This window comes from Mauremys mutica, chromosome 1 (assembly GCF_020497125.1).
Source record: "Mauremys mutica isolate MM-2020 ecotype Southern chromosome 1, ASM2049712v1, whole genome shotgun sequence".
NCBI lineage: Eukaryota > Metazoa > Chordata > Testudines > Geoemydidae > Mauremys > Mauremys mutica.
The window spans coordinates 123,811,804-124,100,161 of NC_059072.1; the positions used below are offsets into that span (position 1 = coordinate 123,811,804).

At 42.6% G+C, this 288,358-nt stretch overlaps 5 protein-coding genes and 1 long non-coding RNA gene across 13 annotated transcripts in view; 4 read left to right on the top strand and 2 right to left on the bottom strand.

The window, feature by feature from the left end:
* Positions 1 to 8,545: 8,545 nt before the first annotated feature.
* On the top strand, positions 8,546 to 179,280 carry PPFIBP1 (PPFIA binding protein 1). Of its 5 annotated transcripts, XM_044994338.1 has the most exons (30): positions 8,547 to 8,723; positions 54,684 to 54,772; positions 106,810 to 106,899; positions 109,113 to 109,318; positions 119,210 to 119,296; positions 121,175 to 121,288; positions 122,493 to 122,624; positions 132,256 to 132,348; positions 135,398 to 135,512; positions 137,381 to 137,413; positions 138,932 to 138,993; positions 140,598 to 140,682; positions 145,345 to 145,502; positions 147,985 to 148,115; positions 150,590 to 150,643; positions 156,143 to 156,203; positions 157,552 to 157,581; positions 159,144 to 159,315; positions 160,569 to 160,601; positions 163,196 to 163,337; positions 163,809 to 163,937; positions 164,705 to 164,855; positions 166,384 to 166,495; positions 167,209 to 167,297; positions 170,251 to 170,373; positions 171,722 to 171,847; positions 173,000 to 173,188; positions 174,496 to 174,675; positions 175,012 to 175,077; positions 176,452 to 179,280. In XM_044994338.1, exons 3-30 carry the CDS (start codon positions 106,836 to 106,838, stop codon positions 176,536 to 176,538), a joined length of 3,024 nt encoding a protein of 1,007 aa, XP_044850273.1. In that variant the 5' UTR covers positions 8,547 to 8,723; positions 54,684 to 54,772; positions 106,810 to 106,835; the 3' UTR covers positions 176,539 to 179,280. The 5 variants fall into 5 exon arrangements, with proteins under 5 accessions (XP_044850274.1, XP_044850273.1, XP_044850286.1 ...); XM_044994339.1 differs by lacking the exon at positions 54,684 to 54,772 and having other exon boundaries at positions 8,546 to 8,723; XM_044994351.1 differs by lacking the exon at positions 137,381 to 137,413.
* Positions 179,281 to 183,350: 4,070 nt separating this feature from the next.
* Positions 183,351 to 184,466, top strand: REP15 (RAB15 effector protein). Its single transcript, XM_045012762.1, has one exon. The coding sequence runs from the start codon at positions 183,554 to 183,556 to the stop codon at positions 184,253 to 184,255; it is 702 nt and encodes a 233-aa protein (XP_044868697.1). The 5' UTR covers positions 183,351 to 183,553; the 3' UTR covers positions 184,256 to 184,466.
* A 5,029-nt stretch (positions 184,467 to 189,495) lies between these two features.
* On the bottom strand, positions 189,496 to 220,302 carry LOC123353352 (NADH-cytochrome b5 reductase 3). Its single transcript, XM_044994373.1, has 9 exons — positions 220,196 to 220,302; positions 208,597 to 208,728; positions 202,549 to 202,621; positions 201,727 to 201,833; positions 198,009 to 198,138; positions 195,606 to 195,689; positions 195,423 to 195,508; positions 192,245 to 192,344; positions 189,496 to 191,444 (listed from the first exon to the last, which is right to left on the bottom strand). The coding sequence occupies exons 1-9, from the start codon at positions 220,214 to 220,216 to the stop codon at positions 191,272 to 191,274; spliced, it is 906 nt and encodes a 301-aa protein (XP_044850308.1). The 5' UTR covers positions 220,217 to 220,302; the 3' UTR covers positions 189,496 to 191,271.
* Positions 208,776 to 224,390, top strand: LOC123353360. The gene is made up of 3 exons (XR_006574478.1): positions 208,776 to 208,897; positions 212,104 to 212,250; positions 224,153 to 224,390. It is a non-coding gene; the product is annotated as an uncharacterized LOC123353360 (long non-coding RNA).
* A 4,854-nt stretch (positions 224,391 to 229,244) lies between these two features.
* LOC123353391 (poly(U)-specific endoribonuclease-like) lies at positions 229,245 to 255,496 on the top strand. The gene is made up of 7 exons (XM_044994424.1): positions 229,245 to 229,389; positions 240,881 to 240,980; positions 248,402 to 248,513; positions 249,634 to 249,755; positions 249,844 to 249,956; positions 250,520 to 250,673; positions 254,224 to 255,496. The coding sequence occupies exons 1-7, from the start codon at positions 229,379 to 229,381 to the stop codon at positions 254,485 to 254,487; spliced, it is 876 nt and encodes a 291-aa protein (XP_044850359.1). The 5' UTR covers positions 229,245 to 229,378; the 3' UTR covers positions 254,488 to 255,496.
* A4GALT (alpha 1,4-galactosyltransferase (P blood group)) overlaps positions 246,839 to 288,358 on the bottom strand; it is a 91,654-nt gene continuing 50,134 nt past the window's right edge. For 3 of the 4 annotated variants that reach the window (XM_044994409.1, XM_044994399.1, XM_044994406.1), the window contains one exon: positions 287,475 to 288,358. This exon is cut by the window's right edge and continues 562 nt beyond it. In XM_044994409.1, the coding sequence (XP_044850344.1) occupies positions 287,798 to 288,358 (561 nt within the window). In that variant the 3' untranslated portion in view covers positions 287,475 to 287,797. Of the gene's footprint in view, positions 247,371 to 287,474 lie in introns of those variants that run through there. The other variant, XR_006574488.1, reaches the window with a different exon arrangement.

Here is a 288,358-nt window from a genome sequence, read left to right on the forward strand (position 1 = left end):
TTTAAATACTGTTGTCAGATGCTATGGGGAATGACCGAACATGTATTGTCTTCCTCTTTTTTTATGGTTAAAGCACAAGCCCGGGAGGTTGTGTTCCTATTGACTCTGTGTGTATATGAGTAAGTCACTTAACTTCTTTGTGCTTTGTTTTCTTCATCTGCAAAATGGAGCTAACTCTTCCCTACCTCACAGGAGGCTGAAGTTTAAGTCATTCATGTTTTCAAAGTGCTTTGAGATCCTCTGATGAAAAGCACAATACTGTAGCTCCATAAAGTATCCTTATAGTGATTTTTATTATCGACATGACCATGAATGTACAGCACCTGTTAACATAATCTGACAAGGACTCTGTTTAAGGCCACCAGCATTTTTTTACCCTGGTGCATCTTAGGGTATGTCTACACTGCACATTAAGCCTGGCTCTGACTCAGGTTTGAGCCCAAGCTCCCCTACCATCCACATACAAATCAGTCCAACTCGGGTCAGCAAGCACTCAGGACCTGGGTCCTAGGACCCTGCTGGAGGGGGGTAGATCAGAGCCCAAGTCCCACTGAGACTCAGGACCAAGACCTATCATTTTGCATTTTAAATGCAGATCAAGCTGCAGACCCAACTCAGAGAGTCTGCGTAATACAGTATTGACGCATCAGCTTGGCTGTGAGACTCAGGTCCAGCAATTGTAAATCCAGGCTTACAGTGCAGTGCGGACACTCAAGTGCGGGCTCGGAAAACACTGATTTACAATGGTTTACAATGCCCTTAGGGTATATCTACCCTGCAGTTAAACACCTATAGCTGGCACAGGCCAGTTGACTTGGGTTCATGGGGCTCGGGGGGAAGGGATTGTTTAATTGTGGTGTCGAGATTTCAGGCTTGGGCTGCAGTCCGAGCTCTGGGACCTTCCCATCTCAAATGGTCCTAGGCTCCAGCCCAAGCCCAAACCTGTATCCTGCAATTAAACAGCCGCTTTGCCCGAGCCTCACAAGCCTAAATTAGCTGGCACAGGCCAGCCTTGGGTGTCTAATTGCAGTATAAATACCCTTAGAGGCTGCAGCTTGGAGCAAATTGGACCAAGATATACTCAGAGAAACTGTCATGCAACTGATTAAAAGAGTTCAAGTAAAAATAAAGCACCAGTCTCCCACACATTTCTCTAGTAAACAGCGACGAGATTAAGGGGGAAGTTGTGAGAAGACATCGTTTCTGTGACTAAAGTGTACCTGGGAAAGATGCTGCAGCAGAGGCTCAGAATAGGTGTAAAATGAGCACATGAGAGTCCTCCTAAGAGTCAAGACTGCAAATCTAAGTGGGGATGCAATGGGGTTGAACACCCAAAATAAGACAGTCGAGCACCCAAGTGTAGTGGCAGGGTGAGGCATGATATGATTGACAGGCTAGGTGTGCTGCACAATGGGCTTACATGTGTCTAAAGGAAAAAGCACTCAGACACAGCAGATGTTACAAAACAGCTGGACTATTCATAACAGCTATTACTAGGGACAGATAGCAAATACACCTCTGCTGTTTATTGCTGTGTCCATCAAGCAGGCTGTATCCTGATACCATTTCTCAGTACTTCAAAAGACCCAGGCTCCTTCACCCTGATAACCATTGCTGGGTGAACGCTGCACAGCCGTGTGTGTGTGTGTGTGTGTGCAGACAGAGTAGAATTACACTCATTTTTTTGCACATCCACAAAAGGCCTCATCAGTGCAAGTTAGTCAGAAAATGGGTATAAGCAACAAAGTAATTGATCTTACACTTGATAGCTCATTTTATAGCTTTAAGTAAGTCACTGCAGATTTTTTCCAGATCCGAATCCAAGCTTCTTCAATATTAGGAGGGGCTTGATCCAGCAATTAACTTTAATAAGAACATCAAACAGGAATTAGTGAAAAAATTTCATATAACTCTCCCTTTCGATCTGAAGAACACTGTACTTGCATGAACTCACTGAATATTACATTCAGATTAAGGTATATTTCTATTAAATTGCAAAACTGGCAAATCTCTGAGGTAGAAAAGCAAAGTTCTTGCAGGGACAAGGGGCCTAGAAATTTGACATAAGGATGTGAAATTGACTTTCAAGTTGCAATCTCTTATTCAGGGCTCCCAACAGAAGTGATCACCAAGAATAACAGGAAGAAAAAGCCCCTTTCACACACCAAATCTTGGCAACAATTAAAACACTACCACTAAAAAAATACTCTGTCATTTGATTACCTCAGTATTTCCTGCGCACACCAGGAGGTTGTCCCTCATGCATACCCAGGGTAAGTGGAGCTTATACATTTTATTTTTACATCACTCTTACGGATCTCTATTGCAACTCATCTGAAGTTTGTTTCCAGGTTCAAGCTGGCCAGAGTCCAGGAATTAATTACTCTATTTCACACATGTTGGTGTATAAAAGGTTTTGTATTTGAAGATTTCTTACTCACTTGAAAAGAATGTGTAGTGGCTGTTGACCTCTATTTCCCTGCTTGTGTCGTAATGGAGGGAATAATCACACAGAGCTTCCAGGTAAGAGAGAACATTTGAGAGAAGCATAACCTGGAAAGGGATAGAATTAGTTATACTGAGCATCCCCCCCGAATGGAGAACCAAAGGGAACAATTAACACAAGATTAGGTCTTTGTAAGTTGCCTCTTCTCTAAAGCATCTGTTGAGTGATTGTGTTATACCAAGCCTGCAGGACAACTCTATGCAGCCAGATAATTCCACTTACCACTAATCTGGAATTCTGAAATGAAAAAATGCTAGCTTCTTTTCTTCTAATGGCAGCCATACCAGTTTAGGCTATGACTTTGTCAGGTCACACAGCTGAAGTCTTTTGGATTTGCTCAATATTTGGATAGAAATCCCAAGCACAGAAGCAGTATTGGTCGTTTGCTGGGTATCAGTCTTCCTGCTGAGAAATTTAAACAAACTGTAGAGCAGCGATTCCTGACTTCTGCATCACTGTCCTGTGAAAGGCTTTTCCCATCGACATATCTACTGCTTCTCAGGGAGGTGGATTAACTACGCCAATGGGAAAAGCTCTCCTGTTGGTAGTATTGTCTTCACTAAAGCATTACAGAGCGCAATTGCCCCAGTGCAGCTATGCCTTTGTATGTGAAGACAAGCCCCTAGACCATTTCCGCTGGGGTTGCATCAGTTTCTGAGCAGAGCTCCTTTGTTTCCTACCAGATATTTCACTTTATGCCTCAGACTGCTTGGTTTGCTGCACTGGAATCAAATTGTTCTGGAGACTTTCTTTGTTGTTTCTCTGATGTACATTCAACCATCATCACTCTGGCTCTCACCAGCCTTGGTTATACTGCAGGGTGACCCCAACAAACCCCCAGTCTTATATTCCCCCCAGAAATGTATGTCCTGTACTGCCCAGCCCTCTGCTGGACAATACAAGTTTTATAAAGTCTATTATGTCTTTAATATGCACACAAACTTGCCACCCTAAATGGAATTTTCTAGACACTCCAATTTAAACACTGGATTAGCTAAAACAATAAAACAAGTTTATTAAATACAAAGAGAGAATTTAAGTGAGTACCAGTAATGAAGCATAAGAGTCAGAAATGGTTACAAGAAAAATAAAGACAAGACATTTACTAATGCCTAACTTGACAAACAATATCAGATTCAAGCACAGTTTCTCACCCTGTGCTTTCAGCAGTCTTACTGACCAAACCTTCTAGGTCAGGACCCCTTCTCCCAGAATCCAATGATGGCTTCATTTGTTACTTCAGGTGCAGTGACTTCAATGGGAAGGGAGAGAGAAAGAGCAGTGCCTTGGGTGTCCCTCCTTTTTATGGTTTCAGTCCCCCTCTTGTAACACATTTCCAGCTGGGTACCAGGAGGCAAAAGGTCTATGTGGAAGGATGTTCTCTGCTGCTTTTTTCTCACCTATTTTGATTTTTCCTTTGTTTACCTTCCTGCTTGATGACTCGGTTTACTGCTTACATGCAAATTAAGCAGAGCACACATTCCTTTGTTTAAGACAGTCCTGTTTGCCAACCTCAGTTTGGAACATGTGTTATTAACACCATAGAGTGGAATCTTATAACTTCACATACAGTGTTGCCACACGTATTTTATCAGGATGATACTGATCAGCAAAGTAAGAGTTTTCAAATGAGACCTCACATGACATACTTTGTACAAAGATTATTACAATACTGTGTAGTGTGAATACAGGAGTATATTCTGTCATATATCAGAGGGGTAGCCATGTTAGTCTGGTTCTGTAGAAGCAGCAAAGAATCCTGTGGCACCTTATAGACTAACAGACGTTTTGCAGCATGAGCTTTCGTGGGTGAATACCCACTTCTTCGGATGCAAGAAGTGGGTATTCACCCACGAAAGCTCATGCTGCAAAACGTCTGTTAGTCTATAAGGTGCCACAGGATTCTTTGCTGCTATTCTGTCATAATAATATTTACCCACCTACCTCAAAATAAATGTGTGTAGAATAGGGTAATAGCCCCTCACCAGAGCATTGTAAAGATAATTACATTAAAGATAGTGGGATGTTGAGATACAACAGTAATGAGGGCAAAGTAAGTACTTAAAACAGATAGATACTCTGTGAGGATTAATTAGTTCTTCTGTACAGTGCTTTGAACATTTAAAATGATATATCCATGCTAATCCATACAAACATTTGAGCTATTCACTGGAGTTAAAAAGGCAAGCTCATGTACAGTATGTATCTTAAAAATGCCTCTGGCAGCTCTCAAAATTATAGGCTCAACTATACATACTCATTTTGAGCCACAAATACAGAGACTATTGTCATTGTGCAAAAGGCATTAAACAATGTAAAACATTCTAGAGCATTCTAGAGCAAATATCTGGTTGTGACAATCTCCAGTTGCCTTGCTAGTAGGGTTTGGTGCGATGTTTGTTTTCTCAAATGTTGCATTTTCAGGAGCGTATAGAAAACAACCTTTCTTACAATTCAGCCTGAAGGAATAAGGGCTAAGCTATTTTGGGAGATGAGAGATAAGCAAAGCAGAAAACCTTATCAGAGATTTGTCTTGACTTGCAAGGTATTTTCTTTAATGAAAGAATTCAAACAATGGTCAGAAATGCTCTGTCGGTTTAGATTTGTTTTCAGACAAAACTCACTCGCACAGCCCTCCTACCAAAATAGGCTTGTTTGGATTAGATTCCTGAGTGTTGCTCTTTGACTTTCGGGATTAAAAACTAGTTAAGAGACAGAAAACAAAGAATGAACAGAAATAAATGGACAATTCAGAGCACAGACAGAGATTAGTAGTTTCACCAGGGATCAATATTGGTTCAACATTTTATTAGGATCTGAGTCCAGATCCAAACTTCTCCAAAGCTGACAGGAGGAGTGAAGGGTTTAGAGCCAGGATTTTTGTGTTTGAACCCATCCCTTACATTTATTAATTGTCTGGAACATAGGGTACATAGCAAAGTGGCAAAATGTGCTGAAAACTCAAAATTAGTCACGGCTTGGGAGAATGTCCAGAAATTAGGTACCTGGGCAATATAATGGCAGATACATTTCTGTGTAGATCTGTTCCAGGTAAAATACAACTGTTCTCATACACACTGATGAGTTTTAACTCTGTTGTAACTTCCCAACACAATGATCCAGGCAGCCATCCTGAACAAATGAAATAAGATGGTGTGTTGCAGCTAGTAAAATGTTAGGTTATATAGAAAATGTCATTGTACAAAATTGATGCTACAGTATATCCTCGCCTTGAGTACTGCAATTAGTCCCCTAATTTCTGAAAGGCTATAACAGGAATAGAAAAGAACAATAATGTTTTTAGGATTATGCTAATTTATTGTGGGGAAAATTCATTCCTGTGCAGACCGCCAGCAAAAATCCCAGGCTTCAATCCTGCCATAGGATTTATGTGGGATTTAAGCGATTCATAGGACTTTTGCTGGCCATTTCACCTTGCAAGAGGGAAATCTGGTAGAGGTGGCTAATTTGGGGGAGCATTTGAGTGGATGGGATCAGTGGATGCTGGGTTACAATCTCACACCAGTTCTACACTCATGTCATTCCATTGACTTCATTGGTTTATATCAGTGTAAGTGAGATCATAATTCTGTTCTAACCGGATTCTTTTATTGCTGCTTATCACTGTAGTATGTGAGTGTTTTCCAGAGCGCATTGAGTGATATGACTACCATCTGTCATGTGTGGTTCTTTCTCACCTCCCTTTCTTGAAGGATAAATTTTGTGGGATTTTTTTATTTGAATTTTGGGAAACTGATAAAATGGCTCGTTTTTTGTGGGAGAGTGACAGAACTAACTGCGGTGAAGAGTGGACAAGTTACACAGTGCAACAAAGATCATGGGCCCTACGGAAGGGTGGCATCCACAGATGATTCACAATTGGCTTCTTCTGACTCAGAAGCAGCAAGTTGGGGAACAAAGTTGGGTCTTCCCAGAAGGGGTGGTGAGGCTGCTTAAACTACAAGGGGTAAATATCCCATCACACAGCAGGGGCCAGTACCCACCATCTCCAGAGGCTACTATTACAAAAAGGACACTATACGAATTAATATCCTTAAATGCTTGTTGTTTATTATTTATTAATTTTTAATGGTAATGTTGGCTTTTAGCTTATGCAGTAGAGGCTCATGCATTGAGCTTCAGAGATCCTGGGTTCAATTCCATCCGCTGGTGTTACCTTTGTATGCTGCTTTGTAACAGGGACTTGATGGATTAGGTTGTTGGTACAGTGTAGCTCTCCTATAGAGGCAAATCATGAGGTCCTTAATTCATTTTTAAGGGAAGAGGGATAGCTGAGTAGTTTGAGCATTGGCCTGCTAAACCCAAGGTTGTGAGTTCAATCCTTGAGGGGGCCATTTAGGGATCTGGGGCAAAAATCTGTGTGTGGATTAGTCCTGCTTTGAGGGGGTCAGCAACCTTTGGCACGCAGCTCACCAGGGTAAGCACCCTGGCAGTCCAGGCCAGTTTGTTTACCTGCTGTGTCCGCAGTTCAGCCAATCATGGCTCCCATTGGCCACAATTTGCTGTCAGCCAATGAGGGTGGCGGGAAGTGGCACAGGCTGAGGGATGTGCTGGCCACAGCTTCCTGCCACCCTCATTGGCCTGGAGCAGCGAACCGTGGCCAGTGGGAGCTACAATCGGCCATACCTGTGGACGCGGCAGGTAAACAAACTGGCCTGGCCCACCAGGGTGCTTACCCTGGCAAGCTGTGTGCCAGAGGTTGCCGAGCCCTGGACTAGATGACCTCCTAAAATCCATTCCAACCCTGATATTCTATTAATTGTAGGTGGCTTAAAAGTGGTTTGTATAATTGTTAGATGATCCCAAACATATAGTAAAAGCGATGACTTTGCAAATAGCCCCTAAAGGAGGGGAATTGTGATGGTTCTTCCTGTTTGGCTCATTCAGAGTCTGTGTGCTGCTGCTGAGTTAGTGAATATTTGCTGCTCTGAATAAAGCCTGAATTGAAATCCAAATGCTGCGAGCATGCTTCATAATTACGAGGGAACCAAACTCCGGGGATGTTTGTGTGCAGGAGATTAAGGGAATGCAGAGTTGGAGGAAGCTGTTCTTGTTTCCCTCACTGCTCTGGTTTAGGCAACTTTCTGCAGAGTTCTCCTCACACCTTCTATGGGTCATCTTAATTATCACTTCAAAAAAGTTTTTTTTTCTCCTGCTAACGATAGCTCCTCTCAAGTGATTAGACTCTTCCTGTTGGTATGCATACTTCCACCTTTTCATGTTCTCTGTATGTATAAATATATCCTGTCTGTGTGTTCCATTCTATGCATCCAAAGAAGTGAGCTGTAGCTCACGAAAGCTCATGCTAAAATAAATTTGTTAGTCTCTAAGGTGCCACAAGTACTCCTGTTCTTTCTGCAGGGTGCCACAAGTTGCTGGGGTCTAGCTGGGAACAAACACGGGTACCAGTATGGGTTGCAAGAAGTAGATCTTTAGGGGGAAGGGGAGTGTTGGGAGGGCGGGGCGGAGAGTTGCAAAGACGTTGATCTTTGGTGGGTGAGGGAGAAGAGTGGGGCAAGAAGTTGAACTTTGATGATTCGGGGGAAGCTCTGTATATGATTTCGAGCTTGTACCAGTTCTAAACAATCTGCGTAGGAAACATCGCAAAGAGAGATCCTGTGTTGCAGCACTGGTATTGCTAACACTTTTAAGTGTCCCCCCAGCTGGGTTTGTTTACACCTTCCGTTTGGGATCTGAGGCTAAGTAACAATAATAAAAAAAAATAACAGCGATCAGGAATAAAGTGCCCAACTTTTGCTTTCACAGAGCTTCGCGAAATCACCGCCTCCCCGGCCAAGAGACGCGGGGGAAATCGCATCCACCTTCCCCCCCTCCGGAAAACCCTTATTTCCAGCAGGACTCTCGCTCCAACCCTGGAACGCTGAATGTTCTGAGTGACGGTTCCCGGCCCCAATCAGCCGGAGCCTGTGGGCCGCCGTCCCAGCCCCTCCCCGGCTCCCTGTGGCCGCTCCCCGCGGGGAGGGCGGTCGGGCTCGGGAACTGGCGTGACGTCAGCTCCCAGCTCAGCCCCTGCCTGGATTCCCCTGACATGGTGTGAGAGGCGGAGAGCGAGCCCAGGACGGGGAGAGGGGGCGATCCATGGTTTACAAGGCTGCCTGGGGAGAAAGTGCCGCGCTCAGCCTGGGAGAAGGGGCAGCAGAACTTTGGGGAAGGGACCTGGCTGTTTCCCACCCAGGTAAGGGGGTCCGATTGCACTTTGGTGGAAGTCAGGAAAAGAGGGTGGTATTGCAGCACCGGGCTGTCTGCAGCCGCTGTTCCTGGGGCTCAGCTTCCCCTCTGCAACTCCTCCTTCCAAAACAAAACCAGTCACTTTTCCTTCTCTCTTGGCCTTTGGGTTTCTTTATTTTAACCCACTTTAAGCGCAGGGCTGTTCAGTAACGGATCGTGCAAAGCTGCCAGTGAAGGGTGGTGAGAAAGTACCTAATTCAGTCTGCCGTATAACATTACGGTGTTTGTGTTTAATGGGAATATTTCTGTAGAAGGTTTGTTTGCAGTTGTTGGAAGGATTTGGTAGGGGGGAGGTAACAGAGTCTGAAGGAAAATGCAGGGAGCTTGCAGCCAGAAAAACGGGGGGGAGGGAGGGGAGAGAGAGAGAGTGTGCTTTGTAGTGCATTTCAAATCTGGTGTTTGTAAGCATCTGTGTGTGTTTTAAATTGTTTCTCTCTCTGGAGAAATGGGGGAGGGAGGATTTCTTGAAAAAGAAAACCTGTTGCCTTCAGGTGCCATGATTTTCTGGATTCAGGCTCACACCATATTATGTGGAAAAGAGAACAGGAAGCATTGGTTGGTTATAATGCTGTCTCAAATAACATAATTAATTTGTTGCAGTTTAGGGACTGAGACTCTGGTTCTCAATGAAATCATCTAATAGAAGAAAAATCTATTAGCATTGTGGGTTCTGTCATCCCCAAAAAAGACTGCAAGTGATTTTTATGTAATTAAAAATCTGCACTCAATAAGTTATTTGCATTCTGTGGGAGGCTGTGTGAAATTCAGCTACATGTGTTAATTGCAAACCTGTCTCTAAATCTAATGGAAAGCAGCCTCTTGGGAAAAATTTCAGTTGAACAGCACAAATATTCCTGCTCATCTCAGTCACTTCTCACCTTCCCCCCCTTAATTTTAACACAGGAACATTTTCTGTTGCTTTTAAAGTTCTGCTCTGTCTGGAAAATGAAGGGCTCATGTGAACATAGATGTCTTTATTTCCCTTCTTGCCTGTGAAACTGGAGGCCACAATAAAGTTAGGAGAATGTCTGGGTATTGCTTATTCATTGCAGCAAGACAAATCCACCTTTTGACTACTAAAATATGGTAAAGGTTGAGCTACCTGTGTCAGGTTGGTAGGTAATAAACTGTTCAGAATTTTAAAAGCTACACCTGCGTGTGTTACTTCTACTTTGACATTTATTTTAGAGATTGTATGGCCACTCAGTGGGGGAAGGGAATAGCTTTCTCCCATTAACAGGCATTGCCTGTTTCTGGATCTTTAGCCAGGGTTTAACTGAAAGAGTCTAGGGTGATGAGTCATGTTTCCAATTCCAGTTTGCTTTCCTTAGTCCAAAGGAAAGTAACCCCCTTTCCTCTCCACCTTGTGTCATCTCCACAAGGGAATGGGAATCAGTTTCACTGTGAATAAATGACTAGCCGACACCCAGACTCATGGCACTAGACTGGTGTATATCGAATGGCATCATCGCCAGCCCTGCCGATGGGAATGAAAACTAGATGTGATTTGTGCTCCTCATCGGGGTATGTCTGTATTGGGAAAGTAAACAGGTGATGACAAAATTTAGACTACTGAACTCTTTGCTAACTAGCCACTTAATAGGCTTGAAAAATGAAGTTGATTAGAAGGGCTAAATTTAAACATGCCATACTTCTGTTACTGCATAATACAGTGCATTATAGCAGGAGGGTTGAGGTTGAATCTGTGTTTGGGTTGCCATACTGTGGGCACCAGAGTGTATTTATAGGCAGTCACTAGCTACAAGCCATGGAGAGAGACCGCTTTTAGGAAAGTGGTGGGGAAAAGGCGTGCTTACGTTTAAGCTCTAACAATTCTGGGATTTAGTAGGACTCTTCCAAATACAACCACTAAAATGCTAGGTGCACCTTGAATTAGCAATGTTTCCCTCTCCAGGGCCTGCTCTACGCACAGTTCTTATATAACTATTTTGATTAAGCTTTTTTGCCAGAATATTTATACCAGTACCCCTACCGTGGATGCAGCTATTCCAGTATGAAGATGCTTCTAACTGGTATAGCGTATTTACCTTTCCTTATGGCAACAGTTATGCTGGTGTAACTGTATCCACACAAGGGGGATTGTATCCTTTTGACTCTTAAACATAGATGCTTGTCTATGCCCAAGAGTTGTGTTGTTTTAACTACACCTATGCAGCTATACCTATATAGATAACGTTCAGTTATCTTGGAGCTTTCAAAGGCTTTGCTGGTTTGGTTTGGTTTGGTTTGACCCCAGAAAGGATTTCAGTAGTAAAATGTGTAAGTGGCTTGTTGGAGAGACAAAGGGGGTGAGTTAATATCTTTTATTGGGCCACCTTCTGTTGGTGAGTTGGTGCAATAAAAGACATTACCTCATCCACTTTGTCCCTCTGATATCCTGGCACCCACACGGCTACAACTACACTGCATAAGTCATTCCTTGTGGCACATACTGAAATGGCAGCAGGGCTGAGCAAAACAAATATCTGCATTCCTCAAACTGAGTCCTCAAAGGGAAAATGTTCTTCATGCTTGTGTCATCAAATATCTGACAATAAAATATCTTGGTGTGTCAAATCCAGATTTATTGCTTCTATTACAGGCAAGAGTCAGAGCTTAAGAATTTACATTACTGAAGAGCAAGTGTGACTTCTAATTTTTGGTAATGTCATAAGTGTAGACTTCAATAAATTCAGTAGCAAGGTAATCAGTGAGGCAGCGTTATAGCACTGGGTTGGGAACCAGGAGACCTGGGTTCTGTTCTTTGCTCTGATGCTGACTTGATGTATCAAGTCTTCTAAGCTCTGAGTGCCTCACTTTCCTCAGGTCTGGACTGGGGATAATAATATCTACCTTGCAGGGATGTTGTGAGGCTCAGTCCATTAATGATGGTATCATGCTTTAAGATCCTCTCCTGGAAAGTGCTACAGAAGTGATACGTATTGCATTATTTATTAATTCATAACCTGGATTTAAAAAAAACACTCCTGTTTTCAGATGCTGATATGATAGTAAATCTGTATTCTATTGCTCACTGATTAAGATTGGTGTTATTGGCCCTGGAATATAAAATTTCTTACTTTTCTCCTCAATGTCAATGGGAGTTGCATGTGTTTATCTGAGAGCAGAGCTTGGCCTGAAGGGTGGCGATTCTCTAGTTTCAGTGGCGTTATGTCAGTTTTTGAAGCATGCTTCCTTTGAGCAAGGCAGTGTTACACTTAGCATCCATTAACCCTCTTACATGAATGTCATGGATGGCCTGAGCCAGTGTTCAAATCCAGTGTATTCATAGCTGGATGTTTGGTTTGGTCCCATTTCTAGTTAGTGTTGCATTTAACAGCTTGACTGAAGGATATTTAAGTGGGTCCATCCTGCCCACTGGCATTAAAAAAGAAATCCACATTCCTTTATTTAAAGTTTGGTGTGTTGTAGTAATTCTGGTCAGTAATTATCATTAGTTTACTGAATACCTGTTAAATTTAGGGGACATACGGAGACAATTTATGCTCTATAAACAACTTGAAGTCAGTGGAGTTACATGAGGTGTAAGTCAGCACTGAATTTGGTCCATTCTGCTACCTGGGCTGTCCTCTGCTCTGTGCCATGGGGCATGGGGTGTTGGTAAAACTCCTTCCTTCCCAGCTCCACCTACCACCCCCATTCACTACTACCACTAAACTGCTCTGTAGCCCAAACACATCCCTCCCACTGGGAAGGATCTACATGACAGAAGGTCTTTGGGATTCACATCTTCCACAGCGCATCCTGGCTGCATACTCAACCATTCCTTGCAGAGCTCAGCTTTACGCAAGGGGTCCACATCCTGCATGGCTCCCTGAGGCCCTGCTTCCCTCACCTGGTGCAGGGGAAATGCCTAAATTCTACTGCCAAGGGAAGCCTCTGCAACCACAGATTTTGCCCTTGGTGTACACACATGTTCCCTCCAAATTCTTGTTCAAGACTCCCCTGCGCCCCCCCCCCCCCAAATCCACCCTAGAGTTTACATAGAGCCCTTCGATGGTGAGCTGTTTGCAGAAGGGATCTTATCTCCTTATGTGTTTGTACAGTGCCTACAAAGGGACCTGGTTGGGAGAGGGGCAAATAGTCCAGTGCATGTTGGGACAGGAGAGAGGAGATAATGGAGTGCCATGTGAACACTCCCGCAGTTCAGATATGGTCAGCAAAGCTTCCAGGTATGTACCTTGCTTTTTGTCTCCATGCCTCTGTAACCACTTGCAGAGCTCTCATCATGGAGATATGCATGTCAGCAGGACAGTGTACCCGAGACAGCTGCTTCTGTTGTTGAACTCATTATTTTCAGTCTTCAAAGAGAAATTCAAACTCTTCTGCAGCTGTAAAGCTACACAATTATTGTGTGACCTATTTCTATCTTGCATGTTAAAAATCTGAATATGGCAAAGTTATTAACTATTCTAAGCTGATAAATTCTGACTGACTTTTTTGGAGGCCAGATTTACTGTATATTTCTGTGGTGAGGTTAATCTCAAATAGAGACCTGATGATGAGGAGGATGTCCCCTGGCTCGCATATAAGCTCTTTTCATCCCTAAATCTCTTTAAGTGCCCTACAAAGGGGATCAGAATCACTATCCAGACTTTTCAGATGGGGAAACTGTAGCCTAATAAAAACAATTAACTCCAAACATCCTGGAATCTTTGCATATGTACAGTTAACAGTGACCTCCCCTAATAGCGGTTGCTCACTGTTGCCAGTCATTCATAGGTGGCGCATGAGTCCTCTGTTTGGGGAGGCTCACACACCAGAGCTGGAAGCAACCGAGAAGTGGGGAAGAGCCACCGGTGCCTGGACCATGGCCCTCCACCCCGCTCTACCTCTTCCTCCTGAGGTCCCGCCCACTCACTTCTCTCCACCCCCTCCCCCAAGGTCTCCCCACCCGCTGCTCGCTCCTATCTGCCTCCTTCCTGGAGCAGGAGGCGCCACGGCCTCATCACTTTTTCCCGCCTTAGACGAGCAAAGCGGGAGGAGGGGCTGGAGAGGAGCAAGCGGCGGGTGAAGGGAGGCCTCAGGGGAAGAGGTAGAGTGGGGGCAGGAAGAAGCAGAGTGGGGGTGGTGCGGAGCATGGGCAGAGCCATGGTCCAGGTGCCAATGGTGGTTCTCCCCCTCCCCACCACCTCTATGGGATTTCACTTCTGGCGCTCCAAAGGTGGTGGCGGGCCACCCATGCAGTCATTTCATTAGGTCCCAGAGCCAGAGCAAGTTTACTAATCTTGACATGCCTTAGCAAGAGACAGTCTCCTCCCCAAGGAGCTTACAGTCTAGTAGGGAGACTAGACAGCAAGTGTGAAAAATCGGGACGGGGGTGGGGGAGCAGTAGGCTTCTATATAAGAAAAAGCCTCAAATATCAGGACTGTTCCTATAAAATCGGGACATCTAGTCACCCTACAGCCAAGGGGGGAAGATATTCAAAGGCACAAAGGGGAGTTAGATGCCCAACTAAGTGTATGGTATGATTGCAGTTTCTGTAGACGTACCTGAGCTAACTTTAATCTAGCTAGCTCAGGTACTGGAGCAGTGAAGCCATGGCAGCATAGGCTTGTATAGCCCATGTGCTGCAGCTTCACTTCTCCAGTAGATAGATCAAAGCTAGTTCAGGTATGTGTGCATGAGCTGCAATGACTCCCCCTTGGAAAGTGTCATCCCACCCTTTCCTCATAATCTTTTTAGTAGAACTGGCCAATAATTATGTTGCAACATCATTTAAAAAAAAATAGAAATACTGAGCCTGATTCTCCTCCCACACCAGGTTTATACCTAACTCTGACTTCAGTGAAAGTCGGGAATAACTCCACTGCTGTGAGAGGTGAATTGGGCCCCTCTCAGTTTTGAGATGAGTATCCAGTACTCTTGTATTATATAGGTGATCTGAAAACTCTGAAGAAACTGCTTAAAGCTATGTAAAGACAGTTTCAGAAATCAAGATAATATATAGCAAGTTTATCTTCTACATGCTTTACGAATGCTAATCTTCACAGCACCCAGTGAGATAGGGTGAGTATTATCCCTAAGAGGTATTTGTCTTGCCCAAGGTTTTTGAAGGAGTTGGTATCAAATCCAGAATTAGAACTCAGTCCTCTTCTTGGAGAATTAAGCTATGTTTCTCCAGCCAGTAGGTTACCTGGAAATATGAACGCTTTACTGTTGAGCAGGGGGATGCACAGGAATTTAAATCTGACTGCTTTTGGAGGGGCATGTTAGAGCAGCAGCTGGGGATGGGTCCAGGGCTAGCACAGAACTAAATATCTTTTTAGACAAATATTGGAGGGATAGCTCAGTGGTGGGGGAGGGATAGCTCATTGGTTTGAGCATTGGCCTGCTAAACCCAGGGTTGTGAGTTCAATCCTTGAGGGGGCCACTTAGGGATCTGGGGAAAAAATTGGTCCTGCTAGTGAAGGCAGGGGGCTGGACTTGATGACCTTTCAAGGTCCCTTCCAGTTCTAGGAGATTGGTATATCTCCAATTATTACTATTACTATTGGGGATAGAGGGCCCAGGCCCCTGCTTGCCCCCCCCCCCCCTTGTGCATGCTCCTGCTGTTGGGTTACATATCTATTTCTCTTCACAGTTGTTGTACAGCCAAGGCTTCAAATGATAATTACATCGTGAGGAAAACAAGGCTATATCAGTGGGATACTGTGTTTTCAGATCTTTCCTGTGGAGGTTGGCCTTATTTAATTGTTTTTAAACAAAATATCCAGCCAGGGGATTAACTGTGAACATTTTCCAGGGTGCTGTGATTTATGCAGTCACTTTTCTGACTGAACAAGATAACTTGTATTTTTGATTCAGATCAAACTAAGGATAGTGGCTCTCTCTGCTATTTTTCTAATTGTAGGGAACAAACTGTTCATTACCAGTATAGGGATTATTATTTTTACTAAGGGTTGGAATTTTCTGTTAATAATCAGTCATTAAACTTGATTTGCAAACACTTATCTGTGATGTGTGTTGTCCTTCCCGTGAACTTATATGGTTTCCCTACGTTTGTAGCTTTTATTCCTTTCTATCTTTGTTGTGGAAAAAATATGGTGGATAAAAGCTTGATTTTTGCCATGAATATGTGCCTGGTTTTGTCAAAAGCCCAAACTAAGCCAACCATGTAATAGAGCTGATTTGTGCTGCATGGAAATGTTTAAATAACACATATTGCAGCCATGGTCTTTCTTAGGCCTCTGTCATTCCCTCCTGCATGGAAATAATTTGTGAGGGAAGGGGACTTTTACCTGAAAACTTGGGCAAGGTTTGGCAAGGTCGGAGGGCAAGCTCTTGATTAGCTGCAGAAGCTGTGGAACTGTGAGAAATTGGGACTCAAACACCATGGATCCCACATCAAGATGTGCTGCTCCTCCACATTTCTCTAATGGTGGAAAGGGTACTTCTGCAACTGAAGCAGCACTGCCTTGTGTGCCAGGCTCAAGTTAAAACCCTGTGTTTCTTCTGAATGTGGAGGGAGTTAACGCTGCTTTAGTACTCCCTCAGCTTTAGGCAGAAATGGTCCTATCTAGGCAGGACATGCTGCATAGCGGCTGTTCCTCTCCTCTGCTCCTGGCCCACTCCACTTCTTCCCTCGCAAGCATTTTAATAGGGTGAATGTAAACGTATACTCTAGGAATGAAGAATTTAGGTCATGCTTATGTGATGGGGGACTATCCTGTGAAGCAGTGACTGAAAAAGACTTATGGCTAATCCAGCTGAATGTAAGCTCCCAGTGCAATGCTGTGGTGAAAAGAGCTAATGTAGTCTTTGGAAGAATAAACAAGGGACTCTCAAGTAGGCATAGAGACAGGGGCAGCTCTAGCTTTTTTGCTGCCCCAAGCACAGCATTCAGGCAGTCTTCGGTGGCTTGCCTGCGGGAGGTCCACCGGTCCCGCGGCTTCAGCATACCTGTCACCAAATCCGTGGGACTGGCAAACCTCCCGCAGGTGCGCCGCCGAAGGCTGCCCGACTGCCACCCTTGCAGGGACCGGCAGGGTGCCCCCCGCTGCTTGCTGCCCCAGGTACATGCTTGGAGCGCTGATGCCTGGAGCCGCCGCTGCATAGAGAGGTTGTTTTGCCTCTGTATATGGCACTGGTGTGACCACTGCTGGAATAGTGTGTCCAGTTCTAGTGTCCACAATTCAAGAAGGATGTTGATAAATTGGAGAAGGTTCAGGGAAGAGCTACAAGTATGATTATGACTTAAGGAGCTTCACTGATTTATCTTAAAAAAGAGAAGGTTAATGGGCGACTTGATTACAGTCTGCACGTACCTACATGGGGAACAAATATTTAATGATTGGCTATATAATCTAGCAGAGAAAGGTAGAACATCATCCAAAGGCTGGAAATTGAAGGTAGACAAATTCAGACTGAAAATCAGGTGTAAAAATTTAACAGTGAAAGTAATTGACCATTGGAGTAACTTACCAGTGGTGGATTCTCCATCACTGACCATTTTAAAATCACACCAAGATGTTTTTCTGAAAGATCTACTCTAGGAATTATTTTGGGGGGGAATTTCTATGGCATATGTTAGACTAGAGGATCATTATTGTCCTCCTTGGCCTTGGAATCTGTGACTATGAAAAGTCCCCTCAAGTGCACAGAAAGTGTTATCTATACAGATAGTGGAACATTCTCTTCCGTTGTACAATTACCCACAACATTTTCAAGACATTCCTACAATTTTCTCTCTGCTGCACTGTAGAATGGAGAGGAACATACAGTAGGAGTTTGTTTTCTATGGTTTATGTTAAAGTCCCTTTAATTTGGGGCCTGAGACATGAGTATGTGTGAATACAAATGTTTGTGGTTTTCAGTTGCAGCACAAATGTGACATTTAATACTTCCTCTTGTGTTGTGAACCTCAAATACAATTACAAAGCATGTTAAGTCCTGGGAATCAGACAGTGAAAATAACTCTACATGTAGATCCATTGTAGTTTCATTTTCTGTATCCCATCCAAATGTAAAAAGTGAAGTCCACCTAAAGACACAGCCACAGCTTTTAACTGGGAAAGCAGCTCATTTAAGAGCCTAAATATAGATTGAAGTTTCTACTTAGTTAGAACTTTTTTGAGCTAACTGTGGACAGACTGTTATATTTTTAAAATGTTTTAATATTACAAAGTGTTCTTGATAAGAAATATGTTCTAGTAGTAGTAATAATGCATGTGTAGCACTTTTCCATCTTCAGAACACAAATGTTAATCCCCACAAACATCCTTGGGATGTAGATAAATATCCCCATTCATCACATGGGGAGAGTTAGGCAGGAAGTTTGAGTGACTTGTCCAAGACCAGAGAGGAAATCAGCTTCACAGCTTGTATTAAACTCCGGACTTCCTGACTCCCAGTCCTCTGTTCAGACCACGAAACAGTGCTTCTCTAGCCAAGGCGTTAGAGCCAGAACTAGAGCTAACTAAAGAGTTCCTGATGCCAGTGCTGTGTTTTTTTGTTTGTTTGTTGTTTTATTTATTGAGCAGGGGGTTGGACTAGATGACCTCCTGAGGTCCCTTCCAACCCTGAGATTCTATGATTCTATGAAATCTTGACATTGTCTTTGTAACAGCAGATTGCATGGGTGGGTACATTAACATTGACACCCATACACTGGGCATGGTACTTCAGCCCTTACATGAGTGTTCTTATGGGAACAGTCCCACTGACTTTACTGAACCTTCTGATGGGAAGTCGTATGCTGATCTGTCTGTGTAGGTGTATGCTTGTCCCCCTTCATTGTTTGCTTATAAATCTTATTGGGGAGAGTAAGGTTCAGACTTGTGAACCACCTACTGCAGTACCTGAATTCCTTTATCACAGGACATAGATGGGAATCTAATTATAGGACTTAAAGTTTGTTTTAAAACATACTGATTTATGACAAGTAGTTATTTTCAAAGGCTTTTAAGGCACTATATGAGACTGGTTTGAGAGAGCAGCTTTATTTGACTGTTTTTCATGAGAGAAGTGATTAAAGTAACAGAGGGATGGAAAAGTCGGGACCATAAAATGGATGATGGGCTTTAGAGGCATTTTATTTTGGCTAACTTTGTACTTGTTTAATGATTGGTCATAAGTGTCTTATTGACTAGCCAATTTGTGGGTAACTGTCACTGGAAAATGTAGAACTTCCATTTCAAATATAAAAATAGAATCCAAGTTCTCGTTACCAAAAGCTTATCAAACACTTTAATGTTTGTGAAAGGGGAATTGAAACTACTAAATGTGATTAAGCTGGAGACCTGCAAAATATCAAGATGATTTTTTTAAATTACTGTACCGAAAAAAACCCAAACACCAACACTTGTTTTATAGTGCCTTGTCTGAATGACAGAAGGATACAATTAAGAACACATGTGCATTTACCAAATTAACAGGGTGGTGTTTTGGTACTGGCGGAAAAGGTGGCATTCTGCTGAGTCTGTGACAGCTTTACACATAGCTGCCCATGTGTTCTCTGTAGCATGCAAAGTCATCTGGATTCTAATCCTATATCAGTTACGTGATTCACCTGTTCTTGGACTGAATGGTTGTAATTGAAAACAGTGCTAGTATTAGGCGAGTTCAGTCAGAGTACCTCCATTCAGAGATAATGCTGACTCTGCCTCCTTAATTAATTGTGCTGGACACTTTTGCTTCCTGCAAAAGAAATCAGTTCAGTGGCACGAATCAAGAAAACTGGAACAATTCTCCCCTGTTGCACCTATGAAGGCTGCAGAACCCTCAGAGCCAAATCCCATGCCTGGTGTAGGCAGGTCCAGTTGAAGTCAGTGGGAATTAAGCGTGTTTATCCCCAGGGATGATCTGTCCCTTTGTTTCTTATTTGTATTACAGTAGCACCTATAAGCCAACTTTTGGACACTGTACAAACACACAGCCCATACCTCAAAGAACGTACTATCTAAATAGACAAGGCGGACAATGGGTGAGAGAGGAAACAGCTGCAAAGAGAGGTGAAGGTCACACACAGGATCAGTGACAGAGCAGGAAATAGAGCCCAAGTGTCTTGGCTCCCAGTCCTGTGGCTTACCCACTGGACTGCTGCTTCCTCCAAATGTCTTTACTTTTGTCTGTCATAACATATGCCAATTATAAGGAAATGGTCAGTTTCTTGAAAAGCTGCAGTTTGCATCATGAGTTGAATTTTCCTAAAGTTTAGAGGTGATCAGAAACCTGGCTTTTGGGTCAGTCTTTTTTTAAAGGATAAGAATCACCCACGGAGTGTGGAGGTGCATTTCCCCAAAGTTTGGAAGTGTTCAGATCAGGGTTATACAACTCAGGTCTGTCTCTTGTAAATGTGAGTTTATCTTGGCTAAAGAGTGCCTGAGGATCAGGCAGAAATATCACTCTTCTCCAGGGCTTTGAAAGGGGGTGAGCGTTAGTGCAGATCAGTTGTTTAAGATGGCCTAGACCAAGGGGAGTTTGTAATAATATGCAATAAGATTAAGAAAAATAAAATGTAGGTTCACCGGAGGCAAGAGACTTCTGAAAATGAGTAAGTAACATTGACAGGTAAAGCTGTCTGTAGGGCCAAATTAAGATAATGTGTTATGATTCAAAACAGGATTCTAATAATTGTAATTAATGCTTTCCCTGGAGAACCTTTGCTGCTTAGACTGCATCTCAGGAAAGACTTCCTGCTGCTGAGAGACATGCTGTTGGACTTCTATAGAAATTACTCTAACAACCTATAGTTCAACAGAGAATCCATTTCTGCTGGAGAATCCTGTAGGCTGGTATTAAATGTTCTGTGGAACGGTAGTTATTCACTATTGCATTTCAAAGGACTTTTTCATAAGGGATGCTGAAGGGAGATGGACTGGATGAGCTTTAACTAATGTGATTTCCTCATTATGTATGTTCATAGATGCCTCTCGTGTCTTGGATTTTTTGACTCTGGATCTTCTGAATCTCAGATTACTACCCTAACCACTAGTCTCTCTCTTGAGCAGATTTTAAAAAAATCCACGAACAACCACCAGGTATTTTCAGGGAACCTGTCCATTGTAGATAACTGGGGTGCGTTAGGCGCTCCAAATGCAATGGTGATGGGTGGGGTATAAAAATTAAGTAGAAGAGAATTGGGTAACTGGGATACCATGCTTGTACAGAATATAAATCAGGGCATGATATGGCCCAGTAAGAGGTAGGTGCACTGAGAAGCCTGGGTTAGCCAGCCATAGGAGTTAGTCCCTCCGTGCAGGAAGAAGGAAATGCTAGCTGGGAAAGCCCTGTTCTGCTGGACTTTAGTCTGCCTGCCTGCACAAAACCATCCTTTTGATGAATTCCATTTTAAAATTAGGACAAAAGAAACTTTTTGAATTCTTAATTTAACTCGCTGTGGAAAGTTTTCAGTTTGACAGGGCCCTGAAAAGCCTGTCAGTTGGATTTCCAAAGCCTGTGGTGTCTGTGTCGCACCCAGCTGAGGTTCATTTAACCTGTCATAGCACCTTATTTGTTTAAAGAAACATCCGGGAAGGTTTGGAAATATTTCCTGCCTAAGCTCATGTAGGTAGGTTTCCCACATTCTCTTTTCGTTATTTCAGTACATGTGCTTCAGTCATCCAGTGGGCCTGTTTTTCTTGCTGTGTCCAGGGCTGATGCAGGCATTTGCTATGGGGTAAAGATGGAGGGAATTCTCAAGGTGGTCACACAAGTGGAGGAGGACATGTGTTTCTTCCCACCATCTTTCTGGCAACAATTACTTTCTTTTGGTCTACGCCCTGTTGGCAACCACATACATAAATCCATAGCTTCTAGCTGGAAGCCCACTAAGGCCCAGTATGGCCAACCACCGGGGTAAAAGGTTATGGTCCGGTTAACAGTAAGCCTAATGCTTACTGGTTAACTGTTTAACCTTCTACATCCCTAGTTGCCAGGAGCTCTGAGGGCTATGTCAGCATAGTTGTGTTGGTCGGGGGCGGGGGAGGTTTCACACACCTGACAGACGTAGCTATGCTGCTGTAACTCGAAAGTGTAGACTAAGCCTAGGCAACTTTCTGGTGGAGCTTAAAACTAATTGATCCATTTCTCCTTTTTGTCCCCTCCTACTTCTCACTGCCCCAGTGGAAGCAAAGAAAGTAACATTGAGGATATATCCACCCCGCCCCCTTCGGGGTTCTTTCTGTTACTTAAAAAGTGTGTTATAAGTGAGTTTATCCTGAACAGTGAAGATGTCACTGCAATAATAGTTAGTTTCTTGTTCACCATTCCTTTGTCAGTTGCATGGCTGGCTTTGCTTCAGGTTGTTCATGCAACACAGAGATAAAAAAAACAAATGATGTTTTAAGGGTGGTGCAAGTAAACTTCCTGCTTGTTCTAGTGAGTTGTTCCACAGAGATAATTCTGTGGGTTTAGCTCTATTGCTGTGATTAATTTATTCTGAAATTAATTTTTAAAAATATTTTGGTAAGAGAGAATTTTTTTTTAATATAAGGTTAAAAAAAATCTCTTACTAGATTTCACTGTATTTTTAGAATGAGATCTGAATCCCTAATTTTTGCATAGCTTTATCCGCATGGCAGAGAGTCAGGACGTATACGTGGGAAAAGTCTTATAATTGCTTGTCATGCTGGTTGGTCATAACACAAGGTAGAAAGAGACCCTTCTGTACTAAAGCTGAGGCTGAGGTGTCCATATGATAGAAGGGATGCCAGCCTTCTCCTAGCGTGACTTCAGACAGCATGATCAAACGTGATAACTGAAGGTCAGATTACTGTACATCCTGTAAAAGTAAGGATAGTTCAGCTGTTAGAAAGGAGGGTTAAGGGCAGAGTGGCTCAGCTCCGCTGATAATCCATCACTAGGCTGTAACGCATGGGGAAAGTAGAAACAACTTAAGGAGGAATCTTCTTACCTACTGTGCCAAGATCTGTGAACTTGTTGCTATTCTAGATAAGATTTCGAACTTAACCATTCAGAGGCATCCATGCCAGTTCCTGGGCAGCTGTTGGCTGTAGGCAGTAGCTTATTTGTAGTGGCAATCATGGAAACTTCCCCTAGTGACTTGGTTCTACATAGTCTATAACTTGCCAGCTATTGAATGCTCTCCCTCTTCTGTAGTCTGCACTGCCATTGCTAAGTCTGTTGAAAGTGACAGTAACAACTGGAGTTCCATGCTAGTACCAGCAATGCTGCTATAACAGAACCCCTGCAGGAATCCAGAGCACCACCCGTCAGACTAGCACTACGGCTACTAGCGTGGCTGGCAGCTGTACTGCATGACCACAGAGACCCCCTCCTTCTGGACAAGGTATATGCCACAGCCCTGGCTGGAACTGGTAGCTAGATATTTTATTTTGGACACAGGTGGGAGGCTATCCCCTTCTCCGCTCTGTGTTGTATAGAGGTAGGGCTCAGGGGGGCAATATATAAGGCTTGTTGGAGACGGAGGAAGAGCTGGAAGCTGCCTGTGCTAACAGCTTTATTGCATTTATATGGCAGCTCCATGCTATTAGCAGGTTGAGTTGCTAGCATGGAACACCCGTGATTACAGATCCAACCCCTTTCAGCCCACGTCTTTGAGGCCTTTTGGGGTTTAAACGTTCTCCTTCCATTCCCCCTCTTCCTAAGAATTTTACGAATAAATCCACTCGCGCTGGGTAGTTGTGACAGCAGGAATGAAAAACAGAACTGGCTCCACAGTGATATGAAAAATACTTGTGAAATATCTATGGAAGAGATGGTACCACACAATTATCCCTTACATTCCTTCAGGACATACTTGAAATTATTTGCATTAGTTAAGCAATTATTGCAAGTTTGTGCAATGAAACCTGTTCGCTTATTGTAGTAACTTCTCTTTCTTCAATTCTGTAGTGCAAAAAAAAAAAAAAAAGCATCATTGCAAATTATGGATCTCAATTCTTGGTAGATGAACTACTCCTGTTAGACTAAACCAGGATTATCAATCTGGTAATGCTCATATTTCAGTCAAAGGCTGAAAAGATCTTAAAGCCCTTCATTATGCCTTACAGTGCACATAACCGGGTGCCAGTTAATTTTGTGGCAAACTGATTGAATTATTCCTGTTTGAACAGTTCCCAGCATGTGATCTTTAGTACTGTTTAACTTGTGCATCATGTCTAATTTGAGTTAGTCTCTCAAAGCTGCAATGAGTGAGATGAAAGTAAATTATTCCTAGTTTGAAACCTCACACTGATGGTAAGGTATTTGCACTAATTTGTGATGAAATCATTGCAGAAGCACCGCAAGCAATAGACTGCGATGGGCACATTTGATAAATACCCCAAAATAAATCTCTGGCCCTGATTGTTTCAGTTAGAAGGCTGTATTTAGAATTTTGTCCAGCTGTTTTGCATTGCTCTGAAAGGTCATCTTGCTCTCAGTGAAATATAGTACCAGTGTGTGTATATAGGCTGAACAAAACACACATGTGGGCCCTATTTGTGCCCTTATTTGTACCAATGTTATTCCATTCACCTCACTGGGATTGCATAGATGTAACCGAATACATAGAAGAGACTATCTTATTGTTGGGTTTATGTAAATGCAAACTGTGAGAACTATTGCTTATGTTTCTGAAAGGGCATTTGTAGGCTTCACTGTGCTTCCCAATAAACTTTATCACGTAGTTTAATATATACTAAAATAAGCACATAACATTTTCTTTGGATATTATGTTCAACCCCGTTGATATGGTCATTGGTGTACCTATCTGTGGTGGTACATCTGTGTATTTAAAAACAAAATTGGAGGACAAAGGCTTGAAAATCTTTTGTTTAAGGTAGACTTACTCTGTGTTTTTATTTTTACACACGCACACCCACCCACCCACCCACCCCCTGGAGGAGGGAGAATAGTAAGCTTCAATTTATAAGAATGCTTTTCATTAAGAGAGATCCCCAAATGCCTCAATCTTTTCTATAAAGGAAACACTTCTGTGCAGCTGCCTATTGGGAGAAACGTGGCACTTGGTGGTAAATGTTAGGTGCTCACTATGTATATACCGAAACTGGAATTTTGCTGTGATGGTGCAGTTAAAATCCCTGTTCTCCCAAAATGTGCCATGTTATCTTTCAGTGACCACCAGTGGGTAGGGTCTGGGTTTTCTATTTTATCTTCTTAGCTAGTAGATGGAGGTTCATTTCCTCAGTGATTGTATCTTACACCTTACTAATGCAGCTGGTGTAGAACATGCACTTAGGGTTAACGTGGGGCTTTTGCCTGAGTAATAGCTGCAGGATTTGTTCTTTAACAGTTAAAAAACTGGAAAGAGATCTGGAATGTCCTGATTTCCTGCTCTTTTTTTCTTCTGAACGTCATGTTTGAACTTCTGGCTTTAGTCACACTGAGGAGTACCTTGTTCCAAAAGTGGCCCACTGAAATCGTAGGTTGTTAAGGTGTAAACTCTTCAGGAACTGAATGAAGGTTGAAATTCTGGCCTGCTCAAAGCAGATGGACGTTTTGCTATTGATTTCTATAGGGCCTGGATTTCACCCACTACACATTTGTGGTGATAGAGCCAATGATGTCATCATTTAATACATCTAGTCTGAAATAGCCCACATTTATTAATTTTTAGGGCACACTGCAAAAGCCACTTATTAGGGCTTCTGATGTGAGCTGGGAGCTTGGGGCGTTGGGTGGAGTTTGCTGCTGTGTTTGCTGGTTGGTTTTCTGATTATTCTGTTATGTTGGGCTGCTGGGGGATATTTTAATTGATTGTAAGTGTAGTTGTCAGGGCACCTAGAGCTTGTACACAGGCACTATTTGTATGTCTTTTAAATAAATGAGTGTTTTCTTGAAGTATGCATATGATGATGCACAGTTGTAAGTCATTGCTCAATATTGTGCGTGTGGAAAATTTGTAATTTTAAGAAATAACCTAAAGTCTGGTGATTACTAGACTTGTGGGAGAGGAATTTGACCTTGGGAAAAATTACTTGCTATCCCGTAACAGTGAGACTGGTGAATTACAGAACTGCAGTTTGAAATCCAGTTCCTCCCGTTCCCCTCTCCTCTAACTACCAAAGCTCTGCTCCACACTCTTGTTGTCTTGTGCCTGCATTGCTGTAACCTGGTCCTCTCTCCTCTGCTTGCCTCTCCTCATTCCAGTCCATTCCCTGGCTTTCTGTTTCATTTTACTTGACGTTCAGATGTGCTGCACAGTGACACCCCCGTCTACATCTCTGCCCTAGTTTCCTGCCACTCTTAGCCAACTTCACCTGCTTTATCAAACCCGTAGTCTCCTCCCACTCACATTGTGACACTTCTGCCTCCCTCCCCAAACCATTCCCTACGTCTGGGACAGACTCTTACATTCTTTACATCCTAGGGTGAGCAGACAGCAAGTGTGAAAACTCAGGATGGGGGTGGAAGGTAATAGGCGCCTATATAAGAAAAAGACCCAAAAATCGGGACTGTCCCTATAAAATCGTGACATCTGGTCAGCCTATTACATCCCTTCAAAAATCTGATTAGTTGCCTCCTCTTTGCCATCCACCCCTGCTTCTATCCTGTGTAGGTTCTTATCCTGTGCTCGTCACTATAGTATCTGAACGCCTTCCAGTAGTGCATTGTAACGTGACTTACTGCCTACTACTTAATCTCAGTCTCTTTACAATATAAATATAAAGTGGTGGTTTTTTTTTAAGTCAGACTCTGAATTAAGAAGACAAATATACAACCCATCCCAAACAATTTATGTTGTGGCCCTTTTTGTGTAACTGTTGACTGGTTTAGACTGTAAACTCTCTGGAGCAGAGGCCTTGTGTTGTATATCTAAAGCCCCATACATGCTAACAGCACTGTATAAACATTAAACAGTCAAGTAAAAAGACAGGGAGAGGTTCTCCAAGTTTCTAGCAGAACTGATGGATAACCACGTGTCAGGTTAAGTCCAATTTCCATTATTTATTGCATGATAGATCCAGCGTTCTAGCACACATTTACCATGTTGCATAGTTTAAAGTATATGAAAAACGAGGAAAAGTGAGTTCTTTTCCAAAAGTTGGCCCAGTCTGATTGGCCTTTATGAAGTTTTGAGACAAGCCAGCACATAGTTGATTGTGTAGGCGTTATGAGTAAAGAGATTAGGCGAACTACTTTACTTCAACTACTCTAGTTTAAAAAAATAAAAAAGCAACACCCTACTTCATGTGTATGCATAATCCTCCTCTCTAAGGCAACTAAACAAAAGATAGGCCTGAATAAAACCCCTGCATATGAACACTCCCTTTCCTGGTACCTGGGAGGTTCAACTCTGATCTGAATTTAGAGGCTCAAGCCAAATCTAAAGTGGGGGCTGGGAGGGGAAGTGAAGTAGGGTTGCTAGTGCAGGCCTGGTTGAAACTCTTATTGGTTAGAAATAACCCACATGTACCACAGGATACACAGCTGGCTTTTCGGAAACTCATGTTCCTCCGCATGTGCTACAGTATTAGAGCATGAGGAAGAAATGTGAAAACCAGAAAAATGGGTGGGTCTTGGAGAAGATGGGCAAGGTTCTGATTCCTTTGTGATGCTCAGGGTGAGCCAAAGGGCCAGATTCTGGCTGTAAGGGGCCAGTAGAGAATTCTGCTGGCAGAGGGAGGGGAACTCTCAGATGGTGTAAGGCTGGCGGAGCTGGCTCCTGTGCCAGCTGTCTCCATCTCCCCCACCAGCATTAGGGGAAGGGGAAGAGGTCAACGCGGCAGAGCAGAACCCTCCATGTAGGAAAGACTCACCTGTGGCGCAAGTTAGAGCGGCCCCATGGCCAATGTAATGCACGCTGGGGCCAGTATAAAAATATAAACCAACCCAAGGATCAGGGAGACACAACCCGCACTGTGAGCTCAGACATGGGCAATTCTGTCCCAGTGCTGGGATCTCACAGTGGGCAGGGTTAGACCTGGCCACTAATGAGGTATTCATTGGAGGTTTCCCATCTCGATGCCACAGGAAGTGGTGGTAGCCAGTCACTAGGTGGCACTTCCCCTCTGAGCCTCTACTAAATCATTACCCAAAAAATGTGTAATGGGGCACTGTGGTGCTTGTAGCCAAATCTTTCAGACGAAAGACATTTATGCTGTTAGGCCTACGAAGCCTAATGTTAATAACCCTTTATAAAGCCATAACTCAGCCCATGCGAATTATTAACCAAAGCGACCACATCATTATCTTGTTCTCACCCTTGTCTTCCCTTGCCTCCACCCCCAGAGTTCACTATACAATGTCATGTCTTCATTTAGACCCCAGTCCTGCAAGTTTATTACATTCAGGTGGAGCCCCACTGAAGTCAGCTTTGATTATAAGTGGTTCGGGCGGGGGTGTTGGTAACTCTTGTCAGTAGAGCACTGGGGACGTTTGTGCTGTGTCACATGTAACACGGAGGTCCCCTCAATGGGAAGAAGAGCAGGCCCATGTCTCTCAACATCAATCTGTAAAGTGCAGCATTTACACAGAATAGTCCCTCTGTTTAGATGAATTAATCCCATGTCCCCATTTCTGTCAATGTATGTCGATTTACTGCGTGCTGCTTTATGCCCTCATATGAATCCAGTGGGAGTCGAGAGCCAAGTGAATACATAAATCTGGTGTTTTATAAGGCCAGATGAGATGATGTGCCTGAAAGGTACAGAAGAATATACCAATTTTAGTTGTTATGAAACTTTTCCAAGGAGACTTCCCTCCCCCCCCCCCTCCAATTGTACATCATTGGGTTGGTGCCTATAGGATTTCAGATATTCCGGATTGGGACCTGTGTTAACTTGTGTTGTTGCTAGGTTGCTTGTTTCCCCTCTCGCCCACCCAAGCAAAACCTGGGAGGAAGCTGTATAACCAGGGCTTGAACTGAGTCTGTGATGTTATTTAATTTAACATTTAGTTGAATGTAGGGTGAGCACAAAAATTTGTCCTGAATATAACTTGGCCCCAGGCTGAAACATAACGAGCATGTTCTTAGCTGAATCAGAGTTTGGTTTTCTTAAATAAAATTGTTTCAGTTCTTCTCTCCTCCAAAATTAAAGACAGTGTCTAATGTACTGTATGCTGGGTAACAACAGAAGAAGACTCTATACTTGTAAATCTAACCTGATTCTCCATTGAGAGAACTATTTACAGAGATACTGCATTTAGCATCCTAGCCATGTGCACAGAGACTGACTTCCTGGTGTTAACTTCAAACTCTTCTCTCCTGCAACTTGTTCCATGTAGATTGCTACCATATATGAAATTTAAAAAAAAAATGAAATAAAAAATGCTGTTCCTTTCTGCTTGTTTTGTCACTGTCCATCGTTTGGTCATTTCACTGTCTCAGTCTAAGGCTCGGGTCCTACATCCAACTGGAGTGCTGCTGAAATCAGTGCTGGGGTTCTGTGCAGGTAAAGGGGGCTGCCCTTATGGACTACATTGTAGGATGATGCCTAGGGTTTTTAGATCATAGTTGGCACGCTTGTATCCTAGGTCTTATCTCCTTGACCCCCCTTCCCCCCCCCCCCCCCCCCCAGAATACAAAGCGTAGAGTACTCATTTAATTATTTTTTTATTACAAATATTTGCACTGTGAAAAAAGATAAGACAGTGCAATCTACAAGTCGAAGCATGACGGAGCATAAGAATGTTTAGCATGTCTGGCACATAAATCCCTTGCAATGCTGGCTACAACAATGCCATGCGAACGCCTATTCTCACATTCATGTGACATTGTAAATAAGAAGCAGGGCAGTGTTATCTCCCGTAAACGTAAACAAACTTGTTTCTCTTAGCGATTGGCTGAACAAGAAGTAGGACTGAGCGGACTTGTAGGCTCTAAGGTTTTACATTGTTTTGTTTTTTGAGTGCAGTTATATAACAAAAAATAATTCTACATTTGTTAGTTGCACTTTCATGATAGAGATTGCATTACAGAACTTGTATGAGGTAAATTGAAAAATACTATTTCTTTTGTTTTCTACAGTGCAAATATTTGTAATAAAAAATAATAAAATGAGCACTCGACGCTTTGTATTCTGAGTTGTAACTGAAATCATATTTGCAAATGTAGCAAAACATCCAAGTATTTATAATAAATTTTAATTGGTATTCTATTGTCTAACAGAGCGATTTAAAACTACAATTAATCATGATTAATTTTTTGCATAGCATAGACTGTGCATAGACTGTCAGTCCTTCATCAGTTGAGACTGAGCCGATCACAACATGTCTTCCAATTTTCTCTCCCTCTGGCCATTTTTCGCCATGCTTGTCCATATCTCCTTGTTAGAAAATCATCCCACCTCTTTGGAGGCCGACCGCGTGGCCGTTTCTGTTCTCGCAGATACCACTCGGATATAGCAGCAGTCCATCTGTTGTCACTGAGTCGGGCCACATGTTGCTGAGCCTGCTTTCAACAACAACATCTCGCAATCCAGACTGCTGCCTAATTATTTCGTTGGGGATGTGATCGCGGAGCGAAATGCCCAAAAATGTTCGTTCCATTGCCCTCTGTGTGACGGACAGTTGATGTTCTTCAATCTTTGTCAGCAACCAGGTTCGCTGCTATATAACATCGCTGGAAGCACGGTCGAGTTGAAAAGATTCGCACGACTTGTTTTGCTGATCTTTCCTTGGAGGATGTCCTTGATGTCATTGAATGTGCACCATCCAGCTTTTTTTCTGCACGACAGTTTGCCTTTCTGATCGTGGCGCATGTTGACTTCCTGGCCCAAATAAACGTATTTATCAACCTCTTGGATCTGCTCTCCTCCAAGAGTTATTTGGGTTCTTAGCAGAACATCTGATCTCGTGTATTTCGTTTTCAACTGATTCATTTTTAATCTGACTTGACTACTTTTCACATTCAGTTCTTTAAGCATTCTCTCAAGCTGGGCTGTATTTTCGGCTATCAGCACTATATCATCTGTGAACCTGAGATGGTTTAGCCGCTTGCCATTGATATTCCCATCTTTCAATTCTGCTCATCGAAAAGCCAATTCAAGACAGGTTGTGAATAATTTTGGTGAAATTGTATCCCCTTGTTTCACACCTTTCTTGATGGGGATTCAGAGGGGAGTATCAAACAGCGATATGTCCATGCTGCAGCCAGAGTTTGCTTCCTTTAGTAATGTGATATATTTCGCGCTGATGCCCTGTTCTGAAAGAGCTTCAAGAATGGCGTTAGTCTCTACACTGTCGAACGCTTTCTCGTAGTCCATGAATGTACAAAGGGAACTTGTATTCCCTTGAACGCTCTAGTAGTTGGTTTAGAGTGAAGAGGTGATCTATCATACTATAATTCCTTCGAAAGCTGGCCTGCTCTCTAGGTTGCTGTTCATCCAGGTTTCACGATAGTCGATTTATTATTTTAGTGAACAATTTATAGATATGCGAAAGCAGGCAGATGGGGCGATAGTTCTTTAGATTTTCTTGATCGCCTTTCTTATGCAACAGGATGGTATTGGACTCTTTTTTCAACTGACTAGTATCTTCTGGATTTCCAGGTATTGGCTGAACCTTTGGGCAAGAGCTTTCCAAAGTTCCTGGCCTCCTGCCTTAAGCACTTCTGCTGTCAGACCATCTTTACCTGGAGCCTTCCCCTCTTTCATTTGATGGACTGCGTTGCGGACTTCGCTAATGAGAACCAGGAATATGCGTTCATCGGTTTGTTGAAGTGATGGCATTGGGATGTCTATACAGGATGCAAACAGCTGGGTATAGAAATCCATGGAGATTGTCTCCGTCTCTGTTCGATTGGTTACTGATTCTCTGTCCTTGTTCTTCAAAGCCAATAATGATGACCTGTACAATGCCAGTTCCTGTTTGCATTTTTTGAGACTTTTATGATCTTCAGCAGCCTTTAGAAGCTTTTTGGTTTGAAATTTCTCTTGAAGTCTTCCTTCAACTTCATTCGTATGAGCTTGCAGAGAAGGGAGTACTCAAGCCTATTGATTTTTTAATTGAGTTAATTTTGTTTTGTCTTAATTGCTTGAGTTAACTGCGATTGGCAGCCCTAAAAAATATTTCTGTATTTTGGTTAAAAAAAAAAAAGGGGGGAGGGTAAACTGTCATATTTCCATGGCTTGATCCACCAGTGTCCGAATATTTATGAAAAATGGAAAACTATCAGACAAGGCAATAATAAAAAAAAATGACTTGATACCTGCCAGATTTGATAGACTGTCATTCAGATGAGTGAAATCTGAGGTCTTAGCCACTTGTAAGCATTTAAAATCCCACAGTGCTTTTAACAAGAGTAGGGTTATTACCCACGTTTCCTGGCTAAATTCCAGCTCAGCGTATGTCTTCACTTCAGAGTTAATTTGAGTTTTCTACACTTGTTACTCCTCTTGAATTAGCCTAGCTCTCCTGAGAGAGGCCACACTGTGACATAACACTTGAGTCGCTAGGTCCTCACTGGCCCTGCACTCAATCATGCATAGTGCTAAGGCCGTTGGGGCCATATCCCATGATTTTTAGTGCTGCAGTAAGATGAGCTGCTCTATGTATCCTTTCGCAGGATATTGTGAGAGAATTTATCTATCCTTTCTGGGCACGTGGGGGGAACTGTGAGGAAACTTTGGAGGACTAGCAGCTCTCAAGTGGCAATAGCCTGTGTCCATGCTGCAGAATGGTTGTGTTAGCAGCTGACAAGTTGCACTAACTTGAGCTTTATTTTTAGCCTATGCCCTTGACAAGCCAGCCAGCTTGATTTAAAAGCACCGCCACTCTTGAGTTCAGCAGTTTTGTGTGTGGATGGGAGTTAAGTTAGGGGCAACGCTCAAGTTACAATTTTGCAGCAAGGCCAAGCCCTCAGTAAATTAGTCTGTTTATCTAAATCCTACGGCAATTTAACGTTTCATCATTCTCTTATCTATCATAGTGTTTTGTTGTACAACGTAACAGTTGCTCTGTGTCACTCTAGAACTGGTTGCATTTCAGTAATGCATTAAGTGATCTCTGGGTAGTTTATATTATAAAATGCATTATGCTATAGCTTCTCGTATCATTTGTTTGTTTGTTTTTTATAGCTGGAATATGCTAAAACATAATTTGGTTCAGTCTTTGACAACACTACTGTGTGAGGTAGAGACAGGGCCGGCTCCAGACCCCAGCAAGCCAAGTGCGCACTTGGGGCGGAGGGCGGCAGGCGGCTCCGGCGGACCTTCCGCAGTCATGCCTGCGGGAGGTCCACCGGAGCCGCGGGACCAGCGGACCCTCCGCAGGCACGTCTGCAAGAGGTCCCCCGGATCCGCGGGACCGGCGACCGCCAGCGCGCCCCCCGCGGTGTGCCACCGTGCTTGGGGCGGCCAAATTCCTAGAGCCGCCCCTGGGTAGAGAGAGGGTAGTAGAATCGACTCAGATTTCTTTTTTACTTTGTGCCTGTACAAATGCTCTTTTTTTCCCCCCTTACTCTCCCTGCCCCTCCTTGCCCATCTTGAATTCCAGTCCATTTTACTTTGATCTGCATCTGTCCCCAGCTCTGGTTGGGAGATGAGTAGAGCATGGGGTTGGTAGTCAGGACTCCTGGGTTCTATCCCTGGCTCTGAATGCAGAATGGGATCTGGTGGGTTAGAGGGAGAGGGGGGTTGGGAATCAGGACTCCTGGGTTCCGTCTCCAGCTTTGGGAGAGGAGGGTGGAATCCCGCCATCAGCTTGCCTGTGAAACAGTGACACTGAGATTCTAAATCCATGCTTCCATTGAGAAGTCTGATCATCTGCCTTTTTTTATTTTTAAACTGTTTTGCAGATTAGTGGCAGTTAACTGTCCTTTTTTTATGGAGCAGGAGTAATCACTCAAATGAGATTTGTCTCTCTTTACATTCAAACAAAATACATTTCAAAGTGCAGTACTCTGCTTTACTACACAGTTTATGCAGAGTCTGGGTGTAATAAGCCATTCAGATTCAATTACTTCTTTTTTTTTAAATAACTACCTGATGTTATAGCTCACAGGAAGTATATCTGCAGTGCTCGGTGTTTTCTAAATTATTTGAAAAAGCTCCTGTGAATATATTCTTTCAATGGCCCTTTTCTTCTTTGTTTTCTGTTCCCTGTACTAATAATTTTGGCCCCTTGTTCACTTTCTTTTCCTTTTTAGGAGAGACTAGGAAAACAATGATTTCTTTTTGCTGAAGAATTTGCCACGGTATCTTATAGGACAAATAAGTCTCATTTTGCTTTTTCTTGGCATGAGAAAAGTCTTTCATTAGAAGGAAATCATAAAATAAGGAAAAATACAGTTTGACCTTTATTAGATAGGAAAATAGAGTGATGTAATCAAATGGCTATTGGAGTGTATTTGTGATACAAATAGTACGGATCTAAGGCCTTTTTTCTGTCAGATCTCTTGTATTTTGCCTGAGTCTGTTTTCCAAGAAGTCCTGTAGTTTGCCAGAACTGCAGTTCCCAGCTCTTGTAGTTATACTATTGTATGGAACTTGAATTTTGGATTTTGAAGATATAGGTCCAGATAACGCACATATGCTCAAAATAGAGCAGTTACAACTCCCTGATCCTGTGTCCAGCTCCAGGCAGCCTATGCACTACTCTAACCTGTGTCAGCTAGCAATCGTCCCCAAGACATCATTTGGCAGCTGAGCGTACCCAGAGTGCAGTGTATACCCAGCCATACCTCCTTCCTGACTCTGGCAGTTTCCTGCAGCAGGAGCCACGGGGAAGATGGCTGGGCTCTGCCACATTCCTGCCAGGTTACAGGGATGTGGCTAGTCTCCACAACTTTTATGCCATTTGAGTGGCACAAAGGGAGCAAAATGGGGAAGATAATCTCTTCTTGAGTTTCTCATATGGACCAAATTCTGGCCCTCTTGTAAATGGCTCTAAAATGGAGATGTGTTACCTCTTATTGTATACCTATCTTCTGACCAACAGCGTTGCCCTTCCCTAGATCCCAAGTACGGATGGCTCCTGCTGGGAGCACAACATCCCTGGTGGGTGGGTGATTTCTATTACTGAAGCAGTAGGCATATGCATGCGGCTGTCTGGACTGCCCACCCGGAACTCATCACCAGAATGCCTTTTCACAACTCCCACCATAGAGGGTCTGGGACTGACATGTTGGAGGATTTGGGAGAGCTTCAGAATTGGTGGAGAAATCTTTCAACAAGCACCTTCTCTGTATTTGTTGTATGCCAGCATTACAGACAGAATGTGATCCTACGGGAGTAATTAAGTTCTGGTTCAAACCAGTGTAAATTCAGGAGTTACTCAGTGGCCATGTAAAACTCGTGTGAGTGAGATGAGAATTGGTCCCTGTATGTTTAAAAGGAGAAAACACATAGTTATTGGCATGTGCTATCGGAACCTGCTGTCGAGGTAGTCTGAGACTTTCTATCCCTTTCCTGTATAACACATCATCATAGGCTTTATTTTGCTATTTAGCTTGCTTCAAGACATGCAGTTGCTAGGTGGAAAAATGCAAGCCATGATCCCCAATTTGCTGCAAGTCTGACTGAATACTTTGTTACAGCTAGACATGTACGAGCTTGACATCATGGCTCGGAACAGAAGAGAGTGATAGCAACAGACTGTGAACCCTTTCAAGAGATTCTGAAGATCGACTGTACTAAATTCAGTCTTCAGATATGTTTCTGATCTTCGCATGTGGTGTTAATTTTAGTTCTTCACAAAGCTTATTTTAACTACACCCACATGCCCACCCAGAAACGTTGACTACCTGTACGGCAGGGGTTCTCAAACTGGGGGTCGGGACCCCTCAGGGGTTTGCAAGGTTATTACATGGGGGTCACGAGCTGTCAACCTCCACCCCAAATCCCACTTTGTCTCCAGCATTTATAATGGTGTTAAATTAAAAACACTTTTTTATATATTTATAAGGGAAGGGGGTTTGCACTCAGAGGCTTGCTATGTGAAAGGAGTCACCAGTAAAAAAGTTTGAGATCCACTGCGCTAAAGGAATTTGTTAGAAGTGACTTTGTTGCTTATAATTTGAAGACATCTTTAAATATTAAATCATAGCATGTAGACTGTCAGGACAAAGTTCAGCCCTTGGATAGTGACTCCAATCACTAGCAATTATTACAGAACAATCAGATTTCCCTACACCTCAGTGGTGATAACAAAGAGCGCATTGCAGTATAGGAGAAGTCTATTTAGCAATGGACAGAAGCATGTGTTTCTATTGCAGAAGAACCTTTCTTCAACTGTTGGCTGCTTAGATGGAATTTTGCACTTTGCAAACCTACTTATCTAAATTTGCTGGGCTTCCTAGGGTCTGCAATTACTGCCCACTCCTTTTTTGGGGACAAATGGCTTTAAACAGGTAAAGCTGTTAGGTTTAGATGTAATGATGTGCATGTGCTGACAGAGTTTTGTGCCTGTGTATCTGGTAGGAAATGGAGTTGGGCCAGGACTGAAAACCTCAGTTCTGAGCCATGGGGAAGTTCAGATACAGATCTAGATTCTATGGTTTAGGCCCAACCTTAAGAAATAATGATTTGCACTGATGTAGCACTTTCTGTTTGTGCATGTTTGCACAACTTTTCAAAATGTACCGTCAGGACGATGGATGATCTTGATTACTTTAACAGGGACCACATTGTACCTACTATTAGGAGCACCTGTATATGGCAGTGATGTGTAGATACAGTACCTCGTTGTCATAATATACAGGTGTTCCTAATGTGTTCATACAGTGGTCCCTCTTAAAGTCAACACTTCCCCGTAACCACCACATTTACTACAGTTATTTCCCTCTGCCGAGAGTCCTGCTCTGGGGTAACTCATTGGAGAGCCAACGATCCCATTCAGTATCTTTTCATTTTGAGTGATGGGAATCTGAGGCAGAGAGTAGTGGAGTGACTTGCCCAAGCCCCACTGAGTGAGTGAGTGGCAGAGCTGGGGTTAGAAGTCCAGTGTCTGTGGCTCCCTAAACCAAAATGCAGTACACAATACCACCCTGCAACTTAAATACCAGTTAGTATCACCGTATCTCTGAAGAGTTTGAGTGAGCTGGAGAAGGTGACCATCCTGCATAGTTGTCTGACTATCGACCTATCAGCGTGTGTTTAGACAGACTTCATTTGTTTATTTCTTAAGCTGGTTTCACACCGATGTAACTCCATTTACTTTGGTGGAGTTATCCTTGATGTACGTGGGTGGGAGTGAGTGAGTGCAAGATCAGACCCAGGAATCCTTTTGCTTTACTCTGGCCAGGCTTTTAAGGCTAGTCTACACTAGAAGCGCTACAGTGGCAATGCAGCTGCGCCGCTGCAGCACATCTGGTGGAGATGTTCCAGACCGATGGGAGAGAACTCTCCTGTTGGCATAATAAAACCATCTCCCCGGGTGACGGTAGCTAAGTTGATGGGAGAAGCTCTCCCGCCGACATAGCGCGGTCCACACCAGCACTTAGGTCCGTGTAACTTGTGTCGCTCAGGGGGTGACTTATTCACACCCTTGAGCGAAGCAAGATTATACCAATGAAACCTGTCAAGCCCATGGATTTAGCAGGATTTTTTGAGGGAGTTGCTGTAAATAAAGTCAAGGGCGTACACCTTAAATGACTGAATCCATTTTTCCACAACGCTTCCTTCATAAAATGTGAAGTTTTATGTGACATTCTTTTATAATGACCCACCGTATCTGGCTTCATACGGTACACTTTAAAAAAAAAAATCTACGTTGGAAACCTATTCCCTGAAGTTGAGCCATGAAACAGACTGCTAACAAAATAGTTTGTTTCTAAGCATTTCCTTGGCATAATTATATTGTGTAGGCGGGGGCGGCGGAAACCCTCTGTTCCTTGCTGGCACATTTTTCTCAAATAAAGGAGTTGTACAAAAACCCAGTGAATGAGAAATTGTGCTGCAGGCAGAGAGGGGAAAATACATTATAACGAACTGCTTCTGAATGCACCGGGATTGCTGTTGTGCAATCAGTAGGGTAGTATCTGGGGTAAGTATTAAATCTCACCAATTTCAACAGAAGGTGGTCTAGCAGCTTGCAGATCCCCAGCTGACTTGGAGAATTGACCCTGGAAAAAAATTGCGATACTGCGTGTTGGTGACTATATTTTTAAGAAAAATATTAGTTTCTCTGCTAAAAGGAGAATAGCTAATGATGAAGTTAACTTTGCAGTAGTCAAAGACACTTCAAAATTGCTGACTCCTTTTGTAAACTCTCAATGGACTTGCTCCATTCTGCTTCTCTGTGCCTTCACCCAGTATCCTGTTCTCTCATTCGGCTCCTTCCATCTCCTTCCTGCAGGTAACCATAGTGTGGATTGCTCCCTGGTGCTGCCCAATCTGACAATCTCTTCCCTTCTTCCAGGCTACTGAGTCACCTCCCCTCTTTAAATCTGCACCCTGCAACCACTGCATCCGTTAGGACTTGTAGAGCACAACTTTCCTCCCTGCTGAAGACAAGTTGGCAGTGTGGTGTCTTTTGGAGGAGACAGTTCTAACTGTAATAAAGGTGTTGCACTGACAGCTTGTTGTCTTTAGCGCTTTAGTGGCAATTGTGAAAAACACAGGAGTGTGAACCTCACTGTCCTGACAAATAATATGTGTGCATTCTGCTTACCTAAAATAGTTGCAGTTGGGTGCAGTAGTTTTCATTTGCTGTCCTAAACAGTTCTACAGGGTCGCAGTGGCTGCATTTATGTACAAGATGAAGTGATTCTTGGTATAACTTTTTAATATAAGCTTGTTAAAGTTCTTTGGGATCCATCTGTATAAATGGAAGTTCTGCCCTGAAAACCAATTCCTCTTCACTTTGGTTTCATGTTCTAATTAAAACATTTGGCTGTTTCTGTCTCTGAAGGGCTGTCTAACACAATACATTGTGCCGTAGTATTATAAGGGCTAGATTGTAATTCCTGCAGCTTGAGGGTGGGATATGTGCTAATTGGAAATTTCTTTTAGGATGGTGCAACTTGCTTCCTCCATCCCTTTGCATCTGGTGTACTCGGCACATGAGGGTGAGGCGCATCCCCAGGGTTGCACGGGGAGAGTAATCCCGAGTGCACGGGTTGTGGCTGTAACTGGTCCTTATGCAAGGGATAGGGAAGTTCCTTGTGTTCTCCCGTCAAGCACCTGTGCAAAAGTCCATCAAAATCTAACCCTTAATAGGAATTTTTGTTAAATTAATTCAATTTAAACAGTAGAAACATAATTAGAGAGTGAAATTCGGACTTTTCCCACATGATCAAAACTCTTATCAAATGAGCAATAACATTTTTCTTTAGTTAAACTTGCCTGGTATTAGATCCCTGATCTAATAATAATAAATACAGTACATCTTCATTTAGGAGCCACATGTAATAACTTTCCCCTGTGGCTGCACTTGAGAGGTGTAGCTATTCAAGGTGGCTTTTAAATGAGGCCGTTGTTCTACATAAGTGGGTTTGTTTGTTTTTTATTTTTAATATCTGTGAAAGACACTGTAGGTACCCAGTAGATGATTTTCTAGTTAGCTACTGAGTCTTGGTTTGAACAGCTTGCGTTTCCACCGCTTTGAAAACTTGGCAGATGAAACAAAAGTATCAATTGAACTAGTCTCTTTAGAAGGAATAAAAATAAACGTGCTGCTTGTGTTGTTGAATAGTTGCACTGTTCTATTTCTGGTTCACCTGGAATCCTTTGCTGGTTCATTGTGGAAGGCCTGAGGGTTCTATACCGGTGGCTCACCTTTTTTACTTTTATGACCAGTTTTGTCTCATTGTTTCCTCCTGCTCTCCCTGTCTGTTTTATCCATCTGTTGTCTATAGCCTTATACTTAGTCCCTGCCCCAAAGAGCTTGCAGTCTTTTTGTTATATTTGTACAGTGCCTAGCACAATGGGGTCATGGCCTCTGGATGCTGTCGTAAAACTAATAATGAGCTTAATCATGAAGGGTGCCAGGCTGACATCTATGGAGGGTGACAGTCGCTAGCCACAGGATAGGTACAGCATAGGTGGCAGCCGTGCAAAATTCCCCACATTGCCTACACCTGCAGTGGTAGTAAAATAGTTCAGTATCCATGCACATTCAGTCTGTTGCCTTTCTGGAGTGAATGCCAGTTGTGGTGGAGGTGTGGTTTCTGTAGGTGTGGTGGACATCTGTCCATTGAGAAGTGGGCCGCAATAACACATTTCACATATTAAAAGATTGCCCAAAAATCCATTGGCTGTACATTTTAATCATTACATAATTCGATTTGAATTGGTGACCTAGAGCTGAAAAGCTCCTGTATCCCATCAGCAATCCCCTGAGCCATCCATTCTTCCTGCTTCCTTTTTTTAAAAATTGTGTGTTTTGTTCAAAAGAAATATCGTCAGAGCTTTCAGTCATTTCAGTTTGATACCACAATATTTGAAAACCTACTCTTAGAGGGAGAGGCTTTATTCTCCGTGCTCTAAGCAGAGCCTACTTTTCCTCCAGATATGAAAAATAAATTGTGAAACTTTTGGGGTTGTGTACACAGTGCATCATTTGTATTTCCCCTGAGAGAAAAACAAATCTGTTGTTGCAAGACACTGACCTCTTTAGAGAAGTAGATAGATTGAAAGCTAATGACAATTTTTCTCTGAGGATAATGCTCTATAATAGTTAGTTAAATTGGGGTATTTAATAGTAGTGGCTGCATCTTTACTTATTGCTGAAATAAAATACATCTCTACCTTGATATAACGCGGTCCTTGGGAGACAAAAAATCTCATCGTATTATTGGTGAGACCGTGTTATATCGAACTTGCTTTCCTCTCCCCCCCCCGTTCCTTGTTCCCTGACAACCCCCTCCACGGACCCCTGTCCCTAATCACCCCCTACCCAACCCCCCTTTCCCCTGACTGCTCTGACCCCTATCCACTCACCTGCGGCGGGAAGCAGAGTGACACGGCCCCAGCCTGCTCCGCTTTCCTTGCCCGGCCCCAGCCGTGTCAGAGCTTTACCGCGTTGTACGCGAACCCGTGTTATATCAGGGTAGAGGTGTATTGCAATGGGTATAAGGAAAGTTCTTGAGTAAAACAGATCAAAACGTTTCTAGCAGCAATGGGGGAAGATTTTGCATTCTGGCATCACAGTGAGGAAATGATAGTTTCCAACATAAATAAAACCTAGTGCTGTTTATCTGCCAGCTTTAAATATATCTATGCAGTGGTGTTGTAGCTGTATTGGTCCCAGGATGTTAGTGAGACAAGGTGGGAGAGGTAATATTTTTTTTTTATTGAACCAACTTCTCTTGGTTGGTGAGAGGGACAAGCTTACAGTGAGCTCTTCTTCCGGTCTGGGATATGTACTCAGTGTCACAAGATGGAAAAGATTGTTTAGCATAAGTAGCTGACACACATTTCAAGGGACCCTTCAAGGTGACGTGGCCTGTCAGCACCTCTCCAAAGACATTTCCTCAGCTTGGCAGCTGTGTGTATAGGCAGCATGGTCTGGTGATTGGAATAAGAAAGTGGGGCAGGCACTTCGGGTTCTACCGCTGTCCTTTGTAGTGATTGACTGTGGGCCTGCTTCTGCAGGGTACTGAGTGCTTGCAAGGTCCAGCACATTGCAGAGGATGCTCAGTACCTCACATGATCAGGCCCTACGTGGTCACGGGGAAGTTATTTGACATGTTCCGTGCCTCCGTTTCCCCACCTGTAAAATAGGGATAATACTTTCCTGCCTCACTGGGGGTATCTGCATCTTAATTTGTTAATGTCTGTGAAACGCTTTGAGCTGCATGGGTGAAAGGCACCTGACATGCAAATATCCACGGTTCAATTTACACCATGCTCTTGCTGGCCATCGACCTTCCTACTGACAGCTTCTCCTTGTCTTGCTCCAATCAGTATTTCTCAGGAGCCTGTTTTTTCCCTATCCTCATATGTTCCCAACCAACATCCATTTCCCTGGCACATCCTCCCACAAGCTGTCAAATCCTTCTCCTTGCATGAGAGGGACTTGGAAAAAACCAGCTGCCCACCCCTCTTGCCCAACTACTGCTGTCTCCTCTTAGGAACAAAAGGAGCCTTGCATAATCCACTGCCCAGGACAGGAGTCTGGGGAAAGAATCCTGCTCCAATTGGCTGAGAGGGCGGGGGAGGGGGGCCACTAGATTCTAGTGTTCCCATAGTCAGTCTGCATGAGGGACCCTCTCCAGACCACATCCCTTGTTGCATCCTGTTCTGCTGCTGCTGTTCCTGACCGCACTCGCAAATCAAGTAGCTAAGCACTCACTGACCTAAATTGCATCCATAACTATTGGTAGCTATAAGAAGGGTGAAACTAAGTTCTAACTACCTATCCCATTATATATGGTCAAATATGTTGGGAGAATAATGCTGATTGTATGTGGGGGGTGAAGGGGAGGGAATAACCCACAATACTCGTTTTCTCTGGTGGAGGAAAAAGAGAACACTCTCAGTTCCAGGGACTGAGGAGATGAAACAGAACAGTTCAGGTGGTGGTGATGGGTTTATTTTGTAATCTAATTGCGTCTGTTTAAAGTGTCTGGAAAATAACTTGCTGAGTGGAAATGGTGTTTTCAGGATTATTTAAAATTCACTGTTGGCCATTTGTATGTCGGAAGCTTATGTGCATATCAGTACATTTTAGAGTTAAAAAATAAAACAAACAAACAAACCTGGAGCTGCAGTTTTACTTGGCAACAGTACATCTCTATTCTAATGGCATTGAAACGAATGAGGGCCCTGAGTCAAGTCAGCAGAACTATGCCAGAGATGAATTTATCCCTGTATGTCTCCAAATAAGACACAAGGGAAATGAAGGATAAACTCTTCAGCAGTTGTGGAAGGAATGGAGTAAAATTGGAGTCAGCAAGATAAAACACTGTGGCCACATCCTCATATTAATTAAAGCATTTTCCTTTTGTAAAGTTATCATAATGGGGCTTAATGCCATAGTCCTTTCTCAGAGAAAACTCTTGTTAATTCTGACTTTTGGACCCCAATAGATCAGGCATCAGTTAAAAGATTTTGAGAGACTCCTGGAATTTCCACAGGGGTTGCTTGCTGTTAGCTTCTCTGTTAACTCTGCAGGTTGTAACCTGCACCCTGCTTGTCATATGATTAGCAAGATCAATGAATTTAGTCAAAGTGGTACCAGCAAACTTGATGGAAGTAAAAAAAAACGATGACAAATAGTTTTCATCATTTTAATTTATACTACAGAGTAAGTCTTTTTTGCATAACTGGAAGAGATGGGAGATCTCTTGGATAACGCATTTGACATGACTAATTACCACCTTATTTTTACAACTGAGAGAGTTGGGGCATGAGATTTTGTAGTCAACTTTACACTGGACTTTTGGGTGAAGATTTGGAAGATTAATTTCTGCATCTTTCACCCATTGTTCTTTGGAGAATTATGCAGAAAAAATAACCAGCATAATTTTGGTATTGTTTTTGTAAAGTTGAGTTAAAACAACAAGTTATATGATTCTGTATTACAGCATAACGTAAATGACACAATTAGTGCAGAAGAGCACTTTAATTTTAGGGTTGACTCAGTCAGTGATTAATATAGAAATTAGTTATAGACTTACATTTTTTCCTAGCATAGGTCATGTCTAGTTTCACTTTTAAACTCTGAACAGTCAGTTACCCGAAGACTTCATTTAAATGATTTGCAATTTTATTTACATCCCTATTACACATGTTTATACCGGACAGATCAGTTAATGTAGCACTTACCAGTATTCTTTTTTGACAGTATATAAGAAGTCGGTGTAGGTTAGTATGTTTTTGATGCAGTTTTCTGAGGTTAATGTCCATAACTCATATTATGAATTGAGGACCATTTCCTTTTCATATAGACAAAAAATAATCAAGATTGAGTAAAGGTTGACAAATTCCATGTTGTGTCGTCTTGGTCAAATGGCTTTGCCACTCTGCCTCAGTTTCCTCATCTGTAAAATGGGGATAACAATACTTATATCACAAGGATATACGTGAGGCCTGATTAATGTTAGTGAAGTGCTTGGAGATGCTTTAGATGGAAAGTATTAAACGAATGCTGGGTATTACTAAACTCATTTCTTGATACCCCAGGCTGTGAGGTAGGCATTTTTGTCAAGGTCTCTGTGTAGTGTGTGAAGGGGTATCTTGTGCTTTCCATGTTGAAAAACAGGGCACTGACGATGGAGTTCCAGCTTTTTACGCTGAATTAAACTGGCAATTTAATGTTACCTGTTCGTGTTTTTGTAATTTTAAATGCTTAATTACTGTAGCTTTCCCATAACTCATTGCAGTAAATTATGAATTTTGAAGTTGGAAACTTGCTGAACAAACTGGCTTCCTGAACATCAAAGAGAAGCCAAATCACAGAATGTGTAATTGAATTTTGAACACACAAACCATATTCACTAGATATTGTTTGCAGTAGCAATCGGATGTGTTGTCTACATCCTACGATGCTGGCATGGGAGTTGAGTCACCTGTTTCTCCCCCACCAACGTTTAAAATTTTGTAGTGATAAGTAGCAGAAGACAAAATACCAGTGGTTTTGGTCACAGGGCTTCATGCGTACATTAAGTTTCAGTCATGAGGAATGCGCTCTGAGCATTAGTTTCACTCTGAGCTTTGGGTTTGAAGGAATGCAGAAACCCAAAGTGAAATTCAGTTCAAACTCCAGCATTTCCGTCAGCCCAGATTCAGCTGAAAGACGAACAATCCTTATGCTAAGCTTGGGCTTGTAGTGAAACCCACTGGCAGGCAGGCTTTATGGGCGTTTGGCTTTTTGTTGTGCATACCTCTATTGAAGACACAAATGATGCTCCAAGACTAGAGGGTCAATATTTTACATATCATTACAATTACATGATCTTAAACTTCTGTCACAGCATTATTAAGAGATTCATTATATGGTCTCTCTGCTGGTTGGGCAGCAGGAGCTGAAAACATTTCTGGAAGTATGCTGACTTTTTGATATTTGGTAGGATTAGGTGCTGTGTATCAATATGGTGAGCATGTTGGATTTGTTCAAACAATAATCCTATTAACTTCAGTTCAAAACAGTGTTTGGCTTAATGCCCCGTTGTATGAAAATTATACTGCAGTAATAGATATTTATCATCCATGAACATGGAGTTGACTTATTTTTTTGCTGGGCTTCCCTGAAACAGGAAAATGAACATTTCTTCAGTTTTGCTCTTTGACTATTTAAGGCCTTAGTATAAATCAGTGTGTGCTGCCTCAACCTTGGTGCATAGTCATCACTGATGAAAACCACTGTATGACAGCTGGGTGGCATAAATAATAAATATAATAATAATAATAATGTATTATTACTGTGGTGATTGCTTTAGAAATATATATACAGGTATTCCTTTCCCTTGATTTAAAAAGAGAGCCCCTTAAAAATACCTGGTGGTTTAATGCAAGACTAAATCACAAAATAAACTAAATATGAAGAGTAAAAACAGAGAGAAGGGGAAAAAGGTTCCAAACTCTTCTCCACAGCTTTCAATATAGATCAAGATAAAAAAGTAGCAGTGGTAGTAGGGCTGTTAGGGAAGCATCTGTCAATCAAAGCATTTCAATTCGGGGGCTGCTTTACATTGTTTATATATGAAATACAGTATGTACTGGGGATGTGGTTATTGTTGAGGAGCAGGGGTGGCTCTAGACATTTCGCCGCCCCAAGCACGGCGGCATGCTGCGGGGGGTGCTCTGCCAGTCGCCGGTCCCGCGGCTCCGGTGGACCTCCCGCAGGTGTGCCTGCGGAGGATCCGCTGGCATGCCTGCGGGAGGTCCACCGGGGCTGCGGGACCAGCGGACCCTCCGCAGGCATGCCACCGAAGGCTGTCTGCCTGCCATCCTCGTGGCGACCGGCAGAGCGCCCCCCGCGGGGTGCTGGGGCCTGGAGCCGCCCCTGTTGAGGAGGTTAAAAACTGAGGGCCAAATCCTGGCAAAAAGGTCATCATCTATGACGTGAAACTCACAGAAGCTGTGTAACCCCCTGGGATCTTGATGAGGAAGAACATCTCCTATGGGACAGCCCCTTAACTACATCATCCTCATAACCTGCCTTTACTTACAGCAACTGGGTGCTTGGGAGGAAAAAGCTCCTCCTCCATATCCTAGCAGTGGGCGGAGGTGTTAGTCTGGGGGGAATGCGATGGAATGAGCTGTATGGTCTAAAGACTTGTCCTGGGTGGTATCTCTGCAATGGAGTTGCTGCCAAGCAGTAGAGATGGGGGCCCATCAGGCTGAAGAACACCCCAACTCCCTGAAAACAGGAGTGTTATCAAAGGAAAAAAGCCCCAGAGGACACCCCATGCACCCCAAACATGCCCACATTTAAAAAAAAAAAAAGGAGAGAGAGAGAGAAAAGAAGTCAATTATTCCTTTCCCAAGGTCCCACCATGGGGGGAAAAAGCTCTTGTAATGCACCTTACATCTCACGGCACTTTACAAAGGAGGTCAGAATCATTATCCTCATTTTACAGATGAGGGAACTGAGGCACAGAGGGGAAGCATGGAGCTGCTCAGGGATAGGGAAGCTTATTTGCATAAGTTCCTGCTGCCAAAATAACTCCATGACATCTATCCACAGAGCAGATATTTCTTGCCCACCTTTCCAATGCAGCAGCCTGAACTGCACCCTCAGTGTGGGTGATCAGCCAGTTCACCAGGCTGTATGTTGCTTGCCACATGTAAACCCAGCGTGATAATTTAGCCCATAAGTTCAATATGGCCAGGATTCTTCATAGTCTGTCGATCAGTTAAGTTTGTAAAGTGCTTTGGGTCCGGGCTGAAGGAGGCTGTATAAATGTAAGTTTTTAAAGTACATTTTTCTTTCTGTGGCTAATGGAATTTGCCAGACTATTTTTCAGAGATTCAGGTGGAGTGTCAGCACCGCATCTTTAATAATCCACTTGGACAATAATGAATGGGTGGGCGGGAGAAGTAACTGGAACTGTCTTATGAGCCATTTGAAAGACTTAATTTCATCCCTCTATTCCAGAGGTGGGCAAACTTTTTGGGCCGAGGACCACATCTGGGTGGGGAAATTGTATGCAGGGCTCGGACAGGAGGTTGGGGTGCGGAAGGGAGTGCAGGGTGTGGGATGGGGTGTGGTGTGCAGGAAGGGGCACAGGGCAAGGGATTGGGGCAGAGGAGGCGGTGCGGGGTGCATGAGGGGGCTCAGGGCAGGGGTGCAGGAGGGCTGCAGACTGTGGGATGGGGCTCAGGGCATGGAGTTGAGGTGCGCAGGGTGCAGCAGGGAGCTCAGGGCAGGGGGTTGGGGTGCAGGAGGGGTGCGAGGTGCAGGCAGGCGGCTTAGGGGAGGGAGTTGGGGGGCGGGGTGCAGGCGGGGAGCTCAGGGCAGGGACTTGGGGGCGGGGTGCAGGTGGGGTTTGGGCTCCGGCATGGTGCCGCTTACCTAAAGTGGCTCCAGGGTGGCAGCGGCGCGCACTGGGGCCAGGGCAGGCTCCCTGCCTGCAGGCCCTGGCCCTATGTTGCGCCGCTCCAGGAGGCACTGAGGCCCCTGGGGAAGCGGGGGCGGAGAGCTCTGTGTGCACTGCCCTTGCCGTGCCTCCAGGCAGGTACGTCCCCCGAAGCTCCCATTGGCTGCAGTTCCCTGTTCCCGGCTGATGGGAGCTGCGGGGGCAGGTGCCTGGAGGTGGGGGCAGGTGCCTGGAGGCAAGGGCAACTCACGGAGCCCTCTGCCCGCTCCCCCGCCCAGGGGCTGCAGGGAAGTGGTGCCGGCCGCTTTTGAGAGCAGCGCGGGGCCCACGGCGCGACGGGAGGCAATCCCATGGGCCAGATCCGGCCCATAGGCCGTAGTTTGCCCACCCCTGCTCTATTCTGTAGTGGAAGGAAGTCAAATAACTTTTTATATTTTAAAGAATTTACCTTTCTTTAAAAAAATATCTTGCATCAGGAATAAAAGTAAATGGGTCACTCTAGCCTGATTAATTGGTAATGAACAGATCTAAAACAGACCACTGCGTTCCAGTCTTCCAGATAACATACTCCCAAAAATGCCTTTGAAGGAGAGCTTACCACAGGTACAAAGAAGAAATTGAATCAGTCTGTGCTTCACAATCTGGTACAAAACAGTTAAACTGCTGCCAACACACACTCCTAAATCAGTCTTTCAGATCCTCACTCATTGGATTGTAATTCCAGTGCCATTTTTAGCTTTTCCTTTGTCCAGCAGCTAGTGCTGTCTCCATAGTCTGCAAAAGAAATGAGTGGTCATAACATTAAAACCCTCAGTTTGGCAAGGTGAAGTAGAATTACAGACATGTTAAGATGTATTGGTTTGAGTTAGTTCCCTGTTTTCTCCCTGGTTAATGGGGTTAAGGGCTGGAAAGGACACCAGGTTTGAAATCTTGCACATCGGTTCAGTTTTCTGAGTATTGTATAGTCATGTTTGTGTTGTATTACTGTCTCTGCCTATTACACTAAAAGGGATACATTAGAACTATGTATTGTCTCTGTGTTAGGTCAAAAACTATCATTAATTTTTCCACAAATTTTATGGCAGCCTTACCTTACCATTTTTTTTTTAACTGAGAAACACAGGATCAGAAATTCTTTAGTGAATTCTAGCAGTTCACCCCAAGAAGTAATTTTCTTCTGTGGAGATTTGCTTCTATATTTTGTCTGCAAATCTCCTTAAATTGCAAGCATCAGTTCTAAAACTCAGCCAACTAGCTACTGAGAGAGAGAGAGAGTTGTAGAATCTTGATGATTAATATATAACCTTTCTAACATGTATAGAGAGCCTAGCACCGTAATATGTAATAATAAGCCTAGATAAATCATATAATAGAGATATTTGGCTAGCGTGCCCTTTTGATGGCATTTTGTATTGTAACAGTGTGTTTACCTTGCACTGTGCAGATGCATTTGTTCCCTAGTTTCCATCACTGAGGAGTAATTTTAGCCCTCCAGCTGAACCAAAAAACTCTACCCTTTCCAAGGTAACACAAGTCCAAATACAAGTTCCAGTCTTCACACAGTCTCCCTGGCTCAGAACCATTGCTTGAGGGTTTGTCCATCTTCTCCTCTCTTCTGGAAACAACAGCAACACTCCCTGCTGGTCCCTTACAGTCAAAAGGTAGGTCTATACTTACCCGCCGGGTCGACGCGTAGCGTTCGGCTTCTCGGAGTTCGAACTATCGCGTCTAATCTAGACGCGATAGTTCGAACTCCGAATGCGCTCCCGTTGACTCCGGAACTCCACCACCGCGAACGGCGGTGGCGGAGTCGACGGGGGAGCCGCGGACTTCGATCCCGCGGCGTCTGGACGGGTGAGTAGTTCGAGTTCAGCTACGCTATTCGCGTAGCTGAAATTGCGTACCTTAGTTCGACCCTCCCCCCCCCAGTGTATTCCATGCCAAAGTGAGTTCACACCCTCCCTCCTTCCTCCTTAAGAGCAACCTTTGGGGCCCTCAACAAAATGAAGCAGGTGTCAGGTCTAACCACCATCTTTCTCCCTCCCCAAGGCCACTGCCCTTCCATAAGCATTGCCTCCTCAGGGTACATTAGGTGGACGGTGATCCAGAGCTATTTTCCCAGGCTCTTTCACTAGTATCTTAAAAAGCTTCCCCCTAAGCTCTTTTCCAGGCCCTCTGACTGATGGGACAGCCCTTTTCCTGGTCTCTTTGCCATTAGACTCAGCAGGTCTTGCTGCATCTCCCAGAATTCCCTGTTCTTGGTGGAAACTAGGGGCACAGCACAGTGCAGGACCTGCTACCTGCCTCCCTATTACATATATTAAAACATTTAAAATCAGTTAATTACTTCTGTGTTGTGACTTCTGAGGAAATGGCAATCTTGAAAATGAGGTGCATTGAAAACGGTGTTAAAATTGTGAATTGTCCTTTTAAATTCTCTGGGTTTTCTGGGTCCTGATTGCAGGAAGAGGGATTTGTAGGGCAGAGTCAGTTCTGCAGATGTCCTAAAGCAAGTGGGGTGATTTCTGCCCCTCTGTTTTAGGGATCGGCCTGCTTTGTCTCTCTGTTTTGGGTTCTTGTGTATTATCATTGTGAATTACAAGACAAAGAATAGCATTACATTTCAGCCTTCCAGCAAGAATATCATATGTTTTTATCTTGCCTCTCTGTTTGTATGATGTGAAACACAGCAGAAAACAGGGGGATAGTTATTTCAATCATTAAAAAAATGGCATCTTTACTTACTCTTTTATTAAATGTGCCCTATTTATCCATAAATTGGGTCACTCCTTGGATTTGTAAAACTATAAACCTCATGCGGTGTTGAGGAAGCTGCACGTGTCAGGTGATCAGCTATCTCCTTTGCTGGTGTGGGAGCAATGAGGCTTCGCTGGTAGCAGGTGCTCGAATGGCACTCTTTCGGTGGTAGTGATGATTGTGTATCTCAATGGCTAACTAAGGGCCAGTATTGAGCTCTTTCTGTAGGAAAAATATTGAGGTAAGATGCCAGCCAGCCATGTGGAGATGTATTAAATTCTTTTGTTTGGGGGCTTCACTCTAAAAACAGGCCCCTTATATGCTTGTAAGGACATGACGGGAGGCTCCGGGATGCACTTCTGAGACCACTAGTCCTGGGTTTAGGGATTCTGAGGAATATGTATAGGTTTATTAGTAAAAATTAAAGTTAAAAAAAAACTATTTTGAAGATAACATGGGCACACAAATTGTGTGAAACAAAATTCAAATGCTCTGATTCATCTTTGTGGTATCAGCTCACAATGTAGTGAAAATTTCTTTTATGTGAAATGTATTTTAAAATTTTTTCCTTCTCTCTAAAGCAGTGAGTGACCATACTGGTGGCCAGAAGTGTAGGCTTTGTATGCTCAACCCCGCGTCTGTTGAAGAGGAAATAACTGAAGTCTCTTGCTTTCTGACATACCAGAGTAACAAAGAACATCTTTGATTTACAGAAATAGCCCTTTGAAAGAAACTCAAAAATAACTATGGTGTTTTTAAACAGATGTTAAGGGCACTCCACTGATGGAAGAACAAATTAACCAAAGCTCCATGTTCAGAGTAGAAGTGGGTGAATGCAGCTGTTCTTATTAAAATGAAAGCTTCACCCCGACAGCACATTCTATCATTCTTTTCCTTAAGACAGATCTCCATAAAGTCCACCATAGATGAGAACAACAGATTGGCCTTGGTGCAGTTAGCACGAGTGAATAAAGCACATTCATGATCCCCCCGCCACCTCGCACGCTGGGGAAGATTTTTCTTTCCAGCCTACTTCTTCCTCTCCTCAGACTCTTACTCCCAGCCTCCCCAGGATCAACAGCTGTCTACCTCCTATTGCTGAGTCTTGGGTCTTCCTGCCAAATGAGCAGGCTAGCACATTTCAGCCGGCAGCGAGCTGCTGGCCCCGTTCAGCAGCATGCAACGTCACTGCCTACTGTGCTGCCCTCTGACTCGCTCCTGTGCCTGGGCCCTCTCAATGTGAAGTCACATCCCTACTACAGATCCTGCCAATTAGTGAGGCTTGAGCATCTTACCATCAGTTTAATACATTGGATAAAGACAGCAGAGACAAGGAGATCTTTTTCCTTATTACGTGTTTTCCATTTGAGCCCTTTGCATTCGACTAAACACACTCAAAATAACACTGTCAAATAACTTTTTCCCTAGCTATCTCCTGTTGTGTGTGAAGTTCTGCAGTATCCTTTTTAGAAACCTCAAATATTTTTTTCCGCTTACCAGATTTTGTCCCTTTTCCATCTGGCAAATGAATTTTTTCCTAACACTGTGGAATAGAGCTCAAATTAACATAGTTATTCTAGTTCAAAAGCTTGAGGCCCCATTCCTGAAAAGTTATCTGCTTGATCATCCCCAGGTGAATTCCTGCTGCCTTGAGAACAAGTGTGCATGTGTGTGACCTTTTTTTGCAGGATCAGGGCCTGAATCTGTATCTGTCACCTTATCTTGACACAATGTCTTTGTTCCCTGGCGTTATGACAGAGGTTAGCAGCCCTGGCAGCTCCAGGAACTGTTTATTGGATGCTGCAGCACTCACCAGTGCAAAGCTGGATCTACAGAGCAATTTAATCTGTGCTTTTTTTTCTTAAGTTCACTTATGGGGTGGTAGATTCATTAGTTGATGATTTCCCAGTGCTTTGACTATGTACATAAAGTACTTGTGTCTTACGTTAAAAATACAATTGACCTCTGTGACACCATGTTCTTGCCTTTAGGAATCAAAGAAGTTAGATTGAGAAAAGCCACTTAGATCATCTAGTCCAACCCCCTGCCAATGTAGATTTGTTTCCTATGTTTGTTTCCTAGTCTTTTTGTCCATTCTAGTTTTAAAATAATTTTGGAGCCAATAAGCTTTCCCCACTACTTTCAGGAGAACTATTCCATAGCCTAATACATCTAGGGTGACCAGATGGCCCGATTTCATAGGGACAGTCCTGATTGTTGGGTCTTTTTCTTATATAGGCTCCTATTACCACCCCCCCCACCCCCCATCCTGATTTTTCACATTTGCTGTCTGGTCATCCTAAATACATCTCATTGGCAGTTTCCCTTGATATTCAGTTTAAATTTTCCTTCCCTAAATTTCTTGCAATATTCCTAGTTATATCTCCATGTACCACACACTAGATTTCCTTCATTCCTTTGTGTTTTTACACTTTTGAATATTGGTAGACTGTCATCTCATGTTACCTCAGCCACCGCTTAGTCAAGCTGCATGTATTTAATCCTCTTCATTTTCTTTCCTATGTTGATCCCTCCAGTCTTCTCATCATTTTTTTCTTGTAAGATTGAGTTCAGACCTGAATACAGTATATCAGGAGTGGCCAAACTTACTGACTCTCCAAGCCACGTACAATAATCTTCAGAAGTTCAAGAGCCACAAGACACACACATCGGCCCTGCGGCGTGGCACCTGCTGGGGTGTGGGGCTTCTGCCCCTCATGCCCCCAATGGGGCTAAGTCCCTTAGGTTCCCCTCCCTGCAGTGCAGAAGCCCCTAGTCCCATCACCTCGCTGCAGGGGAGAAGCTTGAGCTCCTCTTCTCCCCGGCCCCCTGGTCCAGTCTGGTAGGTGGAGAATGGGGAGGTCAGTGGGGGCGTCTTTTAACTTTAAAAGAGCCGCATGCAGCTTACGAGCCAGTTTGGCCCCGCTTGCAATATATCTAGATGTGGTTGCAGCAGAGCCACATAGAGACAGGCTATTTATTACCACCCTGCTGCTCAGTGGTGTGTGTAATCTTTTAACATACACGGCCCAAAGTACACTTACCTATTATACCTCAATGCAAAGTCATGTCTAATTTACTGTTTCTTACATTATCCTCTTGTGGGGGTGTAACAAAGCAGCCTTTGGCGGGACACTACTGAGAGTATCAATTCAGGACAAATTGCTTGGAGCAGGGCAGTGACAGCCCAAGGCTGGGGTTCCTTCACTACCAAGGCAAACCAAACCAGCCAAACAGAGAGGACTTCGGTTTTATCCCACTGGCTAACCAGAAGTCACACAAGCAATTCCCTCAGACACTCCAGTTTCCCAGTATCACCACCAACACCACTCCTTATGGGGATGAATGGTTATGAAAACCGATACCGCAGTAAAAGAAAAAAGACTCTACTGATCCCAAAGGACCAAGCCCCATACCCAGGTCAATATACCAGTCAGATCTTACCCACAAATCACGCTGTTGCCAATCCTTTAGAAACTAAAATCTAAAGGTTTATTCACAAAAAGAAATCTAGATGAGAGTTAAAATTGGTTAAATGTAATCAAATACATATAACAATTGCAAAGTTCTTAGTTCAGGCTTGTTTCAGGCTTGATGGGATTACTACTGATTTAAACCAATTAAGTCTCTGGAGTACAAACATCCCAGCTCGGATGGGTCGTCCAGTCCTTTGTTCAGAGCTTCAGTTTCAAGCATAGTTCCTCCAGAGGTCAGAAGCAGGATTGAAGACAAAATGGAGGGGTTTCCAGGGCCTTTTATATCCTCTGCCATATGGAAGAAAACCCTTTTGTTCTTACTGTGGGAAAATCACAGCTGCAAAATGAAGTTTGGAGTCACATGGGCAAGTCACATGTCCATGCATGACTCAGTTTGCAGGTGGCAGCCATTGCTCAAATGCTCTCTTACATGTTCCCAGGAAGGCTCCTCAGATGTGGATTGGAGTCTCCCAAGGTCCACTGTCAGTTAAGTGTTTCTTGATTGGGCACTTTCTCAGAAAAGCCCTTTCTCAAGAAGCTGATCAAATGCTTCACTGATGCTAGTTATAATCAAACACATTGAGATACAAGTACATAGCCAATATTCATAACTTCAAATACAAAAATGATACACATACAGACAGCATAACCAGCAAATTGCAACCTTTTCATGTACAAAGGAGGTCAATTAAGGTGTCTAAGATTTGGTGCAACTATAAGTTGAAACAATGATCTATACGTTCACAGTTCATGTCGATAACATCACAGTGGGTTCATATAAATTTGTTTTATTCAACTAGATTCTTGTTTTCATGTTTGAAAGAATGTAAAGTCTCAAAGAGAAATGAACTGAGCCCATCCAATTTCAATGGCTTCATGGTAGAATCTGTGAGGAGACGTAATGCTGTTTCGCGCAGAAAGTCCATCTGATGCTCAAGGGACTATGCTGCCGGCATTCTCACTTTCTGACCTGTGTGTCCCCAACTCCGTGGTGTGCTCTCTCTAGACCCCTAAGATTAGAGGCAAGCCTTTTGCAAAGCACTTTGTCTTCTCCACCTCACTGCTGTGTGCTTTTGATCATCTTGGCCAGTGGAGAGATGTATCAGGCCCATGGCGTAAAAAGAAATATTAGGAACTAATTTTATTAAGAATTATTAGGAATAAATACAACTCCTCATTTCCAATCTGCATTTCTTGCATTCTCTACTCTTATTCTTGAGTCTGTCTTTAATGTTCACTTACATATGACACCCAGTGTTTCTTCTTATCCAGTAACATTTCTGATAGTTGTTTATGCTTAATATGTTACCTCAAACTTTGTGCTGATTAATAACTCAAGACTTGTTGTTTGCATTTTAGTGTCAAAAGCTTATATGGATCAACTCGTTAATCAGCTGGATAGTCTGAAGAGCATCAGTAAAGATCAGCATTAAGTCTCCTTTTCCAGTGTGAGTAATCCCCCATCCTACTGAATCATCCTCATTATTGGCATCTTTAATGGCCATAGTCATCCTTGTTGCTTGTACATTATCCCCTCAAGGTGCTATTGAATGTTTCCAAAGTTAGGGAAAGTTTTACTGTATAAAATCCCTTTAATGAATTGTAAATTGATATCTTCCTTAGTAGTAATGTTGCCTCCTTTGATTTGCAATATCTTTTTATTTTGATATCGCTTAAGGGCCCTAATTCTCTAATTTATGCAAGTAAATCTTCCATTCAGGTCAGTGACAGTTTCCCCCACCCCCCACCCCCCTGCTTTGAGGCAGTAGGACTGGGACCTTAATATGCAGACTGCTGTTATATCACTGTACTGTATATCATATGGAAGACTTCCACATACATCCCCACAAAAATTTTCTCTAAAATAATCACCAGAACTATTTTTCTGGTAGAACCCCGGTTGGAAGACCATTTTATTAAGCAATACAATATTTGGGTTTTTTTCCCCCTTAGTTTCAAGATCTATAAGTTTACATGTATCTGAATTTGACCACTTTTAGGCTAGACTCTCTGAATTTATCTAAATAACTGAGTACATGTCAGAGTTTGGTAGTCTTGATTTATCTACATTTTAAGGTACTGTATGCTGGATAGGACTTCATGTTTCTGAAACTAAAATCAGCAAAGAGTCTTGTGGCACCTTATAGACTAACAGATGTTTTGGAGCATGAGCTTTCGTGGGTGAATACCCACTTCGTCGGATGCATATACCTGCCCCTGGAAATTTCCATTACATGCATCCGACGAAGTGGGTATTCATCCACGAAAGCTCATGCTCCAAAACGTCTGTTAGTTTGTAAGGTGCCACAAGACTCTTTGCTGCTTTTACAGATCCAGACTAACACGGCTACCCCTCTGATACTTTGTTCTGTCTGTTATTACTTGAAACCACTTAAATCCTACTTTTTATACTTAATAAAATCACTTTTGTTTTTTAATAAATCCAGAGTGAGTGATTAATACCTGGGGGACCAAACAGCTGTGCATATCTCTCTATCAGTGTTACAGAGGGCGGACAATTTATGTGTTTACCCTGTATAAGCTTTATACAGAGTAAAATGGATTTATTTGGGGTTTGGATCCCATTGGGAACTGGGTATCTGGGTGCTGGAGACAAATAACCTGCTAAGCTGTTTTCAGCAGCTTTGGGGGCATGGACCAGACCCTGGGTCTGTGTTGCAGCAGGCTAGCATATCTGGCTCAATAAGGCAGGGTTCTGGAGTCCCAAGCTGGCAGGGAAAATGGGCTCAGAGGTAATTTCAGCACACCAGGTGACAGTCCCAAGGGCGTCTATATGACCGAACCCATCACAGCACGCATATGACAAAGAAGCCAAGGATATACCTGCCCCTGGAAATTTCCACTGCATGCATCCGATGAAGTGGGTATTCACCCACGAAAGCTCATGCTCCAAAACGTCTGTTAGTCTATAAGGTGCCACAAGTCTCTTTGCTGCTTAGACAGAACAAAGTAAGTCACTAAGCAAAATAAAGCAAAAACGTACAAGTCTCAGCCTAATACATTAAGAAACTGATTACAGGTAATATCTCACCCTCAAAGATGTTCCAATAAGCTTCTTTTGCAGACTAGACTCCTTCCTAGTCTGGGCCCAATCCTTTCCCCTGGTACAGTCCTTGTTAGTTCCAGCAGACATCTCAGGTGGAAAGCAGGGGTTTTCTCATGGCTGGCAGCCCTTTGTTCTGTTCCACCCCCTTTTATAGTTTTGGCACAAGGCGGGAATCTTTTGTCTCTCTGGGTCCCCACCCCTTCTTCTAAATAGAAAAGTACCAGATTTAAGATGGATTCCAGTATCAGGTGACATGATCATATGTCCTGTGAGACCCCATTCTTCATTACCCACGGAATGGCGCACGCGTACCCAGGAAGGCTTGCAGGTAAATAAACCATCTACAACCAGTTGTCCTAGTCAATGGGAGCCATCAAGATTCTAAACCACCATTAATGGCCCACACTTTGCATAGTTACAATAGGACCTCAGAGTTATACTTCATATTTCTAGCTTCAGATACAAGAATGATACATGCATACAAATAGGATGAACACACTCATTAGATTATAAGCTTTGTAATGATACCTTACAAGAGACCTTTTGCATAAAGCATATTCCAGTTACATCATATTCACATTCATATTTTCATAAAGCATATGGAGTTCAACGTTACACAGTATATATGTTACAACACAAAAAAATTAAGATTACCAATACACATCAGTAGCCTCAGTGAGTATTTTCTTTTTAGAAAACTATATACATCTACATATATACACAAAAATTGTATGTCGATGTAGATACAGATAGATAGTACAGAAGTAGAAAAAACCTTTTTATAGGAAACATGATGAGCAAACAAAACATACCATCCGAGCAACAGGACGGTATTAAATGCCATTGAGGGTGCTAATCAAAGAGGATCATAGTTTTGTTTTGATTCACCTCTAGATGCAGTGAGATTATAAGGCCACATAAACACGTCTTCATTTTATAAAATTAATTCTTTGTCTTACCCAGACAAACCCTGACAGAGACGTTGTGTTAATAGTATGAATGAACTTAACCTCAAATTTGAAGGAATGAGGAAGAAGCAGAGATAAAGCCCTAACAGTATTTGAAAGCATTGAACTCTTGCTGTCAATTCCATTCAAGCATGGAGGCAAAATTCCAGCACATCTGCGTAAAGAAAACTCTTCTTGTTATATGGAATTGATATGTGCAAATGGAGCATAGTAAACTCATTGAGACTGGTAGTGTGGGCCTGTTCTAAACATTCATTAAAGTGGATTGTTCCATTCTTTTCTTACTGATGGTTGGGGTGGGGGTGGGGATGACAGAATTTAAAGGGTGGGTTATTGGAGAATCATCCCCCCCCCCCCTTTAACAAATGCTGTTGCTTGTAGAAGATTGTATGTTACTGGACTTCATAATGTAAAAATGTGTCTCACTTGTGGTTCAGGCCTTAGAAATGCTCTGTTTTGCATTCTGTTCACCCAAAACACTGACAGGGAGAAAGTACATAAATATTTAGCACACTGCCCTGTTTATCTAGCATCTGACCTCTCTGTTGCATCCAGTGAATAGTTTTTTATTTTCCTCTCCAGTTATTTATTAAACTGGCCCCTCCAATGTTGGCAATCACTTCATATTCAGAAATTATGAATTCATCATCCCCAGAGCTTTTAAATATGATTTCCATTTCTTTGAGATGTTGTTTTTCTGTCTCCGAGATTTGAGATACTTTTTCATGTTTTATTTAGACAAGCTTATTCTGCCAGCAGAAAGCCAATTGAGTGATATTTTTCTTTTCTTGGATGCATAATCCTATAAAGTTTATGTGGCTGGAATAATCTTTCTGAGTTGGCAAAAGATTATGCAATCTGTGTTAAAATGTCCTACTTTCTGAGTATCTCATTTAATTAGAAATACAGTTGCGTGTTTTGTGTTTTCCTGTAAGTACCTTGAGGGAGAAAATACATAATTTCATCGTCTAATAATACTACTTGGCACGTAGGTGGCACTTGGGCTCTTCAAAGAGCCGTACGAACATTCATTAAGTAATCGTTACGGCAAAATGGTGTTGTAGTTAGTAATTATTGTTTTCCCCATCTTACAGGTGGGAAACTGAACCAGGGTGGTTATGTGACTTGCCCTAGGCCATGACATGGAGGGCAGGGCAGTCATTTTTCACTGTGAAATTAGAACTCTAGAGGGACTGGCTCCCAGGTCTATGCTAAGACAGTACCACACCCTTTGCAAACTTTCTCTGCTAATGAACACTTTATTTAAAGAAAGGTAAGATTCATTTACATCAATAGTAAAAGAGGAGAGAGAAATATTCAGTCAGATACTTTGGGAGGATGTCTATCTTTTTTTAATTTTAGATCTAGCCTAGCTTTGTTAACCATTATTAATTATTTACTTGTATAATGACAAGTTTTGCAAGTTATGAAGAAATGGTCCTTGCTCCAAGGTCCCAAACTTACAATTGGATTCGTGTGGGCAAAGCCTTATTGACTGCATGAATCTGCTTGTTTGGATCTGATTACAGTAATCAGGGCTAAGTAGACAACCTCCGAATGAGGGATGGGGCTTGAGATGTGACTAAAAGAAGAATGATCAAACAGAGTGACCTGACCAAGTGGTGAAATAATGTCTTGTTTCATATTGATCTTGATTTATTATGTATGTGTCAGGGTGATTTTGATTTAAATCAAATCGATTTAAATCCTGATTTAAATCACTAGTCAGGAAGTCTCGATTTAATCATGGATTTCTACATAAAAGTGCATTCTTGTTTGTTGTTATAACCATAATACATATTCTTCACAACTCAGGGATAGATTAGGTTTCATTTTTAGAAGGTACACACTATACATTTTTTAAGTGATTTGTTTTGAAAACTTTTCAGATTAGTTTTACAGCGATATCAGAAAATGAATGATTGTTTGGTTATTTCATTTACCAAATGTAATTGAAGGAGATAGTTCACCTCCCAATGACTTCATAAATATCTCCAGTTCAACAGGTTAATCATTAATATTTGGAGGATTTTCTTGCCATGCTGTATTAGGAGGAGAACATCACCAGACAGACATTGAAATTGTCTTATTTAACTAAAACAGCAACGTTATGTATTTTGGATTTTTTTTCTTCAGCAGCAAACATATAATATTTTAACAAAACAAGCATATGAATTTTTGAATTTAGTTAAATGTTCAAGTTTTTTAAAATCAGGTTTGTTTTTGTTAATTGTTTTAAACTAAAATAGTTAAATGAAATATTTTTTAACAAAAATTAAATCGACTGTGTCAGCCAGGTCAACATGAGAAACTTAAAATATTGGCTTCTGCAGCTAACTCAGTCATCTTCATCTTCCTGTTTGTTCATAATCTGGAAAAGAAAAACAAGCTTTCCTGCTTTTTCAGGTCCCAAACGATTTCTCAATTTGGAATGAATTAGTCCAAAGGAAGAAAATATTCTTTTTACACCGGCAGAAGAAGCTACTGCTGTTAAAAGTGAGATTATCACTTCAATAGTTTCTGAATCCAAGTGCTTAAGTGACTTCTACCAGTTCACTGGTGTGACTTTCTTTAAAACATCATCAGCAAACATATCTTTCTTGAATGGTTAACCCTTAGCTCTGAAAGTTTATTATAGTTGGCATTATGGAGGGATGATTGCTGGATGTCCATGTCATAGCCAACTCTTCTTCTTTAGCAGTTAAGGTTTGACCCTTGTACCAAGTATTGAGAATATCTGAAAGAAAATGAGCTGGAGATAGTGCTTGTCCCATTCATTTTTTTTAATGCTTGTAATTTAACTCTGTCATTGCATATTTCTCTTTTTAAGATCTCACTTGGTTCCTTCCAAATTTCAACAGCGTCAGCAATAAAACAGCTATTTCCCTGCATTTTGTTCAAGGCTACAGAAACGGGCTTCAGGGTATTCAGCATGTAACATTTCTCTTAAGCCCAATGTTGAGAACCTTGGCTGTGACAGTGCCATCTATTTTTTCACAATTTTGTTCACAAACTGTCATCAGATTAGGCCAGTTCTTGATATAGTGCTCAAAACAGTCCACTACTGAGTTCCATTGCATGTCTTGTGGGAGAGTTTGCTTGGTTCCTCCCACTTTTTTCAGAGCAGCTGCTGCAAAGTGGTTGTTATGGAAGCATTTTGTAATTTCAACAACATTAGCCTTTATTTCTGGAACACTGAAGTATTTGGCTAGAAGGTGCATCAAATGAGCACTGCAACCGTATGTTGTTAGCTTGGGACTCTCTTCTAAATAATTTCTTCCTAACTTGGATACATTTGCAGCATTGTCTGAAAATGATGGCGATGGTGATCCTGAAGGTGAATAGTCTTCAGAATCCTGTATATTGAGGATGGATTCTCCTAAACAAAATAAGTCAGTGCAGTTATTTAAATATTGCTTTCATACTACTCATTTAGTATTACTCATTGCATTCATTAACACTCAGTACTACTCTAAAGATGAAATTGTAAAAGTAAGATCTGCCTATTTTAGCTATTTTTTTATCATCTAAAATGATAGTACCATAGAGTAACAACTATATTTTTTGCTCAAACATGAGAATTCAAGAATAGTCCAGAAGGAAGACAGGCAGTCCTTAAGAAAGATGTATGAAATAAAATTTTTTACCAACCTGAAGATCCTGCATGTTCAGACATGTTCCTTTCATCATCTTCAAAGCATTTTCATCCTGAGAAGGAACACTTCTCATGATGTTGTTTCATTTGGGCAACCAGGCCTTGCATTTTTTTGTTGCACTGTTTGCATTTTGCACGCATGCCTGTCTTACCCACAGGTAGAGGAACTTCATTAAAATATTCCCAAACTGGGTCTCTTTTACAGCCTGCTGCCATTATAGGTTTTCCATTCTAGTGAGAGAATGGTATGGTAGATCTCAAATCAATGAAGGCTACACTCAGAAAGACCTCAAGACATCTGGGACTTCTGGAATATGCCGCTCAAACAGTTTCACTTTTGTTTCTGCTGCTTGTCCCTCCCTTCTCACATTTATCTCCAGACTTCTTCTCCTTGTCCAGATCTATTCTGCTCCCAACAATCTTCTATTCATTGAACTTTTTGAAACTTTGCACTTTTAGAGAGAGGTAAGAGATTGACTCTGTGTACACAAATTTGCAGAGGGACAATAGGGTTGAGATCTGTTATTTCTCACCTCTATATATTATTTATTTATGTATTTAAAACATTTTTGCTGTTAACAAGCATGTTATCTCTGGAGACACAAATCCACAGTTTGTGAACTGCAAAACTAAGCATCTCTGATGGTATCTTCCAGACTGAGCACTGAGTCCCATTGGGTAGATAGAAAGATTAACCTAAATACTGGTAATCTATACAGAAGCCCCTGGAACCCCATAAAATTGGGTCCCTAATCCATGAACTATTGGAACTCATTTACAAAACTTTTCTTAAACATTACATGAATATATTCTCATACTATAGAATTAGAATTTATAATCCCTTTTCCACAATGAGACATTATAGCTCAAAGATCTATCTTAATTAAAACTATCTTTAGATAGTTTTTTCCTCAAAAAGCATTTTATCAAAATAATCAGGTTTAAATTAAAAAATCAGATTTATTTTAATTTATTTTAGAAAAATCACTGATTTTTATTCACCCTGTATAGTGTTTTGTTTATTGTTGATTTGATTGGCTGACATTTCTGTGTGTGTTTGGATGTGTGAGAAGGGGTGGCTAGTGGTTTATTAGCCTAAAGAAGTTTGTTTGATTTACTAGAGTGTAGGAGAAATAAATTATTAGGGACTGGTGAACCAGTTTGGAGGGAAACCCGCTCAACCCCTGCCTATTCCTTCCTTCCACTCCCTACTTTAAACTTTCTCCCATTTGTAAAGCTGAATTCAAAATGAACCTTTTTTGTGGTGTTTGGAAAATGTTCTTTTTATTTCTGGATTCCAGCTGGGACTAGAACTAGTAATGCTGGAAATAATAGGAAGAAGCTTGTTTTAATGAGGTCCCAACCCCATTGTTCAGACTCCTGAGATTCTTATACACTTCAGCTAAGCATCTCAACCTTTGGATACTTATAGAAAACGAACCTGAATTATGCACCTTGGGCACAATTCAACTCAGTGGGATTTTGTTTTTCATTTTTTCCCAACTTGAATGGAAGTTTTTGGATCAGGCCCCTTTTGAGATTCTCATCAGTAGAACCAATCTTATAAATCAATGACTTTGGCTAATGATTAGCAGGGCATGCACTGGATTTATTGTTGCTTAATTATTTTGTGGTGCCCAAAAGTAATCTAAGCACTTTACAGAACAGGTAATTCACTTCATAAAATTATTGAATTAAGAAGTCCCTGATGGAGATTATTAGTGTGATTTACATGTCTATTGTAACTACTAGTTATGCTAAAAATATTAGTTGTGCTAAAAACGATTTCCCTGAAACAAAGGAGACAAGTTTTATTTGGCTGTTTCACAAGGTTAAGGAAGATAATGGGAGAGCTGAATAATGTCGGAGCCAGGTAACTCTGTTGGGGATGGATATTTCATCTGCTTGGTGAAAAGGGGCTGTGGCAGAGAAGTGGAAATTGCCCTGGGAATATCTTCATCTTGTTTTAAATATTCTCAGTGGTGCTTCCCAAAAGGTTTTCAAAGTGGCTTGCGCTGCTTATGTCTGGCCCACACTACTGCACTTGATGAACTTTTTCTGACAAGGGTCTTGCGTCACTAACCGGCCTTTCTGTGGGCATGCTCTGTATCCTGCACTGTTAGAGATGAAAGCTGGGGGGAGGGCTGTTTTCAGCTATCAGCTCTAACTGGAAATACAAAACCCTACCCACCCATTTTTGAGTTGAAGACTGAAATACTAGGCCATATCCAGTTGTCCATTCCACACCTAGTAGTGAGGGGTGATGGGAGCTTTTTGTTTCTGAAGCTTTTATTTCTGCCTTTCAGGCAGGAAATATTGTCTTCTCTTAGAGGGGCTACACTTCCAGATGGGTTAGACAAATATTTTGCTTCCTCATTTTAAGAGAACACTATGAAGAGAATGTGTGTGTTAATGTTCAACTTTCCATTGTTTGTTAATAGCGTATTATTTTATCCCCAAATGTTGTGTGTGCATGCACACACACACACACACACACACACACACACACACGGTGGGAAGTGGGGGAGCAGGAACGGAGAGAAGCTCTCCTACACAGGCATATCTGAGTGCCAAATTTGGCCCTTAGTCTTTGTTTGGCCAACACTGATTTCCCCTCTTTTTTTTGTTCCTCTCTGCCATTTTGAATGGATCTGAAAGTATTATGGCTGTTTTGTTCAACTCCTATTACATTCTTCAACTTACTAGTGCCTTGTTACTCACAGCACCTTTATGTACCTGAATCACTGACAGATGTCAAAGCAGCTGTGAGGATTGACATGTGGACTTCCTGAATCTGAAACCTTCTCCCCTTTGAACTTAAGAATTTTTGATTCTGTGTGTGAACTGCTCATCTCTAGCTAACTGTAGTTTTAGGGTCAGCAGAAGAGCATAAAATAGTTGCATGAGAGTCTATAAAACTAACGGTTAATGTATGTATATTTAAAATTTCTCTCCGGTGCTTTTTGTATATCTTATGTGTATATTTTAACATACATAAATTAGCCATTGGCTTTATTATGGGTGGTGCTGGTGGCTCCACCTCTAGTTACAGTTGCACGTCCCATTATTAGACCTTGATTTTAATTGTTTATAGCTTATGCCAAACTTGAACCTTCCAATAAAAAAAATTCCAAAAAAAATTCAGCCTGAGTCAGACACCCAGCATGGAAAACTTCAGCAAAAATGGTTCAAGTTTTTCCAAGGACAAGTGTAAGGTAAAATATGGTGCCCATGTTAATTAGCTGTAAGAAATATTTTGAAAAGCACTAATGCATCCAGGCTCTGGCGCAGGGACTTGAAATTTGGCAGGGGCTGTGTCTTGCTGTAGGGGAGGAGCGTTTTTACTTTCACTGTGAAAATTCACCCACATTTGGCCACGTTACAAGCCTGTGAAAAATGGCAGTTTGCAAATCTCAGTAGGGGCTTGTTAGTTTGGCCGCTAAACTCTCTGAGGCGTCCATCTGTTCTGTGTGCTTTAGCCCCACATGCCAGCCAAACTGTGTATGCTGTCCCTACAAAGCAATCCAGAAGCTCCATCCTGGGGCTGGAGGGGTTAACAGGACCTTCCCTGCAATTGCTGCTCTTGGCTGCTATGGTGCCAGGCACCAGAACTGAGAGCAGGGAGATGCTCTCCTGTACTGTTAATATCCCACCTGCTGGTGGTGCCCAGGCACCACAGAGAACGGGGAAGCAGCCTGACTTAGATAGAGGGGGTGGGGGTGGGAATTATGTGAGTAGATGGAGCGGGGACTATAGCTGGTGGCAGGAAGCAGTAGGAGACAGGAGCCGATGGGGTAGACAGATATAGGGAAGGTGGATGGGAGCTGGGGATATGGGGGGTGGGGTTGGATAGGAGCAGTGAGAGGGGAAGGTGATCTGGAGGCATATATTGGCTCAGATGGGGAAGTGGACAGGAGCAGAGGGGTGAGGGTCAGGAGATGGAGGGTGGGGGACAGAAACAAATTTGAGGGAACAGGGTAAGAAGGGTCTATAACCACCAAAGCATATGTCCCTCCAGAACCTGAAATCAAACTCAAGAGTCCTGAGCATATTACTCTGCTGTCAGCAAGTATCTGTAAATCCCACTGATAGTCATCCCTCTCTAGTCCATGTAATCAGCCTCCTACTGCCACCAGTTATTCTGTTAGTTTAGGTGGTAGAGGCCTGTGCTGTGGATTTAATGGTCCAAACCCTGTTGACGATCCAAGTTGGGGGTCAGTATGGTTCCACATGATGGAAATTTGATTGATTTGTTTATTTTCCGGGTGGTATGGTTTTTATAAGTTATACAATTACATTACAAATATTTAAAATAACATTAAGCTTCCAAACTAGAGCATTCAAAGTTAGGAAATCCCAGGCTCCCTGTATTGCCTTAATTCTGCGTGCATGTGTGTGTGTGTGTTATGATAGTCTTTCATTCATATGGCAATCATCTCCTAAAATATTTTACAAATATGTTATCAGTAGAAGAAATTAAGTGAATGTAACACTATGTGTGTGTTATGTTACTGAAGGGCTAGAAGTACCATGACTGAGAGTATTGAATTGGATGTGCAAAACTCAGAGGTAGGAATGGGTCTTTGTGCAAGAAATCACATCGTCAGCTAGTGTCCGAGACAAACATTTGTAAAATAACTTACTTAGCACCTTCCAACCTGACGGATCCCAACATGCTTTACAAGCTGCATACCTTACAGGTGCATGTATCCCTGGAGTGGAAGGTGCCAACAAACGAGAGCGGAATAATACTGGATAACAATGTGTTTGGGACACTGTTTTTTTTGCCAGCAGCACCAAAGCAAGCTCTTGCTCTTTGGAAAGGGTCATGGGATCTGTTAAGATCTACAGAGAGCAGCAGATAGGACCTCAGCTTTTTATGGCCTTGTCAATAAGATTTCCTGACAGCAAACTGCATGCTTCTCAATGCTATGTATATCAAGAGGATGAAAGGATAAGTTGATGCTGCCAAGATTTGAACCAGTGATTCCTAGGAACCTAAGTGTTTCCAGTCTGATGATTAAACCAATAAGCCTTCCCTCTGACTTTAATCAGGCAGCTGATTAAGGTTTAGGAGTTGGAAAAATGTCAAGGTGTGGACCATAAGATGTAAATGGTAACAATGCTTTAAATAGCCACACAGATTCTCTTAAAACATACTTGTGAAATGGTAATTCAGACCAGGAACCTCTGTGGACAGACACTCTTCTAGCTGTAGAGTCTGCTTTTTTCCTAAACATAACAGGATTGAGGTAGTTCTGTCATGTGAACATAAAGCAATAATATTGGTTAGAATTAGAGACGGGTCCCAACAGGAACCCTGGGTCTAAACCTCTTAAATTTCCCAACTTCCTTGGGGGTGTGGTCGGGGAATTCAGATCTGGGTCCTATCTAAAATCAGACGTTGTGGCTCAAGCGTATCTCAACCTTTTAAAGCGATATGTACTCACTTATGGGTTGTTTAAAAATAGGAATAGATTTGTTCAAAAGTTCATCTCTCAAAATTAAAGAACCTCCTGAAGTCGTTCATTCAGCCTTTGGAAGTTAGCCAGTATCGTGCAAACTGTGTCCAAGCATTTTCAGGAACATAATACCATGATTTTGAAATGTGCTAAGATAAATGGCTTTGAGCCAAAGGGAGGGGAACATTAATTGGCTATATGCTATCCATCACAAATGCCTTTAGCTCTTTTTTCATCCAATATATAAATGTCATAGTTTACATCCCCAAGGTCTTGTATCGAATTTTTAGCAGTACCACTACATTTTCTCTCCAACAGAATAAATGCCATATATAGTTACAAGCACCACTTTTCATTTAGACGCCAAGAATAGCGCACACAATAATTTTGTTACCACATGAAAGTAGCAAGGTGAAATAGTACCATTTTATTGCCCTATAAATTCTACTGAGTCTATTGGTGATTGGTAAATCTTTTACCTTGAGACCATACTTTTTGAATTAAACCTACCTAACCGGAACAGTGTAAAAACTGTCATTCCCCTCTCCCCCTTTTTTAAGGGGAGGGGTTGGAATATAGGCCCTGATTCTCCACTGCTTTGTACCGTGTGCCACCATTTATACCTGTGCAAAGTGAGTGTAAAATGCTACCAAATCAGAATGGTAGCATTTCACATTCACTTTGCACAACTATTCAAAGGTACAAGATGATGAAAAGTCAGACCCATGTGAACTAGAGCTCCATTTATCTGAATAGACTGAGGGACAAGGACTTTATTACGTTAAATGTGGAACTTTTTATTGCAAATTATATGCATGTCTTGTCAGACTGTTCAACCCAGTATTAGATAATGGGGATTTTAGAATAAGTGGGTTCAGATAAATGAGATTCTAATATACATTTGGATTTTATTCTGTTTAAAGGTAGTGACGTATGTTTCCACTTTGAGTTACTGAGCTGCTGTTTCGGGGAAATTGACTTGCTAGATGTCTGCATTATTTAAATAGGATGTTAAAGTAGCTGTAATCTGCTCTCTTTAAATAGTCTTGTTTCTGCGGGATCACAGTGAGTTGCACATTAAGACAAGATGCGGAATTTTTGGGGAGAAGCATTTTTAATGGTGGAAGGCAAAAATAAGAAGAAAGGCTGCTGCATATTCTACAAACCGCAATAGCTACCACATCGTTTATATGTTAAGTTTTGAAAATACCTTCCTCACAGAAAAATCCAGACAAGAGAAATCACCCGAGAGGGGTGACCAAGAGGCTGGAATTTCCATCTAGCAAGGATGCCATGCACATTTGCCTCTCCCACACCCTTAACTGCTGATTATTTAAGCAATATTGGTCATAACACAGGACACTTTGTGAGGATTCATAGCTGGTTGGCTAGTTTTGCCATGGGCCATTAATGATTTACTGGAACTAATTAGTCCTTTAGCTCCATGCTGGTGAATTGGTTCTGTATTCATTCAGAGGTAAGAATGCCACCTGCCGGATCACCATCACCATGTCCTGGGGCAGGGTAGGGAAGTGTCTTAGCTACATACTGACCCAGGACAACCCAGCTCACTTTGCGATTCTGTGCCATGAGGCAGTAAGGCAGCAGGCAGAATGTCTTTCTACAAGATATGCGCTAGTAGTTGAAACACAAGTTACTGGACTAGAAGCAGGGTGAGCTCCTATGGCCTGTGCTATGCAGGAAATCACAATGGCTCCCTCTGGCCTCAGAATCTGTAAAGGATGAATTTCCTTAGAAATATCCAACACCAGAGAGGTTGAGGGTTTTAACCACAGGCTAAACCCGCCTCTTCTCCCTCGCCTCCACCTCTGGTTATTTCTGTATCCAAGAGGAGTGATCTGTATCACAGATGAGTATGTTAAATTTACCTACAGTGGTTTGGGGCAACACCTGGCTAAACATAGGGCTTGTCTTCACTGCAGAGTTAACTTGAACTATAACTGGAGCATTGCCCCCAACTTGAGTCCCATCCACATGCAAAAACGCTTAATTTCCTACGAGAAATGAGAGAGAAGAGAATCAAAAGTGAAATAGAAGGTAGGGGGTAAAAGAAGAGTAAGGAAAAGGTTATTTTAAAATATTATGCAGTGGAGTGTTCAGATTACTATTGTTGCCTGCTGTGAGAGTTGTATACAGTTAACTACAAGCTTAGAGAAGCAACAGGGGATGACTGACTCAGCCAGAGGAGGCTGCCTTTGGCTCTCTGATAAAGCCAGTTCTGGTGGTATCTCTGTGTAAAAATGATCTGAATGGCAACCTATCTGTCCACATTAGTTTTAAGTGGTACTAGAGATCACCATGGTATGTAACTGAACACAAACAGACCAAACTTGGGATGCAGGGGGTCTTTCCCCACCCAGTCATTTTGGGTCAGAGGAGGATAAATGTGTATGTAGTGTAGCAGAGCTCTGACCTTGCTCCCGTGGGTCCTGCGCTTCTAGGCGGTTTATGCTAGCCTCAGTGGCTCACTGTGACCCTCCACGTAGCCCTTCTCTCTCTAGGGCCAGGGTTACAGTCTACTGAGCCCTGTTCAACATAGGCTGCAAGGAGGTTGGTGAGAGAACTCCCACAGTCTCTGTTCAGCCACCTGTCCTGACAGGGACCTGACTTCCTCTCCCAGGAGATGTTCCTGTAGTGGTGGGTTGGGGGGAACCCGGGCCCGCCCTCTACTCCGGGTTCCAGCCCAGGGACCCTAATGGTAGCAGCTGTTGGCAGCCAACCTTTCACTGCCAGAGTTGCTACATTTCCCTGGGCCACTTCCCCACAGCTCTCCTGCTTCTCCCTTCTTCACCCTTACCTTAGGGCTCCTTTAACAATGGTTTGAGGGTGTCTTCAGTGACCAGCCCTTCAGCCACACTTCCTCTCCCTGGCTCCCCTGCCTGACTGGAGTGAGCCCTTTTTATAGTATCAGCAGGGCCTTAATTAGAGTCACCATCACATTAACTGAATGGCCTCACCTGACTCTTTACAGCTTAATTAGAGTCAGGTGTTTCTCATTAGCCTGGAGCAGCCCCTGCTCTGGTCAGTCAGGGAACAGAAAACTGTTAATCCAGTGGCCAGTATATCTGCCTTCTGCTATTCTGCTGTACCCAACTGGCCTGGGTCTATCACAGTAGAAACAACAAGGAGTTCTTGTGGCACTTTAGAGACTAACACATTTATTTGGGTATAAGCTTTCATGGGCTAAAACCCATGTAGAGTACACTCTTGATTTATCCCAATAGCATGGGGGACACGGATTTTATTTGGATAATCGGCAGTTCACATAATTCAGAGGGCAGGAGACATTCAGCAGCAGAGTGGCCTCCCCCACAGCTGGGGGCTTGTTGATCACCTCCTGGTCAGGGGTCTTTGTTGTGCCCCACCAGGACCACAGCCTCCCCTCCCACCCTTGCGCCTGGAGGGATCAGGTATTACTGCCCCTGTGGCAGCGCAGGAGCCCTCTGTAGTTCTGTTGTCCTGATCCCGCTCATTCACCTCTGCAGGGCTGTAGAGGGCTCCCTGTACTGCTGCAGGAGCCATTCAGTAGCAGGGTGGCCTTCCCCAAGGCCCAGGTCTCATTGTCATTCTCCTCCTCCACAGTCGGGGCGGGAGGGGTGTCTGCTCTGTTATCAGATCCTGGGATAGGGAGTGTCTCTGCTCTGTTATCGGATCCTGTGCATTATCTGCATTCCTTCCTTGTCCCCCAGTATGAGATGCATGTTGCAGAGGGCAGGTATCTCATGCTGGTGAACAAAGAAGGGATTTGGATTACAAAGTTTTGGATAAAAAGGAGTACACTGTATAGGACTCCCGCCCCCGCAATAGCACAAAACTGAAGGAAGGCTTTTTGGCAATTTATATTGGAGTGTATGTAATATACCAATTAGGTAGAACAAGTTGTTATGGGTGGAAGACAGAAAGAATCCCCAGTGGCTAGAGTGGTAAGCTGGGACTTGGGAGATCCAGATTCAGTTCCCTACTTTGCCTCGGATTTCCTGTGTGACCTTGGTCAAGTCACTGAGTCTCTCTGTACTTAGTTTTCTATCTGTAAAATAGAGATAATATTTCTCTGTCCCAGTGTTTTTGTGAGGATATATATGTTAAATATTGTACGGAATTCAGATTCGATGGTAATGGGAGCAAGATAAGTACCTAAGATGAATAGATATGGTGGGGAACCCATCTTTTACCTGCACTGTAAAAAGCACCATGGGCGTAAGCAACAGATATTAATATACATGGTGTATTGGACTCAGAGCTGTTCCTTTCAGGCATTTAAGTTTACTTGATTACTTGTCAATGTCTATTAATTTCTACCACCAAGAAGTAGTTAAGTTTAGAGACTTGCATTATTTAAAAAAAAATTGTACATAATTTACAATATGGTACAATAGCCATAGCGTACTCCATAATCCAAGCTATGGTGGACCTATACACAGCTGAGAAAATATTTATTATCCATAAATATACGGCAGCTTTGCTGGTGCTCCTGCTGCTTTGCTTGCATAAAATAGAAGCATGTGGAGTAATGTGACTATCACTGTGCATTTGCAGATGGTATTTTGGAATCAGTAAAACCAAAGTGATGTAAAAGGTCACACAAACTCTGCACAATACAAGCTTGTTGGCCTGCAGCCCTGCTACCTTGTTGTGACCCTGTCAGATCCCACAAACTAAGTAGCATTAGGCTGGGTCAAGACTTGAATGAGACTTTTCTGCTGCAGAGACACAGGATACACCTTTGCACTGCCCAATATGTCTGTGCATCTGTGCCCTGTCCTGATACTACAGTATCACTATATTATTGGCTGAGCTAACAACTTTTGAACCCTGTAACCATTCAGTTTCCAAAATTTCTGGGAACGTTCTAGGCATCAATAGCCAAACTTCAAATTTCTGGGAACGTTCTAGGCATCAATAGTCAAACTTCTATTGATTTTTGGGAAAACTGGAAAGCCAAAAGAAGGAGGATGTGTGAAGCCTCTACTAGCTATTTAGGTCAGCGTAGGCAAGCTACAGTGTGCAATCCCCTTCCCCACAGTTTATAAGGTGCCAATCAACATAATATCTAGGCATGGGTGGAGTGTCCTATCCACACAAAGTACAAATAGAAACCATTGATGAAAATGGCCTTGGCAATATAATTTTAAAATTTCCCACAGTGCAAGTCAAATATTTCAGCCAGCAATTCAGGATAGAGCTATACTGAACAATGGTGAGGATGAACTCTAGAGAATAATTTCAGTCTTGGAGGAGATGTGATGCATTGGCTAGGGCACTGAACTTGGCTCAGGAGACCTGCGTTCTCTTTCCAAATCTGGCATTGATTTGCTAAACGACGTTGGACAATTAATTTAACCTTCTCGGTGCCTCAGTTTCCCGATCTGTAAACAGGGTGAATAATGCTCACTCATCTTAGCAGAGCACTCAGAGAAGTGTGGATGAAGAGTTTTGAATAGATATTAACTTAATTTACTAAGATTTGGATCCATTAACAGTGAATTTGTCCCCATGGGTATGTTTACATTGCAATAAAAACCCTGCAGCACAATTGCGGCTGGCAGGGGTCAGCTGACTTGGACTCATGGATCTCCGGCTGCAGGGCTATAAAATTGCAGGGTCTCAGAGCTTGGTCTCCAGCCCTAGCCCAAATGTCTGCACTGCAATTTTATAGCCCCGTGAGCCTGAGTCAGCTGACTTGGGCTCTGAGACTCGGTGCTGTGGGGTTTTGTTGTAGTATAGACACACCCTAAGTGCCTTCATCCTATGGAAAAAGGAATAATTATTGCGTGACCGTTTTCCTCCAGCTGGAGCCATGTGGCTACGTTATCTCAGTGTTGGTTATAGGCCTGAAAAAGGCTTCTGTTCTAGGAAGAGAATTTGATCTGGCCTCTCTTTCAAGTGCTCAAGCCAACTGTTTTAGTGCTGGAGTTTTGTCTTGAACTGCAGCTTTCCTCCTAATATACTGGAGAACTGTGACATTCCCCAGAGTACAATCTGGACTGTTGAATAGTTGTGTCCCCTCAATATTCCAGCCTTTTACACTACTTCACTCTGAGAGCAACCACTCCTGGTCTGCTCACACACAGCCTCTAGCACAGGGATCGGCAACCTTTGGCATGCGGACCGCCAGGTTACGCACCCTGGCGGGCCGGGCTGGTTTGTTTACCTGCTACATCCAGAAGTTCGGCCGATTAGGGCTCCCACTGGCCGCGGTTCGCCGCTCCAGGCCAATAGGGGCTGTGGGAGGCAGCGCGGGCTGAGGGATGTGCTGGCCGCTGTGTGCTAAAGGTTGCCGATCCCTGCTGTAGCATGTAAATTACTCCCAGCTGTATAATATGAGTGCTCTAGCCAGCCACTCCTGAATTATATCACAGAGCAGAGCAACACTAGCAAATTCCCGGTCCCAGAACTTATCCCCAGAAATGTGCCCAGTACCGTCCTGGACTATAGAAGGTCATAGAAACTACACAAACCTTGTTATCTCAAATGGAGTTTCCCAAACACTTCAGTCCAAACACACACCGGTTTATATAAAATAATAAAACAAGTTTATTAACTACAGAAAGATAGATGTTAAGTGATTACTAGAACAGTAATGAGGCATAAAAGTCAGAACTGATTACAAAGAAATAAAAGGCAAAACACCAGGGGCGGCTCTACAAATTTGGCCGCCCCAAGCAGTCATGCCCGGGAGGCGCCCCCGAGCCGCGGGAGCAGCGGACCTCCCGCGGGCATGACTGCGGAGGGTCCGCTGGTCGCGCGGCTCGGCTGGACCTGCCGCAGCTGCGGGCGGTTCGCTGGTCCTGCGGCTCCGGTTGAGCTGCCGCAGACATGCCTGCGGGAGGTCCAGCCGAGCCGCGGGACCAGGGAACCGTCCGCAGTCATGCCTGCGGGAGGTCCGGGGCTCCGGTGGACCTCCCGCAGGCATGACTGCGGCAGGTCCGCCGGCCCAGCCTGCCGCCCCCCCGGGAAAGGGCCGCCCCAGGCGGGTGCTTGCACCGCTGGGCTCTGGAGCCGGCCCTGCAAAACACAGACTAATACCTAACTTAAGATAAGTGAATTCAAAGCTAAATGTTTCTCTCACTATGTACTCTTGCAGTCTTAATGGTTGGTTGCCTTTCAACCAGGTCCCCTCCCCCAGTCCAATCCTCCTTTCCTTGTCCTTCAGGCTTTGTGGCTAATGTGTGCAGAGAGAAAGAAAGGAGAGATGTTTTGGGTCCTCTGTTCTCACTTCTTATAGTTATTTTCCTCTTTGAAAATCACCTCCAGCTGAAGTTCAGGAGACAGAAAGTCTGTTTGCATGGGAATCTCCAGCTGTTCCATTGCCAAGATGTAAATTTCTCACTTGCACCCTTCTTCCTGCCAAAGACTGGCCGCTTAACCAGATGGTATTCTATTTGATTATGCTGACACCTGGCTGAGATGTTGACTAACCTTTTGTCTCTGGGGAACTGGTTTGAAGCTGTTTTCCTCAAACTTGAAAACATGTCTTATACAGTAGAATTTTATAACTTTATGTACAGGCTGCTATGAACATTTTACCAGGACAATAATGTTCAGCGGATTATGAGTTTTCAGGTGATACCTCTAGGGATATAAATATCATTTTTTTTTTAAAAAATGTTTAAACTATTAAAATTTTACTGGTTAAATGTTTAAGCATTAGGCTCTGCTGCTGCCCCATGCAACTGGGATCCCGGCACCTGGGACCTGGGGTGGGGGGTGGGGTAGCTGGGACCCATGGTGCAGGGGGAGGGCAGTGGCAGCTGGGACCCATGGCAGAGTTTAAATGTTAACCAGAATACCTTACTCATAAGACTGATACTTATTGATTAATGGTTAACCGGTTAATATTTTACATACCTAGATACCTCGCAAGACATACTTTGTACAAAATTTATCATAGTCTTGTAAAAAGGGCGAACATAAGGGTACAGACTGTCACAAGACCATACAGTGTTGTGTCCTTTCCCAAGGTGTCCATGCAAAGGATGCTTCAGCATCTCTGGCTAGGAGAGAGCATTGCTGGTAGCCACTTCTGGTTCACCTGTTGTTAACAAGCAAGGCCTTCCCTACTTGTCACACTAGGTTAGTGTCATTGCCTGGAAATAGCTTGTAACTGCACGTACTTCTCTGTTGCATTCTGTTACACCTTGTGGTGAATGTAAATGATGCCCTAACCCATCTTCCCTTCCCCCGCACAGTGACATCCCGTTCCCTCCTTGGTGACTTTAGCTTTCCCCTGCTGGCTCCTCTATTTCTTGGAGCTTTAGATCCTCGGTCCCTTCCCAACTGGCTCACAAGTCAGAGATCTTGCTTGATGGTAGATAATTGTGAACTCCCAGCATGTGCAGCCCTCGAGGCCAGCTTCACCACAGGTCACCTCAGGAGCAGGGAGTAAACCGAAGTCTTAAAAGCTTCCAGAGAGCCACCAGCCACTTCCTTGCTCCCATGAGGTTGCTGCATGCACCTGCAAGAATCTGTTGGAATGCAGATAGCTATTTGGCAACTTTCCCTGCTCCATGTTCCCTTCGCAGGCTAATGAAGGGGCTAGAGGCAGCTCTGGCAGCCCCCACTCTCCCTGGCAGTAGCAGTGTTGACACTCTGAAGACACCCAGTATTCTGCAAGGATAAGAACTACCATCGGTGCTGGAACTGGGGGTGCTGTCACACCCCCTGGCTTGAAGGGGTTTCCATTCTGTACAGGGTTTACAGTTTGGTTCAATGGCTCTCAGCACTTCCACTACACAACTTGTTCCAGAACCCCTGAGAACTACATCAGGGATGTAAATGAATCTGGAAGGCAGTGGAATGAGTATGCCAAAGCATCACCAGGAAATATATTGCACCAAGATTATTCCTGTTACAAACTGAAAATGGTAGCAAATGTAGAGATAAGAATATTTTTGAGACTGATGCCATTCTGGTTGGTTTATACGAGACATTTCTGCGGAATGAATTTCCTCTAGTCTACATTAGCCATCTAAATTGCTTGAGCCATCTCTCAGCATTATAGTCAACGCGTTGTTTTAGCAAAGGCTTTCTTTCCAGCTAAGAAAATGGACTGCCTTCTCCTGGGCCATGACACTATGTGCTGTTCCTCCCTCATAAGCCCTTCTGGAGAAAGCTTCTAGTGGCACTAGTGTTGCACCTGCCCACATCCATACCTTGCCTTTCGGAAAGAATATCGCAGTGACAGAGCTTTTTGCTGATGGAGTGAATTAAAGAGTCAGCATGTAGTAAAAATAATACTCAGTACTTGTGTAGTGCTTTTCACCTAGGATTTGCAAGCACTGCTAACAGTCTCACAGCACACCTGTGATGGAGGGAGGTATTTATCCTCATGGTATCAGTGGCAAAGCTAGAACATGAAGCAGTAAGCAACTTCTTGGGTCTGTGGCAGAACTGGGCATATAGTCCGGCAGTCCTGACTTGCATCTCCCTGATTTTCCCAGTGCGTGTGGTTGGGGGTGGAAGGCTTGGGAAATCCCCTTTCCATTCATTCCTTTAAACAATAGAATCTTTCTCACACTGAACGGAAGTGTGACTCAGCAGATAGGGCATTGTACTATAACTCAGGATACCTAGGTTCTGGTCCTAGCTCCATCACTGGCCTTCTGAGTGAACACGGGCAACCAACGTGTGTTCTAAGAGGAAGGTGGTTTTATTATCTTTTGTGACTTCAAAAGGGAAGGTTCTCTCAAGTGCTGCCACACTGGTGCTTGTGTGGGAAGAGTCATTATTGCAGTGTAGTAAACATTTAAAACTCACAGTTCAACAAGCAAGTTTCCGTATATCATAATTTTATTTGAATCATATTAAAGCAGGTTTTGCACAAGCTTAAAAATCAACACAAATATGTCCGAAATGCTGCAGAATCTCACACTGTTTCAGTGATACCCGATCTCCATATTTAGAAAATTTGATATTTAAGTAGTTCAGTCTTGCCAATTTATTTTTCTAGTTTTTCTCTTTAGATTGCAATAATTTAATGCAAGCAAAAGATGTTTAATTCTGCTGCTTTCCTCCGAAGTTTTTAATTAGTTGATGATGCTGATTCAGATTTTGTAATCTCTGTGAAATACTGCACATAATATGCTGCTTGTTTCTTACAGCACCATACTTTTTCTAAAGCAAATTTAGAGAATTATTTTTAAACCCCACCAACTAGAAGCACAAAGACAAATGTCAAGAATGCTAACTCGTACTTTCTCTGAAAGCTACTTAAGATTATCTCATTTAAAAAAGGCAAATTTTGTCTGCAAGTCAAATAATGTAACAGAGATGATATTTCATTAAAATACTGTGTGAAGACTTACTGCACTTTTAAGTTATGAAACTTCTGCAAGAAACAGAAATTTGCTAATTGGAACTCTTAAGAAGGATTTTTTAAAAACCCACAAAAAACTCTGGTTCAGAAATAGAAAGTTCAATACCCTGGCACTTACTATTATGGGATGAGCTCCCTTTCATTATCTCTTCTTCTGGGCAAAGCGATGGCATTTTGTAAAGGGTATCTATTGCCAGACCTAGATACGAAGAAGATGAACTTTAGAGTTTGAACTCATGTTTAGAAAATCTGTAATAACAATTACCACAATTGAGATTTATTTCCAAGTACACTACAAAAATGTGCAAGGCTGGGAAACTGTTTTCTCTGCAGCTTCCTCTGTTAACTGCTGTGCGGACAGTGAATGGTGCATAACATCTGCTACATTTTTTAACTGAGTTGGGCCCCGAATACAGGAGTCGGGCTTCTCTGAGAGAGACTTGTTCATTTGACTTTGAGAAGTGCAAGCCCAAGAGTTGAGATCAAAAGAGAACTTGTGGTGTAACGTCTATAAAATTTGGAATAGTTCTCATGAAAAACGTTTTATTGTTCCGTTTTAGAAAGGCACTGGCTGCATAGTAGTTTAGAGGAGTAGCTGATAAATGCCAGTGGTACACAAGCCAGTGTATAATTTATACAAAGGTCTTGCTACTCAGTGTTTAATATTTTTATTAATATTTTGCCCTCCTATTATATTGTAAGTACCCCAATGCTGAGAAAATAAGGAAAACCAAACTTTTTTTTTTTTTACAGTTCTCAAGAGTGCTCCATAGTTTACTTTTTAATTAAAAGCCTATTGTACTGAGAGAGACTATATCCTTAATGGAATGTGTTACTTAAATACCAAAACCCACATTTTTTTTGAGGGGCCAGATTGTTTTATAAGGCCCTGATCAGGCTCTCTGTTCCAGGCAGCCTAATCCCTGTATCCTTGTGAATCCCCACTGAGGTTCCATGTTGGGTCTGGAATCTGCGCCACAAATTGGATTGCAGCATCAGGGCATGAATTTTTGTGGGAGTGTAGTGAGTTGACTATGTATAAATACTGTTTTTTATTAATGTAAGTTCTGTAGTTAATTGCATAAGTAAATAATTGCGCATGCAACACTCGACACATACAGCTTTGAAAGTTTGTCCGTGAGAATTTCTTACATGAGTGAATTTTTGTAGTTTTAAAAATGAACATTTGTTCTGTAAGGCCAGATGGTGATGTTGATTAGGGAAAAGCCCTAATGTAGATGCAGTTATACTGGCATAAAGATGCTTTTGCTGGCATAGCTTATTTTGTTTGCTGACCTGATATAAACTATACCGGCAGAAGCTGTGTCTAGATTTGGAGGATTTTGCTAGTATAGCTTTGCCGGTATAACCTTATTGGTAAAACTTTTAAGTGTAGGTTAGAGTCTGCCACTCATATGTTCATTGAGTACTACCATAAGCTATGAATAGTCCCATTGATGTCAGTGTTAGTGTAAGCTGTCTCTGTGCTAGCCTATTTAGTATCACTGATACTTATATCACTGTAAATTACTGTGGAGTTATAATTTGGAAAGGTGCACAAATGCACAAATGCATAAAGATTTTTTTTCCTATTGTCATATCAGAATATAAAATAGCAATTTCTCTTTGCTGGACAGAAACTCTACTTTAATGCATAATACACTGAAAAGAAATATAAATGCATTTGCTGGTGCAGGTAAAAATTTTTGTATGTTTGACTCACTTTCCCCTTTAGTGTGACTAGAATTTCATACCGTGGGGTCATAGCATGACTAGTGTCTTCTGTGAACTTAGAATAGAATTTATAAGATGCTTTTTTTCCAATGTGGCGGGCTGGGTGGGAGGGAAGAGCACGTTGTAACTTTAGTCATGGAAACAAAATCCACAGTGCTTTTAAACTAAATATAAACATCACTGAAAACAATTCTTCTCTTTTTAATCTGCGTCCTGAAGCAGCCCTGGAGTCAGCCTTGACAAAAGAAATTTCAGTGGGGGAAAGCCTTAAGGGAGAAGGGAAAAAAAATCTTTTTACAAATGTATGATTTGTTCAGTGAGAGTCCACATCTTAATGACTTGCCTTAAATAGTGCCTGAGGGTGAGCCACATTTCTCTGGTCTAACTTCACTGACTTCAGCTACACCCAGGACGAGGTTTAGCCCAAGCTGTTTCAGTGATTAGTTGGAAAGTCAAGACTGTTCTTTCCTTTAACTGCAGCATACAGCCAGGACAGCTTCCCTACCTTGCTTGGACAACAGGCCCTTACCGTAACCTGGAGGAGCCTCTGTTCTGGCTGAGAATCAGATTCTGTCTTTCAGTCTGTCTGCCAAAACGGCCAGCCAGCATGGGTACCAGTTATGACACCTCTTTATGAAGAAGAGGGCAGATGCTACCAATTCATTTCACATTGGTCACTGAGTCCATCAGAACCTTGATGATGTAATCAGATACACATGAGTGGCCCCTTGCGCCCCCGGGGAGTCCTGCTCACTTCAGCGGGGCTTTGTGGCTGTGGACCTGTCCATCTATGCAGAACCCCATTCAGGTCAACGATAGGACTGCTAACATACTTAAAATTAAGGCCATGTTTAAATTCTTTGCTGTCTTGGGACTTGTACACGCACTTCCATTTGATCTCTTGGCACCAAAAATATTGTTGCTAAAAGCGTCATAATAAAGAGCTCTGTCTCCAAGTGGAAATCTCGGCACAAGACTGATTTAGCTACAAGGACAATTGAGGAGGAGAGAGACTTTCCAAAATTTGCTTATTTCAGCCTTGGAGATACAGCCTGACAAGAGCTGGTAGGTAGGAAAATGTTGACATATCAGTGAAATGCAGGGACAACCTGTGAAAAATACGTTTTGTTTTCTGTTCAGCTATGCTTTTGATAAATCTCTATGTCCCTGAAGGATTTTTTTAAATACAAATTTGTTTATTCACAGCAGAGCGGATATACTTAAACTCTCCAGTTCTTTCATCAGACAGAATACAGCATCATGTCTGGTATTTCTTTCTGTTCCCTTTGTGATAGGCCCTTTCAGAGGTCCAGAGAGGCCCGGGCCACTTCCAGCTTTTGAGGCCCTTAGCCAAAATAAAAAATGACGACACGTGATCTAATCTTGTGCCCTCAGAACCAATGTATTTTTATTAAAATTTATGAACATTTTAAACTCTTTTCTATGACAATATCTATATCAGTTAACAAAAAAAATGTCTTTTACCAAATCACATCTCTTATTTGTTTAAATTTGCAGATCTAAGCTGAGAGTGTGTGTCACATTTTGGTCCGATAGGGATGCGCATAAAAACAAGTTGCGAAACTTATCAAATGCCAAATAATTAACAAGTGTCTAAATTTGAAGACCCCCTTTGAGCTTGAGGCCCAGGCCAGATGGCCCTCCTGCCCCCCCCCCATCCCCTCCGATTGCCCTGATGATAGACACTTTACAACACAAGTAAAAGTTTTCAGAAGTGACTAGCGATTTTGGGTGCCTCAAGCTTGTTTTAAAGAGGCCTGATTTTCAGAAGTTAGTGGCTTAGCGCTTTCTGCAGTGTGGGCTCCTTTAACACCTCAAATTGGACTGGTTGGGGAAACTTCTTGTTCCACGAACAATTTAGACAAAAATTAAGTTTTTTTTTATTTTCATCTAAAATGTTATACAATTTTTTTGAAGTTATTTTTGAAAATATTTGACAATTTTGATTTTTCAGCAACTTAAAATCAAAAAAATTCATCCACTTGATAAAAAAAGGTTGGTGTTGCTGGCTTTTTTAAAAAAGTTACCCATTAAGTTGACATTTTGGCATTTGTTTAATGACAATTTAAACAAATTAATAGAAAATGGAATGTTTGCATTTTGACGACAAAGCCATGTTAGAAACACCATGTGAATGGTGGCAGCTGTAGCCTAGTGAATCTGGCATCCATATGTTCATTGACAGCTTCGAGTGTATATATTACATTTTATTTTTATGCAGCTTTGCTTCTAAAGACCAGACATGTTTGCCCTGAAAATCTACCACCCATAAGAATAAGATTTAGGACATAAAGACCAGGATTGTCTTTCACTGCCATGACTTCCAGCATAGCACTTTCTCTCTTTTGCAAAGTTGCAAACAGAAAGCCGTCACTTGAAATGTTAATAGACTTCAGTCATAAGGCTGGTTGATTTAAGTTTGTTATGAAATTACAGTGTAAAATGCCCACAAATGTGCCTGTCTTGATCTGTTTAAGAATGCCCCTCCCTCAGGCTATGTTAGCATCTGTCCCAGTTTCTGCAGTGCATTCCAGATGGGAGAAAGTCAAATTTTTTTTTCTTCATTTCCCTCAATGCTTTGGCCAAACTAACAAACCACTGAACGTAGTGGCTACCTCTGCAATAGCTCACAGTATCCTAAAAGGCACCATCAAGAGCTTGAAGTTGCTGTTGTCTTTTAGGACTTCAAATTTGAAAGCGTCTTTCAAAATAAATCCAAACTTTAAAGATAGGAACAATCTCTTGTTGAGATCCAGAATAGCAGGTTCAGGGGTGTGTCTCATACACCGCACAACAACACTTGTCTGTATTTGGCCTGCACACCATTGAAATGAGCCAATAGTCACTGCTGAATCACCTAAATCCCCCAGAATCCCCCACCTTGACAACTGTGCCAGGGAAATTCCCTCTGAGGGCACGAGAACGTGTGATGTTTCCCTTCCCCCGTCCATGTGGCCTTTGGGAAAGCCACTGTGGGGAGGAGCCAACCAAAGAGTGAAGCCAGCAGAGCAACAGCAGCTTAAATAGGGATTTGCTGATGATGCTGAAGTCATTAGAGATTTTTTTTAGTTTTATCTGGACAATCTGTCCCTTGTGCTTGAAGCACTTTTGCCAACTCCACTCATAATAAGTGGAAATTGACTTGTTTTAAGCGGACTTGGCTTATACTTTCTGCGAGTTGTTTGTTGGCTTGTTTTGGGCTTGTCCCAGTTTTAAAGTAGCTTCTTGCTGCTTTTTTTTTTTTTTTTTTTTTTTGTTGTTGAGTTTCCCGCCGGAGAGCTTGATTGGCTCCTGGCAATCAGATAAAAAAATGTTTTGCACTGTGATTGGCTGCTGGTGGCACAATCACTTTGGCTGTTTGCTCCAATACTTTCCTGCCTCCTCAGTTGCCCTGTCCCCCCACCCCATCATCATTCTGTTTACCTTATCGCCTCCCAAATAAAGCTCACCTCAAAAAAAAAAAATTGTGGCGCTAACATGACATTTGTCACCATCATATTGTTCACTCTGCTTCTACGTTATACCTCTTTCTGCTCCCCTATGTCTGTCCTGTCTAGTGACGCTGTAAGCTCTTCAGGGCAGGGACTGTACGTTTGTACAGTGTTCAACACAATGGGGTCTTGATCTTGGTTGGTCCCTAGGTGCTACCATAATAAACTGATTAATAACAACAACGTATCCAGGCCAACTAGCTTTTATTTCAGTTCTTCTGCATTAACCCACAGAATTCCTACCGCTGTTTTTATTCCCTCAGCTATCCCAGATTCCAAGTCTACATGTCATCAAAGAGAATATAAAATTTCCCACCTTGTGCAAGTTCAGTGTACACAGATAATTGCTCTGCCATAGACATATTGGTAGATCTTTCAGTGAACACAGTGATAAACCCTTCTGCTTGTTTCCGGGCCATAGAGTTTTCCCCCAGTCTGCTAGATATACCTACATCTGTTCTAAATGACCTGTGAGTTTTCATTGGGGAAAAAAAGTTTAACAGCTATAAGTAGGGGACAGATTTGGTGTTTGCCAGCAATAAGCCTAAAGCTCTGTGATCTGTATTTACCAGATGTGCAAAAGGGACAGTAGAAACGTTTGTTAAAAATTATACTTAGTATAGTTGTGGCTTTCATTTTGCCAGACCCATAATGATAGATGTGAAAGAGGGCTTTAAAATAGCCTTCAGAATGAGAAGCCAGGCAAGCCTGAAGTTAAGACTTCCGTGGGACAGTTGACTCAGCCCAGTAATCTCTAGGCACTATAGCACATGCAGCCCTCAATCAAAACAACCCATAGCATTAGACACTGTTAAGAACAATGTCTGGTTGCACTAATAACAGAGGTTTTTTGCTAGTCACCAGTATGGCATTTTGAGGAGAGTTTTTCAAGTACTGCATTTGTGTTTTGCAGCTAACATACTGCTAGTTAAAGCCCGATCCTGGATAGCATTCAGCAGGCAGGATTCCATCCCCATCGAAGTCAATAGATGTATTGCCATTAACTTTAGAGGGACCAGGACCTGACCATGGGAATTGAGGGTACTCCATACCATACAGGGTTGGTTCCTAAAACAGTGGTTGTGCAAAAAAGCCCTATTGTCATTTATACTACTTTTCAACATCTGTCTGGTACAAACTAATGTTCAGGGTCTAACATAATAGTTTTGTTTTTTTAAATTACTGCATACATTCAGTAAATATTTTTCAAACCTAGAAGTTATTTCAAAACTTGAACTGTATACCTAGGAAATTTCAGTTCCCCTTGTTGAACATTTTAATGACTCCAGATGAGAAATGTCATTTGATTACAGTGACTAAGGTCATCTTTTAACTAGGATAAATTGTTTTGATTTAGACTCATGGTAATTAGAGATGTAAAGGACTGCTCAGATTATCAAATTCATCATGTAAAAATAAACTGTTCACAAATCTCCATTACAAACTCTTGATAAAGTGCTTTAAAATAAAACCATCACCACTCAACCAAACAAAAAGGCCCTAAGGCATGATTTGAGTTTAGTAGGACAAAATCTGAAAATTGGGCCAAAATGTTCTGGAGGTATTACGTTTTTTCAACTTTAGAACTTTAACTTTTTAATTGGAGAGGGGAAACTCTTGAAAACCAAGTTCACAAACATGTCAAGTTTTATCCTCCTTTAGTTTCAGATCGCCAAGACAGGAAACACAGAAAATTATGCCGTGTGGTGGAAATGCCTGCAGCACCCTTCCCACAGCAGTATTCCAGATGATTGGAAATAATGCAGTTTTTATATTTTGGGTTCTTTTTATTTACCTGCTGGGTTTTGAAGCCTTAATGATGCACTCAGATCACATTTTCAAACTTTTTCTCTTCAAACATGAATAGTAGAAATGTACTTCTTTAAAAGAGTTAAGTTTCTCATGCATTCACTTGGCTTGCAGCAAGGTGGCTTTAAGAAACAGATCAAGTATCATGAGACTTGTGATAAAATCATGAGAGTTGGCCCAACTATACCCAAGTTTCCTCATATTAATCCACTGCAAAGTCCCCCTCATTACTGTAACACTCCAATGTGGCAGTTGGCAATTCTGTGGCAGTTTCAGGTAAATATTCAGATTCTGTATTCTCAACTGGGAAAGTTGCAAATTTTGGCACTCACGTAGAGAACATTTGGAGCTTTATGGGAGGTGATGTGGGATAAGCACATTAACTGGATGTTTACTCTAAAATGTTCAGTAGTGATGAAGTTAACAATATTAACGTTTAACTTATCCTTTTTAGTCTTCACAATTAATACCCTGTTGAGATGTATGGAGCAGCTCACAATCTTGTCTTTGGCCTTATCTATGCACAAAAGTTCTACCTCTTTAAGTATACACCAGTATAGCTAAAGCAGTGCATCTCTCCTAGTGGGGACACAGTATACTGGTATAAAGGTGCCAATACAGCGTATCCCCATACGGGAAGAGGAATAAGATAAACCAGTATAAGGCCCCTTTGTACCAGTATAACTGGGTCCACACTTGCGTGGTGGTTCTGGTATAATTATTTAACTAAAAATAGCACCCCTAACTGAGGTAGTTTTACTGGTACAAAATCTGTATGTAGCCTAGCACTTAAGTTTATTATTGCTGTCTCTCTGCAGTCTGAGGAAGGCAACTCTGCATCCATTTATACCTGTTCCCTTTTTCAAGGTTTTCTTCACAGCATTAGGGCTAACCAGGGCCGGTGCAACCATTTAGGCGACCTAGGCAGTCGCCTAGGGCGCTAGGATTTGGGGGGCGCCATTTTCTTCAGCAGCAACTGCGGCGGACGGATCTTTGGCCGCCCCGGTCGCCGCCAGCATTTAGGCGAGGGAGCTGGGGCAGGGGAGCGCGGGGAGGGCCGCCTGCAGCAAGTGGGGGGGGGGAGATGCAGGGGAAGTCCGCACCCCAGCTCACCCCTGCCCCGCCTCCTCCCCAAGCACATGCTGCTTCACTTCTCCCGCCTCCCAGGCTTGCGGCACCAATCAGCTTAGGTGCTGCAAGCCTGGGAGGCAAGAGAAGTGAAGCAGCGACAGTATGCTCGGGGTGCTCGTGCGCAGTGCTGGGGTGAGCTGGGGTGGGGGGGGTTCCTCAGGGTGGGGGGTGGGGAGCTGCCACAAGGGGGTCACCTCAGGGTGGAGGGGGGAGCTGCCGTGGAGGGGCGACTCAGGGCGGGGGCGCAGGGGGAGGGCGCAAGCTGGAAGTTTCGCCTAGGGCGCGAAACATCCTTGCACCGGCCCTGGGGCTAACTATATGTTTTCTGAAAAAACTATAAAAAGTAAAATTTTGGAGAACAAACCTGTGGCATTTCATGGCAAATGCCACAACCAGAGAGTACGTTGGGGTCCCAATGATCATACTCATCCATGTGGCAAAAGTGATGTCTTAATCCACTACATATATCAAACCATTATTCTACAGGGATGGGCCTGAAGCAAAACTCTCAATCCAAATGTCATAATCGGCCACATCAAAACCTTTGATCCAAACACTTATATAATTGGAGATTTGAAATCCAAATTTGAATTCTTCCAGTTTTTACAGCTTTTCCTGTTTTGGATTTATTCAGTTAAAGAGAGAGGCATGTGCTGTGAATTTGATTTGAACATGGCTTTGGATCTGGGATTTTGGTGGTTCTCTAGATTTTTTTTTGAAGAGTCAATTTTAGGACCCTGAATGAACAATGTCTCCTTTTGTTTCATGGACTGTGTGGCCGCAGAATGTCAATATTGTGTTGATAGGGAATGTGTGGTATTGCCTTGTTTGAATTTACAGTCTAAGAGCTAGAAATGAATGTCTTGGCTGTTTTTTCCTAATCAGCTGATATAAGCAGAATGTGCGAGAAAATGAATGAATGTATTGATTTCTCAGAATATTTAACTTAAACCGTTGAAAAAAATAATTAGTTAATAAAATATCAACTGCATAGTATGAAGTACATCTACGCATACTCCTAAGTTTCCCCTTGACCTCAGAGCACCAGGGCCACCCCCGGGGGGGGGGAGTGGGGCCATTTGCCCCGGGCCCCACAGGGGCCCCCACAAGAGTTTTTTGGGGCCCCTGGAGTGGGGTCCTTCACTCACTCCGGAGGCCCCGGAAAACTCGCGGAGCCCGGGCCCCCGGAGCTGCTTCTGCTCCGGGTCTTCGGCGGCGGGGGGGGTCCTTCCGTTCCGGGACCCACTGCCGAAGTGCCCTGAAGACCTGCGGCAGGGAGCCCGCCGCCGAATTACTGCCGAAACGGGACCTGCCGACGAAGTACGGGGTCCCCTTCAGCGGTAATTCAGCGGTGGGGGTCCCCGCCGCGGGTCTTCAGGGCACTTTGGCGGAGGGTCCTGGAGCAGAAGGACCCCTCCTCCCCGCTGCCGAATTACTGCCAAAGCGGGGGCCCCGCACCGCCGAAGACCCCAGGCCCCCTGAATCCTCTGGGCGGCCCTGCAGAGCACTTGTACAGAGGTGGCAGAGGTAAGTCCAAATAACGTTTACAGCCAAGGGCCTACTTAGTATGATAGACTATTGTATTTAGCTCTCTGAAATTCCTTGCGAAGTGCTAACTTTTCCTTCACAAAGAAACTAACTTGCCCTATTGTCTGTTTTTGACATTCCTTAGGGCTTGGCTACACTTGAGAGTTGCAGCGCTGGTGGAGGCTTTCCAGCGCTGCAACTTAGTAACTGTCCACACCTGCAAGGCACATCCAGCGCTGCAACTCCCTGGCTGCAGCGCTGGCTGAACACCTGGTCTGCTTGGGGTGTCCAGCGCTGCTCATCAAGTGTGGACACACACCAGCGCTGTTATTGGCCTCCAGGGTATTAACAGATATCCCAGAATGCTTTTAACTAAATTACTCTCTTTGTTTTGTTATGCAGCCTCTCTTTGTTTTGTTGTGAACTGGGAGCTGCTTATCTAAAAAACAAACACAGCTCCTGTTTGCTGTGATCAATCTGTACCTGACTGTGAACAATCAAATGAGATAACCCCTGTGAATGAGGCAGGCAGGGAGTGAGAGTTTGCTTGACAGAGAAACAGCGGGGGCAGAGGGGAGAAAGGGAGTCCGTTGGATGCAGACTGTTTGCAGTTAAGAGTTAAGAGTAAGGGGTCGGGAACATTTTCTGATTTTGCAAGGCAGGAAGGTAACACACAGTGTTGGCTCCAAAAATCCACTCTCTCTCTTTCCCCCGCTCCCTGTCACACTACACCCCACCCCACCCCCCTCTTTTGAAAGGCACGTTGTTGCCACTGAATGCTGGGATAGCTGCCCATAATGCATCACTCCCAACGGCGCTGCAAATGCTGCAAATGTGGCCACACACCAGTGCTGGTAGCTATGAGTGTGGCCACACACCAGCGCTGTTCCTACACAGCTGGATGACCAGCGCTGTAAACTCCCAGCGCTGCAACTCTCAAGTGTAGCCAAGCCCTTGAGGGGCTACAAGGGGTAGGACAGACAAGCAATAAAAAAGACTTCAGAACTGTGGACCAAGGTAAATAGTATGTTTTGTAATTAGAGATGAGCCTAAACCATAAATCTTGGATCGGAGATTTTGGAACGTTTTGAAATCGCAAGTTCTATTTATGTAAGCTAGACACACACACAGTGCATATCTGCCAAGGTATTTATACCATGCTAATCACTCTGGATCCAAATGTTGAGGCTTAATGCCATCTCTAGTTTTACCATATTTACCTTGTTATAATGCAAAGTATAGAAAAGTATGTAGGGGAGCCAGAGAACATACATTTGTGGCTGGAAAATTATTGCATGTTTTAGAGTCAGGGAGCAGGTAACTGGGTGAGAATTTTCCAGGCTTTCCCAATATAAATAATTTGACTATATTGGAGGAAAGGTGCCATCCTTTTCAATAGTAAAAAGTTAATCTTCTTTGTATTTTATCTGTGGATCTTAAAACAACTTTAGATGTTATAGCAGGGGTCGGCAATCTTTCAGAAGTGGTGTGCCGAGTCTTCATGTATTCACTCTAATTTAAGGTTTCATGTGCCAGTAATACATTGTAACGTTTTTAGAAGGTCTCTTTCTATAAGTCTATAATATATAACTAAACTATTGTTGTATGTAAAGTAAATTAGGTTTTTAAAATGTTTAAGAAGATTCATTTAAAATTAAATTAAAATGTAGAGCCCCCCCAGACCGGTGGCCAGGACCTGGGCAGTGTGAGTGACACTGAAAATCAGCTGGTGTGCCACATTTGGCACCCGTGCCATAGGTTGCCTACCCCTGTGTTATAGGCTAAACTCTCTGCTGAGGTAACTGGGAACAGTTCCATTGACTTCAAAGTTCCACCCACTTACATCAGTAAAAATTTGGCCCTGTATGAATGTACATTTTATTTTAGATACTGTAACAAAGATCCATGATGAAATCTGGGCAAAGAATCCTTAGTTATGAAGCGTGATGGGATTTAAAGCTTTTTTTTTTTTTCTTTCTGTTCTTTTTTGTGTGTATTCTTTAGCATTTGTACAAGCTCAAAATTGTTTTGATGTCAGTAACTGGAGTTTGGCAACTATAGCCAAAAAAAAAAATATTGAGAATAAAACCCATTGATTCTCTTAGTTGGTATTTATACTCCCCCTTGTTTATTTGTGAACATTTGCCTAAGTTAGTTTTTTATTCATAAGAAAGTTTGTACAAAGCAACAGTATCTCAGGTAAACATTCAAATACATTAGCATGAGTATTAACATGAGAAGTATGCTCATGACCATTTAGAAAAGATTGTTTTTATTGACTCAAATGTCAAATATTGACTAGCAAGTACATTTGTAACAAAATTGTGACCTTTTTGCAGGTAATTGGTGAGCAGAAAAAGGAGACTCTTCATGTTTATAAAACTACAATGATCCAGACATGGTGCAGAAACTGCCATGTGACTTAAGTGACTAGTCACAGGACAAAAACAATGAATCATAAATAATAAATACTCATAGCAAACAATTCATGCTTCATTTCAAAAAGCACATGACAGTGTTAGAGGGGATTCAGAGAAGGGTCATGAGAATAATCAAGGGCATGGGGAAAAAAAACTTCCATGTGAAGAGAGATTGCAAAGATTGGAATTGTTTACCTTAGAAAGGGGGACAGGCTAAAAGTATAAAAATTACAAATGGTCTAAAGAAGGTAGATCAGGAACTTCTGTTTCCCTGCCTCATAACACAAGAACAAGAGACAATTCAATTCAAAGTTGGCAAATTCAATACCGATGAAAGGAAATACTTTTTCCCTTGAGTAATTAGACTGTGGAACTCATTGCCACGGGAAGTCCATTGAGGCCAAAAACTTAACAAGATTCAAAAAAGAATTGGACATTTACATGAATATCAGGAATTACTGATAAAATATTTGAAGGGATGTTGAACCTCATGGTCCAGGGCTAAAGCCAATATCTTTATTGGAGATCAGGATGAGACATCTATCCCACATCTTCCTACTGTGGGGTTCTTACATTTTCCCATGAGCCATTTGGTGCTGGCTGCTGTCACAGACAGAATACTGGACTAGATGGATCTTGGGTCTGGTCTAGTCTGGCAAATTGCAGTGTTCTTATGATAAGTTAATGTATAACTGATTCCATTATAAGAAGATTAAAATCATGATTCATTAGGCCAACATCATTGTCTACAGTCTTGAGGCATTAGAGTTCAAGGATTGGCCTGCCTTTGAGTGCCTGGGTTGGCAAGAGATGGAAGTGTGGCCCAGCTGTGGCTCCCAGCTTGAGGAGGAAGCAGTTTATCACCATTGTACCCTGCTCTTGGTGAACTTTGGAGTGATGCAGAGTTTCACAGGGATCTGGAAGACCGTGCCTCAGTACGTGCACATTCTCATTGGATCGTTTAGTTTTGGCATGATATATAATGGTTATTTAGCTACTGTGGGTGCTTTAAGAAAGATATTAGGGGCTTAGACTCAATCTAGAGAGGAAAGACCATCTGAGAATGAAGGGGGCAAAGTGGACAATGATGGGGAGGAAATGGGAAGGGTGCTCTGAAGCTCTGTCAGAAGATCGAATGTATGACCTGAGAAAACAATGTGTTCTAGAAGCTAGTGGATTGTGGGATTCTTAAGATCCCACAATACTGCACAAGAGTCCTCCAAAATGTTTTAGTGTGGTGCTCAGATGAATCTTCACGCTCTGGGGATAGAGTGAAAGGACTCATAGACTTTAAGGTCAGAAGGGACCATTATGATCATCTAGTCTGACCTCCTGCACAACGCAGGCCACAGAATCTCACCCACCCACTCCTGTAACAAACCCCTAACCTATGTCTGAGTTATTGAAGTCCTCAAATTGTGGTTTGAAGACCTCAAGCTGCAGAGAATCCTCCAACAAGTGACCCGTGCACCATGCTGCAGAGGAAGGCGAAAAACCTACAGGGCCTCTGCCAATCTACCCTGGAGGAAAATTCCTTCCCGACCCCAGATATGGCGATCAGTTAAACCCTGAGCATGTGGGCAAGACTCACCAGCCAGCACCCAGGAAAGAATTCTCTGTAGTAACTCAGATCCCACCCCATCTAACATCCCATCACAGACCACTGGGCATACTTACCTGCTGATAATCAAAGATCAGTTGCCAAATTAATTGCCAAATTTAGGCTATCCCATCATACCATCCCCTCCATAAACTTATCAAGCTTTTAAAGCCAGATATGTCTTTTGCCCCCACTACTCCCCTTGGAAGGCTGTTCCAGAATTTCACTCCTCTAATGGTTAGAAACCTTCGTCTAATTTCAAGTCTAAACTTCCTAGTGTCCAGTTAATATCCATTTGTTCTTGTGTCCACATTGGTACTAAGCTTAAATAATTCCTCTCCCTCCCTAATATTTATCCCTCTGATATATTTATAAAGAGCAATCATAGCCCCCCTCAACCTTCTTTTGGTTAAGCTAAACAAGCCAAGCTCCCTGAGTCTCCTTTCACAAGATAGTTTTCCATTCCTCAGATCATCCTAGTAGCCCTTCTCTGTACCTGTTCCAGTTTGAATTCATCCTTCTTAAACATGGGAGACCAGAACTGTACACAGTATTCCAGATGAGGTCTCACCAGTGCCTTGTATAATGGTACTAACACCTCCTTATCTTTGCTGGAAATACCTCGCCTGATGCATCCTAAAATCACATTAGTTTTTTTAACGGCCATATCACATTGGCGGCTCATAGTCATCCTGTGATCAATCTATACTCCGAGGTCCTTCTCCTCCTCTGTTACTTCCAACTGATGTGTCCCCAATTTATAACTAAAATTCTTGTTATTACTCCCTAAATGCATGACCTTGCACTTTTCACTATTAAATTTCATCCTATTACTATTACTCCACTTTACAAGGTCATCCAGATCATCCTGTATGATATCCCGGTCCTTCTCTGTGTTAGCAATATCTCCCAGCTTTGTGTCCTCCGCAAACTTTATTAGCACATTCCCACTTTTTGTGCCAAGGTCAGTAATAAAAAGATTGGTCCCAAAACTGATCCCTAAGTAACTAGTAACCTCCTTCCAGCCTGACAATTCACCTTTCATTATGACACATTGTAGTCTCCCCTTTAACCAGTTCCTTATCCACCTTTCAATTTTCATATTGATCCCCATCTTTTCCAATTTAACTAATAATTCCCCATGTGGAACCGTATCAAACTGTAACTGAAATCGAAGTAAATTAGATCCACTGCATTTCCTTTGTCTAAAAAATCTGTTACCTTCTCAAAGAAGGAGAACAGGTTGGTTTGGCATGATCTACCTTTTGTAAAACCATGTTGTATTTGTCCCAGGACAGAAGGGTCTCAATTTGAAAAGCTGCTTTAGTGACTCGAAAACAATGACAGCGGGGCCTTAACACAGGCTAGGTGGAGTAGATGTTTGGCACTAATAAGTATTCGAGGGGAAATGCTCCTGCTGAAGAGACATGGTTCCATGCTTTGTGATGAACATGTAGGTTTGGGAGAAGGGAAGGAGATGTCAGATGTCCTAAACCAATATTGTTCGCTAGTTCTAGTCTAACCATGATCTTTCCAGTAAACTAATCTGCAGTCTGCAGTCGTAGGAAGTTTCTTGCAGTCGTAGGAAGTGTTCTGCACACTTACCTCTTCTTTCTTTAATACTTCCTGCATATCATATCTTATCTTAACTTAACTTTCCTTAAACATGCATCTTTTTCTTTATATCTACAGCTTCCTTTATCTGTACCTTTCACTTCCTCCTATTGTATGGTCAGGTCTGCTCTGAGCACTTCTTTTGGTGTCTCTGAGATGACTTATTCTGCTATGCAGTAGTAATCTCTTTCATTCAGACTAACAATTTGATTTAAATCTACCTATCCCAATATTATGATCTGAGCCTGCTTAGCCACAGGTGTAATTTTCCTTTGCTTTGACAAATTCACTTACAATTAAAACCAGGTTAGATTAAATTCTTGTTCCTCTGTCTGCACTTACCTTGTATATAGAACGAAAATGCTCTTTAATTACCTGATTCAGGAAGTGATAGATGACATTTGTTCCTCTGCTAGTAGTGGGTGTTACAAATTGCAATTTGGTTCTAGCTACAGTACATATTGTAGTATAAGGCCAGTGTCTTCCATCATCATTTTCATCACCTATTTGTTTGCTTGCCTAAGGCACAGAATCTAACACACCGCTTAAAAGAAGTCTTGGGAGAAATTTGTAAGATAGGCAGTTTATTTTTTCTGTCTTGTATTAAGATATATTTCCAAATTGTTTCCATTAAGTTACTGCCTTGCCAGCATTTATTTTATTTTACTTTAAAGCTTATTTATTCTCCTTCCTTGAGCACCAGAGTAATGTATTGAATACAGTTATACTGTGTCTTTTTTGAGGCCTGGAACTCATGATGGCTCAACAGATTTGGAGCTAAGCCCTTTTTATATAACTACTAAAAATACCCCAAAGTAATTTTTAAAAAATCAATTACTTTTTAAATGTTGAAGTTTTGTTTCTGCACCTTTCACCCTGTATCTGCCAGCCTCTTTAAAAAAACAAACACATGCACTTTCTTTAAGAAGTTAATAGTAAATTAAAAAAAAATACAACCCTGAGACTTTTTGGATCTAGAACAGAGGTGGGCAAACTTTTTGGCCCGAGGGCCACATCTGGGTATGGAAATTGTATGGCGGGCCATGAATGCTCACAAAATTGGGGGTTGGGATGCGGGAAGGGGTTAGGGCTCTGGGGTGGGGCCAGAAATGAGGAGTTCAGGGTGTGGGAGGGGCTCTGTACTGGGGTAGGAGGTTGGGTGTGTGTGTGTGGGAGGGTAAGGACTCCAGCTGGGGGAGCAGGCTCTTGGATGGGGCTGGGGTTGAGGGTGCAGGAGGGTGCTCTGAGCTGGGACCGAGGGGCTCAGAGGGCAGGAGGGGGATCAGGGCTATGGCAGGGGGTTGTGGCGCAGAAGGTGGTCGGAGTGCAGGCCCCTGGTGGTGCTTATGGAAGCAGCGGCATGTCCCTTCTCCAGCTCCTATGCGGAGGCGCAGCCAGGAGGCTCTGCATGCTGCCCCGTCTGCAGTTCCTGGACAATGGGAGCTGCACAGCCGGTGCTTGGGATGGTGGCAGCATATGGAGCCCCCTGGCTGCCCCTATGCATAGCAGCTGGAGAGGAAACATGCTGTTGGTTCCGGGAGCCGCACAGAGCCACAGCACACACGGAGCGAGGCAAGCCCCGGATCCCACTCCCCAGCAGGAGCTCGAGGGCCAGATTAAAATGTCTAAAGGGCCAGATGTGGCCCCCAAGCCGTAGTTTGCCCACCCTGATCTAGAAGATGTGGAAGAGACACGAAAGTGTCTTTCCAGGGGAGGGGTGGTGGGTGGTGTCCTTTCTTTGCTCTTTACTTTGCCTTTAATAAACCACCATATCATGTGTTTAATTATTTGCAGAGGTGTGGTGTCATGCAGGGAGCAAAACATAATGAACCAGTTTGATGCTGTTTAACTATAAAACTGGCTGTTAGCTTTGTAGCCTTTAGAACACCCTGTGGAAATTATTCAACTGATTAGATATTTCATATTTGAAACAAGAGTTTATTCATAATTGAAATGTATTGTACAAAGGTTTCTTTGTAAAGTATATTTCTTGCTTGTTCTGGCTCTCCAGAGAGAGCACAAATAGGTATCAATATGTCTGAGGTGATATTTATTTTCATGAAATACAGCCTCACCTGGCAATGCTGATAGAATTAAGGATGTGTTGTTTTTCCAGATTTTAAAAAAATCCCACAGCATCATTTTATTATTGGGTTTTGTGACTCGGTAGAATTAATTCGCTCTAGAGTGAAACTTGATGTATTGATAATCTTCGTGGAATAGCTTCCCCCACCCCCTCCCCACACACATTTACAAAATATAAATATTGAGTTGTTGGTTTTGTTTGCTTGTTCTTTGTGGGTTTTTTTTTTGTTAGACTGTCAAGAGAATAACATTTTGACTAGCTGTTCTGTCCCTCTCCTCACCCCAGACTGTTTCCTCTGGCTAAGAAACAAAATATAAACAAGATTGGAAATGTGGTACGCAGTAATTACCAATATTAAAACGTGTCAGAAGGGAATGTGAGAACCAGCTACCCAAGACATGCATTTTATTTATATGTCAATAAATGACAGTAATACTTAGTACTTATCAAATGCTTTATTAGGATTCTTGTACTCCTAAACCTTCCCAAAACACACACACAATGATCAAGACAGATCACATGTAAAGAGCAGTCTAGATTGTTTGGTAAGTTGGCACAAACAAACGTGTGTTTCAATAAAGCCAAATGCAAGGTTGCACCTCTAAGAACAAAGAATATAGGTCATACTTATGGGATAGGGAACTATATCCTTGTATGTAGTGTCTCTGAAAAGGACAAGGTCATGGTGGATAACCAACTAGCATGAGCTCCCAGTGAAATCCTGTGGCTGAGAAGTGAAACACGATTCTTGGATGTATAAGCAAGGGAACAGGGAGTGGGAGTAGGAGTGGGGAAGTGGTATTATCTTTGTCTGCAGCATTAATGAGACCATTACTGAAATGCTGTGTTTGGTGTCCAAACTTCAAAAAGGATACTGATAAATTGGGAAGGGTTCAGAAAAGAGCCATAGGAATAATTTGATAACTGGGAAACCTGCCTTATAATGGGGGACTGAAGAAGACTGATAAACTTCTTTTTAAAAAGATAAATATAACAGGCAACTTGGTTATAGTCTGCAAGTACCAGCATGGAGAGAAGATGTTTCATGGAGGAGGGCTCTTTGATTTATCAGACAAAGGCATAAGATCTGTTCTAGTCTATTGTGTTTTTTATATTGTCTTCATCGCTGTAGTATCTGCTCACCTCCCAGAAGTATGTTAAGCGTCTTGACTAACACTTGTTATGTTTGATGCTCTTGATCTTCTTTCTCTTTTTCTCTCCAATGGGAAGGAGTCAGTCTTGTATCTGACTCCTGATGAGCTCTAAAGGTAGATCTGATGAAACCAAAAAGGCACAAAACATTACAGAAAATTCCATGGGCAGCCAGCACTGACAACAGATGCTGCCATTTGAAAAGTGTCCTAAATTATGATGCATCATCTTTGCATGAGAATTTATAAATAATTGATCAATGTACTTTGTATTGGGACGAAGATAGATTTGGCTAATTGGATCTTTTTTATGTACATATTTTTCATTTAGATATAAGGAAGCTGGTGCTGACAGGAAATACGGAACTGGAGATTTTACTCAAAGTAAATCTGGACATTGACAGGATCCCAAAGAAAATGCACCAATAGAGAGTGCTTATAAATATTTCTCTTGATGCAACTCAGAATGTATTGAAGAAAACATACCTTTAATCCCACCTGCCCTTGGCTCTCTTCAGTTTTGCCTGAAGTTGAAATAGCACACTTATGAGTATATGAAGCTAATTTTATAGCACTTTGTGCTATATGGTATGTAGAAGAAAAAATCTAGACAAGAAGATTATTCTAATAAGGTTCTTTAGGGCAGCTTCTTTATTTCAGTCAAGGGTAATTAAACTCTCTAAGTCCCCAAACTTTTGAGGGTCACAACCCCCCTTACCCCTGTCTGCTCCTCCCCCAAACCTGGGGCTGGGAGTGGGCTCATGGCTGGGGGGGCGGGGGGAGTGGACAGGGATAATGGGGCCAAGGCTGGGGCTGCAGCTGGGGGTGGCCGGGGAGAGCGGAGCCATGGCTGGGGCTGGTATGGGGCCAGGTGTGGGGCCCCGAGCCGGAGGTGTGGCTCCATACCTGAAGGTGAGGCGGGGCTGGGTGGGCGCTCCCTCCCTGCTCCTCGTGGGGCTGGCCTGGGCCCGCCATGCCCCCCCCCGAATGTTTCTCTGTACTCCCCTAGAGGGGTGCACCCCACACTTTAGGGACCTCTGCTCTAACCGTAATGGATACCAACTATACTTTTTGGTAAATGGGATAATAATTTGATCCTGGGCGTATATAGGTGAGAGTTAATCATTTTGTATACATATCAGAACTACAAACGCTTATATGAAATTGAAAAAGACCATGAGAACAAGTAATAGTTGTGCGTAGAGTTCTTGGATGTTCTGAAAGAACCTGATGGCCGTTTTACCTTCTCTGAGCTCAGAAAGAGAGAACAGATACCTCTCTAGATTCTGGCAAGTTTTGAAACTTTCTCTTTCAGTGAAAGCAAGATTTCAGACATTGCTGGTTTTTCTTGAACAGAGAATGAATTCCCTTCTGGCCTTGGATACCTCCACTGCTTTTATGTTTCCAACTGGATATAGAGAACTCTTTGGCTGCCACTAACATATGAATACGTGGACACTCCACATATTGTCTCTGCCCCAATGAGTAGTTTCTTTGTACGTGTAGGGCACTCAGACTTGGAATAAAGATGATGATAGACACTGACCTATCAGCATAGATCGTCTCTGGGTGAGAACATTATGAATAATTTCAAACATGTGCAATATGTTTGCGCGCTTCATATTTGTTTGGCATCTTCATTAAGGATCCTGAAGTCCTTTTTCAGGCAGATCTCCATTTGAAGCTGATGCGAGCTTTATGTGAATGAGCACAGCAGCATAAGCTCTCTGATGCTGCACATTTTGGCTGCTCTTAGGTTTTCTTGCCAAGCAGTGTTTTCATTTCTCTGTGGTTTGTTTTTCACTTTCTCTTGAAGTGGTTGGGAATACATCTGCACTAGGGAGGTAGCCAGAAGGGTTTGTGTGTCTTTGTACTGGAAGGTGAACCGCATAACCCTAGCAACCAGAGTAGTGGTGGGAACCAGCAGAAAGGATATTTAACAAGTAAGTCCAAATATCTCCTTTATATGTAACAGCCAGAGACATTCTGGGAATGTCAGTAACTGATAAGAGTCATCCTAACTGATGATAGAAATAATTGCAGTTTGAAATTATGTCTCTAGCCTGAGCAAGGTGTTCAGCTGTGAGCACTGGAATAGAGGTTTAAAAAACAAATCTCTTAAACAGATTATATTTAAGAAAGGCGTTAGGACGGTAACACAGGTTTTAATTTGGGAAGCGTGGCAGAGCTTGTCTTAAATAGTCCCTAGGGTAAAGTGTTTGAGAGAAATACGCACATACTGGACCAGATTAATTGCTGGTGTAGCTCCACTGTTGTCAGTAAGATTGTATCAGGGATGAATTCCATGTGTTTCTCTTTGTCTGTTGGCAAGTGTCTGTTTCGCTCACCTTCTGTGTTATACATATGGACCCATCTATTCTTATGGGGTGATTTTCCCTTTCTTCTCTCCTTATCTTTGTGAGTAAGAGAAAATGGTTTATTCTATTCGGTGTGGTGTTTATATATTAGTTAGGGGTGACTGTCTGAACAACCTCATTAGTTAATGAAAGATTCCCAGGGTCCTTGACTGCTTCACTGCTCTGTGGGATTATTCAAGCTGTTTTTTCTCAGTGTTCCCTGACTGTCTGGCTTTTCCTGTTTTTTATTTTTTTGGTAAGACTTTACCTCCTTTGGAATGAAGTAAATTAAAAAGAAAGAAACTGTTCTATTCATCAACAAGTATCTGTTCCGTTTTCTTGCCAATACATCATTCTTTCATATGTGGACTAGTTAGATGCTACCCACTCTATTTCAAAAGTCAGCAATTCATTCTTTTAGTGTGTCAGTATTACTTTTGTCCTTCCTCTTATTTTATTTGTACTAGAAACAGCAAGCAAGCAGATGACATTTCATATGTACAAGGCAAGCATGGTCACTATCTTGGTATTCAAAATGGTTTGGGATGCTTGTCCCAAAAATGTCTGCCTTGTATTCCCCTTTCCCTCTGCTTTCTGATGTCCCCCCGTCTTTCCCTCTCTCTGTGGTGTGTTGTCTTTTCTTGCCTTGTTTTTTGTCTGCTGTAAATTCCTTGGAGTGCAGAGTCTGTGTCTTCCTTCCTGTCATTTGAATGCCATACATAGCAGTGGTGCTATGTAAATAATAATAAAAACCACTTTGTTTCTGGAGCAGGGGAAGAACACTTCCAGTTTTCTTTATCTCAGTAGTTTCACTTCCTCAAACCCAGATGACGCACTGTCTGGGGAGGGTGACCAGTCTGTTCTCTTCAATTCAATTCAAGCTATATTCGTTTTAAATTACCACTTTGTAGGGATGAGTAGTTAGGGAAACAATATCTTGTCATATAGTCTCCAGCTGTTTTTTACCTCTCAAATTTTCCTAGCCTGTGGCCTGCTTAGTTTGACAGCAGATGTTCTTTGAGAGGTGGCAAGAGGATGTTTGGAGAAGTCTTTTTGTTCTCTTTGGATTACAAAAAGCAGTGATATTTCCTTCTTTTGCTTCACTGGACTTTATTTTTTCAAAATTGGACCCTGCTCCTACCCCCAGGGGAATTCCTGTTGTGGTAGCGATGGTGGGAGCTCTACTGCATGGTTGCCTGTGTTTTAACCACCATGTCATCCAACCCCACTTAGAGCAGGGCTAGATGACCCTAGTTAAAACACTAGTGACCACCTGGGCCTGGATTCTCACTGTTGCTGCTATTAGTTGAACTGTATTGATGGTAGCTTTGGTGGGGATCTCTCAGAAGAATGGTCCAGTTTAGACAAAGTCTTTGTTCAGAAGAAAAACTTAAGTGGGAAATGTATTTAGCTGAAAATTGTGAGATTGTTTTGCCCTGATGAAGCAAACTGGTTCCATTTTTTATATTGTGTAGGTAGTGCCTGGGTGCCCCGACCCCATTGCTTGCTAAGCATTGTACAAACATGCGACAGGCAGTCCCTGCCCTAGAGAGCTTACAAGACAAGAAACAGGTATTTGGGGGTGGGGAGGGGAGGGGGAGAACAAGGTAACAATGAGATGATGGTTTTGCTCCTTACCAAAGCTATGGGCAGCATCTTGGCTTTTTTACATTGTCACTCCCTCCATGAGGGTTTTTTTTTTTTATAGGTGGCCTGTTCCTGAGCTGTGCTGAGCACATTCTAGTCCCATTAAAATAAATGGCAGTTCAGGGTACTTGGCACTTTGCAGTATAGGGCCCTTAGTCCACAGCACAATAGGGAACCAGGGTTTTGTCTAGAGCAGAAGAAGTTCTGAGGGCTCTCTTTAAGTTCTCTGCCTTAGAGGACTCAAGAGAAATCTAAAGATGACGGTGCCCATTCTCTATTTGTGAAGATTCTTATACTACTATACTAAGGGCAAGAATTCCTTAATTGTCTAGGCCAGGGGTCTCAAACATGTGGCCCGCAGAGTTATTTGCTGCGGCCTGCCAAGCTCCCCGCGCCCCCCCCCCCCGAGTTATTTTCTGCTGTAGCCAAACTCTCGTCACCCATCGCTACCCCTCCCCCCCTCCCCAGTGTGCCGTGTCCCCGCTCCTCTGCCTACCTCCAGGCGCTTCCAGCATTTAGCACTTTCCAGGAGGGAGGAGCAGGGAACCACGCGCTCAGGGGAGGAGGCGAAGAGGTGGGGCAGGAGCGGGGATTTGGGGAAGGGGTTGGAATGGGGGCAGGGAAGGGGTGGGAGGAGGTGGGGCAGAGTGGGGCCTCATGAAAGGGGTGGAGTGGGAGGCAGGGGGCTTTTGTACCTTTATATGAAAAGGTGTTAGTGATCTGGCCCTTGGACCACTGTAGTAGTCCTCATGTGGCCCTCGTGGTGATTTGAGTTTGAGATCCCTGGTCTAGGCGATCTTCAAAGGAAGAAGGAGGTTTTTTTTTCTCCCTTATCAAACATGGAGGCAGCTGAGCCATAGATATTTTAAGGAAGATTTGCTATATATTATGGCAGGCAATATATTGTTGGATCTTTATTGCTTACGTACCTTATGCCAAAAATCTGCAGCTATAATTCTTCGATTTGGTTAGACCTTTTTTTGTTTAGTTCATCCACACGTTACTTTTTCCCTTTCAAAAATTACTGCAGCTTCTCGAACTTCAGTAACTAGGTTAAAAAAAATGTATGTCATTATGTAAGTTCAGTAGTCTTTATTCCATCATTCAAAGGGTATCCCTAAGGTTCAGATCCACTTTTTGCTGTTTTGCTGCAAGAAGAGCTTTGATGGAAAAGAGATGATGCTCACTGGCCTTTTTCATTGTAGCCTTTCAGCAGAGATAGCTGGTGGTCTGCAATAAAAGTTACCTAGCAGGTGGTATATACCTATAGATGACAATTGTGTAGGGAAACTTTAGAATTGTTTTGCTTTTTAGGGATCTGCATTCTATAATTTACACCAAAGATGAGATGAACAACTTTCCTTATTGCTTATATTGGAGCTGAATGTTGCCTACGATGCTGAAAATATCTGACCTTTGTTAAGAAGACAAAATGGCAGGGCATGCAAAAGATTAAAATGATTCTCCCTGTCTGATTTTTGTTTAGCCTTGTGCTGTATCTGTTTATAGTAGAAGTGTTCTCTCACACAGACTAATGTGTACCAGATGTAAGCCACAACAATCTAGAGTATCCCTGTGACTCATATCTTCATTGTGCTAGAATAGAAACTACATGCTAAAGCACATGCTTAACTTTAAGCGTGTAGATACATTGCCTTTGCTGGAACTACTGATGTCCTTAAAGTTAAGCACATGCTTAAGTGTTTTGCCCTTGTGATGTATAAGTTCAGCCCATGTGTGTATAAACTCCCTTTCAGCAAAGTGGCTTGCCACCTTGGTAAAGACAACAGCGTTTTTTAAAAGGTGAACTTAGTGCTTCTGAAGGGATCCAGATTGACACCCCAAAGACTTGAGTCTTCCAGCCAGAAAAGATGTGTCTACACTGGAACAGAAGGTGTAATTTCCAGGTTAGGTAGGTGTACATGCTCTAGCTCTGATTGAACTAGTGCACTAAAAACAGTATGGCTGCAGCGGCACACGGGGACGGTCCATCCGAGGCCTTAGCTATATATTTGGTGGCTCGCTGTGCAACTGTGGTTACTTGACTATTTGTAGCACACTAGCTCAATCAAAGCTAGCATGTGTGCATCTACCCAAGCTGGAAATTATACCTCCAGCTGCAGTGTAGACACACCCAAAAAAGAGGTAAGCCAAGGCATGGGAAGCAGCAGCTCAAACTTTCTCACACCAGTGTGATACAGACTTGGCTTGGAATGGGACCAGCCCTAAGGGCAAAATGGTAGTTCAGTTTTCATGGTCATTCAACCCTTGGCCTCTCCTCTGAGACTGTCAACAAGGATAACCACCATGTTGGTGGGTTTTGTGATGTGGCTGGGTATACAATAAAAACTGAACTGACTGATCACCACCTGTTGTCACATAGGACACGAGACAGCTTTCAGACAGTAATAACATTTTGCACTGCTGGCCTGGGCTGGAATTCAAGCCCCTTATTCCAGTGGCTCTCAACCTTTCTAGACTACTGTACCCCTTTCAGAAGTCTGATTTCTCTTGTGCACCGCCAAATTTCACCTCACTTAAAAACTACTTGCTTTTACACAATCAGACATAAAAATACAGAAGTGTCACAGCAACTATTATTGAAAAATTGCTTACTTTCTAATTTTTACCATATAATTATAAAATAAATCAATTGGAATATAAATATTGTACTTACATTTCAGTGTATAGTATATAGAGCAGTATAAACAAGTCATTGTATGAAATTTTAGTTTGTACTGATTTCGCTAGTGTTTTTTATGTTGCCTGTTGCAAACTAGGCAGATATTTAGATGAGTTGATATAGCTCTGGAATACCTCTGTGTACCCCCAGGGGTACGCATACATCTGTTTGAGAACTACTGCTTTATTCCATGATGGCCCCCTTGTTGATCCAGTCACCCAGCAACTTCACTGTTATCCATACAGAATATGCTTCAAAGTACAGTAACTCCTCACTTAAAGTCGTCCCGGTTAACGTTGTTTCGTTGTTACATTGCTGATCAGTTAGGGAACATGCTTGTTTAAAGTTGTGTAATGCTCCCTTCTAAAGTCGTTTGGCAGCCGCCTGCTTTGTCCACTGCTTGCGGGAAGAGCAGCCCATTGCAGCTAGCTGGTGGGGGCTTGGAACCAGGGTGGACCGGCAGCCCCCCTGTCAGCTCCCTGCTCCCCTAAGTTCCCTGTGCAGCAGCTGCCTGCAGTTCAGCTGTGTCCTTTCCCCCACTGCCATGTGCTGCTCCTGCCCTCTGTCTTGGAGCTGCTCCCCAAGACTCCTGCTTGCTGTGTGGCGGGGGAGGGAAGGAAGAGGGGGTTAATGTTATGGTGTCCCCCTCCCCCCGTTCCTGCACCCCACTTACCCCATCTTCCATAGAGCAGGGGGGACAGACCAGGACTCAGGACGGAGGGAGCTTGCAGCAGCTGCCTCTCAGCAAGCTGATCTAATTAACAAGGCAGTGTACTTAAGAGAAATGCGCATATCTCCCTCCATTCCTGTTGCCTTGTGTAGAGAGAGAGAGAGTTAACCCTTGAGCAGGGCCGGCTCCAGACCCCAGCGCGCCAAGCACGCGCTTGGGGCGGCATTTTGCCGGCAGGGCGGCAGGCGGGTCCGGCAGACCTTCCGCAGTCATGCCTGCAGGAGGTGCACTGGAGCCGCGGGTTCACCGGACCTCCCGCAGGCATGACTGCGGATGCTCCACCGGAGCCGCGGGACCAGTGAACCCTCCACAGCTGCGGGAGGTCGACTGGAGCCGTGGGACCAGCGGACCCTCCGCAGTCATGCCTGCGGGAGGTCCGGTGGACCCGTGGCTCCGGTGCACCTCCCACAGGCATGACTGCTTGGGGCGGCCAAATTCCTAGAGCCGCCCCTGCCCTTGAGGGCTCAGCCAATTGCTAGTTCATCATTTACCAGGAAGGGAAATATCCCATCCTCTGACTCCCACATCTCAACCAAGCTTCACAATCATCATCACTGTGTACCAGTATCTAGATCTAGATAGTCTTTTGTCTGGTGAAAAATATTTCCCTGGAACCTTACATTAATTCTTATGGGGAAATTAGATTCGCTTAACATTGTTTCGCTGAAAGTCGCATTTTTCAGGAACATAACTACAACATTAAGTGAGGAGTTACTGTACCCATCTGCTTCTCACCAGATTTTCAATTTTGGACATTGGGTGGTTAGGAAAAGGAGGTATGAGGAAGGTGTATCCCCCTATGTTGACTCAGTAGTCTAAAATCTTGGGATCTTATTGGATGAATTGCTCTGCTAAGAGTCCCAGACAGTAGGGGTAGCCCAAATTTTCCCTATACCATCTTCAGGTTTCTTACTGATTTTGTAGTTAAGGCAGTGGACTGGGAGTCCAATCTGGGATTAATCTGAGCAGTGCCACAGACTTCTTGTGTGACCTTGGGCAAGACACTCTGAAAAGACTTCCACTGACTTCAATGGACTTTGAAGCAGGCTTTTAATCTCTTTGTTCCTCAGTTCTCCATTTGTAAAAATGTGTTTATCTTTTTTTACAGTACAAATATTTGTAATAAAAATAATTATCTAAAATGAGCACTTGACACTTTTTATTCTGCATTATAATTGAAATCGATATATTTAAAAATGTAGAAAAACATCCACAAACATTTATAGTAAATTTAAATTGGTATTCTGTTATTAACAGTATGATTAAAACTTTGATTAATCACAATTAATTTTTTAATAATTTGACAGCTCTAATAGATATATAAAATCTCCTTTACAACTGCGGGATGTTTTTTGCCTTGTGTAAAGTTTTTTGTTACTTTCTAATAAGATATGTCAACTTGTCTCTGAGCTGCATGGGGCATTAGACTTAAAATGAAAGAATGTAAGCTGGTTAATTTAGGCAAAATTCACTGGCTATAAATACTTGTGGTGAGGGGTTAATTCTTCCCTTCTCTTAGTTTAAATAACAGCGGTAAAGATTTGAACTCTGGCACACTGTGTACTCCTAAAATGGCTGCCACTTCTGCACTTAACTTTGGCCCCTTTTGATTCCTGATGAAGAGTTTCACCAATTGCCTCAGCATAGTGGGGAGAGGCTCTGGCTGAACTTCTGGTCTGGGCCAGCTCCAATGCAGTCAGTATAAATTGGTGCAAAGGAAGTGGGTTGCCATCTTTAAAAGCCTCTTATGTTGATTTTTTGAAAGTTGAGTGTTCTCATGAGCTAAAGGATAACAGGAAACAAGGATGAGTTGTTGCAGCTGGGAAAGTGGGAGTGATTCAACTAAGAAATAAAGTTTGAGGACCAAAACTTAAAAATACTGCTTTTTTTCTTTAAATCATCCATTTAAATTCCCAAACTCCCATCTTATCTTGGGAAGTGTGTCCAGCAGGTTCTACTTGAAGAGTAGAGTAGAGTGTCCTTCCAAGAAAAGTCTAGTTTTTAAGTCCCTCTTTATTCCTCAACTTCTAAACATTCTGGGATTAGATTAATTTAGGTGTAACTCCATTGTCTTCTCTGCAGTTCTCCCAGGGCATAATTTGGTTCACACGCTGCTGACTTTTGTTAAAAAGATAACAACGAAGCACTCTCCTTATGTGCAAGAATCTATTTTTGTATTTTTATTTGCTAATTTATTTTCTTTGATATGTATGACGAACAATGGCATTTATTTTATTTTGCCCCCATTTGTCACCTTGTTTCCACACACAGTCACGATAATGCAAGTGACACGTATTTAGAACCGTTAGAGAAGTCCTAAAATTACGCAAGGGCTGTTTTTTTTTCCCCTCGGTCTCTACTGAAGTAATGCACAGAACACTAGACCCCTGATTTACCTGAACTCCCTGAAACCTGGATTATCTGAAATTGGGTTTTTTCCTCCCAAGATGCACCATTGATATAGAACAGTGTGCTATGTTAACGAAAATAGTTATTTCCTTTCTCATCCGCTGTGAGACTCTCTTTGATTCGTGAGGGACTACAGAAGAGAAGAGGAGTTGTGAGCCTGGGGGAGCTTTAGAGCAGAGACTCAGGCTTACTGCTATGATTAAAGCTTCATCCTCAATTTACTTCCCTTCTGGCAAATTTCAGTTGGCTAATAGAGCATGGTGTTTCTCCTGTGTGAGCTGTCTGAAGCGTCACATGCCACTGCTGGTGGGAATTAGAGGGCCATCAGTGTTCTATAATACAGGCAGTTGACACACATGAACGTGACTATGGCCAGACCTCCCAAAGATAGAGACCAGCCCAACAAGCAAAGACTTGATTTCCTAGCAGCTCATTTGGGGCTTAGGTGAGATACGCCTGCTGATATTGCCAGTGGTCAGGAAGAACCCTGCTACTTTGTAAACTTCCTAAATTTAGAGGACACTGAGTGATGCTATGATGATTGGGCTTAAAAATATACCCTAATGGTAAGCTCAATTGTAAAAAAGCATATGAAAGTTCAAGAGATGTTGCAATAACCTATAAAACAAACGTTTATGGAAAGTAGTTGCTTTCAATAATGAATGTTATAAAAAGGTATGAAAGTGAGACAAAAATACTGAATTAGTCTAAGCAAAGAGGCCTATTAATATAACTCAAAGACTGTAGTTTAGTGAAAACAAGAAATGTGGAACCAAAAACTAATGAACCAAAATTTGTGTCAGATACTAGGCCTAACTGATGGACAAAATAATGAGGGGATAAGCTACTCCACCCACCATTCCCTTTTTGGGTCCTTAAAAACAGACTTTTTTGGGGGCGAATAAAAACAGAGTGAGGCTACTGGAGCAACTTCGTCATCATGACTGTCCCCCAGTGTCTCCTGGGACCCTAGCCTTCATCATCCTGATCCCAAGAGATGTCTTGACCAGACTGGGCCAGAGAGAGGGATCCAGATGGCAGTGCTAGTCCTACCAGCTCCATCTGAATCCCAAAGACCATCTGAAATAAAATGGGATTAGACTTTAACAACAGTTCCAGCCCATTTCAACTCACTTCTCTTTTCCCCAAAAGGACAGTTATCATCGTTAATACCATCTAAGAGACCGTCAAACAAGATGGGGAGGTTTCCTTCTAAAAACTCTCTCCAGCTAAAGGAAAGGGAACAGGGGATATTGTTAAAATGAAAGACGGACTTAATATTTTTCATTGCAGATGCTTTAACCATTTTTTCCTTCTCTGTATCTTTAATAAAAAGTTACAAGGATTTGTAATGGTGTATTTGCCATAGTGTTAAGCAAGCTGAGGTCTCTGTATACCAAACCCCAGATCTTGTTTAATGCTGTTTAATGTTGGACAGTGACTTTGTTATGTTAACACTTTTGGCCCATGTATTCCATCTCAATTAATACAACCGCAAAATGAATAGCCACTTGCAGACTGACTTGCATAGTTGAGGCTTTTGATGTATTGGTGTCAATGTAACAGAATTATTTCATTTCTTGTTAGGCTTTAGCAGTGAGTAAAGCAGGAAGATGATGAGTGACGCAAGTGACATGCTGGCTGCAGCTTTGGAACAGATGGACGGCATTATAGCAGGTAACAACGTTATGCTGTTTGTTCAACCAGTTCAATCCTCCTTTCATCTGTGCAGGGCTGAGTTCCAGTCGAAAGAGGATGCAAATAGACCTGTGTTTAATGTCTCCCTACTAACTAGTTGTGAAACTCAAAGGATGCAAACAGATTTGAAAGAGGATGGCCCAAATCCCTGCAAACACATGGTGCAAATTCAGTTGCACCTTTTCTCCTATCTCCCCATCACTATACTTCACAAAACCATTGGGCAATGTGGTTCAACTTGAAGGACTGGAATAGCCAAGGATGTTTCAAATCAGGATTAGTGTTTGTTTGAAGAGTAGTGGGGTGTCAGGAAGGGAAAGCTTGTCTAGTGCTGTACCTCACTCAAGTCTTGAGAAAAATTAATTAAATAGGCCTGAATGGGACAATTCAGATTAAGAACTGAATTTTGATCCTTTCAAAGTAGGGGCTTTTTGAATCAGGGCTTTGGTTTGGGCCTGTCTCTAACTTTAATGTTTTCATAAGCATGAGCAATTTGCTCATACATTTTTACTGGGCTGGGGAGAGAGATCAAAAAGTATATTACTTCCTGAACTCTTAAAACTGTGTCCAGTGAGCTGTGAAAAAAATACAATCATATGAAACAGAGAAACAAAGCAGACAGAAGTTTTTGGTTTGATTCCATTCCAGCAGAGCTATCCAGACAGCTGTTCAAATTGAAGAAGTATTCTGCGTAGGCAGCATCAGAGATATGAAGGCTTCAACAATCCCACATACAATAATTTTCCTTTAAAAAAAAAAAAAGTTTAAAAAAGTTCCTGCTTTGCTGGAACTGACTTTTCTCTGCAATGCTATCTTCATAAAGACCTCTGGCACACATGTGCAGTGTATACAATGCAGGGTCATAATGAAGTCCTAGGATTGATATAGTCTATCTCTAAAAAAAATGTTTATATTAGCATGCAGATCTGGTCAAGCGTCTGAATTATGAAGGGCCCAAGTAGGCTTGAATAGCATGGGGTTTAATGTAAAAATAAAGGGTGGTTATCAGGATGTTTAAGACACCAAAGACTTAATTACATATGTCTTTACAAACCTTTAAATAATATTTCAAAGGAGTTAATTCTGTCCTATCACCTCCTATACTTCTGCAAGGGATTTTTCTCTTTTCAGTTTTCTCAAAGGGAATTAATAGTTGGAATGCTTGCATTTTTCAGACTGCCAGACAAATGAAGGCTTAGAAGGAAGTGTACATTCTGCATATATCTGCAATATCCAAACAGTTAACAGCACAAAAGCTGATACTTCGTCATTAATATGTCTCATTGTGTCTAGGCATTACATATTAAGTCGTTACAGAGGTGACAGTCTCAAATCAGTGTGTTGAAGTATCGAGACAGAATTAGCTAAGCTAACTTAAATCAGCTTTAACTGTGAATTTCTTCCCTTTTTTATTGAACCTTTAACTTTAGAGTGAACGTTCTTTGTGTTAGTGAATAATAACTTTTGCTTATTAATACTCACGTGTGAACGCCACGATATCCACCTTGTTTGGGCTTACGGTTTTAATTTTAGGGGAAGTCATTCAATATTTCCTTCTCTTCCTCTTCGTTTATTCTCTTTGTTTTTTTAAAGGCTTCCAAGCCTTTGCATCAGGCTAACCTCTCTCTTTGAGTGAAAAATGTTGACTGCAATTCCCTGTGGAACCCATCAGTGTCTCTCTTGGGTCATGGAATCACCACAGAGTGAGACAAAATACTGCTAGGGCTGAGCATGTTTCTTCCATAGTATTCCCAACCTCTGGTAGCCTAGGGAGCTGGGGGACCAAGCTGTGCCTTGAACTCCAGTGTGCTTTGTATTGGCATGTTACTCTGCTGCAAGACAGTCGTAACAGCCTGTGATATATTATGTTAGGTTTACTGTACATTAAAATTATAGAAGAGATATAAGTTACAGGTATCATCAGGACACCAGATGAGTATCAGTGAAGAATTACTGGTCTGTGCTATAACATGGAGATGAGCCTGCATCCAAACACCCTTAAAGTCTGGGAGGTTCAAAATCCAGATCCAGGTCTGAATTTTGTTGGTAATAAATATTTGTCACTAGGAATCCCTGTAGGTGCTGAACCTCCTAGATGTATTATAGCAAGTCTCATAATTGTATTTATATATTTATTTACTCTTGTGGCTTATCTAATGTAATCCTTGTCTTTTTACCTTGCTTTTGTCTAGGTTCCAAGGCTTTGGAATATTCCAATGGTATATTTGATTGTCAGTCCCCTACCTCCCCATTCATGGGGAGCCTGCGAGCACTGCACCTCGTGGAGGATTTGCGTGGTTTACTAGAGATGATGGAAGCGGATGAAAAAGAAGGACTGCGATGTCAGGTCCCAGATTCAACAGCAGAAGCTTTGATTGAATGGCTCCAAAGCCAAATGGTACAATATCACCTTGACTTTCTTATAAAACATTGGGGGTCCTGGCTTACAGGCTACAGCTGGTCAGAAAATGGGTTTTTATTTTCTACAGAAAAATTCTGAATTTTCAGTCAAAAATTGAAAACCAAAATATTTGGGACAAAATGGGTGATAATTTGGCTCAGAAAAGCTGCTGCAGAGCCTCATGATCTCATTGTCCTTTATAGCCTGGGGTTCCTGGTTGGACATTTTCCATGATGTACCACAGTGTCTCCTCTTGGTGGGAACATTTTCCAATGATTGGGCATTCAATATTTTTATGAAAAAATCAAAATTTTCTGTGGAAAGCAAACACTGTTAGTGAAAATTTTAGTTAGTTGAAACCCAATTTTCTATCTCAAATCAGTTTTAATGGAAAATATTTGATCAGACCTACTGTTTACACTTTTTGGTATTAATAATCTATCAGGAAAACTTTTAGAATGACAGCATCTTTAACTGACTGTTATGTTGGTTTAAGAAGGAAATTAGTGGCATATTGTATCATTCAGCATAAATTGCATATTAGAGACCAAATCTGTTCCAGTTACTTTCTGTGCCTGTGAATTCCAGTTTTTGTCATCCTCGCTTTGAAGAAACCCCGGTGTGTACTTGGCAGGTTTATTTTTCCCTTGCCCATGGCTTGTTACTACTGCATTTGAGAGCAGTGTGTTACTCTGTAGTAGAGTGTGACTTAGGAAAGCCCAGAGGAAGTAATTATGCACGGTATATGTGAGACATAATTTAGGGCACCCTCTTCAGAGAGGCCTCAGCCTGACCACTAATTTCGCATCCCTAATCCCCTTCCCGTTGCAGTATTCCTGGTGTACTTGCTTGCAGGTGCAAGTGAAAGTCTTCCTTGTTTGTGAGTTCCTTTGGTGCTGGTTTGGTGGCTTAGGGGAAAATACATATCTCAGGGGAGCCCAGGTGGTGGAAGTGAAAATTATATATTAGGCCTCATACTTCAGCGTTTGTCAGTCTCTAAGGTTATGTACACGTTAGCACAAATGTCAGTATAAGTTATGTCAGTCAGGGGTGTGAATAAGCCATCCCCGAGCGACGTAAGTTACATCGACTTAAGCATCAAGGTGGAAGCTCTCCTGCTGGCATAGTTACCGCTGCTTTCGGGGGTGGAGTAACTAAGTTGACAGGAGAGCACTTTCCCATTGGCTTACAGCGCCTGCACTAGCAGCACTACAGCTCTGTAGTGTAGCTATGGCCTAAGCGTTAGCGATCAGAATAACACCTACTGCAAGGAGGGGCAGGGAATAGATTATTCCACATCTGCCTACTTCAGGGTTTTGCAACTTCCTCTGAAGGAGCTAGTGCTGTCTGCCATTGGAGACGAGATACCAGACTAGATGGACCTTGGGTGCACAGTGGGGGAAGTGGCTTCTTGTTTTCCTAAGACTGCATTCTATTAGTAACATTCACAACACCGCATGCAAAATCAGTTATGTATGTAAAATTAGAGGCCATTTTTGAATATTTGCCCATGTAAGAATGTAATGCTTTTCATTGATAGAATTTGCTTCTATTTGACTTCAGGTGCCATCTAGTGGCACGTGTAGTTCTATGAAATTTCAGTTGAGAGATACTGGTCCTGGGAATAATACAGAAATACTTTTCTCTTATTGAAGGTTCTAGGAGGAGAGCAGTGTTTTTGAAGTAGTTTTGCTTTATACTATTCAAGTGACCCAGGGCCTGATCTAAAGTCTGCTGAAGTCAGTGGAAGTCTTTTCATTGACTTCAGCAGGCTTTGAATCAAGGCCCTCAGTGCTGAAATCTGTTATCAAGACCCAAAGTGGCGGTTAACACACTGATGTCAGAGGGAAGAGATTGAATTATATATAATTTCAGCACCTCCAAGGTCTGTAATGTACAGTAATGAACATCAATTCTAGCTAATACCAGGTCTGTGTGGAATGGGTGTAAACATGGGACTCAATCATGTGCTGTCCAAGAGGTTGACTTTATATATTTATATTTGAATGCTTGTGAAAGATGCTAAGTAAATTATATCCGTGATGAATGAAAAATCTCTGCAGGTAAAGCATGGACAGTACAAGTCTGGCTATGCTGACCTGCCAGTAGTATGCCATGTTGGTGAGCGGGAGGGGCTGTCTCTATCAGCAAGAAGATAGCTCCGTCTCCATGACCAGTTTCTCTGCTAAGGCTATCAATAAGGATGCCAAATAGTGCCAGTTTTGGTGGTGGTTTTGTGATGCAGATGTTTCTGCCTATTAGGAACTGGAAAGAAATCACCAAATTCATTTCACATAGACCACCAAGCAGCTGTCAGATGGTAACAGCTTTCAATTACTGCTGTCATAGATGGAATTTGAATTAATGATCTAGATGGGAAAGGGTCTGGATTAGCATTCCTCATATAGTTCTGTGTAATGTGGTACAGCTAACAGAGACTTCTTTCAATCCCACAATATTGAAATTGACTGTCTCAAGTTCTCCTCATGACTCTTCCTGACCTCACACCAAGTTCTTCCTGCTGGACTTACATGTGTAGCCCCTTTGGGATGACTCGCAAAGGAAGGAGAGCAGGATTCTACACAGCATTTAAAAACAAAGTGAACTTCCTGTTTCAGATGTCCTTTTTACACAAAGGGACAAGTAGTTAAGTTAAAATATGGATGTGAAATATTTTGAGGAGAATGGTTGTGGGCGCCAAATGGCCAGTTGGAACCAGTTGTGCACTAACATCTGCTCATGGAGTTGTTTATGTAAAGTGATCAAGTAGTTTCCATTGAGGAATTCAAAGGTAAACTAATGTTTCCATGGAACAAAATGAACTCTTAACATCACCATTTGAAATCCACAATGTGTTAATTAACTAAACGGGGTAGAATCAAGCTGCTTTTCTAATTTAGGTGAATAAAAAATGTGCAGTGGAAATCATACATGCATTTCCCTACGTGCATGCTGGAAGTGGATGGATTTATTGATTAAACGTAGAGATGGGCCCAGTCATTCACAATTTGGATCTGGATTCAGGCTTCTTCACAGTTCAGAAGTATTGGGATCCAGGGTTTCAGTGTGTCTCATCATAGACATAGGGAACAGCTGTGACATTCACAATGAGATCATAACCTTTCCCAAGTTTCAGGGATCTTCAGTTTGTTGCTGATGAATAAAAATTCTCATTCTATTCTAATGTATATCTACTTAATTTATATAGTGCCCAGGGCAAAGCATTTATTCACAGTCTCTTTTTCTCTGCAAATAGATCTGTTTTTGTTTCTCAGTGCTTTCCAGGTCAGACATGGTCAGTTTGCAAATAAAAAAAATGTATTTCTAACTATGAGCCCCGCAAATTGAAAGGCTGTCTTTTTATCCTTCTTGCATGTCATCATGAGTAATAAAGTATTTCAAACCAAATTCTGCTCTTCATTGCATCACTGCAACTCTGTTGCTTTCAGTTTGAACTAGATACATAATTCTGTTAATGAAGCACAAAGGGAATAGAATTCAGCTCGCTCTCCCAGAGTTGGCTTCAAGGTACTACTAAGAGTTAAATGCAGGAAAACCTCTTTTTAGTCACTAAAGTCAGCAGCTCTGGCTGGGAACATGTACATGGGGGCAAATCTCTTGAGTAAAGAGTATACATTTTACCTAATCGCTTTTATGAGTGGAGCCTCACTTTAAGCAATGTAGAGTAAAAATCAAACAGAAAACACAAAATCTAAAGACACCTGTCAGTTATAACTGCACCTTCCTCTTACGAGGACTGGCTTCCTTTCTGGGTAGCAGGCACTCTCAAATCGCCAGCAAGTTTTTAAAAATGCTTTCCCATAACCATGAGCATCCACCTCATTCTTCTCTGAGTTGAGTTTTCAAACTAAAATTGGATGATTTGTTGCTTTTTAAGTGATATTAATAATTGATTACAGAAAAAAACATCGTCAAGTTCAGTGAGTGCCCTGTGCCTTTGTGGGAAGGATGCTTGCATAATTCACTGTGTCTTGTTTAAAGATGGGACTGGTGCAGAACCCCAGATCTAAGCTCCCCAAAGTTTAGATCCAAACCTTTCATCCTTGGGCCATCTCTAATGGTGGTGGTGTTCTAACTCTGCGTGCTTTTTATACAGAGGAGCCAGTGACCTTTAACAGCCAGTGACCATTATTTAGCCAAGTTTCATGTTCACCATGGGTCAGTTCATGTATATTTTCAGCTTTTGGCAATGAGTTGACTTGTGATGCTGACAGTGATTTCCTGACTCCATGCATGTAGTTGTTGCGGTCCTCTCGTAAAATCAGCTGCAGGTTCTGCCTCCTCTTTAATGAGTTAATTCTTTCAGAAGCTGGCCAGATTCCTGGGAGCTAATAAAACCAATAGTATTCTTTATGAAGGCATATTAGGTTTCAAAGATAAATTTGCTTGTCTGAGATAAGTGTACTGAAATAAATCAGCCCTTTTTAAGATGTGGAGTGGTTCCCATGTGGCGGAAGTAGATCACAAGCCAAGAAACATTACATGTGATTTATTCATGGAAAAATCCTGTATTCAAGTGAAGATTTATTTGATTTTTTTTTTTTAGTGTAGACATAAGGTAGATTTATTTGATTTAGACTGACTGGGCTAGATCCTGAAAGCATTTTATGATAGTATGAGGCACATTTAGTCTCTCACCCCTTGAGACCTGAATTCAGATCCTGCCAGAGATCATAGGTTGAAAGGAGTGTGATGATTCCATCCTAGCCCCTAGTGGAAAGTGCCCATATCACAAATTGTCACACAACTGAGTTTTCGCTTGTGAGAGGCCTAGCTGCGGACTGCTCTTTAAGCACAAGATATCCTTCTTGCTAGGGATGACTATCAAGTTTGGTCTGTCTTTGATAAAATAAGTAATTTGAGATAGCAGGGAGCCATCTACCCTGCTGCTTTGCTTGGCATCTTTGATAAGTTCATTCATTGTACCCTGTTGTTCTCAAGCAGCCACAAGGGCAGTATGGCCAAACCAAAACATTCAAAAGTCATGAGTTGGGGTCACAAATCCATGATTGTCTTAAAAATCATGAGAGTTTAATGAGTAATAAATGTGGGGTTCTTTCCATTTGCCTCCTGGTGTTTGACTCTGTTAGAGTTCATGTTTTCAAGATTTTTTTCTGAAACCATGAGGCTATAAACTTTTTTGGTAAACAAACAAAGCTGAAATATTCAGATAATTGTCAGATAATCACAAGACTCCAGGAACTGGGGATTTATACACCAAATATTATGAGATTTGCAATAAAATTGTGAGAGTTGGCAAAAGTATAATGGAGTATAATTACTGATTCTGATCAGGGCCGGCTCTAGAGTTTTTGCCGCCCCAAGCAGCGCACTGAATTGCCGCCCTGGGCTGGGGGGGGGCAGTCCGTGCGCCCTTAGGGCGGCAGGCGTGTCTAAAGGGCTCTGGGCTCCCCGCTGTGGGGAGCCCAGAGCCTTTTAAATCCGAGCCGCGGCTGGGAATCAGAAGGCTCCGGGCTGCCCGCGGCGGCGGGGAGCCCAGAGCCTTTTAACTCCCAGCCGCGGCCGGGAATCAGAGGGCTCCGGGCTCCCCGCCGCGGCGGGCAGCCCAGAGCCTTTTAACTCCCAGCCGCGGCTCGGATTTGCTGGGGCGGGGGCGGCGCTCTGGCGGTTGTGGGTCGGCGGCTCCGGTGGACCTACCGCAGGCATGCCTGCGGGAGGTCCACCGGGGCCATCTGCCGCCCTCCCCAGGATGCCGCCCCAAGCGGGTGCTTGGCCCGCTGGTGCCTAGAGCCGGCCCTGATTCTGATTACTGAGCGGGTGGCAGTTTAAAAATTAAAACACTGAGGTATTTGGTATTGTTGATAGGGTACAACATAATCCGACTCCTAAATTATCTTCTCCTAAAACTTTTTAAGTAAATCATGTTTGAGACTTGAGAATGTTCAACTATTTTTTTTTTTCAATTATTTTTCATTTTTGCTTGGCCTCTGCACTCGTGCATTCCCGCCACTCTTCCACCTATTAAAATAATAGTCCATTGGTAAAATCAGAGTAAAAGACCTAGTGTTCTTAACCATATTTATATCTTGATGCTCTTTCGTTTTTTCCAGTTTTCATGAAAATCAATACGGTTCTGCCCACTGATGCCTAGAACATTCTCTGAAAGTAAGGAATTGGTCGGATGTGCTATTATATGATAGACAGAGAAGCGTTATTGAGTTGAGCATGAGACCTTGGTTTAATCAGGTCTAGTCTACACTACAGACCTATATCAGTATAACTACGTCGCTCAGGGATGTGGTTTTTTTCACATACATCCCGAGCGACGTCGTTATACTGACCTAACCCCCCAGCTAGACAGTGCTACGTCAGTGAGAGAGAGCTTCTTCCGTTGACATAGCTATGGCCTCTCACAGAGGCTTAAAACGTCTTCATTAAAGCACTAGAGCAGCACATTGGTGTGGCTGCGCTGATGCAGTGTTTCAAGTATAGACCTGCTCTCAGTCAGCTCTCTCTGTTTTTACACAGGATTTACAAAAGGTTTCTGGGTTTTGCTGATTTGACAGTTTTGTTAAAACCTGTCATTACCAGTACAATAAAAAAATCTGCTTGAGGGGAAGAGAGAATACAGACTTACTACTGCCCAAAATGGGATTCCCATCTATTTACTGATGGGGTATTTTATGGCAATATTTTTTAATTAATTTTTTTTTTAAGTTCTCAGCTCCAGATATGGTCTGAAGCCTTTTTTTTAAAATACTGATGTGGAGAAAATTCACAGTTGGACACAGACCAAGCCTGGGCCATTTGGGACAGAAAGGAAACTTTCTTCTAGAGCATAAAAATGAAGTGTCATAGCAAAATGCTATACTGGCTAACAATGCTATCACACCTCATCAGTTTTCACCCTGATTTGGAAGACTTTCGTGCTTTAGAATTAGTGCAATAAAAAAAGATATGGCTCTGTATGTAGATTTCCGTTTGAGTCCGTCTGTATTGATTTTGCACAGAAAAGAAGAATGAGCCAGTGGTTAGGGTGCTCGCCTAGCACTTCGGAGACCTAGATTCAATTCCCTGCTACTGTGTGTGTGACCTTGAGCAAGTCTCTTAACCACACTGTGCTTCAGTTCTCCATCTATAACACGGGGATGATATTTCCTCACTTCATATAGGTGTTGTGAGGCTACTGTGGTAATGGGGCTGTATAAGCACTTGAGATAGATAGATAGATAGAACTTGCAATGAAAAATGTTGCTCAAACATCAAATATTTTCACCGTTTTGATTTCAGAAAACTAAAAAGAGATACCAGTTATGTAACACTGATTTACAAAATAGCAGCAAAGGCTCTGAACATTTGTTTTTCACATTATTCACACACCATGTAATTTAAAAGAAAGCCCTTCCCTTTAGCAGCCAAGAAGAGTTTACTTGGGAAACTCTTGAACTTGTTTGGCTTGTCTTTCTCACTTGTCTGTGAGGTAGATCCTGATTACTTCTGCTAAATTCCAGTGAACGCTAGAACAATTTTATGTAAACATCGACAGTGGCTAAGCTTTGGCCTGGTGCTTAGAATCCAGCAAAGCTGGGATGAGCAGAGATACCGGCAGGTTATTCTGCATCAGGAATCCTTCGAGCCCAGGAGTACACATGATGGACAGCTGCAGGGTACTCTGGGGCACGCTTCTTGCTCCTTTGAGAATGCTGACCCTAGTGCCAGGTATTGATCACTTGCGTATAAGACAGAAATTCTTGCCTTCCTGGGAAAGTGATAGATGCTTCTAGGCACCTTGGTGTACCAGGGAGATACTGCATGGTAAGAAGAAACATACCCTCTTCCACAACACTCCAATATAGCAAATGGCAGGATTTACCCCAATTTCTTGAGGGCTTAACCTTTAACGGCTTAATATTTCTATAATTTTAAACTGAGAGGTCCTCCATTATATTTTGTATCTTGTACTGCAGTTTGCAAGAGTACAACAGAGTGTCTGATTCTTGGAGCGTGCTTGGAGTTGCAGGGCTATTCTGCTGACTCATGCAGATGGTCATTGGACTCAGCTTGGGGAATTTCTTTTAGTAGGTATTAAGAAGACAAAAAGAAGGAAAGAAACAGGACCTGATCCAAAGACTACTGAAGTCAATGGGAGTCTTTCCATTGTCTTCGTTGGTTTGTATTAGGCTCCCACGCTTTCCCGAGTGATTTATATGAGGATAGGAAGAATATTTTTAAAATAACTTAATTCTGATATTGTAAAATGCTTTGAAATAACTATGAGCATGAAAGATCTGCGTGAATTAAATCAGATTCTGTTCTCTGTTAAGATAGTTTACGTTTTTCTGGTGGAATCGTTATGAAAAAGAGGTCTCTCTGGTTCATTTTCCTGCTGTTTTCAGTTTCTGGGCTCCTGGGTAGCAGCTACATTATTTTTATTTTTTTTCTTCAGACTGAGGCAACTTCTTAAAGGAATGTATTCACAATACAAAGTTTTGCTTACACGGTAAAATATGTCTGAGGTTGTGAAGGGATGCTCTGTATTGTGTGTGTGTGTGTTTTTTTTAATTACTCTGTATGTACTATCATGCAGCATGTTGCTTGTAAGCAGTGATAACATTTGAAATAATTCATTTTCTTTCACCTCAGATGGGATATTTTGTAGCTGTGTTTTTGTTTTTTCACTTGGTGAGCTTCCTGAGGCACTCATCTCTTTGCCAGTGTGTCTCAGAATGGTACTGTATCATGCAGATATTTTTAAAATGCTGAATGTGCAATAAGTGATTTTGTGCAATTGGGTCACAGAGGACCAATTTCTTCCTTCTTGTCTTTAAGTCCCCACACGTTCCTTGTGCTGAAAATGTAGTCCAGTGTCTTTTCTTTATATTGTAACTCTCTTTTAGGCCAGGAAAATGTTAGGAATAAAATGTGTTTTTAAACTGTGCAAATTAACAACACTATATAATTTTTATCCATAATAAATATTTGGATTGGTATCTAAAATCTGGTTTCTTTACAGGCTGCATAATGAATTGAGCCTTAAAGCTGAATACATTTAGGTTCTGTCTATTGCTACAGAATTAGAGTCAATGTGTTTTGCTGATTGCTATGTGCTTTAGCTTTAAGGAAATGCTTATTTGCATTTCATATGATAGTTTGCTGAGTCATCTCAAGACCCATATGTAAATCTGTGGTAGAGTTCATCCTTGAATCAAGGGATCACGGGTGATGATGGTAGTTTGCTTGAGAAAAGTGACAAATGCTATTTAAAATAAATTGAAGAGATGCTAATTTTAAATGAATACATTATCTTAAAAAGCTAACAGGAGCAGTGCTTTTGGTGGGGGTTTGTAGAGCACAGTCTCTTTATTTTCCTTTATTGCTTCCTCTTATATTAATCAAAGTCTACACGCCTTCCTCTGAAGCATGGGGCATGGGTCATTTGCTGGAAGATTCTCTGCACCTTCAGGTCTTTAAACCACAATTTGAGGACTTCAATAACTCAAACATAGGTTATGGGTTTGTTACAGGAGTGGGTGGGTGAGATTCTGTGGTCTGCGTTGTGCAGGAGGTCAGACTAGATGATCATAATGGTCCTTTCTCACCTTATAGTCTGAGTCTATGAAAGTGATGCCTAGTGGGCCAAAATCTCTGCTACTGTAACTTGCACTCAGTGGGGTTACAGCAACAGAGAATTTGGGTCTGTGGGGCCAGATCCTCAGTTGGTGCAAATCAGCATAGCTCCAGTGACCACAGGTTACACCAGGTGAGGATCTAGCCTTTTTCTTGAAGTGACCAGCAATAATGTATGTACCTGGAGTTTCTAGGATTCAATTATTTTGGAGTTTTATTGATGAAAAATGCTAACAATATGAGAGCATATAAACCACACTTTTAAAATTTCTTTTTCAGACTAATGGACATATATCTGGTAATGGAGATGTATATCAAGAAAGGCTAGCGCGTCTGGAAAATGACAAGGAATCTCTTGTTCTGCAAGTAAGTCATTTCCAAAGTTAGTTTTTTTTCCTCTTCTGTGTATAGATTTCAGAGTGGTAGCCGTATTAGTCTCTAGCAGCAAAAACAGTGAGGAGTCCTTCTGGCACCTTAGAGACTAAAACATTTATTTGGGCATAAGCTTTCGTGGGCTAGAACCCACTTCATCAGATGCATGGAGTGGAAAATACAGGAGCAGGTATAAATACATGAAAGGATGGGAGTTGCCTTACCAAGTGTGAGGTCAGTCTAACAAGATAAATCTATTAACAGCAGGATACTAAGGGAGGAAAAATAACTTTTGAAGTGGTAATGAGAGTGGTCGATTATAGACAGTTGACAGGAAGGTGTGAGTAACAGTAGTATTGGTGAAATTAGGTTTAGGTTTTGTAATGACCCAACCACTCCCAGTCTTTATTCAGGCCTAATCTGATGGAATCCAATTTGCAAATTAATTCCAGTTCCGCAGCTTCATGTTGGAGTCCGTTTTTGAAGGTTTTCTGTTGAAGAATTGCCTTCAGTAACTATGAGATACAGGGAAGGTCCTCTCATGGATCAGTAACTGGTTGAAAGACAGGAAACAATGGGTAGGAATAAATGGTCAGTTTTCACAATGGAGCGAGGTAAGCAGCGGGGTCCCCAAGGATCTGTACTGGGACTTGTGCTATTCAACATATTCATTAATTATCTGGAAAAGGGGGTAAACAGTGAAGTGGCAAAGTTTGCAGATGATACAAAATTATTCAAGATAGTTAAGTCCTGAGCAGACTGGAAGGAGTTAGAGATATCGCAAAACTGGGTGACTAGATGACAAAATGGCAGATGAAATTCAGTGCTGATAAATGCAAAGTAATGCACGTTGGAAAACATAATCCTAGTTATGCATATACAATGATGGGTTCTAAATTAGCTGTTACCACCTAAGAAATAGTTCTTGGAGTCACCATGGATAGTTCTTTGAAAACGTCTGCTCAGTGGTCAGCACCAATCAGAAAGGCTAACGGCATATTAGGAACTATTAGGAAAGGGGTAAAAAATAAGACAGAAATTTCATATGCCACTCTATAAATCCCATGGTGCACTCATATCTTGAATACTGCATGCAGTTCTGGTCATCCCATCTCAAAAAGGATATAATGGAACTGGAAAAGGTTCAGAGAAGGGCAAAAATGATGATCAGGGATCTGGAATGGCTTCCATATGAGGAGAGACTAAAAAGATTAGGGCTGTTCAGCTTAGAAAAGAGACGATTAAGGGGAGATATGACAGAGGTCTATAAAATCATGAATGGTGTGGGGGGAAATGAATAGAGAAGTGTTACTTATCCTTTCACACAATACAAAAAAGAGGGGTCACCTGATGAAATTAATAGGTAGCAGGTTTAATACAAACCAAAGGAAGTACTTTTCATACAACAGACAGTTAACCCGTGGAATTCATTGCCATGGGATGTTGTGATGGCCAAAAGTATAACCGGGTTCAAAAAAGATAAGTTCATGGAGGATAGGTCCATGAATGTCTGTTAGTCAAGATGGACAGGGATGCAACCCCAGGCTCGGGATGAGCCTAAACCTCTGGCTACCAGGAGTGGAAGACAAGGGTGGATCCACTCCATCATTGCCCTGTTCTTTACACTCCCCCTGAAGCTCTGGTATGGGCCATTGTCAGAGACAGCATACTGGGCAAGATGGACCATGGTCTGACTCACCATGGTGACTCTTATGTTCCTCCTCAGCACATATAACATAACTATGGTAGAACACCTCTTATGTCCTGTAACTGCAGAGGTTACCTCTTACTATTTATTCCCTGTCCTGCAGGGTGATAGGTGCTATGTAAATTTGAGGTAGTTATGGATTTTCATATTCCTGTACTCTACAGGTAAGTGTACTTACTGACCAGGTGGAAGCACAAGGAGAAAAGATTCGAGATTTAGAGTTCTGCCTAGAGGAGCACAGGGAGAAGCTGAATGCCACAGAAGAGATGCTGCAGCAGGTATTATGAGGAAGCCAGAGTAATTTCATTTCTCTCGCTGTCCGTGCTTAGTAGATTTGTGCTGTAGCACTAAATACTGTTTTGTCTGCTTCCATTAGACTAGTGTGTTTAGGACAAAATTTTGGAACCCGTGGTGTCACATGATGAAGTGATAACTTTCTTGTTTACAGTTCTATTTTATTTGTTAAAGTTGTTCTCTTTCTGAGTCATGTCCGCCCTATCCCACAGAGTAAGGATCTAGTCCTACTCTCATTGGAGTCCCTGAACTGACTTCTAAGGGAGCTGGATTGAGGCCCTAGGTAGGATGGGTGTTATTTCTTAGCTCTAATTCAGGGGTAGGCAACCTATGGCACGCGTGCTAAAGGCGGCAAGCGAGCTGATTTTCAGTGGCACTCACACTGCCCGGGTCCTGGACACCGGTCTGGGGGGCTCTGCATTTTAATTTAATTTTAAATGAAGCTTCTTGAAAGTAAAGTAAATAAGGTTTTTAAAACTTTTAATAGTTTAGTTATATATTACAGATATATAGAAAGAGACGTTCTAAAAACGTTAAAATGTATTACTGGCACGTGAAACCTTAAATTAGGGTGACTAAATGAAGACTCGGCACACCACTTCTGAAAGGTTGCCAACCCCTGCGCTAATATATTGTAACTCTACTTGCTGCCCTTGGCAACTGCGACAACTGGCAGGTTTGTTGGGGCAGCTCTTCCTGGGTCTGGCAGCAAACACCCCACTACCCATGAACCTGGATGCATCCAAGTTAACTGCATCCGACCCACAGCCACCAATTGTTCAAGGATCATCTCTCTCAATGGCTGCTGAGTGGCAGAACTGGCAGGCTTAGAGCAAACTGACTTGCACAGGACCTGGGGATGTCCATTATTCACGTCCTTTTCCTAACGGTGTGGAATTGAGCATTCCAGGGAAAAATCCCTGGATAAACTAAGGTTAGAAGTTGAGTCCTGATTGGAGAGACAGGCAGCAGTCAAGAGAGGCATTCAGTTAACCAGGTTAACTATGTCTGCTATCCTTTGGCCTGATAGATTGGAGGAGGAGTCCTGCCTTTCTATCCAGGAGGCCTCCAGATGCAGGAAGGCGACTTTCCTGCGCTCTCTTTCTTGGGGCCTATCTTAATGTGGTGCTAAGCATGTAATTTTTCCTCCTCAGAAGAATAACTCTGTTCCTCTTCATCTTGAATCAGGAACTTCTGAGTAGAACATCCCTTGAAACTCAGAAATTGAACCTTATGGGAGAAATTTCCAATTTGAAGCTAAAGCTCACTGCTGTAGAGAAGGACCGATTAGATTACGAAGACAGATACGGAGACACAGAGGTGAGTAAAGCAGATGAACTCATCCTCAGAGCTTCATGTGGGTTTCACGTTACCTGAAACTTTCTCTCAGTTTTACAAAAATAACTTTCCAAATTCAAGTCATTCTGAGTCAGAAAGAAATAGGATTCAAGATGGACTGGCTCATGGGGGGAATGAAGAGGTACATTGCCTTGCTGTCTTCCAAACTAGCAGGTCACACTGTTTGAGAGCAAGGCTCGTGTATGTCACGGCAGATATTCAAGCATGCTCTTGTAATGAAAGACTTTGCACTCATGTTTGGTGAGAGCCAGACAACATCTCTGAGAGTTCTTTTAAATATCCCTCATTTGACAAGTCAAAGTGTAAATCCTGTCCCTCTTGAAGTCAATGGGAGGTTTGCCATTGACTTCAGTGGGGCCAGCTTATCACCCAGAGTCTGAGATGTCTCAGATGTCCAAAATGCCAGCAGATATTCACTTAGGTCTGGATTCTGCCAGACTTTTACATGGGTGCACAAGGATGGGAGGCAGGGGGAGATGAATATACAGAGCCCTCCCCACAGTGAACAGCTTGATTTAGGGGCAGGCAGAATTGCAATCCATGGCTCAGCTTCCTCTGGCTTCTCAGAAGTGGCAACTTAAAAATGAATATGCTGCCGCTGTGTTCCGGAGAGCTGTTGGCCTTGTCTTCACTGCAAAATCTGTACCATTTTTGAACACAGAATGCCCAGAACACAGAGCTCCCAGTAGGGGGCGGGGAGGGGCCAGCCCTCCACTTCCCTCTAGGCTAACACAGTCAAGCCCACAATGAGCCCAACAAATGTGTGTGTTAATTTCTTTTTGGAAGACGGCGCTCTCTGGTGAGATTCACCAGCGGGTAAACCATTCAGCGTGCAGCTTGGTATGCACAGTACATTCACTTTTTTTGTTTTAATTTTTAAAATGACTCTCTTACGGTGGCTTTCTGTTACAAGGCTCAAACTGGACAGCCCAGTTCCATGTGGTAACAGGGAGGGTGAATTGAGCCACCATGCAGTGGTGAGCTATACAGTACCATGCCAACAATCTTCTGGTGCCTGCACAGCTTACTGCAGATCATTTTAAGCTTGGATTTTTAAAAAAAAAATTAAGTTTCTTACTCTTAATGTTGCAAAGGTAGGATTCCAAACGTGAATGAATCTGTGGAAAGAAAGAAAGAATCAATAATGTAATTCTGGGAGGAATGACAAGCCCCATTAACTTCAATAGTGTGCTGAGGCTGAAGGCTAATGATGATAATGTAAATGTCGACATTCATCATTGTAGCAAAGACATCTAGCTGCTGTGGAGCTATGAGCAGAGCTTGCTTTAAGTTCTATTGCTTTTTCCCTGCAGTCTGATCCCAGTTTTATATGAATGATTGCTATTGCCTAAAAGCAGTGAACCTTACCAATTCAGACAAGTGCCATACGTACCAGTGCTGTAGAAATAAGATCTCCATCTGGCACAGGCAGATTGAATTCTTCTTGGTATTGGTAGTTCTGTGGTGGGTCAGTCAAGTTATAATTGGCTGGTTCTTGGAACTCCTACAACTTGTAGCATTCTTTACTCACCCCCGTGACACTCAGTAAAATGTGAAATTCTTTCCTTACATAGAAAACATAAAAGATACAATGTGATCTGATCCTTACAAACTAAAGACCTCCCTGAGCAGTAAACACATCAGTACAAATGGCAAACATTTTTTTGGAAGGCAACATTTGACCCAAATGATCACAGTAAACACGTATTGCTGAAACTGAATTCTGCTCTGGCTCTGCTTGGAAGTGTCACTTGGTTTCTTAAATAAGTTTTCCGAAACAGGTAACAGAAGTGGTTGACCCTTCAGTGCTTTTGCTTTACTCTTTTTTTTTTTGTCTTTATATTTTGATTACAGTTTTTTTCAATCTTTCCTGTCATCCCCTTCTTTCATTTCCCTCTGCACTGCAGTCACTCCATAACGTAATAGCAGACCTCAGACAACAGATGGAGAAAGTGGAGTTGGAACTAGCACTGTTCCAGGAAAAGAGGTTACAATATGGTGATCAAGAGGTGACTTTTCCACGCCATGCACTGCAACTGTAGACTCTGTGCAAAAGGCTTACCTGCATGGTAGCTATTAATACCAATATTTCTCTTAAATGCCTCCAAATATGCCTAATCATGGTCTTTTATGGGGATAAAATATGCTGTAATAAAATAACATTCAACTTCAATTGCATTTAAATGCAATTATTAATGATGGTGATTAAGAATAATATAGTTTTATTTGCAGAACATCTGTGCCAGAACTAATAAACTATTACTAAAATGTGTCTTGCTTTTTAAAAAAAAAAAGCAACATAGAGCTGCTTGCTTTATTACAGAACTTACTAGTTCTATGAGCTGACCCTTCATGGCAGTAAAGCCTTGGTGACCACTCTGCATATTTGTGCTTTATAGTTTCGGGGAGTAGAATTTTCAAAAGTGCTCATTGTTGACCTAACTCTACCCCCATTGAAGTCAATAGTCAGTTGATTTCAATGAGGCCAATGCTGAGTGCTTTGAAAATCCCGTCCTTGAGCTTCTTGTGCCATTCACGGGCACAAAATCACCAGAACCAAACAGAGAAACTTCATATCCAGAAGAAAGCACAATCAGCAAAAAATGTCCTGAGCCCTCCAAAGAAGGTAGTTGATTACTCCCAAGTACAAAACAGACTTGATTACTGATTGAGTTAAATAATTGACTCCCACACAGCCATCCCATTTTTTTTTTAGATATACTACTTCCCCTTGAACTGGAAGTCAGTTTACGCTATTCACTGCTTCTCTTTAAATGAATACCTCCTATTATTCTTTTTGCATAATTTCCTTCGTCAATTAAATCTTTGTCTCCTAGAGTGGCTCTGTTCAGTATTCTCAAATACAGTAGCTTTTCAAGGTTTATGATGTATAATTAATTTCAGTAATTATTTATTTAAATTATAAATTTAAATAATAATTTAAATAAGTAGTTATAAATCAGTATTGATTTATTTTTTTCTATATTAAATAATCCCAATTGTGTCACTCTCTGTTCTCTGGTAAAACGTCTCCATTTAATTCTCTATCATCTTTTTGTGCGGTTCTCTGTCCAGCCTGACTGTATCGTTCTTGAAGATGGCCAAAACTGGACAGTTTGGTCCAAATGTGGTGTTGTGGATAACTAGGTAAACATACCTTGCGGTACTTGAAATCTTCCAAATGGGAGGAAGTTTTATTTAGGGAGGGGCGTTTACAGCCAGACATGACCCTCTACAGAGCCACGACTTGAAGTTAAAACTGTCCTCCCTTCAGGGTTCAAACAGCACCACACTCCTGTGTGGGGTGAATCTCTGACATAGATGTTGGAACGGGGGGGGGGGGCTGGGAGGGGAGGGAGAAGGGTGCTGCCGCACCCCCTGGCTTGAAGTGGTTTCCATCATGTACAGGGTTTACAGTTTGGTTGAATGGCTCTCAGCACCCCCACGATACGAATTGTTCCAGTGCCCCTGATCTCTGAGTGGTGCAATATCACCTATGGTTGCAGTTCGCATCCCCCAATGCCAGCAGGGGGAAATGAGTCCCACAGCCTAAAAATGTCCTGAACGTGCCTCAGCAGCTACCCATTCCCATTACTCATGCTAGGAGCATGATTATTGTGAGTGGGGGACGGAATGGTGGGGGGCTGTGGGAAGACAAGAGGCTACATGCTGAACAACCCTCACGCTGCAACATCTGAGACCTGCCATGGAAAGTCCTCCATAGGCCAGTGCAATGAAAAGCTCTGGAGTATGAACTGCATAGTTTTTTGGGGGAGCCAAATATTGGAACATAACAGCTGCACTTTGTGTCTTCTGGACATGTATGTACACCTAGCCCAAGCTATCTTTTTAACCCTTTTGTGTGTGTGTTTTCAGAGGAGAGGTTAAATACAAGTTGGTTCCAGAAAAAAAGTCTCGTATTGGTGTTTCACTTTTCACTCCAGGCTTGATCCAAAGCGCATTGAATTAATCATACTCTTGTTGATCTCAGTGGGCATTTGATCAGGGCCTAATGATGATATTGTGGTTTTACATCACCATATCTGAAGAGCCAGGTGAATTTGGTGCAGATGTGGCAAGCACTATCACCAGTTCCCAGAAGTAATCTGACCGTGGACTGTTACACTGATTTGTATTAGAGTAGCACTTAGAGGCCTCCATCAGCATTGGGGCCCCAGTGTACTAGCACCTTGTAAGCAATAGTCCACACACTGAAAAGTTTATAATCTAAATCAATAAAATAGACAAAGGGTGGGGAAAAGGACAACACAAGCAGTTGTTGAGGGAACTGAAGCACGAACAGATGGACTGGAATTTTCAAAGGAGCCTGAGGAAGTTAGGTACTATTGAAAATCTGAGTCTGAATGACTTGCCCAAGGTCAGAGAGTAAGTCAGTGATGGAGCTGCAGAATTGACTCTATTGCCTGAAGAGGGGGAACAGAGCTAAGGAATGCAAAGAGCAGGATTGTGGCTGCCCGCTGCATAGATGCATAACAGGGCTGTGGGGGCTGCTTGTTCCCCCTCTTCCTCTCCAGCCCATCTGTGCAGGGATGTGGTCTAGCCCATGTGTGCTGATGGCAAAGATTTTATCTAAACCTACTTCTCTGCCTTGGAAAACTGATAAAGGAATGTAATTTGGAGTATAATCTCGTATACCACACTCTTTGGCAGGAAATGAATTGTAAAATTTTCTTCTGCAAAACATATTGGTGATATTTATGTTTTTGAAATATGGTCATAGATGTTCTTTAATTCTTTTTGTCCCTTTGCAATAGCTGTCTAATATTTTTAATGATGATGGTTATAAATTAGACAGCACCCAAATGTGCAGGAAGAACTTGATAGAATAAATAAGAAGGCATGGTTCTTGCCCTGAATAGTTTACAGTGTAATAGTAGACATGACACAGAAAGACAGAGTAGCTAACCATAGGGGATGGGTTGAGAAAATGCTTGGCTTATAGGAATAATATTACTTAGTGAGGTTGTGTGCACATCTTAACAGTTCTATTAACGTTCATTTATTTCATTAAATTAACTTGTAGGAAAAATTTTTTTTAAAGGAATTTTGAATGAGGATTTGATGGATTTCTTTTTCTGGTATTTTCAGTCTCAAACAGTTTGTGATAAAGTTCTAAGTAATAACCTCATCAATTACAGACACAAAATTAATTGCCAGTTGTTTTGAAGTCAAACATCTAGCAACAAAAAAAAAAATCCAAATCTGTTTTGATAAAAGCAATACACAAAGCTAAGGCCAGAGGTGCAGAGGTGATTGAAATTTTCAACATTTTTCATGAGCAAGGTACAGTTCAGTGTATTTAATTGTGTATGTTTATAAGAAGACTGACATGGTCTATCAGGTACCACTTCATCCCTATGTTGATGATCGGTAAGGACGTGCCAGGTGGAGCCAAGTTATAAAGTTGTACACTAGCATAGTGATCATTAACAGACTCTTAATGATCTCTCTTAATTAACTTTCTAGTTCCAGTAGCTTAACTTGGATGGGGTGTAGCTATATACTCTGACCTTCAAGTCAACTGTAAATTTTTGAAGTAGACGGAGAAGAGCTGTTTTATGTGGCAAGTTTTATAGATTTTTTTTTCCCCATTCCTTGTTTAATCATTTTAACCACAAAAGCATATTTTCTTCCCCTCCTCTTCCCACTGGTTCAGAGTTGCAGCTTCTTCAGTTCTGTTTGTGATTCACTATTGACATTTGCAATTTTAAATGGTCTGAGCTTTCTTAATTGACCCAGTACTGTTGTTAAGGGCATTAATTTGTGTCGGTGTAAGGAGATATTCCCCTGCATTCACACCAAATCTGTTTTGCAGAGTGCATACTCCAAAGACACGTGCATCAACTGCTTCAAAGTGCCAGGGAGGGCCACATCCGTATTAAACTATGCACCAATTGCTAACTAAAACTAGAGGGCAAGAAAGGGTGAAAGTCAATAGGATGGGGAGATGCCTAGTCTGCCTGTGACATGCTGCTCCTTGTTCCTGTTGTTACTGCATCTCAATTCAGGGGAGCAACCCAGTCCCTCAGAAGTCACAGTAATACCCCAGTCCCAACAAGGACCTGCTGCCTGATACTGGGCTAGAAGGACCACTAAGCTTCCCAGAGAGCGTGGGTGCTTCTGTAAGACTCCTCAGTCCTGGATAATAAACCTGATTCCCCTTTGGCAGGAGGATGGCTTCTTCTACCATCTTCCAAATGAAGTAAGGTTAAAGGCCAGAACCCCGTAAATGACACAGTCAGGGACCTCATTTAACCCCTACTGCCAGAAGTACCCACTGACCAACAGAAATAGCTTAAATTAAGTTGCAGTCATGGTTCAGGATAATAAAAGTTGACTAAACCCCCAACCCCACCCTACCTTTTTTCTGTAAGATTTATCTGCCTCCTGCTTCTTGTCTGATCTTCACTAAAAAATAAAAATATTGCTACGTGATCTTCAGATTCATTGAGTATCTAGCATAACCAGTGAAATAGCTAAAAGGCAGGTAGGTGGAGAACATCTGGAACGGGCTGGAAGGTAAGTCATTCCAGCTACCCGTAAATATCCTTTAATGGAATTCTTATAAGAAGGGTGCCTGTCATTGGCTGGCACGGATGAAAGTAGACTGCAGCACCTTATATAGAAACTGGTAAAACTGAGCACCATGCTGTTGTCTGGGGCTTGAAAGTTGTTAAACTAGGAGGTTTTAGTCATTTTTCCATCCTCCTGTGCCTGTTTTTGAGGACTCATAAAAAAGCTAATATATTTTTCTTGAGTGTTTTTCAGGTGAAACAGCATTACAATTGCTGCAGTGCATTCTAAGAATGCACTTTTAGCCAAAATATAATACTGGTCTGGGGATCAGGGTTGTAAACCTCAGATTAACAAAATAGACATGATAAATAAAAAGCTAGCCAGAGGCTTCTTTCAGACCTCAGCACTCAGGTAAATGTTTTCCCCTGCCAAACAGCAAGTGCAATGTACCTTTTGTTATTTTCCAGCACACCATGCTTTGTTTACTTTCATGGAGAGACATTCTGCCCAGTGGTGAATGTTCTATGTTAAAGAAGATGAGGGTTTCAAACACACATGCTGCTCATTTCTGCTTGGTTTAGCTACCTGAGGATGTTTATGTAATCTAGTACAGTTCCTTCCCCTGTACTTTGCAAAAACAGATACAAAGGATGCAATACTCATTGTATTTATAATGTGTGATGGGGAATCCTCAAAAGGTTTGACAGCTCAGTTTGGAAGCTTATCTGAGAGGAAGGATAGTCTGGTGATAAAGGCACTGGACACTTGGGTTCAATTCCTGGCTCTGCGATAGGCTTCCTGTTTGACCTTGGACAAATCACTTAATCTGTCTCTGCCTTAGTGTAAAATGGGGATATTAATAATCATCAGTTAAGGCTAAGATTTTGTCATAGGTATTTTTAGTAAAAGTCATGGCCAGGTCACAGGCTTCCATTAATTTTTTCTTTTATTGCCCGTGACCTGGCTGTGACTTTAAGTAAAAATATCCATGACAAAATGGGGAGCTCTGGGGCCCCCCACCACCTGTGGGGGCTCGGAGGTCCAGGGTTCCCCTCCGCCTGTGGCTGGGAGCTGCGGGGTCCCCTGATGCCCAAGGCAGAGAGGAGCTGGGGTGGGGGAGGGGCTCAGCCAGGAGCTGCGGGGTCCTCCCCCTGTGGTGGCTTGGAGCCCACCACTGCAGCCCTGCTGCCGGGGGGGCCGGAGCGACAGGGATTCCCCTGCCTCCCACTGGGGCTGGGAGCAGCGGCGGGCCCCCCTGCTGCCTGTAGCAGCGGGGAGTTGGAGCTGTTGCTGTGAGCTGCCGGGGTCCCCCTTGCCACCTCTGGGGGCAGGGAGCTTGAGCTGCAGGGGGCCCCCTGCCAACCATGGGGGTCCCCCTGCCACCCACAGGAGCTGGAGCTGCGGGGGTCCCCCCCTGTCGCTCGTGGGGTGGGAGCTTGAGCTGCGGGGGTCCCCCCCGCCTCCTGCGGCTTCCGCGACCTCCGTGTCAAAATCGTAGCCTTAATCATCAACGTATTTCTTTGCATCTTGATTGGAGCACTGTGAACCTTGGGTTTAGTCTCATCTCTTTTAGCAAAGAGTTGTACAGCTGGTATTCCACTGCTCAGAATGCTCTACCCCACCTGCTGTTAGAATGTTGAAACTTGCTTGTCCCCAGCTGCATCACTTTGGGTGAAGTGTAGCTGCTGCGGAAAGGTCAGGAAGGGCAAGGCAGTCTTTGCAGAAGTCAGGTCCCAGTCCATTAGGGTTCGGATTGTGAGCCTGGTTCTGAAGCAAAAGGGGAGTCAGTGGAGTTCACAAAGCGCACACATGACAGCATTCACAGCAGCTTTTGTTGCTTATGAGGCATGCAGCTCTCTGCCGCACAAATTTCAGCCTTTTGGTGGCAGTTGCATTCACGACCTGGTAGAGTGTGTTGCAATACCATCTAACTTAGGGTGACCAGACGTCCCGATAATTCGCTCTGCCGGCAGCACTTGGCTTTTTTTTTGCTCCACTGGCAGACCCCTCCTCCCCCACTCCCCATGTGTCCTGATATTTTCTCCCTCTCATCTGGTCAGCCTAATCTGACTTAATGTGACCAAAAATATGGAACATTATGAATAATATCCCATTCATTTCAGTGACAATATAGGTACAAAAATTGATTATAGGATGTCATCTACTGGGACTACATGCACAAATAAGGTGAGCATAATTTGGGTTCACATTGTGTCATCTTTTCTCACTGCTCTCCAATAATCAGTCTGTTTGGTTTTGTTGTATAGTCTAGGTTAAATGTAACTTGCTTATATAGTCCTTTTATGAAGCCAACATTTGATTTTGTATAACTGGAGGGTTTTTATTCTGGGTCACTACTATTTTACCATTTGTATTTTAGAGAGAGGACCAGAAACAAGACCTAATGTCATAGGAATATTGAAGAGTTACTGGGACAGAGTCTCCATTTCCTTGTCATTCACAGCTGTGCAAAATGGGTGTCAATGCTGCCAAATCAGGCCAGTAGCACATTCTACTCACTTTGCACAGGTATAAATGACTACACAAGGTGCAGGATGGTGGAGGATCAGGCTGCTATTTTACTTAAAAGTTGATAAATCAGCTGATTGTTGCCTGCATGCATTAATTTGGTGCTTTGAGGAGGAAACCTGGAAATCCATGGGTCTGATTCTCAGTTGCATGAAGGTCTCTTTATGCTGCTCTGGAAATGTAAAGGTGCTGAGAGAGGGAGGGGTCTGTGGACATAGGGAGCACACCAGTCACTCAAAGCTACCTTTTCCACTGCTGCTTCCCTCCTTCATTCCTGCATTCAGTGCAGGAATGTGGGAACTTGGAATTGAAGCCCATGGATGGTCCACTGAGCTCTGAATTGCTTGAATATTTGTCCTGACCTAATTATGAACTTTGAAGTGTCTGTATGCACAATGTGTGGGGGTTGTTTTGTTTTGTTTGTGGTATTGCTTTGTTTTTACTTTTCCAGTGATGTGTGGTTGCTGAGCTGTTGTTCTGTTTTGTGTATTGAATTTCTCTGTTTTTTCTTTTTCCTTTCACTCAGGGTTTGATGCAGGAAATCAGTGAATTACGGTTAAGAGTGGGAGAGATGGATAATGAAAGACTTCAGTACGAGAAGAAGCTTAAATCCACCAAAGTAAGTTACACTGAGGGAAAGGGGAGAGAATGGGCACAAGCTGCAAATTTTGGAACTGTATCTGTTTTTCAAACATCCTGAAGTCTTGGGAATTTACAGATCGAAGGCTTTTGTGATGCTCATTTAAAAAAACAGACAGGGCCGTTTGTAAATTTCATACCAGGTTCTGATTTCAAACCTCAACACACAAGTTCAGGAGAGTTCAGATCAGAGCCACAGATTGACCGCCATTTCTGAGAGGCTCCGTTGCTTTAGTTAACTCGCTGCAAGCAGCAGTTTTTGTATTTAAATTCTGTTTAGATATTTGTATGCGTGTGGATCAGGGAACATCATTTGTAATGAGAAAGGTGTGGACCATGGATGGGATGAAAACTGAGCAATATTTTCTTTTAAATGGGCTATACATTATCCATGTTTACCCTGAAGAGAAAGCAGTAACCTGAGCAATTCTAGCATGCCATTTCTCTAAGTATCTAACTCTATTATGAATTCTCTTAGCTATCTAGCTTTGTTTCTTTTCTATTATTAGTTTTCTCTCACTCCTCTGTCTCTGTTACCAGTCTTTAATGGCCAAACTTTCTAGCATGAAAATCAAAGTGGGTCAGATGCAGTATGAAAAGCAGCGGATGGAGCAAAAATGCCAGATATTAAAGGTGTAGTAGATTGTGGGTAATATTGGTCCTGTTTTGAATCCTTTCTGCACCACTGCTTTGTGGTCTGTGTTTGCATCTTGCTGTCATGCTGTCTGTGTTCTTTATTGATTACTTTCTGTTGACATGCAGTGTGCTCTTTCCACTAGAAACTAAACCTTGTGAAGTGAGATGTTCCTAACAAATTGTTTTTAGGGCATAAATAGTACTTTAGAGGGATTTCAATAGTGCACAGGCCTTGGGTGGTTTACCCACAACTTTATTTTAAATTTAAAGTATCCCCCTTCAAAGGGGTAATTTTCACTTCTCCAGCTTGCATTCATTATTCAGAAAAAGCTCTTACTGAGCTGTACAGACACACACACACACTAATTTCTCAGTAATTTCTTACCAAAGACTTGTTAATGTGTTTTTAAACAGGAAAATAATTGTTGTAATACATCAACTTCCTTAAATATTATGAACATAATAAATTAACAGACCATATGTTGAGTTAATTGGGGAAAGTACCCTGCATCAGAAACTGAATGCAACTCCAATTTAAATCTCAATTACTGTACTAAAAACTCTTAAAGATTCTAAGATAGGGACACATTTGTGGAAGAATATAGGGCCCAAACCTGCATGCCCTGTACAACTAGACCTCCCACTCTGAAATCAGTACGAGTTTGGAGTGTCTGGGGAATGCAAAATCAAGCCTTTTTTTCTGGAACCATTGGCATCATTAGTGAAGCTCAGGAAGGTATTTAAATCCAAATGTTACATTTTAGCATATCTGTTTCAGGGATTAATAGAAACATTAGAAATTGCAAAGGCAATTTTGTGTTTTGTTTTTTAAAAAGAAAGTTGAGCAAATGCCATTTTATAATTATCAAATATGCTTCCACAAAGGGTAAAATCTTATTCCAGCTATTCCCATGAGGAATCCCAGTGAGGCCAAAGGGACATGTTGTTGTTCAGGTGAGCAGCATTTGGCCCAAAGTTTGTAAACAAAATTTAATGCTGGGTCAGTGTGTATGGGTGTAGATACAGTTCAGAAGCATTTGTCTGACCCCAAGCACCATCTGAACTTTCAGTGTTCCAATGAAATGGGACTCATATCCAAGCCACCCTCTTCGATTTTGGTTTACAAAACCAGATCACTGCCAAGGTATTGCAATAGCAAACCCAGCTAAAGTGTAAGTTATAGGTGAACTAACCTGTGTAGGTGCAGTGACCTGATCCTGTGTTGTCAGAATCGAAAGTGAGCTTAGATGGAATATCTAGTCCATGAGGTTTGGTTTGGTTTCCTTATTCCTTACTGCTAAAACTGCCTGTGACTTATTTTCTTTCATTTTGTCTGAATTGCTTTTCAGAGTGTTTTGCTTTTTATATATTATGATTGATTTTCTTTCATAGTCAGTTGTGCGTATTGATAAAACTGTTCGTGGCCTGTTTGGAGACAATGCTGTATTTAAAGAGAAATCAACATCTATTAGCCTTCAAACACATGCAGTAAGCATACACATCCCCCATGTGTTCAGATACTATGTGATAAAATACTAGGCCAGGGGTAGGCAACCTATGGCACGGGTGCCGAAGGCAGCACGCGAGCTGATTTTCAGTGGCACTCACATTGCCCAAGTCCTGGCCACCGGTTCGGGGGGGCTCTGCATTTTAATTTAATTTTAAATGAAGCTTCTTAAACTTTTTTAAAACCTTATTTACTTTACATACAACAATAGTTTAGTTATATATTAGAAACTTATAGAAAGAGACCTTCTAAAACATTAAAATGTATTACTGGCACGCAAAACCTTAAATCAGAGTGAATAAATGAAGACTTGGCACACCACTTCGGAAAGGTTGCCTACCCCTATACTAGGCCCAAAATATAGCATGATTCAATTGTTATGCAACTCTGTTTCACTTTCAGCATTTTGAACATACAGAGTACTGTGAAAGTGCCGTGAAGCATTTAGCCTCATCCCCTTTAATTTTACTATTTACGCATGCTAGAAAGAAATACCCCTTTTTTCCCCAATGCTACTTTTAATTCAGACAAAAAAAATCATCATACATTTAAATTGGTGATGGGACTTGCATGGAAAATTTGGTCTGAATCCAAACTATTTCCAAGTTTGGGGCTGTTTTGACCTAGGAGGAAGGGTCTAAATTGTTATAGAGATAGCAGCTTTGCTGCAAAAGTTGAGATTCAAAGTTCTGGGGACAGATTCTCAGCTGATGTTGTTATTTCAATGGGCTCATAACAGTTTGCATCAGATGAGGCTCTTCTCCTTGGGCTTCTTAGGTGTGAAATTTCGGTTGGGAACCATCTCTAACTTAAAAAATATTTAAAAATCCTCTTCAAAACTTAAACCTTGTTCTTCTTATGGATAAATGTTTATGTATCTATACAGGATGAACTGGCATCTTTGAAAGAGAAATTGGAACAGAAGGAAGCAGAAGTCAGAAAGTTACAGGAAAAATTGGTGTGCAAGATGAAAGGAGAAGGAGTTGAAATAACTGACAGAGGTAAGCACAAAGGGGGCTCCCGGTTAAGTGGAGGTTTCTAGAGGTCTCTCTTGCACAGTTGTAGTTATGCCTTATCTGTTTTAAATAATTGTTTCTGTCAATTGTTATAGGGGAATCCTTGTTTTAAAACCTCACTTTCGTTACACATTTTGCCAGCATGTTTATTCCTTTTAACATATTCTGCAAGTATTCACAAAGCAATCATAAAACCTACAATAATAGGTTGTTGATTTGCTTTAAAATAAGGTGACCAAGTGTTTACAACTCTGAGGCCCTGTCTACACTAGAAAGGGTTTGCTGGGAATACCCCAAACCCCATGGACGAAGCTTGTAACTGCAAAAGTATAGTTTACTGCTCTAATGGAGTAAGTTGCACTAGCAAAAGGACTTTTTGTATAACTGTGTCTATGATGGGACTTGGCATAGCTAAGTCGGTTAGAAGTAAAGGAAGAAAAGCACTCCCCTGACCAATAGAGCAGTGCTGATAGGGTTGCCAACTCTGACCGAAGCTGTTCCAGATTCCCCCTCCCCCAAACATGACGTAATGTCATTTTCTTAAAATATCCTATTAAAATCTCCCAGATTGCTTTCAGTAGTCACCGGGAGATCGATGCCAATTCCAGGAGACTCCAGTCCAATCCTGGAGGGTTGGCAACCCTGGGTGCTGACAAAAATTTTAAGTGTAGAGCAGGTTTAATTGGGTGAAATTCAGAACGTGCACATGGCCTACGTACACTGCTTGGAAGTCCCACTTAAACCTATCAGAGTCCGACTTAAACCTGAATTCTCATGGAGAATTTTCATTATGGTCAACATTTTCCAGTTTCTCAGTGAAAAACTGGAAACCCAAACTTTTTAAAGAAAATTTTTAAAAATCGGTTATGGGGGTTTTCTCAAAAGGTTATGGGGTTTAAAAAATTTTTTTTTTCTTCAAAATTTGCCACAAAAAATAATTGGCATTTTCTGACCAGCTCTCGCTTTACTTCTCAGCAACATACACCTGCTGTAGTCAGTCTTAAGAGTATTGAGATTCCATTATTTTTGTAAAATATGCTTCATTACATTTGCTAGACTAGTGTGAAGTATTATTGTACTAAGAATAAATAAAACTAACTGGACTTCAGTTGCCAAGATGAATGTATAAAATGTATTGTGTGCATTATCCTTGCAATTTTTGTTTGTTCACTTACTAATTTGCTAATGTTTATTTTTATTGCATTTATTACTCATATTGAGCTTTTTCCTGGAAGGTGCCAAGCATCCTCAACTTCCATGCTCCCTTTGACTTATGGTACTGAGCCATAATTTGCAACGTTCAGTTGTACACAGGGGTCTCCCAGTCATTACTGCGAATGAACCAAGGTTCTGTTGTGTTTGGAAAACATTAAAGAATACATTTTTTTTGCAATAAATGCAATTGAAATATTTGCAGAGTATCTGCCATGTTTGCAGATTTATGCTTACCTGAGCAATCCTATTCTGTTATCTACTATTAGTTGTTAGTACAAGTGTAATATATTTCAGGTCTAGTGTTATGGTAAGAGCAGTCTGTTGCGATAAGTACTGTATGAGACAATGTATGTGAAAATATGCAGGCGGGAAAAAATGCTGGGGCCTTGTATAAGACACTCAGGCCAGAGCCCTTAGAAAGTGATCCTGTTTGGCTTCAGCAGGTGCGTAGGGAGTACTTGTGTGCAAGTTTATAGGACTGGGCCCTTGAATTGTAAATGTTGTTTGTTTTACTCTTGTTGTCAGAGGGTAAGGAATGATTCATTGATGACTCCAACAGTAACACCATATAATGTTAAATGGTATTTAATGTCATAACCTGTATGCTAATTTCAAATCCACTGGGTTTTCCTGCACAGATGAAAATTGTAAAAAGAAGCTCAAAGACAAAAGTAAGGTTTCCTGGTGTCTTTCCACAAGCATTTATACTTCAGAAATTCTGAATATAGCTTTCTGCATGTGTTTTTAAAACTGCTTTAACAGAAGCTGTTAGTTTGCCTCATCTATAAGCCTCAGTTACATTATTAGAAATGAAGGGTCATTTCAATAGGCTGTGACTTTTAATATGAATTTTTTTTATTGAAAATCTAGTAAACAAAATCTTTGGCTTCCTGAAGCAGCCTGCAAGAGGGAGTCTGCTATACTTGTTCATTTCTAGGTGCTTTACATGCCTGCTAGATATGGCTCATTGTAGAAAGGCTTGTAAGAAATTAAATTGATCCTGCTAAGAAGTACTTTTACAGCTGGTTGAATAGATAGATTTTTCTTCATAAAAGGCACATATAAGTAAAAAATATCCCTCTGTGTTAAGTGCAGTCACAATATAGTAGGCCAAATTCTGTGCTGGCATAACTCGACTGAAGTCAGCAGAGTTGCACCAGCAGAGAATTTGGATATCTAACTTTAAATAGCTGTATTTATCCAGTGAGCCAATCATGCACAGGATGATGTATTTTATACATCTTTCTTTGGCCTTACGTTTTGCTGAGGAAGAACTTTCTTCACCCCTTCAACAGTAATCCTTGGTTATATTTGTTGGTGTGTGATAATCAGTTGCGGATTAAAACACTAATCTGTGACATTACAAAAGAGAATTTTTGCTTGTTCATCCTTTTGATCACTCATCTACATTGGTAACATATCTAATTTTAAAGCTGCATTTGCTCATTCAAAGGAGATAGATTTCTAATGGAAACAAAGAATATCCCCACCTCTTTAAAAAAAGAAATAAAAAACCCTCTTTTTACATATTTACATTATGGCATTTACATATTTTGTAAGTGAGGATTATAGATGAAGCACAGTTTGTACTCATCTCTGTTTTAAGGATCCTTTTCCACATCTAAACTACAACACACATTCTGGCATGACTGCTCATCACAGTGAATACATATACCATTCCATCATGCTGTTCTCATCCATTCTGGGCTACGACTAAGCCTCATGACACAATGCTTTTCTCACCATGTCCCACAATCCATTGCTTAATTCCATTGCTTTGTATATCTGGGTTGATAAAATGCCATATGGAATGTTTGGCTGTTGTCATAATGAAGGACTGTTTTATTGCACTCTTGTTGTAATGTTTTTATTTTGGAGCTCTTCGTTATAATTACTCCATTATTTAAAGGATTGAAATAACACAGGAAAGGTATCACTGATTGATTTTGCAGTTTTCTTAGGATGGTTTTAGGATATGAATATTTGCTAAATTCAGTCATTTAGTTGTTGAAAACTGCTTCCATAGAGAGAATGTTCTGAATAGATTTCAGATGGAAATAATTTTAGTGGTTTGCATTTTGTTTGTTTATTTCTTGTAAACATAGCTTCAGAAATTGTCAGGATGTTTTCTTTCTTCCATTTACTCTCTCATTTAATCTGACTTGTTCAATTGTGTTGTGTATTTTTAGATATAGAGGTACAGAAAATGAAGAAGGCTGTGGAGTCTCTAATGGCAGCGAATGAAGAAAAGGTAGCAAAACAGTCATTAGTTCAGCATTCGTTCATTGTGTGAAGTTACACCTCTAGTACGATCAGCACATGGGCATCATGTAAATTGTTACATTTTGAAGATTAATTAGTAAGTGTCCAAGTCTGTCATCATTGAAGTCAATAGGTATATTGCAGTTGCTTCTGACCGCACCACAAATAGGTAGTTACAAGTTGTATACTGCAAATCTTGTCCATGCAAGTAATCCTTACTCTCACAAGTAGTGCCACTGAATTCAGTGGGACTACTTGCATGAGTAAAGGTTTGCGGCTCAAGACCTATCTTGTAAAGTACTTTGAAAATGTAAAGCTCTACATATAAGTGCCATGAATTGTTCTGGGCCAAATCTGAAAAGGCGCGTTCTATAAAGTATGTAGCACCTGTGGAATATGGAAGGGCACCATTCGCAGATGCACATATCATTTTATGTATACATATGGGTTTGTGTAAATTTTGCAGATGTCTTTTGAGAACTTGGCCCTACTAGTCATCTAAGCCTCTAAATCAATAGTCTGCATATCCCTTTTTTAAAAAAATGGTAGAGGGTATGCTAACTGTATATAGAAAGAAAAAAAACTAAAACACCATATTTTTTATATATATACAGTAACTCCTCACTTAACATTGTAGTTATGTTCCTGAAAAATGTGACTTTAGGCAAAACCATGTTAAACGAATCCAGTTTCCCCATAAGAATTAATGTAAATGAGGGGGTTAGGTTCCAGGGAAATTTTTTTCACCAGACAAAAGACTTACACACACACACACACACACACACACTCTCTCTCTCTCTCTCTCTCTCTCTCTCATTTGTCCCCCCTGCTCTATGGAAGATGGGGTGAGTTGGGTGCAGGGGGGAGGGGGGAGGGGGACACCCTGACAGCCCTCCTCTTCTTCCCCTCCCCACCTCCCCCCCCCCCCCCCCCGCACAGCAAGCAGGAGTCTGGGGGAGCAGCTCCAAGGCAGAAGGCAGGAGCAGCACATGGTAGTGGGGGGAGGGACAGCTGCAATTGCTAGCCTGATGGGCAGCTGCTGCACAGGGCACTTAGGGGAGTGGAGAGATGATAGTGGGGCTGCTGGTCCACCCTGGTTCCAAGCCCCCTTCAGCTAGCTGCTACGGGCTGCTGTTCCTGCAAGCAGTAGACAAAGCAGGCGGCTGCCAAATGACGTTAAAAGGGAGCATTGCACAACTTTAAACGAGCATGTTCCCTAATTGATCAGCAACGTAACAACGTTAACTGGGATGACTTTAAGTGGGGAGTTCTTGTATATATAAAATATGGTGTTTTAGTTTTCTTTTGGAGAGGGGATGATGCTGCAAAATTTGAGATCCACCTTAAAGTTTGGGGGTGTTCGAATCCTCCGTATTTAGATCCTGAGTTTTGGTTATGTCCTTTGTACAGAAACCAGTTTTCACCAAATATAAATCCAGGTTTCTATTTCCGGCGCTCTTCAAGCTCTGAGCTTTTATCCTCTCTTTTCTTTAAATCTGTTAGACAATTTAATTTATTTAGGTTTTTATTTCTTATTTTTGACTCTTCATAAAAGAAATCACAATCACAAGATGGATCCTTCCTTTGTTTTAGGATCGGAAGATAGAAGAGCTGCGACAATCCCTGAATCGGTATAAGAAAGTGCAAGACATGGTAATATCGGCTCAGGGGAAAAAAGGTACAGAGCAAGTACAAAGATTTCCCACATTGCTGGCATTTAAACTGCGCACATTTAGGTTGCCTGACGCTTTCCATTTTAAAAGATTCTTGTGACTTTTTTGGAAGAAGCTCTGTCACTTCCGATTGATTGCCACAGGCCTTTGAAATTCAGCAAAGAGTAAGTCCTTGGGCTAGAGAAGTTCCTTTTCTTTGTCCCATGAAATTCCATCGAGGTTTAACTTAAAAATAACCATTCCCCCTCTTTTGCTTGCGTTCCTTAGGGAGAATTGGTAGCCTGCCAAAATAATAACCGGACATGAACATTCTAAAGAGCTGAGCTCACCACCACCACCACAGCAGCAGCATCACACATTGCACTGGGGAAGTCTGAGAGCTGTTGAACAGCTGTAGCAATAGGCGATGGGCAGGAGAGAGCCAGGCTTGGGCTCTCCCCATCCACATCCTATCTTCTGGAGCCAGCATGTGGCCGCAGGATCACATCCTCCCTCTGGAGGACATGACTTAGAACAAGAGCCCAACGAGCATCCTAAGGCTTATAAAAATTGGGGATTTCTAAGGTTGCTGGGGGTGGGACTTGGGAGGCCCCACTGAGACTCTCGGGGAGTGAAGATTGGCACTGGACAGGGGGCAGAATAGCTAACTCATGTCACTGCCGAGTTCAGGTTTTTTAGTCCCTGAGAGTTCCTGTGTAGGGCCTGGACTGCAAAGGGAGTGGGGAAGAAGTTCATCACTCTCTACATGTTAGGTACCCATGATGATTTTGATCACATTTAAAATGTGCAAACAGAGTAAAGTCCAGACCAGTGATAAATATACATAGTGCTTTAATAGGGCCAATTTCACAAAGCTGAAAACAGTTATGAGCCAGATCAGCCGGGAGGAACAAATTAATCAGAAAAATGTGACTCATAATTTGGGAATCATTTAAGACACCTTACAAGATGCCCAAAAAGCCACCATTGCAGAAGAAGGCCATGCTGGTTTAAAAACCACCTGGTTTAGAGGGGAAGAGAAAGCAGCTATACAAAATAATTATATAATATATAAACAAACAAATGGAAGAAAGGGGAAGTTTATAATAATATAAATCACAAGTTAGGAATTGTAGAAAATGGATAAGGGAAGCAAAGGAATCAAGGGGAAATATGTGGCCAATAGAGTTAAGGACAATATGTCAGGCTCTGGGTTCTAGGCAGGTGAGGCCTACTGGTTGAAGCTTTGGCCAAGAACAGGCACCAAGGGTCGAAGCCAGCCGTAGAGTTGGGTCTGGACCGAGGGCAGTGCTGAAACTGTGTTTTGGGACAGGCTGTGGTTAAGGGAACCAGATCAAAGGCAGGCTGGAAGCCTGGGGAGTCTGTAACACTGCAGGGCAGTGGGAGGGTTCCTGACCAAGTAGTGCTGTTGCACAGGCTAACTTGCGGCTCTGGGGGGGTCAGTGAAATACCTGTGCCTGGGGATCCTCTGACCCGGACCTGCCCAGGGATAGACTGCAACGCCTGTGAGTTAGCAGCAGGATGAGTAGTGGGACTCTTCCCCTCCCTTCTATACCCCACATTTTACTGACTCAAAAGCCACCTGCAACCTCCCTTCCACAAGCCTTAGGAGGAGAGTCCCACCCATTCGGAAATAGACTGGAGGGAAGTCTCACTACTGTGCTGCTCCTAAGCGCTGCAGAAAAGGAGCCCTCACCCTGAGGACTTCCAGAGATTCATAAGAATTGGATCTTATGAAGTCAGCACAGGATGGTGTGTGCTGGGGGGAGGAGGGGGACTGTGAATTGCAGGATACTCTGTGGCCTAAGAGCTGTTAGATCTCCTGGCCCTCAAAGGGTTTGTAGGAGCAAGACTCCTCCCCGGCAGCTCCTAGGACCATTTTTAAAGAAAAGAGTGAGAAATTCCCGCACAAAAATTTCATGAAGGTGAAGATAGTGGCAGGGGGGGTGTTTGTGGTTTGAATGCATTTGACCTTTCCAAATATTGGCGTTTAAATACAAATGAAAAACTCGGTGTTAAGGTTTCATTTTTGAAGTAAGGCACTCAAACTACCTTAGCTCTGCCCCTGTTGCAATGCACTAAGGAAAATCACCAGTTCATGCTGCCTTAGCCACCCATAAGAAGCAGTTGCATTATATCAGTGATCACTGAAATGCCTTACTATCAATCGAATAGCGAGTGTGCTGCTTTACATCATTATCGCCCTACATAATACACGTCGAAGCACTTTTATAAATTCCTGTTTAGACAAGTTGCATGGTGAAAACAATCATTCCCCACTTACTGTTGTGAGTTCAATCCTTAATGGGGCCATTTAGGGGTCTGGGGATTGGTCCTGCTTTGAGCAGGGGGTTGGACTAGATGACCTCCTGAGGTCCCGTCCAGCCCTGATATTCTATGATTCTACTGAGAGCCTGACCCTGAGCCCACTGAAGTCAATAGCAGTCATTCCATTGACCTCGGTGGGCTTCGGATCAGGATGTAAGAGCATGAGCTTTCCCAGAGCTGAGAGCACTCAACTCCTCATGGTGGGCAATTTATTTACTAGTGTCATTGACCCGAGCTTGCATGTCACTATATACAAACTTCATATGCCTATATCATGAAATTTGAGCATTTAATAGGACCATATAGAATCATAGAATATCAGGGTTGGAAGGGACCTCAGGAGGTCATCTAGTCCAACCCCCTGCTCAAAGCAGGACCAATTCCCAGATTTCTACCCCAGTTCCCTAAATGGCCCCCTCAAGGATTGAACTCACAGCCCTGGGTTTAGCAGGCCAGCATTTATGTGAAAAGGGCAAAGGTTTGTATGACAGAGCAACCTATTTAATAGTGGAGACACAGAGAGAGGTTTTGAAGCCAAGATTCAGTGGTGTACATTTGTGATACTCCACATGCCACGGGAAATGATAAAAGTGTATTTTATTTCTTGTGTGCTTCACAGAACACAGACAGTGTTTTCGGCTAGAGAAAAAGGGGCAGTAAGGTTGAGATTTTACTTTGACAATAAATTAGAGGTTCTAGAAACACAGCGCTGTGAATGCCCCAATGTTTTTTTTGTCATTGTCAGCCATGTGGTACTTTGGTATTGATCAGAAGAGTAGAAATCCATACCTTTCAATATGACTGAACCAATTAAAGAATGGCAACGCAGTCAGTGAAAGCCGACTATACAAACGCTAACATGGTAGGGAATTGGCCAGACTGAGACACCATTGATTTGTGGCACTGTAAAAACTGGCAGGGATTTTTTTTTTCTTATTTAGAAGCTAGCACAGTAATTGATCTTGACTGTTCTTTTTCCAGTTATTTACTGCTTTGAGCTTTGTTCACCATTTTGGCTCAGATGGCACAATGGAGACAGATTTTGATTCTTCATCTTACATTTGAGACAAACATGTCTGTTTCTTTTTGGTGCAGTGAGTAGGGGAAAAGAAGTGTGTCTGTGCAGTGTTTTGGAGTTTGATACATTAATGAACACCAAGAACGTTCAACATGTTGACAAGGAACCCACTGAGTTGCTCCTGTGGAGGGAGGGGGTTTCTGCTGTTGTAATGAAGAAATATAGTTGCATGAGCAGGATGCTTCCGTCCACTGTGGCTCTTTGATGCTGCTACAGTTGCGTAAATGAGTCATTAGACAACCGGACCCAGCAAGGGGAGGTTCCCCCAGCTCAGGGTTGTATGAGCTGGCTTTTACACTGCCCCATGTGGGCCCCACCATAAGCCCTGCTTTGGATGTATATGAGCGTGGACAGGAGTAGGATGGGGCAGGGCACAGTGGGGATTCCAGGCGGTGCTGCTACCGTAGGCAGCTGGAGACAGGCAGCCTTTCAGCGCTACCTTAATCCAGGGGCCTCCACAGTAGCCCAGAATTGGGAGGGCACCAAGCCACCGTTAGTCCCTTTCCTCTAGCCTCAGTGTGCTGTGCTGTGCCCTGCCTCTTAATGGCACAGCAAAACATCTCACCCCATGCTTTTAAATGAGGATTGTGCATTCTGGTTCCACAAGAACCCCAAAGAAACCTTAAAGAATCTATCTGGAGTCCACTAACCGTATAGTTTTGGAAATTTTATTTATTCAAAACTATGACTTGAAAGAAATTCAACCCTCTTGGATTTAAAAAAAAAATCCAATTGGATCATTATTGTGCAGGGTTTCTGCCTAACATTGCCTAGACATCATATTTCAAATATGGATTTATAGGGCCAGATCTTCAGCTGGAAGTTGGCATAGTTCCATTAAAGCCAATGGAGCTGTGCCGAATTACACCAGTTAAGGATTTGGCTCACAGTGTGAAACTTTGCTTGCCTTTTGTTGTATGGGCACAGCAACAAAAACGATCCTATGGCTGCCTATAGGGTATCAGTACTTATGTCCTGCTTTGGTACTGCTGGAATTGGAGCTCCTGCTGTTAAGCACTGATGTATTTTTGTTATTGGTGGAGTTTTACTTTAAGCTGTGTTGGAAAATCATGATGCCAGTCAGGAAGGGGTTAAAGAAGCCAGCCATCCCACCCTTACACCCTGTCTCCTCCTATCACCGTCACCCACCCACCCTGTTGCCCTATTGAGCAGAAATAAAAGTCCTGGCTTTGTCCTCTGTGAGAGCAATACTCATATGTACCGAACTAAAGCCAGTATGTTTGCATCTCTCTTCTATTAGGCAAAGAAGGCGAATGTGAAGAGTTTTTAAATTCAGGATCTGTTTCAGCGGTTTTATTGGACATGCAGAGTTTAACTGATCAAGAGAAAAGCCCATCTCCTGTCCCAGTAATCAGCTCTCCGAGCCATGAAGAGTTTAACACCACTGCTCATGAAGAGGTATTGTTCTATATTTTCTCTCAATGTATCACTACTTGACAACGTTACTCGTGCTGTAGCTGTATTACAGAAACCAGCCCCCTGCCTCTTTAAGTTTTCTTGCTTGTTAGGCAGTTTCAGTAAAACTTCCCCATTTTGTTTGGAAAGTCCTTACTAGTATAGAATTTGTTTGAAAGCCACCAACCCCAAATTTGTATAAACACAAAATCATATTTAATTTTCATTAAAATGTCCAGAAATGATTTTAATATCAAATATAAGGAAGTTTCTGGAACTGTATTCTCACTGATTTTATGTAAAATCTTATTTAAAAGCTTATTTTCACTTACCTGTAGTAAATTTGAGACTATTTTAAATCAGTTAAAATATATACTATAGTATATTTAGGGGGGTGCAGTCTACTTGGTATCGTCTCCATTTCCAAAAATGAGTTATAAGTAGTTTATGATCTGCCCCATGCCAACATCCTTGATTTTAGAAGCATGTTTTCCTGTATTTAAAATATTTATCTCTCCCCTCAAAGCACTCATGCAAAATGAGGAACTAGCTGATTATACAGGGAAAACGAGTGAAAATAGCTGTAAACCAAATCCACTAAGCAAGCAAACTGAAACATACTATCTCCTTCCACGGCTCTCCCCAATCCATCCCCCACACACAAATGTTTCATTTACAGTAATCTTCAGGGTACCTTGTAACAGTGGAGCAGAAAATTTCAGAGAGGTGTGATTCTTTTGAGTTGATGTCCCTTTAAACCTAGGGCATGACCCTGCATTCCTTCAGCTGGAGATCCGGGTGAACAGGCCATGCAAGATTGAGCACTAAGAAAGAGTACTGTATCATGACAGTTCTGTATAGGCAATATCTTACACTGAGATAACGTGTGAGTAACAGTCTTGTTGACTTTTACGGGACTGCTCATGTGTGAAAAGTTACTCATTTGTGTAGTGGGATTATTTATGTCCCTAATTTTTATTTAGTATATTTACAAGTCTGGTGCTTCTGCCTTCTGGAAAGCTCTGAACAGCTTGGAATAGGGTGTTTGCCTCCAGGGGTTGAATTTATATAGGCATACATCGTTTTCTTGATTCTCTTTTAAAGAAATCGAGAACAATGGTGAAATGTATTACTGTAGCATCTAGAAGCCCTCATCACTGGGATCCCACTGTACTAAAGGCTGTACAAAGCCAGCCCAAATCCCGGCCCCAAAGAGCTTACAATTTAAGTATAAGACAAGACACAACAGATGGAGATGGTGGAGAAACCCAGCTGCATTCTACCAGCAGTTGCATTTGCATTGTAAAATAATGGGGATCTTTTTAGCTGATGTGGTACTGTCCTGTTATACATCATGTATTTAAACTGTTTCTTGTGTTTGTTAATATCTGAGATAATAAAAATTGAAAATTAAAAGTATAATTTTCTCTTACATTTTGTGTTTGTTAGTTGATATATTGTGCCTCTCAGTTTGGGCCTCAGTTCAGCAAATCACTTAAACACATGATCACATCCCATTGAAGTTGCATTTAATGGGATTTTATTCATGTGTTTAAGTTAAGCACCTGTTTAAGGGTTGCATTGACCAGGGATGGATTTACACAAGTGCATAAAGTGAATTCAACTATTAACATTATATAGATATTTAATAGGAAGTTAGAGAAATTTCTTTTAAATTTTTTTTTAAAAAAATTCTTTTAAAATCCCTCTAAAATTTAATAGAAAATAACTTTGTACAGGATTTTTTGAACCATGCTATAGCAATGAAGAGCGAGCTTATAATTTTCTATTGAATCCTACAGGATGTTTCAAATAACCTATGAGAGAGTTTGTTTTCTATTAAATTCCATGGGACTTTTCCAAGTTTTGTTTTTGTCTTTTAATTTTAATGCTATGGATACATTTTACTGTTATGTGTGTGAGTAGTCCCATTGAACCCAATGGGATACGTCTCATACATAAAGCTATGCATGTGTAAATAAATTATAGGATTAGACCTGAAGCCCAGATTCAGCAGAGACCTTAAGTGTGTGTTTAAATGCTTTGCTGAATCAGGGCCTTAGTGCTTAGAGCCAGAGAGAGGCACTTTACATTTAAAAGAAAATAAATAGCTTAAATAATTGGCATCCTTGATGGACGTCTCAGAGCAGCCAAGGACTGAACAAAGATGGAGAGTGAACTATTATTTCATGTCATAGAGGGGTCCATAAGGAAGACACATTGACTAGACAGCATCGAGAGGCTTATGCTGCTTTTATCCATCCTGTTATACCTGCTGTGTATTAACAGAGGATTTTAAGCTCCAGTGTTGTCAGCCTGGCCCATCTTTATAAGCACTAAACTATGTTTATAGTAAAAAGAAAATGAATTGAACCATATGCCTGAGTCAGACTTTTATTTTTGTTGCTGATCTATTTGATTTCTATTTTCATTCAGTGATTGTGTAGTTTTTCCCATTGTAATGATGTATCCTTCCTTCTTTTAGAACTCACTACAAATTCACACCAGCATCTTGCAAGTTTCAATCCCCGCTTTTCCACCAGCACCCGAAAGCTCAGAAGCCGCTACAGAAAAAGTAAAAGCACAGCCTAAACCAGAAGTTGCAAGTGAAGTGAGGTATAGTTATTACAAACTATTTCTAACTGGTATGTAAAGTCAAAGTTCTGTTACAAAATGTGAAGTGAAATTGTGTTTATTAGTGACTGGGCAATTAGAGTATTAAGTCTGTTTCCTCAAACTAGTCCTGTCACATATTCTAACATCCATCTGGGATTGAACTATATGCTCACCAGACCCATTTGTTTTCGCATTTCTATTGTTGTTGTTGTTCATTATAGCACCAATAGTGTGCTACGTGCTTGCTGACAAAGAAGGCGTTGAAATTAATAGAATTGTTGTGGGGACCAATTGCCCCATAGCGCCCCCAACTGGCTGAATGTGGCACGATAGGTGCTCCCTGCCTCAGTTCCTTCCCTGAGATTGTGTCCCCTCAGCACACACCAGCCAGTGCTACTACTAGAGCAGTGGCTTAGCCTTCTGGCCAAGTCATAAACAAAAGTTAACCCCTTCTGGGGTAGCAAATGTCCAACTAAAAGAAGTCCCAACTAACAAAAAGGTGGTTCTACTCTTTGCAGGTTTCTCTTCACCCCACCCTCGGGGACCTGTTCCCAGTTTCTGGGCTACCTTTGAGAGTCTTTATGGCTCTGGGAGAGAGCACTCAGTCCCTACTGAGCTCCTGCTGGGCCCTGCTCTTGTAGAGCACCAGGTCCCCAGGCTGGTTCCACTGGAGCAGTGGTTCTCAACCAGGGGTACATGTACCCTCTGGGGGTGCACAGATGTCTTCCAGGGGGTACATCAACTCATCTAGATATTTGCCTAGCCTTACAACAGGCTACATAAAAAGCACAAGCTAAGTGAGTACAAACTAAACTTTCCTTCAGGCAATGACTTGTTTAGACTGCTCTATATACTATACACTGAAATGTAAGTACAATATTTATCTTCCAATTGATTTATTTTATAATTATATGGTAAAAATGAGACTGTAATCGATTTTTCAGTAATAGAAGCATCACAGCACACGGTCTGATTTTGTAAACAAGTCGTTTTTAAGTGAGGTGAAACTTGGGGGCATGCAAGACCAGTCAGACTCCTGAAAGGGGAACAGTAGTCTGGAAAGGTTGAGAGCCACTGCCCTGAAGTACCCTTCTCCTGCAGACCCTGGCTCAGAAGCTTACATAGGAGCCTGCCCATTCCCTCTGGTTCCACAGGGAAGACTGATCTCCCTCAGCCCTTTTACAAGGCCTAGGTGTCCATTAAGCTGTCACGTGACCCGCCTTAGCCATGCTCCCTCAGTCTGGGAAGCAACTAATTAATTATGGCGGGTGTGTGGCTGGCTTCATTTCCCCCTTTAAGACAGGGATGAACATAAAACTGATGTAATGCAGTGGAGAATCAGGATAATTGTTTTTACTTTATATAAATAGCTTAGTTTTAGATGCAATATCGTAATATGTAGTGTGAATTTGCTGTAAGCGATTTGCAGTCGGAGATTTAAAAAAAATTCTTGCAAAGCACCGCCAAACCCAAACCGAAACTGAGAATGACTAGCCAGTACTGGTCACGGGAGCCGTAAATAAGCTACCAGGAAGAAGACAAATCTCAGTTTCAAGAAGTCTGAGAGGTAGATTCCCTTGAGGCTGGCATATGACAATGAAATTGGGTTTTTCTAGCCTGAGGCATTAAGTGAGTGCAGATCTTACTAAGGAGATTTTTAAAGCCAGCTAGAGGATTACAGCCTTAGCCACAGAACTCCCAGTAAAGCTAATGAGAGGTGTTTATCTAAATTCCTTAGCTGGCTTTTGAAGATCTCAACCATTATTTTTATCTATAGTATTATGGGAGGTTAGGAGTCCAAATGCCGTGAAATCTCATTGATATAAGACTCTTTGATTTTAGTGTACAAACTAGGGCAGACAAGTGTTGAAGTGTGCTTTCTTTGGCCCTGATCCAGGAAAGCATCTCCACTCAGGACAGCTTGTGCTTAAGAGTTTTCCTGAATCAGGGCCTCTGTCTTTCTCTGCTCTCCCTCCCTCCTTCGCACTCTTCCACTGGTTCCCATATTTCTTCATGCCATGCTGCCACTCATGTAACTCTAGCCGTAAGCAATGTGAATCTCATTTCTTGTTCATTTTCTCTATTTTTAAAGACAATCGCTGTGACCCGACTCATTGCCAGAGTTCCCATTATAGCCTGCTTGTGTCTTCATTTCCTGCAATGGCATGTGAGACCGTTACACGTGCTGTGACCTCTTAATTTATTCAGACTCAATTCCTGAATATGTTGGTTAGCCTGTGGTGCTTGAAGTGATGTAGGAAGTCTTTGCCCTGCTTCTTGAGTTCACTCCCACCCTTTTTCTTTTATAACAGGAGATGACAGAGGAAAGATTTGATTTTTGGTAATATACAGCCATTCAGGTGAAAAAAGAGAGTTAAAATTCACTAGTTGAGAAGATAGGAATTCTGTACCAATAGGATGTACTGATGGAATTCTTAGGTATCTTGTAATGTAGTACCTTGTCTGTTTTACAGTGAAGGGACAACACCATGTTCCTCTGTAGAAACGCAGCCGTGTGACAGTCCATTGTAAGTACCATATCAACCAATGAAATGCTTCTACTTAGACACCTTTATACCATATTTTAAAAGATTTTTTTTTAATGATCACACGAAAATGTGTGTAGTTATTCTAACCACGTTAACTCATTTTAAAATAATTTTGGTGATGTTGATAGTTTTCTGCTCTGATCATTTCTAATGCTCTTTCTGTAAATGTACACTAGCGTCTTATTTCTGTTGCAGTATGAAATGTCTTCAGTCAAGTCATGGAACATCAGTGGGCTTGGGGATTTACATTTTTTTTAAATACGTATGCAGCTACACACAGATGCTGAGATCAGCTCTGCATGGGAAGGCTCAGCTAAGGCACCTCCCAGTTCCCAAGGCACACACCCCCCCCCTTTGGCATGTAAGCCCAAAATGATACCCTCTTGCACTGCACAGAAAACTGTACAGTGTACGCTCATAAAATTCGCCCCCTCCCTCAGTGTGGAGAGAGATAGGCAACAGCTTTCTGCCCTCCGTTATGATTTCCACACACTGGTTTTAGACAAAACAAAAACAAGTTTATTAACTACAAAAGATAGATATTCAGTGATTATGAGGGATAACAAACAGATCAAAGCAGATTGCAGTTTTGTTTATTTGAGGTAATCTAAGCTTTTAAGATAATAAAGAGATTGGATATGAGTAGCAAATTCTCATCCTAATTGTTTTTTTACGTAGTTTGTAGAGATTCTTGAGGGCAAGCTGCACTTGCTTGCAGCTTAAAACCCCAGGTATTCCTTTCCCAGGCTAGAAATCCCTCTAGCCTGGGTCCAGCCCTTCTCCCCTAGTCCAGTCTTTGTTCCACAGGTGTTTCCAGCAGTCTTCTTGAGTGGGGAGTTAGTGAAGAATCACGATGATGTCACTCCCCTGCCTTAAATAGCTTTTGCATATGGCGGGAAACCTCTGTCTCCCCTCTTGGTTCCCACGCCCAGTCAGTGGAAAAACACTGGTATTCCAAGATGGAGTCCAGTACCAGGTGACTTGGTCACATGCCCCTGTAGGAACAAAGCAGCCATGACTCAAAGGCTGTTTGTAGCATCGTGGGGAAGGCTCCCCGGTGGGAGATTAGCATCTTCTAAAACCTATTGTTTTCCCTAATGGCCCTCCCAGCCAGCCATCTAGACCAGTGGTTCCCAAACTTGTTCCACCACTTGTGCAGGGAAAGCCCCTGGTGGGCCAGGCCGGTTTGTTTACCTGCCGCATCTGCAGGTTTGGCCGGTTGCAGCTCCCAGTGGCCGCAGTTTGCTGCTCCAGGCCAATTGGAGCTGCTGGAAACGGCGGCCAGTACGTTCCTCAGCCCGCGCCGCTTTGGGAAGTTTTGACGATGTATGGTGAGGCCAAAATGAGTCACCTTGAGTGCCTTGGAGCAAGCAGTCAACTTCTCAACATGCAACTGTTGCCATCCCATAATTTCATCTATATCCCATAATTTTTGCACCTTTTTAAAAAATCCCACAAACCCACATGGCACTCCTTGCTGTCCACATCTCTGACAGAAGCATGAAGCCTGCACAGCTCTCACTAACGTTATAACTGTTGCAAGCACAGGATGCATGATTCTTCAGTATTTGCAGAGTCGTAAGAAGAATCAAGTCAGCGGGGAACATGAGAATTTCCTGCAAGACATTTTGCTGAGGGACATAGCGAGAATCAGTTCAAGGTTGTGGGTGGCATTCATGGAGCAGCTGCAAATGGCAGAGTGCCACTGCTGGGTCCAAGAACGAGCACTGACTGGAGGGATCGCATCGTACTGCAGGCTTGGGATGATGAGCAGTAGCTGCAGAACTTTCAGATGTGCAAGGCCACATTCCTGGAGCTGTGTGCCAAGCTTACCCCAGCCCTCCAGTGCAGGAACACCGAATGAGAGCTGCACTGACAGTGGAGAAGCGAGTGGCGATCGCACTGTGGAAACTTGCAATGCCAGATTGCTGCCTGTCAGTAGGAAATCATTTTGGAGTTGGAAAATCCACTGAGGGGGCTGCTGTCATGCAAGTGTGCAGACCATTAATCATCTCCTGCTATGCAAGGCTGTGACTCCTGGCAATATGCAGAATATAGTGGATGGATTTGCAGCAGTGGGGTTCCAGAACTGTGGTGGGGTGATAGATGGGGGACACATCCCTATTTTGGCCCCAGAGCACCTTGCCACAGAGTACATTAACAGAAAGAGCTGCTTTTCTAGCGTTATGCAATCATTGTTGGATTACCGGGGTCGCTTCACTGAGATCAATGTGGGCTGGTCAGAAAAGGTGCATGATACTCGCCTCTTTAAAAACAGAGGACAGTTAATAAAGCTACAAGCAAGGACTTTCTTTCTGGACCAATGGATTACCATGGGCCATGTTGACGTGCCAATAGTGATCCCAGGGGACCCAGCCTTTCCCTGGCTCCGCTGGGTCATGAAGCCATACGCTGGCCACCTCGACAGCACCAAGGAAAGATTCAACTACCAGCTCAGCAAATGCAGAATGACAGTTGAATGCACTTTTGGAAAATTGATGGGACGCTGGCATTGTTTACTCACAAGGCTGGATTGCAGTACGAAACACATTCCAATGGTATTGCTGCCTGCTGTATCCTGCATAACAACTGTGAAGCAAAGGGGGGAAAGTTGCCACTGTGGTGGAGGGCGAAGGTGGAGCAGCTGTTGTCTGAGTTTGAACAGCCAGATGCAAGGGTTATTAGAAGAGCTCAATGTGGAGCTGTATGGCCCATGGAGGCTTTGAAGGAGCACTTTAACAGTGAGCCAGAATAATGCATTATGGTGTACTGTGCTCAACCTGGCCATACACTTTTGGGGCATGTCAGACACTGTGAGGTGACTTGGTGTACATCTGTGAATATACACTGTCAATGCACCTATTATTTTTGCAAGGCTTGCTGTCCATTTAGGATGATTATACTGTTTGTCACTGATCCTATGAGTTGTCTCATGTTGTACAGTAACAAGTGGGTGGTTTTAGAGATGCTAGGCATTCTGCAACATATATTGTAAGCTAATAAAGAGGAATTAGTTTCCAAGTAATAGAATTTTATTCAATAACAAAAACAGTGCAAAGAAAAATCTGTGCAATGTAAAAGTAAATACATTAAAAACTTAAGTTCTGTTCCACTAATTTATTAACAAGGAGAGAGAACATTTATATCCATTTTACCTACGTATTTGGCAATTGTGGCTTTCACAAGTCAGTGTACTTAAAGCTGTCATTTTCCTAATGTCCCCAGTGTGGAGTGGTATATGTAAGAATACGACCCCTGATGCCAGGTGGAATATTGAGGGTGGGTGGAGAGAGGTGCTGTAATGGAGTTCACCATGGACTTCAAAGGGAAGTGAGCCTGTGACCGTTGAACCTCTCGGTCTGTGACAGTCTGCAGCATCTGTGTTTGCTGCTGTTGAAGCCCCTGTGCATCTTCCTCTCCTGGTGCATCTTCCTCTCCTTTTTCTGCTGGGACTCCTGGGTCTTTCTCCTGTCCGTTCTTTCCTTCTCCAGGCTATCTGCAGGGTTCACATTCCAGGCCCTTTGCTTGTGGTTTGATGCAGCACCGTCTTGCAGGATCTCATTGAACATGTCATCCCGAGTCCTCTTCTTTCACCTCCTTCTCTGGCTCAGGCGTTCCATGGGTGTGGAGAGGGATCCGCTCGAGGATGCAATGGTAGCAGCTGCAGATAAAGCTAGAGGTACCGTTGTCAGTGTAGTCACAATGGAAAGTGAAATTTGAGATTCAGAACTCCCTTCCCTTGCTCCCGTAAAGTTTTAAACAAGACGTGCTCGCTGACACATCTGCTTCTGAATGATTGTGTATGGCACCACTCACAGCCATGGTGAATACGTCCCACCAGGGTGAGGGAAATGAGGAGGGAATTGCTCAGATGCATGAAACTGAGTATAAGGCGATGACACCGAATACTGGCACCATTTTCCACAGGCATTGGTGATTTTAGCTGATATCTCTCTCCAGAGGGTAACAAAAGCACAGAGAGTGCAGCTGCTGCTGGCGTCCTGGAACTGCCCTGGCTCATATGCTGCTACCCTGTGCACTGCAGTGGTGCCTGCCAAAGTTATTGCCAGCTGGTATGTGAAAGTGCCCTACCGCAAAGGAAGGAATAAGGCTGTCGTCGGAAACATTCGGGAGAGGACTGCAGAGTACCTCCATGAAAGTGTCATTAAGATCTCTCAGGAGGATTCAAGGGACATCCCTGTGCACAGAAACAAACTGCTCCGCATGGTCTCCCCTCCCTAACTCTAGCGGGGAATGAAAAGCAGATAGCAGTGCTACAGCTCTTTTTTGTACTTCTAGTACAAGTCAATTAATGAAAAGTCAATAGCTGTGTCCTGTTAAGTTGGAGGTGCCATCGGTACATCACTGTGATGGGAAATACATTTACACTTCCTCTCCTTTGGGCTCACCTGTGCCCAACTGCCGGGACTGACTGGCCTGCAATGGAATCTCAAACAGGTCCTGGCTCATGTCATCCCTCATCTTCCTCCTCGTCCTCGCTGTTCATGGCAGGAGTCTGTGTCTCGGTCTCCTCAGAGGTATCCACAGTGTTGATGGGGTTTCTGCCAAGTATGGCATGCAGCTCTTCTGTACATCGACCATATGGGGTGCTTGCATCGGTGGGAGACAAATTTAAGTGTAGACATGTGCACAATTAGGTTGACGCAAGGCAGCGTATGTCGACCTAACTTCATAATATAGACCAGACCTATGTCTCCTTGAAAGTCACTTCTGAAAATGGGACTTAGGGTTACGTTTTCAAAAGCAGCCCAGTGACTTAATAACCTAAGTCTCTGAAAATGAAATTTGGCAATACTCATTGTTGACAATGTTGTGTCTTTCTTTTAAAATGTTTCCTAGTTCAGTTTTTTTCAATTTTTTGCAATCTAAAAATAGTGTGTGCATTTTCCTTCTTTGTGATCCCAAAGCAGTTTCTTTTCTATCTTGACTGAAATCCTAAAATAAGTGATTTTTTTCCTTGAGGGACTTTCCTTTAAGAATAGTTGTATTTTGTTTTTAAAATGTATATGCACTTCTTTACAAGTGAAATAACAGAGAATTTTTAAATGTCCACCGAAATTGCATGAATGAAACCTTTACAAAATGGTTACTGTATGCATACATGCAAATTTAACACTAAGAGCTTGCAAGTTATGCGTGCAATTTGGCTCATGCAAGTACATATTTTGGATGTCTATTTCAGCCTACCTTTTGGAAAATTTAATTTAAAATAAGAAGCAAAGAATTTCAGAGTTAAACAGCCTCCATCATTAGCTCATCCTCTTGTACCTTAACATAGCAGTAATTATGCTATGGAAGATCTCCTTGCAATGCCTAGCCACCACATGGGAGGAGTTAAAAGGGAGGGCTGTAATACAATCTTTATATAGTTCTTTAGAATACATTTGCCTTTGAGACAATGGGATCTAGCTTCATTCATAACTCATAATCATTTTGATTTTTATGGTCTTATTGTAGAGTGTCAGCCCTGCAAAAATCCAGCAGTCTGGGCAATTTGAAGAAAGAGGCATCAGAAGTGGTTGGTTTTGTTTTTTAGTCCTTTCTTTCCCCTTAATACCTAGGCCCAGATTGTCTACACCAATTCTGGTCCCCTGAGGGGTGCAAGGGGCTGGAATCTGGCTGGAGCTGGCTAGTTGAGAAGTCCTGTGGTGGTGGTGGGGGGGAGGTCTCTTAGCTCTGGTCTACACTGCGGGGCGGGGGAGGGGGGGTCGAGCTAAGTTACGCAACTTCAGCTACGTGAATAACGTCGTCGTACTTAGATCAACTTACCGTGGTGTCTTCACCGTGGTGAGTTGACTGCTGCCGTTCCCCCATCGACTCTGCTTGCGTGTCTCGCCGAGCTGGAGTACTGGCGTCGACAGGAGAGTGCTCGGGGGTTGCTTTATCACTTCTAGATTAGACACGATAAATCGATCCCCGCTGGATTGATCGCTTCCCGCCGATCCGGTGGGTAGTGAAGACATACCCTTAGGTGGCATGGAGTCAGTTCCTCTACCAGCTCTGCCTGCCTGCCCCAGATTAGTTTGGAGGAGAGCATAGCTCTGTTCATTCAATTTCCAGCTAGCTATGACCCCATTTGTAACAAAATTCTGTGGATATTGGTAAAGAAAATCTGTCCCTGAATATTTAGGGGTCTATCCTCTTACTGTATGAGGTAGTTACATAAGTAAATCACCTGCACTCCAAAGCTGTGGCTTCATTAGGTAAAAAGGTGTATTTTTAATTCAAGTTACCTAACTAGAGGTAAAATCCTAGTAAAGACAAAGCAGTTTGCCATTGTCATGTAAGTTAGCAGGGCAAGTTCAAGACAAGGGGCCCCCAGCATCTCAGCAATAGAGATGGGTGAATGATGGAGATGGAGGAAACTGGAGGAAAGGGTGAATTTTGCTTAGGGTTAAAAACCTTTATCTGTCATAACGAGAACCAAAACTAAAGAGGTCAGATCTGAGTCCCATTATAGCCAAAGCCGTGATAACTAGCTCTAGTTCAGGCTGACTGTTATGTGCAGGCCTATGGAAGGGCAAACCTGCAGTTGTACCCCATAAGATTTATTTGCACTGTGCTCAGAGAGAGATGCTTTTTTACCAGCGCTAAATTCATTTAATTTTTGTAATTAAAACCAGTCTTGGTTGTGCAAAGCCATTAATAAATCAAGATCTAAAAAGGACTATATTATGAAATCCAAAACCTAAATAGAACTGCATGTATGGGGAAAAATAAAAAGTGACATTAATCTAGGGGAAGTGTAGTTCTTAAGTGATTCCTTTTGAAAAATAGAAGAGGAAAGAAATCTCACTATTTTTAACTGAAATGAATTAAATAATGAGGTAACAGAATTTTAACACTTCTCAATCCTTCCCAAACAGGACAAAGAACCTGTACAGAAACCAGCAGAGGTAATTTGTATGTGTGTCTTCGTGTGAAGCAATGCGGAGAGCAGAAGGTGTTTTAAATAGCGTAGTTTTATTAACCTTTTATCAGAATTTTGAAGGGAGAATAGCAGACCTGCAAGCAAGGTTGTGAAGAGTGATTCAGAGACTATATTCAGGTCTGCACCATCACTTTGTGTCAAATTTATATTCTCTCTCTCACTCTTGTCTTCTCACACATGGCTCTTCATTTTGACTGGCTGAGAATAAATAAAATCACCCATTACCTATTGTTCCTCACCTTCTCTTGGGGCAAACATATTCAAATCATTTTGTCTCCTAGTTGAGGTTCTCCCCTCACTTATACTCACCCGGCCCCAAAGACACCCCTTATTGTGGTACGCTGTCCTGGCTAAGCAGGACTCCAGTGGGCTTGCAGTGCAAACCATTGATGCTTCTCTTGAGCCAGCCAGAGGATTCCTTACAGAGCAGCACAAGCAGTTCCTGTTCCCACATGGCAGAGTGCATGCTACTGATTCAGCATGCTCATCCCTTGACAGCCCAGGATCAAAGGATATAGAGTGTCTCCAGCCCTGCAACCCTGTGAGGTTACACATTGCTCCACCACAAACTAACAAAGCTGGGTCTCAGATTTATTATTTAGCTCTCTACCATTTGTAATTAACTTGTTTTTCTACCTTGGAAATCTTCCAAGTTCCCATTGTTTTGGAGCTTATCTTTTTACAGTGCTTGCCGTTAAAAAGTAACCATTTACCAACCACCCTAGTACACAACCACTATTTCCTATTCTAAGTAATTCAGTGAATTACTGAAATTCTAAGTAATGGCGAAGAATCCTTGCATCTCAAATACCACTTTTACAGTCATGACTGTGTTTTTCAGCAAAGGGAGTATTGTTGTGTTTACCTTGCCAATCAGAGACCATGAGAAGTTAAGAGTCATATGTTTAAAAACCCAGAATAAATAGAGATGTGCTTATTAATACTACAATCATCTTAGATTATCAAAGCTGCCAGAATTTTACAAATCTAATTTATGTCTCCACCATTTATGCCATTTGCTTCTGCTTCTCTGTCTTTCAATTGGACAATGGAAATAGGCTGGTAGTCCAGCGATTTTCATACTGTGCTCTGCAAACCACTGATGGTCCATGGAGACTTTCTGGCAACCTTCAGAGAACTGGCCAGTCATGAGGTGCTTGTTCTTCCTCCCTTTTTCCAGAAACTTTCAGTGGGAGATGAGGGAGCTCAGGACTTCACAGGATCAAACCTTATGTGAATGTGTGGTTAATTTATAATTTTAAAGGGCCACATTTGCAAGATCTGAAACATTTAGTACAGAAATGCTACTGTTAAACAGGTAGTAAATATAATTGAGTCCTGAACACATTTTAACTGAAGATCTTGCTTATTTAATCTAGACTTGGTACATGCATGCTATAGTCTATTTTACAGTGCAAATGCTACCTTTATTTCCAGATTACCTTTCAGAACTGACTGTGCACAATTAAAAGCTTTTTGTAGTGCAGTAAGATTAAGTTTTGAAGTTTTGTTTTCTTGATTAATCAGACTAAAGCTCCCGTGGAAGGAAACAAGTGTGGAACCCTTCCTCCAAAATCCCCAAGCCATAGTGGTACCGGAGATGAGGACAGTTTTGGGACCCGAAAAGCCAGATCTTCATTTGGACGAGGCTTTTTCAAGATAAAAAATAACAAGAGGACAGCAAGTGCACCTAATTTGGGTAGGTACCACGCTCCTGAAAGCATCTCCAGTGTATTTTGAACAAGAGTCTTTAATAATGATGGGGGTTTCTTTTTATGCATATTGTAGCGATCCTAAACAGGGGCAGGGCCAGCCACAGTATGACCCAAAGAACTGGAGTAACTGATGGCTGCGCAAGAAAAGTGCTGAGCTATTGCATAGCAGTTCAATCCAACCCTTGCCTTGACCTCTCTGCTCAGACCCTGTATAGCATACTGCAATTTTTAAGTAGCAGTTTCCTTGCTGAAATGCAGCGGTTCATATGCATTTTTCTCCTGCTCCAACCTCTGCTCAATACCTTAATCTTATCACAAGTGCAGTGGTGTTACCACAGTCCAATATTATACCTACAGTAGCACCTCTACTACAATTGTCTTCCGTCTTTTTATTAAAAGTGTCGGCAAAAGGTGGGCACCTGAGATGCATCTCTCCCCTGGGAGAAGAGCAGAGAAAAACCTCCATCCTTCAGAAGTTTAAATGGGATTACTGCCTCCTCGGTCAGAATAAAAGTCTTCCACTCTTGCCTACTTAATGGTCATTCCAATCCTGTGCCCCAGGGAGTTAATTTACCCACAGCCTTGTTATATATGGCCCATGTCTTCCTCTCCCATATAGAATATGAAAATTGATTGGCCTACATGGAACAGGTTTCAATGATTAGACCAGTTGTCTCGTCCCACTAAGATGTTTTTGTACGATGTCTGCAGTGTAACAAAAATAGCAATTTAAAAATAATCCTTCCTGGCTGAAAGCAGTAGGGTATAGTGGTCCCAGTAGAGGACTGGGAGATGGGACCCTGGGTTCTGCTCCTAGCTCTGCTGTGAATTTGCTTTATAAATCTGAGCAAGTCACTTATATTGTCTGTGCTTCGGTGTATCCATCTGGAAAACTAGTCAATAATACTTGTCTCCTTCATAGGGGTATTGTGAGGCCCAGGCACAATGAATTATTATGACACATGCAGTCTTTTACTTTCTTGTGCTCAAATGCTGATTGAAATCATCAGGATGTTGTTTTACCCTCATTAATATATAGCTTTGCTATGTTACATTTTGGTGAGGAAGGGATTAACAGTAATCCTAATCTGTGTGTGGTGCATGTGTCTGTTTTACTTTTCTCCCCTTGTCTTGTATTTTGCCAGTGTAAATTTTGATGTATGTTTTACCTTGTCGTTCTGCGTATTCTCTCCCATTGTGCTGCGTGTGGTTATGTGCATTGTTTGGATATCTGAAGATCGCAGTCGAAGTGCAAGTGCACCTACCTTAGGTATAGTAATCCTGCATGTCTGCCTGTACCAGTGCTCTGCTGTGATTGCTGCTAACAGCTGGTTATGGCCATGATTTTTTAAAACCAAGCTAGAAACAAGATCTCTGTGTTGAAACACTAAAATGTATGTTCTGTTTAACACTGGCCCACTACTCAAAGTCTGCTGCATTGTTTCATGATAACCACTACTAATGAGACACGTTGCGGGTAGACTTGCAAAGGTGAATGAACCTCCGAACACAAGGTTACCCATCAAGGCAAAAAAAGAAGGTAGAGAATGGGAGGTAATTGTAGAAGTGTGTGTAATCTACAGAGGCCTGGCCACGCATTCTGCTCACTTTTATCATAATGACTTGGTGGTTACTCAGATCATCACCTCTTTGTGTCGTCATCCAACTCAGTGCTTCTGGAAGATGCTAACAGGTAATGCAACATGAGTTTTGGCAGTATTTGTACGGCTTTAATTAAGGTAGCACTGAAGGGAGGGATACATGGGGGGAGGGATGGCTCTGTGGTTTGAGCATTGACCTGCTAAACCCAGGGTTGTGAGTTCAATCCTTGAGGGGGCCATTTAGGGATTTGAGGATTGGTCCTGCTTTGAGCAGGGAGTTGGACTACATGACCTCCTCAGGTCCCTTCCAACCCTGATATTCTACAGTTCTTTTCCAAATAACTAAGGAAGAAATTTAATGTAATAAACATCAGAGAGAAAAACCACACATGACACATGCTACTCTGGTAGTTCTGGCGGGTGCTCAGCTATGCTGATGGATGAGGGCAGTATAGGAACCGGAATGGAATGTGTTGCCTTTATGTACACCCATGTAACCCGAAATCAGTGATGGTAACTGAAGGCGAATATGGTCCTAAGACACGACAGAAATAGAAGCAGTCTCCTTATTTCCCATTAGTGTTCCAAATTTCCGAACATCACTTTCATAAAACAGCTATTTTGAAGGATTATTTCAGTGATGAAGGAGATGCAATGAGCGGCTAGTACCCGCAAACCTCTGCTTCTGATTCATTCAACCATGTCCTTATGTTTCCCACCAAGAATGCTGCTTAAATGCGCTTTTTCCTAAATTAGATTCCTTTCTAAAATACCGTACCTGTACAGTAGCTCTGTCCTCCAGCACTGAGCACCTCGTTCACCCATCAGTGGAGCTGAAGTGCTCCGAAAGCACGTTAAAATAAATGATATAGTTGTCTCTCTTCATGTTCGGCCATTAGAGAAGATATTGCTAATATGGGACCTGCTAATTGACCTTTTGCTAGGGCACTGAAACTTTGCCGAACTAAGAGCCACACCGGTGAGTTCCCAGGAGCTACAGGGCCACGCCTAACTTGCATTAATTGGAGCAAATTGCAGCCACCTTCATCATTAACTTTGAGGTATTAAATTATTGGTCCCAGTATATTGTGCTCCATCTTGATCCAAATGACTGGTAGTTGCTTTGTGAACCTTGTTTTCTCTTGAAAGGCAATACAGAGTTTATTTTTTAAAACAAATGATGGTGGCTGTAGCTGTCCATCCATATTAAAGATGATGAAGGTGGCCACAAACTGCTCTGTGGTCTCCAGGGGCTACATTTTGGCTATGGCTGTTTCACTTTAACAGACTCCAGGCAGTAGATTTAGAGTCACTCTTCTTCAATTTTGTTTTAAGCTTCCATTAGCGAATAAGTGATGTAAACAAACTCCTCATGGTTTGTTTGCCCACAGCTGTATGGCACTTGCTGGCACATCTCTGCTTAAGTAGAATATTAGATTCTGCAATTTGTTTAATCGTCTATTTAGCATATTTTTCTGTTATTTATTTGTTTTTCATTTTATAATTTTGGTTGGTAAGTACATTCTTGAGCAGTCCCCAGGTTCACCTGGAGTGAATATGAAGTCTCTGTAGACAAATACAGGATAAAGAAGTAAGATTTCCATCATGGATGGCACCAGGTTGTTTCCCTATGCAGTGGTGGGTATTAGATACATCCATCCTTTGACTCTTAAATAAGAAGTAATGGTACTTGTCTGTGAAGGAGCAAAGTATTCCACTATGTGCAGACGCGTAAGGCCCACTTTTCCCAATTGCATTTTTGAGTCAGAAGGAGATGGCTGTTGGTAGATCTTGCTAGATGGGGATCTAATCAGAAATTGCATTTTATTAGGAACACTGCTGTGAAAATGCTTTATAGTGCTTAGGGCATCCTTGGGTACTACTCCCTGCCGTGCCACTGGATTCCTATGGGGCTTCCTTGTGCCTCGGTGTATCTGTGTGTAAAATGGGGGAAATAACGTTTCTGTGACAGAGTTATCTACGGCCTTAATTTATTAGTAATTCATAAAGCGTCTTGTGGTCTTTTAGTGCAAGGTAATTAATGAATGCAACGTATTGATGTGATTGGGTGCTACCGATTTTCAAACACTAGACCGCTGAAAGGAACACATTTTATCTCCTTTGGATCCCCTTGTTTTCTTAAAATCGATGGTTCACAGTAATTCCAGGCAGAGTGGTTACAGACTTCAGTAGTGTGCTCAGAATGTGAAACGCAGATGAAGTACCGCCAGGTGACGTTCTACCGGGGTTTGTTTTGTAATAGCTGAAACAGAAAAGGGATCTGCAGATCACTTGGACCTAGCTGGTTTGCCCCCTCGACCGAAGGAAACTGATAGTGGGCAGATGTCTCCCTCTTCTCCAGACTCCAAGAAGAAAGCCCGAGGAATCAAGAAACTATTTGGAAGGTAAGTTTAAAAAAAAAAAAAAAAAAAAAAGCGAACATCCTGTACGGCTGGATCATTAGGGGGATTGCTAACGGGATACGTAACCTTTCATCTCTAGGTCACTAGAAGTGCAGCTCAGGCTGGACATAATGAAGTCATTACCCTTTGCAGTCTGTTTGGTGGCCTAGGTGGAATGGCTTGGTGATCTCAACACCGTTCCTAGTAAATGGTTATCCTTATCGCAAAGTCACTGCTGTGCCTGGCGTGTTTTTGTTGGTTTTGTTGTTCTCTCTCTTAGTTCTTTGTTCTCAGCTTCTCATCCTTCTTCTCCCTCCCCCCTCCCTTACACACACTTAGTAGTTTAGGGGCTTAGTGCAGATGAAAAGGTGCAAACATTATTACAGCTTATTTCAAGACTCCACTGTGTATTCCGTGATTGTGACAATAGAGGAATTTATTCCTGGTTATCATACATTAACCTCCTTTACTTAGGCTTAAAAGGAGCCAGTCTACCACATTTAACCCGGATGATATGTCTGAGGCAGAGTTCAAAAGAGGAGGGACAAGAGCGACTGCAGGACCAAGACTGGGCTGGTCTCGAGATCTTGGGCAGTCTAACAGGTAAGAGGTGCTGCACTGAACCAGAACATACAGTGCTTTTTCCACTTCTGTTTGCCCTTGTAGAAGGCTTTCGTTTTACTCCTGTATTAGGAGGAATTGTGCTTTGCAAAAGTTAAGTTAGGGTAACATTAGCATTGCTAGCAAAAAGGAAACAGGCAAGCCCTGGCTCTTTGGGACGTTGTCCTCCTTAAGAGGCTGGTCGGGAAATTAATGTACTAAGTATGGCCCCACATTGCAGTGTGATTCACATGAGTGGAATCCCGCACCTGAGTGCAGTCTCATTGACTGTAGTGGGGCTCTCGGGCGAATGGGCTCAGGATCTGCCTCTATGGAGCTACACTGAAGTGAATGTACATGGGTGCAGTTGTCAGTCCACCACATGGATTTCAGGCAGGATCAAGGCCTTGGTCATCGCATGAGCTGATAAAGTTCCCTTCATTATAATGTAGGTCACTGGAGTATCTTACGTAAAGAAAATATTTCAGTCACATTTTAAAGTTTTAAAGCCATCCTGAAATACACAGATTATGATGATGATGATGACTAATAACTGTCATTGTCATGTTTATTATGCTAGTGCTTTAACAACTGAGATCAGGGTCCCATTTTGCTAGCTATTGTACAAACACAGAGCGATAGACATACCTTTTCCCAAGTCGCTTACTGTCTAAATAATACAGACACGCATCTCTTCCTGTACATTGTCTCAGCTCTGAAAAACACCGATGAATTTGTAATATTTTTAAAAAATATTTCTTCTGCTTTAGTGACCTGGATATGCCATTTGCTAAATGGACAAAGGAGCAAGTTTGCAACTGGCTCCAGGGCCAGGGTTTAGGTTCGTACATGAATCATGGCAAACACTGGATACTGTCTGGGCAGACTCTCTTGCAAGCTTCTCAGCAGGATCTGGAAAAGGTAAGAAATGTTAGGAAAATATTTATATTGGGATAATTGTTAAGAATTGGTGTACATTTTGTGTGTGTGTAAGTCAGGGCTATGAGATGCAACTAAAATCAAAGAGCTCAGCAAGTGAATCTTTAAAATACATTTGTCTTTAGTAATGCAAAAAAAATTGTTTTGTGTCTAACTTTAGTATGAGTTTTAATGTTCATAATGAAAGAGGTAATTAAATGTATGATTTAACTGCAATAAATGTTGGCACATCAACTAACTCTTCCAATCATTACATTTAAATATATATATTCAAATAAGGGAATCACTTGTTGCAATACCACTGGCTCATGGTCCCGATTCTCCATTTCTTTGCACCTCATGCCTTTATTTACCCCTGTGCAAGGTGAGTGTAAAAGGCTTCTATTCTGATTTGGTTTTATGCCCCATCAACTTTGTACAGGTATAAATGACAGCGCAAGGTGCAAGGCACTGGAGAATCAGGCCCTCAATTCATGTAACTTTTCAATTAAATTGTCCATGCCACAGTTTTACATTCAGGTTGGGCAAGTTAATTCTTTTCCTGCTTTGGGTTCACAGCATTTATCATCGTTTACTTCAGTCACAAGTCTGGCTGTACTGAATGTTTAGCTTCTTTTACTGTTGTAAACAAATAAGGCATCCACTTCCTTAAGTAGTCCCGGTATAGTTCAAAGCTGCTATTCAGAACTGTTGTTATACGCTATCATACACCATCAGAAAACATTTTTTTAATTAAAAATAGGTGTGGCCATAATGGCCGTTTCGCCTACCAATACTCCAATGTTTGCATTTGATATCAGGTATTAGTTAAAACAAAAACAACAACAAAAAACAGTCTTTGAGGAGTTCCTGGGACAGCTGCACTTGCAACAGTATTGGGGAGGACTATCTTATCAGGCCACTTATTCCTTAACATTTATATAGCACTTCCTGTTTTCAAAGTGCTTTATAGCTAATAACTAACTAAACCTTGCAACCTTACCTGCCTCACTCTAAGGTAGGTAGATAAGTATATTATCCCTTAAAATATTATGCTGACTACCATCACCGTTTAGTGAGCGGGCTCTTTTTGCTCCACATAAGAATATTGGGGCTAACAACCACCAAAGGGATGAGGCATCTAAATGCATTAGGTATGTAAATAAGTGGCCTGATTTTCAGAAGTGCTGAGCAATTGCAGTCCCATTGACATCCTAGGGTGTGGTGGGTGCTCAACAAATATCAAGCTGTGCTCAGGTAGGTGCTTTACTGTGAATTTAGATATCTAAATTTAGGCACCTGACCAGATTTGTTCCCTGATACATGTGCACAATACTTGTTAATTTCAACAGCAATTGCTGTGTGTGTCTAAGGGCAAAATTTGGCCTGTCACGTTGGAGTTTGTGTGTTAGTTTGTGGGTTGGGTAAAATGAATTTTGGTTATTTTTACAATTTGATTCTGTGTAAATCACATATAATCCATATGCTGCTGAGCTAGAAATTAAGTGCTTTGGTTTCTTTGTCTTCACAGGAACTTGGAATCAAGCATCCACTGCATCGGAAGAAACTTCAGCTCGCTCTTCAGGCACTGGGGTCAGAAGAAGAAAACAATCATGGAAAACTGGATTACAACTGGGTTACCAGTAAGATTCGTTGCAGTTTAAAATAATAGCATCTGTGCTTTCTAAAAGTGTGTCTACAGTGCCCACTACTGGCAGCAGCATGTAGGGTGTGTGTAGCTACACACAGCAGTGAACATCAGGCTGCATCCACCCTGCAGTTTGTAGCTAAACAGAGCAGTATAAGGCTCTGTCAAGGAGGAGGCTGCTGGGAGCTGCTGGAGCCTTCCCCTGCTGCCAAAATCTTTCACTGTGATGGAGAAAGGCTCCGGCAGCTCCCTGCAGTGGGCAGCTGCTGGACCCTCTCCCCAGTGCCAGAGTCTTTATCTGCTGCAGAAGCCTTTCCCTGAGGTGAGGAAAGACTCTGGCAGTGGGACAGTTCACTGCTAACAGTAGCAGTATAAACAGGGGAGGCACTGCTTGGGCATGTAGAGAGCTGCATAGGGTACAGACCCTAAGTATTCAGGCATGTCTTTGCTCACCTAAGCAGTGTTTCACTGTCCTCACGGCAGTTCATACCGATGCTAGGGAGACCTGCTGCTTATGTACTCTACATGCTGCTGTAAGGAGTGTGCAGTATAGACATACCCTAAGAGAGGGGCAGGGGGTTAAGGATCTGGGATAATTTGAGTATCCATGAATACCTGTGAGTAATGATAACCTGGAGAGTTCTGGCTAGATACATAACTGTCCTTAGTCTAAAGGTGTTTTGAGTTAGTAATATGTGTTTTTCTTAGGGTGGTTGGATGATATTGGACTTCCCCAGTATAAGACTCAATTTGATGAAGGAAGGGTGGATGGTCGAATGCTCCATTACATGAGCGTTGTAAGTAAATGACAGGTTATTTTCTGGCATATTTTGTGTTCTTGGTTTTGGTTATTTTTGTTAGGGGTTTTGTTTGTTTGTTTGTTTTAATGCAGAGTAACATGATTTTAGGTGGTAAATTGGAGCCTTACTAATCTAAAGAAACTTGCTTTTCCTGCTATATATCATGGTGATTCCAAAAGTATTACCCAATTAAAGTTTATTTTACCATGCACTCAGAAAATGGAAATCAGTAAGACTTTTTCCTTATTATTTATCACTTATGTCATAACTACATAGAGAGTAAAATTCACCCACGTGCAGATCAGCAGAATGCCTATGCATGACTGAGGCCCAATTCTGAGGGCTTAAGATGGGACATAAATGGTGATAAGTCTTGCACTCACCCTCTGTACATGGGTGAATTTTATCCAGAGTGAAAAGATCTATTATATGGAAGATAACTATAGTTCACGTAAATTAACAAACTTAGAAGATTAACCTCATTTGCTTTTACAAAACAGAGAATGGAAAATCTATCTATATATCTTAATAAAATTGTTCAACAGAAAAGCAGCTTATTTGGTCTTGTCGGATTTTCTGCAGGTAATTTAAAAATTGTTAAATTTTCCAAAAACTTTTTCTGCAGATTTGCTGAATGATAACAGAGTAATGTTTACCAGAGGTCAGCATGTCAGAAATTTCCCACAGTTTGAAATGAGTTTTAAAATCAAATATTTATAGAATAGTATACTGTAATTGTCTGTGTGTCTCTTCCCCCAATGTTGTGTGCACTAACCTGTAATGGAATGTCAGACATTGTCAAGTGTATTCAGTGGTATGCTGCCTTCTAGTAGCTACATCCTACAGAGGATGTAAACCCCAATAATACTACCTATGTGACTGTTTCACAGGTTATCGCTAATATGGAACATTTTAAGGCCAAGTTTTCAAAGATAGTATTGTAAGGTATACTTGCAAAATATACCCACGTATCTCCATTGTGCCTGAACATTTGAGAATTATGTGTATAAATGTGTATGTGAAAATGAGGTAACCCTATGCCTATTTAATTTGCACACAATATTGCATGATTTTCAAATGCAAGTGTAGTACTTGTAGACACAATTGGTTTGTGTAAATTTTATAGTCGCAGCATCCATCTATCTACTGAAAATTGGGCCTTTGTTCAAATTCATATTAACTAATTCAAGTAGATGATCTTAATTCTTCTAAGAAGTTTAATATTAAATGTTCAATATATTGTTACTGTTCATTTGGGTGACTAGGGTAGGAAAATCAGAGCAAGTTCCTTTAATCTTTAAATCAGGATTTTTCTTTAAAATTTATTCTAAATAATTAAGACTAAGTTCAATATAATTGGGTGGTATTTTTAAATATGTCAGACCAACTTCTGACCTCTTTCCACCACCTTAAAATACCATGGGTGAAATAGGCTCAGAGTGTTTTGTTTGAAGGCAGGTAAGACATAATGCAACTGAGAGGCAAGGTTCTGCTCTTTGAATGGAAACTGAGGGTTTCCACCGCAGGGTTGGCCTCGTATAGTCCCCAGTCTCTTAGGGGACATCTACATGGCATAAAAGCCCCACAGTACAGCCGCACCTGGCCTAGGTCAGCTGACTTGGGCTGTGGGCTAAAAACTGCTGCATAGACGTTCGGGCTTGGGCTGGAGCTTGAGTTTTGGGACCCTCCACCCTCGCAGGGTCCCCTGAGCCTGAACGTCTACACAGCCATTTCTCAGCCCCCCAAGCCCAAGTCAGCAGCTGACCCAGGCCAGCCACGGGTTGTTTATCCCCATGTAGACATACCCGTAGCCCTGGTAGTGGCCCACCCTTGTGGGCCTGCTCACTTTACTTCTGGCTGCGGGGGGAAGACAAAAGTTCCGGTCAGCACAAACCAATCCCCTCTTGGGGTCAATAACCAGGCGAAAAAGGTCAGTGGCATCACCTTATGTCGGGGGTGCCTGGGTAGCAGCTTTACTGGAGTCCTTGTGGCTGGGTAGCTGGGTCAGCCCCTCCTTGTCGGGTTTGCTGGACTCCTCGCACAGCTGGGAGGCTTCTGGTACGAGGGTTCCTCTGACTGTTCCAGGAGCTCTCTAGTTGCTCCCTTCTCAGGGTTTCCCCCTTGCTGACTGCAGCTTCCCCCTTTTAAAGCCTTCCTTCCTACCATGCATAATTGATAGAGACAGGGCTGCTTTAGCCCCCGGAGCCTCCCAAGCCCTGTCAGTGCGGGATTTATGCACCCGTGACAGGTGGTTTTCATGATTTAGTTCAACTCGCTTTGTAGGTGCCTACAGCCACCAAACCATTTCACATAGAGCCCTCAACAGTCTTTATAGAGTAGCATTTTTTCTCTCTAGTGCGCTTGTGGTCAGCGCCTGTTGTCAGTCACCTGACCATCCGGTTCCTTATCAGAAGCCCCTGAAAAACATTTATCAGCTACAGTAGGTGTGAGGCCAGCATGACTATTTCTTTGTTTTACTATAGGAGCTGCCTCTCTTTTCACGGGGACGCTCACTTTTTCATATAAGCACTGTGGCTGGATTTTTTTCAATTTTTTTTTCCATGTGAAAGCTTGAGTCTAGGTTGAATTACAATTTTAAAATGAGCTTGACATTCTGTGTTCAGAAAGTTATGTTGTTGCTGGTTGCATTGGTGATGACAGGTTATGGCACTCTCTCTCCTAATCATTCCGCAGAATCCTTTCCACTAACTTCTATGCATGAAGGAAATTACACAACAGCTGGTAGAAAGAATTCTGGGAAATCTAGGGGGAGGCAAGGCAAACTTTTTTTTTAAATCCTTAAAAATTACCTTAAGGAGGAGCTATCCCAGCATTTCTTAGATGTGGCACCGGAGGCAGACACCTACATCTATCTTTTCAGGGCATATGTTGCTATAGAAAAATAAATGGGTGTGTGTGTGTGTTTTCATCCCTTTTTAATTTTTCACAGGATGACTTGCTGTCCTTGAAAGTTGTTAGTGTCCTTCACCATCTTAGCATTAAAAGAGCCATCCAGGTCCTGAGGATAAATAACTTTGAACCCAACTGTCTGCGTAGGAGGCCGTCTGATGAGGTAACAAGTTTTAAGTGAAGGCTAAATCATGGAGAGTATAATCCACTGGCTTTCCTTACAGTGATTCTTTCTCTACCCACCCCTAGCCTTGACTGCTGCCCATCCCTTACCTTTTCCCTTCCTTCAGCTTTCATGTTGGGCCTTACCTATCTGGGACTCTGGCTCCTTTTCTTCCCCTTACCCCAGCCTGTAGAGTCAGTTCCTCTTGTCAAATCTCCCCTCTCTATATTCTGTGTTGTGCTATTTTAAGGATGGAAGTGGAATCTATTAATTGTCTTGAATTAGGTGCACAGTTCCCAGTAAAGCCTTGTTAAGTCTTTATGAAATCTGTAGTTTTCTTAATATTTACCTTCTAAAATGGGTTGAACCTTTTAATCAAATATTATCTTGGGCTACCGCTCTAGCTGTATTTGTCTTATGGGCAGCTTGGTCTTTAGAGGGAATTATGAAACTAAGATAAGGCCATCAGAACTGTGGTTCGAGATGCATCACATTTTTCTCTAAGGGGTGCCCAGTATAGCAGTTCTTTGGGGATAACGGATTCTTATATATACTGGTGTAAATTGAAGTCACTCCACTAAAGTTAACGGTGGTGTAAAACTGGTGTAAGCGACAGCAGAATCATGCTTTTTGCATTCATGGACGCAGCTCACATAATGTTACCGCACTTGCTGCATGAGAGTTTGGGGTGGGGGAGTTAGAATGTTGACCTCCAACCAAGATAACCAATCAGCTGCATATGCATGGATCAGATGAATATTTCTTCAGGAATCTTGCAGCTATATACATATTCCAAGTTCTGAATTGGTGTCCTGGTTACAATGAACCGTTTCAAATCACAACGCCTTGTCTAAAAGCTTCCGACAAGTTCTCATAATGTTCACAGGAGCATGAGGTAGCTTTCTTTATTCCACCCTCCAACAGCAGTACCACCAGCCTTTTCAACACACACAACACACAAATAAAAATACTAGACTCAAAGGTGAGGATGCTGAACAAGAGACAGCAGCCAAGGAGCATGGGAGCATGAAGAAGAAAATCTGTTCAACTTGTCAGGCACTTTTAGGGTGCCTCCTAGTACAGCATCTCTTATGAAGACATGGGCTGGACCCATAAAATTTAGATCTGATTTGAAATTTCCCAGTATTTGGGGTGGGTGGGTGGGGGTCTGGGATTTTGGTCTAGGCCATCTCTAGTCTGATAGAATAAAATGCCGCCAGGTACCAATAAAAAAGAAAAGTGTTATGCATTTGAGAGTGGAAGGTTGGTTAAAGTGAAGGGCAGAGAAGGAATTGAATGAAAGCTGGAACTAAGAAATCTTCATGACTGTAACTATTCCTGTTTACAGAACAACATCACCCCATCAGAGGTTTCTCAGTGGACCAATCACCGTGTAATGGAGTGGTTACGCTCAGTTGACCTAGCAGAATATGCACCTAATTTGAGAGGGAGTGGTGTGCATGGTGGACTTATGGTAAGGGTTTAGTGTTTCACTTACAAGAGAGTCCAGATAATATTTTAATACTGTATATGGCTAAAATCAAGTGTAACTACGTGTTGCCTTGTTAGCAGTGTCCCTTTTTACTTCAGTCTGTCCAAATGGGCAGTCATCTTTAGTAAGCTTGTTGTTAGGAACCTTTATAAACACTGATGCGCTGGCCGTTTAGGTAACAATATTTCTGTACATCTAAATTTTCCCTTGCATTCCCTTTCAGGTAAGGCATTCTCTACTCCTTGCCCTAAACTGTTTGATAGTGTTGCTTCGTGCTGGTAAACAGCTAGATGTGCTTCTGTAGTGGGCGAGTATTTTGATTCCTGTGTATAGTTTGTGCATCAGTTTGTAAACTTCTTTGGGATCGTTCTGGATTTCAGGCACTGTCATTAGTAGAAATCTTCTTCGTGTAGTGATATTAATCTCTGTTGGCTCAGATATCACAATCAAGAGTGCCATCTGACTAACTAGGGTGGTAGATCAGATTCTTGTACAGAAACTGATTATAGAAAGCAGAAATTTGAGAAACACACCACACAGTACACTTCCACTGTATGCCTAGTCACTTTCCATTATCATTGTCGTTAAGCTTAAATAAAGTTTCCAACATTAAAACCAAGATGAAAATTGCACACTAGCATACTATTATCAGTTTATGACAGGATCTCTCAAGCGCTCACTCTCTCTATTTGTCCAATCAGAGTAACATTTAAAAAGAGAGAAAGAAAGGGGGGGGGGGGTGGAAAAGATCTTTTACCATAAATGAAGGCATATTTTAAACACAAAATGGTGGGTCAGTCTTACTTTCCCTTGTTTACTGGTTTGTTACCACTGAGAACTCTGCCATACCACAGGAATAAGCCTTTCTAAACCCAACAGATGTTAACTGGAGTAACTGGGTGAGGTTCTGTGGCCTGCAATGTGCAGGAGGTCACACTAGATGATCATGATGGTCCCTTCTGACCTTAAAGTCTATGAGTCTAACTCTTTTCTTCTCTTTTATAGTGCATTTCCCCTAAAAATGGCCTATGCAACCCAAAAAATGCCCATAAAGTCTGGCATGGCTGCTGGCATCCTCAAGACCTAATCCAAGGGTATTGATTTCAGTTTGACTTTCTGTGGTTTGTTTCATAGGTCTTGGAACCTCGTTTTAATGTGGAAACTATGGCACAGTTGCTGAACATCCCACCAAACAAGACACTGCTGAGACGCCATTTGGCAACCCATTTCAATTTACTGGTTGGTCAGGATGCCCAACATCAAAAGCGTGAAGCCATGGAATCTCCAGACTATGTCCTTTTAACTGCTACTGCCAAAGTGAAGGTAGGTCAATGCTTATTACTGTCCAGTGTTTGTGTGTGTGTGTGCATTTTAAGCAGCAGTTAAATTGCCACTTTGCCAGACGTGGTGGTTTTATAAGCGTTCAGGGTGCTGTTCGCTGACGCTCTGTGCACAGAAGGGAAGAAAGCTAACTCAGTTAGTAGAGCATCACACTTTTAATGACAGTTCCTGCTCAATCGAAGTGCTTTTTAGAGTGGGAGGATGGTCAGTGGTGAAGATGCTAGACTGAGCTAGGAGATCTGTAGGACCCTACCAAATTCACAGCCATGAAAAACGCATCACTGACCGTGATATCTGGTCCCTCCTGTGAAATTTGGTCTTTTGTGTAGTTACCCTGTACAATACAGATTTCACCAAGCAGACCAGCGTTTCTCAAACTGGGGGTCCTGCCCCAAAAGGGGGTCACAGGGAATCGCAAAGTTATTTTAGGTGCTATTACCACCTTTACTTCTGTGCTGCCTTCAGAGCTGGGTGTACAGAGAGTGGCGGCTGTTGGCCAGGCACCCAGCTCTGAAGGCAGCGCGCCACCAACAGCAGCACAAAAGTAAGGGTGGCAATACCATACCATGCTATCCTTACTTCCCAGTCAGCAGCCGTCGCTCTCCACCTGCCCAGCTCTGAAGGCAGCAGCAGCACCACCAGCAGTGCAGGAGTATGGATGGCAATACCATGCCCCCCTCTCCCCCCTCCCCCCCAAAAAACCAAAACCTTGTGACCCCCATCACCTTTTGGTCAGGACCCCTACAGTTACACCACCATGAAATTTGAGATTTAAATATCTGAAACCATGAAATGTTTAAATCCTATGACTGTGAAATTGACCAAAGTGGACTATGAATTTGGTAGGGCCCTAGAGATCTAGAATCAGTTCCTGACTCTGCTACAGGCTTTTTGTGTGACCTTGTGTGATGTCTCTGTGCTTTAGTTTCCCAGTAGTAAATGAAGATAATGCCGCCTTTCTTCTGCCTTTTGCCCTGTCCCTTTATATTTGTAAGCTGTTTGGGACAGAGACAGTCTCTTACTCTGTGTGTGTTCAGTGTTTAACACAATGGGACTCTGTGAATCTCTAGGTGCTACTGTTACACAAATAAGAAGAAAAATGAGGGGCTGTTTCTTCCTGGTTTTGGTTGTAGTGAAATTTGAAATATTCAGGCTAACGTGTTTAGGATCTGAGCCTCTATTAGTTGCTTGCAGTTAAATAACTGAGAAAGAATAAAAGCTTAATTAAATCCAGGCTGAGTAAATTACCAAGTTCCTGAATTTATGACAGTTTTTTCCAACTTTTTAAGCCAAAAAAGCTTGCCTTCAGCAATTTTGGAAGTCTGAGGAAGAAGAAGCAGGATGATGTGGAAGAGTATGTGTGCCCGATGGAACTGGGACAGGCATCTGGAAGTGGGTCTAAAAAAGGATTCAAGGCTGGCTTGGATATCCGAGTGTATGACGATGATGATTTGGATAGACTGGAGCAGGTGAACCAGCTTTTGCTGTTTAAATTCAGCGATGGCGCTGTTGGGTTTGAACAGCATACCCAGTGTTGTTTACCTTGGATTGTTTAACTCCTTGTCATCAGCAGTCATGGAACACCATGATACTGCCAAAAAATATGGTTCCTGACACAAGTCCAAAGGGACTACTTATGCACAGAATTTGGACCTTAATTTGGCACAAGTAAGCTTTTCCACAACACCAAAACTTACTCCCCCACAATTGGCATAATGTAGAATGTTTGTTGTTTAATGCACTCACTGAATCACCACCACAGATGAGTATAAATTATTTTTTTCCCTGTGACCTGTTTCTTGTAGATGGAAGATTCAGAAGGGACAGTGAGGCAAATAGGAGCATTCTCTGAAGGCATCAACAACTTGACAGTAAGCCTTAAGATACTGCCAGTAGAACTAAAGCGTCCATGTTTTGAATATGGCCCAAAACCTTAGACAACCTCCTGTACTAAGAAATGTCCCAAAGTATTGCCAAGCACAACTCTGCTTCACTCTTTTTAGCAGACTGTCTGTGTTCGGGAGCTGATTCTTTTTTTTTTTTTTCCAGTCCTTTGGGTGGTTGCTTTGGGCAGGTTTCAGTCTATTGCAGAACTTGGTGAAAGTTAGTTTTTATATTGTGAAACTCCATCTATCCTTAAGTAGACTGAAAGTCCAGAATTATTGTGGAAATCGGAGTTCTGCTTATATTTAAAGCTAAGATTTTGTCATGGTTATTTTTAGTAAAAGTCATGGACAGGTCATGGGCAATAAACAAAAAATTCACAGGAGCTGTGACCTCTCTGCGACTTTACTAAAAATAACTGGGGGAGGTGAGGGCAGGACTAAGTAGGGGTGGAGGAATGACAGCTGGAGTCCCATGTGGGAGGGACTGACAGGCCGAGCCCTCCTGCCATGGGCGGGGGGGGACACAGGCGCAGCTATGGGGGGGTGCACAGCCTCCACTCCAGAGCTGGCTGCAGGGCAGGGGCACAGAGTCCTGGCTGCAACCCCAGCCACAGGTGCACAGCCCGGCCACAGGGGGAGGGGCACATGGCCCTGGGAAGCCGTAAGGGGTCCCACCGCCAGCCCTGGCTTCATCTGCTGACAGCTGAAGCTGAAGAAGTCACGAAGGTCCGGTAAAGTCACAGAATCCGTGACTGCTGTGACCTCCGTGACTAAATCGTAGCCTTAGTTACAGTGAACCTCCACAAAGAATGTCCCATGTGTGGTTTGGGTTGGGTTGGTTTTCTGTAAAATCATGGGCTCCAGCCTGAACCCAAATCTGGTCTTTTTGCACCACACTGCAAAGGGGCTAGACAACAGCCAGATACCACAGCTGAAGGTTCCCCAGTTGGGGTGGAGTCCCCTGTGTGTGTAGAGCCTCCAGTATCTGGCTGCTGCGTCACCACGGGTGCAGGGGTAATCCTGCTGGGGAAGAAGGGTGTGGGCACTATGCTCTGGCAATCCTTGGCTGGTCAATGACCCTTTATGGGCTGAGGCAGCCAGGCATACTGTAGAGCAATCTTGGGACTGCTCTACATTATGCCAAGGACCAAAACAGCTTTAGGATCAGGGAGCTGCAAATGATTCTCTACTGTTATCACCACCCAGCATACACTGGATGCAGAAGAGGACTGAGGCGAGTGACTTCACCACAGAGGATTCACTAAAGTTGCATTGCATTTTATTTTCCTGAGACTACACAATTCTGAGTTCTTAATTTTATCAGAGTCAGTGTTAATTCTTCCTTTGTTTCCTTTGCAGCACATGTTAAAAGAAGACGAAATGTTTAAAGACTTTGCTACTTGCTCTCCTAGCGCCAGTATAACAGATGAAGATTCAAATGTGTGACAGTAACTGCCAAATACCAATAAAGAATTCAATTTCTTATATGCTAGGAACATCATCATTATATGTGATGGGCAGCAGATCATGTACATTACATTGCTCTTGCTTCTGTTTGTTAGAAGTGATATTTTTGGGTGGATAAGGAGAAAAGGTGCCTATTCTAAAGTTGCCATAAAAGATAAACCAACCAGACACTGGTGAGTGGTAGTATAATTGTTTTTACTATATTTAATGTACAAACCTGTGACATATATTCCAAAGTATTGCATTTACAATTTGCTACCATAATGCTCTTTATGTTTATTCATGTAGTGAAATGTACTGTTTCAAAATAATACGAAACATATAACTTGTAAATAACCTGCGTCCGCATTCAGTGTGGCTTTCGGCTGAAAAAAAGATATCACTGGTGTCCTATTTTAATAGATTTGTCCAAAGTAAATACCAGTTCTTTCTTTTAGTATCCATGGTAAGCCTCCAGGTCCCACTGCCCTACACGATACTCAAGGTAACTCTTGACTGTTGCTGTCTTATTTTTATACTGTTTTATATAAAAAAAAATTATATGAAGTGCATGTAAAGCAGAACCTTTATTTTGTGACATAAAGTGGTGAAAGGTTCAATTGTTTTTTAAAGGGATGATCCTAGTTTGCAAACCAGCTGGTTACTGGAAAAGTCGTACTGACCTTTGAACTGTTTGCTTCCTTTCGTTTTTAATGTTTGCTAAGTGTTGTCAACATTTTTAGGTTTGGGATGAAGCTATTGTGAAATGTAGATCTGCTTGCATCACATTTCTGAATCTGTAATATCTGAAATTTCTCTTCTTTCCTTTTTTCCTGCAGCAGCAGCTATTAACATTAAAATAAGGTTTTAATGGTTTTAAAAATATTCTGGAAAATTCACAGCTTGAAATTGAGGAATGCTCAGTGTGGAGAAGGGTATTCCAAAAGGATGGCTTGTATAGTTGCAAAAGTTATGTAGAGAAACATATAGGAAATGTATAATTTCCCAGCATTAAACCTAAGGTAGGGTTTTGCCTCAAGAATAAGTCCAATACCAAAACACACGCTGCCTAATACTTATGCCTCTGTAAAGCACAGCTCCTTTCTGCTTTGAAATAATCAGGTTTCTAAAATTCTAACTAGCCAGTGAAAATCTTTTGTCAGACATTCTATAGAACATGATAGTTCTTACAAAAAAATGCTAGCTCTTTGTCTGTTAAAATGATGATTCTTAAGGGGTTGAATGTTGCATGTATTGTAGCACAATGGCATGATGCTTCATTACTTGTGAAGAAAAACTACAGCTAGATTAATTACCTTACCGTGTTGTGTGCTTTAACAGACGGGTTTCATCATGCTTTTCATCATAGTTCTTGTTACAAGCATTGGGAAGGACGCTGTTCTAGACAAGTTGCTTATTACCGTCTAAACAATGTTAGATTTATGGCAATTTCAGTACATCTGATGTATTATTACAGAAGTTGGGAAGACAACAGAGATTTTATCAAGATTTTTAACGTGGGCTTCTACAAATTGCTGGGAGGGATTTGAGACTTTTTCTGAGGTTTAGCACTATAACCGTATATGCTGTTACCAATCTGTTTTTTCAAAGGATGGGCAGCCTCGGTTTATATTTATTTATAACTACAATAAATTCAATAGAACCAGTTACATTATGCATTACATTGAACTCTGCCATTCGTTCCTTACTAGCTAGAGCCAGGCAAATAATTCATAATGAATTATTTATTCATTATTCAAAATTATTGATAGAATAATTTCTGCAAATAATTCTTGGTCAGTACCAGGGGTTCTCAAACTGGGGGTCATGAGCTTATTACATGGGGGGTTGCAAGCTGTCAGCCTCCACCCCAAACCCCGTTTTGCCTCCAGCATTTATAATGGTGTTAAATATAAATGTTTTTTAATGTATACGGGGGTCACACTCAGAGGCTTGCTATGTGAAAGGGGTCCCCAGTAAAAACAGTTTGAGAGCCACTGGTCTATAGCTTGTTCATCAGCAATTTCTTGTGATAATTTGATATCTGAGCTATTTTGATTGGACAGGTGGGTCACATGGTAAGCGTCTGTTCCCTGAGTGGCTAAGTGTAACACTAGGAATAAGGTCTCCAGTGTGAATACTTGTGAATTTGAAGTTTGCTTTCTGTGAATATTCTGCAGCATAATTACTATTTGTTTTGAAGTAGTGCCCAACCAGGGATCCGGGTCCTGTTGTGCTAGGCACTGCACAAACACAAGAAGACATGGGCCCCTGCCCTTAGGAACCAATAGTTGCTTAAAATTCACTCGTTTGCAAACTCTCTTGGAAGTGAACACAATAGTTAAAATATTCACAGAAAGAGATCCCAAGGGGATTATAAACAGAAATATTGAAACAAATATTCACAGACAGCTGTTTTGTTTCCCCCACCCAGCCCTATCAATAAGCCTATTGAGAGCTTTAGATGTTCACTTGTTTTTAATGTAATGTAAATAGAGGTCTATTCAAAATCATTCTTTTCAGTGGTTTACTGGTTGGAAAAAGCCCATCCTATCCAAGCTACCTATCATCTGAACGTTGATTATTTTATGGAGAGAGTAATATAAATGCTAAAATAAAGTCAGGAAGTTAAAACAAACATACATTTCTGATGATACTTTACATTTTGTGTGTAAAGAGGGCAACATAAACTAATATGTATTGCTGTGTAAAAGCAAATAAAGTCTGTTGGAAAATACCAAATACTTCTGGGCTTCTGCATTTTTTTAAATATTATCTCAATTGTCTGTCTTCTTTATAGTTTCAATTGACCTTAAAATACTTTTCAAACTAATTTTCTGGAAATAACCTTGTCGTTTAAAAAAAAAAAAAAAAGCCAAGCAGAATTCCAGTGGTTATATGTTTATTCATCCATCCATTTATAAAGTTCTATTAGAAATCAAAGAGCTGGCTAGCCTAAGGAGTCTCATGTTTAATTTCTGAGAGAAAGACCTAAACCAGCCCAGCTTGATGGCAACAATGTCATGAAAAAGCTCTGCACTCTGTTCCTGGGTTGTTCAATAATGATCTCTCGAAGCCACGTTAGTTGACCCATTAATTAATCTCTTGATACCGTGCCATAGTGGATTTGCACTGTGAAAAGTGAAATGATGATATTTTGGCACTCATGCAAACTGTGCAAACAGTAGTTAAGCTTCGCAAAATCCTGTTTTGAAGTTAGGAAACAGAGGCACAGATAGGTTAAGTGACTTGCCCAAGGTCACATGGGTAGTCTGTGGCAGGGCAGGGAATATAGAACCATGATTCCCAGTCCTGTGCTTTAAGCGCAAGACCAGCCTTTCTCAGGAAATGGGGGAGAATGAACAACTGGAAGCTAGAATACATTAAATAAAACTTTTCTGTATGTTTATTTACAATGATGAGCAGAAGGGCACCTTGTATATGGAGTTCGTATCCAAAACAAACCCTACAAAAGTGATTTTTCCTCCCTTAATATTCTACTGTTGAGAATAGCCCACTTCCACTTTAATTGAATTCTCCCATTAGCACTGACTCCCTGCTTGCTAAGGCAACTCCCATCTTTTCATGTATGTGTGTATATATACCTGCCTACTGTATTTTCCACTCCGTGCATTTAGCCCACGAAAGCTTATGCCCAAATAAATGTGTTAGTCTCTAAGGTGCCACAAGGACTCCTTGTTGTTTTTGCTGATACAGACTAACATGGCTACCACTCTGAAAAGCTCATTCCTCCAGACATATCAGGTCCTCAGCTGGCGCTGTGTATCTTGACGGGCATCTGCATAGCATTATACAAAGTTTTTGCCCTCTGTATGTTAATCCGTTTGCTGCGACACAGTGTTCACATTTACTTGTAAGCACCAACAACAATTGCAGTTTTGCTTTTGCTCTTATTACAATGATCACTGGCTCTTTTTGAATCAATGCCTTAGTGGGTTTCGTATTTAGTGAGAGTTGCATGTTGATTTTTAAAACAGTATATGTACTTCTGTGGCGAGGGAGGGGGTCCCGCTGGAAACTACTATAGACACAAAGAAGGGGCATGCATTCAAATACATTTGAGTATCGCTGCCCTAATGGCTCCAGGCGCTGCATCTTTGTGCATGCCAGCTAACCACAAAGCTCCTGTTTCTAAATTGACTGGAGTAAACATCTTAATTTTTTTTTCTTTCCAAAGAGCTTTGAGTGTATCTTGTTATAATAGGACTTGTTTATTCCTTGCAATGTAGAACTAAAAATTTAGGGAGACAGACACCACATAACTTGCAGTGATTGGAAAAATATTTTCTGTGTGTAATTTAGATGTACATCTCTTCAAATCTTGAAACGAATATGATCTTGAGAGATGGGGAGGAATACTTCAAAGGGGAACTGCAAAGCTTTTCGAAGCAAATGAAGCAAAACCTCTTCTATTTCCAAATCAGTAAAAGATCGTGTCCTCAGATTAGGGAAATGCTCTGCTTTGTGTTACATCCTCTGAAGAGGAGACACCCAAAATTGTTGGCAAGCAAATAAGATAACTGATTTCCAGGCTTTTTAAACGTCTCTTGTAATTTCTGAGTCTCTGCAGGCCCCTGATTCTGCTACTGATTGGCATATTAAACAGTTTAGTTCTTTTAATCATAAAAGATTGGACACTGGGGACAGTTGAAGATTAGGGAATCACCTTTTTAGATGTGAATAGTTGAATCTGTGGGTGCAGATTTGTTTCCGTAAAGAGAAAGCACAGAAGAGAGATATGAGACCACAAAAAGAAATGTTCGGCCTGCCAACAAATAAGGAGAGAAAGAAGATTGAGTGAGGGTCACTGAAGCAGTGGCCAACATGGAAGGAGAACTGGGAGCTTCAAAACACTAATGTAGAAAGGAAGAGAAATTAATCAGTGATATTAAAGGTTACAACTCGATTAAAAAGAGCAAGACCAGAGATGTGCCCCTTAATCTTAGCTCTGAAGAAGTTGTTAGTGACCTTCATGAGGGCAGTTTTTGTGGAGTGGAGAGGGGCTGAAGTAGCTCAGGATGAGATTGGAGGAGAAGAAGCCTAACCAGTAGAGAGTAGATAACACGCACAAGGATTTGCAAGAGAGATGGGAGGAGAAAGATAAATAGTTGGTAAGGCCTGTGCATTTGACATAGGATTTTTTTTAGATTGAGGGAAGAGACACAAGCATGCCTGTAGGCTGGTGGAAAACAGCCAGAGGGCAATGAGTGGGAGGATGCGAAGTATGATGAGATGGTTGAGAGATTAAAGGCAGAGAGTAGAAGGAAGATCTCCACATCAGTGACTGCTATCAAAGAAGGAATGGAGATGAGAAGGAATAAAGTTCTTACAGGACAGTGTTAATTTTAATTTTGGAAATATTGATGAGATCCTGGGCAGAGGAAGTAGTTTCACTGAAGAATTGAGGTTTGGAAGTAGCAGAACTAAAACTGGCCTGGGTTCATCCATGCAAATACTATTAAGATGGCATGCATCTGACCATCATGTTTAGCAAATCCAAGAAGAGAGAGGAGCGGGATGGATTTTGTAAGACTGGAAAAGCTTGTTTATATTAACTGTGTTATATATTCATAAAAGGTGCTGTATTGAACAGCCCTAGTGTCTGGGGTTCTGCAGAAAAGGACCATGGGGTTACAATGGATGAGTAGCTGGATATGAGTCAACAGTGTGCCCTTGTTGCCAGTGGGCTGTATAAGTAGGGGCATTGCCAGCAGATCGAGGGACATGATCATTCCCCTCTATTCGACATTGGTGAGGCCTCATCTGGAGTACTGTGTCCAGTTTTGGGCTCCACACTACAAGAAGGATGTGGAAAAAATGCAAAGAGTCCAGTGGAGGGCAACAAAAATTATTAGGTGGCTGGAGCATATGACTTGAGGAGAGGCTGAGGGAATTGGGATTGTTTAGTCTGCAGAAGAGAAGAATGAAGGGGGATTTGATAGCTGCTTTCAACTACCTGAAAAGGGGTTCCAAAGAGGATGGATCTAGACTGTTCTCAGTGGGAGCAGATGACAGAACAAGGAGTAATGGTCTCAAGTTGCAGTGGGGGAGGTTTAGGTTGGATATTAGGAAAAACTTTTTCACTAGGAGGGTGGTGAAGCACTGGAATGGGTTACCTAGGGAGGTGGTGGAATCTCCTTCCTTAGAGGATTTTAAGGTCAGGCTTGACAAAGCCTTGGCTGGGATGATTTAGTTGGGGATTGATCCTGCTTTGAGCAGGGGGTTGGACTAGATGACCTCCTGAGGTCCCTTCCAACCCTGATATTCTGTGATTCTAAGACTAGGACAACACAGGCAATCAGGAACAGTGTGAGCTTCCCCACTTTGTCATGCCAATGTGCCCCCATCCCTGACTTGCAAGGCGTTTCTCTGGGGCAAGTGGATAACTTAGCTTCCATTCTTTCCTTGTCCTTTCTCCTGGGTGCTAGTTATTGCTAGCAAATTTTGCAAAATGGACAAGCGTCCACTAAGAAATCACCTGAGACCACCCGCTCATTTCACACAGCCCACTGAAGAGCTGTCAGATGGCAATGAAGTTTGGTCTCTACTGTCCTGAGCTGAATTTGAACCAGTGTTCTCAATGTGAAAGGCTCCATATTCCCATGAACCACCCAGTCTCCCTAGAACGGCTTCTTTTTAGTGGCTTAAGTTAAACAACTAGTGCTGGAATTAACGATAAAGGTGTAAAGTCTGAGTAACACACACCAAAGAACTGATACTTTGTGTGAAAGCTATCCAACCTGTTCAGCTGGTTTCTGGTATTGAGCTGGATGAGAGCACGCCCAGAAAAATGTGTATCTGCCTTTCCGGAACTGTGACCCGTTTGCACAGCATAGCTCTGCTATTGGTGTGACTTTTTTCTGGAAAGCAGTGGGTGAACATTGTGCATATTTAAAGGCATGACTTAACCCAGTGACTTCGCAGCTTTCACTGAGAGGAAAAAGAAGCTACCCCAGAGCATTCTGCATGTGGGAATATCTTTTTTGCAGAGAAAATGGGCCAGAAATTATCACAGGAACATAACGAGAAGAACAAGGCTGACATTCTCATTATAAACGAGGTGTTCAGCCAAGGAGTGGTCCATGCATCTCAAAAGCTGAAAGAATACCTTGGATTTGAAGATCCTCAGAGCAAATTCCGCCCAGCCATGGATACTTTAAATGAGATCTTTTTGGTTAACTTCATCGGTTTCTGTATTGAAAAAGGAGTGGAGGAGCGTATCATGACCAGCAAGTTGACAAAGCAACAGTCTTTGCTGCTTGGGGTTGACTGGATCTGGACTTTATCTGGAGCCGACAAACAAATCAATCTTCAGATTGCCGTGCAGTCTTTGCCGATGGCTGAGCTCCTCCACGATGAAACGGGGCCCAGCAAGGAAGCCATGTCAGCAGGCCAGCCTTTCAAAAACAAAAGCAGGTTTGAGAAGCTGGAAGAGTTCTGCACGCTGGTGGGACAAGACTGCCTGGGCCTCTTTATAATGTTTGGAGTGCCAGGGAAACCTAAGGATCTCAGAGGAGTCATGCTAGACAGCATCAACAAGGAGAAACGAAAAAATCACCTGTCAAGCAAGAATGCTCTAAGGCAGTTCGTCTTGAACACTGATAGCTTCCTCTCCACAAAAGAAATGCTTGAAAACTGCCTCTGTAAGAAAAATGGACTGAAGGAGGTGGGCAAGGTGTACATTAACTTCCTTTAAACTCCTGGTTAATGGTAAAAGGGCTGTTTAGCCCATCACCAAAGAATATCCAGTACTGGTCTTTCGATCATCTAGTTACTTAGTCCAGCCAGTTGATTTTTATAGGACCCAAGATGATTAACTCTAATTTTTAAATCAACACTATATGCATTCCAGAAAATGTGTTTGTGCCAGAGGCTTAATTTTAAAAATATTCTGTTCCTCAGAACTTTAATACTCAACACCCAAACCTTTGAAAGATCTTTTGAAAGAGTTGAGTTTACTACATTTACCTGGAGAGTGTGGGCACTTCTTAAACAGAAAGTTGCTATAAAGACCATATATATATTTTTTTATTTGGAATGAGAGAGAAGGGCAATGATGCTATGATTTTGTAATGCTGAGTGTAAAATCTAAGTTGCTTCATTATTGCATTATTCATCCTGCTTTGGCCTGGATATAGAATGAATGATTGCAAGAAGCTTTCCTATATGTAACTCTTTTCACTAGTAAATGGTAGTCTGTTAATCATTTATTATTGTACTGCTGTAATGCCTACAAGTCCCAAATGAATTTGGAATCATACCTTGTAGAAAACACCTAGTAAGAGACAAAATCCCAGCCCCCAGAATCACTAAATAGATGAGGCAGACAAAGTGGGGGGAGGTAGGATTGAAAGGAAAGTATCACTATTTGGTTAAAGGAAAATTGTCTTGCAGAGAATTTTAAAGACTAAAAATAGGGGTGAAATTCTGGCTTGACTGAAGTGCATGGGAGTTTTGCCATGGATTTCAATGACAATAGAATTTCACGCTGTCTTGTACTTGAAGTTAAATCTTCCATGTATTACATATGCTCTCTCTGTGCTTTTAAGAGGTACCATTATTTCACAGAGATTTATTCTTTTCAGCATTTTAGGATTTAGTCATGGTCCATCGTCAGCCACATTCTTCCTTTCCCACCCTTCTCCCTGCCTAATCTCTAGTTAGCAACATGTGAGTTTCAGGTTGTATAATCCCAAATACTTTCTTTCAAGGGAAAGCAAGTAGTGATTATGTGTATAAGAGGGAATTTACAAATTTACTGTGTGGTCACAAATTAAATGACTTTGGTTACTTGCAGGTGATACTTTAAACCAGCTTACACCTTGAAGAGACTTTACGTTTTATACATGTGGATATTTAACTTTTGAGATATTAAGCTCCTTTTCACTAACCTTTTCCATATTTTTTCTACTTTAAGTTGTATAGTCAAATTTCTATTTTAATGTCAAAATTTTATTCAACAAAATCAAACACATATGATTGAGAATCAATGAGCTGTACCATATTTTACTGAATTTGCAACCTTTGTGGTTATGAAAATGGAGATATTAAGGCCTGATGTAACTCAGGCATACCTCTGCTAAAGTCAATTGCCTTACACCAGTATAAAAGAGAGCTCAGAATCAAGCCTGGAATTCCTAGCAGATTTCTGTGACTCACGGAATCAGACCCATCGGTGAACTGAAAATACTAGAAGAAAAAACAGGGCACTGAAATTTGTCTTTAAGTGAGCAGCCAAGATCCACAACAATTAGCTGTCTTATTAGGAGAAACCTTGCGTATGTTAAAATGTTTCTTTGAGATGAGGGTTGTCTAACAGAGGTGGTTCTTAGTGTAGATTTCAGTGTATTTTAAGTATTGAGAGGGTTCAGTAAGGTGGAGGGGATAAAACTGCTCTCTTAAAAATGGATACTTTTTGTTTGAACTTGATAGCACATTCCATTCCCTTCATTGTTCTTTGCAAAGATTTTTATAAAGTCCTGTGAAAGCCTCAGTTATCCACTAGTTTGATAACTCTTATTTATTAATGGAGTGAGTCAGGAACATTTTATCAAAATGGTTTGTTTCAACAGAAAATGCTGTTTTTGCAACATTGAAATTTTTCAGTAGAAACTTTAGATTTTGCTGAAATTTTTCAGTTTTCCTTTGGGGAAAATCAAAGTGAAATGTTTTGCTTTGGGTTGGGTTAACCTGAATTGGAACATTTCAGTTTGTCAAGCCAAATAGAACAGTTTAGTTTCAGGTCAATCTATTAACCTGTGTCCGTCACAGCTGTTGTGGTACCTCATGTGAGTTGTAGTTTTCATGCCTCAAGTGCCATGTGGAAAAGAGGGGAAGTTCGTGTATTATTTTTATGAATGGTATGTGTGACCTAATTTCTCTGCTTCCTTTCACATTGTGTTAATTTCTTTCCTTGGACGAAGGAGGGAGGGAGATGAATGGTGTATCAAGAACTGCCAAGGTATGAATGGAGTTACCTTGGAACTATGCTAGAAGACAACGGGCTGGACCAGAGGGACAAGACACATGAGAACAATGTGACCAGACATCTCAACCCCCCCAGTCTCTAAGAAGGCCTCGGTATCATAACCTACCTTGTATGTGAGGAATTTCTTGGAAGGGGGAGCAGTACCTAGAGGAGGACTGCTAGGGCTACCTGCTTGACCCAGCTTAGCTCTTTATGTTCAATAAAACAAATTGAGCCGGAAAGTACAAGCAGGCATGAGGTTCCCAATGTGTTGTCAACTACTCAGGGAGCAGCCGGGGGGCAGAAAACAAAAGCAGACAAGAGGAGGAATGTCCTGTTTCTGTCTCCTTTTCCCCATACTTTCCATTACCCCCCTCTTAGCCCTGTTCCCTTCTCTGTCACTGCCTGTCTTCCCATCTCTACCCTGCAGGTTAAAGTTGGCCCATGCACCAGTTTCTGCCCAGCAGGGTGGGCCTCATATGTCTTCTCACCTGCTTCCTGTGAGGGGCCACTGCAGGATGCCAGGACACCCTTAACAATGGGAGCCAGATTTGCTGGGGGAGGGGGAGGTCTGAACATGACTGAAGTGTGAGACAAAGAAATTAGGGGTGAGGGGACTGCAATGAGATCCTGTTTTACCAGGGCAGGTTGGGGGAAATCCAGGACCTTTGGGCTGGGCAGAGAGGTGGTGCTGCACCGGGCACATGCAGTTTTGCTTTACCCTTCTAAGCTGATGTCCCTCCATTTTATATTCCAATTGATTAATGTCTTGGTCAGTGACAGGCTGTCAACATGTCTGCTGGCTGTAGAGCTCCCATGAGGGTAAGCCTCTAACTGGGCATCCAGCTCTTTTGGAGCTTGTGAGAAACACAGGTGCTGAAGCCAGGGACCCACTGTGAGTAGCAGAGCTACTATGTGCCAAAAGGCTGAGCACTAAGAAAGGTACACACCCAAAGAGACCTGTACAGGTAGGAGGCATAGCACACCCTGACATCCCATTCTCCTCTCTAGGCTTCTGGGAACTTTTCATTCCACAAAACTTGCTATTTCAACATTTTTGTTCTAATTTGTGACCAACTTAACTCTGACTGATGTGGTATTTGTAGGCACTTGTTCAGAGAGTGGAAACCTAAACTTCAGTTTTCCCTGCAGTGACTTTCTTGTATCTTTAAATTAAACTTGCAGATGGCTTTGACAGGCACTACTGTTTGTGTCACAAATAGGAGTAGCAGAGTCCTTTGCCTTACTGTGCACTAGCCAATACATGTAAAAAAAAAAAGCAAGCACCATTTTGTTCACTTGTTTAGAGAAAAGGGGCTAGATCTTCAGCTGGTATATAGCAGTATAGTTCCATTGATTTCTGTGGCTCTACACTCATTTACCCCAAGTTAAGTATGCTGGGACATATTTTATAAAGCAAAGCAGTTTCATAATCAGACCTCCCTATAGTATTTGCTAATTAACTCTTTGCAGAGAAGTGTGATGTGACAGCAAGGTATTTGGTAAGAAAGGATTTAATAAAGTAAGAAAACCAACTTGAGCTTTGAAGTAGTCAATCTCTGCTAGTCCTTCAAGGTTAAAAACCCTTTTTTTAAAGTTAAATGTAATTGAGTAATTTAACATTGCATGTGCAAATGACTGACTGACTTTCACATGATTGCATTTACTAGTATTCTGTTGTACAGCTCCCTATACAATTAAAGTGCATTAGTCTCAGGCCATAGCACAGGTTCTTAATGTTACCCATTGGTGGCTGAATGTAGGTGAATCTACAAGTTAGCCCTATCTCCTCTGAAACATGCAATTTTATGGCATCCTCATCATTCTAACACAAAAGCACTTCCTTTTCCCTTCTGACTTAACTCTAAAGCATTTGCTAATGTTTTAGCTGTAATACACTGGTGAGCAGAGGTAGGAAATGGACTCAAAGGAACTCTGAGAAGACCTACACCAGATAAAGTGCTGTCTAGAATTGTGTATATTTGTAGCAGCATTTTAGACAACTTCATTGGAAAAAAACACCACTATGAAGTAATGGCAGGTGCAGTATGTCTGGATCATAGTGATTGTAACCTCTATGTTGGGTTAAGAAACCCACAGGGTGGTGGTGAAAGCTCATCCATTCTGAATACTGTTCATGCTAGGATACTGGACCCCAATGTTTCCTCCTTTCTACAAGCATTGCCTGCCTACATCAAAGCCACTAGGGGGAGGAGTGTGCTAGAGCTGGGACCCTTCCTCCCACCCCAGCTAAAGCACAGCATGTTTTTTTCAAGGATGCTTTTTCTAAGCAAGGGACCACTTCCTCACCACTTGTAAGCAGAACCTACTGGGGAAAGTAAAGGCTTGTCCTGATTGGTGCTCCACTCTAGGTGTCTATGCACTGCTAATAGGAGAACCTCTGTAGCACTGTGCCATGAGGGCTAACCCCTCCTCAGTTCCTTCTCTACAGCAGAGTCATAGGGAGAGGGGGCAAGTAGTGGCACATGCATAGGGGGAGACGTCTCAAAGAAGCATAGAGACTCACCTTGTAGCAATTTGCCAACTGATCTCAGCTTAAGTAGGGGGAAAATACTATCAAAGAACTATGATCCCATCACAGTGTAATAACTATTAAAAGCAGCATTTGCAAATATGTTACATATCTAAGGCAGGTATGGAAGATTCTTACATAAATATCCCTTTTTGATTTTGAAGGGGTCTCTACTGCTACTAAAGATGATGTACTAAAATCCTAATGGCAGGAAATACAATATGGTTTTGATTACAGAAAAATTATTCTTCCATGAATCTAGCTAAGGAAACACATAAGCAGTTGGGTAAGAATAGGTTTGTTTGTTGTTTCTTTTTAAACTTTGTTTTGCAATTAGTCATTTTCCCCACTCATGGTAGGATTTTATTAAGAGGTAGCAAGTTCTTTATCCATGTACCTACACAGGTGGCTTTGCAAAGTTAATACTTACATGAAATGACAATCAGCACAATATTTTATTTCTTGCACAAACATTTTGAAAAAGCCAGTAAGTGAATATGCATGATAAGTAATACAAAACAGCTTGAGATTAACCAGCTATAGAGTTGTTCATTAAAAAAAAACTTTCAGTATGTTTGTCCCCTAGAGATACAAGCAACACCAATGCTTTACTTTAAACTTGTACCTATTGCCTGCTCCAAAGACAGATTTAAATTAGTAGCAGGAATACCTCAGTTGTAATCGGAGGATGCAGTACAGTTCTAGCGAAGCCCAAGTTTCTGCCTGTAAGAAGCACACATTGACAAATCTCCCAGCAGCAAGGCTATTAAATGTAAAGAAACCTAGAATGAATAATATTATCTTTAATATCTTTTCCACCTGTTAAGTGCAGAATACAAAGCTGTACATAGGCACAAGAGGAGGTCCTCCAAATTACAAAGATACATATTACTATCAGGTTATAGTATCAATATTACTTACTTTTTCAGTGTCAGATGCAACTGCTGCCCAGAGAATATAATCTTTCAGCCCAGTTTTAGCAACTCAAACAAGATTTTATATTTTTGACAACTTATCGGTAGGACAGCTTCTATCTCAATTGCTGGAAAGTAAAAAAATTGTGTATGGAAACATCTACAGTTTAGGTCCAATCAGCCCAGCACTTTTGGATTTGGCTAGGCAGATGAAGTTGCTGTCAGACAAGTTCAATTCTACACATCCTTTTTGGGCAAAATTCTCAATGGAGTTTTACTTGAGCACTGTATGCAGGGTAGTAACTTAGCAGAGAAATAAATGTACAAAAAGAGACTAATATTTAAATGAGTACTACTTTAAATTGAGTAGTTTTTGCTAGTGGGATTTTAGTACACCTAGAGATTTGCAAGTGAAATCCCAGCAGGAGCAATTCTGAAAAGTAGTCAAATCTACAGTTTTCTACAGAGGGAACACCTCTCCCCTAGTCTAGCACCTTCAGCTCTTTTAAATAACTGCTTCAACATTCTATATTCAAAAGCCCCTGCCTTCAGGAATTAATCTCAGGTCCTTGGGAGGGGAATGGCTAGTGAAGGTGATCAGCTGGAAAAGATCTGCTTTAAGTGAGGTCAGTCCAAAATACGACTGGAAATTATGTTCCTAGTAGGTGTATTTATGTTTGACATCTTACACCATAGCTGTCATAACCAGTAAACCACCAGATTTCACCTCTGCAAGGTGACTGTGGTAAGAGGCAGCCACTGTTGACCCGCCTACTGTAAAAGCTTTGAGATAATTAAGATTTGGCAATAGTAAGGTAAATAAAGGTGTACTTCCCATACATGGCCATAGTTCACACCATGTATGCTATCCAATATACACAGTGTTGGGAAGTAGTTACCACTGTGATTACAATGCTAAGCAATGTAACTGACCTCTTCATTCCCTTACAAATTCTGCTTTGTTGCTGAAAATTTACATTGAATTGTAGTCAATGAGTCTCTCTGACGAATGTGTTAAGGGAAACATCATACATCACTACCCACCTGCAACCTGGTTAAATTGTTTGTTTTTAGTGGTGTGCCAAAATTTGGCACAACAGTAAAAATTAAAATTTGAGTCTAAAACAGATGGCTTGTCTTCCAAACTCATTAAGAAATCTAAGTGATTATAATCTAAATGTAGCTTCCCAGCACTGTACACCAGCCACCTGTGTGCATACTTTGTCTTGTTCCCTGTTAACTAGATGCTTTTCCTTACATCAGCTTTCTTTCCGCACTACAGCACAGCTAAATCTTCTTTAGTAGGAGAATCTCATGTCCTTGGTGTATCCCAGTTTTTCAAGGTTAGGTAAGCAAGCATACTGGATCATTGGAGGAGGGCCGCACATGAGGATTAGAACGTCATCTTGAGGAGGGGGCATGTGGTCTCTGAGCATGTCTTGACTCACAAATCCCTGGCTATAATCCCAATCTGAATGGAGAGGGGGGGAAAAAAAGGTATTTTATTAAACAGGATTTATAACAACACTCACCCTTATTTATTATGGGCCAACCAAGAACAGGGCTCCACTGTGCTAGGAACTTAGACACAGAATAAAAGAGTATTTCAGCCCCTTGACTGTAATTAATACAACACAAGAGTGTTACGGATAAATGTATTATCCTCATATTAAAGATGGGGAACTGAAATAGAGGACGTTATTTACTAAAAGTGGAAGTTTTTGGCAGAGCTGTGAACAGAACCCAAGTTTTCCTATCACAGTTTAGTACCACATGACCTTCCTTCTTAATTCATTGTTTAAGAGAATATAGGTATTTAGTGTGTTAACCCTTTCACAGAGGGATTCAGGGTTCCCCAGCTTGCTGCTGGCACTGAACACACAAAACTGCTGACCCCAAAAAGGGGAATGTGTTAGCTAATATGAGAGAACAAAGAGGCAAACACATTTAATCCTCAATTCTTGTGTCAATAATGCTCTTTTTTCTTTCTTCAGAATATACTGAAACTAGAGTCAGAAGAGCATGGGGGGGAGGGGCTTGTTCATGTTTGCTGCCAAAGTCAAAGATGAGGACTACACAGTAGCATTCTCCTGACCAGTTGCATAGCTTCGGAGGCACTAGCTACCAAGCTCCTTCCTACAGAAGTACCATGTCCACTCTGAAGGCATCTAGTTGCCTTAACGGGATGAAAAAGTTAGAGGGGATTCTAGAATTGTAATCATCAGCACTAGTAATCTGGTGCATTGACAGGGGTGGCATGTTAGTTCTTACTCTCAGGTGCTCTGTCCAACGTGTACCAAAGCTTAAAACGTTCTGGATGCTGAACCTGAACTTCCTCCAGTTCTGAACGTAACAGGATGTCTTTCTCAGTCTGCAGGGAAAGGAAAGGAGTTACTCTTTCAATAGAGTCCTTCATCCAGTCTCTTAACTGTAACAAATTAAGCCTCACAAAACTCCTGTGCAGTAGCTATCATCTCAATATTAGCGAGAGACACAAAGTTTAAGATAACTCAATGAGATAGAGACAGAGTCAGAAACAGACCCCAAATTTCCCAGCTTCTTGATCTTTGAAAACCACACCCTGTCTCATGGAAAGGGATAAAAATATATTTAGATTTTTCTTTTTTTAAATGACAAAACCACCCCACACTACATGGTTATTAGATGCAGCACCACAAAACTGAAATGCTGTATTAACAGTCTTCAGTATCAATTCAGCTTTCAAAAAACCTGGTATAAATACTGTATAGTAGACTCTGAGGGTAGTTTTTCCATCTCCTTTTCAGCCTCACATTATGAAGCAGTGCTAAGTCCCTTCATACTCTATCCAGCCACGCAGCAATTTGGCACCAGTGAAAGTAATATACTGGGGACTGTGGAGGGAGTTTATCGGCACTTGTTGCTGAGAAGGCACCTATTTCTGGCTCTAACATAAACTGCATCGGTTACAAGAAAGCTATTTCTGGATCTGACTAATAAAGGCAGGCATCTGAACTGGACATTAGAAGACTTTTTCAATGATCTAAAAGGGGCTAACAGCATGCAGTGAGATTAGCAGTAAGTATTGAATATGAATGTGTAAAACACCTATGAGGACATAGAAATAATACAAGAGGTCTACAGTGTTTACAAATATGGGTAGAAAATAAAATGAGATTCTACAAGATATATGCACAATCCTAAACACAGATTAACTTGAGGGATAAATCTGGAAAGCAGCAAAAATTATGGACATTTTACGGGTGACAGCAGGCAGAGGAGCTAGGAGTTTGGAAATATACCTACCTCATAGAACTGGAAGGGACCCTGAAAGGTCATCGAGTCCAGCCCCCTGCCTTCACTAGCAGGATGAAGTACTGATTTTGCCCCATATCCCTAAGTGGCCCCCTCAAGGATTGAACTCACAACCCTGAGTTTAGCAGGCTAATGCTCAAACCACTGAGCTATCCCTCCCTTAACTCAGTGTTATGTTACAATGCGATTTTTGGTTGTGCACAAACAAGAACAGGGCGATAGCAGGTCCTCTGTACAAAGTTTTGTTAAGACTATACTTGGAATACAGGGTACCCCAAACTAGGAATATAGTGACAGGCTGGAGAGAGTTCGAAGAAGAGCAACAAAAGTGATTAAGGGTGTGAAGGGCTGAGTACATGGGTAGAGGGGAGAAAAAATCCAAAGGAGCCAGTTATGGAAGCACTTAGTGTATGAACTATCCTTAGAATGAGACATTTTATCCTTTAATTGGCTAAATAATGACCAGGCCAGGACAGTTTTTTCAAGGGTGTAAAAATCAAGACTGGAGAGGCATTTGGAGTGGTAAAATACTGGGACGAAACAGAAGAGGGAAAATTTAGGCTTAACATCTGGAAAAAACTTCTAAACAGTCAGATGCATTAGTCTATGGAATGCGTTTCCAAGGGAAATGGGACATCACTGGGCATATTCAAGTCTAGGCTAGACATAATTCTGATAAATGTACAATAAGGTCAATCCGATATTGTCAGAGAACTAGATGACCCAACAGGTCTTTTCCATCACCAACTTCTACTACTCTCATTTCTACAACATTATCTAGGATTAAAATAACTTCAGTGGATACAAGATAAAGTTGAAGCACTGAGGATAGTCTGTAGTATCATACACGGTCAACCCACACATCTGCTTTGTTTGGGTTAGTGTAACTTGATACAATGTACTTAGATATTTATGCCTAGATATTCAGAAATACTCAGCACCTACCAACTCCTTCTGAAAACACTGGGAGTTGAGCCCTTTAAAAAAAAAAATCTGGTTACTTTATTTAGGTACCTATAATATATAATCTTGCCCTTCATACATTTTGGTATGCGTGGCAGAATGTTATCTGGATAAGAGTGGCTGGTTTGGTTTAAGAGACAAGTTGTTCAGTACCAATGGAGGGTGTTTGCAACACCATTTAATTAGGGGATATTTGATTACTAGAACCAAATGGGACTAGGACTTCCTGTCAAACTTACATCCCTACCCCTCAGACTGTGGAGAGAGATTTGTATCCAAATTAAGCCATCATGCTGGACAACACCTACCTCTGTTTCTTCTCTTTTGTATACCTAATGCTTAGCTCAACTAGATCATGACATTCATAAACAAGGGTTTCCTGTTTTAAAATTGAGAATATCATTTACCAGCTCTATTACAATCATATTAAGATTCACTGTATCAACTCTTCATTGGAGTTTTGTAAAGAAAGACAGCATGTAGTGGCATAACACAACGCAACCTTTCAGAGAAGTTGAAATCTGAAAACAGGGCCTGAGTAGAATATGGCCTCCAATAGATCAGAAAATATCTTTCTGTAGTGCTGGTTCTACAACAAGTAAACTGCTATTTCTAATGGCATGGCACTCGCTCCCCCATTTTGCAGTTATCTGTTGGGCACAATTAAGTTTATACTGCACCTGTGTTCAGAAATAGTCAGATTCATACTTCCCTACACAAACCTGGTTCCGTGCCCCTGGGCGGGAGGGGGAAGAGGAGTATTACTAAGGAGAGAAAATGATGCTGCCGCTAGATGGGGCAGCTTTAAAATTCTGACAAGGGCTCCCCGCAAAAAAAAAAAAGTGCTAAGCACTTCCAGGAAAGAAAGAACAGAAGAAAGAATCCCTGTCTCAAAAAACACTTACAGTCTGGATAAAGAACATAACAAGAGGACATAGGAAAAAACAGAAGGGTTAGATGTGAGGGCAAAAGTTACCAGGCAGTAATGTAGAGAACAGTGTGCTCACTGCAATGGCCTCACATGTGGCTGTTTTTATAGTTTCTGTTCATTTTTAGCTTAGGGTTTTATGATACTGAATTGTACCTGTGTTCTGTGCTGTCTTAGGAGAGGTTTGCATATACCTGGGTTTTGTTTTTTTTTAAACTTAAGAACAATTTTAATGCCTTGCCACAAGAAGAAAAGAAGAGTTACCTGATTAGCAAACAGCAGCTGACAAATGGTGGGATCATCTTTGTCCTTCATGATGGCACGAATGAGCTGCAGCATAGGAGTTATGCCTGAAAAAAAACTGCAATTAAAACTAGCCACCAGCAACACATCTAATACTCCGGCAGAAACAAGGTGCACAAAGAATGAAACTTCATTCTTACATACCAGTTCCACCTGCAATCATTCCAACGTATTTCACTGTTTTAAGAACAGGTTCAGATTTCTTCTCAGCACGAATAGCAAACTTGCCTGGAAAAAAGGAGGAAAGACAAACATTAGGGAGTACTCTTGAACACTAATTTAGACAGAGGACTGGGATCACAAATCCCGAGTTCTCATTCTGATTTATAGTGACTGTCTCAGACCCTGGGCAATCACCTCTCCACTCATTTTCCCATCTGGCTATCGTAAGGCTATTGTGAGGACAAACAGATATGTTTTAAAAGTGCTAACTATTTTAAAAGACGTCAAAAATGAGCGCTGCTAGTGTATTATAATTAGACAGGATTTTTTGACTCATTACTCAACATCAAGCTATCATGATTTGCATTTCAGTAATGTCTAGTGGCCCTGATCAAGGAGCAGGAGCCCAGTCTGACAAAGACCATCCTCCACCGCCTGACAAGATCAACCTGCCCTCAAGAGCTCACAATCAATTCTCTGTATGTAATGAGGGGGGGAGGGATAGCTCAGTGGTTTGAGCATTGGCCTGCTAAACCCAGGGTTGTGCGTTCAATCCTTGAGGGGGCCATTTAGGGATTTGGGGATTGGTCCTGCTTTGAGCAGGGGGTTGGACTAGATGACCTCCTGAGGTCCCTTCCAACCCTAATATTCTATGACTATTTCTAAGAGACACCTCAATTTGTGGGATGGAAACCTGACTAAAATTAAGTATCTAAACACTATAATACAAATCCAGTCCATCAGCAATTACACCAAGACCATACCAGTGGGTGGAGTCAAATAAGGTCAAAACCAGGTTTTAAAAGAGCTCTATGGGCTTCTCTTCACTGTGTTGGTGTTTTTTTTAAACCTTGAGTTAATTGATTCCTAATGGCTAGTGTGGACACACCACAGAGGCTACAAACATTTCTGCTCTATCTTGGGATAAAGCCCATTTCTTAACCATGATGTTACATGTTCCTGCCTGTAGCAGGGTGGTTACCCCGCTCCTGCCCTGAAGGGCTTAAAAACAGCCCTAGGAGGGGTCTGTTGCTGGAGAAAGCAGCTTTTAGGCTGGGCTGATTGGCGGAAGTGGCTGCAGGTGGGGCCACTCCCCAAACAGACTAAGCTGGCCCTACAAAGGCAGAGAAGCCAGGGACAGATGGAGAGTCTTCCTCTGCCTGTAGAGGGAGAAGGGCCTGGCTGCAGGGAGCTGGAGACGGTGTACCTGAGTGGAGCAGGGCTGGAGAAAGGCAGAGGAGCTGGGGAGCTCCAGCCTGGAAAGCCCCAGGCTCCGGCCTAGCAGAAGGCCAAGGGGTACTGGGGATTGCAGGGGGCAGCCCAGGGGTAGGCCAAGGCAGCAGGTCCAAACCCAACCTTGCCAGTGACAAGTAGGCTGATACTGCAGCCTGCCCCAGAGTGTGGGGCTAGACAATGACTGGCAGTAGCCAATACTGAGGCAAGGTGGGGGTTCCCCAGGGAGGGGAGACCCTAACACTGAGGCGATTACTACTAGAGAGCAGCACCCCAGGTACAAGGGCACCGGGTCCTGAGAGGGACACGGGGGCCAGAGGACAGGCAGATCATCAGCCTGCAGAGGGCACTCCAGAGCTGGAATGAGCTAATTCCCAGAAGTCACCAGCAGGACGCGCCGCAGGGGTGAGTCCACTCATCTGCACTGCCTCATTCGTAGAGGCCTGGACAAAGTAACCAAATTTAACCAATGTTAACTGTCATGCAGATGGGATCCTAACACAGCTACTGGCTCTTTGCTAGGAATTGAGTAGGAATCGGTCAGGCCTGGTCTACACACAGTTTTGTATCAGTATAACTATGCCAGTTAGGTGTGCTATTTTTTGCCAATACAGTACAATCCCTGCTGTGGGCACAATTACAGTATGTAAAAGTTGCTTTATCCTGGTGTAGCTTATACCAGGCTTACATGAGAAACTTCTGCCAGTATAGCAATGCTGGTTAGGGCTGCGATTTGGGGGCAACATTGCTATGCCAGCAAAAGCCTTAGTGAAACACACTCATAGTGGCATAAATGTACTTTTGCTGCTATGGTTTATTTCACTCAGGGAAACAAGTTCTACCAGCAAACGCACTCTTGGGAATAGAGCTGTCTCTGTACTACCAGCAAACCGTTGTAATGTAGGTAAGACTTTATTCCCCCTTTCTATATAAGCACGTTTACAACAAACAGCACTCATGCACTCTAGAGCAGCTATACTTCTCTAAGTACCCCAGTACAGTTCAAGTGGTTCAACTTGTGTGTAGGAAAGGCCAGAACCTCTATGGGGAAAAAAGTTAGTGATCACTACTCCTACATTACAATACATCACAATCACATAAGATTTTCTGTGCTTGTTATTCTGGACAGAATATTTTCAAAATCAGTCTTGCCTTTTCCCTTGTAGACAAGTAATCCACTGGGACCTCTGAAGTCAATGGTATCTCCTAACGTCAGGCTGTCTAAATACTGAGACATCTTCCCTCCCTCAGGGAACTTTGGATGGACCCCTTTAAAATAAATCTGTTAAAAATAAAGATTAAAAGGAACTGTTTCATTAAAAGAGTTAAAACCAAGGCCAAGTTTTTGCCTTAATTTTCTGTAAAACACAAATTTATATACCCAAACTCAATAAGGAACGAGACATGGCTGTCAGACAAGCTAAAACAGAGGTCTGAGAATCCAAAACAGAGACAGTTCTATTTTAAAGCCAGTTGAACAGGTGAAAATTGTCCTAGAACAGCTTTGTTACATAGGGACAGCCTCAAGGTCTGTTAACCTTGGGCCCAATTCCGAGGTACCAAGAGCTGCAGCTTCCAAGTGAATGCAATGAGAGCAGCGGGTGTTAAGTACTTCAAGATCAGACCCCTTACCAATAGAGCTATGGGCTTGTCTACATAGGCAAGATATACCAGTATTTACAAGTATAAGGTAAGATGTGAATTTAAACAAATATAGTTGTACTGGTGTAATTCCCTTCCCCTACCCCAGCCACATACATACACACACTCCTGTATAAGAGGGCCTTGTCACTTGGGAAAGGGTTTAACCTAAGCCAAAAAAGCCACTCTTATACCAGAATAAAAGCAAGGGTCATAATTGTGTAACTGATTGATAGAACTTTCCCATGTAGACAAGACCTATGAGTAACATTCCCCTTAGCCATTTATTCAATATTAGAAGACAAGCCTACAAAAGGCAAAGGGGTAACAAACAAGACAAAATGGGAGAAAAATCAGAAAGGCTAAAGCACAAAGTGAGTTATACCTAGCAAGGGACATAAAATAAAGAAGAGGTTCTTTAAATACATTAGAAACAAGAGGATGACACAGAAAAGTCTAGGTCCATTACTTAACGGGGAAGGAAGAGCTAATAACTGATGACCTGAGGAAGGCTGATGTGTTTAATACCTATTTTGCTTCAGTCTTCACTAAAAAGGTGAATGGTGACCAGATTCTCAACACAATTAATGTTAACCAGGAGAAGGAGTGCAAGCCAAAACAGGGAAAAGAATATTTAGATAAATTAGATATATTCAAGTTGGCAGGGCCTATTGAAATTCATCCTAATGTACTTTAGGAACTAGCAGATGCAATCTCAAAATCATTAACAATGATCTTTGAGAACTCACTGAGGAGAGGAAAGGTCCCAGAGGACTGAAGGGCAAACGTATTACCTATTTAAAATAAGGGGAACAAAGAGGACCCAAAGAATTACAGACTAGTCAGCCTAACTTCAAAACCTGTCAAGATACTGGAACAAATTATTAAACAATGAATTTGTAAGCACCTAAACAATAACAGTGTTAAGAAAGTCAATATGGATTAGTCAAAAACAAATCATGCCATGCCAAGCCTTCTTTGGCAAGGTTACTGGCCCAGTGGATAGGAGGGAAGCTGTAGCTCTTGATTTTACTAAGGTTTTTGACGGAGTTACAGATGACAGTCTCATAAGCAAACTAGGGAAATGTGGTCTAGATGAAATTAATAAAGTGGGTGCATAAATAGTTGAAAGTTCAAAGTAGTTATCAATGGTTCGCTGTCAAATTGGGAGGGAGTATCTAGTGGGGTCCCACAGGTGTCAGTCCTAGGTCTGGTACTAGTCAATATTTTCATTAATTAATTGGATTATGGAGCGGAGAGTACGCTTATAAACTCTGCAAATGACACCAAGCTGGAAGGAGCTGCAAACATTTTTGGAGGAGGACAGAAATCGAACTCAAAATGACCTTGACAAATCAGAGACTTGGTCTGAAATCAACAAGATGAAATTCACTAAAGACAAGTGCAAAGTACTACACTTGCAGAGGAAAAATCAAATGCACAACTTCAATATGGGGGATAACTGGCTAGCTGGTAGTACTACTGAAAAGGATCTGGGGTTTATAGTGGATCACAAATTGGATGAGTCAACAATGTGATACAGTTATGGAAAAGGCTAATATGGGGTGTACTAACGGGTGTTAGATGGAAGTAATTGTCCCACTCTACTTAGCACTGGTGAAGCTTCAGCTGGAATACTGCATCCAATTCTAGGTGCCACACTTTAGGAAAGATGTAGACAAACCAGAGAGAGTCCAGAGGACTCCAGAGCAACAAAAATGATAAAAGGTTTAGAAAACCTGACCTATGAGGAAAGGTTAAAAAAAAAGTGGGCATGTTTAATCTTAAGAAAAGAAGACTGAGGAGGGACCTGATAACAGTCTTGAAATATATTAAGGGCTGTTATAAAGAGGACTATGATAAACTGTTCTCCAAGTCCAGTGAAGGTAGGACAAGTAGTAACGGGCTTAATCTGAAACCAGGGAGATGTAGGTAAACTATTAGGAAAAAAAAAAACTTTTTGAACTAAGGGTAGTTAAGATGTGGGATAAGGTTCCAAGGGAGGTTGTAGAATTCCCATCACTGGAGGCTTATAAGAACAGGTGGAACAAACATCTGTCAAGGATAGTCTAGATCTGTGGTTCTCAACCAAGGGTATGCGTACTCCTGGGGGTACGCAGAGATCTTCCAGCGGGTACATCGACTCATCTCGGTATTTGCCTAGTTTTACAACAGGCTAAATAAAAAAGTACTAGCAAAGCCAGTACAAACTAAACTTTCAGACAATGACTTGTTTAGACTGCTCTATATACTATACACTGAAATGTAAGTACAATATTTATATTCCAACTGATTTATAATTATATGGTAAAAAAATGAGAGTCAGCATTTTTTCAGTAATACAAATACAAAAAAGTATCACAGCACACTATGTCTGATTTTGTAAGCTAGTAGTTTTTAAGTGATCTGAAACTTGGGGGCATGCAAGACAAATCAGACTCCTGAAAGGGGTACAGCAGTCTGGAAAGGTTGAGAACCACTTTTCTAGATTTCCTTGCTCCTGCCTCAGTGCAAAGGGCTGGACTTGACTTGACTTCTTGAGGCCTCTTCTGGCCCTACACTTCTACGATTCGCTTGATAAAACATGTCATCGTGTGAGAAACAAACACATAACAGGAAACAAAACTCTGAAGAGAGCCAGCAAAGTAATGTAGTAATTTAACACTAAATTCTATCAGCTTTAGAAATATTTGCTGAATACCTCAACTTGACTTTGAGAGGGGAAAATTCAGAACATTAGATGATCCCAATTTACCTTCTTGCCAAATAAAGCACCCACAATGTTATGGATCAGTGACATCCATGCCTACCAACTCCCACATTTAATAATGCTCCTCTGTACATCATGCTGACCACATCACTCATGGAACACGCACACAGGAGCTCAGGCAAGGTTGGTTGCTTCTTAAATAATATTGGAGAGTTTTGTGAACTTCTACAAATTTGATTCCCTTTGGTACAGAAATTTTGGAAACCTGCAGTCTGTGTGTACAGATATCTTCAATTCCCTGTCTCATCATATATAGACTAAAAAAATATCACAGAACACTATATGGATTAAAACAATATTGATTTGCATGCTGAGGTACCACTGAATGGAAGCCAACAAGCTACAGTAGAGTAAGACATCATGGAATCACGGAAGTATTTTTACACCACCATGCTTTTTACTGTGACCTTTAAAGGCTTATAAATAGGCAAGTATTGTATAGCACAATGATATCCTTACCTTGACAACAAGATCCACATAGCCTTTGTCATCATCGCTGGAGACTGGTGTGTAGGGTCTGACAACCAGATTTGCATTAATCCGTGCAGAAAGATAAATATGCTGTCCTACAAGAAGCAGGAGGGAAGAGTAGGTTTATTTTTGAGGGGCTCTGAGCAAATTCTCTTTCACTATGGCTGACAATGACTTGGTGGAAAAGCCAGATTGGGTCCTAAGGTTCTCTTTACCCCTTTGGTCCAGAAGCAACAATTTTTCCCTTGCTCTCCTGTATTTCCATACTACCTTGGCTAGATTTCTTCCTCCAGCGTGCATGAAATCCAGCTGAACCGGCGGTGTTCAGCTACGCCAGCCTTAGAGAGCAGTTATCCAACCCGGAGCTCAATCACGTTTGTTATTTACTGTAGCAGCCATAAACATATGTTTAGATATTATATACTACACACATACACAGACATGTAAAAGGATATTCAAAGATGACTCGCACTTTTGAGTATGATTAGCACCTCATTAACACACGTGTCAGTTACACATAACTGAACACAAATGGCTGACATCCAAAAGGCATACTATAAAGATGTCCTAGGAACTCCATATTTAAGGCTGCAGTTTGATGTGCATTTAGAGTAGAAGTTTTTTTAATTTCATTTTAATTTGCAACTGGAATGAATCAGATGACATCACAGGGGAAGATACAATAACGTCAGCAGCATTTAAAATGTTTTTAGTTCTTGCAGCCCAAACTGCTTCATAGGTCTGTGGCAGGTATAATTAACAAAGCTTTGATTCATGATGATAAAACCAGGCTGCCAATATACAACATACCAATAGGGAGACCTAGAATGTGCTCTCGAGTTGGAAGGGCAAAGCGAAATCTTCTCGTATCGTGGCTAATTTCCTGAAATGGGAAAAAAACAAAACCATCACACACACCATTGGAAATACTTTGTATTTTGTTGGGTATTCTTTGTGTTTTGTTTTTAATAGGCATGTCAGTCAGGCTGTTTCTAAAAGTTAGTTTCACCCTAATCCACAGATATATAACTGAAACTGTTTCAGCACTGTGTATATGCTATAAAATAAGAAGTCAATTTAGCACTGTTTCACTGCTGTATCAAAAGTATGCTTTCCACTCAAATTCCTTGAAAGCCTCTCTCTTTTCAAGAAATAAGAAATAACATTGATATTTCAATTGTGAGGTCAAAACCAATAAATACCTAAGACAAATGCAAAAAAGGGGGGGGGAAAGAAACCTTTCAGATTTAACAACAAAGATCAATAAAAACTAGTTATTTGCAATATAGTATAGGCAACAACTTTATAATGCTCTGCGCTTGTACAAAACTCCATCCAAAGATCTCAGTGAGGATCGAATCAGTTCCTCATTTGTAGTTTAAATTTAGATAAAAGACAAAAAGGAGGAAGTTCAATGCCAGAAGTTTCAGAAACAGTTCTCCAACAAGAGACTTACTTTTGGCTATGTTGTAAATCAGATGAATTAATTATTCTAATTTAGTTTTGGAGCAGAATACTGGGGTATAAGAGGGGATCAACAACTATCAAGTTGGTCTCCTTTGTTACATTAGTGGCTTTAAAATATTATATATAAAGGTTTCCTTAATTATAGTGGGAAAGAACACACACTGCAGATTAGAGCCCTGCTATAAAACTTGGGACCTTGTTACTGATTTCACAATCATTTATCCCCAAATAAATCAAAGCGATTTATTTCTCAAATGTTATGATCATAACTCTTTAAACAGTATAAGTCATGATCATTGGACCACAGTGACACTTCAGTTTAGATAAAAATATTAAGTGATATGTAATGTATTTGGATGGGGAGAATGAACCAGCACTAATGAGACATTGTTTCATTTTCCCCCTTTCCACTCCACCTTCTACGCTTTTTGTTCCATTACAGCATACTTAGGGTCTGAACTCTAGTGCTATTGATTACTTTGCAGCCCTTAGACCAGGGGTGGGCAAACTACGGCCCGCGGGCTGCATCCAGCCTGCCGACCATTTTAAGCCGGCCCTCGAGCTCTTGCTAGGGAGTGGGATCTGGGGCTTGCTGCGCTCCAGCTGGGGACCAGGGTCAGGGGCCGCTCCACGCAGCTCCCGGAAGCTGTGGCATGGCTCCCCTCCGGCACTCCAATGGGAGCTGCAGGGGCGGTGCCTGCGGATGGAGCAGCATCCAGAGCCACCTGGCTGTGCCTTCACAGAGCTGGAGAAGGGACATGCCGCTGCTTCCAGGAGCTGCTTGAGGTAAGCACCGCTCGGAGCCAGCACCCCTGAGCTTCTCCCCATGCCCCCAACCCCAGCCCCGATCCCCCTCCTGCCTGCCAAACCCCTCAATCCCAGCCCGGAGCACCCTCCTGCACCCCAAACCCTTCATCCCCAGCCCCACCCCAGAGCCCCCTCCCGCACCCTGAACTCCTCATTTCTGGCCCCACCCTGAAGCCCTCACCCCAACCCCAATTTTGTGAGCATTCATGGCCCACCACACAATTTCTATTCCCAGATGTGGCCCTCGGGCCAAAAGTTTGCCCACCCCTGTCTTAGATAAATACTTAGCACTTCCACAGAGTTTTCATATGTAATGCTTTACAGAAGTGGGTAGGCATCATTCCCCCCATTTATAGATGAGGAAATTGAAGCACAGCGCTGTTAAGCAAATTGCCCAGGGGCACACAGCAAGACAGTGACAGAGCAGAAAAGAGAAGCCAGGTCTCCCAGTCCAATGTTTCATCCATTGTACCATATTGCATCTTATTATAAAAGATCCCTATACAATGTAATAGAACATTCTATCCCTTATATACAATGGTTAAATACCCATAGAAGTGATATCTATTACATTAGATTTGATTGTAGAATAGTTGCTACAAATAGGTTTCGTTCCTATTAAACTCTATAGGACTTTTCCTTAAGGGTTCAATTCAAATCAGCTGGAGTACTGCTGTTACTAAGGATTTTAGAATCAGACTCTTAGGCTACATCTGCACTACAGACCTTACAGCAGTACCACTGCAGCTGTGCTGCTGTGAGGTCTCTCATGTAGCTGCTCTACGCCAACAAGACAAAGCTCTCCCGTCAGCATCACTGAACCACCCCCAACGAGCTGCGGTAGCTATGTCTGCAGGAGAGCGTCTCCCGCCAACATAGTTTTGTCTACACCAGCACTTTTGTTAGTGAAATTTATGTCAGACAGGGGTGTGTTTTTTCACACTTCTGACAGACAGAAGTGCTAGTGTAGACATAGCCTATGGGCTTGTTTAGACAAACACTTAGTACACGGCAAGCTGGGGTGTAAATCTACCGCGCACTAGCCTGCCACACAGTAAGTGTCCATGTGGACCCTGCTGCTGCACACTAAAAGTTCTGTAATAGTCTACCAAGTGAGGCCATGTCTACACTGTGGGCACTACAGTGGCAGACCTATGGTGCCACAGCTATGCTATTGTAATATAGACACTTCCTACAGCGATGTAAGGGGTTGCTAGGCCGACAAAAGCATTCTTCTGTCCATCTTCTGAGTCCACAATGATGGTTAGGCTGGCATGACAACAACACTCAAGGGTGTGAATTTTTCACATCCCTGAGTGTCAGAGCTGTGTTGACCTAACTTAAGCATAGGACAGGCCTGAGTCCCAGGGAAGTGACATAACCAATGATAGCAAAAATTACTGACTGTCGTTGCTCAAGTTGGAAAGTCCTAATAGTTCCACTTAGCGTGAGATGTAGTCTGCCTGTGCCAAAGGATTATGATTTATTTAACCAGGTGTTAAATAGGTGTAAAATTAAGATCTGATTGTTCATTATAAGGGAATCCAAACAGGAATCTAGAAAGAATGAAATGCACTGAACGTAATTTGTGTTATAGTAAACTGCCTTCTTTCTATCATCTCATCACTTAACTGGAATGTCACGTCAACCACAAAGGTGTGCAAATATGATAATTTTACTACATCGTAAGATAGTTTCTCTTTAGAATCCTGAATGGTTTAAAGATGTCTAAATGCATAATTCTGTTTGCCAAAGCCTCATCTACACTATGAAACCAACCCATAATAAGTAAAACTGATGGCAACTGTTTTTAATCCAGGATATAACAATGGTTAGGTGAAACAGTGCTAAACACAATTGGTCTTTGTTTAACAAAATGGACCATGTTCAGCACACACTCTTCTGCATCTGTTAACAACAACTGTTAACATTACTACTAGGTAGTGTTAAAGGCCCCTATTCAAAAAAAAGTGAATGGAATGTAAACAAAAGCAATGAAGTTTGTGGGCAGTTTGAAACAATGGCTCTCTGACAATGGTATTAACTAGTATTAGTCACTTCAAAAGGAGTGATAACAGTGAAACCTAGTAACAGTTCAGGTTGTAACACACTTAGTGATTTCACTAACCGATCTATGCATGCTATAAAGGAGAGGAATTCTTATATTAACAACAGCTGCACAATCTAGTGTGAGAAGCAATGCATTTTGGCATCGGGGTGGGCAAAATCTGGGTTGAGCTTCGTAGAGTACTACACTCTCCTTATCCAGTTTAGCCTTTGGGAAGGAAGGGGAAGAATGACCACAGAAAAAACACATGTGCATGGAGTCAACTTAAGAAAATAGTTCTCTTCCATCAGAAGATATCGTGTAAGTAACAAAAATTGTTTTCAAAGAAGAGTAGGTTTATACATCAAAAGCTGCAGCATCACAGCTGCACTAATGCAGCTGAGTCGCTGTAACTGTAACTTCTCCCATTGGCATAGTTAATTCAGAGGCAGCAGCAGCTCTCCCGTCAACAGGGCCAGCCTTAGGCCGATTCGCCCGATTCCCAGGAATCGGGCCCCGCGCCTTAGGCTCCTTTTTAATTTTTTTTTACTTACCCCGTCTGCGGTCTGCTCCAGGGTCTTCCATGGTCCCGCTCCCCTGACCAAAGCGCCGGCGGGAGTGCGGCAAGCCCCGCAGCCCTAGCTGGAGCTCCGGGCCCTTTAAATAGCCCCCAGAGCCCATGAGTAGCAGCGGGCTCCGGGGGCTATTTAAAGGGCCGGGGCTCCAGCTGCCTCTGCCACCCCAGTCCTTTAAATAGCCACCAGAGCCTCGCTGCCCCCATGCATTCCCCAGGGCTCTGGGGGCTATTTAAAAGGCCCAGGGCGGGGTAGAAGCAGGGGAGCCCCAGGCCCTTTAAATAGCCCCCAGAGCCCTGGGATAGCGGGGGGCTTGGGGGCTATTTAAAGGGCCGGGGCTCCAGCTGCCTCTGCTGCACCCTCTGCCCTGCCCGCACCAGCCCCGCCCCCCCTGCCTGCAGCCAGCCCTGCACCCCGTGCCCACAGCCAGCCCCTGCCAAACCACCTGCCCTGTCTCCAGCCAACCCCTGCCACACACCCCTACGGCCCTGCCCAAAGCCAGCCAGCCCCACACCCACTCCTGCCCGCACCAGCCCTGCCCGCACCCCCTGCCCTGTCTCCAGACAACCCCAGCTGCACCCCTCTGCCTGAAGCCAGCCAGTCCCGCACTCCTCTGTCTCCAGCCCTGGCAACCCATGCTGCACCCCCCTGCGGCCCTGCCTGAAGCCAGCCCGCCCCACACCCCCGTCTCCAGCCAGCCCCGCACCCCTTGCCCTGCCTGCAGCCAGACCCTACCTCCAACCAGCCCCATGTCCACTGCTGCCCTGCAGTTCCCAGGGCAGCAATCCTGCACACCTGATTCAATGAGGGGGGCAGGGAGCAGCTGGGACCCACACGTGCACACCCCCAGGGAGTGGTGGGGACCCACACATGTGAAACGGCGGTCATTAATAACCAATCAACAGCATATATGATGCAATGTACATAATATATAATTGTATTATTTATATAGTTATGGAAAGTAAATAATACATGGAAGAAATGAAAGGCTTTTTTTTTTTTTTAAACACTTTTTTTAGTCATCCCTGCCAGGGCCCCGCCGAAAATGTTCGAATTGGGCCCCGCACTTCCTAAAGCCGGCCCTGCCCGTCAACATAGTGCTGTCTACACCAGGGGTTAGATTGGTATAATTATGTCTCTCAGGGGTGTGGACTTTTCCACGGCCCTGAGCAATGTAGTTATACAGATGTATGTTTGTAGTGCAGGCCTGACCTAAGCTCCATATTCAAACTGAAAATCAATTGTGCAATTGATACATCTGTATCTTGGGAGACTTTTTCAAATAGTGACTGATATTTTTAACCTTAAAACTCTAAGAAGTTCTCATCCAATGCAATTTAACATGTCTTAAAATACTCAGCAGTGCACACAAGAAGTTACATTATTCCCCCTACACACACACACGAACTTTGCAACACTGAAGTGTAAATTACAAAGGTCACAGTTCATTTTAGCAAGAAACTGCACTACAATACTTGTGACTAGAACTGATCTTAAAATGAGTCTCTTCTCCCCTCTTCTCAACTCCCTGGAAATGAAAAAAGGTTTACACAGAAAAGACAAATCAAATCCTGCAGATTTTAGGGTGACATGTTGCACAGGATAATCCAGAAGAGAGTCTTTCCCATTTGGCATGCATGGAGACAACACTAATAAAACAGTATGAGTTTAGAGTCTATGTTTAAAAAAAATTAGATGCTTACAATACAATGTAAACTTGACAGCATCAGCTAAACTAGGTAAAAAGCATTTATAAATAATAAGCTCTCTGCTTTGTTTAAATATAAACATTTACATGGCTTAACCAGAAACAGAACTCTGCAGCCTTAGAACTTTTACAATTCTCAACAGGGCACAATATTGCTGCTGCATTACTCAAGTTGTAGAATGATATGGACATTAAATATCTATGTGGAAGTGCTGTCAATGTGCTCAGTGCTGTACAAGTGTGCACTTACTTACCTCTTTGTCAATCAGCCTTAATGGGTATTTCACTTCAGGGTTCTCCAGGGTAATTGCAGGAGGGGGATTCCTAAACAGTCTTATGATCAAGCTGTAGATTAGCCATAACGGGTATGTCACAATCCCTCCAAGCTGCAACAATGCATAAAGACAAGAATATTAACATCGCTGTTTGTTTCAGTGAAGTGATACCATGATGATAATGTCGTGTCAGAAACAACCTATGAGACATAACCTCAGTTTCTGTACGCTTATATTATGAACATACAGAAAAAAGTCCATTCAAAAATACCTCATTGCGGTAAGTATAAACACTGGTTTATAAATAATGTGGCAATTTAGATACATATTTAGTTTGCCTTAGTCTTTTCTAGACTCCTAGCACTCAGATATCACAGCATGGAACAGATTATAGTCATGCTGATAGATTTATTCTGACTCTTGTTTTCATATGTCCAGTTAGTCATTTAGAACAAGCCTTCTCCCTTTGCAGAGGGTCCATGCAAGGGTGGCATAGGCCTCATAGGAGCCCTCTGTGCAGGAACAGATTTTAAACATAGAGCCATATTATATTATTCACTACATGGTCTATTCCCACACAGCAAGTGGGGTTGTGACCGATTCCCCTGGGGTGCCACCTGGTACTGGGGTACCAATGAGCCCTCTGACCCACCAGCCTGGGCTCCCTCTCACACTGTGCTGCTGTGACAAGTTGCAAAGCCCTCCAAGCTTACACTTTCACCAGCATTCACACAGGTAGGGACACACCCAGCTGCAGTTACGTGCAGTTAACCACCAGCCTCAGACCCTAGAGCAGCACCGTCCTGCCCTGGTCAACTCTCTCCCTCAATGTGAAGAGGACCATGCACACTTGTGGTAACCAAGCTGAGATTTGCCCCAGACACCTTAGTCAAACGCACACTGGTTTGGATTAAGACATAAAATAAGTTTATTAACTACAAAAGATAGATTTTTAGTGATTACCTAGCAAATAAAACATGCAAACTAAGCTTAATCAACTACATAGGTCGGATATGAATAGCAAATTCTCACCCTAAATGATGAGACAAACAGGCTGCAGATTCTTAAGAGGCAAGCTGCACTAGCTTACAGTTTGGAATCCCCAGGTGCTCTATTCACGGGCTAAAAATCACTTTAGCCTTGGTACAGCCCAGCTCCTTCCCCCCACCACTGTCCAGTCTTTGTTCCTCAGGTGTTTGTTTCCAGGAGTCTCTTTGGTGCCGGGAGTCAATGAAGAACCACAATGATGTCACACCCCTGCCTTAAATAGCTTTTGCATATGGTGGGAACTCTGTTTCAAAGCTTGGTTCCCACGCCAGTCACTGGAAAAAGACTGATATTCCAAGAGGGAGTCCAGTCCCAGCTGACCTGGTCACATGTCCTTGTAGAGTTACAGCAGCTGTGAGCTCTCCCTGCCTGCAGAGTTGCCAAGTCTCACAAGATAAGGGAAATAGGCTACTTCTAAGGCCTTTCTAATGGGCCCTTCCCAGCCAGCCATCTAGACTGAGAACCTTTTGCCTAGTGGGCACTCCCCAGGTGTAAACACATTTGTAATACAGCTATAAAAATCAATATTCGTAACTTCAGATACAAAAATAATACATGCACACAAATAGGATAATCATATTCAGTAAATCATAACCTTTCCAATGACATCTCACATGACTTACCTTTTATAAAATACATTATGATTATATCATAGTCATATCATAACATCACTGTCACAGGAGTTAACTGGGGTTCTCCTTGCAGAACTTTCTATACTTTCTTCCCCAGAGGATGGGGAGTGAAAGATTTTGCCCCTCCACCAGAAGGGGCAGGGAACTCAATTTTCTTTTTCTTTTGTTTCCCCCTCCCCCAAATGTTACATACTGCATTGGTGCACTACAACTTCCAGAGGGGATTTAAGACAAAACTGGGCATTTTTCACTTTCACTAGCTTATAAAACAAAGTAATCTGATTGGCTGTTTTCAAGTCATAGTGCCATAAATGTGATCGCTATTGAACACTATAGCAACTCGTGTCAAGAAGCTACTGATTCTGCCATAAATGGCTGTTTGTATTAGATCATTTTAAGTTTGTTATGGAAGCCTCTGCTCAAAAAAAAGTAAATGAAGCCAGAATAACTTAAACCCTCTCTTCCCAAAACTCTGCTGTATTGAATTAACATATGAAAGTCTCATGTAGGGGTTTTTGTATTTTGTCCATTAGCATCACAGGAGCTCAGAAACAGGTCCCCCTTCTCCCTCCAACTAATCTCATTTTAATGGTAAATACCGATGTTATGCACGCACACCAGTTTCTAATGGATCTGAAGCTAACAAGACTATTTACACGTCCATGTTTCTGCAGCACCATTAGATGTCAACTCTGAGGGCTTGTCTACACTTACAGTGGCACAGCTGCACGGGTACGGAATTGTAGCACTAAGAGAAGATGCTACATATGCTGATGAGCGAGCTTCTCCCGTTAGCGTAGGTACTTCACCTCCCCAAAAGGCAGTAATAATGTTGATGGGAGAAGCCCTCCGATCAAAACCACACTTCTACACCAGGAGTTCAGTCAATATAACTGTGTTGCTATGGGCTGTAGATTTTCCACAACCTTGAGTGACAGTTATTCTGACATAAATTTATAGTGTAAACCAGGGCTAAGAAGACTGTTTATTAATAATTGCTGATGCAGCAATTGCAGAAAGCTATATATCATGCACAAAAGGTTACTTTTTATGCGTCATGTCTTGGTGACAGAAATGGACAGAATACTGAACAGAAACTTCAGATTACAGAAGATTTTTGAAGCTGACCAAATTTTAGACCTAACATAATGTAGTGCTCTTTAAAGATGCAGTTATTAATTAGCAAAGGAGCAGCTACCAATAATTAAATGAGCATAAGATTGGGAATCAGGAGCCGAGACTCTATTCTTAGCTCTGTCACTGACATGCTGAGTGACCTCGGGCAAGTCACTTCACCTCTCTGTGAGTTTCTCCATCTGTAAAACGGAGCTAAATCCACCCCAACTTTGTGAACAACTTTCAGTCCACATAGGGCAAGTACTGTAAATGCAAAGTATTACTATTATTTATTAAACTGTTATATCACATTTACATCTTCATCTGAAGCACATGACAGCCACCGCTCCTGGAGGCAGGGTGCTGCACTACAGATCTGTCATGGTATGGTAATTTCTACCATTAGTTTTGAGCCACACGACAAATACACTGTCTGCTTCATAAACACAGAATGGAAGGCACTTTGCTATTTATGCTCAGTTAATGCAAGAACCTCACGGGATTCTGCTTCAAAAGAAAAGTAGAGTAGGGTAGTTCAGATACATTCTGATCCAGAAGCTAAAGACCCATTGTCAGCTGATGGGAAAAACACAGGCTGGCTGCTTGCCAAAATAATTATTCACTCTTGATAAGAAAACAGGCCTGAAATATATTAGCAGGACAAACAATGTTCTGTACACTCCTAATACAGGGCTTCAAAACAAGACATAAATCAAGATAGCTCCCTTGGAGTCAAAGGAGCTACACCAACTTACATCAGCTGAGTGAACAGGGGCTGCTAACAGGGAGTTTCGCAAGGGAGTTCTCCAGGTGGAGGAGCAAATACAGCATCCTTGGGGTAAGTGACTGACTGTAGTGTGTTTTTGTTTGTGTTTGGGGGTTACTTGCTATGTGCTGAGCTTGTGTTTGTCAGTCTGGTTGGTTGGTTGGTTGAAGGACCGTGTGCTGTGGCTGGCAGTTGGAGGCCTTGAGCTTCAAAGGAAGGTCTGAAAGCTAGAAGCCTCTGGCAATTGGCTGAGCCTTAATCAGTGAACAGGGGCTGCTAGTTTTGCAAGGGAGTTTGGAAGGGTAGTGGGAAGGGAGCAGGGGCCCCGTGCCGGTTCTGTTTCCCTTTATTCCCCTTAAAACCTATAAACCAAACTACATTCAAAACTTCTTGCTTTAAACAACCCTTTCATTAACTAGGAGAAAATGCAGGCAGAAGCCCAGCAGCAGAGTGGGGGCTATCCTATTTATTGCGCGGAGTGCAGCATGTATGATTACCTGCCCTGTGGGCGGGTGGCGTATGTGTGCAGTCGATGCAAGGAGCTCCTGGCCCTCAGAGACCATGTATGAACTTTGGAGGCCAGGGTGGCGGAACTGGAGGAGCTAAGAGAGGCAGAGAGGTATGTTGATGAGGCTTTCTGGGACACTGTAGAATTGTCCCACCTCCCGTCAGACAAACCCTGCGCTGTTGAGGATGATGAAAGGCCCAAGGAAGCAGAGCAGTCAATGGGAGCAGAGGGAAACCTTCCCATAGTTGGGACCCTCCTTCCAGATGGTGCTGGGGTTGCCTCTTGCACTGAGGTTACCTCTCCGGGGGAGGGAACTCCAGTTGCTAGGAAAAGGCAGGTGTTAGTAATGGGAGATTCGATCATTAGAAACATAGATAGCTGGGTTTGTGATGACTGGGAGAACCGCATGGTGACTTGCCTGCCTTGTGCTAAGGTTGCGGATCTCTAGAGGCATCTAGACAGACTTATGTGTAGTGCTGGGGAGGAGCCAGTGGTCATGGTACATGTAGGTACCAATGACTTAGGGAAGGGTAGAAGAGATGTCCTGGAGGCCAAATTTAGGCTGCTAGGGAAGAGACTGAAATCCAGGACCTCTATGGTGGCATTCTCAGAAATGCTCCCAGTTCCACGCGCAGGGCCAGGTAGGCAGGCAGAGCTTCAGAGTCTCAATGCATGGATGAGACGATGGTGTAGAGAGGAGGGGTTCACGTTCATTAGGAACTGGGGAAACTTCTGGGATGGGAGGAGCCTATACAGGAGAGATGGGCTCCACCTAAACCAAAGTGGAACCAGACTGCTGGCACTAAACATTAAAAAGGTTGTAGAGCAGTTTTTAAACTAGGAGATGGAGGAAAGCTGACCGCTGCAGAGGAGCATGTGGATCGGACAGAGACTTCTCTTAGGGGAGAGTCTGACGATAGGGAATATCCAGGTTATGGTCAGGAGCAGAGGATGGAAGAGGATAATGTAAGGTCAGATGATAAACATTCACATAGAAAAGAATCTGACACATCAGAAAAGGGCAGACAAATAAACAGTGACAAGTCCTTAAAGTGCTTGTACACAAATGCTAGAAGTCTAAATAATAAGATGGGTGAACTAGAGTGCCTTGTGATAAAGGAGGATATTGATATAACAGGCATCACAGAAACCTGGTGGACTGAGAGCAATCAATGGGACACAATCATTCCAGGGTACAAAATATATCGGAAGGACAGAACAGGACGTGCGGGGGGGCAGGGGAGTGGCACTATATGTGAAAGAAAATGTAGAATCAAACGAAGTAACAATCTTAAGTGAATCCACATGTTTCACAGAATCTCTATGGATAGAAATTTCATGCTCTAATAAGAATATAACATTAGGGATCTATTATCGACCACCTGACCAGGACAGTGATAGTGATGATGAAATGCTAAGAGAAATTAGAGAGGCTATCAAAATTAAGAACTCAATAATAGTGGGAGATTTCAATTATCCCCATATTGACTGGGAACATTTCACTTCAGGACGAAATGCAGAGATAAAATTTCTCGACACTTTAAATGACTGCTTCATGGAACAGCTGGTACGGGAACCCACAAGGGGAGAGGCAACTCTGGATTTAATCCTGAGTGGAGCGCAGGAGCTGGTCCAGGAGATAACTATAACAGGACCGCTTGGAAATAGTGACCATAATACAATAGCATTCAACATCCCTGTGGTGGGAAGAACATCTCAACAGCCCAACACTGGCATTTAATTTCAAAAGGGGGAACTATGCAAAAATGAGGAGGTTAAACAAACAGAAATTAAAAGGTACAGTGACTAAAGTGAAATCCCTGCAAGCTGCATGGGTGCTTTTTAAAGACACCATAATAGAGGCCCAACTTCAATGTATACCCCAAATTAAGAAACACAGTATAAAAGAACTAAAAAAGAGCCACCGTGGCTTAACAACCATGTAAAAGAAGCAGTGAAAGATAAAAAGACTTCCTTTAAAAAGTGGAAGTCAAATCCTAGTGAGGCAAATAGAAAGGAGCATAAACACTGCCAAATTAAGTGCAAGAGTGTAATAAGAAAAGCCAAAGAGGAGTTTGAAGAACGGCTAGCCAAAAACTCCAAAGGTAAAATGTTTTTTAAGTACATCAGAAGCAGGAAGCCTGCTAAACAACCAGTGGGGCCCCTTGATGATCAAGATACAAAAGGAGTGCTTAAAGAGGATAAAGTCATTGCGGAGAAACTAAATGGATTCTTCGCTTCAGTCTTCACGGCTGAGGATGTTAGGGAGATTCCCAAACTGAGCCGCTTTTGTAGGTGACAAACCTGAGGAACTGTCATAGATTGAAGTGTCACTAGAGGAGGTTTTGGAATTGATAAACTCAACATTAACAAGTCACCGGGACCAGATGGCATTCACCCAAGAGTTCTGAAAGAACTCAGATGTGAAGTTGCGGAATTATTAACTAAGGTTTGTAACCTGTCCTTTAAATCGGCTTCTGTACCCAATGACTGGAAGTTAGCTAATGTAACACCAATATTTAAAAAGGGCTCTAGAGGTGATCCCGGCAATTACAGACCGGTAAGTCTAACGTCGGTACCGGGCAAATTAGTCGAAACAATAGTTAAGAATAAAATTGTCAGACACACAGGAAAATATAAACTGTTGAGCAATATCAACATGGTTTCTGTAAAGGGAAATCGTGTCTTACTAATCTATTAGAGTTCTTTGAAGGGGTCAACAAACATGTGGACAAGAGGGATCCAGTGGACATAGTGTACTTACATTTCCAGAAAGCCTTTGACAAGGTCCCTCACCAAAGGCTGTTACGTAAATTAAGCTGTCATGTGATAAGAGGGAAGGTCCTTTCATGGATTGAGAACTGGTTAAAAGGCAGGGAACAAAGGGTAGGAATAAATGGTAAATTTTCAGAATGGAGAGGGGTAACTACTGGTGTTCCCCGAGAGTCAGTCCTCGGACCAATCCTATTCAATTTATTCATAAATGATCTGGAGAAAGGGGTAAACAGTGAGGTGGCAAAGTTTGCAGAGGATACTAAATAGCTCAAGATACTTAAGACCGAAGCAGACTGTGAAGAACTTAAAAAAGATCTCACAAATCTAAGTGATTGGGCAACAAAATGCCAGATGAAATTTAATGTGGATAAATGTAAAATAATGCACATTGGAAAAAATAACCCCAACTATACATACAATATGATGGGGGCTAATTTAGCTACAACGAGTCAGGAAAAAGATCTTGCAGTCATTGTGGATAGTTCTCTGTGGATGTCCATGCAGTGTGCAGAGGCAGTCAAAAAAGCAAACAGGATGTTAGGAATCATTAAAAGGGGGATAGAGAATAAGACTGAGACTATATTATTGCCCTTATATAAATCCATGGTACGCCCACATCTCGAATACTGCATACAGATGTGGTCTCCTCATCTCAAAGAAGACATACTGGCACTAGAAAAGGGCAACAAAAATTATTAGGGGTTTGGAGAGGGTCCCATATGAAGAAAGATTAAAGAGGCTAAGACTCTTCAGCGTGGAAAAGAGGAGACTAAGGGGGGATATGATAGAGGTATATAAAATCATGAGTGATGTGGAGAAAGTGGATAAGGAAAAGTTATTTACTTATTCCCATAATACAAGAACTAGGGGTCACCAAATGAAATTAATAGGCATCAGGTTTAAAACAAATAAAAGGAAGTTCTTCTTCACGCAGCGCACAGTCAACTTGTGGAACTCCTTGCCTGAGGAGGTTGTGAAGGCTAGGACTATAACAGCGTTTAAAAGAGAACTGAACAAATTCATGGTGGTTAAGTCCATAAATGGCTATTAGCCAGGATGGGTAAGCAATGGTGTCCCTAGCCTCTGTTTGTCAGAGGATGGAGATGGATGGCAGAGAGAGATCACTTGATCATTACCTGTTAGGTTCACTCCCTCTGGGGCACCTGGCATTGGCCACTGTTGGTAGACAGGATACTGGGCTAGATGGACCTTTGGTCTGACCCGGTACGGCGGTTCATATGTTCTTATGACTGAGAGAAGGCAAGTTCTCTTTCCAAACATTGCTCTGGCAAGTCTTGCTCTCTGGTAGCTAGGATGTGCCTCGTTAGAGATAAATTATTTCAGAACAGGAGGTTTTATAATTGCAATTAAGCACCTTGTTGGGGGAACAAGCATAAATATTTTAGGAAAAGTTCTACTTTTAACAATGGCATTTTACTACTGGACCAGGATCCTCAGCTCCTGCACTGGGGTGTGGTCAGTAGCATACAACGAAATACATTCAGAATTATAGCCTTTAGAGCAGTGGAGGGCAATCTGCAGCCCATCAGGGTAAGCTGATTGTGGGCCGGGAGACATTTTGCTGACATTAATATTGTCCACTGGCCGGGATCAGCGAACCGCAGCCACTGGGAGCTGCGGGGGGGGGCGTGCCTGCAGACGGTCAATGTCAGCAAAATGTCTCACGGCCAGCAATCAGCTTACCCTGGTGGGCTGCAGATTGCCCACCACTGCTTTAGAGAGTACATTTTACAGCCAGGAGTTACTGCCCTACCAGGTTTATCTGGAGGGAGGGCAACACCTGAGAGCAGCGTATCTATCAGGCATATTCTGAGGGAGAAAATACTCTGTCACTGAATTGTAATAAAATGAGAGCAATTAAAAACCTTCCTAGGAGAGTGTCTTACACCATCCAGGATGCTCAGCTGCTATCTCCCCATCCCAGCCTAGACTCATCTTTTAAGAAAGTTTAATTAGCATGGAGGGGTTGGTTGTTTGTGGTTTTGGAGGGGAGGGGTACATTTGGTCATTATGCTTTTATCATTTACCCATCTTCTTTCTCAGCCTTTGTGGTCTAGAAGCAATGGTATCTGAAGTTCTACAGTTTATAACTGCCTCCAGTCTATTCCTGCAGGTCACTCTCCAACACCCACAGTTAGAAATATTTAAGCAGGTGCACTGGAGAAAGGGGGTGGAAATGAGAGGTTAGACAGCTGTTGGAAAAGGGTAATGATGCATGCTAATGACCGTTAACACTTTTCCACACAGACCCATCTCTTAACAAGCCACATAACTGTGCAAAGGTCTCAGCCACAGCTGATAGCTCATGGTATCATTTTTTAAAAATCAGACCATGGCAAGGAAAAAAAACCTGAGAAATAAGCAATATAAATGAACAACAACTTACTTTAAATTATTCCATACACAGAAACTTCATTTTAGCATATATACTACCCCTGTGTACATAATGCACACAAGTAGAATATCACAAGATAATTTCCTTTCCTCCCCCACCCCACCCTTCTAAGTAATCAGTATACAAGTATTAAATATTATCTCTGGAATACATCTGAAATTAACGACATAGATACAGACATCCTTAATGTGCTTGCTTTCAGAATCATAAAGCACTCTGATACAGCAAATATGAGCCAGGATATAAATGCCATCAGAACTTCTTTCCTCCATATCTAGGCCTCTGTACTCAGGCTAAAATGAAGAACCCATTTATGTTCAAGTAAGCCTTCACGAAAAAAAGAGGGAGGCTGCTGTACTGTACATCGAGAGACCATAAGCCAGATTTTCAGTTGATGTAAATGAGCATAGTTCCACTGACAATTTATCGCAGCTGAGAACCTAACCCATAAACAAGTGCTGCTTAAACTGATCTATACTGAGAATCTCAATGAAATGAGTGTTTGGAACCAGGAAGAACTCAATGAGAGACAACCATAACACAGATACTATTAAACTGGATTTTTCCCAGGTTAAAAAGTTGTGAGAAAGTCATGCAACTGCTGACAATTGATGGTATTTAAAAGCCCACTTTTGTCTAATATTTACGTCTGTCAAAACCCTTTCAATAGGAAAATACTTTTAATAAACTTAAATTACTTTAGTTTTCTGCCAGATAGTTTTAAAGTAGAGAATTTATTTAGAAATAAAGTTGACTGTACATTCTTAGATTTAAAGGGCAACTCATTCACTTACAGAATGGTTTAAAGCATTTGTGCCTCCTCTTCTACGGGGCCTTTACTTACTATTCTGAATTACACTTAAATCAGCAGGGATGCAAGCCCTTATCAATGTGTAGTATATTTAATATCAGTCTTTTATAACAACCGCTCCCATCAGAATGGGAAATAGAGCATTAAACTAATAATATCCTCACAGTGCTAGTGCTATATTCTACTTCTAGTTGAACAAGAACTTTGGTTTAAACTTTTAAACCGATTTTTAACAACGAACAGAAGTGTAGTGGTTCAGACATACACACAATCCTGTGCACTGAAATCCAATGTAAGCCAATCTCTTAAGACTCTTTCTTAGCAGCATGGCTTGCCAACCAGCACTCCCTCCCAAGCCTCCCTCCACCAGTTATTTGGCTGTATAATCACTGCATTATAAAAATCAGTTAATTTTGCACTTTCTGGAGCTACACAGCCCAGCGTACAAGCACTGCACCTTACAAAGCATGTGAAAACTGAAAGTGAGGACACTAGATCCTAGCTGAAAAGCAACCAGCCAGCCCCGAATACTAGGCCTCTGCCAGTGTCCTTTTAAAACATAGGATGTGGGTGTGGTAAGGGCTCTTCTTCAGGCACATTCAATTTGTCAGTTTGCAAGGAATTAAAAAAAAAATGTCCTTCTCAAGATTTAAGGTCACTAGCTCTTTCAAAACAGAATGTCTATTGTTATCACACACCCACACTTTTTATTGAAGGTTGGTGAGCGCAGTTGCATTGCTTTGTAACGCACCGTCCGTATTCTGTTTACTGGATAATGGAAGCTTTGAAAAACAGGCAGACCCAAACAAAAAGTAAGTGGCACTATGTCATTTAACACCAGGTTTATATATACCCGCAACGTGTTTAAGAGAGGAACTGGGTGGAGACAAGTTTAGATGCCATAGGCTGGTGACCATCCAGAAAACAGGAATCTGAAATGTTTTTCCACTGACTGTCAACCACGATGAGTCACAAACTCCACCGCACAAGCCTTGGAGCAGCTGATGAGGCCTAGGCTCTAAAAAGGCTTTAAGGTGTTTTCCCCTCTTGGCATTGCTAACGGACCATCGCCAAACCCCTTGTAATCCCCGCCTTTGGCTTTTGCAGACAGCAAACCAACTGCACCCGCTAATCCCGCAGGCAGCAGTTTCCACTCCCCAAGTTATTCTGTTTGCGTTGATGGTCACTAGACCTTGGGAGCGGCCCCCCTCCCTCTAAGTACGGGAACTTGGTGCCACACGCGCGCCCGGAGGGGGGGGGGGGACCTGCACGCAACAAAAGGCTGCACCGTGCAGCTCTGCAAAAGGGAGCGCCAGGGTGGGGCCCTGTTCCCGGGGGAGAAGGGGGAGCAGTGTCAGCTTCAGCAAGAGGCCCTGCCGCCTTGCCGCGCCCCACCGCGGAAGAGGAGCCGGAGCCCTGCCCCAGCCGAAGGGCTCCAGTGCCACCCCCGCGGAGCGCCGGGAACTGGCCCCGCCACCCGCCCGGGCTGGAGCAGGCGGCCCCTTACCCTGCTGAGCTGCGCCCCCATCGCTGCGCCGGGCTCCCTCCCTGCTGCGGCTGCTGCGCTGAGACGATCCCAGACGCCGCCCCGCCCCCCGGCCCAGCGCGCTACAATGTGGCGAGTTCGCGGCGCCTCCAGCGCGCTCCGCCCCGCGCTGTCACCGCCCCGCCCCTCGGGCCGGCCGGCCTCTCCATTGCCGCAGCCCCCTGCCCGTCACGCTGGCTGACAGCTCGCCGGGTTCCCCGCGCGCCCCGCCCCGCCCCTCGGGCCGGCCGGCTTCTCCATTGCCGCAGCCCCCTGCCCGTCACGCTGGCTGACAGCTCGCCGGGTACCCCGCGCGCCCCGCCCCCCCCCGCGCTGTCACCGCCCCGCCCCGCCCCTCGGGCCGGCCTCTCCATTGCCGCAGCCCCCTGCCCGTCACGCTGGCTGACAGCTCGCCGGGTTCCCCGCGCGCCCCGCCCCGCCCCTCGGGCCGGCCTCTCCATTGCCGCAGCCCCCTGCCCGTCACGCTGGCTGACAGCTCGCCGGGTACCCCGCGCGCCCCGCCCCCCCCCCGCGCTGTCACCGCCCCGCCCCGCCCCTCGGGCCGGCCTCTCCATTGCCGCAGCCCCCTGCCCGTCACGCTGGCTGACAGCTCGCCGGGTTCCCCGCGCGCCCCGCCCCGCCCCTCGGGCCGGCCGGCCTCTCCATTGCCGCAGCCCCCTGCCCGTCACGCTGGCTGACAGCTCGCCGGGTTCTCTGCGCGCGCGCGCGCGCGCCGCCCTGGCTGGGAGCCGCTCGCTGCCTGGCTGCGGGGGGCGCGGCTCGGTTCCCACTCGCACCCCGGGGCAGGCGCTGGGGTGTGCCTGTGCCCTAGGGAGACGCGGGGAGGGGGGCGGGTTCAGGCTGCACCGGGCGGGTAACGCGCAAGCCGCGCTGCCCGCCGGGCGGCCGCGCAGTGGGGAGGAAACCTTTAATGCCCCTTCCCTGGAGCTGGGAGCCGCGGTCACAGCGCGTTGGCTGTGCTTGGTTCTCCAGACAGAAAACGCTGTAGGCAGAGTAGGCGGGTGCTCTCATGGTTAGGGCAGCTAGTGCATCCGGGCCTGCCGCCCCATCCACCGGAGCCTTGTTTGGCCTTGGGCAACTCACTTCATCTTTGTATGTCTCGCTGCTCCCATATAAAACGTAGAGAACATCTTACATGCGCAACCTGCCCTTCTCTCCCCCGTGGCCCCGGCTGATTGTTTTGAGGGCAGGTTAATGTCTGGTGCTTTGAGATCAATACGATCGGCGCCATTTCAGATTTTGGTGAGGATGGGGGTGGGGGATCAACTTTAACCGTGATTCCTGGGGCTACTTAGGCACTTGAAAACTCTAGTTTTTTGGCAGATAGCTTAGCAATGGGCTAACAGGTGCCCTGTATCTAATTCCTTTAGAAAAGATAGACAATTAAATAATTATTAGACCCACTCAGTTTTGGCCTTCACAACATCCCCTGGCAAAGAGTTCCACAGGTTGACTATGAAGAAATACTTTTTTTGTTTGTTAGTGTTAAATCTGCTGCCTATTAATTTCATTGGTTGACCCCTAGTTCTTGTGTTATGTGAAGGAGTAAATAACATTTCCTTATTCAATTTTTCCACACCATTCATGATTTTATAGACCTTTATTTTATCCCCCCTTAGTCATCTCTTTTCCAAGCTGAAAAGTCCTAGTCTTTTTAATCTCACCATATATGGAAGGTGTTCTATACGCCAAATCCTTTCTGTTGCCCTTCTCTGTACCTTTTCCAAATCCAATACATCTTTTTTGAGATGGGGTGACCAAATCTGCATGCACTATGCAATATGTTGGCATGCTGTAGATTTATATGGATGCAATATGATATTTTTTTCTTATCTATTCCTTTCCTAATGATTCCCAATATTCTGTTAGCTTTTTTAAATGTCACTGCACATTGAGCAGATGTTTTCAGATAACTATCCACAATGACACCAAGATCTCTTTATTGACAGGTTCAGCTAATTTAGACCCCATCATTTTGTATATATATAGTTGGGATTATATTTTCCCAAATGCATTACTTTGCATTTATCAACACTGAATTTCTTCAGCCATTGTATTGCCCAGTCACCCAGTTTTGTGAAATCCCTGTGTAGCTCTTTGCAGTGTGCTCTGGACTTAACTATCTTGAGTAATTTTGTATCATCTGCAAATTTTACCACTTCACTGCATACCCCTTTTTCCAGATCATTTATGAATATGTTGAACAGTACAGATTCCTGAGAGAACCCACTATTTATTGCTCTCCATTCTCACCTTTTATTCCTACCCTTTGTTTCCTATCTTTTAACTGAAGTGCCTGGCAGTGTGTCCAGGATCATCTAAGGATCCTTAATTTATTTTTATTTATTTAATGTATTTTAATGATAAGCCTTTTATCTTAATCACCCTGCCTCATTGTTTCTGTTTATAATAAATTCCCGTCCCCAAAGGCTGTGCTGCTCCCAGCTGCCGAACTCATCACATATCACACTCAAGTTGTTGCAGTTAAGAGCTCCGGCTGGGGCTAGTGTGAGTAGATCTCCCCTATGAAACTCAGGGCTGGGGCTAGAGCCCTCCCCTGCACCCCCAAATGGCGCCCCTGCATACAATGAAAAGTGCTAGGGAAATGTAACTTTCCGTATGCCCATACTATCTAAGTTCTCAGCTAACATAAAACTGGTTTCAGATTCTCTGCCTTGTCAGGATGACAGGGCTCAGGCCTCTATGTGCATCTCTGAAGTTGCAGGTAGCTGCTGCTCCCTTGAATCATCTGCAAACATTACAGCTTCACAGTCAGTCACTTTATTATATAAATTATCAGCTCCTCAGCACTGTTTCATTAGTAAGAGCAAAGGTGACAAGAAACAAGGTGTGCATTATGGTCCAGAGGACCTCTTATAAAATACATGACTGAGGGTATGTCTACTCTGCAAGCACATGGTGTGATTGCAGCTTATGTAGACGTACTGGAGCTAGCTTTAATTAGTTAGCTCGGGTACTGGAGCAGTGAAGATGCATCCGTGCACATTTCTGTGTGAGCTAGCTGCACAAATAATTACCCAGGCGCACTTTGTACAGCTCATGGTGAAGTGTGCACTGGCTCAGCTTCACTACTCCTGTACAGAGCTGGACGGGAAAGGGAGGGATGGGGGAAAGGTTAAGGGCAAACCAAATCTGAAATTGTTGGTGAATCAAAAAAGTCCCTTTCAGGTCTGTTCCAGAACAGGCATTTGAATGTAGGTCTCCCACATCCCAGCTTAACCACTGAGCTAAAGGTGATAAAAGTGGGAGGGGGTAGGAAGGACAGCAGCATTACAGCTACCACGTCTAGCCATTTGATAAATAGCCAGAATTAATCATGTCAAATTTGTGACTAGTTTTTATTTGACTGTAACCACGTTTTTCTTTGAATAACCTACTAATCTGAAGAAATCCACCTAGCTCTACTCCAGGCCTCGACCTAGATAGATTAAAGCTAGCTTGTGTATAGCTACATGAATGTAGTGCAGGCAGACCCTGAGTCAAATAAAAATGTTAAAAAATTCTTATGAAATCATATAAGCATGATCTCCTTTCTAAAGTGCTTTGATATCTGTGCTACCATGGCATCACTACTATTGGTACCCAATCAACTACATTAAAGCCATCTAGGTATGCCTACGTGTGTTGCAATCATACTTCCTGATTGCAGGGTAGACATATCCAAAAATAAAGGGAGCACAACATTGACTTAAGGCCATCTTTCCCACTTAAGTGCAGAAATAGAGCACCTGAGAATCAGGGCCCTAATTTATTTCAGGTATCAGAGGGGTAGCCATGTTAGTCTTGCTCTGTAAAAGCAGCAAAGTCCTGTGGCACCTTATAGACTGCATGCATCTGATGATGTGAGTATTCACCCACGAAAGCTTATGCTCCAATATATCTGTTAATTTATTGCAGGTGATCCACTAGAGAATAAGAACCTGATGGGGGACCTATACCAAAGGTTGATCCATAAAGTAGCCATAGGGCCTAAAAATGCTGTCTTGGAAGGAAAACAGCAAGAAGTGAATGAGCTACAGAGCTGGGAATTGAAAGGATGGTAACCAGTGATTACTGTGCTAATAAGCGATGGTCACATAAACACCACCCTATACCGGAAACCCACTGACCGCTATACTTACCTACATGCCTCCAGCTTCCATCCAGGACACACCACACGATCCATTGTCTACAGCCAAGCTCTAAGATACAACCGTATTTGCTCCAATCCCTCAGACAGAGATAAACACCTACAAGATCTCTATCAAGCATTCTTAAAACTACAATACCCACCTGCTGAAGTGAAAAAACAGATTGACAGAGCCAGAAGAGTACCCAGAAGCCACCTACTACAGGACAGGCCCAACAAAGAAAGTAACAGAACGCCACTAGCTATCACCTACAGCCCCCAACTAAAACCTCTCCAGCGCATCATCAAAGATCTACAACCTATCCTTAAAGATGATCCCTCACTCTCATAGAATTTGGGAGACAGGCCAGTCCTCGCTTACAGACAGCCTCCCAACCTGAAGCAAATACTCACCAGCAACTGCACACCATACAACATAAACACTAACCCAGGAACCTATCTTTGCAACAAAGCCTGATGCCAGATCTGTCCACATATCTATTTAAGTGACACCATCATAGGACCTAATCACATCAGCCACGTCATCAGGGGCTCGTTCACCTGCACATCTACCAACGTAATATATGCCATCATGTGCCAGCAATGCCCCTCTGCCATGTACATTGGCCAAACCGGACAGTCTATACGCAAAAGAATAAATGGACACAAATCTGACATCAGGAATCATAACATTCAAAAACCAGTGGGAGAACACTTCAACCTCTCTAACCACTCAGTGACAGACTTGAAGGTGGCAATTTTGCAACAAAAAAACTTCAAAAACAGACTCCAAAGAGAGACTGCTGAACTCGAATTAATATGCAAATTAGATACAATTAACTTAGGGTGAAACAGAGACTGGGAATGGTTGGGTCATTACACTAATTGAATCTATTTCCCTATGTTAAGTTCTCCTCACACCTTCTATGGGTCATCTCAATTATCACTTCAAAGGTTTTTTTTGTCCTGCTGATGATAGCTCATCTCAAATGATTAGACTCTTCCAGTTGGTATGCATACTTCCACCTTTTCATGTTCTCTGTATGTATAAATATCTCCTGTCTGTGTGTTCCATTCTGTGCATCTGAAGAAGTGGGCTGTAGCCCACAAAAGCTTATGGTGAAATAAATTTGTTAGTCTTTAAGGTGCCACAAGTACTCCTGTTCTTTTTAGTGATTTTAAGGTGACCTGCTCAGGCAAAAGTTATTTGGATTATGTTCTTTTTGTTTCTTTGTGATGTATTTTTTAAAAGCCTAACGTTTTTTGGTTTTGTTTTAATAAATTTTCCTGTATGTTTTGAACTTCAGGTTCAATCTAGGTTGGATGATTGTAGCGTGATTGTAGGATTCACTGATGAAAAACGTAAAAGATAAGCTATTGAAGGGGTTTCTGTTTAAAAACCTTTGGTTTTGATGTAAAAAAAAAAGGGCAAAGCTCAATTAAAAAAATATTTTGCAGGTCACTGTTGAGGGTGGACATTGCCAAAAGAGAGCACGAGGTGTTCCTCTCCATTTATTTCCTGGGACAACCCTGCCCCTAGTCCCACTTCCTGGCCAGGGTGAAAATAATGTTGGGAAGGCATTCGTGAGCTGTCTCACTTGGGTCTTTTGCTCTGGGTCAGAGGTGGATGCTTGGGGTCCCAGCTCTGGCCCAGGGGGATATGAAGCCCACCTGCTCCTTCCAGGGTTTCCGACCTTCTTCTTCTTCTTGGGTTGTCTGATTTCAGATTTAACTGGGTCCTACCTGACAGATTGTACGGTCCTTGGCATTTACAGTCCTTGGACTTGGCACTTGGGAGAAGCAGAAGTATCTAATCTCTAAGTTTAAATGTGCTTTCCTGTGGAGGAGACTGCAGGACCCCCAGCATCCTTTGTCCAGGCTTGGCTGGCCTTCGAGAGGCGACCAGGCTGAGGCACTGCAGTTTGCTGGGCCCCAAAGGAGGCTGCTGTTTCTGGAACTGGGTGTGATACACTGTACTTCAAAGTAGCACCCCGTGACCCCACTTATTCATCATTTGTATATGGTTGTGATATTTCATACAAAGCATGCCATGTAAGATACCATATGAAAGGTCATGATATGCTGAAACTCATTGTTCTGTCAAAATATGTATATCGTTAGTGTGTATGAATTTTTGAGATTTTGCAATATGGTTGTTGTTGAAATATGTTGTGAGTTTGGGAGACGCCCACTGCTAGTTCTCCAATGACAACAAAGTGACATCCAAACAGGCATTAAGCAACCATCACGAGCCATTGACCAGCAGGGGAATTGTAAATAAGAGATTTACAATTCTGTAAGAAACAGCTGCATCAGCACCACACAATGGGGATTGCTCAACTCTGGGACTCAGCAAGGCCCACAGGACGCGTCTGGGCCATTAAGTTCTCTGGGACATGAACTAAGAGTATAAAATAAGGGACAGTGGGATCATGAGACCCCATGAAGGCAACAAGATCACTGGGAAGACACAGACTTTGAACTGAGGAGATTGGTCTCAGACTCAGAAGGAACTTCAGCCTGTGTATTAAGAACTATAACATACCTGCAACATCCAGTGGGAGTGAAAAAACTGTTTGATTCAACTCTTGCTTAATCTGAAAGTTTAGGGTTTAGAACACGTGTTTACATAAGAAAATAAAATATAACTATCTATGACCTTTCTGCCTATCACTTATAATCACTTAAAAACTTTCTATAGTTAATAAACTTGTTTTAATATTTTATCCTTACCAGTGAATTTGTCTAAAGTGTTTGGGGATCTGTTCAGATTACACAGGTTGGTGTATGTCCACTATCCTTTGAGAAAGTGGCAAACTAATTAATGAGCCTGCATTGTTTAAGAGAAGGTCTTGAGCAGTATAAGATGGTACATTCTGGGGTGCAAGGCTCGGGGGATTTGCTAGTGTCTCCCTTTGTATAGTTCATGAGTGGCTTGCAGAGCATTCATGCAACTTAGCTGGCTGTGTTTCTGCATTTTGGTGGCTGAGTGATAACAGCACCTGGAGGGGTTTGCAGCTTGTCACTAGCAAAGCATTGTGAGAGACAGCCCAGGCTGGATCGTTAAGGGGGCACAACAGTCCCACAGTTCTAGGTTGTACACTGGGGATCCCATCACACCGGGGCATCAGGTCATTGATTCCCCAGACAGATTCTCATTGGGGCTGCTGTTGCATCCAGCCCTTAGTCTCAGCTTGTGCTGATCCAATCAGATAAGGTGCTTCCAGGATGGCTCACTGAACTGCTGTTGTCACTTGCTCAGACATCACCAGGAAAACCTCTGAGTCATCCTCAGGGCCCATTTTCATGAGGTTTCACTGACATGACCGTGGCTGGCCAGGCCTACAGCCCCTGGAGACGAAATTCCAGTAAGCCCCTGAGGCTACAGCAGGGCCATTACCTGTTGGACCTATCATTGCTGCTGTGCCCCTAAGTCCCGGATCTGCTGTTGCTGCTGGGCAGCCAGTTGCCACAGGAGCTACTGTTGCTATTGCTGAATCTTGGTCATCCACTTTAGAAGGCATCCCAGATCCATGCTGTCACCATCTTACCAACTCATGATCTTAGGCCGAGGGTGTTCAACAGTCTGAGTCAGTCTCCAGGGATGGGAAGCTCATGTCCACATTCTCTACCACATTGTCACTGGGTTTCTGATGCCAGGTAGGGTTACCACCTTTGAAATGCAAAAAAGCCCACCGCAAACCCAATCACAAGGCAACTACACAACACACCCCCACTTCTAGAGCCACTCCAGAGAGAACACATACAGATAAGATTGATAACATCATTTTCTTATTTAAACTTCAGAAGTGGGAACACTGCAGCATCATTAGCTGGGCACAGAAGCTTTAACCTCAGCTATCCCCATGTATTGTGAAAATAATGCAAATCTTTAGACCCACTTAAAAAATAAACAAGCAGATTAAATTATTTTTCTGGCAACTGGCAAATCCAAAAAAGCAGTCCAGGCCAGTCAGATACTGGCCAGGTGGTATTCCTAATGCCTCCTAGAGGCCAGGCCCGGCTCCAGCACTCAGCTAGGCCTCTGCTCTATAGTGTCACTCCAGTCCAGTCTTACAAGGCTCAGCCCTCCAGCTGAACCTAGGGTTGCCAACTTCCTATTTGCAGAAAACCAAACATCATTACCCCACTCCCTGCCCCGCCCCTCCCCGAGACCTCTACCCTACCCCCTCCCCGAGGACCCAGTCATTCTTCCCCCACCCCCATCACTTGCTCTCCCACATCCTTGCTCACTCGCTCATTTTCACCAGGCTAGGACTGGGGGTTGGGGTGCGGGAAGGGGTGAGGTTTCTGGGAGGATTTTATAGCCCTTCATAGTACTTTCCAAATGTCAGCTATCATGATAGTTGTGAGCGGAAAGGCAGGAAGGTGTTTTTTCCCTGTACACTGTGTCTTCATTAACTTTTTCTTTGTTGATTTATAATAACCATACAATAAAACAAAAGCGTGAGAATGACACTAAGGACCCAAGCCTGCTCTCAATGAAGTCAATACTAAACTTTTAGGTTTGAAATGATTGTTTCTGGATGTAAAATTCATACACCATGTGGAAAGTAGTGGGCAAAGAATTCAGTTCTGGAATTCCCTACAGAGCTCTGTTTTCTGTGTGCTTTGTAAATCTGCACATCCACCATGACAAAAGCTCTAGAGGCTAAGAATGAGGAAAAGGCAGATCTAAGTCTTGTTTAGCGTCTCCCTGTCTCCTCAGCACGCATAACAGCAGACAAGTTACTCCAGCTACTAGCAGGTTGCAGCTAGACACAAGGTTATTATTGTCAGGTGTTGCTCCTCCCTCTATCACACTCCCCTCCCATAGCTACGTGTCTGCATCTCCATTGCCTTCTTGCCCTGTCTATCACATTGACTGACAGTTCTGGGTAAGTAGGCTGTGGAAAAGAGACACCTCTTCAGTCTGTTCACTGAGCTGCAGAGTTTTGAGCTTCAGCTGGGATCTTACTCTCCAGTGTGTTTGCCAAGAGAAATATTCTCTCAGCATGGCTCGTAGGTAAGGGAGAATCACACTGGCCCATTATTCCTCTTTTTTTAATGCCAAATAGACAAGAAAGTTGTGCTTCTCTGGGGCACCTATATTTAAAGGGGCTTTAATTGGAGTGCAGCATTGCAATAACATTCTGCTAATTGTTTCTGTTCTATTGTAGTAACTTGCTTCAAGTTGAAAAGCTGCTGGGAGCTAAAAAGGCAACTGAATCATATGCTGCTTTATGTAAAATAATGTGATACTAAGATTAGATGTTTTAAGACAGCTGATGATGTTGTAGGATACCTTGCAAAGGTAAAGTTATAATGATGCAAGCCCCTCCTAGTCTTTCATCAATCCCTCTTGTGTTTTTCTGGAATTATAGGGTCTTACTAGACGGTTTATTGCATTGTTACAGTTGTTATTATCTTGAAACTTGAAGCTTGATCTCCACTCTACAGATACAGTCCTGTTTACTGGATCAGATTCTTATCTCAAATGTATCATAAGGTTGTAAATCAGGTGTAACTCCACTGAAGCCCATGGAGTTGCACCTACACTGGAATAAATGAGAGGAGAATCAAGTCAATTGTTTATTTCTTTTACTAACCATTTCATACAATTTTAAGGGAAACTTTAAATGCATGTTAAATCTTTATGCAAAGGGTTTGCTTAGCAACCTGGGCAAATGTTTTGCTTCTTTTAAAATCACAAATGATGCAAAGATTAGAGGACTTTTAAAAATTGCACTGCTGCTAAAAGTCTTTTGAGGATAAAATTACATTGCAGAAGATGTACATCCAAGCCTTCTATTTGGGTGTTGCATTGCACATTTACAGTACAGTTTTTGTTGCATTGATTTGGTTGAATTCATTAGAACTAGCTTTCAGGCTGGTTGTTTTGGTTGCTTACAGCAATACTTATTTCTTGCACAGAAAGTATTTGGACAAGGTGAAAAGGGAGAGAGTGTGTGTGTCGGGGGGGTGGGGGGGGAGATTTTACAGCTGAATTGCACAAAAACCAAATGGCATAGCATGCAAATGTCTTGTTTTAAATTAGCCGCAACGCTAAAGTTGGAGTTTTATTTTAAGTGTACACCTGTTAGAATACAGTAAAGTTTCAGTCAAGAAGCTACATCCCAGCAGCCCTCTTGCTTCTTACACTCTCAATATAGCTTTTATTGCACTGAAACTGAAACATAGATTTGAGATGGCTGAAACCAGCAACACTCATGCAAAATTCACTTTTAATTCTATGCAAAACACGGCCTGTCTTGTCATGCAGAAATTGTTTTAATCTTTCTTTATATGGAAACACAATGCTAGTAATTGAGGTGATATCATCAAGAGTATGGAAGGAGGAATAATAGGGAAGAAATCAAGAACATACGAGACTACACGCTGATTGCGGCCACAGACACTATCATATTGAAAATTAGAGGGGGAAGTATTATCATTTCTTTCAAGGAAACTTTTATCCAAACAATGACTTCATCTTAAGATGTATTATGTCCTGGGGCTTCAAAGTCTCTGTTTGAGGTTGTCACGCCAGATGGTTAAGGTATTTTTGTGACATTTAGAAACACTTTGTTCAGAATGACACTGTAACTTGTTAAGTAAAATCTCAGTCTTGGCAGGGTTTGGTTTTGCCTTTTGTTTTTTTCACCTTCATTCTAAACTTCAGGTACAATCTGTATATGTGCTCTGTCCTGTTTGAAAAGAAAAGGAACAACAAAAAGAAGCTGGAAAGTCCCTACGTTTATGGATGCCATTTTTATATTTTGGTCATGGACAGAGGAGAGAAAAGAGAAAGTTATTGTGTACTGTGAAGTGACTGAAATTCTAGGCACACATTTTCTAATCACCTGGGTCAAATAAGGGGTAACTATTACATTTAATATAGTTCTTTCAAGGGCAAAAAAGGGTCAATCTTGTGCCTTAGCTACATGAAGTTAACATGTTAACTAACATAATTATAAATTTTAGTGTAGACACGACTCAAACATTTGTTCTAGGACACAAACATGAGTTGCTAGTCATGTTTAACCCTAGCAAAAATGTTTGTATCCTGTCTGTAGTAGAATTTACAATCATGTTAGTTAACCTGAGGTTATTAACACACTAAAACACAATGTAACATTCAAATGTAGATGCGCCTTTTGGGATTTGTATAGTTCCCATTGCAAGAGTACCTAAAAATTTATATGCTAAGTTTTCTCAATGGTCAATTGAACATAGTGATCCTTATGCCCCACAGGAGGGCTGTGAGGTTCAATTCACGGATGTTAATAAAGCCATCTAGGATCCTTAAATGGAAGGTATTATAGAATGTGTATTTATAATTATGATAATTGTATATGAAGCCTGACAAGTGCTTAGTACTTAATCATCATGTGGTTAATTTTTAAGCCTGACCCAAACATCTGTTTTATATTGATATTACTTGTTCCCAAACCAGCTCTAAGCAAATGAGATGTGAAAGTCCATCAGTTCCCTTCTCTCCTACACTTGTACTGCAGAATGTCAAGGAAACTGACTTGGATTCTGCCCAATTATAACTTTAATTGCTGAGCTCTTGAATAAAGGAAACCAAGAATTCAGTATATGAAGTTGTCCATTGCATTGCTATATTAACCACTCATTTTAACCTCTTCATCCCTTGTTTGTTGGGTTTTTGGTTTGGTTTGGTTTTTTTAAGATCTGTGGGCTTGGGGAAAATCATTAGTAAGTCGGAATGATCTGTGGAAAGAGAGGAGGGAGGTTGTATGGGTTGGCAAGAACAGCAGCACTGGATTGGGATGTGAGATGAAAGGTAAGAGATGGGAGGAGCTTCAAAAGCAGCTAGGAAGAAACATAGGAGGTGATCAGTTCTGTGACATTCAATGATTGTAGTATAATGGGAGTATGGCAACTTGTTGCTTCCAATATGCTCCCTGACATGCAACTGAATTGGTATTTTTGGTAAGAAAAGAGTTAATCTGACCTGCAGCTATAGTCTGATATAAAGGAATCTGCCCAGGAGCACAGCAAGTGTGCAAAGCAATGATTGTTATACCTCTGAACTTTATTATCAGAGGCCTTGTGCTGGGAGATATTTTTCACATGTTGTGAGAAAAATAAAGTTTTCATTTCTTTAGCCAAGTTCACCCTGATGTAGCCTAAGTCAGCACCAATAATGGACTCAACCTTTGTTCCAGCTGCTTAATGCTAGTGATGGATTTGGCCCTTATTCCCCTTGATTTCAATTTCAGTGCAAGTTTGATTGTTCAGACCAGCAGGAGCAGGGAGTGCCTCATATCAATCAGTGACAAGCTGCTTTGACTAATGAAAGAGAATCACTTAATGGGATTTGATATGTATTCTGTCTAAGGCCTTCAGGGCTAAATGAACTGTGGCTGCTGAAGAGGCCAGGATTGTGTGTAATGCTAGAAGGAACACAGGATAGAAGGGCGAATCCACAGGGCAGTTATTGCAAGGAGACCCTCATTTCCACATCCACTTTATAACCAAAGCCATTGTGGTAATGGCAGTTTAATATTTGTGCACATATATTGTTACTGTCAGGGAAGCAGTGTGTGACAAGTTCCCGTTATCACAAGACATGGAGTTGATTTTTACTGTTATGTAGATTTGTAACACATGGTAAATACAAGAGTCTGTCATTTCCTCAAGTAGTTTTGTTTCCTCTCCTGCACTTACACAGCACATTTTCTGTGGGTTTTGTTTTCAGCGTCTGATTTCTACACTATGTATTGTGGGGTAATAGTATTTGGCCATTCAATTTATTCAAGAAGTCTGTTCTAAAGCTAATTTAAGAGCTCAAAATAGAATTACAAATATCTAAAAATAAATAGATGCATGTGAACAAAAGGACATATGCTGTTCTCTTTCACTTTCATTCATCTCTTGCTTAAACTTAAATTCTAAAGGGCCAAACTGTGTCTTCAGATACATGCCAGAGTCTCCCATTGAAGTCAATGGGACCCTGTACAAGTGCACCCAAGTGCAGATTTTGGCCCATAGCTGTCAGTTTAGACTTTTGATTTGACACCATTCAGACTGGCATTTCAGTGATCAGTGATCAATGTCTTGTTTATCTACACTTGGTTCTTGTGCCAGTATAAATTTGCATAAGTCCTCATTGTATCGTTCTGAACTAATGTGCTGGACTTGCCAATTCAAATAGTTAAACCAAATAAAATTTTACTTTGTAAAGTCAGAGGGATTATAAATGAGCCCATTTGAACAGTCACAGCAGACTAAGATAGATCCTACTGACTGTATTTTCAGATTGTCCTGACCTTGTTAGCTTTCTTCACTATTGAAAGAAATGTCACAATCCCTTGGTTACTAAAGGTGTATCTTCACTGTAGAGTTAACTTGGGTGATAAGCACTTCGATCTGGGCACCAGGATGGGCCTAGCCTGGGTCTGAGCAGCCACATGGCACAGTCATAGCCGAGTTACTGTGTCCTCACTGCTGCTATGCTCACCCATGTGAGTCTCTAGGACTTCTGGGAGGCACATACATTCCATGGTTCTTTGTGCTGCAGTAACCTGAGCTGCTCTCTGATTCTTGCCTAGTGAATTGTGAGAGAACTTGTCCTTCCGCACCTATGAGGGGAACTGGAGGACCATCAGCGCTTGGGTGATTTTGCTTGTGTCCTCAGTACAAAATGATCAGGTACCCAGGCCTAGTGAAAGCCTCACTGGGGCTTTAGCCTGGAGCCTGAGATGAGTCAGCTAGTCCGGGTTAAAAGCACCATCACACTTGGGCCATAGGATCTTGTGTATGGACTGGAGGGAGGGCAGGGGTAACACTTAAGGAAGAGCCCCAGTGAACTCAGAAGTGAAGATATACCCAAAAACTGAGGCTAGTTCCACAAACCTAGCACCGCTTGAAGAAATAGGGTGAAAACTTAACTGTAAATGTAAAACAAAGGGAAAAATACTGTAACCATCCCCACTACAGGGTACTCAGGGCCTGTGCAACCATTTAGGCGATCTAGGCGGTCGCCTAGGGTGCTGGGATTTGGGGGGCGCCATTTTCTTCGGCAGCGACTGCGGCGGCCGGATCTTCAGCCGCCTCGGTCGCTGCCGGCATTTAGGCGGAGGGAGCTGGGGTAGGGGAGTGCAGGGAGGGCCGCCTGCAGCAAGTAAGTGGGGGGGCGGCACGCAGGGGAACTCCCCGCCCCAGCTCTCCCCTGCCCTGCCTCCTCCCCGAGCACACCATGGCCGCTTCACTTCTCCCGCCTCCCAGGCTTGCAGCGCCAATCAGCTTAGGGGCAGCAAGCCTGGCGTGCTCGAGGTGCTCGTGCTCGGAGCAGGGGTGAGCTGGGGTGGGGGGGTGCCTCAGGGCGGAGGGTGCGGAGCTGCCGCGGGGGCGCCTCAGGGCGGAGGGGAAGAGCTGCCGTGGGGGAGAGAGGGGGGCCTCAGGGCGGGGACGCAAGGTGGAAGTTTCGCCTAGAGCGCGAAACATCCTTGCACCGGCCCTGAGGGTACTGTAGTGAGTGCTGTGGTACAACAGTCCCCTTTGATCCCTTGTAACATGTCCTGTGTACCATGTACTCCAAGCGCTAGGCTCTGCACGGTCCAGCCCTTGTTGTGTTCCCATAAATACTCACACATTTCAAGTAAAAGGATTGCTTTACTAGGGAATCCAGAAATAAAATGTGCAAATTCCATAGGCACAATTGCTTTAAGTTAGAGTAACAATGAAGATCAAAACAACAGTTCCCAGCCCAGCCTCTAGGGGCAGTCCAACACAGGGTTATACAGGTAAATGTCCTATATTAACCCCTCACACTATCACAGATTTTCATTGAGTTTAAGGCCAGAAGGGACTATTGGATCATCTAGTCTGCCTTCCTGTAGATCACAGGTCATTATATTTCACCAGGGTCCAGGTAATTGTGAATTGGCTATGAGCCTGCTACTCATTTCAAAAGATTACAAAAGACTGGGCTTGCTCTGTAGCCCATAGTCCAACAAAACTCCTCCTAATGTCAATAGGTGTTTTGCCTGAGTTAATAGCTACAGGATTAGGCTCCTCTTTCATCCCCACCTTCCCACCAAAATTCAGCAGACACTTTAAAGTAATTAGAGAGACCAGGTGGGTGAGGTAATATCTTTTATGGGACCAACTTCTGTTAGTGAGCGAGACAAGCTTTCGACTTACACAGCTCAAAAGCTTGTCTCTCTCTCACCAACAGAAACTGGTCTCATAAAAGATATTACTGCACCCACCTGATCTCTCTAATATCCTGGGACCAACACAGCTACAACAACACTGCATACTTTAAAATAATGTCAAAGATCATACGTATTGTTTGGAGGAATATTTTCTTTTGTTCAGCAGCTCCCTCCAAAGTTATATTTTCACTAAGCTCACTTGAGGCTTCTCCATAGGTGTATGTCTTTTGAATGCACACGGTATCTGAAGGCCAGCAGCTTAATAAACAAGAAATTGTGATCAGACCCAACAGGGTCTAAAATGTGTGCACAAAAAGCAAAAGGTCTGAAAAAACTGGAAATAGTGTGCTTGTCATCTATGTTAGCAGTCAGCACTACAAGGCTACTGTTGTAGGTTTAATGTGTCATGTATAGCATGGTTCGTTTACTGGACACAAAAGATGATCTTGCAGAAGAAATCCATACAGCAAAGATCCATCCAGTTGTTAAAGTTTTTTACGTAACTTTTTCTTCCCCAGCCCTTTTCCTTTTAAAATCCAAACATTTATTTAAGTGTGGAGGAGAGAGAGTATTATTTGCGGGTGGGTGGGAATGGTGAAGGCAGGGTTTTGTTTGCATTGGGCAATCAGGGTTCTGAACAGAAATGACAGGTGTAGGTTCAGAGCAGTGTGATTCCATTGGGAAGGAGCAGAATGAGGGGTCATGGAGAGAAAAGTCTTAAGATTTACAGTAGTTCGTTTTTTCTTTTGTTTCACTGTCACCAGTTTGAGCGATGTGTTTCAGGAACCAGGATATGTGACTTAGTCACTCCCTTTGGGAACACGCAAGGATTCTTATTACTCTCCAGTGTGCCTACCTGGCATTTCAGTGATCAATGTCTTGTTTATCTACACTTGGTTCTTGTGCCAATATAAATTTACATAAGTCCTCATTGTATTGTTCTGAACTAATGTGCTGGACCTGCCAATTCAAATAGTTAAACTAAATAAAGTTTTACTTTGTAAAGTCAGAGGGATTATAAATGAACAGCCACGGCAGACTGAGAAATAGAAACTAGATAGATCCTACTGGCTGTATTTTCAGATTGTCCTGACCTTGTTAGCTTTCTTCACTATTGAAAGAAATGTCACAATCCCTTGGTTACTTAGGCCTGGTCTACACTAGGGGGCGGGGTTCGAACTAAGGTACGCAAGTTCAGCTACGCGAATAGCATAGCTGAACTCGAAGTACCTTAGTTCGAAGTAATTACCCGTCCTGACGGCGCGGGATCGAAGTCCGCGGCTCCCCCGTCGACTCCGCCACCGCCATTCGCGGTGGTGGAGTTCCGGAGTCGACGGGAGCGCGTTCGCAGTTCAATATATCGCGGCTAGATGAGACGCGATATATCGAACTCCGAGAAGTCGATCGCTACCCGCCAACCCGGGCGGGTAGTATGGACGTACCCTAAGGGTGTATCTTCACTGTAGAGTTAACTTGGGTGATAAGCACTTTGATCTGGGCACCCAGATGGGCCTAGCCTGGGTCTGAGCAGCCACAAGGCACAGTCATAGCCGAGTTACTGTGTCCTCACTGGTGCTATGCTCACCCACGTGTGTCTCTAGGACTTCTGGGAGGCACATACATTCCATGGTTCTTTGTGCTGCAGTAACCTGAGCTGCTCTCTGATTCTTGCCTAGTGAACTGTGGGAGAACTTGTCCTTCCTTACCCATGAGGGGAACTGGAGGACCATCAGCGCTTGGGTGATTTGGCTGGCGTCCTCAGTACAAAATGATCAGGTACCCAGGCCAAGTGAAAGCCTCACTGGGGCTTTAGCCTGGAGCCTGAGATGAATCAGCTAGTCCAGGTTAAAAGCACCATCACACTTGGGTCATAGGGTCTTGTGTATAGACTGGAGGGAGGGCAGGGGTAACATCTAAGGAAGAGCCCCAATGAACTCTGAAGTGAAAATATACCCAAAATCTAAGACTAGTTCCTTAAGCTTAGTGCCACTTGAAGAAATAGGGTCAAAACTTCATTGTAAATGTAATACAAAGGGAAAAATACTGTAACCAGCCCCACTACAGGGTACTGTAGTGAGTGCTGTGGTACATCATTCCCCTTTGACCCCTCGTAGCATGGCCTGTGTACCATGCGCTCCAAGCACTAGGCTCTTCAAGGTCCAGCCCTTGTTGGGTTCCCATAAATACTCACACATTTTGAGTAAAAGGATTGCTTTACCATACAACCAGTTATGCTCCATGGTGGAGGGGTGGGAGATTCTATCCTGATCTTTGCCGGCAACTGGCTGAAGCCCCGAAGCGTGAGATTTTATTGTAGTCATTGTTTTAATGCAGAGCTGCAAGTGTAATGAGCACATTGTGGGCAACGCAGGCAATCCTGTTCTTCCCGTGGACCACAAAGGAACAGGATGAATAGTCTAGTGCCCTGTATCCTCCTGCTGTGGCTACTGCTCTCCCCTGCCAACAACAGAGCGTGTCTGGCCCGCTCTCAGTGTACTCATCCCAACTCTCAGGCTGACTGCTATCTGGCCTTCCCTCTGCTGCCAACCCCCAGGCTGCTGTCCCTGGCCTCATGCAGCTTCTGTCCCCTTGATAACAGTTTTCAAGTACATAAAAGTTGTTACAATGGGGAGGGAGGAAAAATGTTCTTAGGTTCTGAGGATAGGACAAGAAGCAATAGGCATAAATTGCAGCAAGGGCAGTTTAGGTTGGACATTAGAAAAAACTTCCTAACGGTCAGGGTGGTTAAGCACTGGAATAAATTGCCCAGGGAGGTTGTGGAATCGCTGTCCATTGGAGATTTTTAAGAGCAGGTTAGACAAACACCTGTCAGGGATAGTCTAGATAATACTTAGTCCTGCCATGAATGCAGGGGCTGGACTAAATGACCCACACAGGTTCCTCCCAGTCCTATGATTCCAGAGCCTGGTCCCCTCTGATCTCAGCACACTACTTCCTTTTCTTGCATTCTGGGGATTTTGGAGCTCTCTCCTGGCTGGATGGTGAACTGGATAATCACACCCTGCCCTGCACTCTCCACCTCAGCCAGGGGCAGGTGGAGGTAAAGTAGGAACCCAGTTATCCGCTAGCAGGTTCGTCATGAATATTAAAGAGAAACAAAATGTCACCTTCACAAGCCTTCTTGATGAATGCTCCTTGCTGGTGGCTATGTAATTCTATTTCTAAGTAAGACAAATGTATTTTTAAAGTGTGTAGGGGCCAACATGGTAGCCTTACAGTGAGTGCTTAGTGCCACCACATGCTGGAGGAAGACCACAGACACAAGACTCGATTTACCCCTGGATTAGTCTAGTTTTATGCTGGTGTTTGGAGGTCCACTGTTTTTTTGGAAGGGAGGAAGCACCATGAATTGCTCCACAACAATCTTCCTGACTGATCTAGGAACAGCACTGATGTACTCTGAAGAAAGTCCCCTCCAACCTCTTTGAGCAAAGGAAAGCTGCTCTGACATGGGGAATTTGAAGGATTGGAAGGTGGATAATTGGCGGGAATAGGGAATGTGATGGAGTAAGGAATCTCCCCTAGAAAACCAACCATAAAAAAATGGAATTCTTCACTTCTTTTTCTATTCTGTTGTGTAATGTTGCTGTTGGCTGTTAAACATCTGCTGCATTCCACACTAGAGATGGCTGCATTTTTGTGATGAGTCTATAGAATCCTTCTGGCTGAATGGTTGTCATCTTTATTTTAAAATTTTTTATTAGTAGATTTCACTAATTATAAAATAAAACTGAAATCTACAGTTCAAAAGTAATAACATCAATTGCTTTAAAAAGGAAACATTTCTCTTGAAAACTTACAAAATAAACAATTTCCCATTTCTTCATAAAGTACTTTAGGTATTATCCGCAGACTGTACTACTAATTAATATTGCCCTTCAGGTGAGAGTAGCACTGACCTTGGAACCAAAAGTAGGAGTGGGCTGATAAAGTTTGCGGATGACACGAAGTTGGGAGGTATTGCCAATTCGGAGAAGGATCGGGATATCCTCCAGGGAGATTTGGATGACCTTGTAAACTGGAGTATTAGTAATAGGATGAAATTCAATAGTGAGAAGTGTAAGGTTATGCATTTAGGGATGACTAAGCTGGGGACGCACCAGTTGGAAGTAACGGAAGAGGAGAAGGACCTCGGAGTCCTGGTTGATCGCAGGATGACTATGAGTCGGCAATGTGATGTGGCCGTTAAAAAAGCTAATGCGGTCTTGGGATGCATTAGGCGAGGTATTTCTAGTAGAGATAAGGAGGTGCTAGTCCCGTTATACAAGGCGTTGGTGAGACCTCATTTGGAGTACTGTGTGCAGTTTTGGTCTCCCATGTTTAAGAAGGATGAATTCAAACTGGAACGGGTACAAAGAAGGGCTACTAGAATGATCCGAGGAATGGAAAGCCTGTCGTATGAAAGGAGACTTGAGGAGCTCGGTTTGTTTTCCTTAACCAAAAGAAGGTTGAGAGGAGATATGATTGCTCTCTTTAAATATATCAGAGGGATAAATACCAGGGAGGGAGAGGAATTATTTCAGCTCAGTACTAATGTTGACACGAGAACAAATGGATATAAATTGGCAGTGGGGAAGTTTAGGCTTGAAATTAGACAAAGGTTTCTAACCATCAGGGGAGTGAAATTCTGGAACAGCCTACCGAGGGAAACAGTGGGGGCGAAGGACCTCTCTGGCTTTAAGATTAAGCTTGAAAAGTTTATGGAGGGAATGGTTTGATAGGATAACGTGATTTAGTCAATAGGTCAATAACGTGCGACCACTGGTAATTAGTACCAAGGGTCAATGTTGGGATATTGAAAGTCTTTTTCCTGAGTGTCTGGCTGGAGAGTCTTGCCCGCATGCTCGGGGTTCAGCTGATCGCCATATTTGGGGTTGGGAAGGAATTTTCCTCCAGGGTAGATTGGCAGTGGCCCTGGAGGTTTTTCGCCTTCCTCCGCAGCATGGGGTAGGGGTCGCTTGCTGGAGGATTATCTGCTACTTGAAGTCTTTAAATCAGGATTTGGGGACTTCAACAGCTGAGTCAAGGGAGAGAATTATTTCAGGAGTGGGTTGGTCAGCTTTTGTGGCCTGCATCTTGCGGGAGGTCAGACTAGATGATCATAATGGTCCCTTCTGATCTTAAGTTCTATGATTCTATGATTGACTGTGAGTGTCATGAGGAGAGAAAGCTCCCTCAATGCCCTGATAGCACCCAGAACGCTACTGAAGTGCCACCAGAAATATGGATGCTGCTGTTGACAAAGTTGTATTGATTTGGGTCTTTTTTTTTTTTTAAGCATTGATATTTTTCTGAATTTCTTTGCAGGCTGGAGTTAAATCATGAACTTTCTAAACTTTTCAATGAACTATGGGATGCAGATGTTCACCGCTTTGTGCCTGGGAAAGATTATACAATTGACTTACAGGTAATTTAGCTACTAAATATCAGGAGGAGTGAGGACAGGATGAATCTATATGAAAATAGCTGGAGTAGGAGCACAGAGGGCTGGGGGGGGCACTGTTTATGTGTATATATAATGGGCCCAATTCACAGGTCCATTACATCACTAGAATGACAGAAAAAGTGCTGTAGAGAGGCTGCAAACAGGCTAGATACAGACCCCTGAGACATTCTCAGCATAATAGGATTCCCTGGGCAGCACAGAGCCAAATAGCTGGCTCTGTTCTCAAACACCCCCACCTCCCAACAAGATTTTCGTTGCGGCATAGGGGTAATGACCAGAGAACTTCTGCATTCTGGCTAGTTTTGGCAAACTTAACTTCCCCTTGGATCTGGTAAAGGTGTGGGCAATCCCTGCACACCCCATTGTGGCCAGGTGTGGCTCTGCAGCACCTTGTCTCAGTGCCCACTCAAGTTCTTTCAGTCAGTTACCCAGACTAGATTAGTTCAAACATATGTTCCCTTTGAGGGGTCTGGTTATTGACTCTTTCTGCTCACTTCTTTAGTCACCCACATTCACACCCACTCTGGGTCCATGTAAGAGTCCTGGTCAGTTTCCTTCCCCTGTTCAGGAGTCCCCAGACAATCCCTCTGTTCCTCTCCTTAAGACAGGACCTCCCTAGCTCTCTTCCTTGGGAGATGGAGTTGTAATTTAGGCCAGCTGTGAAACCCAGCCAACTTCTCCCCCAGCTGGCCTTTCCCCAGTCAGCCCGTTCACCCTCAGGCTGAGAGCATGAGCAAATTAACTTTCATCTACTGCTGTCTCCCCTGTTCTGAGGGAAGAGACAGAAAATAAACAGCCTTCTTCCCAGAGCTTGTCTTACTTGGCTAGGAGAGAGGGGAGCCCTGCCTCACCCACCCTACAAGGCTCTTGGGCTCAGACTCTTAAAGAAAGAGTAGTCTGGATTTTCCCCAGGCCTTAACTGTTCCCCTGGGACCATCTCTCCCCCCTCCCCAATAAATAAATAAAATCTAGCTTTGCTGTCCATAGGTTTTCCTGCATTCTAAAAAGTCCCAGGGCTTACAGGGACACATCACAGAACAGAGGTTGACTGACCACCTTACTAGTCGTTACTATCCTTAAGGTGACAGTTACCCTGTTCTAGAGCCATTGCAACTGAATGTAGTTTAAAGCAGCCTTAAAATTACTCAAGCCTTTGCCAAGGGTCTCCTTTTCCCTGCCACCTTGGGTATTGTGCTGAGCCCATAAATTGGACCCAATACATATAAACTTGTTGTTCTCTAAAAATGTTTCTCAATGTTATACTAAGAGAAACCCAAGTCTTTTACCTTTATTGATGACAGTGTGGATTTCCTTGTATTGCTCTGAGAAATCTTCAAGACACAATGTATGGCAATTCTGTCACTGAATGTGCTAGCCAGTTTGTTGCCTGTTGCATCTTCCATACAATCTTCAGTGTTATCAGATCAGTCTATTATGGGGAAATGTGTTTTGCAATGTTTTGATAAGGGGAATTAAACATTAGGACACCAGCTAATCTCTAAGGGTAAAAATCTGTCCCAACTGAAGTCAGTGGCAACATTCCCTTTGACTTCAGTAAGATCAGGCTTTCACTCTAGGTCTTCAACAGTGTTCATATTGGTTAGCGCCTATGGATTGTGGTCAGTAGATGAGGAAGATTTTCTGGCCACTGGGTGATGGAGCCAGTTTGGAACTCCATCTGGAGTGAATTCTGAAAGCCTCACTCTTCCCAGTACTATTCTCCTGACGAGCCCCACCTATTCCAACCTGCTAACTATCTATCCTTCTCTGGGACAGTGCATGCTGGTTGTTCAGGCTGTGGCTGGAAAATGCAAACTGCCTTCAATTCTGGAATAAAATTAACCAGGCTGGTAGGTAAGGTGAGAATGAGGCTCTGCCCACTGAGGAGGAGTACCTCTTACATTGCTTGGCAAGGAAGGATGATCCTGTGGTTAAGTTAATAGACTAGAATACAGGAGATCTGGGTTCAATTCCTGGCTCTACCACAGACTTTTATTTGACTTTGAGCAAGTCACTTCATCTGCCATGTGCCTCAGTTCCCCATCTGTAAAAGGGGGATAATATTTCATTACCTCACTGAGGTGTTGTGAAGACAAAATCCATTAATCATAGAATCACATGAATATAGAGCTGGCAGGGACCTCAAGAGGATGTCTAGTCCACTCCCTCCCCCCCTGCCACACCAATGCTGAGGCTGGGCCAAGTAAACCTAGACCAACCCTGACTGGTGTTCATCTAATCTGTTCTTTAAAACCTCCAGTGATGTGGATTCCACAACCTCCTTTGTAATGTGTTCCAGTGCTTTACTATCCTTATAGTTAGAAAGTCTTTCCTAACAGCTAACTTAAATTTCCCTTGCTTCAAACTAAGCTGATTACTTCTTGTCCTACTAGGATTGTTTAGTCTGCAGAAGAGAAGAACGAGGTGGGATTTGATAGCTGCTTTCAACTATCTGAAAGGGGGCTCCAAAGAGGATAGATCTAGACTGTTCTCAGTGGTACCAGATGAGAGAACAAGGAACAATGGTCTCAAGTTGCAGTGGGGGGGTTTAGGTTGGATATTAAGAAAAACTTTTTCACTAGGAGGGTGGTAAAGCACTGGAATGGGTTACCTAGGGAGATGGTGGAATCTCCTTCCTTAGAGGTTTTTAAGGTCATGATTTAGTTGGGATGATTTAGTTGGGGATTGGTCTTGCTTTGAGCAGGGGGTTGGACTAGATGACCTACTGAGGTCCCTTCCAACCCTGATATTCTATGATTCTACCCTCAGTGGACATGGAGAACAATTGATCACTATCCTCTTTATAACAACCTTTAACATATTTGAAGACTATCATGTCCCCCCTCACCCTTCTCTTTTCTAAACTAAACATGCCTATTTCTTTCAATGTTTCCTCATAGGTCAGGTATCCTAAACCTTTTATCATTTTTGTTGCTGTCCTCTGGACTGTCTCCATTTTGTCCACATCTTTCTTCAGGTGTGGCACCCAGAACTGGACACAATACTCCAGTGGAGGCCTCACCAGTGCCAATTAGAAATGTACCAATTACCTCCCGTGTCTTACATACACACTCCCATTAATACATGTCAGATTGACTTTTGCCTTTGTTGCAACTGCATCTCACTCTTGACTCATTCAATGTGGGATCCACTATAACCCCCAAATATTTCTCTTCAATACTGATGCCTATATAGTTATTCCCCATTTTGTATTTGTGCATTAGATTTTTCCATCCTAAGTGTAATACTTGGTGCATATCTTTGTTGAATCTCATGCTTTTGATTTCAGACCATTTCTCCAGTTTGTGAAAATCATTTTGAATTCTAATCCTGTCCTCCAAAGTACTTGCAAATCCTCCCAGCTTGGGGTCATTCACAAATTTTATAAACATACTCTCCATTCTATCATCCAAGTCGTTGATAAAAATATTGAATAGCACCAGACCTAAGACAGACCCCTCTGGGATCCTACTTGATGTGTTTTCCCTGTTTTACATCGAATCATTGGTGACTACTCTTTGAGTATGGCCTTTCAAGCAGCTGTGCTCCCACCATATAGTAATTTCATTTAGATCATATTTACCTAATTTGCACATGAAAATGTCATGTTGCAGAGCATGTGGTTATACCAAGGCTGTAATTTAAAGTTTGTTTGGCAGTCACGAGTAGCCTTCCCTTGGGCTACTTCCCTCTCCTGCCCTTTTTTCTACTGTTTCTCTGCTGCGCACTAAGCTGATAATGCTTGTGAGGGACTCGAGGTATGTTGACACTGCAATAAAAAACCTGCAGCACCAAGTCTCAGAGCCTGGGGAAATTGACTCAGGCTCACAGGGCTGGAGCTGTGGGGCTAAAAATTACAGTGTAGACGTTTGGGCTCAGGCTGGAGCCTGGGCTCTGAGATCCAGTCTGCTCATGGGGTTTCAGAGTCAATAGTTAAACACTTTTTTTCTGGAAGATATTCAGTCGGGGGTAATTTACTGATATTTAGCTGGCACTAAGCATTTAGAGAAGGGTCTGCTTGCTCTGGTAACACTGTTTCTTGTTCAAAATCCATGTATAGATTAAATGTACTAGTCATCTAATGTTATTGCATCAAAATGTTCTGCTTTTCTAACAGGATCATTTAGGAAAGTTTCACAGTTCATATGTGTAAATGGGATCAGAACTCAGCAGCATAAAACATATTCCACTAAACTGAGACATTTAAATATAGAATTTCTTGCTGATGCCACATTTGTAGGAATTATGCTGAAGACTGTTGCTGTTATAAATTATATACATTGGGCTCAGTTTTGCCCTCAGTCAACCCCACTCACTTTGAAGGGGTTGCACAGTCAGGGCACAATGTAGCTCACTTTGCTTTTTTTTTCTTTTCTTCCTATGGAGTTAACAAGATTTCTCAGATTTCTTCCTCTTATGCCTGCCTGCTCTAACAGAGACCATGTGGGGACGTGCCAGTTCACTTGTTAATGCTTTTGAGTTTTTTCAATGCCAGGTAAATCAAATGTTATGAGAATGAGGAAAGGAACATATTTTATGATACCTGAAATTAACTAAATGCATAACGTAGCAATGGGGGGAGGGGCAATGAAATCTAGCAGTAACACCTTGCTTATGAATGCAGTATGTTTTTAGCTTGGTGAATGTCTTCATTTAACACATCTAAGTCCAAATTCTGCTTTCTGTAGCACACTGAAATAAGCAGAGTTATTATGAATTTATACTAATGTAATTAAAATCAGAATTCAAAAATGTTGAGCACCCAACAGCTTCCATTGGCTTCAAAATTAGACCCCCCTAACTCCATACTTGGGCACTAGTCTCACTTTCAAAAGCTTCAGTGGGAGCTGTTTGGCGCTCAGCAGCTTGAGTTTCTCTGCAGCTTGAGGTCTTCAAACCACAATTTGAGGACTTCAATAACTCAGACATAGGTTAGGGGTTTGTTATAGAAGTGAGTGGGTGAGATTCTGTGGCCTGCATTGTGCGGGAGGTCAGACTAAATGATCATAATGGTCCCTTCTGACCTTAAAGTCTATGAGTCTATGAGTCAGCACTGTTGAAAATCAGGTAGCTATCCATATAGGGATTTTAAGCTCCTACTTTTGAAAGGCTGGCCAGAAGGTTTATTCTGTAACAAATCTGTTTCTTTATCACATATTCGAGTTTCATTGTATTTCCATAGATTTGGGTTAGTCCCTGGAAAATGTTCAAGAATTCTATGACTATTAAATAGATATCTGCTAACGGAGCAGATCTAAAGGGAATTTGGTCTCATGGTTAGCAAGAGATAGGAAGCCAAGTAAAAATGTTGAACATCATGGATGCCATAGATCCTTGAGGAATTCTGCATTCCATATTCCTGGTGATAGCAGATAATTTCCTGTTTAGAGGTCAGTTTCTCTCACACCAGCAACATCCCTTAGTCACTGAGGCCCCGATCCTGCTCTCACTGAAGTCAGTGACAAAATTCCATTGATTTTAATACTGTACGATCAGGCCCCAAAGCAGCCACCCGTAGTGAGCACCAGGAGGTGAAATCAATGAACCAGTACAGCAAATCAGTCAAGCCAGTTGATTTCAGTAGGACTATTCATAGAGCCCTGCAAATCTGTGGATATCTGCTTTATATCTGTGGATATTCATATCCGTGGACCACGTTTTTGGATTGCAGATGGAAGCAGATCCAAACTTTATATCTAGAGCCCTGCAAATCTGCGGATATCCACAGACCATGTTTGCAGATCTGAGATTGGATGCGGATACAAATTTTGTATCGTGCAGGGCTTTAGTCACATGCTTAAATTTATGAAGGTGATTAAATGCTTTGCTGGATTGAGGCCATAGTGCTTATTATTGTCTGTCATTTTTATTATAATACTTAGTTTTACTAAAGAAATCCACTGTGCTAGGGCTCAAAAGACAGCTAGCTATTGAATTAATATTCAAGTGAGAAGTAAACTAACACAATAATTCTTAGCATGCTAGAAAATATTCCATAGCATATTCTGTAAAAGTAATGAAATCTTAATAGTATCAGACCTCACTACAGTGAGTCTGAGCTTATATTTTTTTATCATAAAGTGAGCAGAGATGTCTGTGTGTGTATAAGTTATGAGGCCACGGACTGGCAAAGCACAAATTATTGAGGTTCTGCTGTCTAGCAGAATTCTACCATATACAGAGAGAAGAAACAGTTAACACAATGGCTGGTGAAACCACAACCTCGTCAGAGCATTTTATGATGCATGGCAGGCAGGAAACAGGTAACTCTCACAGCATCCATTCAGAATGACAGTTCTGTTCTTCAGCTAGCTGATTTGCACTTTGAGTAAGAGCAGTGACTTCCAGCACCTGAAATAAAAAGAAAGGCAGGTTGGCAAGTGTCAAATAAAAAATATTAGAGGGGTATTTTTTTAAATCAAGCTTAAGTCCCAAAAGTTTTGTGCAAATTGTTTTCTATTTTCAATAAAGATATTGATTTATCTGATTTCTGTTTTCCATTAATACTAAAATTATTATTGGAGTGTTACACACCAAGCACTAAGTCCAGACTCCTCCCTTTGCAGGGGAACTGGTGCAGTTCTGCTTTGTGATGGAGCGGGGAACTAAATGCGGGCAGCCCTGCAGGGGGTGTGCATCCCTATTCAGTGTGGAACACAGCAGCACATGGGGGCGCACTATATGGGTGGGCTAGGGACTGCTGGAAGTGGGGCTAGAGGATCAGTGGCTATGTTCTTCCTCCTTTCCTTTGCACCAGGGGTTTGGGTATGTACCACACCAGCTCTGCAGTGCATCTACCCAGTGCTTGGCCTGGATGCTACACTCAGGATTTGAATCCAAGAGAAGAATTTCCACTCCGAAAACTTAACATCTCTTATTGGAACAGGGCTGACGTTCAAAAACATGAAGGGCAGTTAAGTGCCCAACTCCCATTTAAAGTCAATGTGGGTTGGGCACCTGGCTGTCCTTTATACCTTTGAGAATCTCCCGCTCTGAGCCTGATTCCACAATTCTAATGCAGGCACTAATTTCCCTGAAGTCAATAGGAGTTTTGTTTTTGCCAGGAGTGCAGCATCAGACCCACATTGCGCCACTTGATTACTTATTATTTATACAACACAGAGGTGTCTTTGGTCATTCATTATAGGTATGCTCCAATGCGCAATAGGACCCTTTCAAACTCTTACAATGACAAGAAATTAATATTTCTCTCTTCTTGATGCTATGATTTATTGTATAATGATCTCTATTGTTTTGTAGTATAATAAACAGTTTTAATAGCAGTTAACTTCTTGCTGTGCTTTGATTACTACTAGGAGAGGGATTATGCCCTTTAAATACATTTTGCATCCTTCATTGTTTTGTTTGGATGCTTCTCATAGGAAAAAGCAGGCTTTGTACAGCAGGGTAGCGGTGTTGCAAGGGACAATGCATCTGAGCCGCTGTTTCGCTATGTAAATGAAGAGCGTCTGAAGAGCATAAAAACTTTTGCAGGTGAGATCTTTCCTGTGGTTTGTTCCTCAGTAATTGTGCATCCTTTCTTCTCATTGTCGTTTTGGTAGCATTGGAAATGGAATGATGAGTCTGCATTTTTTTAAAAGGTAGACTTAAAATGTAGCATTATGTTTAACTTGAATGGTCAGACTATTTGGAGATGAAGATCATCATGCAGTATGTCATTTGAAAGGGAATTTCCCCTAGATTTTCAATAAGATCTTGGAGTTTACCTGTGGCCTCTATTTCAGAAAGTATACTGATCTCCAGAGGAAATATGTAGGTAAACAACGTACAGATTTTTGGTAAGATTGAGTTTATTCTTGTAAATACGTATATTTCTAGCCAATCAGCAGAACCCAGCAACTTTTAAAATCTCACTCGTTCACACTTAATACTTTTGTTGCTCAGATGGTTGGCTACACTGTTATTAAAATAGAGTACCAACTACCAACATTACTTTTATTTCAAACAAAAGTCTCTGAGCAGTATTCTGATATCTGTTATGCCTGTGAGACAATGCCAGTAAAAGCAGTGGAGGCAATCTCTCTGTATTTACACAGCTGTGTAACTCAGAACAGAATCTGGCTTTATGCCTATCCAATGGCAGTTCCAGAAACTGCCATTCCAATTTATTACTTTATTCCTTGGTGCCTCTAGAAACATTAACTAATTAATTGGGTTGTAACATTATTTCGCAGCCATTCAGGTTCATACTGACTCCTTTTCTGCATGGAGGATGTTTTCTGGCATTACTACTTCTACTGTGGAACGAGGACCTATTATTCACACACTACTTTTTTTTTTTTTGGCCGGGATTAGCACCCACTCCAGGGTTGGGATCACCTGGGGATGGACAAACTTTATATTATTGAACAGCAATGCCTACTGCGCCTAAAATCCTTGATCAGAGGAAAGATGCAATGATATAGCAATTAGTGGAGCTTCACCAGAACACTGTTATTTATGTATCTGCTATACTAGATAGAATACCAGAATTGATCTTTTTTTGTGATTATGTTGCCATCTAGAGGCCAAACTACAAAGGTGATTTTGGTCTACACACTGTTGAACATCTAGCTATACCAGGTGCCACGCTGAATGGAATCTTTCTTTGCAGCTTTTGTTTCCCTATTGGACAACTATGAAACGTCAACTGGTGTAGCAGAAGTTGTGACCCCACAAGAAATGGCTGAAAACAATCGTTTTCTTGATGCTATCTTAGAAACAGAAGTAATGAAAGTGAGTAGAGCAGCTCTTCATGATTTATCACTTGCCACAGCTAACTGTAAATTAAACTAATTATATTTCCTTGTTTTCAATCCTCCAGCTTACTCATCAATATTTAATTAGAAAGAATTGGTCAAAACCCAGTCTTAACGATTTCAAGTCTCAGCTCTATAACATCTGGTTTCAGCTATACACCAGGGAAACAGGAAAGGGGTATGTATGGTCAATATGGATCTGAGTAGTAACCATATTTAAGAGGATGTAAGAAATAAGTCTGTGTCACAGACATAACCACAGAAAATGGAGAAAGTTATGTATTAATTGATTATGTGTTAATTGGGTGAAAGTAATTTTTAATGTCCCACTGTTTCTGTAATAGACTATCCTGGCTTGTCAAAGACTATTTATTTTATTTTTTGAAGACTGAATGATTACCAGGTACGCAATCCCTTTTATGAAAATAGATGCATTTGAGGGACAAAAAGCAATTTACAGATAAATGTCAATTTAAAATGGAAAAGACAAATATTCTGGTCAATTGGTTTTTTTTGTTTGTTTGTTTTTTACCGGTAGTTATTCCTTTAACATCAAGTAGCAACTTAGATTTCACGACCAGATCTTTATTTTTATTTTCACAAAAAAGAAAAAGAAAACATTCAAAACAGGCAATGTTCATGGATAACTCTCAGCAAGTTCCAATTTTGTTCATTTTCTGGCCTTCTGCATCCAGCAAATTAATTTTTTAGCTAATTATTTTTATGCTGATTTTATTGTAGACCTGATTCCTGTGGATTCGAACATGTGTTTGTCGGAGAAACAAAACATGGAAAAGAGATTCTGGGTTTGCATAACTGGGTACAATTTTACCTTCAGGAAAAGCATAAACAAGTTGACTACAAAGGCTATATTGCCAGGAGGAAAAAGAGCAGGGTAAGAGAGATTTAGAGTTGTCTGTTTGTATGTGTACAATTTATAGATAAGGTGAGTAAATCTACTCACAATGTCTCTGTTAATGAGTCCAGGGCATCATGGTGTTGGGGGAGACAGATTATTTTTATTTTTGCTGTGGATTTTGTCTGCTATTAAAGCTCAATGCCCACCTAATTTTTAATTCCCCACTGAGACGCTAAAATTCTCTCGAGCCACCTTTTCCCCCAATGCCGCTTGTGGTCAGAGGGGATTAATAATCCGCTAGTGTCTCCATTGATTTACCATGCTGGACTCAAGCAAGAAGGCCTTACATTGAAAGATGCAGAGTGTATTCAACCACAAAAATCCCTTGGAAATTCCCCTGCCTTTCAGATGACATTGGCCAGAACCCTGTATGTTTGCTGCCTTTCTGCTAAGTCCCAATGCACTAAGTTTCAAAGGGCCCGATTCTGGGAGCTGATTCTGTTAGGATAATGGGTTCAGACAAGTATGTCCATAAAAACAGCATAATTCTGTCATTCGCATGATGTATCAAGGTTAAAGAATGGGACTGGGGCATTTTGTTACTCTCTTGATCTGAGATCTTGGGACTTAGGGTCTTATCCAATACCCAATGAAGTCATTGGAAGACTCCCATTGACTTCAATGGGCTTTGGATCAGGCACTTAAACATCTGTACTGTAGTTTCCCCATCTGTAACACAATGCCAATCGTAGCTAACTCATAGTGCTGTTGTGAGGCTTAATTAAATGAACACCGACAACTTAATCAGCTGAGTTTTAAAAATTGTGAATTAAAAATAGTTTTAGCCTTGGAGAACCCCTGCCAATTGTTTTGGTTTAACAATTGTTTTCCTGTTTACAAAAATGAATTCTCTACACTATGGCTGTGTGAAGTGCCTATACAGACAGGGGACGCTGACCTGACTGAACAGAGGAAACAGTGAAAATGACTCTTATTCAAACTGCTAGCTAATGCACAAAGAGAATGTACAGAAAATATAGAGAAAATATTCTCTCAAAAATAATCTTGGGTGTCACTTGTAACAATAGTAGGTTAAAATAATCAAGCAGGTATCAACTTGAAGTTAACAGTGTCCCTTAAATGCAGGCAATGTATTTTGAGAGCTGTGAGTGAGAGGTGCTATAGAACAATGGTTCTCAACCAGGGGTACGCGTGCCCCTGGGGGTACACAGAGGTCTTCCAGTGGGTACATCAACTCATCTAGGTATTTGCCTTGTTTTACAACAGGTGACATAAAAAGCACTAGCAAAGTCAGTACAAACTATCATTTCATAGGGTAGGTCTATACTTACCTGCCGGGTCGACGCGTAGAGTTCGACTTCTCGGAGTTCGAACTATCGTGTCTAATCTAGACGCGATAGTTCGAACTCCGAACGCGCTCCCGTCGACTCCGGAACTCCACCACCGTGAACGGCGGTGGCGGAGTCGACGGGGGAGCCGCGGACTTCGATCCCACAGCGTCTGGATGGGTGAGTAGTTCGAACTAAGGTAGTTCGAGTTCAGAACTTGCGTACCTTAGTTCGACACCCCCCCCAGTGTAGACCAGGCCATACAGACAATGACTTGTTTATACTGCTCTATATACAGGTCTGTCACATCTTAGGCGCATTTAACATGCACGATTTCAGCTTTACGCGGTCGGCAAAAACAAAAGAAAAGAGAAAAATAACAATTTAAATACTGTTTCTGTAGTGCGGGTGATTCCGCCCGCCATTACATTCAATGTAATTTTGACTATATGCAATTTTCGCTTTACGCACTGTCTGCAGAACATACCCCAACGAAAGATGAGACAGACCTGTACTATACACTGAACTACAAGTACAATATTTATATTCCAATTGATTTATTTTATAATTATATGGTAAAAACGAGAAAGTCAGCAATTTTTCTGCAATGTGCTGTGACATTTTCTTCTTTTAAGTACAGTAGTTTTTAAGTGAGGTGTAACTTGGGGGTAAGCAAGACAAATCAGACTCCTGAAAAGGGTACAGTAGTCTGGAAAGTTTGAGAGTCACTGCTATAGAAGTGTTGTACTGTACAGTAACTCCTCGCTTAACGTTGTAGATACATTCCTGAAAAATGTGACGTTAAGCGAAACAATGTTAAGTGAATCCAATTTCCCCATAAGAATTAGTGTAAATAGGGGGGTGGTTAGGTTCCAGGGAAATTTTTTTCAGCAGACAAAAAAACTATATATTATATACACCTCTACCCCATTATAACGCGACCCGATATAACACAAATTTGGATATAACGCGGTAAAGCAGCAATCCAGGGGGGCGGGGCTGCACGCTCTTGTGTATCAAAGCAAGTTCGATATAATGTGGTTTCACCTATAAAGTGGTAAGATTTTTTGGCTCCCAAGGACAGCGTTATATCGAGGTAGAGGTGTGTGTGTATACACACACACACACACACACACACACACACACAGTATATGTTTTAAACAAACAATTTAATACTGTTCACAGCTATGATGATTGTGAAGCCTGGTTGAGGTGGTGAAGTTAGAGGATGGAAGAGGATGGGATATTTCCCAGGGAATGCCTTGCTGCTACATGATGAGCTAGCACTCGGCTGAGCCCTCAAGGGTTAACACATTGTTGTTAATGTAGCCTCTCACACTCTACAAGGCAGTAGGAATGGAGGGGAGCGGAGACAGCATAGCAGACAGAGACTGACACACACCTTGTGTGTGGGAGAGAGAGAGAAAAATGCACACTGCCCCTTTAAGTAAGCTGACCCACTCTTAAGTGCATTGTCTCTGTAAGTGGATCAGGAAGTTGAGACAGCAGCTGCTGCCCCAAGCTCTCTGTCTCTCTCCGTCTGTGTCCCCTCCCTGCTCTATATGCAGAAAGGGTAAGCAGGGTGCAGGAGCAGGGGGGAGGCATTAGCCCACCCCATTTCCCCCCACCCCTGCACAGCAAGCAGGAGGCTCGGGGAGCAACTCCAAGGCAGAAGGCAGGAGCAGCACATGGCAGTAGGGGGAGGGACAGCTGCAATTGGTAGCCTGCTGGGCAGCTGCTGCACAGGGAACTTAGGGGAGCAGGGAGCTGACGGGGGCTGCCGGTCCACCCTGGTTCCAAGCCCCCACCAGCTAGCTGCAATGGGCTGCTCTTCCTGCAAGCAGTGGACAAAGCAGGAGGCTGCCAAATGACGTTAGAAGGTAGCATTGCACAACTTTAAACGAGCATGTTCCCTAATTGATCAGCAATGTAACAATGAAACAATATTAACCGGGACGACTTTAAGTGAGGAGTTGTACATAGGTTTATTTTGTTTTCACAATGGTGCAGTTTTCATTTGTGCCTATAGATGTCACCTTTCAACCATAAAGGAGGCCATAATTTTAGACGCTGATGCAAGGGATACTGACAGAGATTTCACTTCAGGGCAGGAGTGGGGTAACCACCCCGCTACACTCCCACATTTGTATTTGCAGAATAAACCTGAATGTGAAAATATATCTGTCTGGTCATATTGTGTATTCAGGGATTTTCATGTGTTTTATTTTTGGTTACAGCCTGATGAAGATGATCAAGTTCTGAGCCTACAGTTCAGCTGGAAAGGTCTAGTAAAACCTGTGGGAAGCACTTTTATTGGTGTCAGCCCTGAGTTTGAATTTGCCCTCTATACGATCATTTTTCTACAGTCTCATGAAAAGGTCACTCGTGAGATGGTGCGGATAGAAGAGTATGAACTACAGATAGTTGTGTATCGCCATGGTAAATACATTGGAACAGCGTATCCTGTCCTCCTTAGCAGCAACAATGAAGATTTGTATTGAAAAGGACCAAGCTAACCTGATTTTCTTTTTGAGTTTAACTGTAGTTTTGTATAATTTTTAAATGTCATGTTTGGAATAATTTCCTTTTGTTCTGTATTAAGATACTTAACCTAAGATGTGCCTTTTAAAGAAACGTTCAGTGCCTGTCCAGGCTTTGAAATCCTTTTTATCACTGTAACCAAGGATGAAAGAAATTGTATTAAAGTGCCTTCATAAATCATAAATCTGTACTTTAACTTCCTGACCAGACAACAGTTTTTAAACTATGCCCTGTTAAAATGAAAATAGGGGTTTTATTTGTTAACTACTGCACACCTAGAAAGACTGATCAAACCATATAAAATACAGACCAGAATATCCCATAATAATTGTATCTTGTGGCATTAGTGTTGAAATTAAGCCCTCTGTTATGGCAGTGTAAAACAATACTGAATAGCTGTATTTTGTGTTCCCATCCTCAGTTATAGACTGAGAAAAGGATTTCTGCCAATGGCAATCTGGACAATTATGACATTATCCCTCCCCTTCCCAACCAGCACAAGCCTTATGGACACAGAAGGACTTCCTGGAATGAAAGTCAGTGCAGCATTTATCACACTACATCCAATCACTCTTCTACAGGACAGGCCACATCTTAAAACAATGATTAATGAAAACTAGCAGGAAGCCAGAATAACTTGACTGCCTGAAGCCTGTATGCCGGTACGCCATACTAGGGAGTACCGGCTTACTTTCACCTCTGTGAGTAGTGAAATAATTAACTGGGGTCCTGCTTCGTGCCAGGGCTAAATATCCTGTGGGCTCTGCATGGCAATTCAATTGTCTTGTCTCCACAGGCAGCTGTACTCTTGGAATAGCTATCCTAATTAATCATTGTTGGCTCTGGGCCTTCAGTTTTCAACTTTATTGATATTAATTCTAGGCTGCTGGAGGTGGATGGTGAGCAGGTAGCAGCTATGCTACTCAATCAAGGCTTAGAGGCTGGAGCTGTGTGAGCGAGACCATGTGCTATGTGCAGGGGCGGCTCTAGAAAATAGGCTGCCCCAAGCAGCCGTGCGCAGCGCCGCCCCTTACCCGGTCCCGCGGCGGGTCCCCTCTTCCCGCGGCTCCGGTTGAGCTCCCGCAGGCATGCCTGCGGCAGGTCAACCGGAGCCCGGGACCAGCGGACCTGCCGCAGGCATGCCTGCGGGAGCTCAACCGGAGCCGCGAGAAGAGGGGACCCGCCGCAGTCATGCCTGCGGCAGGTCCGCTCCTCCCGGGCTCCGGTTGACCTGCCGCAGGCATGCCTGCGGGAGCTCAGCCGGAGCCAAATGCCGCCCCCCAGGGAAAGGGCCGCCCCACGCGCCTGCTTGGCGCGCTGGGGTCTAGAGCCGGCCCTGGCTATGTGGAGATGGCAGGTAAACATATGAAAGACTGCATGCTGTTAATCACGCCTCAGGAGCTTGCACAGGGTTATGCTATCATGGCCCATAGCCTGTCTCCCAACCAGGAATGCACTGATTATTAAAATGGAAACCCGAGAGCAGAAATATGCTTTGCTAAGCCTTTGTTGGCAAGGACAGTGGGGGAGGAGGGTTCTTGACAACATTATTGAGTTAAATAACAGACAAAGGGTCTTATTTAATTCTTGGTGACTATGGACACTAAGCGGGTATCACCCGCTTGATCAACACACCCTTACACAAAAGAGTCTTTCTTAGATGTGATCCCATCAGACGGGATCCCACATGGTAACGCGCTTCTGAGCTCACAAGGCTTAGTGATCAACACACACCTACATGGACACTGGCTTGTTGAATACTTGACAGAGCACAGCCATCGAGGGGCTCTTGACTCACATACACACTGCCCAGATAGTGTTTTCTCCCTAAGAAATATCATGAGATTTTTAAGAAAAGCTGCCTGCAATATCATGCTTCCACAATTCCAAGATGGAAATGTTGCCTGTGGGGACCATTGGGTAGTTTGTTTAAGAGATTATCTTTTGAACACTCTTTAACATTCCATTCTAAACCTTCAGCACAAAATTGACCTGAATGTGCAGCATTTTAAAAAAATAAGAAAAAGAATTTCTCCTGTCCAGACCCATTCAAAACATATTTCACCATCTCCTCTGGCAGTCAATTTCCTAATGAGGTTTCTCAATAACTCCATACTGTACACCACCATCGCATAAAGCAATTGTTCTCTGTTGGTTTTTTTTTGTTCTCCCTGAGGGGATCAAAATAATCACACGTAGACTGTCAACATTTTAAATTGATAGAAAGTTTATTTAAAGCAAAGCTCTATTAGCAAAAAAAAAAATCACATTTAAAAAATGTAGTCCTACTAAGCCAAGGAGGACTGTTAAAGAATTATTGCTTTTCATGGAAAAAAATTTCCAAAAAATTTACTTGCTGAGTTTTCACTGTAATAAGATGAAAAAGCTGCTTCCTTTTTTTCTTGATTGCAATATGGTGAATTTTAACAAATTATATTTTCATTAAATCAAAAAGGTTTTATACTAATTGTGGTAGCAAGTTTTTCATTTGTTTGACACCTAACATCATATGTTTCTATGAAAGTTTCAAGTAAAGTCCTGGTTCTTTTTTACATTGGCATTTCTGTGAAATTCTTGATTTATGTAACATCATATGTCATTAGTTTCAGGGCAAATCCAGATTCAAATATCTTTTTATGGGTGGCTGTAAAATATATTCAAAAGGAACTTACATCAATTCACACCAGCTAAGGATTCTATTATTCATAAAATAAACAGTAATTTGCATTTTAATAATGGGTACATTTTAAACAACCTGTAGGAATGCTTGTGTTCTATCGCTTTTAGCTTCGGTTGTATAGTGTGGTGTCGTACAAGAGAGCTTGAAATGTTCTTCTTGCACATTAACCTCTCCCTCTAATGTCAAACTGAAAATCTAAAGTGAGATACAAATGCATCCTCTATTTATTTTCAAATACAAAGAGATTAAAAAGTAGCCTCTGTTTATATTCCGCTCAGCTGCTATTTGTTTCAGCAGAATAAGAAAGGGTAAAACAGAGTGAAAAAAGCCAAACGAGATGATTAGTCAATGTAGCTGTTGGGGGGGGGGGTACTTCCTCAGCTGGCATAGTATTAATGCTCCATGTAAGAGAAACATTCCAATAAAATGAAATTTGAGTCAGCAGCTCCAGGCCTCTGCTCGCAACTCTTGGCTGCTTACTAAAAGCAAATTAAAATAATCTCTGAAAAAAAATGATAAAGTGTCGTTTCAACATTTTCAAATGATTTTTCATTTGGTTCGTCTTTTCTTTTAGAATTTTACTGCGATTTAAATTTAAAAAAAGAATTGAGTCATCAAGTCATAGAATTTAAGGCCAGAAAGGACCCCCAGTTCCTCTAGGCTGACCTGTATAACACAGGCCACCAACACCACTAAACCCAACAACATCTATGCTAAACTCAACAACCAAAATTAGACCAAGGTATTATAGCCCACGGGAGACTGCACTAGTATGTGCCATAGGTACAGAATAGGAAGGTGCACCAGTGCTCAAGGCCTCTGCAGTGGCAGGGAAATGATTAAATGAGATAGACACAGATAATCCTGATAAGCACCCCAGACTCCACACTGCAGGAAAAGGCAAAGAGGGTAAAACAAAACAAATATTTTGTTTTGGGCCAAAAAAAATGTTGCATTTGATCCAAAATAATTTTTTTTGAGTATTGACTCCCCTCCAAAAAAATTTAAAATCAGCCCAAAACAATTTTTAAAATTTGTTCAGTTCAGCCATTGAATCAAAAAAATCAGTCATTCGTTCATACAGCTCTACTCAGCAAGCACCTGCCTTTAACAGAGTTAATACTCTGCAACCTGGCACAGTTCCTGTTCTTTTTTTTTTTTCCTTCTGTCATCAAGCTGTTTTCTTTACTAGACACATGCTGCAGTTTCCTTCCCATGGAAGAACTCTTCTCTCAGAAACGGGCTCATCTCTGCAGGGATCAGAACTCATCTCAGTGCAGTCTCACTCTGAGCATGCTGACACAAGAAAAATGTTCTATTTGCAGGTCTGGGAGATGTTACGTGTCCCTGCCTTTACTCTACCTCTCTGTGTTGCTCACTCTGCATTCCTTCTCCCTTCTGGACCGTCACGGGTAAAAATCTAAATCTCTTAATTACACTGTGTTCAGTACACTCTGCCAAGGCAAAAACACTCTGTAAAAACAAACCTATGAATCACTCAGTGTCATTACCTCAGTTTTGTTTTGCTGTTCGATCCATCTTTGCTCTGAGAAAAGCAGTCATATCTTTTTTATTTTTATTTGTTTTTTGTTTGGCAATGTACTGCAATGTCAGTTTTGGTTAGTAACTCCGTACAGCGCACTAATGCTGATGCCCAGTCTGGGAGACCGAGCTGGGACAGTGCCAGCCAGGATTGGGGAACAAAAACATGCCAGTCTAGCAACAGCTTTGACACCAGCAGAAAGGGCCATCGACTGTGGGGCAGAAGTTCCAATGCAAGATGTGGGAGCCACGACTTTGAAGGAGGCACAGCTGAAGCTCTGGAAGGAAAAAAGCCTGTTACATCTTCCAGGAAAGGCATATGACAGACCCAGGCATATGACAATACAGAGAAGCCTGGCCTGACTTGCAAGGCTACTGGTTAGGCACCCACGGGCAGAGGAGAGCATGAGCCATTACAATCAACTAATAGACCTGAGGGGATTCCAGAGGCTTTACATAGCAGCAAGAATGTGGGGCATTTTAGGGATAGAGACGCTTACCCACAGGGTCCAAAGTCAATACTACTGGCCTGGATAGTACAAGGCTTGTTATTCCAGTGTGGCCCATGAGACAATCCTTACTTTAACCGAAGCACCTAAGGTTGCCGCCCAGAAGGGCAGCCTTCTAAAGAGGATAGCCATGGATATTCTGGGACATCTAGTTATCACAGAGAGGCAGTCAATACGTCTACTATAGCAGACTCCTTCTTCAAGTGGGCAGGGGCTCAGCCACTGCCTGACCAAAAAGCACAGATATTTGCCACGGTACTTGTTGAGCAGTTTGTCTGCTAGTACTGCAGACGTTTCTCCTTGCCACTGACCAAGAGTGAAACGTTGAGTCACGGTTGTACCAAGAGGTGTGTGACCTGCTCGGGATAAACAATATCCACACCCCATCTTACCACCCACAGTCTGATGGGCTGGCAGAGCACCTAAACCATACACTGACAGCTACATTGTCATTCTTTGTAGACATAGAATCATAGATTATTAGGGTTGGAAGGGACCTCAGGAGATCATCTAGTCCAACCCCCTGCTCAAAACAGGACATCAACCAACAGAAAGGGGACAGCTTGCTTCCCTACATCATCATGGCCTATAGGACTAGCATGCAGTCACCCATGGGATACACATCACATATGGGGATGTTTGGGCATGTGGCTGGCCTCTTGGTAGAAGTTCTGGATGGGGCAGATGTGATGGAAAGGTATGCTAATCTCGGAGGGTACCTAACACAGTTGGAATGCATCCTCAGCACTGTCAGCCAATCAGTAAAGCATTACCAGAGTAAGGCCACCCAGAGACAAAAGAAATACTATGATTTAAGGGTGTTTGCCCAAATATTCCAGGGGGTGATCAGGTCTGTCTCAGGGAGCACTGAAGGAAGAGGGGGTTGAGGGCTAACTTGCAACAGAAGTACAAGGGCCCGTACAGGGTGGCCAGCTGCGTGTCAGCACTAACTCCTGTCCTTATCATGTAAATCCTCAGAATAATATATAGTCCACTGTGTTGTATTTTATGGAGCTGTAGGGAGAGCTTGGGGGAGGAGCCTTTGTCATCCCTGGAGGCAACAGAATCTATAGAAATTTACGTCTCTATTAGCTAACTGCTTTACATCAAAGAGAAACAGGCAGAGTTCAGTGAGATGAGGGTTTGTAGGCTCTTAACTGACTCTGCTGGGCTCACGAAGAGAAGTTAGTGCCCAACAGAGTGACACCCTTTTAGAAATCCTGTGAAATTGATAGTTGATATGCTGGGCCTAATACCTGGACCACTTTGGATGCAGACTATATATTTTGTGTCTCACCAGAAACTGAGGGGACCTGTCAACAATTATCCAAATGATTGGAATGTTTCCAGCTCTGAGGAATCTCATAGGCTTGTTTCCTGATGAGAAAAGAACAGAGGGCTGCTGCAGTGAATTCCAGTGCTGAAGAATCCCAGTGACATACCCTATTTTTAAGCCCCACTGCAGAGACTAAGGCAATGTCTACATTACCATTTATGTCAGCAAAAAATGGGAACTGTTTGATCCAGGTCACAGCAAAATAGGGTGACCAGACAGCAAGTGTGAAAAATCGGGACAGGGGGTGGGGGGTAATAGGAGCCTATATAAGAAAAAGACCCAAAAATCGGGACTGTCCCTATAAAATCAGGACCTCTGGTCACCCTACAGCAAAAGAGTTTTGCAGCAAGTGCGAAGAAGATATAAAAGGGAGACAATGACATCATGATGGTACCTCACTCTCCCTGCTACAACACACCTGGAAACACCTGAGGGGCAAGGACTGAACTGTGGGAAGTGATGGTCCCAGGCTAGAAGGATTTTTAGCCTGTGTATGGAAACCTAGGCAAGCCAAGGCAACTTGTACCTTGAGTCTGTCAGCCTGTTTATCACTCAGGGTAAGAATTTGCTAATTTATATCCTACCTGTCGAGTGTGTTAGACTCAGTTTGCTGTTTTTGTTTATTTACTCAGATAATCTGCTTTGATCTGTTGGCTAGCACTTAAAATCTATCTTTTGTACTTAATAAACTTGTTTTTGTTTTAAACCCAGTTTGTGTAATTCATAACCGTGGGGGTGGGGGTAGGGGAACTGTGCATATCTCTCTCCACAATGAGGGAGAGGGCAAATTTCAAGTAGCTTATGCTGTACAGTTCTCCGAGCAGTGCAAGACAATACAATTTTGGGTTTACTCTCCAGAAGAGGAGTGCACTTGAGTGCTGGGCAATTCCTTAGCTGAAGCCTTCCCATGAAGTAGTGATTTCAGTGGCTGTGTTTTTCTGCAGCTGGATGTGTCCCTACCTGTGTGTGTGTGCTAGAGGAGGCGTGAAGGCCTGGCTTAGCAGGACAGCATGAGGGAGCCCAGGTTGGTGGAACAGCCGGGCTCAGTGGTACCCCAGTACATCGGGTGGCACCCCGGAAGATGGGAGAGCAGCCTGGCACAAGATGTATCTGCGAAATTCTTGATTTAAGTCATGTTGAAGCATTGCTCACTACAGAAAAAAGGCACATTCAGTTCATCTCTGTCTTTCATAAAATTTACTGTCACAGGTTGGATCACAGAGACCCCCCCTTGGGAACTGCCACCTGATGTGCTGAGACTACCTCTAATCCTGTTTTCCGTGGCAGCTTGGGTCTTTATAACCCTGTCTCGTTTGAGTCAGACACGCTAGCCTGCTACAAACACAGATCCAGGTCTGAACCACATCCCCTAAAAGCTACAGGCTTAACTGAAAACAGCTTATGAAGTGCTCCTGCCTCCAACACTCAGGTACCCAACTCCCACTGGGGTCCAAACCCAAAATAAATCCGTTTTACCCTGTATAAAGCTTATACAGGGTAAACTCATGACTTGTTCGCCATCTATAACACTGATAGAGAGAGATATGCACAGCTGTTTGCCCCCCCTCCAGGTATTAATACATACTTTGGGTTACTTAATAAGTAAAAAGTGATTTTATTAAATACAAAAAGTAGGATTTAAGTGGTGCCAATAATAACAGACGGAACAAAGTGAATTACCAAGCAAAATAAAATAAAACACGCAAATCTAAGCCTAATACAGTAAGAAAGTGATTACAGATAAAAATCTCACCCTCAGAGATGTTTCAATAAGCTTCTTTCACAGACTGGATGCCTTCCTAGTCTGGGCCCAATTCTTTCCCCTGGTACTGTCCTGGTTACGGCTCAGGTGGTAGCTAAGGGATTTCTCATGACTGCAGCCCCTTTGTTCTGTTCCACCCCCTTATATATCTTTTGCACAAGGCGGGAATCCTGTGTCCCTCTCTGGGCTCCCACCCCTCCTTCTAAATAGAAAAGCACCAGGTTAAAAATGGATCCCAGTTCAGGTGACATGATCACATGTCACTGTAAGCCTTCAAGCCTTCATTCCTCCCAGCCTGACTCACAGGAAGGCTTGTAAATAAACAGCTCCATCCACAGTCAATTGTTCTAGTTGATAGGAGCCATCAAGATTCTAAACCACCATTAATGGCCCACACTTTGCATAATTACAATAGGACCTCAGTGTTATATTTCATATTTCTAGTTTCAGATACAAGAGTGATACATTTATACAAATAGGATGACCACACTCCATAGATTATAGGCTTTGTAAAAGAGACCTTTTGTAGGAAGCATATTCCAGTTACATTATATTTACACTCATTAGCATATTTTCATAAAAATCATATAGAGTGCAACATCACACTTACTTGCCGTATTTTCATTGTAACAGACAAAGGCAGGCACAGACCAACCCCTAGATACTCAGAGCATTCCCTGCAGTGTCAAGCCCCTTATTCTTTACCATTTTTTTCAAATAATCCACCATTTTATCCACATATTCTCCATGACTGAACTTATCAACCTTTCTGAAGTTCCTGAATTTGAGGTAATATGCCTCTGGTGTAATTAGAAACCTTTATTAACAGAGAAATATCTTTGGGGGGAGCAGGCCTGGTAACTCTCCTGCATCTCATCTTAACTGTTTGCTGAAGCACAGGTCATAGCGCTGTCATTTCAGGACTGGTTTGAAAACCATTACGCACAGTTAAAGACTAACTTGTTATGCTGAAACCTGACATATGGTCCCATTTTTGGATGTCAGTGAAAGGATCTAGTCAGAACTGTTGTGTAACTGAGACAATATCACAGCAGTGAGAAATCTCAGCATATGGAGGTCATCATTACCAACTGGCATAACTGCACATAAAGTCTACTTTAGATTTATTTCCTTCCTCTGTTGTCACAGAAATAGATACAGATTCCTATTGATAAAAGTTCAGCTAGAAAAGAAAGAAAGAAAGAAAGAAAATTAACTCGGGGATATTCTTGCATCATAAATTAGCAATATACAGACGCTCCCCAACTTACGCAAGCATTCCGTTCTGGAAGCATTGCGTAAGTCAAATTTTGTGTAAGTCAGGAACGTATACCTGACAATTACACATACCCACAAAAAAAAAGCTTACGGAACTTTTTCCATAAGTGCGGATTTGCGTAAGTTGGGTTTGCATAACCTGGGGAGCGTCTGTACTTTGTAAATGCTTCTCAATCGGTATTTCTCAGGAATAGCAGTGCCTTCTTGTGGCTATTTAATCATTATTCCCATCATTTTTTCCAGGTTAAAGGATGTACTAAGATAGGCCTCTGTACAGCATTCCTTCAAAACAGAATGATGCAATGTTGGAGTAATACTCCTCTAACCCCACTTGTAGAAGAGAGATAAGAAAGTGTTAGAGAAAGCTCCAGAACAGGGCTGAACATCTAAAAGATTGTGGTCCCCAAATCACAGGCCATGGAATCCTATAATACAGGCTCTTCCTGAATTTGATGCGTTGCAATTTTTTTTACTATGGGGAGACTAAAGTAAATTTCTCTAAGCCTTGTTCAAAACTATTCATAAACATTTAGCTTTAAATTAATCTACAATTATAAGCAAATATAGTATTGGTATTGTGGGTCTTCATTTGTGGTTTTTTGAGTAAGATTTGGGAGAAGATTGTGGTGTGACAACTCTCAACGCATCTGCTTTCTTTGAGTCTTGTCAATTTGGGTCTAGATCTGGCTGTGGAACAGAAACTACATTGTTCACATTGGTTGATGATGTCCTCCTGGCAATGGATGATGATCGAGTGTTTATGCTGGTATCAGATAGATCAGCTACCATTAATAATGTTTATCGGGAGGGGTTGTTGACTTGCCAGACACTCTGGTGGGAGTAGAAAGGGTTGCTTTTCAGGGCTTCATTCTTTTCCCTCAGCAAGATCTCAGTAGATCATCGTTCCTCTTCTGTAAGGGCTATCAAGTGTGGCATGTCACAAGATTCCGTTCTGTCACCACTCCTTTTCAATGTGTACGTGGGGTTGTTAGGAGAGTTAATAAAGTGGCATGGAGTGTGGTAGGACACCCAACTGTATGCCCCTGTCCTGTCCAATTCAGATAATGTAGTTCAGCTATTCAGTGCTTACTTGAGATTGAAGGAAAGCGTGCTGGTTGAAGCTCATCCCAGATAAGACTGAGGTGTTGATGAGAGCAGTGAAGGAGGCAGCAGAAGGAATGCATCCATTCAGCTGCTGCTAGATGTTTATATAACAGCAGTAACCCAAATCAGCTTTTTACCATCTGTGCCTCTTTAGGAAGTTGAAACCTTTCCTTTCAAATGGGGCACTGGCACAGATATTTATGCCTTTATGCCCTCAAGACAATTACATCAGAGACAGAAGCTGGTGCAGAATGCGGCAGCTCACTTACCAACCATTTCATTGAGAGTACATGAAACCAGTGCTCCAGGATCTGCACTGGCTGTGTATTGGTCTGCTGGTGGTGATTAAGGGGTTGGTCATGACCTTTAAAGCCCTAAGTGACCTGGGACCTGCCTACCAGAGAGAATGCCTCTCTTCCCACGCCATACTGCCCCAGCTGTGGCCAGCAGCTGCCCTCCAGTTGGATTCCTCTTGATAAAAAAAAGGGGGGTGAGGCTACCAGCTGAGTATCTCAGAGAGGAGTCTCTGTCTCTGGAACTTCCCCCTTGGGTTAAAATAGCCCCAACTTGATGCCCTTTTATGCCTGCTGAAAAGGACACTTACTTGACAGGGCTTTTGAGGAATATTAAGGGGATGTTCCTGGAGGAGGGGCTGTGGGAAGGGTGGTGCTGAAGGGGCTGTTTTGTTGCTTTGATTATTAGTGGAGTTAATTCGTTGTTTGTATATAACTATTATTTGCTGCTGGGTCATCATTTGTGACTGTAACCTTCATTAATTGGCAGGGCACCAAGAACTTTTTTATGAGCATTTAAAAATTGTTGTTAAAGGTACAAGTTGTCAGTGCAGCCCTCAGTACCATCAGGCGTTGACCCCTTTGATCTAAGAGGACCAAATATTTTCCCCTACCTGCATTAGCTCTGTGGAATGAAGCTAAAATAAAGGTATGGCTCTGAAGTAACTCCATTCATACTGTATGGCATGAACTACTGAAGTCTTTGTAGTTACGCTGTAGGGCACAGAACCATTCAGACAACACCTAGCCTAAGCATTAAAAAGTGTTTGTTCATGATTCTCTTACTGTATTTTTCTAGCACAGGCTCTATTACTTTAAGTAACAACTTAGTAAAAGCTTAACACTGGGGGCGGTGGTAGGCAGCCTCAATAGAGAAAGACAATTTCCAACTGTGCCTACCAACTTCAGACACCTCAAAAACAATAGCAATAGCATCCAGAATTTTAGCTCTCGCTGTAACTGTGGATGATTTAACCAGTGATGGGCAAATTTTTCTTGTCTCATTCTATACTCACTTCAATATCATGGGTTCAAAAACTCAGCTCTGACTCAAATGAGACTAGGTTTACATCCCACTTAGGAAACACTGAAAAGAGAGCAGAAATGAGGGAGAGCAAAAGTCTAACGGAACAAACAGTATGGAGCCAGATCTTCAGCCCAGCCTAAACCCTTCACCAGTACAAAGAGGCTTTAAGGCTGCCCTAACACGGCAATTAGGAATTCCTCTGTTACAGAGGAATCTGCTGGCAATGTAACACCAACTACATATAAGGACATTCTGGGGTGGACTGGAGTGCAGCCAGAGCATGCTGTGTTCCAGCAATCTTGGGTCAGCAGAATGGTCCCTATGGGACTGTTCTGTGCGATGGAAATTAGAACAGCCCAGTGGTTATTCTAACTTGTGTCAGAGATAAGTTTGGCCCCAGGCTCATGGGAGATGGTCAGGTGACTTAGAGCCGCATTTACAGTCAGTGCACCTGAGGCTAGAACTCACGGTATAGATACGTGTACAGCACCAGTACGTGCCAGACTTGCTTTTGGAGGTTATTCTATCACTTATACATATTGTGAGTTTCAGTGTTTAAAGTAGGGGGTGGGGAAATAGTGAGGGGGAAGCTCTGGTAACACAATCTGGGAGCAGCTGCTTTGGTAAAACAGTACGTAAGGTGAGAACCTCAGCAACCTGGCTCCACTTCCCCCGCATCTCTGACCCCTCACTGATCCAGCTCCTTTTTAAATATTTTTTTAAACCAGGACTGAGCTCTCTTGCGATGCCCTGTCACACACACACGTGAAGCACTGAGAAAGTAGCTTTAAAGATAATGTCATATTCCTTATTCTAATAAAGTTCCATGTTCAGCATTAGAGTAAAGCTCTTTCAGTGACTTTACCATAGTCACATGACAGTGAGCTCTTTTGGCTGAATGAGTCTCTGAAGTGGAAGATTCTGTGCCTGAAATCCAGCAACGCACTGGTTGCTTAGAGAGAACCAACAAATTAAGTCATTAAATCAGTGGACTCAGAATAAATAGTGTTATATCTATCAAAATAATGTCATTATACTTTCTGGTGAGTTGGATTATCACAGCCAATGCTGCTCCCTCACTATTTTCCAGACTACCTTAGGATTATTCTGAGCTATCACAGATGACCCGCTGCAAATTCCTGGAGTCCATTCAGGATGAATGTACATTGGATCAGGGCTGGCTCTATTGTTTTTGCTGCCCCAAGCAGCATGCCGAATTGCCCTTGCGGATGGTGGGGGCAGTCCGTGTGTCGTTAGGGCGGCATGCACGTTTCCGCGGTGGCGGCAATTCGGCGGCAGCTTCTGTCTTCAGCCAGAAGACAGAAGCTGTGCTGCCGCGGACAGCTGAACATAGAAGGTACCGCCGAATTGCCGCCACCGTGGAAATGCGCATGCCGCCCTAATGGCACAAAGACTGTCCCCACTGTCCGCGGCGGCAATTCAGCGCACTGCTTGGGGGCAAAAACACATGGACTGCCGCCCCTTGCAGATTGCTGCCCCAAGCACCTGCTTCGAATGCTGGTGCCTGGAGCCGGCCCTGCCTTGGATGCATTAACATCTTCCTCCATTTTGCAAGTACAGCACAATATAGGAAACAAATGCTATTTGGCCTCCCTGAACTGGTGGATCTTGGTTTTTACATTAAGATGAACTGTTCATGCGGGAATGTCTACTTTTTTCTCTGTATCACCTTTTACTAAATTGTCTTATGTGTCTCTGCATTCAGGTTCCCCTTATTAAAGTTCCACTCCCACAGGCCCTGCCTGCTCATTGCTTCACAGGGTGGGATAATCCTTGGTGGCCAATAGAGCCATACTTGCTTTCTAGCTTCAGAATGTAATGCGTTCACCTCAATGTTTTTCTCTGTGTGAAAGGTATGCTAAGTTTCATTTTATTTGCAGAGTGTGGCAAACATTCCTTCTCTGCATGGGGACTATTGCAGGCTGCTGGCTACATCCTGCGTGGAGGAGATTGTTTCTGTACAGTTGGTGCACATGTGGTACAACTGGAGCCATTGTGCACCCCCAGAAAAGTATGTCTTTTCCTTTGTATCTCTGTCTTTATTCTGTACCTAACACACTCCTTTTAATTCTACACTACTCTGTATAGCTTGTTTGTGGGCCTTCTGCTGCTTTGTGAATGGTGTGACCGTCTGCTTTTGAAATACATTGTATGTTGAATTTCAACCTACATGTACACCAGGCTTGGGGTTTTCACATTAAACAAGAATAAGCCTCCTTTGTTGTTTTGGTCTCTATTCAGTACAGGACTGTTCTCCTAATCAAAGTCTACTGCAAGCTTGTGATTCATATAGATGTCTACTTTCAGCTGGGAGAACTGGTGCTCCTGATAGGCTTCTTTCCCTCCCCATCTCTTGAACCTGCTCAGTGCTTAACTTTAGCATAACAATATTTTACACCAAGCCATACACCTATTTATATATTCATATTAAGTGATCACCAATGAATAGAACTCGCTCAAGTTTGCCATGTTGGCATTCCCATTCACCATTCTGGATTACTGGGACTGAGCTAAAAATGCTTCCAACGGACAACACTGGTCTGTTTCCATCTCTAAGCGGCATGTAGATCTAATTAATAAATGTCAGAGATATTAAAACCAGAAGGCACTATTGTGATCATCTAGTCTGGCCTCTTGCCTAGCACAGGTCATAGAACTTCACCTAGCATTTCTGCATTAAGCCCAAAATTATGTTTGAGCCCTAGCATAGTTTTTGAAAAGATATCCAGCCTTGATATAAAGAATCTACCATCTCTCAAGGTAAATGCTGCAATTTTTTTATATTGGAACTATCTTTCTAGTCTCAGTTAGTCTAGAATCTTAATTTTTTTGAGGCCAGAAGGAACTATTAGGTCATCTAGTTCAGTGGTTCTCAAAGCCGGTCCCCCGCTTGTTCAGGGAAAGCCCCTGGCAGGCCAGGCTGGTTTGTTTACTTGCTGTGTCCGCAGGTTCAGCTGATCGCGGCTCCCACTGGCCGTGGTTCGCTGCTCCAGGCCAATGGGGGCTGCGGGAAGGGCGGCCAGCACATCCCTCAGCCTGCGCCGCTTCCCACAGCCCCCATTGGCCTGGAGTGGCAAACTGCGGTCAGTGGGAGCCAGGATTGGCCAAACCTGTGGACGCGACAGGTAAACAAACCTGCCCAGCCCACCAGGGGCTTTCCCTGGACAAGCGGTGGAGCGGCTTTGAGAACCACTGATCTAGTCAGACTTCCAGTTTAACTCAGGCCACAGAACTTCATCCAGTTACTCCATCCTGAGCCCAATAACTTTTCTCAAAACATTTCTAGTTAACTTAAGCATGTCTAGTTTCAACATCAAACCAGTAATCACTGGACCTTGTTATCCCTTTTTCTGCTAGATTAAGGAGGCATCTACTATCAGAAGTGTCTTCCCCATATTAGTATTTGGGGACTGTGATTAAGTCACCTTTTAACCTCTCTTGAATAAACCAAGTAGATTTATTTTATTAAGTCTCTCATTATAAGGCATCCTTCTAGACCTCAGATCATTCTTCTAGCTTTTTTTCGGAACCTTTTCCAGTTTTTCAACACCTTAACTGAAGTGTGAACACCAGAACTGGACACACTATTCCAGTAATAGTTTCATTAATGCCGTATACATAGGAAATACCTCTTTCTGCTCCTACTTGATATATCCCTTCCTTATACCTCATCTTGGCCCTCTCAGTTACAACATCTCACTGGGAGCTCATTATAACTTTAATTATATTCTCTCAGAGAATTTAGCTTCCAGTAACCAGTAACACTCTAAGGAACACAGCTAACCCTATCATGGCCACTTTACTACAATCTTGATGCTTTTCTCTGTGTGCAGGGTATGCTAAACTTCACTTTATTTGCAGAGTGTGGACAACTTCTTTTCTTTGCATGAGGACTATAGCAGGCTTCAGGCTGCATCCTGCATGGATGAGACAGTTTTGTACAGTTCTTGCCCATGTGGCATGACACATTCCATTGTGCACCCGGAAAATATTTATTTTCCTTTGTTTTCATGCTGTGCTCCTTTGACTTTTATTTCTGTATAGCTGATCTGTTAGCCTTCCCCTGCTGCTTCATGAAGGGTGTGGTTGGGTGCCTTTGGCATGCATTGTGCATTGGATTTCAGCTTATCTGTGCGGCATGGCAGGTGTGGGGTTTTTACATTAAACAAGATTAAGCCTCCTGTTTTGTTTTCATCCATATCTGGCACAGGAGTGCTCTACAATTCAACGTCTGCCACAAGCTTCTGACTGATACTCAGATTTCCACTTTCTGATGGGAGATTTCTACTCCCAGCTAGCTGACAAACCAGAATCACCTGCTGTCCATGGGGAAGTGGTGCAGGTTTGTGCTGGTATGAATTGCACACAAAACATTACTCGATCTGGAACCCAGAACAAACCCCTTCATAGAATGATGGACTCATGATTTTTGGATCTTCATGCACAATGTAGAGTTGCTGTTTGGAACATACTCACCCTAAAAACTATTGGTGCTCCGCCCTTCTTGCCATGTGAATTGAACCAATACAACATTTCCATGGCAGGACTATGCAAAACCCATTGGAGCAGTGCTGGTGAAATGATTATTAACGGCTCTCATTATCTATGGCGAAGCTCCAATGGTGGAGGGGGCAGCTGTGTCAGCTTCGGTAGTGTTGTCTTGGCCTTGTCAAGGAAAGCTTGTAAAGCCCTCATAGACAATACATGAGCCATGTGTGATGTCATCACCAGAGTATCCACTCATGACATTACCTTTGTGCTATGCAATGCCAACATCACACTGGGAGCTGATGTTAGAACAAGTTGGCCAGAAAGCATCGGGCATTTCTTTTTGGAAGCAACCATAAGCAATTATTGTAAGTGATTCATAGATTCATAGATTCTAGGACTGGAAAGACCTCGAGAGGTCATCGAGTCCAGTCCCCTGCCCTCATGGCAGGACCAAATGCTGTCTAGACCATCCCGGATAGACATTTATCTAACCTACTCTTAAATATCTCCAGAGATGGAGATTCCACAACCTACTTAGGCAATTGTTTCCAGTGTTTAACCACCCTGACAGTTAGGAACTTTTTCCTAATGTCCAACCTAAACTTCCCTTGCTGCAGTTTAAGCCCATTGCTTCTTGTTCTATCCTTAGAGGCTAAGGTGAACAAGTTTTCTCCCGCCTCTTGATGACACCCTTTTAGATACCTGAAAACTGCTATCATGTCCCCTCTCAGTCTTCTCTTTTCCAAACTAAACAAACCCAATTCTTTCAGCCTTCCTTCATAGGTCATGTTCTCTAGACCTGTAATCGTTCTTGTTGCTCTTCTCTGGACCCTCTCCAGTTTCTCCACATCTTTCTTGAAATGTGGTGCCCAGAACTGGATACAATACTCCAGTTGAGGCCTAACCAGCGCAGAGTAGAGCGGAAGAATGACTTCTCGTGTCTTGCTCACAACACACCTGTTAAAGCATCCCAGAATCACGTTTGCTTTTTTTTCAACAGCATCACACTGTTGACTCATATTTAGCTTGTGGTCCACTATAACCCCTAGATCCCTTTCTGCCGTACTCCTTCCTAGACAGTCTCTTCCCATTTTGTATGTGTGAAACTGATTTTTCCTTCCTAAGTGGAGCACTTTGCATTTGTCTTTGTTAAACTTCATCCTGTTTACCTCAGACCATTTCTCCAATTTGTCCAGATCATTTTGAATTATGACCCTGTCCTCCAAAGCAGTTGCAATCCCTCCCAGTTTGGTATCATCTGCAAACTTAATAAGCGTACTTTCTATGCCAATATCTAAGTCGTTGATGAAGATATTGAACAGAGCCAGTTCCAAAACAGACCCCTGCGGAACCCCGCTTGTTATACCTTTCCAGCAGGATTGGGAACCATTAATAACTACTCTCTGAGTACGGTTGTCCAGCCAGTTATGCACCCACCTTATAGTAGCCCAATCTAAATTGTATTTGCCTAGTTTATTGATAAGAATATCATGCGAGACCGTATCAAATGATGTACTAAAGTCTAGGTATACCACATCCACCGCTTCTCTCTTATCCACAAGATTCATTATCCTATCAAAGAAAGCTATCAGATTGGTTTGACACGATTTGTTCTTTACAAGTCCATGCTGGCTATTCCCTATCACCTTACCACCTTCCAAATGTTTGCAGATGATTTCCTTAATTACTTGCTCCATTATCTTCCCTGGCACAGAAGTTAAAGTAACTGGTCTGTAGTTTCTTGGGTTGTTTTTATTTCCTTTTTTATAGATGGGCACTATATTTGCCCTTTTCCAGTCTTCTGGAATCTCTCCCATCTCCCATGATTTTCCAAAGATAATAGCTAGAGGCTCAGATACCTCCTCTATTAGCTCCTTGAGTATTCTAGGATGCATTTCATCAGGCCCTGGTGACTTGCAAGCATCTAACTTTTCTAAGTGATTTTTAACATGTTCTTTTTTTATTTTATCTTCTAAACCTACCCCCTTCCCATTAGCATTCACTATGTTAGGCATTCCTTCAGTCTTCTCGGTGAAGCCTGAAACATTAAGTCATTAAGCATGCCCTCAGAGACTAGTTGTCAATATTTCACAGTCAACCCAGAAGGGCATATCAAGTGGGGTCCCAGAAGGGCCTGTCCTTGGTCCAGTTCTGCTCAATAGCTTCTTAAATGATTTGGATAATAGCACAGAGTACACAAATAAAGTTTGGAGATGATACTAAGCTGGGAGGGGCTGAAAGCACGTTGGAGGACAGGATTAGAATTCAAAATGATCTTGACAAACTGGAGAAATGGTCTGAAATAAATAGAATGAAATTCAGTAAGGATAAATGCAAAATACTACACTTAGGAAGAAATAATCAATTGTACAATCAATACAAAAGGGGAAATGACTGCTTAGGAAGGACTACTGCAGAAAAGGATCTGGGGCTTATAGTTGATCACAAACTAAATATGAATCAAGAATGTAACACTGCTGCAAAAAAATGTGAATATCATTCTGGGATGTATCAGTAGAAGCGTACTAAGCAAGACACGAGAAGTAATTCTTCCACTCTTTCTCCACACTAAAGCCACAAATGCAGTATTGTGTCCAGTTCTGGGCACCACATTTCAGGAAAGATGTGGACAAATTGGAGAAAGTCCAGAGGAGTGCAACAAAAATGATTAAAGGCTTAGAAAACATTAATTTTGTAAATGTTCCATGATTTTACAATGGGCCAAGCCCTAAATCCATACACCCCTGAAATTGGAATTGTTAAAATCCAGTTCTGGGCCCTGATCAGAATTTTACGATTGGAGCCCATCTCGCCCTAAAAGGCAATAAGATTACCTTCAAGAAGATGAACGTCTAGAAACATCAGCTAATGCCCAGGTTCAAAGTCCTACATGGAAATAGGAGACAAGCCTGCTGGATTGATTTTCACAGGTGATGTCAGTGAAAGCTGTGCATGTCGAGCACTTCTGAAAATCAGGCCAGGCCTCTTTTGAAATGCTATTTAATAACTTCTGTGGAACTGTATGGAGACTGAGCCAAGAGAAGCATTGCCAGGCAAGCTGTGCTAATATAGGACAGAAATGTAAACTTCTGGATGGAGAGTTACTTCTGCCTAAAGCTGAATGAGCTTAGCCAAGTGTGTCTGTGATAAATGCTCAGCAGAAAGTGGCTACATCTCACTTCTCTCACTCTTTGCTGAACAAATGAACACACTGAATGTTTATCATCCCCAGTATTTTTAATCCCTCGTTGGCGTCTCTTGATGTTCTAGAGCAGTTTGTACTGAAACAACTCAGCCCTGTGGATCTCCATTCACATCGGCAGTATCTCATCCTTAGAGTGCGAATCTGCGATCTCCATCAAGAAAGGGTCGAAGAACATGATATTGCCATTCCCTCCATGAGTAACAGTAATAATTTGAATTTATATAGCTACTTTCTTCTCGGGATTATAACGATATCACTATATAAATGGGGAAAGTTCGGGCATAAAACCAGTTTGGTTATCTAAGGTTATTCAGCCAAATAAAACCAGAGTTGGGAATAGGGCACAGGTCTTCTCACTCTCACTAGACCATGCCTAGGTAACATTTTCAGTGCCAGTAGCCATAGTGGGGATAGCCGACCTTAAGCAGTGGCAGCACTAGTTCTAGAAATTATAGCTCAAGCAGCAATAATAGTAAGACTAGTGTGTTCATTTTGGAGCCACAGTTGCTACTTTTCTGCATGAGGTTCTGGTGCCAGTCGCTAAAGATGATTTTTGACTGTGGAAAAGCAAGGAGCTCAGGGCCCCAGATTCCCACCTGTCCTGCTCTCAATCGCCTCATAAATAAGAGCATTTCTAGAAATTGTTTTACACACATTTGACTGTGTAGCTGGTTTCACTGAGGGCAGTAACTGTAAGCTACTTCCCCTCCTAGCAACAGCACAGAGACTAAAGACAACAAAAGGCTTTACCCTGGGTGTGCAGAAGAGACAATATTGTCTCATTGTAAGAGAGACAGAGTGTAAAGTAGTAACTGCCTTAACCTAAAATGCCTAATCTTTCTGTATCCCAAATTTGTTCTGTAGCTCGCATAGCCCTCATGGAGTCAGCACTAGTTTATTTAGCTCTCACAGACGTCAGAGTTCACATCCTACTCAGTGTCACGGTTTCCCCAAGAGAAAACAGCTTTCCTCCAACCTCACCCTTTTAATGGTCTCTTCTAATGAGGCCCCACCCTTGTTTCCTCATAACAGTCATTGCTGTCATGGCAGATGCCTGCGCTGTTTGTATTTCTCTGGAAGAAAGTTTTAACCATGTTTATGCAAAATACTACCTGGCTATTCGCCTGTGGTTATTATTGTCCAGTGTGCTCCCCATGTGCAGTTAGGGGGTGTATAACCAAAACACTATCCCCCTCTTTTCTGGGTTACAGTGTTCTCCTATCATGGTATAAAGGACAATGGAACCTTGTTTGTTGCCACCAGTGACTGGCAAGTTTGATGGTGTTCCTAGTGTCTGTTCAGGTCTAAGCCCTGCACACTATGCCAAGTCTTATATGGGTTATTCACAAATTTGATTACAAATTGTGTCACTGTGTATGTCTCAAATGGCTCTGATAGAGCATTTCCTGGAATTCTGACCACCAACTTTGCCCCATGCTGACTGGAACCTAATCTTCAGAGGAGTCATCAACCAAGTATCCTGCAGCTGTTTGCTCACTCCTTTTCTATCTGGGGTTTCATTCAGTTTTGATCATACTCATTATCTATGTATGCAGGCACCTTTTCCCCACTCCCAGTAAAGTTAACTGCCTCTCCAGACATAAAAAGTTAATGGTACTTGGTGAGGCCAATATTCTGATGAAATCCACTTTCCCCCTCCCCCTCATCTGCACAAAATTCATATTACACTTGAGTTTGTCCTATTATGCCTCCCTATTTTCTGTTGTGAAACTATTTCCTGCTAGGAAATACTCCTCACTCCCTTTGCTGACCCTAAAATCTGTATTCTCCCGGTATATGACTCCTATGTAGATGGCATAAATCCACCTTGCTCAGCTTTAAGATATTTATATGTAACCCTTCTGCCAGACGGAGCCAGCAGCAACAAGGGCCGGATTCAGTATCTAGGGGTTCCTTTTCAACAATACAACACAAAACCAGCTCGAGCCCCCACCCAGTGACTGGGACAATTACACACCTCCCCTGGGCGCCTCTGCAAGGAAATACTTCCCCTCTCACAAGCACAGAGTCTGAGTGTAGCAAAAACTTTTACTAAAAGGAGGGAATTAACTCAGCATTAATTTGGGTAAACACTGCAACTAGGGTTCATAAACACAAACCATGAGCAAAAGACCCACCCCCAAGTAAGTTGGGCAGCATCCTTTTCCCCTCAGGGTCTTAAGTCCAGCAACCCCAAAATCCCTTTAACGTGCCTGTCCCTTCTTTGCACCCCATGCACAGTTGCTGTCCTTGGCCAGTGCAGCGCCAGAGTCCAGAAGTTCATCCGCAGAGTTCATCTCCCACCCTGTGTGTTTGTGTGTGTGGGGGTGGTGGAGGTAAGGAGGCACCTTACATGCTGTGCTGCTTGGGCACTCGCTCGTCGCCCCCAACGGCTGACTGCTGTGCCTCTCTGCAGGGCTCTTCTCTGGTCTGGCCCTCTCCACCAGCTGCCCTGCTGGCCATGCCAAGATGTCTTCAAGCCCCCCACTTAACACAATGGTTTCAGCTGTTAGTGGGGGAACCTCACTGCTGGAGTACATTGAGTAGTCTCTTGCAATAGAGATACTGTCCCAAAGTAGATCTAATACATAGACATCAATGATTTCAGGTCTTCGGTGTGTAACATGACTCTCAATTAAGTCTAATTTATTTTTATTTTTTTAATACCATGGAGAAAGGAAGGGTCAACTGGTATCTAGAACCCACACCACCTATAGTACAAATATCTATCCTCACTCTCTCTCAACTCATTGGGCTTTGAAACCCATGCCCCATGACTAGCCAGTGCCATTCAATTGAGGATGAGTCCCTCCATTGGGGTATGCCAGGTACAGTTCTGCTGCTCTCAGTTCACACAAGGGTAACAACCCTTTATTACTGCTTCCCCAATAACAAGATGACTGGGGATCCAACACCAGCCACGAGTGATCATTAGGGCAAGCAGTCCCAACATGCTGACACCTAGGAAGGGTGGGTGTGTCCATGCAAACAAGATCAGTTCCTGAAATCTTTTTCCACAGCTCACCACTAAATGTCAGGGGAGCACTCATTCAGACTCTGCTTACATATATAACAGACCGAAGGATACCACAGAGGCATTCTCAGATGTCTGGTTTATATTGTAATTATGCAAGCACTGTTATTATGTGTATTACATTAGTGCTTAAGGCCAACCAAGAATGGGGCCCGAGTGAGTTAGGTGTGGTGCCAATGAAGAGGGGACATTGAAGGGAAGGGTGGTGTGGGGAAAATAATGGGGAGAACATGGTAAGAGGGACAGCTGTGGAGTGAAGGTGAGATTAAGAGAGTGTGACGGAATGGGTGGGAGAGGATTGGAGGAAACAGCCAATCAGCACAGGGCAGAGAAAGTCCAGTCAAAATTATAGAAAGTTCTCTGAATATCCAAAGACCCTTGCTTTGGCTGCTACTTGCTACCATGCAAAAACATGCTCTGAAGTGTCCCTAGCCTCTGTTTGCCAGAAGCCGGAAATGGGTGACAGGATGGATCACTTGGTGATTACTTGTTCTGTTCATTCCCTCTGGGGCACCTGGCATTGGCCACTGACAGAAGGCAGCATCCTGGGCTAGATGGACCTTTGATCTGACCCAATATGGCCATTTTTATGTATTTCTACTGGGTGGAGTCTCTGGTTGGCTCCTTTCTATCCCTTTTCACCAAACTCACACCTGTGTCCTAGTGCTCCCAGAGTGTGAGTGGGATATCCCTCCTGCACAGTAGCTAGAATAAGGAAAGAACAAATTAAAAATTACTTAGCCAAGAAAGATGTCTTCAAGTCAGCAGGATCTGATGAAATACATCCTAGAATAGTCAAAGAGCTGACTAGGGTGATATTTGAGCCATTAGCGATTATCTTTGAAAACTCACAGAAAATGGGAGAGATTGCTGAGGACTGGCAGAGAGAAAATAAATTGCCCATCTATAAAAAGGGGATTAAGTATAACCCGGGGAATACCAACCAGTCATCTTAACTTCAGTACCAGGAAGATAATGGAGCAAATAATTAAGCAATCAATTTGCAAACACCTAAAAGATAATAAGGCAATACGTAACAACAGTCAACATGGATTTATCAAGAACAAATCATGTCAAACCAACCTGATAGCTTTCTTTGCTAGCTTAACAAGCCTTGTGGATGGGAGGGAAGCAGTAGATGTGATATAACATGACTTTAGTAAGGCATTTGATACTGTCTTGCATGTATCTTCTCATAAACAAACTAGGGACATATAGCCTAGATGGAGCTACTATAAGGTGGGTACATAACTGGTTGGAAAATTGTTGCCAGAGAGTAGTTTTCAGTGGTTCACAGTCAAGCTAGAAAGGGATATTGAATGGGGTTCCGCAGGGATCAGTTCTGGGTCCAGTTTTGTTCAATATCTTCATTAATGATTACGATAGTGGCATAGAGAGTACGCTTCTAAAGTTTGCAGCTGATACCAAGCTGGGAGGAGGGGTTGCAAGTGCAGGATTAAAATACAAAATGATCCTGATGGAGTGGAGAAATGGTCTAGGTGAAATTCAATAAGGACAAATGCAAAGTTCTGCACTTAGGAAGGAACAATTAGTTACATACAGTGGCGGATTAGCCACTGGGCCTATGGGGCCCGTGCCCAGGGGCCCCAGCCAACTGGGGGCCCTGGGCAGGTAGGGAGAGCCCCCATGCCCAGACCCTGCTCCTGAGCAACAATGCCAGATGTGTGGGGTGGGCCTGGTGGGGGGGGGGAAGCCCCCAGCATCCTCCAATCTTGGCAGAAGCCAGGGAAGCTCCCTGCGCCCCCCCAACCTTGTCCTTGGCAGAAGCCGGGGGCAGCAGGGGAAGCCTCATGTGCCCTGACCCCATCCCCAGCAGAAGCCAGGGGGCAGCAGAGGAAGCCGCCAGCGCCTCCCACCCCATCTGCCAGGGGGCAGCAGGGGAAGCACCAACACTGGGACCCCTGCTATGGCCCTGGGACTGGAGGAGCTCTCGCTACCTGCTGAGGCCTCAGGGTTAGGGAAGTTCTCACTCCTCGCTGCAGCCTAGAGCTGCAACAGGGGGACAGAGCATCTTTGGGCCACAGTTGGGGGGGACGAATGGGGAGGACAGGGGAACAGAGGCAGGGCCCCAGGGAAGGGGCAGAAAGGGATGGGGCCATGGGCAGGTCACATGTAGAGGGGTGGAACAGGGGCAAGACCACAGGTGGAATGGGTGGGGAGGGAGCCCTCACTTGCTCTAGCCCCAGCCCCATGAATCAACCTCTAGTTGCACACATACAAAATGGGAAATGACTGCCTAGGTAGGAGTACTGCAGAAAGGGAGCTGGGGGCTATAGTGGATCACAAGCTACATGAGTATCAACTGTGTGACACTGTTGCAAATTAAGCAAACATCATTCTTGGACTTATTAACAGGAGTGTCGTAAGCAAGACATGAGACATAATTCTTGACCTGTACGCCACATGGATTGGGTCTCAACTGGAATATTGTGTCCAGGTCTGGGCACCACCATTTCAGGAAAGATGTGGAGAAATTGGAGAAAGTCCAGAGGAGAGCAACAAAAATTATTAAAGGTCTAGAAAATGTGACCGATGAGGAAAGACTGAAAAAATAGTACATAAAAGTAAATAAATGATTGTTACAAGGAGAAGGATGAAAAATTGTTCTCCTCAGCTTTTCAGGATAGGCAAGAATCAATGGGCTTAAACTGCAGTAAGGGAGGTTTAGATTGGACATTAGGAAAATCTTCCCATCAGGGTAATTAAGCACTGGAACAAATTGCCCAGGGAGGTTGTGGAATCTCCATCATTGGAGGTTTTTAGGAACATGCTAGACAAACACCTGTCATGAACGGTCTAGTTATTATGTAGTCCTGCCTTGAGTGCAGGGAACTTCACTAGATGACCTACTGAGGTCCCTTCCAGTCCATGATAGTTTCTATCAATTTGTCCAGTATTAAAGTTAGGCTTACGGTCCTATAAATGCCAGGTTTGCCTCTGGAGCCCATTTTTTAAAAATTGGTGTTGCATTAGCTACCTTCCAATCATCTGGTACAGAGGTTGTTTCAGCAATAAGTTATATACTCCTATTACTAGCTCTGCAATTTCATATTTGAGGTCCTTCAGAACTCTTGGGTGAATACCGTCTGGTCCTGGTGATTTATTACTGTTGAATTTATCAGTTTGTTCTAAAACCTCTTCTACTGACACATCAATGCGGTACAATACTTCAGATTTGTCACTAGGGTTGCCAGGCGTCCAGTTTTCGACAGGAATGCCCAGTTGAAAAGGGACCCTGGTGACTCCAGTTGGCACCACTGACCGGGCCATCAAAAGTGCAGTTGGCAGTGCAGTGGGGGCCCGTGGCTAAGACAGGGTCCCTGCCTTCTCAACTCCACATGGCTCTTGGATGCAGCTGCATGGGTGGCAAGGGAGGTTCTGCATGCTGTCCCCGACCCAGTGCTGGCTCCACAGCTCCCAGTGGCTGGGAATTGCAACCAATGAGAGCTGTGAGGATGGTGCCTGTGGGCACGAGGACAGCATGCGGAGCATCCCTGGCCACCCATGTGCCTAGCGGGGCTGGGGTCTGCCTCTTGGGAGCCACAATAAGTGTTGCTGGGACCCTGCACCCCAATCCCCTGCCCCAGCCCAGAGTCCCCTCCTGCATCCCAAACCTCTCATTCCTGGCCCCACCACAGAGCCTACACCCCCCAGCCAGAGCCCTCACCCTCCTGCACCCCAACCCCCTGCTCTAGCTTGGTGAAAGTGAGTGAGGGTGGTGGAAAGCAAGTGACAGAGGGAGGGGAGATGGAGCGAGCAGGGGCAGGGCCTCGGAGAAGGGATGGGGCCTCAGAGAAGGGGGCGGGACAGCGGTGTACAGTTTTGTGCCATTAGAAAGTTGGCAAGCCTATTTGTCAACCCAAAAGAATAGCTCTGCTGTGTGCATCTCCCCCACATTTTCTTCAGTAAGGACAGATGTGTAGAGTTCATTTAGCTTCTCCGCAATGGTCTTGTCTTCCTTTAAAGCTCACATGGGGTTAATTTGACAAGGGATACAGCTCCATCATAAAGGTAAACAGAATTTGCGATATGGATAGTTTCCCCATTATATTTCCTCACCTGGATTTTCTCAGTCCTCCGTGGGCAGCAGTTTCACCTTGTTAAAAAGGTCACTATCTCTAATGTCAGAACCACAAAGACCTCAATCAAGCAACAGTCAGAGGTGATCCATTGCTTCCCATCCTTAGAAGAAGAGACAAGGAGGCGAGGTAATATTTTTTACTGGACCAACTTCTGTTGGTGAAAGAGGCAAGCTTTCAAGCAACACAGAGCTCTTCCTCAGGTCTGGGAAGAGCTCTGTGTCACCTGAAAGCTTGTCATTCTCTCCTCTACAGAAGTTGGTCCAATAAAAGACATTACCTCACCCCTCTTGTCTCTCTAATATCTGGGACACACAGCTACACCACCACGGCATACAATTAAAAGAAGAACGTTACTATTTAGTATTGAAACAACATGTTTAATATTTGCACATTAAAAGTGAAATCTGTTCCCTTCATTCATGATTCAGTGTGGTCACAGTAAAACTTCAGTCACTTTGCTATTAGTAACATGATTTGAACATACTGGAAATGATTTTATCATCAGATACACTTTCGGGAACAACAGAACACACAAGCTGCCATTGCAAAGCTAGAGAAATAAAGCTGAGCTAGTATTTAATAATTGAAAACTTGTTATCAGGTATTTGTATATTGGCGCTGGGGTTGGGTGTTTATAAACCTGCCAATTTCACTGCCTATCTGAACCTCAGCAGGATACAAGACAAACCTGGGAGCTACATATTTCATTTTGCAAATAAGTCAGTTTGGGGATCAAAATGACAGTACTGGTGCACAAGGTCCTTTATTCATCCATTGCCTTACTCAAAAAACATTGAAGTCACTGGAAAGACTCCCCTTGACTTCAACAGGCTTTGGATCAGGTCCACAAATATAGGTAGGGCAATGGAAGTGCAAACTTTCCACTATTAAGACTAAGAGGGTGGTCGGTGCTAATTTAGGGCCCTGATTATTGACCTCACTGATAAGAGTAGTGTAAATTGCAATACAGTTTCTTATGGTGTGGATCTGTCCATTTTCTGGACCAAGATCACCAAGCTTATTTTACATAGGTTACCAAATAAATAGTCATTTTGTATGGTCATCATAACGCTGGATAGAGAACAGGAGCTGAATATTTTGCACTGACATTACCAACTGCCTACGCATCCAGCCTGCATGCCGTAATTTATATCTTAAAAATTGCTTAAACTAGGCTAGTCTAATGCTATTTCAACACTGCTAAATGTAATCAAGTTGTTTCTAGTGATAAGATGAAAATTTCTTGTCTAGACAATAACATGCAGATTACATAAATTTTCCAACAATCACTTGAAAAACAAAATGAAACTTTTTTTTGTAGAAACATGAAATAAAAAGGTAAAAATTACATTTATTTTCCCCCCATAAACATTGAACAATAGGAAAAGGCCAAAGGCTGCTTTGGTTTCTCTCTTTTAAGAAGAGGATGAATCTCTGAAAAGGCATCAAATGGCATAAATCCAGACAACAGCAGCACTAATTCTTGATTTTAAAAATATGCCAGGATTTCTACTTAGGACCTCTGGCAATAAAAATGGTGCCTGTGGTCTCTATCCATGCCAAAAACAAAACAAAAAAAATTTTTTAAAGCTTTTTTCACCCCAGAGGGTGCTGCAATATTGCAGGAGCTTCCTTTGCCTAGAAGCGAAAATCCTGACCCAGGTTGCCTTGTAAAGACAGTACCCTGAAAAAGGTGAGAAAAGATCACAGTGAACTGTTGATCTCTACCTTCGATTATCAGTGCAAGTCCTGGCTACAGCTTAAAGAAAGTTCCCACCGGTTTCCATATCTCAGTGCAAGCTAAGTAACAGGAGCACCAGTTAAATTTTGACAGTCTTCAGGGAAAGACATAGATGCTTGCTTATCTGACTAACAAAAGGTCACAGTGGATCGCTTCCAGCTTATTTTGAACTTTTTTTTAAAACCACAACCAAATTTTCCCTTTCCCTTCTCGATGATGGATTCTTCCACATTGAACTGCATTTGGCTGGTGCTTCAGACAACATTACAGCTTATTAGAGCTGGTTGGGAGCCACAATTTTCATTCTGCAGGAGAGTCTGACAAAAAAAAATTGCTCCAAACCAAAACGAAAAGCCAAAATTTTGTAGATTCCTGTGAACCAAAAATCAAGAAGGGGGAAAAAAAATCAACTTGGGACCATCTAAACATTTAATTTCAATAGCTTTGAAATGTTTCATCAATGTAAAAACATTTCATTTTAAAAGTGTCATTTCAATTCATTTTGTTGTGACTTTTATACCATATTAAAATGTTACATATATGTATTTTAATATAATACCAAAAGCCAAAAACAACAACAAAAATCAAACTTACTCTGAACACAAATTGTTTTGACTTTTACCCACTGCAAAATTTAATCAAAAATCTGTATGTTCCTGCAAAAAGTTTTGATTTAGTCAAAACTGCATTATGACAGAAGAGTGTTCTATCCAATTTTTTTTTCTAAACCAGATCTATTTAACCCTTGAGGCGGGACAATAGGGGCAAATGGCTCCAATACAACCACTACTGGCTCAAGTCTGTTTCCTCATGCATGGATGAGAGAGGGATATTGTATTCATTTTCCTCAAAATGGAAAAGGAAACACCAGGCAAATGAAACATTTGAATTCCACTGGGCACCCCTTTTATCTGTATGATCAGTACCACTAAGGCAGCAGTCAGAATGGAGATATTCAAGGCACGTGATCCTTAATGTGCAAAGGACTTTATTATGCATTTCACTGCAGACTAGATTGGCCTCTTCCTTTAGCCTGATATTAAGCTGCCATGAATCAACAACGTTCCACTCAAATCCTAAATTTAGAATTTTCCTAACATACTGCAAGCTAATCTGCCAGGACACAACTGACGCAACTTCCCATGTTCTACTAGGACAGAGGGACTCCCTCCCAATTTAACAACTGACCTCTATTCTATTTACAGCAGTGGAGAGAACATGGGATTAGTGCAAAGCTCTTTATGCAGTTTGCAAGTTGCAGAGAAATAGGCCATTCTATGAAAAGGCACTTTTTCACATAAGCAGTGCTATATTTTACATGAAATTCAGAGGCAACGAGTGTGACCAAATAAAGTGCACACTTTGTGATGCAGCCTGACCAAAAGAAGTCTATGCCTTGACCATTAAGCTGTCCCTGGCTCAGCTAACATTTCATTGCTCAGCTGGACTGAGGCCAAGTAAAAGAGAAATACTAGGAATAGGATACCATACTACCCAGACCAGGGATCTGTTCCAACCTGGCAATTTCTTGCATTTCTATCCATTTATATGGACAGGAATAGCAGCTGCACTGACAAGCTGGAAAAAAAACACAAGGGCTATCACCGCTAATGTCTCAGATATAAAATGTTCATGAGGTAGGGCTCAGGAAGATCCCCAGCATATAGTGTTGCAAAGTTACAATGGGTACGCAGTTTGCCTTCCTCTGAAATAGCCAACATTGGCTCCAGTGGCTGGGAGACAGGATACCGTCATACAGCAGCCCCATGGGCTGTGTAAGAACACAGTTCCTATGCTCTTAGACATTGTTGGGTTTTGGTAAGTACACACTTTTCAAAAATAAAAAAAATAAAAAAAATGTGTGTATTCTGAAGTGCTCAGGGTTGAGGACTGAGGGGAAACCAACAAGATCAAAATGACTTTAAGACACAGGAAAAGGAGAGTAAAGCTAAGAACGTGACCTAAGGTTGAGAGAGAAAAATAAACCACACCTGATTATTCATAGCCTTGTGAAGTGAGGGGGATGAGTTCCATAGTAGGTTAGGGTCCTTTTGCTCTGCTGTTTGTGTCATTGGGGTGGTTGCAAGTAAACAGAGAAAGAAAAAGAAAAAGGAAGAAAGAAAGATTTTGGCCTGCTATGCTTCAGGCTGTCTTTTGTTTTATACATATCTTTGGCTCAGCTGAGCAAATCTGTGCTTGCTTGTGGTTGAGCTGGGAAGCTGAAAAAGCCCCGAAGCAGCTGCACACTTGAAGGTCAGACAGAGCCAGAGCAGTCAGCAGTGTTGGTCGAATCACGACTTAGAGCAGTTTTCCAGAAGTGCCAGATGATACCATCCCATTAGGATTCAGCATTAGTCATGTTCATGAAATGGAGCTCTGGATCAGCCACTGTCCCTGAACATCAGAAAAGCTTATTTTTAGATCTGAAGTTAATAGCCCAAGCCCATCTTTATTCAAAAGAAAACCAACTGTTTAAGGCTCAGACAAGGTGTTTAAAATATTTTATAGTACTATGGTTTCCATTACAGAGTACAGGGTAGGAGACGGATGATGCTCCACTCGCCCATGACAACCCCATCTCAGCACGTCTGTGGCCCTGGGTGACCCCTCTTACTATAAATCTTGTTTTAGAGTGCATGTGCACTGAGACTGACATGTTAACTGGCAGCCTGCCTCCCTTATAGCTATTAATGCTTCTTTGTCAGTTCAGTTGTGCTCCAAATCATGCTATAGACTCCCAGCTGAATCAAAGAGCAGGAAGAAGTGGTGGTCAAGACAGAGAAAGGCAGCACATTTTTTCCCATTGTGGAGGCTACAGTTGAATCCAACTTAACCAGTAAAAGCCCATTCCTGCAAGGTGCTGAGTGCCTCCTGTGAGATTCTAAGTTTTTTCAGCTCCCCTTCACTTCACAGGCGATGTTCAGTCTCTTGCAGTGTCAGGTCTCAAGATCAGAGACAGACAGGTGGGTGGGTGGTGAGTTAAAGGCAGGAGAGGTGCCCTGTGTTGGTAGCAGCAGAAACTTCAAATGAAGGCTCGAAAGCTGGGAGATGGAGCAGCAAAATTTCTCTCCCACCCAATGCTTCCCCCTCCTTTCCAAAATATATCACCACTTTATTCTACCTGACCCTTTCAGCAACAAGTCCCTTCAATGTTGCAAAAAAGCCATCCCCTTCATTGCCCTTCATCACTGCTACACTCCCCCTGACAGGTCTGTTGGCAGCTCATCTCTGCCTTCACACAGAGCAAGTACTGTAGTTCACTAATGTTGTGATGCTAACACGATCCCATTAGTAACAGCACACAGCTACAATCTGTTGTGTAAGAAAGGAAATATAGAATTCATCATTTATTTTACACTGAGTTTATGGAAACTGGAATTTCCTGTCAAAAGTCCCAAAGCTTTCATGGTCTCTCCTTGGGCTCATCCCAGTGCTGGGAGTCTGCAAAGACACAACTTTTTCCACAACATAAACTGTCTCCCCTCCACATCAGTTAGGAAGAGTCTGAGAGCCACTGATGCTTTCAGTAGCATTTATTCAGGGCTCAAAGAAGACCCCTGCACTTCCAGGCTACTTTCTGTGCCAGAAATAGCAGCAGAATGCCACAGAAGATTTGAAAGTGTAAGAAGCAGGATCTTTCCGTTCCGGTGCTAAAGTGAGGTTCAGAAAAACCTAGGTTCAACTCCCAGTTCTGCCATGCATTTCCTATGTGATCTTGGGCAAGGAGCTTCGGCCCAGATCCTCAGAGGTATTTAGGCAACTAACTCCCATCCTTAATCTCTCTGTCTCTCGGTTCTCCATCTGTAAAATAGGAGAGTGGTACTTCCCTGCCTCTCCATGGTGTTGTAAGAATAAAATGATTAATAGTTGCTCAGATACTACTGTGATGGAGATGGGTGGGGAGAGTTGCAGTGGGTGTACGCACATAAATCCACAGATCATTCCAACAAAAGGAAGTGACATTTTACAGCTCTCCAATCAGAAGACAGACAAGACATAATTTGGACACACCCATCACTTGCATCTTCATAGCATATTAATTCTGACCCTCATTTAAAATAAAAAAAGTTTGTCCAATGGCTGCTTAGAAGTTTTAATTAAAAAAAAACAATACACCTTTGGACAAACCCTGAATTCCTTACACAGTCAAACCTCACGCTGGAGACAATGGGAATTTGCCCCATTAAGAACTGAGCAAGGACTATATAGCACATGGCTCCTTGTTCACACAGCAGTGTCCCATTAAAGCTTTGTAAAATAAAAGCTGGAACATGTGGAAGTTCCATTCAGCCACTGGTTTCTGCAGTAAGAAAAAAAAAAGTTTAAAAATAAAATCTGACCTTTCTTTCTTCTCTCATCTTCCTTATTCCCTTCCCTGGCTGCATTTTCTGATCCTCCTTTTAACGTCTTCCTCAATTCATCTTCCCTCTACTTCCCACACTTTATTTCTTAGAAAATATTTGGGAGTTCACAAGAATCAACCAATGACCTGGGTCCAGCTTTTCATTTATACCAAGGCCTCTTTATGCCCTGTTGGCAGAATAAAAACTGTTTACTCTCACTTTAAAACCTCTTTATGCTGTCAGAGTGTTGTAACATTTACTTCCATCTTAAGCAGGGGCAGCTCTAGATATTTTGCTGCCCCAAGCACGGCAGGCCGGCTGCCTTCGGCGGCTTGCCTGCGGGAGGTCCCCAGTCCTGCGGATTTGGCGGCACGCCTGCAGGAGGTCCGCCAAAGCTGCGGGACCAGCGGACCCTCTGCAGGCATGCCGCCAAAGGCAACCTGCCTGCCGCCCTCACGGCGACCAGCAGAGCGCCCCCCGCGGCTTGCCGCCCCAGGCACGTGCTTGGCATGCTGGTGCCTGGAGCTGCCCCTGATCTTAAGGTCCCTTTACACAGCCAGAGTAGTAAGGAAAGGAAGGAAAGCGAGATAAGCACTGCTCAGTCTTTAGTTAACTCCTGTGTTCAACCTACATTCAGCCTGCTCTACATTTATCTTTGAATTTCACTACATCACACCGCCTGGTGATTGATGATTCACAGAGATATAAGCGCTTTCAAATGTACATTTTTGCTTGGAAGGCTGAACAGTTTTGGCTACTTCCTTTGTTCAGTTAGGTGACAGGTGGGTCAATCAATTCCTTTCAAAAATACTTCTTCATTATCCCATATGTTGAAGGACAGTAATGAGAATGCAGCTGAGCCAGCAAAGCTTTTGAGGTGATCTCAAATCTTGTCCCTTGACTCTTTTTATTCCAAATATGCACCGCGTAGGTGTTCTTGAAGAGTCTGTGAAGCTCTGAAGAGCTGACCACTTCAAAGTACTTCTTCCAGTCCTGCCAGCGGATGGGATAAAAGGCTTCTCTGGGAAGAGTACTGACTCCTTTACAGCTTTTACTGCTCCGGAGACTCCTGATAGAGCACCATTTTTTGAAAACACGGGTTAAAAGCTGTGGGCCCTGGTGCCCCCAGATCCAGCCATTGTAATTATCCACATAGTCCTGCATGCAAAGCTCTATGAACTTGTGTTTGGCTTCAAAAGAGAGAAAAGCCCCATTCAATACATATTTGGACTGGGTTCCAAGAGCATTGGTGAGGTTCTTTAAGTTCTTAAGGACTATGAAGTCTGTGTCTAAGTAGATACCCCCAAATTTCCACATGATAGCAATTCTACAGGCATCAGAAAGTATGGGTAAGAAATAAGG

What these genes read in the sequence shown, in the direction of transcription:
- REP15 (XM_045012762.1), top strand. Translation starts at nt 183,554, where the DNA reads ATGGGCCAGAAATTATCACAGGAACATAACGAGAAGAACAAGGCTGAC.
- LOC123353391 (XM_044994424.1), top strand. An exon ending in ATTATACAATTGACTTACAG is followed by an intron (nt 240,981 to 248,401) that starts GTAATTTAGCTA and finishes TGCTTCTCATAG; the next exon opens with GAAAAAGCAGGCTTTGTACA. An exon ending in TAGAAACAGAAGTAATGAAA is followed by an intron (nt 249,756 to 249,843) that starts GTGAGTAGAGCA and finishes TCAATCCTCCAG; the next exon opens with CTTACTCATCAATATTTAAT.
- PPFIBP1 (XM_044994339.1), top strand. Translation starts at nt 106,836, where the DNA reads ATGATGAGTGACGCAAGTGACATGCTGGCTGCAGCTTTGGAACAGATG. An exon ending in ACAGATACGGAGACACAGAG is followed by an intron (nt 122,625 to 132,255) that starts GTGAGTAAAGCA and finishes CCTTTCACTCAG; the next exon opens with GGTTTGATGCAGGAAATCAG. An exon ending in CAGCCGTGTGACAGTCCATT is followed by an intron (nt 150,644 to 156,142) that starts GTAAGTACCATA and finishes GTCTTATTGTAG; the next exon opens with AGTGTCAGCCCTGCAAAAAT.
- LOC123353352 (XM_044994373.1), bottom strand. Translation starts at nt 220,216, where the DNA reads ATGGGGGCGCAGCTCAGCAGG. An exon ending in ACTTGTCTACAAGGGAAAAG is followed by an intron (nt 195,690 to 198,008) that starts GCAAGACTGATT and finishes CCTTTTTTCCAG; the next exon opens with GCAAGTTTGCTATTCGTGCT. An exon ending in AGCTGCTGTTTGCTAATCAG is followed by an intron (nt 192,345 to 195,422) that starts GTAACTCTTCTT and finishes CTTTCCCTGCAG; the next exon opens with ACTGAGAAAGACATCCTGTT.